General features: G+C 35.1%; 5 protein-coding genes across 10 annotated transcripts; 4 read left to right on the top strand and 1 right to left on the bottom strand.

Moving 5' to 3' along the window:
• The first annotated feature begins 2520 nt into the window (after positions 1-2520).
• LOC118265907 (ADAMTS-like protein 4) lies at positions 2521-139085 on the top strand. Of its 4 annotated transcripts, none has more exons than XM_050694626.1 (17): positions 2521-2781; positions 22976-23250; positions 68388-68454; positions 69487-69632; positions 76195-76336; positions 78119-78221; positions 79063-79193; positions 133184-133367; positions 133750-133910; positions 133988-134530; positions 134615-134881; positions 135209-135350; positions 135422-135597; positions 137004-137199; positions 137277-137348; positions 137587-137689; positions 137850-139085. In XM_050694626.1, exons 2-17 carry the CDS (start codon positions 23210-23212, stop codon positions 137860-137862), a joined length of 2487 nt encoding a protein of 828 aa, XP_050550583.1. In that variant the 5' UTR covers positions 2521-2781; positions 22976-23209; the 3' UTR covers positions 137863-139085. The 4 variants fall into 4 exon arrangements, with proteins under 4 accessions (XP_050550583.1, XP_050550582.1, XP_050550585.1 ...); XM_050694625.1 differs by having other exon boundaries at positions 2522-2781; positions 137271-137348; XM_050694628.1 differs by having other exon boundaries at positions 2522-2781; positions 137587-137708.
• Positions 139086-140779: 1694 nt separating this feature from the next.
• On the top strand, positions 140780-152463 carry LOC118266447 (uncharacterized). 2 transcript variants are annotated; one of them, XM_035579913.2, is made up of 5 exons: positions 140780-141047; positions 142485-142677; positions 147598-149926; positions 150016-150283; positions 151923-152463. In XM_035579913.2, exons 1-3 carry the CDS (start codon positions 140838-140840, stop codon positions 147909-147911), a joined length of 717 nt encoding a protein of 238 aa, XP_035435806.1. In that variant the 5' UTR covers positions 140780-140837; the 3' UTR covers positions 147912-149926; positions 150016-150283; positions 151923-152463. The 2 variants fall into 2 exon arrangements, with proteins under 2 accessions (XP_035435806.1, XP_050550602.1); XM_050694645.1 differs by lacking the exons at positions 140780-141047; positions 142485-142677 and having other exon boundaries at positions 149682-149926.
• Positions 152464-154688: 2225 nt separating this feature from the next.
• Positions 154689-159052, top strand: LOC126910829 (uncharacterized). The gene is made up of 3 exons (XM_050694646.1): positions 154689-155036; positions 155517-155766; positions 158215-159052. The coding sequence occupies exons 1-3, from the start codon at positions 154875-154877 to the stop codon at positions 158511-158513; spliced, it is 711 nt and encodes a 236-aa protein (XP_050550603.1). The 5' UTR covers positions 154689-154874; the 3' UTR covers positions 158514-159052.
• A 2245-nt stretch (positions 159053-161297) lies between these two features.
• On the top strand, positions 161298-163617 carry LOC118266509 (uncharacterized). Its single transcript, XM_035579985.2, has 3 exons — positions 161298-161524; positions 161708-161939; positions 162707-163617. The coding sequence occupies exons 1-3, from the start codon at positions 161369-161371 to the stop codon at positions 162985-162987; spliced, it is 669 nt and encodes a 222-aa protein (XP_035435878.2). The 5' UTR covers positions 161298-161368; the 3' UTR covers positions 162988-163617.
• A 2986-nt stretch (positions 163618-166603) lies between these two features.
• Positions 166604-239083, bottom strand: LOC118266170 (thrombospondin type-1 domain-containing protein 4). Of its 2 annotated transcripts, none has more exons than XM_050694624.1 (17): positions 238911-239083; positions 218626-218883; positions 214103-214184; positions 213011-213147; positions 205570-205699; positions 202961-203063; positions 200982-201112; positions 177883-178066; positions 177027-177187; positions 176556-176867; positions 175893-176114; positions 175473-175724; positions 173525-173675; positions 172470-172645; positions 170655-170904; positions 169148-169234; positions 166604-168163 (listed from the first exon to the last, which is right to left on the bottom strand). In XM_050694624.1, exons 2-17 carry the CDS (start codon positions 218664-218666, stop codon positions 168057-168059), a joined length of 2526 nt encoding a protein of 841 aa, XP_050550581.1. In that variant the 5' UTR covers positions 218667-218883; positions 238911-239083; the 3' UTR covers positions 166604-168056. The 2 variants fall into 2 exon arrangements, with proteins under 2 accessions (XP_050550581.1, XP_050550580.1); XM_050694623.1 differs by lacking the exon at positions 238911-239083 and adding an exon at positions 221212-221442.
• Between the last annotated feature and the right edge of the window lie 11426 nt (positions 239084-250509).

The raw sequence follows: 250509 nt of genomic DNA on the forward strand, positions 1-250509 counted from the left end.
ACATATATACATCAGACTAAGACCCTAAACAACAATTTGTGGATCACACAAAGTGTTGTTCTGTATGGGAATCGAACCTACTACGCGCCAACTGTGTAGGTGGGTAAAGCACTATTGGCATATTTTTTGGTTTTCATAAATTCTATTAGGTAAGTCGCAATTAAGAAGATTAAAATAATCGCCATAGTTATAGGTTCAACTCTTATTAAATGACGCACTAAACATCATTTGTAAACAGTTTATCCGTGTGTCAGTTACAAATGTATATCTGTACCTTTGCCTACCTCTTGAATGATCAAAATGGCGAGATGTTACATGATTCTGTATACCATCCATTTTTCCTGACCTGGATATCAAACCAAGAGCTGTTTTACGATGAGTTGAACTACGTTTATACTCTTTACACATTGCGAACATTTATAAACTTTGAAGACTATAAAACTCTATTTGAGGAAGTGTTGAAAATTTCACTTTCGCTATGAATTTTGCTTTGTATTGCTAATTATATTGTAAGATCTTTATATTGATTCTTAATTCGTGCTAATTGTTCTTGTATGCATAACTTCACGTTCAAAATAGATTCGCCAATGTTTTTTTATCGTCATTATTCAATTGTTATTTCATATTATCAAAGCTTGTTTGAACTGAATTCTAAAGTGATTTTGTTTTGTTTTTATTGTTGTTGCTGCTAAGATATTTAAAAAATAAGTAGATGAATGAAAATGTAAAAATATCTAGATGAGGTTGGCATTTCCTACTTCACGAATCTATGCCGAAACAAACTCAGAAGTCTCTTTTAAACTCCAGACAATATTTGTAAAAAAGAAGGGTAATGTGAGAACCGTAGAAATTTGTAAAGAAACTCAATTGAGTTTAATTACAAACTACGGTAAAAGTCTAGCCTTGGAACCAAAATCATTTCAAATCTGATCTTCCCGTTTTTGGAAAAAGGGCTTATCCATAACAGTTTTGTTAAGTTTAAGTTTAATTCCATTCACGATAAATTCCTGACGCCATAGTGTTTACGGCACGTGGCAATGTGTGAAAGTTAGAGAACATCTGTCAACATTCGTCTACTGTTAATTGACATGTCTTTGAATTTGACATTTCTAGTTTTATGACTTTATAATACGTCTGTTGTCAAATAAAACATTCTTATCTTTATTTTGTTGTTAACAATGTAATTTGAAGTAGATATTAATTAAGATGTTGGTACTGAAGCTGTTAGGAGGAATATGTCGACTGGGATTGCGGTCCTAGTTGCCGGATCGATTTATTTTTTAATACATAATATTTGGATTCTGTCAACTGGGACCATTCCTTTAATTCTATTAAAAATACCGTAAAGGTAGAGTCAAACAAAACATAAAGCAATATTAAAGAAATAGTCTGATTAAAAAAATAAAAGAAGCATACCGGCTGAATCGAAAACCTCCTCCTTTTTGGGAAGTCGGTTAAAAATATAATAAATAATAAAAAAAAGCTACGCTAGTAGCCCAAGAGTCATATTTCTGGAATTTTTATGAAATATTAATCGCGGGCTACTATGTTTTTAGAATAAGGTCACTCTCTATGATAAATATTGGAGTTAATTCTAAAATCCCGTGCAATAAATGAGATATTTTATAATACAAATAATAAATGAAAATCCTCTTAATAATTTCCCCGATACGTAAATCAGTCCCTAGTATGGCAGTTGCTAAATAACGAGGCTGTTCTTTTTTATATCAAACCGTCCATTTTGATAATAGTCATGATGTCATACTCCATTGGAGACACCTATAAAATCTATATAGTAGGTACATGCAGTCATAAAGTTTAGTAATGTTTTAATTGTAACGTATCGAATTAATTGACACACAAAACTGAAACGAATAAGACATTCGCGATAATCAAACAGCCTGTATTAAGATAAAAAACAATAAATACTCCAATCCACACCTTAACAACAACAAAATAGGGTTAATAATTAAAAAAAACTATTTTCTTCACAAAGAAAAATAGAAAAACAAAATCAATCGAGAGGCAATTAAATATTTTTTTGACAGGAAATTAATGAAGACGTTGACAGACTGACGGGATACGAAATACATGAGCCGTCACAAGTCACAGCACACAATATAACAGAGGTACTTGCGAAATGATTCTATATTGGCACAGACATAAATGTTCATTTCAGTAATATTGAATTTCATGTCTATTACATTGTCATTGCCAATGACAATAGCCGTTGAAGGTGAAGCCTAAATCTTGTAGATTAGACTTGCAATACAGATATAACTGTCTATTGTGTCAAAGCTTTAGTAGTCATACATCTACTCCACAGATTTTCTGTTAAGAAAATTCCATTTTTAATTTCACTCAAACTTGAATTCATAAATGGAACACATTTTAATTTTACCGGGAAAACTTTTATAGTATACATATTTTAAATTAGGAATTTCGACGATATGCACTGGGTACCAAACATAGGTGTGCGTCGCGTACCGAAGTAAAATTCTAGTAGAATTTATGCCGGTTCATACGAGAAGCGGTCATAGTCGACGACACGGCGCGCTAGTGTTAGGACGCGCCGCTCGACACCCCGACGCGAAGAGCACGCGGAAGGCAACTTGCACGCAACTCGATCTAGTGTTAAAAAAAAAACAAACCAAAAAACATTTAAAACTCATTGTTTATGTTGTTCTAAAATCAAAAAGACACTCTGTCTGTTGTTTTTTTTTTTTGTTAGTTTTGTGAATGAAACAGTGAATGATTTTTCCAGTTAGCCGTAATTGAAAGGTTAGTATATTTTTCAATAAATTAACATTATTTCGTCTATAGAAATACGTTCTTGGAATTTTTATCAATGGAAATGCGTTTCCGATTGCTCGCTAGACATGTGCAGAGTTCAACGTATAACCTTAACCCTCTAACGAACACAATACGAAGCCGACGAATGTATTTACATTTTCTCGTGTCGATGAATAAAATATAATTGACAACTGACATTTTCAATGGTGGATTTCACTAATCGCAGTGATGTCCTAATTGAAATCTCACAGGATTGGCATGTAATTAGCGTTGAATAATAATCTACAAAACTCAACTGTGGCGAGACGATTAAAAGTCTATCATATTAAATTAATTAATGGATTTCATTCATTAAAATGCAAAGGAGATGGACAAATTTTGCCCCAAGCTGTACATAATTAAAAGTATTACAATTAATTAAATTAAAATAAATAAATAATTGATAATATCTAATAATATTTCATAGCAGTCTCTGAATAAAGTACAAAAATAAAAGAATTTTAAGCGATTTTATCCGTTCAATTTCACTTTAAAAAGCATATTCAATGTTGCCATTTAATAATATCCATGCTTAGAGGAAAATATAACTAAACGCATACAGCAATTAAAATATTAATAACAAAATATTTATTTAAATATATTTTTGACGATAAGTAATCCATTAAACAAACCTTCTTTTAATGATTTTTTAGATCAAAACTGAAAGTACACAGACAATATCATATTTTAATAATTTATTTACATAAAGGTTTTACTTGAATTAATTATTACTAACAACACTCAATGAATCCGTCAAACGTCAAAACTGACATGACATATTATGCACTTGAAGTACTCGTTGTTTATATTGTGTTCACTGTATTTGTTTGCTTCGTATTATTATTTTATGGTGTCGTAGCCCCATGCAAATGCTCCACTAATTATAATAAATATAATATTAGGTAATAATATACCTAATATTCGGACAACTATCACACAACATTGTAAAATCATGATGAAAACTGATTGAAAAAATCAAGAGTTTCAATTCTTTATAACTTTATTCCACGACTGCATAGCTATATGTAACTTACGATTCTTAATTATTGAAGATGTGCCCTATTGAACGACATATACTTCATCTCTGTACATTCTGGGGCACAGGTCCTAAACATTTTTGTCCATCTCCTTTATTCAAACGACTTATCAGCAAACTGACATGTGGTAGGTATCGATATTTCCAATCGATAGTTTTTATCGGATCGTTTTTTATCGATCAGCTGTGTGATCGATAATGTTTACGTCAATTTCCCTTGGTATAATTTTATATAGTAATTCGTTGGTTTTTTTTCATGCGGTCATTTGCCCGTTAATGATTTCTATTGGTTCCTAATGAATGTAAGTGTAGTTTTTTGGCATTTTTTGCCATCATAAATGAGATGTCATGACTTTATAAGTCTAAATTGATATAGTTATCAGTGACATTGTCATTTTTGATGACGAAGTATTTCTCATCAGGTTTAGGACAATGACCATTCACGATTTAGTGTAAAAAAGTAACGAACAATTATTTTTTGTCGGGCTAATAGATCATAATAATGTGGGGCTGACGTATGTATTGTGTTGTGGTATTTCATACAGTTTGACTTTCAAAATATTATAGGCGTCGTGTCCTTACTTCCTACTTAGTAGCTAGACTAGATAACATACCTGTTTGGATTTTTTGTTATAAAGCGCAGTTGCTATTGTACCGAGATTTGATTCACGAACTTCTTACCTACAAGTATACATACATTGGTATTTAGTAAGTCTATCATGAACGAGCTTACATCTAGATATTTTTGGCTAGTTCTTGACTATTTAAGTACTGTTCTTTTTTCTTGTTTGCATAAATACCTGAGGGCCTACTCCGGTTCTCGAATGCGAAGTTTCGTTTAATCTTCGGCCGTAGGTTTTATTGATTTACTAATAAAATTACTTAAAATAACGATTTATTTTTAATTTCATATCAAAACCTATTTATTTATCTTCATTTAATTCGTTCATTTTTGTTCACGAAAGTTCGCAATTAATAGAATTGTAGTATGCAATCTGCGAAGTATTTTCGTTCGTTCGTTGAATTAGAGTAGGCCCCCTGTTCTGTCGATAATGTACACAATAAAACAATTGAATAAAATAAAATGTAACAGGTAATAAATCACTTTTCTCGTGATAATAACTAGTAAAGTAGGTTTATTCATGTTTATTTACTTGTATCATTAGTTCCACAAAATGAGGAACGAGACTATCGCCATGCAATCGCCATAAAAGTTTCCTTGTTTATACTAAATTGAGTTCTAGTTTCTAGACTAAGCTCAGACCATGACTGTAATATGCAGTTAGCGTAACATAACTTAATAAAACGGCCTTTATTCTTCAAAGGAGTACTTAGACCAAACTATATTGTTACTAACATTTCGGAGTTGCGTTGCGAGTTATTTTATAAAACAACTACACAGTTCAAACTTAATAGAATTTGCGAAGACATAAATTACCAATATTAATTTCTCTTATTTTCTGATTTATCGTTCAGGACATTGAGAATTGTAAAAACATTTTCACAGAAAACTTGACTCAATTACATCACACACTTTTTATCAAAGTAGATCACTTAAAAACTACATTGAAGAAGTTTTTGAAAACGACTAACAGTAACTAGTGATGCAGAGTCAAGTCAATTTGATCAAAAATCCCTCGTAATCCCTCAAAATGAACTTGAATGCCTTTGCTCAGTACAGTCAGTAGAAGTCAGTAGTAGATTTTCGCATTGAGATCACTCTACCATCGAGACAGTAAACAGTACCCAAAATAAATGATAATAAGTGTCATATTAGCACAGTTGCAATTTCAACAATACGATTGCAAACAAAAACGTGTTATTTCCTTTCCTTCTGTCCAATGCTTATGTAGTTGTTAAATAATTTCTTTGCTCCTGCAATTAACACTTGATGACGTCACTGCTAGCATTATGATTCATAAATGTATGCATTTCTGCGTAATTAACATACTTCGATAAAGCTTTAGTATACAAATAGTACTTACTTGAAACTTACATGAGTTTTTATAAGTGATCGTGGAATGAATGAAGTTTGTGTACTCAGATTCGTATCGTCACCCCTTTTATCCTCGAAGGAGTAGGCAGAGGTGCACATTACGGCATATAATCTTAGGTGCGTCATGTAGTACTCAGATTGTAAACGCGAAAAGGAGTTTATTGCGCGTTTGCTCCTAAACTACTGCACCGAATCCGATGATTCGATAAGTATGATAATGTAATTGTTAAGTGATGGCATTAGTAGTGTACAAACATAAACTTAATATGTAATAATAATATCATTATTTTGTTCAAGCCTCCTTTTACTGCCTGTATCAATCTAGATCGAACTAGAATTGATTGACTAAATGTATTTCAACGAACAAAGCTTGCACGTTTATCACGTAGAGATGTGTGAAAAATAGGTCATTCGCCTATGCGATGAACTTTCCAAGTATCCATGAATGAATCGTTAATGGAACAGAATTTAAACGTACAGAACTTGAAAGTTGACGTTGTTCTCAATAAAAATTACTTTTGAGAATTTGTCAGTTGTTTTAAATGGAGTTACCATTTGACTTTGACTTACAGAGCTTTGTCTTTTTATATGAAAATTGAATGTTTTCTTATGGGGTTCAAACAAATGGGTAGATCACTCAATAGTAAGTGATCAGCGTTGTCGACCATGGACACTCGCAATATCAGAGCAGTTAGAAGTAATTTTCCGGCTTTTTTACTCTGGTATACGTAATTAATTCAAAATCATGCTAATTACCCGATAGCTTTCTTTTTTTTAACGTTGCCCCACACTTATCTCCTGTGTCGTGGGTGCGTTTACAAATATACAAGTTCACATACACATGACCCCCAGACCCGAAACAACAACTTGTGCATGACATAAAGAGTTGTTTGGTGCCGGAATCGTACTCGCTACACGTTGCGGGGCAGCCGGTTGTCCAGCTACCGCGTCAACCGTGCAGTCATAGAGCCGCTAGTTACTGGTCGTATAGTATCCAACCGGCCTATCTGCAAGTCATTGGGGGAGGCCTATGTTCAGCAGTGGACGTCTTGTTGCCGATGTGATGATGATGATGAAGCTAGTTGCCCTCCGAACAGTTCGACAGAAGCTTTTCAAAATCGCATTCATTTTGCGTCCGTTATGTAACCAAGTTCCACTACTCCATATTATGTTTTGTTACACTGAGTATAAAAACATAATATATCATAAAGACTGAAAGTCGTAAATTGTCGAGATAATATGATAAACAAACCATTAAACAATTTGTTTACAGTAGAAGTCATTAAACTCGTATGTTGTACAAATTCAGATTATTATTTAATATCATTCGAGATTTAGGTGAGGTTTTAATGAATTGCGTAAATATTTCTGTTGCTTATGTTACTGTGGTTTATTAACCGATCTATTGTGTTTCAGAAATTGGGTAAATATGTACTTCCAGTTATATTGTTCTCAATTTTCTGTCTTGATTCTTTTCGTGTGTGTCTTTTTTGATAGGGATAATCATCATCATGGTTCTTTCTTCTGCCTTAGTTGAGGCGAGAGAGAGTGTTAGATTCATACTGACTAAAACCCCGTTTCTATTTCTGCTTTAAGCCGGAGCCTGGTTAACCCCTTAAACTATCCGTTCTTTTTGTGGATGCATTTATAATATCGTGGTGGCTTTTTATTATAATCATCAGCGTTTTCTCGTCTGCTGCTGCTGGACATAGGCCCCTCCAATGGCACGCCACCTTGCGGATATCGTACATATCAGACTTTAGCCTTATCCGGAACTGCGGACTACCTAGCGGATTACCGGGGCTCTGAGTCGAATAACAGGAGTAGGAACAGCAACGCCTTATTGGGGCTCCGCGTCGAAAAGCAGGAGAGGAACGTCTTTAAGTCAGTAAGAGTCTGACACTCTCTCTTGCCTCGCCTAAGGCGGGAGAAGTCATTGGATGATTTTCCCCTCTTAAAAAAGCAACACCAAACGTATTGCTTACATCAAATTTTCACACAAAGCATCTTCAATCATTATCCTTATATCAGTCAGTTAGTCATACAATCCTGTTATTTATAGCCACGTTTTTAATTGGTTTCATTAGCTTCGCACTGCAGTGTCCTGTGACATGTTTTAGGGCCAACGATAACACTATCGATGGATAGTTTAACGTGTGATTTTTCTATTGGACCTGCTTTGCATGTAGGTCGGTCGGTTACGATGTGAACCGATAACGCGACTGTGATATGAAAGGGCAGGTTGCGTCCACGCATTCATGCGTACGCTTTTGTCGGTTTTGTTTTAGGTTTTTCAAGGTTATTTTTTAATCTAAGTATGCCTATCGTTTAAAAGCTCATTCATTTAACGAGATGTGGTTAATACGTTACTATGTTTCAATGGTTCTTTGACTATAGACATGACAAGAATCTCCTCCAGGATAGTCCTCCAGGAATCTCCTCCACCCTCCTATGGTTTTAAAGTGAAAAATTGAAGAGAGTTGTTATAAAACCTTCCTAACTGAGAGGAAGGAATCTTTAAAAATCTGTTTAGGCAATAATAAATATCATGTTTATGTGCCCATCATACAATCCTACATTAATGATTGTTACACTAGCTTCTACCCGCAGCTCCGCTCGCATTCTCTTAGGATAAAAAGTAGCCTATGTAATATTTCAGACCACAATCTCACTCTGTTCCAAGTTTAACATTTATAAGACTGCACGGTTGCTGCGGTGGCTGGGCCACTGACTGCCGCACAACGGGTAGCGGGCTCGATTCCCGCACGGAGCAACTCTTTGTGTGATCCACAAATTGATGTTTGGGTCTGGGTGTCATGTGCATGTGAACTTGAATGTCTGTAAACGCACCGATGACACAGGAGAACATTCTAGTGTGGGGCAAAGCTTTTTAAAAAGAAAAAAATATATATAAGTAGGACGACATAAATGAATTTAGTCTGTCTGATATCTTTATCCACAATAACAAACAAACAACTAAACACACCCATAACAAATTAGAGTTAAAAAATAATTAATCACATATATCTTTAACCTAAATGCTAACCGCCGCTGTTGGTTAAGATACGCTGTTAAACCTGTCTTTCCTAAACCGTAGTTTTTATTTATAAACTCTTTTAAGTAAGTAACTTGATTAATGGGCTTCGTCCTGCTGTAAGGCAAATACGTTAATTAGTTACAATATGTTAACGTTTAGATGACATTTTAGTTTTCCTTGTTTGAAAATGTATTTGTTGGGTATTTATGTATTCGTGTGGTCGAATAAATGATTAGACGATTTGTCTTAATCGTAGTTGTGATTGTAGGTGTTATAATAAAATTAAGTGGTTTATTGTGTTTGGGGATGGTTCTTTGGCTAATAGTTATAATATGATTCACTTGTTTAATTAGAATTATGTAGTTATTTTGAACTAACATCATCAACATCAACAGCCTATTGACATTGGTCAATGCTGACCAATGTCTTCTTCTCACCCGGAGGTTTTTTTTTTTGAGGATGACATTCGACACACACATTTGGCAGAGACTGGGCAATGGCGCTATCTGATGAACTTGAATCTTTTACTGCTATCTCCTTGAACTGCGATCCCAACCCACCTGCCTCTTATAATATAAGAGGTAGGCAGTCTTCTCTGCATGATATGCTTTCACTTACTCTAACAAATGACCGTCATTGACTCTGCATGATGATGACAAAGTACTTCATCATCATTATTATCAGCTGAGAGACGTCCACTATTGAACAAAAGCCCCCTTAGTCATATATAATTATGATATAATACAATACATAATAAAAAATCTTCAAATAACTCGCCGTACTAAACAATGCAGAATATACCCAATATAGGGTATCGTGAAAATTAACCTGGGTTTTTTTTGATTTTAATAAAAGTAGGTAGATGATAGTGGTTTACCGAACTCTTTTACTCCGAATTACTGTACCATCTAAATGATACAATACTCGTTTGAAAGTGGAACCTGATACAATTAATTCTCAGGATACCTATACTATTGCCTAAAAATCTTAACACCGCGATTCAAAAAATGGTCACAAATAAAAAACGCCATCTATTGACGAAAGTTAGAACTCTGAATCGAGGGATTCTTTCATATTAATTGCTATGCGGTTAAACATTATTTCTATCCCTGTAATTCCGTGGTGTAGCTTACCAAGTCTATATTCTTCAGTGTCATATTACAACACCAGTAAAATCTATATTGCGTAACAGAAATACACATTTTACTCCGGAATGTAATTTTAATTAACCGATGTTTTACAGAGTTATTTCTGGTGTGTTGTGAATTATTTTTAGATGATCTAGATTGACGTAGGCTGGAGATTAAAATGGTCAAATTGGATGCGAGTAGATTACGTAAGCTGGTAGAGTAAAATACATTTTGGTCATCATTCTCTTTCCGCGGGTATCTTAAGAGCTGATAAAGGAACCGCAATATGTGATAGAAATCAGGCAATAGGATTGTATGCGTGGCGATTTTGGAAAACCATGGATAGTGCAGTTTCTGAAGACCCGCTGCCGTTCAACGTGTAGCGGGTTCAATTCCTGCATGGAACAACTCTTTGTGTGATCCAGAAATAGTTGTTTCGGGTCTGGGTGTCATGGTATGTTTGTAACACACACCTACGACAGGTGAAAATCCTAATAAAACGTTGTGCACCGGCAATGTTTTATTTAAACAAAATTAATGACATTGAATTTTCAGAAATATTATTTCTATCCGTCTATCATTATTGTATAAGTATTTTATCTAAAATGCTTTTAATGTAAGTAGGTATCAATTTTACCAAGTGACAATTTGACACTGGCCGGTCGGAACTGTATTTTTTCTTTTTGATGTTCTTTTTTTTCGTATTCTCTATTTGAATTAACGTTTGTCATTTATTTATGCTGATTGCTACTAACTCGATAAGTGAGTGCCGTTAGATTAGGACTTGTCATTTATTTATCGAAAACCAGAATCGAATAGTCGATTAAAATGCAATATCGGTAATCGTAGATCAATCGATAAGCAATTACTTACTCAACTTCCTACTATAATCTTTTCACGCTATTTCTGTCTCTTTAAAATTGTACAGGCTGTGTTAAGTTGAAAATTATGATTACATTCAAAAACTTACATCAGACCCAACGCTTATGGTATGAAAAACAACTTTTTAAACTTCTTCATGTGTGGCCAATGACTTTCAATCGAAGGATAGAAACGTTTTTACAAACACACAAAGAACTCTCTACCTTAAACCTTAAAGTTAAGGTTTATAACCGATTATTCGTTACAATATCGATACTGGTAGCGATTGAATGGGCGACAATTAGAAAAAAATCTCGTAAAATGTCGAATCAATAAAGATTCCACGTAATCACGTTTAGACCACTTTCGTAAGGACTGGGATTTTTTGCTCGAAACAAGATAATTGGTTCGCTACCGAATGGTTTACTATTAGACGGTTGATAAATTGAAACTTCTTGTACAAACAGCTCTATGATTTGTTGCCAAGTTCTTTTTTTAAATATATGAGCGTGTAACAACACTGCTCGTAATATTATTTTTATTAAAAAAAAATATTATGCTTTATGCCAATGTCAATATCATGTGATGTTCTTGATTCGAAATTCGAATTTTATTTGCTTCGTTCAATTTTAGGCGGTTACGAACCTTTTAGAGATTAGGTAGGTACTTGGACTCTTGGATGGCTTAAGCATGTACTAAAAGGAAGCTCCGGGCTAGAAAAGTAGGAGTAGGAACGGGGTGGTTGTAGTCAGTAAGAGTCTGACACTCCGTCTTCCTTCGCCCTAGGTGAGAGAAATCATTGGACGCTTATTGATTATCCCCCGTAAAAAAAATGTGCACTGTCCGAACTGTACTGTACACTGTACTGCTGGACTATAGGATCAGATACTTTTACTGCCGGCTGCGCAGTCACTCACAAATGTGTAGTTCCTTAGTATATACCAATGTGTTCAAAGTTTTACAATAAAATTCTCCAACATTTTATCTGCACTATGCACCTATACGTTACGAAACATTGTCTGCTCGGCGATGTGGTATATTTTTCTAACGAATCTATTTGTTTACGAGATGGGTACTACATAGATAACCCAATTACGTTCGCTTATCGTACAATGTATTAGAATATTTTCTTCAGTCTTACGACAGACTATGAATGAATTGTTTCTGGCGGACATTAGTGAGCTATTCTTAAATATTACTATATAAATAATACGTTATTTTATAATACTAACTGCCGTACTCAGAGACGTTTAATGGTTACTTAACCCAGTCCTTAGCAATTGTTTTCGATACAAAATCGTTACTAAGGAATAGTTTAAGTAATCATTAAATGTCTCTGAGTGTGGCAGTTAATGTTTGTCTCTTTGTTGATTGTGTGATTGCAACTATGACTAAACAATAGACCAAGCCTTCTGTTTTTCCTGAGAAATACAACCCGTATTAGTCTTTTTCAAGACTATGAATGATTGTGAATAGTGAGCTATTCTTAAATATTACTATAGAAATAATACGTTATTTTATAATACTACTTCTAAGTCTGTGTGCTCCATCTTCGGCCACATCTTCTGCTTCTGAGAAATACAACCCGTGTCTTTTCAAGTTCAGAGTGAATAGGTAACTTCTGTGTGTTCCATCATGGGCCACATCTTCGCTTCGCCGTTCTGGTAGTAAGCGGGTTGGTGGCCACCCTTGGGTAGCTCTGACCACTGTCTGGTGAAATCCGTATCCACGTACTCCCCCGGATCCTTGTCCCAGAGGATCTCGGCGGATGTGGCGGTACAAGTCAGCAGATTGGGATGGGATGCGAACAGACTTATCAACGCTAAAACAAAAGCAAAATATCTGGGGTTTGCTTCAGGTTTGGGTTTGAGGTAGCATGCAAGAGGTAAAGCAATAAGTACGACTTTTATCATAGGAGTTTTTATATTAGCGAAAAGTGGGCGTCAAAACCACATTACCTACTTATTACGTATGCATCTCAGCATACCATATTTGGGCTTTAAAATATGTGTAGCCATAATATATTTGTAACATAGAAACAATGCCGACGAATGATGAATGATAATAGTTTATAAAACACACCTAGCCTACAATAAATAAGATGGCAAAGTTATTTTAAGTTTATTAATCATAATTGTTCAAGGAAAACAATAAAATACGCCTCCGCTAATAGACAAAATAGGAACGGATGACAATCGAATATGGAACGCGAGGATTATTCAAAATTAGAATGGATTAAGATTTAAAATTCGAATGGGATAAACGTTTTAATATGAGAATATTTAGGCCGGATTAAAATGAGGTTTTATAAGAAAATTTCTGTCATTAAAAATGCTATATTTTCTCATTTTTTTCTATTAGCAGTTCTTTATTTGAATTGATATTTATGTAGAATTTCAACCAAGAACCACATTAAATAGATGTTCTGTCTACACTACGTGATTACAGGTCATAAAGAATATTCCTTTTACAAAAAAATAACAGTCGAAGCGATCCCATTCGTGCAAACGATGACGTCATCGTGACATGAACAGTTACAAAAGTTATTTCACCTGACAAGTCGTGCAAAGATTACGTGTATAACGCAATCGCATATTTACTTGGGTTAAGAGCGTCAAAAGGAACACCAACATTGTAGATAAGGAGTTACCTAACACAGGTAATCTGCATAATCGGTCAGTGATAACAGACCAGTACCCTTAGTATGAGTTTGCTTTACGTTTAAAGTAATCGAAACGAGAGCGCGTTCGGCTCTCTCATTGGTTGATTCATTCGCGCCAACCAATCAGAGCGCCGAAAAACGTAATGCATACTCGTACTACTGGTATGGTTCTGGGCACATTTTTAATCTTTACTTCGGTGCTCGCAAAATAGAACGCGTTTTTATATAAATTTCAAATTTCGAATACTACTACTTTTTTAAATTTAGAAATTGACTCGTAAAATTTTATTTCTGTGTTCGCGAAATCGTTTAGTATTGTTATTCAAATTAGATTTTTCAAATAAAGAATGTATTTAAAAAAGATTATCCGGCTAAGTACGAACAGTTAAATCAGAATTAGAGGTATTAAGGTGGGAGAAATCGTGCAAAGAATTTTAATGTGTTTATCAAATAAGTTGTAAAATTATGGTAGATATTGTAATAAGAATCGTATCGTAAGTATTAGAAGTGGGTGTAATCTGCCTCTGCATATATTGTATCTTAATTTAATGGGCTCTATACATAATAAATATGAACGAAGAATTTGTTAGTTCGTTTTTTGCTAACGACACCGCTACCACTGTCACTTGTATCACTCATAAATCAATTTACTTCTCGACACGCAAAACTCACTGTGTCCGCTCGAATTAGAAAGAAGGTAGACCGATTTGTCTGCTCATAAACATCCACCCGCATATACTCCAGTTCATCCGTGATCATGGCGCTTGCAACAGTGCCGAAATATCGGAAACTCGCAAAAACAAATAAACATGGTAAATATCCCGTTTTAAGTTCTAATGATAGTACAAGCTATTTAATCTATTTATAGTAGGTATGTAAACTAGCTAGACGAGCTAGTACTTAGAATAATAAACTTCAAAGTGCAATGGAAGATCGCGTGATGTCTCTATCTATGTCAAGTGCCAACTAAATCGATTTTATGAAAGTGCATATCACATTCTATGAAAATAAACAAGGACAGACGAACACGCGAGCTTTCATTAGTATGTGACCTCTATTGAATTAATTTATTTATGATTAAATGTACTTATAGCTTTTTTATTTTAAAATAAGGGTTAATGTCTCTTAGAAGTTGGTAGTGATGGTGATATACCTAATGTAAATGAAAGAATAAAAAAATCATTAAATTCTTGTCATTGTGAAACCTATGGGACTAATACCTTTAAACTAATGACAGAAATTTTATAGATATCCATATTTTTATAAAAATAAACTAAAATTGTAATATGAAATTTGTTCGTTCTCAATTCAAATAAACACATTCATAAAACATTTTTTTATGTACCCGTATTTTTTTTTAATTACCTATTCCATTAAAATATTGTAACTACCTGAACATTATTGGCATAAAATACTAAAGTTTGATAAAATTATTAAAGAACAAAATGACATGTCAACGTACGATTACCTACCTACCTAGTAACAAAAGAATACTTGTCTCTACAACGTATTCTCAACTCTAACTAATAGTATGTTTACGGTGTAAATTGGTGTACAGCTCATATTTGTGCAGTTGTTTCATTGCTTAGACAATTGGTGTAACAATAATGATTTGACACAATTTCTTCTAATGCCGGCCAAGAATGCCATTTCAATAGAAATATATTGTAGTAGGTGTAATAACTATGGGCTGCTTTAATTAATACTCGTATTGAACATCGATAACATCATGGTTTTCTTAGAAGAGAGACATCGCACTACTATGTTAATTTAACTGTTAGGTACTTTAACTATGAACTATTTAACTATTGAACGGTAGGAAAATGCATCTGATTTTTTATGTTTAAAATTAGAATAAGAATGTATCCCATTTCTAATTCGAACAATTGTGACGTACGGCTATCATTTCGTACGTATAAGTATCTTTAAAAAATATGATATAAAAATAATACCATGTTTATTCACCAAATAGTAACATAATATCATTTCAATTCAATTTATAAGTTAACAAATATAAAACAGTTCATAGACACTACAATATAAAAATAAACAGAAATAAACACGAATCAATTCAAAAGCCATTCCAAGCATCGTAAACGTAATTGCAATTTAATTCAATAAAACAAAACACTCGAACATCAATGTTCAAAAAGATTAATACGTATAATAGTAACTCGTTGATACACACATCAAAGTCAAAGTCAAAAGAAAAAGATACAGTGAAAGACAGGTGAAGATTTATAGTCATTACTGCGCGCGCATTATTTTAGGGACCCGTTCCATTGGGGAACGATAGTTGTGCGACGTACGCCCAATCGCGCTACCATGTTTTTAAGTGTGGGAGAGCCATGCTTCGGCACGAATGGGCTGGCTCGACCGGAGTGATACCACGGCCTCACAGAAACCGACGTGAAACAACGCTTGCGTTGTATGAGTGAGGTTACCGGAGGTCCAGGCAATTCCCCCCTTCCCAATCTTCCCAATCATTGATTCCTCAACAACCCTTAAATTCCTAACCCCCAAAAGGCAACGCACTTGTAACGCTTTTGGTGTTTTAAGTGTTCATGGGCAGCGGCGATTGCTTAACATCAAGTGATCCGTCTGTCTAGTTTACCGGCTTGTGCCATAAAAAAGTTGTCTACAGAAAGACACCAGAACAAATTTTAGAGTTGACTTGGTCGTCGATAACCAGTCAGTTACTAAGTGAATTGATAACAGTATGCTAAATGACATCTAGACACTCATCGAGTGTACAGAATTGTATGGGATTGATACTCCCAAATTCACAATCGACAAATTATGTCAAAGCTTGCTATGCGAAGCCTGAACAATGACTTTTATATTCACTCAATTACGACATAAACTCAAATGGCATTAACGAGTATTTTCTATGTCATTTACGAGATACCCAGTATGGAACTGCATATATTGAGTTGGGCGATCCGGTCGTACAACCATGTTACTCTAATGAAAAAGGGCTTTTACAACTCATAACTACGAGAGATATTTATTAACAAACTCAACACAGCTTCCGAACGCATAAACAATGAGAGAAGATTAAAAACGTGTCAATATACAAATTGAAACGTCAGATAGTTTTGATTTGTTATTGCTAGAGGTCGTGTTACCGGAGTGAAATTCCTTGGCCCAATATCTAGGAAATTGTATGTAAATATAATAAGTTTATCTGATGTTTCGATCGAGAAAACGTCTTGTTTTGATAGAGATTAATATTCTATTGTTATCTTATTAAAATTAGACGGTTAGGTTAAAAATATTAGAGCTGTTAAGGGGTAGGCTCAATCTCACTGGTACATAGAGAGTCTCTGTTGCAAATGTATTGCAAATAAGAGCCAACATGTTCTCAAAATTAAGTTCTATTCTAGACAAGATAAGCTTTAAAATAGAAAATGTCAATTTAACGACCAAAGAAGTATCAGAGATCTATAATCACTATCACGCCCATTAAATAACTTCATCAAAGAAATTGCTAAGAGATTAATGCGTCTATTGTTATCTCATGCAAATTAGACAGCGTGTTAATGAAGTTGTCAAATCGTTGTCGAATCAACACACTCATAAATTCTATATAAAACACTCGTCTTAGAGAAATGATACGGGTTTTGTATCCAATATACATTTACATAGATAAGAATATACTACATTCATAGTAGTCCGTATGAAATTACAAACCGATGGACCATTTAACACCGCCGTCCATTTGCGTGCTATGCGGCAAAATTCAAGCTTTAGTGTCTTATAAAATACATATTAATAAAATGACGATTTTACGTGTAGGCGGATTTTTATAACGCGATTGTGAATTGTGAATAATGTTTCGTATTCATGATGATGGAAGACAAAACCTGTCGGTACGAGTATAGGACTCATTAGATGGGCTATAAATTGTGTACCTTTATAAGATAATCATGGTCGATGGCGGCCATTAAATTTGACAACATGCTATTTGCGTCACTATACACAATGTTAGAGAAAATGGTCGGCATTTATAAGCAACGAATTTTCTAGCTTGAATATTATTGCTTCGCTTGACCACCCAATTGACGAACGAAAGTGAATATATTGTTTGTTTTTGACTTTATTTGAATAGAATGAGGAGAAAGATGCGAAGTAAATTCCGTTTTAAAGGTATCATAGAGCTTCAACTAAATAATCGATTTATTTGCAAGTGACATCTGTTTTCATGTCAAGATTATTTATACTACGAATGACTATGTTAAAATAACAACAGTTTTTAAGTTTGAAAAAAAACAGCAATGATTGATTGTTGACAGCAATGATGACACAAATCATATGATTTATTCAACTTCATAAATGTTTATTTGCTGTTCATAAATAACAGTTCATTAAATTTTAGACATAGGCCAGAGAATAATATGTGCCATAAACAAGTTGTATGTTTGCCAAAAAATGTATGAAATAAATCTTATGAGAAAATTCCTTATGTCTGTTAAACTTCATCGATTGCTTTGATATTATAGACAAAGGTGTCATAGATTGATGTTATAAGAGCTCTAAATTATGACAGAATATAAATATTACCGACAGATGGTCGGAAGAGTGAGTGACCGCCATGTTTGCGGTGATTTTACACTTGATTAGATAGAGATCTTGATTAGCACTTTTCATAAAAAACTGCGTCGGAATTTTTATTAAATCACACGTATAAGATGATATAAGAAAATAAAATAAGATATTCTAAAACAAGGACTATTAAAAACTGAGATACATAGTTTATCTTGATACGCGGTAACGTGTTAGGCCAACTTTAAGCGTCAGTTTAATATCATATAATATTCTAGCCGGTAAACGAGTAGACGGATCACCTGATTGCTCATTCTCTTCCCACACTTGAATTGTAAGAGTATCTAAAAATATGTCTATCTCTTCTAATTCTTCATTAAATTCCTCTCAAAACACAATTTGAAACATTACAAAATTCCATATTTTAACATCAGTTTGTGTAAGACATGTGAATTTCTCGTCCAAGAATAGACTGTTCACATTGCTATGAGTTGGCGAGTCTCACCCGTCAGGTCGCATCGCCTGGATCGTGTCAAAGCCGGTCCGGATCGGATATCGGCCAAAAATGAACATTGCGATATTAAAGTAATCCACTGATTCTGCAGACATGTTTGTTTTCGTTAAAATAGTTTCATATTTCTGTTTACTTCTCAGTTGGTTAAATTAACTAATAAACATAAGAATGTAAGAATTGTAGTAGGTAACGCTTTACAGTTTCTGGCTCCTCCATTGGGTAGAAGCGAAAGTTTGACTAGGTAACTTTGAGGGGGGATAATCATTCAATGGCTTCTCTAACCTTAGACGAGGCCAGAGGAAGTGTCAAACTCTGACTGATTAAAACTCACCCCGTTCCTACTCCTGATTTTCGACCAAGAGCGCCGTGAGCGTTTTTGCTAAGTATACTTTTCTTTAAATACAATATGAGACTATAGTTGGGCTACTACATACGTGCGACCTATCACAAGAAAATAATGTGACTATCCCGCACAACTGGCATAAGTGTGAGTGAGAGATCTGATAAAAATGACTTAATTATACTTCGAACGTTTGTAATGGCCTAACTATAATCATAAAAAGGACATTTTCAAATCAAACTGCTGCATTGTGGTTAATCAATCGTGAGTCAAGCGTTATCATAATATTTAGCATTCGATAGTTTTGTTCGTGTAAATTAATATTTATTCAGGCCACAACTAGGTCCCAAGGTCTATCGATTTATAAATTTAAATATTAACAACTATTAGGTAATGACGCATGGCACATCGTCATAAAATTTTATATACTTAAATAAAATTTTAATAAAAACTTCCTGTAAAATTTGTTTTTTATGTCATAATACAAGGATGATATAATAAAGGATGTAACGTTGCTTCCAATCAGTTGATCTGGAAATAATTATGGGAAGAGTTAGGAGTATGTTCACTTGTTCAGCCGTGGACGTCTTATAGTCAATACTTACGATGATAATGATATTACTTAATAGCTGAAGAGTTAGTTCATTGTTCGTTTGAACGCGCTAATCTCTGGAACTAGTGGTTCGATTTGTAAGATTATTTTTGTGTTGGATAGTCGAGCCGAGCAGAGCGGGTCGAACCGCGCGGAAGTAGCTAGTCCATCATAAACGAACATCATCATTGTCGTCATCGTCACTACTATCATCGTAGGAAACCTTTTTTTTAAATGACATTTTTTATTGTAACAGAGGCCATACTTTTTACCAAACACCAAGTTTAGTTCTAAGCTCCGTGCTGTATTTCGAAATCTAAAACCCTGTGTTCAAGTCGTGCTTAGTGATCGTGCCTGTACTAAGCGATACAGTCTTTCATTGACTCAGAAATGTTTTTAAACATTTTTTCTCAATCCATTAATGGTCCAAGATTGACCATTTAGACAGGTCTTAAGCCAGCTTGATTGACATAACAAAACGTAGTGACAAATTGGTTTTATGGTTAAAATGAGAGGAATATTGTAACTAACTGATTTTGGTAAAAACATCGCCATTGATATTTTTTCTAGATTAAAAGAAAAAGACCGAAGGTACCTAGGGCCGAAGGTACCTAATAAGGCAGAAAAACTATACAGATACATTATAACCTGTGTCCCGTGGGGTTGGTAGACACAGACAGTGACAATGAAACGCCAGTTGCTACGAATCTTACATACTACCTCTTTCGCTTCATCAGCAGTCATCTGTCTAAAACAGCAGTAAAACTATCGATATAATTATATCAGTTACATCACTAAAAATTAAAATCTATGGCAAAAGCCCGGTAGTAGGTATACAGCACTAAAAACTGTTTTGATTCAATAAATTATATTGTTAGTAAAATCTTCTTTATTTTTATAACAATAGAGTTAAAAATAACAAATATAAATATGTCCAAAAATGGAAAGACAAATAGCGATAATGGGACTTTGATCGCGATTTATAGTGATGGGGTCACAATAAAGGTGGATGAGTCACTATATAATATTTTATTGTTAAAACCATCATATAAATATGTTAAATAAGTAATATATTTATTTTATATTGTTATTTATGATCTACGACCATTTCTAAACAATAGGGTCAATCTGTTGTTATGTAAAAGGCTTATAAAATAACGCTAGTATATAAGTACCTGTATTGTTTCACTGACGAAACTTTATTTTTATTTAATTTTTATTGAATAAAAAAGAAAGTAGTGAGGTGACAAAAATATCGATAAGTAGGATACTTTTTTGGACGATAACCTCATTCAACGATAGTTTTTATACGACTTTTCAACTTGATACTTTACTCTATGTACAAAAAAATAGGTGAAATAGGTAAAAAATTGGTTAATTGTATTTTTTTATTGTAGTACGAGTAGGTACACCTGTTACGTGTAACAGCTAGTTGTACTGTTATAAGATCACGTCTCATAACAGTGTACTGTGAATCACTTCTTGGTACTTGATACTTGTAGGTATTTTAATTTTCGATGACTGCCTACCTATTTATAGAAGACTTTTTGTCTGTCACTACTATAATGATGAGATTTTCGAACTCTGTGGCGACGATTGGTTTTTTTTACTACCTACTTAAGTTTACGTACAAGATTTCGTTAAGTGCAAAAATAGATTCTACTAAGAGTCCACTAGCTCTAAAAAACATTTTCCTGTTACCACCCACTTACTTACGAAATAAGAAAATACACAAGCCGTATTTTTTAAAGTATTTCCTTGATTTAAAGTAAACAATCGTAGTTTAAGCCTCGTATTGACTCATGAAGATATTAATATAAAAATTTGTCAATAAATTAAGTGTACTTAATTATAAACGGCTTATTAATAAACTTAAGTACCTAATACGTACTTATACAGTATTTGAAATAAATACTACGTTAATACTTGTAAGTGACGTGATAGGAATTAAATTAAAATCTTCTTAATTTTGCAATATCTAATTAATGAGTAATGCAAAGCCTTGAAGTATCAAAAGATGATAGTCACTGTAAGCCGATGCATTTTGACAAGTTAAATCGTTGCTTTGAAACAAAAAAAAAACTAAATATTTTATGCCATAATAATATGACACTAATTTCTATAGTACCAATAATTTCATTGTATTGTGAATTCTTATTTCGTAAAGGTAAGATCCCTTTTTGAGTGTCCCTTTAGGCATAAGGTCGTGCTTAAAAATTACAGTGTATTTTCTAATAACCACCGTCTTTCGAAATTTTTCACAGTAGCAGGAGTATTGGTTCGTTCTATATTACAAGTAAGAAGACTTCTAACAAGACTGATAAAAATTTATTATCACAAGTCAAAACACATGTAATTCTATTCTCCCCTTTAGGAAGTTAGATAAATGACGTAATGTAATGTTATGATTTAATTTCCAACGGAATCAAATACGATTTATAGTTCCGAGTTATTGATTTTACGTCAGAAAGTGATCGATCATTGAATGTTGTTGATTTTTTTTTGTCTATTTTTATAACCCCAGTCGATATAACACGCTCACATATTTCATGTCTTATCCTTGATGTAATTATAGTCACGAGCTGATCGGGAATGGCTGTGAGAAAATAGTTACATCGACTCTCGATTACGTTGTTAGGTCTGTCGATATTTTCTACGAGCTTTTCGCCCGAGATTTTGTGTAGGATTTGTACGTCGTATTGATTTTTTATTTAAATGATCACAATGAAATAAATATAAATGGCTCTTTTATTAATAATAATCTAACCTAGTTTATAAAATCTCTCAAATACAAACCTAATTTTAATAATTTCTCGATAACTATTCTATCGACACTTTCCCAGCACTTAAAATCTAAGACATTTTATTCAAAGTTGTAACACTAAGTGAAGCTCAAGGAATAGTTGTTTGACACTAACCTTGATTTGCGTTAGTAGGCGTAAAAAGCCCATGTATTAAGGGCAATAGAAGTCGGATATAGCCAGTCCACTTTATCACAAACACTCGGCCTAACATTTACCATTTACCATATTTGGCAGTTATAATGCTAATCTGTTCTGTGGCGCCACGCGACCCGTGGTCGGTGTCAACAAACATTTTATATAAATTCACGTTATTTTGTTTACATTAAACTTATACTCCACACCCATTATAGTCGAAAGAGGTATGCAGAGGGCACATATTAATTGTGACACCCACGTTTAGCCAGTTTTATGTAATAGGAGATAGATTCAGACACATTTATAATATTGCTAAATATGTTTCAAACAGAAAAACTACGCTAAAACTACCCAGTACTATGTAAGAACTTAACTACAATATAAAAAAAATCGGAACGTCTTGTTCCATAGATTGTACTTTACGATGCTGGAAGAAGGCTCATTTTAGTGTTAGATACTTAAATCCTAATAGAATTTTTGTTTCTTTGCAGGTCTTTGGCGCGCCCTGGCCTCATCAGCTTACGCGATGGCCGGCGTCACATGAAACTTCAATAAAACCAATCTACCCGTGAACAGTTGATCAAATTTCAATCAAGAGGAATTTTTCAATCTAATGCTAAACCTGTGGAGTGACTCAGTGATACCATTTCACTATAAATACATAGACACTATCGTTGAATAAGTGATATTTCGTTACGGTGATCGTGTGTGAATCGAGAGCCGCCATGACGATTCAAGGGCCCTCTCTGTTCTACATTTTGATAATGTAAGTATTGAACAACATCTGCTTCAAGTGCAATTAAGTTTATCACTTATAACGTATCTACATCAATAAATCCTTACATTAAGCAATGTTTTATTGCCGTTTATTGAGTTATCTTAACTGCAGCTTAGGTAGAATTGAGTTTCAGCGTATTTGTTTAGTTTTTAATTTTGTGGAACAAAAGATGTCATGTTATAATTAAGTTTTTCTCAGGCCGTAAACTGTCTCCATACTTTATTTCATTTACTTCTTAGTAAGCGTAAAATGTAATGGCACTTACATACAAATAGACAAAGCTACTTTCATAATGAAGACAAGTATCAAAATTCTTTTATTTCCAATCAGCGATTAAAGTATCAAGACTTAATTATGATGTACAAATCACGATAAAATCGAGAAACTATTGTGAATAGTCGCGAAGCTGACAACCAACGCCTTTGCTTATTGTCTTTTATGATTTATTTTATGATTCAAGTGCTTATGACCGAATTTATGCTCGTCATAAATAATATTTATGCTCATAATAAGTTTTAATGTAATTCTTATACAAATGTTTTAGAGATTTTGATCTGGTTTAATTGCTCGTTTATAAATGAAGATAGCGAAATATTAATTATTTTATGTAAATAGAATGTCATGTCGATGGTTTGCCTGAGGCTATTGTTCGTTTTTGTATGACAAAAAATGTTAATGAAGAGTTTGAAGATGTTGGTTGATCTTAATGCCTTGAGGTCCTAAAGATCATTATCAAGTAAATCTAATAAGTTTGTAATATTTTATAGAACAGGAAGTTTAGAAAATCAAAACCTCCTTGGTCATTGAGTCATTGCAAATGCGGACTGTTAAAGCTGGTTTTTAAGTCTTGATCGACGGAAGAATTTACTATTTTTAAGAATGAAAGTCGCAAAGCTTACTGAAAGATTATACTCGTATTTATGATGTAGGTACTTTTGTTCGTGATTAAAATTTAAAGGCGTGATGATAAAGCGATCTCTGATAAACCTGAAACATTTAAACAGCGATCTCCAATCCAACTGCTACCTACCATGCTTGGAAACTGGCAAACGCTTTTATGTCTTCATAAGTAGTCTCATAGTCCAGCAGTGGACCGTCACCGTCTACTGATCATGATGATGATGATATTGACAAGGAATGTTAGCTATGTGTAGTAAAGCAAAAAGTGTTTGTATGTTTTTCTTTCAAGAATCCCCGTGTACAGCGTGTGTTGAAAAAATCAATCAATCAAAATGTATATCTGTTCCAAAGTGCGTACGTGCGTAATTTGTTTGTACTATACCATTGTTATGTAGGTACTTCCTTTTTAAATAACAGTTTGCTTCGTGCCTGTTTAGGTAGGTACTAGATCAATTACTGTGTTCGAGATTCAGAAGTCAAAGTCAAATCATTTATTCCTATTAGACCCTAAATATGTAGTTTTGAAATGTCAACATGTCATGTTGAAGTAAATAATAGTCTGTCAGTCAGTGAAACTAGGTGTTCATTCCAAAGTGTAGCTTTGAATAGAGAAGAACAAGCAAAAAGAGCAGAGATCAATGCCTAGAAATTGTAGGAACTAAACCTAAATATTTAGTAACAGAAAGTAATCTAGGGTTATTCTTGGTATTCATTTCATAACTCGAAGTATTTATTTACATTTTAATAGCAAAACAGTCATAGAAATCGCATTAAATAACTTCTCACAACCAACGTAACATTACCGTACATCGAAAAGCAATAATAAAAACAACATCTAATTCTAAAGACAACAATTTATAGTATTTGCTGTTTATACCTTCAGTAATGGGTAAAATGAAACCAGTATCAAGTGGCAATAATCTACGATACCGCTTGCTATACAATTATTAGCTTTATTCACATTAGAATAGAAATTAGATTGGCGTAAGCGCAGCCTTCATCCCGAAACATTCCCGGGCAATTTCTTATCTATATTAAACGCGTTTTAATTCTGTACACCATTACTAAGTGTTAATCTAAATTGCGTAATTGCGTGGTCGATATTTATGAATGGTGCGGTCGTACGTGCGGTGGGCGATCCGGTCCGGCACGGGCGAATTCTATGTCACCGCCTCACCGGCAACCGGAGCGGTCTTTCCTAACTTACTAGAGAAATGTTAGAGGGTGTCAAATGAACGCGTTATTTATTGCTTCGTACCTGAGTGGGCTTAATCCAGAATGTTAATTTGGAACTTCGTTAACCGATGATGGCTTTAGATTATGTTTCCGATTTAATAACGATGTCTCCTTGCTGGCCTGGTAATTGAATGGGACTACTTTCTTCTAGGGCGATTAAAGTGACTTTCAGTCTTTGCAATCTTTGCGTAATTTTATTTAATTGAACTCATGAATGTGAATGATTCTGTAGTACCTATCTAATCTATAGGTACTCTATATTTTTAGTTTCTCAGATTTTTTATGGTATAAACCGATAAACGAGCCTACGGATCACCTGATGGTAAGCATTCACCGCCGACCGCACTTGTATTACCTTGCCGTTGCCGGCCCTTTGGGAGTTAGAAATTTACGGGTTGTTGCGGAATCGGAGATTGGGAAGGGGGTACTTGGGACTTTTTAAACTGACATTCCGGCCAGCCTACCAGACGTGGAAATTGAGTTGAAACCTCTTGTGTAGGTGAGGCTTACAGTCCAGCTGTGGACAGTCCACTTTCTGATGATGATGATAACGCTAAAAGATATAGGTAGGTTTAATGACTAGGTCATAACGCCTCAACACTAACCCAAATGTACCTAATAGAAATACATTTTCAGCCAGTTACTTCAATGAATAAATCTTACCAATAAGATTTCAAGTAAAAACATGACACTATTACACTAAAACCGTATGCAGTTGCAGACACATAATTTAAATACCAACCAACAAACTTATTTGAAGAAGAAAGAAAAAAAAAACTCGGAAAATTCAGTCGTCTCGACATAATTTCACGTTCCATTTAGATGCGGTCATTTGAAAGATGTTCAAAGTAACATTTTCTCTAATGATCACCTAATGTGGGTGCTAATAGCTTTCAGCATCAACTTTAATGCAATACTCTAATAGCTGTTCACATTTTTTCTTCATACCAAACTTATTATGCAAGAGAAATGATCTAACTACATCTTTAGTAGATAGAAATGACTAAAACTGCCGTACTCAGAGATATATAATGATTACTTAAACTATTCTTTAGTGACTCTAAGGACGGCGGAAAGGAGTCCTTTTATAAACTGTCCAACCAAAACAGTTACTAAGGACTACGTTAAATAACCATTACATGACTCTGAGTAAGGCAGTAAGCAGTCCTTTTAAAACTTTTCTTTGTTCTGCCTCAATGGCCTATGAAAGACAGTTACCATTGGACTGGGGCTTTTGTGCCTCCCTTATATTAGAAGTATATGTCATAATCTCCACACTTAGCAAACAGGTAGGAGATCGCTATTTTATTTTTATTTTTATTTTATTTTATTGGACTCCCAACAAAGGATACACTTACATGCTAAAATACAGTTTACAATAATTTACATGGTCTTGTGATCCTTCAATTACAGGGAATCACATCCTGCTAATTTAACTAGAGCTATTAAATAAAATTATAAAAATGTTTAAATCTAATCCAATGAGATCAAAAGAAAAATAAACCACTTACTAATTAATTAAAGTAAAGCAACAATAGTAATTCACTTAGATAAACTATACAATGTGATAGGGGCGAGACTTCCAACCCGCCAAGGCAAAAGTGCTTTTACTAGAAAGCATTGTTGCTCGGTTTCTATGAAATGTAGGACCTGAATCAGTCCTTACTACGCCCGCGGGAAGAGTAGAGCTGGTGACAAAAGGTATTCTACTCTACAATAAACTGATCCCATTAATCATACTCACTCACGTTGACATCATCAATGCATAATATATTGCTCTTGCAGCTCCACTTACCATGAAAAAAAAACACAAATCAATTTATTTACTCTAGAAGTAACAATGACTGTAAAGTCAAAACATAGGTAACTACACACATCAAGTCGTAAAGAACCAGTATATCATGGTCTCGCTTTGTTTGGTCTATCCACACGTTCAAAGGTCAATTTATACTAGTTATGCATAGCTTGATGTGAGCGTGCATGTCAGTGTTGCCGTATGAGATCACCTCAGTACATTTAATTGAATTCCCAGTTTACACTTTACAATACTTGACAAATGCTTGTCTATTGTGCATTTGTACAAGGTACACATTGACCTGCCCAGTATAAACTGACCTCTGATTGTGTGGAAAGGTCGTACAAAGCGGGGTCATGATAAACTGGTTTTGTGTAGCTTGATGTGTACAGTAAAGTACAGTAGTAATTGATTGCTAACATTTCCTGTAGCTATGGGATTAATGGCTATACTTTGGGTTTTTTTGTTGGGTATAATTGTATTGGTTGAATTAGTTACTAAGAATCTGTAACAGTGACGGATGTTCGCACTGGTCATTCAATTTTCAGCTTTTATGTTATGTATTCATTGTAACACAGGGTTTATTTCTAGATTCCGTGGTATTAATTAAGTATTAAATGTCGAAACCGACAATAGAGATGATAACCGGGTATGAAAATTAAAAATTATGTCATATAGGTAAGATAACAATACTAAGATAATACGAATCAAAGTTTAGGAGTGAGAGCAAATACCTAATTTCTACGTATAAAATGTACCTAGAAGTGACGAAAGTATTTGTTTCGGTAAGAAAATAAAAAATACGTGTCTAATAATATTTTAAAACGAATCTACAAGACGGACATTAAAATAAAAATTAGTCATCTACCCTATTACACTGGTGACCCTTCTAAAATCTACTAACAAGGCAGTTGATATAACAAAACAAATTAGTTTGCAACAACATTTATAATAAACAAACTACGAAGACTATAAAACAACAAATTCACATCCAGACACTAATACTAACACTACATAAAAATAATCAACGAAAATCTTCCACAGAACAGTTACTGAAATAATCCAATCCCCTTTGATGTTACAGCTTCGAAAATAAATAAACTATCATTGTTACTAAAGCAACTTGTACAAACACTGCTAATTTTATAACGTTCAAAGAGAACATATGGAGTTGAACTTGAACCACATTTGAGAAGTACGCCTAATATTTGGGTCACTAGTACTTTTCTATTTTAAAACGTATAAAATGTTACTCTTGGGACTTAATTCACGATCGGATCGGTAGAGGTGTTTATAGTATCTTCACTCATCTTTATGCAATCTTTTATTTATTACCAGTGACTCGCCCGCGTTCCCGTGAAATAAAAAGTACTTATGTGTTATTCCAGAGCATAATCTACCCTTGTTCCAAGTTTCATCCTAGTCCCTTCAGTCGTTTTGACGTGATTGAGTAACAAACATACACGCACGGAGTTTCACATTTAAAAGAGAGGTCAAGATAATTGCGACCATCGACCGTGTACTGTGGTTAAACCTCTACTATATACGTTTATACACTTCTGGATTTTTTTTTTTAAGTTTTATTAACTTCGGATTTTTTCAAAAATAATCTAGTAGTCGAAAGCGCAACAGCATTGGGGCTAAGTATGTTTTCAATTAATTTGGCGAAATAATGGCACGACAAAGTTAGTTCAGAAAAAAAAAACTCACCCCATATAATATTCAAACACGATTTAAAGACGTAAAGTGAAACTGGTGCAGGCACCTGAATGTAGGAATCTAGATATTACAGAGAAAACCTGTCTATTAGACTATTTGCTACTATTGTGTTGTTTACGGTCCGTGGGCGAAAAGTTACGAAAAGTTAACTTGTTATCAAATATTTTGTTTGACGAAGCAACCACTATTAGATCAACAAAACCTATTTCTATTTCTATCATGGAGACAAGACCATTTGAATAATATTAGAAATTGTCTGACATAAACTAGAAACCCAGTATTGTTGACATTACATCTGGATGGTATAATATAAACGAAATGAATGGCTTATTTGTAATATCTGGGCTTGTAATATCTAAACTAGTTTCGAGATTACCTTAATACTATTCATTGATATAAAATTATTGTTGACGGGTACACGGGCCTGTGTTAGAGTGTTTTTCCACCAGAGATGTGCTATGCTATGTTGCTTTGGATGCGTTTAGCTTCTGCCAATTATATTCATTGGTACACATAGCTTAGCACTGGTGGAAACGGACTCAGCTAAGCTATATTTTTTTATATGGAAAGATGCGTACTATCGATGTGTGCTATGAATGGCTTTCCATATATTGGCTCGAGTATGCGATGTTTTGATAGTAGAAACATCGCATACTCGAGCTCTGTATCTTTCTCGCACAGCTACATAGCTCTTAGTATCAGTGAAAATAGTGACATAGTTTCACAATTTAGCTATTACATCTTCGTAGCATAGCTATATAGCACATCTCTGATGGAAAAGCACCCTTACCCTTGTTGTATTTAATATATTATGAAAGATGCGTTTGATGTTAGTAATTATTTCAAGTGATGATTTGTTTTGTGAGTAAAGACGGATTGAGATTGTATTGTGATTTGTTTTTTTTTAATAGTTTTCATCTAATTGTGTGATACAAGTGGACAACGATTTTGTTGTCCTAATCACATTTATAGGTATCTACACTTTGAAATAGATTATCAATTAAACTATTCCCCCTGGTAAGTAAAGGCTTCTCATACTAGGTTTTATGTCACATACATTGTTATCACACAAAAAATATTCCATTCCATTCTATATTCAAACAATAATCAATATTCAATTCGAAACTAGACGATTCAAATTCAGACACACTTTCCCAATAACGAGTCCGAATGTCGTCCAACCTACTCTTCATTTCTGCTCTCCTGGTACCTCCAACATTACACAATAATAACATTAGAACCAAGAATATCTTCCAACTTTGAAAGCAGGAATTCAAACAAGACTGGTTACTTAGAAAGATTTATTACTAAGAAATAGACCTGACTTCTTGTTCTTAGTACTTGATTTAAATCTAGAACGTTATCGAAAATCTTCAACGTATTTATGTCTTCCTAGTGACAATTAGAAATATCAGTGATGTATAACCATGTTTACAACGTGTCAATGGTAGCTGATATCGGTTCGCGTAAGTAAGGGCGGTGGCATATGAGTGTGAAATTAGAAATTAAATAATTAAATTTAAATTCTTGTTTTTAGTGACTTTTATTTGCATTTTTTTTTATACTGTAATAATGTTAGTTAGTCTAGTACAGTGGTTTTCAACCTGTGGTCCGCGAGATGAAAAAAATAATACCTGTCGTTGGAGAAAGGTGTAATTTTGTGTATTGGTATTTATTGAAATATCATGGTTAAAGCTCGAATTAAACTTATATCAAAGGAGACCACATGAAAAAAGTAATAGTAATAGTGATCCCTAAGATAACAAGAGTTATAAAAGTGGTCCTTGACCAGAAAAAGGTTGGGACTCCCTGGTCTAGTAATTGTGAATAGTACACAATTTTGAATTTCATTCATGGAATGTCCAAAACATTCTTTAAATTTTTCATCAAAATTCGAAGTCAGAACCTGTTTTACAGACACGTGTTATAATAGACTTATCAAACCCAAATAATTAATAGTACTAACCGAACATCAATAACGTTAATGATTGTAAAATAATGTTAAACACAAAATTATTCATTATCAATGATGTATCGGTAACTATTAACGTATGTGCTCAAGTGGTAAGCATAGACGGACACCGGCTGAATAGGTGATAAAATTATTAATTATAATTATTAAAGGCCTAAGTGTGAAGCCTGATTAATGACTCTACGATAAAGCAAGTTAACTTGTTCGCTGCGCACGAGTTGAATGGTTCCATTCATAACAGAACAAACACAACGGAAAGTTATTTTTAGTTCCAATTAAAATCTCAGTCAAACGCTAACTAATTTCTATATTGAGAAACGAAGATGGAATTCTTTACTAAAAAGTCGAATTCAAACAGACTGCCTCGTTGGTCGAGTGTTTGCAAGTGCGACTGCCGTACAAGTCTCGGGTCTCGGGTTCAATTCCCGAGTCGGGCAAAGTATTACTGGGGTTTTGTCGGTTTTTTTTTCAGTAGTAGCCCGGAGTCTGGAATTGTGCCCAGTATCATGGCAATAGGGTCATCCTCTATTACATGGAACTTATAACACTAGTGAAAAGTGGGTGTATATTGTAGGTACAGTGGCATTACGTGCCGTAATGTGCACCTCTGCCTACCCCTTCGGGGATAAAAAGGCGTGACGTTGTTGTTGTCAAATTCAAAATGGCGGCCAAATCAATTAAAAATTTTTTTTTATTAACGCCGTTGATATAAAAGTATCTACTTAATATATGTAATTTATTAGTTTTACTACTTAAAATAAAATAAATATTAATTCGGAAGGTATGTCGCCTACACAATACATGTGTTTAGTTTTATTAAGTAGTTTACATTAACAATACTGTAATTTAAATATTTTAAACTGGTTATCTTTGGTACAACCTCGTCCAAAGTTGCCGAGAAAATAATAGCATTAATTAAGTAAACTCTAGAGCTGTTTATAAAGCAGAAAGTACAAAGGTTTTTGTTGAGAAAGCATTTCTTCAATATAAACCTGATTGCCAGGCAGTAGAATATATACTAAAATGTATATCTTCTTCTATCTTTTCAGGTTTTGAGAAAGCTACTTTTTTCTGTAAGCTATTACTTATTATGTCATTGACGAAATAGATTTTGATATCTATACTTAATATTTAATAATTATATAAAGTTGAAAAGTTTATTTATTTAAACGCGCTAATCATCGAAACTACTGGACCGTATTAAAAAAATATTTTTGTGTTTGATAATTAATTTATCGAGGAAGGTTATAGGCTACAACGCTATGGTCAAAAGGAGTCGAGTAGAGTGGGTGAAAAACTGCGAGTCAGTATCTTATATCTTGACTTTAACTTGCATCAGTTAAGTTATTAAAAAGTAGTAGATTTTGTAAGAAAATCTTGATTCGAATGCAAAACTACAGTAGTAGTTTAGTAGTTTAAAATACTACTACTACTCACATAAATATTAAACAATATAAACTCTTTCTGACATTAAAATACCAATGCTACTTGAAACCACGTAAATACAAGACCGTGGCAGTTAACTGCTAACAATACTTATATTATTGTATTGCCGTGTTAAGGAACATTTGCGTACAGTTACATAATTTCAGCATAAATTTTCGTTCCAACTGGAATCTTAGAGGCAAAGGTTAAGTTCGGAATCTATTGTATTTGGATCTGTAACTGTTACAGTAGAAATAGTTGATAATAAAGATCAAGCAACTGTTAAAATATACTTACCGTTTAACTTGTAATCAGTTTATCAGAGTATAAGTAGGTTTTCTTTTTATTATGAATCTAAAACCATTATCCATTGTCCAGGTATTATTTTTTAATAATCCCGGTAAATGTGCCGAGATTTTCTATCTTATAAACCTTGTCTAAACAATAACAAACACGACAAACATAATGGAGTTCTTGCTCGTTCTTCTCCATTCGAAGCTACACTTTGGACCAAGTATCTACCGCCTATATAAGTTCGGGTTGGCGCCACTGTCACCAAAGAGGTTGAAATAAAACGTCACAAACTCAAATCCATAATTGTGACTAAATACTTTATTTTTAAACACCTGTGTACATTATGGATGCAGAAAATACTTGAATACTTGAGTACATCTAGCTTCACTGGCGGAAAGACTGACAAGACTATTATTATTTATGGTTTAATTGGAATAAATGATTTGACTTTGAATGACCCAATTTGGCAAGGTACCTAATTCAGTAGTGAAATAAGCAGACATTTCAGTGTTTCATTATTCAATTAAAGTTAGAGGTCGGTTCTCTAATTTACCTGGCAGTCTAATTGTGAAAAAATACTCAATACGTAACTTGCAAAAATGTCCCTTAAACTAACTAGTCATAAGAGCGAACCGAAATAGCCAAGATCTAATTAATAGATGGGGTTAACACCAACTTTCAGATTCCAAGAAACTACAGATATTATTGACCCACAAGGCAATAAATCTCAATTTTAAAGCCTTTTTCTGATTAAATTAAACAGAAGTTTTATAAGAAGATTAATAAAATCATTTTGTAACAATCGTAAAAAAACGAGTTACGCAAGTTTTCATACAAAGTTAAAAGTGAATAAATCACTAATTAATAAAATATTTACGGCACTTAATTCTGTTGATTTATTGCCCAAATATAATGTTTTATTGCCGTTACAGGTTGGGTAATTATTTTTATTATTTATTCTCTATTTGTCAAGTTCACCTGTGTAGCTGTTAAAAAATAATGTCCTTGTATGGTGGCCATTTTTTTTCTGTGAGTGAAGTGACACTTTTGCTAATTTGACTGATTCGTTACGACAATTATCCATTAGAAAAAATTAAGGGAGGTTTCATCAGCCACACATACGTGACAGTCAACTACGAGTAGACTATAGGCTTGCTCTACATAAGAACATTAGCTTTGTTACGGCAATGGTCCTCTGGGTCTCTTAAGGGTTGTTTCAACTACCACATCGATAGTCCGTGACAGTCAACTGTTAGACTATGGGTTTGCTCTACATAAGACCATTTGCATAACATGTTAACTGCCACGTAGGTCACCGGTGCCCTACGATAGCAAATAAGCAATCACCAATCAATCAATCAAAATCACCACGTATGGCGAGCGAGTTGGAGATTGCAGTTTCAAAGATTCAAAGAGCTTTTCTTCATTAATAAATTAATACGTGAGTAAACCGTGATTTTTAGTTGATTCAATTCAGTTACCGTTCGGTTTTGACAAATATGAAGTCGCTTAAGCAACTAAGGAACTTACGACATCCACAGAAAGCATTGAGAAGATAACAAACGTACATACATATGTTGAGTACCCTAACATACTCGCATAAATCACTAGATCAAAGCTACATAATTTACGACTCATAAAAGTTTTGCAATTAAACAGTACTTACCTAATAATGACCAACTCAACACATTACATCATTAGGTAATCTTAATGACAAGATAATATGATGAGGTCAACCGTTTAATTTTCCACATTTTCTTTAATTATGACCTATGTATTGTCTTACTTGACACGTATAACGTAACTTATGAATGATGGACTAAGATTTGCGTGAACACGTTTTATAGGGGCTTAATACATCTTAGCATAACTTTATTAGAATATAAAGTACTATATATACTTTTACGGTATACGATTTACAGTATGTCGTCATCATTATACTTAAGAAGTTTTCTACTTCACTCGCAAGTTCATACATAATATAGTACAATTGATAGCTGGACTTAGGTTTCTCCCAATAATTTTCAGGTCAGCAATTTGAAAGATACAAAACTAGCCATTTTTGTATTACTGATGCTGATTTTTGTCCCAATAATATGGTGGAAATCCTTAGTCTTCAAAACTAGCCAATTTAGGAACGATTCTCATTGATTGAAATTCTTGGTCTCCAAAATTATGATAACTGGCGAAACACAGGAGTCAACAGCTGAAAAACAGTGAGTCACCGCTTAATAAAAACAACATTGTATTTTAAACTTTAAGTGGACTCTTAAACATTAGAAACATAACTTTATCTAAGCTTGTGCTGGCTGTATACAATAATAAATTGAGTTGTAACAATAAAACTATCTATTGTTATAACAATAAGGTGTATTTTGCGAATAATTTGCCCATCACAGTGGGTGGTCCGTTTATTCATAGATAAAGTTAAACGTCTAGTCTTAGAAGATAAGATAAATATATCAGTGTTTAAAATAGACACGATAGAAATAGATCTCTGTCGGTAAGTTTAAAGTTTATGTTGATTTGATTGGGTGGTTCTTTTATATGGTGGTCGAGTTACAAGAGGAGAGAAGGAAGGTTAAATTGAACATTTTAATACGATGTAGATATCAACCAGCCGATTCGTAAGATCAGAATTTAATGTGATGGTATCTGAAGAAGTAAGTTAAGGATCATAGTTCGCAATTGACTGAGTTAGCTTCATGGATGCACAAATAAAAATGTTATATTTATAGAAGATCGTGTGTAATCTTACGTGTGCGAGTAGGACTTGCAATTTTCTTTTTACTTAGTTAAGTTGGCACTAAACTTCGCGGATCTTTGGGGCCACGGGTGCATAGACTCTAGGTGTCCATTCAGCGGCCTTAGAGAAGACAGTCGCACAGTGGACACATGCTGCCGTGCAACTTGCACAGGGACATCTCCCTAGAGATGTGCCGAAACAGAAAATGTACCATGGGGGCTCCGGAGCAGATCTATTAAAGGACTCCGTGCCTTATACCTTCAGCACCGATGATATCAGTGCTGAAGGTGGCCACCTGGTGGTTTTAGTGATGAAATATCACACATTCCCTAGTCTTTCTACCCAAAAAGCTAGGCGTCTTTTGTAGGTTTCCCCTCGTCATCAGTCAACAAAACAAAAAAGTATTTAACTTAGACAGGCTTAAAACTCAATTGAGCAATTCCAAAGACGATTATTTTTTTCGCCCACATTTATGCTAAATTCCTATATTATGTAAAATTAAGCCTTTTTTTAATTAAAAGAAGATTTGTTATGATGTTAATACTGCTTATAATCAACTGCCAAACGTTCGGCAGTTGACAAAACCAGCTACAATAAACAACCGTGGAATTATTTACTTTATTACATAGTCATGTCAAATTAATCTCTTAATCTGGCAGCAAGGATATTAATAATGAAGCCATTGACAATTTATTGGCATTTAACTTACATAAATCTGATTTTCTAATAGGTATATGTCACATTTTTAATTACTTATAACACGAGAAATTTAAATCAAAACAGCCGATTCCTAACTAATTATGCTAAACGAGGACGACTTTAAACATTTGAATATTTTCATATTAAGTGCGGGTGCAGGTTTTTTAAATAAGTTATTATGAAAAAAAAAATGTTGTTGGCAACTAATCACAACAGTCTGATTTTACGATTTCCTGCGAATTATAAATGATGCGTGTCTCTAGATTTCTGCATACCTTTGCTAGTTATTATAAAGATAATGAAAGAAACAGGTTCTCTTTACATATTATTGCAAATGAATTGTAATATGTTAGTGCTTGGATTGATACACGCAATACGCTGATTGATTTCTTACTTTCTTCGATTGGCTATTTCTTTTTCATCCGACTTCCCGAAAAGGAGGAGGTTTTCAATTCTGTCGGTAAGTTTTTTTCTATGTATGTACCCTGATTACGTCGAGGCTTATATGTTTTATACGATTACTTTCCATTACATTTGTGCTAGGTTCTACAATGGAACATTTAGTCTAAGTCTAAAGTCTGAACCCATTGTGACCTATCTGCAGTCCCTAAACCACTTGCCAAGCGTGGCAACTATGGTAAAGTCCCTCAAAATAGAGAGTTCTTCATTCAACAGAAGACTCATCTAGATTGATTATTGACAATCATAGAATATTAAACTTTATGCTTATGTTTGATGGTTTGTTCTTAGAAGAAAACTGCCAAAAGCGAAACCTTCAATCGCCCGGAGTCTAGATCGATACACATCACAAACACAATCACAACTATTAAAAAGCTATATAGGCAAGTATATCTACTATTAAAAAACAAACAAAAGGAACTACGTCTCGTTTGATTTCCATCACATTAGTTAAATGTAATTTGTTGGCTCGTAGCAACGAGCATCACAAACGCAATAAGACCAATCTAGACGCTATATTCGCACGGCTCATTGGGCCCGTCGGCTAATTTATTTCGAGCACAAACATTTGATATACATAATATAATACAGATCAGATTCACCCCACGCTTCCTTATTGCCATGCAAATTTTAGTTATTGAGTTACTCTTGGCCTCACGCGTCGGCAACGCAACCTATTATTGAAGACGCGGACTGATATAGGCACATAATAATATGTAGACACCAGTATATCAAACTACCCTAAACATTCTTCAATAGATTTTCAATTCTATTGTAAAACGATGATAAAGTTGAAAGTGTATTACATACAGGCTGTTGTACTTTAATTTGCAGACATGAAAGCCTGAGGCGCATATTTGCGCAAAATGCGATGTGGTGACAAAACGCGTCAAATTGCTACATTTAAGTTTTACGTCAAGATAAAGTTTTTATCGTCGGAAATCCATTAGCGAAACACATTTTCGCTAATCCATGGAGATAAGTGTTTTTTGTTATCTATTGTTCGATGTTTTGACTACCTACTACTCATGGGCAGAATTTGGTAAAATTTTGTTAAAATAAAGAAAAAGCTGATCATAAAGGGCAAACACTTTATAAATATCGTGGTTATTGTATTAAGACCTTCGTCAATATTTTTAGTGTTTTCTAATATAGAGGGAACAAAAATGCATCATTTTGAAAATTTTAACTGTCTTACTATCATGGATCAAGCGAGATAGTCTGGTGACAGACCTACATGACAGGGAGAGAGACACCGACACGGTTACAGAGTACTTACTCAAAATTTCATTTACGAGTGTAGGATGCATAAAAGTAAGTAGGTAATCAAAATCGGACTAAACATGGTCTAGACATAATTTTCAAAGGCTTGGTGCTATTTACTATTCATATATTCATAGATTTATACTTTCATTGACATTTTATACCAAGACAGAATTTACAATTATTAAAAACATAATAATATGATAATTTGCAAAATCTGTGTTACACTTTATGCGAATATTATACGAAAGCAATTATAGCAGCGTTAAATTCTAGCATAATATTTGTTTATCATGATTTTTTAGCATAAATCTAGACATTTACAACTTGAGTGTTATTGTGTCGAGCGTTTTTAATATTAATGTAATTATTTAAAAAGATAAATCTGCGTGAAATGTTAATATCTGGCGCCAAAAATTGGAATATGGCAAATAAATCAATGGGGACGTTGACATGTCATATTGACATGCCCGCGTAGTGGTTCAACGACTTTCACAAGATCGCCTTTGCCTCGATGTCAACGGAAAAAAAAAGAATTTTAAAAATAATATCCGTCGTCTCCATACCTATCTATTATAGTGTATGACTCAATATTTTCTCAGTGAGATTTTTTATTCGATTTCTTTGACACTTTTATGCGTACTGGAATAATACTGTAGTTAAGTTTTTATACGATTCATTTATAGTGAGCGTTGCGGTGTTTAAAGTGTAATAAAGTAAATTCGTTTGGAAAATAAACATTGGTAATTTGTATTATTTGTCTATTAGCATAATTTATTTTATACGTAGAAGTTGGCAAAAAACTCGAAGTGATTATGACTCACGATTTTTTTGATTTGTGACGTCAAGTTTTAGCTTATTAGGTACTTATAATAAAAGCTCTCTGCAATAATATTTACCTATCTACTTTTAAAATTATAAATCTATCGCTATACCGTTTTAAAAGTATAGTTTTATTTATAGACAAAGCTTAATCCCTCATAAATAACCAAAGTGGCAGAACTCAATTTAATTTATTACTTACATAGAAAAACTGCGCTTATATTCTATTTACATAATGTACATAAATCAAATCAAATCTAAAATAAATGTATATAGCAAAATATTAAAAACTAATAAACATTAAACCAAACTTAGCATTAAACGGAACGTAATTAATAACCACAGATGCAAAATACAAATTCAATAAGTAGGTTCGTACCTACTTACATTACCGCGGCATAGTAACTCGCAATTAACTTTGTACTGCCTCATTTATATGAAATTATAGCAAATTGAAAAGCAAGTTCAAGTACAAGATCGTTGCGAATACATTCAGCTCATAATTTGTATTAAAATAGCCTATGAACGAGGATGTAAGAGGATTATAAATGCAAAACTAGTTGCCATTAAAATCAATGGCAGCCAACCGGCTTAGAAAAATTTACAGAACTCATTATTTCAAATACATTCCATTTTTGAATTTATTTTATTACTGGCAATTTGTACTTGGAGGTTTTAGTTATCTACGTTTTAATTATGTTTAATGTTTGTGTTAATTATGTTGTTACTTATGTTTTAAACTAATTACATGCGTATAAAATGTCCTGTTAAGAGCTTTATTATAACTTAATATTTTACATTTATAGTATAATTATTTTATTTATAGACATGTAATTAGTTCGTATTAGAAAACCTGTCTCATTCTTTTTTTCAATGTGATTAGCTTGTTCAGAAAACTGTAGTAAAATGTTTTTTTAATTAATTAATTATTATGTTATCGGCTTACTCACGTAACTGTTTGACGAGGAACTCGACTAGGTTCAAGCCATGCTAGAGGCTCATATTCATGAGCAGCATTCCGCGACTTACGAAGCGGCGATTGTCGCACTGCTACTGTTTTTTACTCATTTAGAAATGCCCAAGTTCCGCAGTTCCATTAAAACTGCAAATGGAACAACTACCACGTAGGTCTCAAACTTCGTCAGCTCATGAACAACAACTAGAAAATAGCTTCAAAGTGTCCACACTTGAAATACAACCCAAAGTGCCGTACACTTGACACTGTATCTTGTAAACAAGCGTCAGTCAGTTGTGAACTCTTGGCACTTGGCACTTGAATGCCAGTACTGGCCACCAGTAGCTCACACTAGTGCGACAGGCGAGTTGGCAACTATCCACTCGTTCTCACGATTATGTCCGAACATACGGACGAATGTCTTGAATACGTCACAGAAAAAGGTAAGGGTCAAAGGAAAGTGGGAATAATAGGCAATGGTTTACTCATGCTTTCTCTGTCTGTTTAAGGAGATTTGTGGAGATAGAATTATTGGGATGGTTATAAAGGTGTTTAGTAGATAATCGTATAAAACTTGATTTGTTAAGTTACTGGAAGAATCTAAAGATACTAATATACACTCGGGAGCAAAGAAACGGAGCCAGCGGCTTTTTTTTTTTATTGACATTAAAATAAAATATTTGTTTTACCACAATATGTTCTCTTTTTTAAGAGTCTTGTCTTTTGTACGACATACGTTGTCAATAAAGAAAATACTTGTATCAAGAAATAAATTGGCTCCCAAGTGTAATAATGATAAACATTTTTTAATGCTCTAATCACTAATAATATCGAAAAATTCTGTCTGTCTATACCTACATAATAATTATCTTGAAGTAGGTACTTTCCTAAACTTTACACTGCAGTATTAAGGAATAGAGCATAAACAGAAACGAGGTGAAAGTGCTAGTTTGAAATATGAGTGTTACTTAAAACAAGATCTACATGTAGTCTAGTAAATCTAGAATAAGGTTACTAGGTAGTATTAACTACTAATAGCAGTGTAAAGGAAGCATCGTTTAGACTTTAGAGCCTCGTTTGCACATGCGTAAGTATGAAAACTTATACTTAAAAGCCGATAAACTAAATCTATAACATTTTACACCTCGACGATCAAATTTTACTCATAATAATTAATTTCTACACTTAGGAGCAAAAAATAACGGAGACTAGAGTACAAGAAGTACAAGACTAACTAGAGTATTTTTATTTCAAAGTACTTTGAAAAATATATTCGTTTTATAACAAGATGCTCTCATTTTCAAGGTAATTAAATTGCTTTGCACACAACATACGTTACCAATTAATAAAATACTTTGCATAAGAAAACTTTTATCAATATATGAAAAGTAAATTACGCTAGTGGCTCCGTTTCTTTGCTCCCAAGTGTATTTTAAACATACAATACCCGTTGTTGTTCGGCGCCAAATACCTTAAAATACAAGTAAAGCTTTCAACGTAACATAAGCATTCTTATAATATTATTGATAAACAGTACACGTGCCACTGCACTTAGGACCTTACGTGTAAACACATTTTTACACATAAAAGGGGACCATTATGGGAATCAATATTTTAACACGAATGGTCATTTTTATGTGAAATGGAGTGAAACACGAAATATTTAATTTGGTGTTACGTTTCTTTGAGAAATTGTTTTGGCTATTATTCGGTCAGCTGTTGATGTAGATGTCGGTTGTATAAAGGTATAATTTATTTACTTTTGACGCTTTGGGCTTATACATAATGAGATTTTACATTTACACCGAAATCTAAATCTGTCGAAAGATATGGTGTTTTGAATTAACTTCCAAATTCTGCTGATTTTTTTTAAATAACCAAGTTCCAAAATGGTAAAAAATAATTTAATTAAAGGAGTTTGAAATATACCCATCTGCATCTTTACCTTTTTACAAAAACTATCTATAATATTACAAGAGTGAAAAACTTTTTTTTATCAAATCGATCTTCGATCGCTTCTTTTCTAAATAAAACTCCCTACACAACGACTTCAAGCTAATAATTTTAATACTCCTATCAACAGATTATGTTTATACAGCACAATAATAACTCCAGAGATTCCAGTTTCAGTTCCACCATCGCAGGAAGGTCGTAAAATCATATTAAGACGTTGCATGTTCACAAAGATATGTGTATACGTCCGTGGGACTCATAGACAGGAACCATTACTCAGTTGAACGGAGTTAGCACCAATTTGTCAACTTGTAATTATAATTCTGGCAATATTAGACACGATTACAGACTGGCCACACAACACGACGGTCGGATGTCATATTTACAGTAACGGTTTAATTAAACAATGGAATAACATTCCTAGAAGAATGAAGGACATTCTTACTATGAAGTGTACGCGTTTCAAGTCATGCGTTTAGTTTTATTTACTTAATTCATTCGAAATGCTCGCTTATTTTGTTAATTTTGGGGCACGATGATGAAAATTCGTGAACTGCAAATGTTTAGATTTTCGATTAAGACCATGCTGTCACGACATGAAGTTTTGAAAGAAAAAAAAAACTATTTTTTTCTAGACCTTTCTGGATACAATGTATGTCTGCCAAAATGTATTCATTAAATAAGCAGTTTGATATTTATTGCTGTGTGTGTGTAATGTTTCTGTGTAAAATTATTCACTAAAACGTGACAGAACCAACATAACATTAACTAACACGGGATAATAATGAAAAAATATCCCAAAAAGCAAGTGAAACATGCACTGAACTACATAACCACGTCACTTCAGATAGCCTGACCGACAGGTCTAATAGCCGTGAAAATGGAATGACGGCTACTAATAAATAGCCGTTAGCTCAGAACAATTCACTTCTTACATAAATATTTGTACAGTTGTTAAATTACATACAAAGCTATGTACTGTTCTTGACATGAAACCGTCCGACTTTTATTTGCATGTAACTGTCAACGGACAAAATTTTTGCCAAGGGATTTGGACTAGCGTGAATCATACGGCTTCTTATTTATAAGTGATGTTATTCCAAAGACGTGTTCAGTAGTTCTTTAAATAATAGAATTAGTTAAACAAGGAGATTTAATTGCTTATGTAAAAGTCAATGACATTGGAAAAGTGATCTTGATTTATGTCGATGAAAACCACCATTAATTAATATATGTCATTTTCTTGATATCTTAATGAATTGCGGAATATTTACAATTACGCTTTATCAAATATGTCAAATTGAACCAATACTTCTTAGATAAATATCGTTCTTCTATTAAGGATTAAGTAGGTGCATATCTAAAGATGCCCTTTTCAATCCAAAAGGTGTTCACTTTGTTGCCTTTTTCCTTGCCAACTTAAGCTCCTAAACACTTCTATACACTTTTATTTTTATGTACCTAAATGTAAAATCTACATCAGTAAGCACCAAAGTCATTTATATCAAAGTCAATTGTTTTTAACGAGCAATATTCCTGTAGATACAAATTATATCTGACGAATCTATTTCTTCTAACAAATCTATCTTGTTACAATGATCGTTGTAAATCTACCGTTTTCTCTTAAAATGGTACTTTAATGGGCTTTAAAGATCAAATTAAACGCGTTAATGGCTCTGTTTGGGACCAAGGTTGTAGCATTTGGACGCAAATCGAGATATTGACCCACATTTTGACTTGAATCAATCACGAATTCATTGGTTCTTGATCTTGTCTTATTTATTTATTCGTCTACGTGCAAATTGTTACTTACGTCAGTGATGTCATTAAATTCGTTTTCCTAACACATTTCGTCATATTCGTCTTCAGTAATTTCATTATAATTAGCATCCGGCACTTCGAAAACAATAATGTGAGTTTTGATTTTAAGACGCTATAAAACGTTATTGCGCTCTCATTCCCGATCATAAAAACGGCTTTAAAGTAAATTGGAAAAGCTCACAAGCTTTGTTTTTCCTTCAAAGAAAAAGATTCAACAGTCTACTCGTTAGTTTTTACATCATTACCATAACAGTTATTTCTAGGATCAGGATCTTGCACGTCACAATTATTTATACCAACATGAATATGCCTGCAAGCACCTACATGCATCAAGATATTCCATTAATTTCCATCTCCAGTCTCCGAGTTAACGGTTACACATTACACAAGAATACAAACAGCTGATAAACGGTTTCCCATCTCTAGTTCTGTTATCTTAACTGTGTTGCTGACAAGTAAACTGTAACATGCTTTTCGCTTATTTATGAATTTATTTAAATTTAGTGTTTCTATACATTTACACAAAGCCATTGGAAACCATTTTAAGCATTTAACCTATTAGCTCGGTAACAATTAAAGTTTTATGGTATCGTTTTCCATTTTGCTCCAAATATTCAACACCCATTTGTAACAACAGTCAGGCCGCTTGCAGAGAAAAACAGATATCAAGCTCCAAATTCTAATATTTCAAATTCAACCGAATTGGATTTCGTCCACAGAGCTAGTAGGTTCTGAAACGACAAAGAGACAGTGTCCCTTTGTTCAGTGTCGCAACTCGGCTGACGGGCGCGACGATTCGGATCATCGGCCACAAATATGGGACGCGTGTCATTCATGGCACATCCTGATTGGGATTTTTGGTCCGTGGTATAATTAAAGTTGCAGTCCGTGTAATTTTTGGCCAGTGGTGCGAGTTATTTGAAGTATTGCAGTCCAGTAATTTGTAAAGTAAATTATAGCTGTGAGTTGTGAATGTCGAAAGGGAATCACAGAGCGCCGAGCGGCTCGTTGATGATTTGCTGTGGTTATATCACACCGTGGTTAATTTATCAGGGCATTCACAGAAATGGAGTGTGGATGTGGATTTCTTTCTTTTTACCGTTTTTAATTGACACCAATAAAAAGTGGTTTAATAATGGGTACGAGTTAACAATCTTACGACTTTTTTAAAGTATCCTTCGGACCTAGTATAGATATTGTGATTCAAAAGGTATTTTCGAGATAGTTTTTTACAAATTGGGTCCACAAAGATTAACAAGCAATGGTAATGGTCGGCTAATACTGCTACAATTATAAGCGCTTGTGGCTTTATGAGTCTGAATAATCACTTCGTGTGGGAATCGTCAGTCATACAATACATGTAGGTTAAAGTTAGGTCCACAAGTAATACAGGTATGTCAATTACTATAGATTCTGAGCTCAAACGATTAGTTGAGCACATGATGATGTTTGAATGTTCTTTTGTTTGATTTTGTAGCATGTCAAATAACACTAAAGTTAATACCCGTGGATGGAGTTTATGAATATGTTCATTCATTTCAGTAGTTAAGATCTACTTATTTTGAACAGCAGATTTTTCGTATGCTATATTTTTCACGTAAATGCTAAACTAGACTGGCAGAGGTGTTTGAAATGTGATTTATTTCTAATATGCTTATATTTAGGTATTCATTGTCAAATCAATAATTTTGATTTTGATTTTCTTTGAGTGGGCAAATCACGTCATTGCTTATCTAGACTTGTATATTTCATTGTCAAATCAATCATTTTGATTACTGACTAAAAACCGCCCAGAGCCTAATTATGCTTTTCGAGTCGGAGCCTTGGTAAACCCGCTAGGCACTCCGCAGCTCCAATTTTGATTATGCTGGTATCAAAATTACCCGAAGTAAATTAAACTGTGAAGATCATAAAGCTGCTCCAAAAACCTACCCATTTTATGTTAGTCCTTCAATAGAATTAAACAAATGACTGACCTAAACTCGACAGAATGTAGGTGTCAACAACACATCAGTTACACACATAAAACTCTTTACAAACAAACATCGTGACAGTGTACTTTACGTAGCCATCGATCTCGAATCTGTACTCAAATGTACTTCAATTCAAAAACAAGAGACACGTGCTACACAAGGATACACATCAAGCAATACAACACCAGTATAAACTGACCTTTGAAACTGCAGAAAGATCATACAAAGCAAGACCATGATAAACTAGTTATGTATAGCTTCATTTATCTAGCCGTGTATACAAATCTTAGTGTATCCAGTCTACTTCTGAATTACAATGTAAAGACAGATTACCTACAGTAAGACAAAACGCAAAGATTGATCGCAGTCCGACAGTTTAGTCGCATATTGCACAACGTTCAAAATGTTACGTGTATTTGGTAATAGCAGTAGTAAACGGTAATCTTGTTAGCAAATAATAATGATTGATGATGTGCTAAGTTCTCTTGTCGGCTATTTGTGCGATGACTCACGACTTGACTTCTAAGTGAGAAATAAATAGTTTTCGTGTTTAATTTTGTGCAGTTTTTCAATTGTATTTGTATTAAGTATTAGTTTGGGGTTTGTAAGCGCCATAGCTGATTAACAAGGGATCGAATTATCTTGGTACCTAGACTTTTTCTTCTTAAATCTCAGTAGTAATATGAAATTTACATTTGAACAAAATGTGAGGCATTAATCTCATTCTATATGTAATTTGACTAAGAACTGTAGCATCCAGACTGATTACTCCTTTTGGTAAACGAGCAGACGGTCCACCTGATGGTAAGCAATCGTCGCCGTCCATAGACATCGAAAACACCAGAGGTATTACAGCTGCGTTGCCGGCCTTTGAAGGGTTAGGAATTTGAGGATTTTTGGGGATTGTGGCCCTCCCCAGTCCCGTAATTGGGACTTCGGTAACCTCACTCACACGACGAAACACAACACAAGCGTTATTTCACGTTGATTTTCTGTAAGGACGTGTTACTCCTGGCGAGCCGGCTCTTCGATACCGAAGCATGGCTCTCGCACACTATACCGTTCTATCACTCCGGTTTTATAGTACCCACTTTATATAGGCTAGTTTTATTTAGACTATCAAGCACATACTTGCTATAAAACATGATGATACTAGAACTGTGTGTGAATAAACATCAAGAAGGCTATATACACCCTTATTTGGCTTTATAGCGACCGAGAAGCACCATAAACCTAACACTTATAAACCACAGTTAACGTTGTAAAAGTTTATAGGAAAAATTTGATGGTACAAATAGAATACTAATTTATTGATCAATCAATATTGAACCAGCCCACATGGGTGAGGAGTAATGGTTCAAAAGTCACGGTTTTGAATGTGTGAGGAAATGGTACCATAAGGTTGATTTTTCTGTAAAAATCCATTAGGATGTTTTGCCCTAGCCGTAATATTTTTCTATAGCATATTAGAAATCCTTGGCTAGGCAGTCATATTTGCGACCACTCGACCAAAATTAATGTATACTAATTTAATGGATACAAAAATTCCATCATTTCGCACATAACGAAGTCTAATTGGCATAACAATCATCACCGTACTAATCAAATTGACATTACAAAGAAACAAAGACATAAAACATATCAATTAAAGTCCCTAATTGGCCCTGAATTAAAACAAAATCATTAAAAAGGGACAAAGAAAACGTTTCAAGCAAAATGACGCCATATGTCAATCATTGACAATACTGTTCACTACTGTTTGAGCGAACGTTTAACATCGCGCTCGATAGATGGCGTTGTACATTTTGTGTCGTTTTCTGAATCGCGGTGTTAAGATTCTCCGCCGATAGACTTGATAGATTGTACTCGATTAAGAAACGAATACAGGTGCATTATTCACTTCCCCGGGAGTTGTATAGTGCCGAACACTACCATTACAGCAAGATATTTGTAACGACCAAAGAGTTTGGTATTCATCGCACGAAGGACATTATAGTCGTGGTTTCCTTTTACAGTAACACGAGTTGATCGATTGAATCTGTCCCGTTTTTAGAAGTATCAAGAAAACTGAATGGCAATAAAGCATCGGCCCTTTTACTTTCTACAAAGCCTGGATATTTGGTATTTAAATGAGTGAAGGAAAGTTGGGAGAATGTTGTAAGAATGATTTCGGATTTTTGCGTTTAAAGTTTGATATGGTCCTAATCGTTTTCTGTGGAAGTTTTCGGATCCTTACTTTTAATAACGTTCTTCCTGAAAATGAATCCGCCATTTTGAAACTGATATTTTTATTTAAATCTATTTCTATATTTTTATAAATATATAACAATGACAACTTTGTAAGATTTATTTCACAAGATACAGACATCGTGTGGGTAGAGACTGAGTCTTATTTTGTGAGAGCACAAATATGGTGTTCCCACTCTATCTCTAATGTAACTAAACTATTATGAACCTAGAGAAGCATATTCATATTTCCTACGATTTTTGAATAAAATGACCTCACAAAGAATTAATTACTCAGTGGCGTGTCATTGGAGAGGCGAGATATCCAGCAGTGAACGAGGACATGATGATGATGATGACTGATGAAACCTCTACAAGCAATGAGATGCATCAAAGAAGTAAACGAACTTACAGAACTGGACAAATGAATCTGAACACGAACTGTTGACAACCATAGTGCAGTAGCGTAAGTTGGCAGCTGTTGTGTAAACAATAATTACACGGACCAGTTGGAAAGCAACGACACAACTAGTGTAGTGACCCCGTCAACACGTGCACGCTTTGAGACTTGCAAAAAGTCTAGTGTCTGCTTAACGGTAGACATAATGTGACGGTAGATGTGATGTGAGTGGTCCTTGAAGTTCAATGGAGGATTGGATGAAGAGATTGCGGTAGATGATGAGAAATGACAACGTGGTTAAGATACATGAGTAGTCATGGAGTAGTAGAAATAGATTTTGAATGGGAAATTCTGGGCCATATTTTAGGAATAAGTTATTCCATGCGGTAAAGTTAAAACAATAAATGTCTTCATTAAATCTTTAAAAATAAAAGATTATTTCATCACATTACATTATTATGTATTGAAGATGATGACGATCTTTTACACGCTTCAAAAGTACTTATACATGGTTATGATAATATTTAGAAGAAAATGCCTTGACATTGACTTTCATAAAGACTAGTAATTAATTCTTTGAATACATACAGACGAACAGTCTGCTACATTTAAATTCACAGACGTTGCTACTAGCTACAGTTCAGTTGCCGACGATGACAGGGTTAAATGATTGATTGACCATGTCTACAGATTTGCTTGATTTTTGACACGTCTATTAACAAAATGACGACACCGCCACTTGACGAAGAACAATTGATCACTAGGAACTAGAAAGGAATCAATTTGTTGGTGCAAATGAAGAGAACAAAAAGGATAATACAATTTTTGGCCTGGTAGCACATGCAAATGTTGGTTTTAGGAAAGTGATTTATTTATAGTATCACCAACATAAATACAATAATATTGCACAATGAAAACAACAGTAATGTACAAGATACCTTAGGCTAATTTGTATTTAGAATTATGGGTATCTTAGGTAGTTTAGTTTCGTAAAGTGATCCTATTTTAGCATTGGGGTATCATAGAGGACTAGGCATGCCAAGGGGATGCCTTGTAGAACAAATAATAAGCATACATGCCTCACAAAGAAAACTAAAACGGAGCAAGTTTTCTACATTACACTCAGTTATCTAATCAATAAAACAGCTTTCTAAAAAATTAAACGGAAATTATCAACTAATACCATACTATATTTAGAAGCTTGGCTACTTGTTTGTGACTTAGCACTGTTTTTGCGGGGATTACACGTTGTAACGTATCCACGGCAGCTAATCCTCAAACTGGTTGGTTGCATTTGATTGCTTAGCAGTCAGTGTTGACGCAAATACGTCAGCGAACTGATGTGCTACCTTGTAAGCTTCAACCAGTAATACATTGATTAATTCGTTGAGCATGTTTCTATTTGTTCGTAAGCTAAACTGTTAGTTTGCTTTGGCACGTATACCAAACAATTTGAATGTCTGTTTGTTTTGCGAACGACACGTGCCAAAAGACGTGACCCTTTCTTCATTGTGTCCTAATTAAATGTTAGTGTTGTTTTAATGTGTTTTCTTAAGTTGGCCTTAGCGTTTATTTTTAGATTAATGAGTTAAGGAAGTAAAAATTGTGGAAAAGAAGTTTAAGAGAAGTGAGGAACCCTATACGATCTAATACATTTTTAGGTAACATAGACACTAAGTACTTCGAGAATATACTCAGCTATGAATCAACTACGAATGAATCGATACATGACATTTGACTACAAGATTTTCAAATGAAATCTCCTAATTTGCATGGCCGTATAATCATATCCACTGCCTCGTTGGTCGAGTGGTCGCAAGTGCGACTGCCGAACAAGGGGTCTCGGGTTCGATTCCCGGGTCGGGCAAAGTATTACTGGGCTTTTTTCGGATTTTCGAAAAATTTCTCAGTGGTAGCACGGAGTCTGGAATTGGGTCCAGGATATGGCAATAGGCTCACCCCCTATACATGGGACTTTAACACAAAATGGTGAAAAGTGGGTGTACATTGTATAGCGGCATTACGTGCTGTAATGTGCACCTCTGTTTTCGGGGATAAACAGGCGTGACGTTGTGTGTCGCTAATGCAAACTACAAGCTAGAGTCTTGTTTACATCAGGTTTACTTACATAGCGACGACCCTTGTCGGAAAGTGTTGGTAAGCCTGTGAACAAAAATAACTTCATAGTAAGTGCTTAGCTTAGTTCTGTAATACACAGTTTTCTAAGCAAACAGCCCTTGGTCTCGCTAATGCAAACTACAAGCTAGAGTCTTGTTTACACTGTTTTGACATGGCGACGGCCTTGTCGGAAATGTTCGAAGTCTGTTCTCACTGATTTTAAAGTGAGAAAATTGTTCTACGTTTGGCCTTACTAATAGAGTTTTTTTTTATATATTTGAAGAGTTTTCGGTTGGGCTATTTTCGGATTATCGAAAATTTCTCAGTAGTAGCACGGTGTCTGGAAAAGTGCCCGGTATATGACTATAGGCTCACCATGGGACTTACAACATAAATTGTGAAAAGCGGGTGTATATTGTAAAGTGCAATAATGTGTACCTCTGCCTACCTCCTAGGGGATAAAAGGCGTGACGATACTTATGTATATGTAGTTTTTAAAGCTGTCATAGGTCTACTTAAAAGTAAAAGATACACTTTGATTTTGATTTTTAGAATGTGTAAAGGTCAAATAGAACTTGTACTCTGCAACAGATATAGATGATGCAGGTTTAGGTGACAGATACAAATGACGAGCTTTGCTATTAGAATAAAAACAATGTTAATAATAAATTTAATTCGTGAGCGGGCGCTGTCAACTGTGACTGGTCAGCTCCAGACTGCATTGTTGTTTTTTGTCCTCAAGGTTATTGTCTGTTTGACTGAATATTGGTGTTACATTGTTCTCACATAGTTGAAATAATCGAAATAATGTAACCAAGAATAGCATTGTGAATCTGATTGAAAAAGAGTAATCTATGAAATTTCTTGATCGTTCTTCTCCATAGGAATCTACACTTTGGGACGAGCAAATAGTTTCACTAGAGGACTTACCGAAAAATAGACATTTTTAATACCATTATATTTGCTTTGACGCTCAAAAGTGCCTTCCTGGTCTATTTGAAATAAATTATGTTGACTTTGACTTTGAATTTGAACACTTAGTCCTGAGGAGCCATGTCTAACAGTAACAATTCAAGTGGACAATATAAAAGACACTAGACGAATACTAGGCTCAAAGCCAAAAAGATTTCAAGTTTAAAACACTTTTCATCTTCTAAAATCACGTCACCCTTTCCGTAGATCGAAGTACAATATAAACTCAAAACAGCATTGGTGTAGCAATTGAATTCATAAACCATGATATGTTTTGACTGATAGGTATCAATAAGATGACCCTTTGTTACTATTTAGGTCGGGCCAATCGGTCCTTACTAGGGATCACCTAATTTGATTACTGATCCAAGTTACAATGTAATTATTTAATGAAGACTATTGACTTGGTATGTCATAGGCGTCTTTAGTATTGTATACGGTTAAATTATTAAACAATTGTTAGTGGTTGATAGTAGTTTGTACATCACCAAGATAATAAACCTTTGAAATGTTGTGAAAAATAAAACTTCTTGGTGAAAAGGAGATTAGCTGCCATACTCAGAGATGTTTAATGATTACTTAAACTATTCCTTAGTAATGAAATTGTTCCAAAGACATTGCTAGAGACTGGGTTAACTACGTACGGCAGTAAAAGGAAAAGATTTTGAAGTTGATAGAATTAAATTAACTCAAATTTTGAAGATCAAGAAGGAACTAGATTCACCACATTATGTGTGTATAGTTGTGTACTAGATACAGGGTGTTCTGAAAATAGATATAGGTACTGGGAACTTATCTTCGCAAGCAAAACCACATACCACAGAAACGTTAAAGCAAAACCAATATAATATACGTGTAAACAGTACTTTCACCACACGGCTTCACATAATTAATGCGTTCTATTATAATAATCGTGGTAGTACCAAACAATAATACCTACCATAAATTGAACATTCCACAATTTCCATACACATATAAGGAAGTAAAACTAAACTTGGTCAAAGCCGAACACGATTTATATCTTCCTGCAACGAATATTTTATATCGTAGATAATGTAAACATTTGGGCCAATGTTTGTCATATGCTGCGCGGGCGCCTGCCATTTGATCTTAATAACTGTGCAAACATACAAAGTGGCCGTAACGAGACACATCTCAATTATACAATGTTGGCTCGTGTTTATTTTCATATTGAAATGTAGATTGATGAATGTTTAGATGTTGCAGTGAAAAATTTGGTGCAAATTGACACTTTATTGCAATAGCTGTGAGTAAAGAAGTTATTCACACTATATGTCAGTTTAAATATGACTTCTCGCCTTGGACGAAGCGAGAAGGCGTGTCAGACTCTTGCTGACTTAGAACGAACCGTTCCTACTCCACTTTTCGAATCGAAGCTCTGGTAATCCGCAGGTCGCAGCTCCGGAGCTCCGGACTAATTTGTTTTTTAACGATTCAAGAATACGCATTAATCAGAGAAATCTACCTTAATATGGATACAATCTGCAGTTCAAGACAAAAAATCTTTTCAATATAGTTAGTGTGACTAGTCAACTAATTAAGTGCTGTGGACTACCTAGCGGGTTTACCGGGGATCCGGCTCGAAGGGCAGAAGTAGGAATAGGATGGTTTTTAGTCAGTAAGAGTCTGACACTCCCTCTTGCCTAGTCCAAGGCGGGAGAAGTGATTAGATGGTTTAACCCTCTTAAAAAAACAAAAATGTAGTATACAGTTCATGGTCATTACAAAAATACATTTAAACATAAAAGTCAAAATCATGAACTATGTAAATTACCTACACGTAAGTTTTCTAAGAGTGTAACAATAAAAGATCTTGATAGCAAAGCTAACTGTATCAACTTTTGTTTTTATGTTATCATCTAGTTTTATCTCCCGTATCTGGCTATCTTAGTTTCCTAACGCACGCCTTGTTTATGGTGTCACAGTTTTGTGAATTGAGTAATATTTACATTTTTGGTACTCGTCCAGTTTTGTAATACTAAATGGATAGGTAATGGCTTCTTGTCTGTGCGTTTGTGGCATATAAGTGAGAACAAACGCCAGAACAAGTAATTTAGGTCAGCCTACCTTTAATTTTGTGAACAATCTTTCTAGGTTTTGCTGATCTACTAAAACTGTCTGTAAATAAAGTAGCTGAAAGGAATACCTTTGACTTTCGTTTTTTATACCTCACCTGTATCCTTAGTATAAGTTTAAAGTAATCGAAACCAGGGCACGTTCGGCACTTTGATTGGTTGGTTTATTCGAGCCGGCCAATCAGAGCGCCGAACGCGCTAGTCATACTGACATCATAGATATCTTAACTTTTTAGATTCTCCATGAATTCACTTAATTCATTTTCATTCCTTACGCTATCTTTAGAGGAACTGCATTTAGAGGAATTACTCTATTAGCAACTTATTTCGAATGAAAATTAAATTTTAGACCTGACTCGAAAGTCAATTTTACGGCAACTCTATCGCCAATAAAGGCATTTTAAACTCTATTAATCTGTCAATAGGTCAAAAACCTTCTTCTAAGTATAAATAAAATCGCGTAGTTTTATGATCACCATCAATAATTCTAATTCTGTTAGTAAACGGAACTTCACAAGATGTGTGCCTTCTCGCACATTGACCTAATAACTGCGTAATGTTTACTTTATGATGCTGTGATGTAGACAAACAGACACACATAATATAGTTAATGGACGTGAATATTATCTGATACTGCCGATGATGTCAGTGTCACTGGCCGTAATCTGTTCACTGGTTGGTTTTAGGACTATCAAAGTTCGTGTTAGGTAACCTATAATTTAATCAAAGTCTAATAATGGAAGTATGATGCAATTGTTTCTCTGCAGGAGATATTTATTTACTTTTGAATAACTAATTAGTTGCATAGATGCGGTACTTAGTACCTTTGATAAAAAAATGCAGCCCTGATTTATATGTACAGTGTCTTAGAATAAAAAGTCTGCTATGGTTTTTGTCCTATCTTACCTTGCTAGTGAATACCCTTCCCGGAGCTACGGACGACCTAGCGCAATACCTGGCTCCGGCTCGAAAAGCAGGAGTAGAAACGTGGTGGTTTTTAGTCAATAAGAGTCTGACACTCCCTCTCGCCTCGCTCAAGGCGGGAGAAATCATTGGATGATCCCCCTCCCCTCAAAAAAATAATGAATTCACTCTCCGCAGGGTTGATTTAAAAACTATTTGTAAATAATTGTTAATTAAAATTATGTTCTATGATTTAGAAAAATAAGCTAAGCTAATAAGGCCTAGAGAAACCTTTCAAAGAAAAGCGACCTTTAAAAAAGAATTACAAGCCTCTATACCATTCATTAGTCTGTGGACATTAGATACCAAACTAAATGGAAGCAAGTCATTAATTTTGCCAAATCACTTTTTCGTCTCCTTGGCCGGCGCCAATGTTAGCCTCGAGCTGGACCAGTTGTAAAACAATTACGTGCTCTCATGTTTCATTTAACTATTCAAATTTTACGAGTAATGCTTTAGCATACCTAATTGTGACACCAAATTCTTGGTTGGAAAAATACTTGAAGTACGAATCTATATATTTGTCTTGACTTGTCGATGATGTAGCTAAACGTCGACGAATTTCTAGAAGGAAGCTACTGGATTTTTTTGAGGGGCCAAAATCACCCAATGTCTTCTCCCACATAGGTGAGGCAAGAAAGTGTCAAACTCTTACTGACTGAAACCACCCCGTTTCTATTCCTGCTCTTCGAGTTGTAACACCAGCTAGCTAGTCCGTAGTTCCGTATCGGGTGTCAGCCTTACTGGACCCCATCTGTGCTGGTTTGTTGGATCTTTGAGACGCGTGGAGATCACGATGGGCTGCACTGTCCGCACGGGTCAAGCTACTGGATGCAGGTTGCATTCAATGTGTCGATCTGAAAGTCACAGTCACAAGACATCCAATCCTATGTAGACGACAAAAGTGCATGATATTATGATGATATTAAACCGAGAAACAATTATTAGACTTCTACAAAATGTAATATTATAATTCTCTAGTTAAGTACTTCCGCAGAATTAGATACGTAAAGTTACAAGTCATAACAGTATGTTTATTAAGCGTTAAAACCGAAACACTTACAGTAACTACCATTTAAATTGATGGTCATTTGTATTACAAGCTTAGTAATAGATGCAGTAAACTAGACCTTTCTTAATAAATATAACATTGTATATTATGGAGATGTTATACAATATTAACTAACAGTGTTAAGTGATATATTCCAAGTTTATAAACATAATATGACTCCTAACTCACACCTGTTATTCCAAGAAGTGATTGAAGAAGACACTGACGTTCTGATTATATGTTATTTCGTTCATATAGGTATAGTATTCTGCACTGGGACGATCATGGCTGAAATCTAAATCTAAATCATATAGGTATAGAATAGGTACTAGGCATAAAGCTAGAGATTGATTTCTAGCTGACAACTTTAAACTCGATAATATTTCATCAATTTATCTACGGCTAGACAGAGGTTTCTCTGTTAGCATACCACCTTACGCAATCAACTTCTACCACTGTTAATATTAAACAGGTAGTTACTATAAAACACCATATCTTAATAATCGTAATGAACATGGTGATCTTTATAACTATTTTGCAAGAAACAAATGTTAGATTCGCTGTCTCTTACTCATCAAGATAGGGTCATTAACTCACGCATAAAAATAATTGTGGCAAAAAATAATTTAACATTAAAATTGTACTAAATTATTTGCCAAAATTCAAGTCCTTTGATCGCAATAAATCTTGACTTTTGGCCAAAAAAACTTCAGAGATGACAAACAGTTGTTATAAAACATTATTGTATCAACTTTCATTCACGAACGAGACAGGAACAAGCTCTGCTGTCACCACTTTAGTTAATAGAAAAGATAAATTATTACTCATATAATTCTTATAAGAAAATCTGTTAACAGATTTATGCTGCCAAATTCATGTAATTCTGACACGTAATAGTGAAATAGTAAATTGTAAACCATGAAATTTTCCTATACCTAAATAAAAGTTTGCAAATCAATATTAAATCCACCAGAATTAACCACAAGCCGTGCACTATTAAATATAAGCCTTTACCAATGACTTACGAAGTTAGATATACCTAGCCTTTTTTTAAATCATCCAATGACATCTCCCGCCTTTGGTAAGGCCAGAGGGAGTTTCAAACTCTTACTGATTAAGCTGATTCAACCCGTACCTCCACTTCTGCTCGAACCGAAGCCCCGGTAACCCCTCAAGAATTCCGCGACACACTTACTTAGCCTTTATACCATTACATATCACCCGATGGTAAGCAATCGCCGCCCCGCCCATAGACACTTGAAACACCAATCATTAAGAACCATCATTATTAATTTTCATCACCGTTTGCGTTTCTCTAACTCCGGTCGAGCCAATTTGCCGAAGCATGGAACATATCAATCTAAAAACTTAATTTTAACCGTTTGCGTTTCACTAAGCGTTCGAAAATCAATACTTTAATACTTTTGCCCCTCGCTAGCACCTATTAAAAGTTTAGTGCATAAATCTTTGCACACAAGTTTATACTCATACGCAAAATAAACAAACCGTAGCAAAATCGCTTTAATGGAAACTAACGAGAAGGTAAACACAGTTTAATTAACGGAGAAGTAGCCTATGACCCGATTTCACTCAGCCGAACAAACATATCAATCCTAATAAACTTTTATGATACGATATATAGGGAGTATCAGATTTACATGGTTTGTGGCAGAGCATTTTATCTATCACCATAGTTTTATACCTCTATAAGAAATCTAACACTATGTAAAGTTTTGCTTTTAGTAAACCCTAAGTCACACTTTTTGTAGTTAGAGATTGGATGCAAAATACAATGCTATAGTTTAATTTGATATAAATAAGCTTCTGAGTAATGTCGTGGTGGCCCGAAGGTTTGTAGGAAGTAAGTACCAATGTGACTTTTTCCAAGTGATACGTACTTTCAGACTATTTAGACACTATTGACAAATGGTGAAGGAATACATCGTGAGGAAATCAAGGCTTATCATCTCTAACTATTTCTCTGAAATCGCCAAGCTGCATTGAGCAAGTGTGGTGATTAATGCTCAAAATTTCTCCGTGCGAGAAGAGGCCTTTGGTAAACAGTGGCTCCATGTAGTGCTTCTAAAGCAACACCTGATGAAATAAAAAATGACGCTGCATCATGGATTATAGAAAATAGAATTGCTTTAGACAGATTAGTATTTATCAGGCGCCTAGCATAATCTACTTAAAGAGGTCGATTTTAATCAGACAGACTTCCATTCACGAAATGTACTGCAAGTTAGCATTACTAGGTTATACGGTCGACTATGCAGAATTCCCAACACGTGGAAGCAATAATGTGTCCCCATAGTTGCATATAGCGCTGACAGCATGCACCTATGACATAAACCATACCGTTCTGCAGGGTCTCTGGCGCCATGCAAACACGCCGTGAATGCCCAAAGCCGCATAAACCCATTGATTTATGATTAAAATTCTATGCATCTATCTATGACTGCAATAATTGCATTCGCCTCAACCTGTTTTGCATATTCCAGACCGCTGTGCACCTCCTATGGTGTCGTGATAAACTAACTATGGTGCTGTGAACTTATTGGATGCGTGTTGTTTCGAGAAGGCTATCATTTATCGTTTCCCTTCCTATTTCGAGTTCCGCTAGTAAGGTGAAAATTGGACACAAGATTACTACAACCATCCCTAGTCCCTTAATCCTCTAATTACACGAACATAAAATTTATTTTAATGCCATTAATAGGCACATCGTCATAAAAATATATTAGCAATTAAACGTTTCGTCCTTGTAATCTTAATATTCGCACATTCGATCATTTTACTGCCGACTATTTTAATTACTTACTTATAATTGTAATGGAACCAGCTTCCAATGATCAGCCGTAATAGAGTTGTTCGGTTTCGCATCGGATTATTATTAATCTAGAATTAAGCATCTCAATTTAGATAGTCTATTAATCTATAAACAGTATTTATGTAAATTTTATCATTATAAGGCTAATACGCGGTTTAATACGCGAACTGTAGAAACCTGTAGGGTAGGAGGTAATAATTGTCGGGGTCTGAGCGTGCAAGCGAACATAATGTTCATAGGACGTACATGGGTTCATTATAAAGTATTCGCTTATAATCAAGTAGATACATGTGCTTATGTATCCCGTCCTATTCTGAACCAGACCTTGTTAATTGCAGGCCCACTCCGTAGCACACCGTTATTTAGTTTACGTAGCTATACGCACTACGTGATAAAGTCGAGCAGTTTTTAACTAGTACAAAAGCTCAAATATTTCGCTCATATTTTTGTATGCAAAATGAAATAGTGGATTCCATAATTAAATTAAACAGAACATTACAAAAGAAGTAGGCAGTAAACCAGTAAAAAAATCCAAAATACAGACATTATTATACCTTCAAGACACGTCTAGATTAACTGGTATCGTCTGTAAAGCCACGTTATACAAACAAGGCTAAAAATTACTAAAATATTTAGTGCTTAATTAATACACAGAGAAATTATTTATAATTATAGCGTGGATTATGTTCATACGAGATTTGAGAGGCTGGGATTATGTGGAGAGAAAGAACAGGAGCGTCCACTTGAATGCAAATGCCTCTATATTATGAACAGATTGTACAAATTAAGCATCGTTTTCTTCTATACACAAACAAATGTTAGAAAACACTTTCTAAATTTAATTTTATCTTCAACTCATCTTTTATTTTCAAAAGTAGGTAAAGGTCTACTTAGCTTTAGTACACAGATCTACTGATTTTGCATCATGATAAAAATACATTGGTACAAGCATAAATTAATCTGATTTAACGACACAGTTGGCGCAGTCGTTGAGCTACTGGCTGCTGTGCTGTACAACGTGTCGCTGGTCCGATTCCTGCACGGAACAACTCTTTGCGTGATTTACAGTCGTTAGTCCGGGTCTGGGTGTCGTGTGTATGAGAAATTGTATGTTTGTAAATACACCCACGATAAAGGAGAACGTTTTTACAAAATATTTTATGTTTAAGAAATTACATAAAATTCCGACATCGTTTATTCTTCCTAGTGCGTATAAATTGTTCGCGATCTCAGAATCTGTAAGTACAGGAACGCACTATCCCTTGTTTTAGCTTAGAAATTAGTTGTTAGAATTACTAGGTCAAACGATTAAACCAGTCGCAAGTACTGAAACCGAAGTTATTTAGATAATAGTAATTGGTCCTGTTGTGCAGCGAGAACTTCATTAAATGCAACTCCATCTAGATTTTGTTTCTGGAAACTATGCAAGCAAAATTTTAAAACTGGTGTTTGTTCTTGGCAATCTCATTCGAGTTACAATAAGTGCTTTTGAAGAAAGTACTTACCAAAGAGGTTCTATTTAAAATGCAAAACAGTTAATAATAAGTTAAACATTCGAATTAAGACAGTAGAATCGGATAGCAACTTAGATGATTATGATTTTATTTAAACAGATTTATTAGATAATATTAACACATCTAACTACTAAAGTAAAAAAATAAAAAAAGGAATCTCCAAACCTTAAAGAAGCGTATTCCGTTTTGAAAGGCCACAATGTACCTGTGACTCCTCTGGTATTGCGGGTGTCCATGGGCGGTGCTGATCACTTACCATCGGCCTAAAAAAACAAGACAAGAATATTCGTAAAAGCAACAGACAAACAGACATTTCATTGCAACAGACGTCAATGTTTCCGGGTTCGATCATATTTATTGAATGGACGCCATTTGCCAGATTACTGGAAGTTATTTTGAAACAAAACATATGTTTTGCTCTCATATGTATTGCAAGAGAAATCGGGATTAAGTAAAATGCATTATATTGCACCTATCAATGTACAATTTAACTCGAGACAAGATGGATAAGTTCAAATATTCAAGATATTAGTAACTGTCCTCTTTTCAAATCAAAAAATTGCCGAAAACTGGTCAAGCGTTTAGTTTAATTGCAAACTCAATTCTGATATGCTATGATACTAGGTATTTTTTTCTTACTAACAGCGAACTCGTTAGCATTCTGCGATTTATTCCAATTAAACCATAAATAAGTACTTTTGCAATAACAAATAAAGAAATAAACAATAGTCTGTCAGTCTGTCAGTGAAGCTAGGTGCTCGTTCCAAAGTGTGGCTTAAGATAAACAACTCCCAAATTCTCTACTTCAAAAATTGCGAGCTTTTTTCAGTTAATCGCTACCGACATAAAATTATGCAAACCATTTATTAAAATAGTTATTGTAGAATAATTACAGCAATTAGTCAGAACTGAGACAATGGTCACATTGTCTGACCGACATTCATTTTATTATGCCATAGGTGCGGCACTGGAGTATTAAGACAAGTACAATTAGCGACAAAATGTACATCAACATAATGAAACTGTGATTGATTACTGATCTGATCTATTTGTTTTTGACTGACTCATTTGTTAAGTGATTGCAATTACTATTGTTGAATATGTTGTGCTAAAATACTTATATAGATTCGGACAAATTTCTTACTTTGTGTGTTTGTTTGGATCAAATAATTAAGTAATTGCCATTTTACCCTCTCCTTGAAAAGAGATCGACTTAATATTTGGTACAAACTCTTAATTTTGATGACCATAATCTAGTTTTTTTCGACAACTACTACAATTATGGATATCAAACGAAACGGTTTGATTGGTAGATTCACAGATAAGGGTAGAATAGACCTCATTAAAACCGTTTTACATTAAAAATATTTTTATATATCACTTGTATCTAAGTGAGCTACGCTACTAATTTCATTAGCTAACTGTACCTACCTGGGTACCTGGTGTGTTCGACATGATGTCACCCATGTCATGTCACTATTGTCACGTAACAGTGTGTTCTATGACATAATAGCAAGAAAACACTTCAAGTGATATGTTAATTTAAGGGCCTAGTGTTTGTGTATGGGAGATTCGTGTTTGTAAAACCGCCCACGATGTAAGAAATTTCAAAAGGGGCAAAGTTTGAAAACAATGTCGGGTCAGGAAAAATCTGTTTATGTTTAATTAGAAAATATTTGCTTTTTGTTCGATCGAAAAACCAAGTTTTAAAAGTATAGGGCTCATCTAAGACCCTTAAAATTATTGATATGGTATTAACTTTTAAAATGAGCTCAAAAAATCTTTTAATAATTTATAATTACACTATTTTGCAACCTGCAGAATATTCTTGGAAGATTTTATTGTCTTAATAAATTGAGTTTAAGCATTAATCTCCAGAAGGAAAGAATCATGTACCTACCAAATAAGAGAAAAATAAACATCTGAAGAAAACAAAAAAAATCTGACGACACCTACTTGTATCATATTGTCAAGGATATCGTAGATCTTCGCGTTATCTTTGATATTTCTAATCCTTGATAACGTATCAATGATTTAGATGAGATCGGATTGTATAAATTCTGACCTGTCAAACCTAATCTAAACAAAATCTTTCATAGAACAAACAATACGGCGCAAGTATTTGTGTGAGTGAAATAAAAAAAGTGAACGATATATAGAGTTCAAACACTTTGATACAGATTAGATAGGAAACTATTTAACGTTCGAGCCTCAACCGTTCATCCGGATCAATTAATCAAATTAAACACATAACACATCTAAATTAAACAAATCGTCGTACACAAAAACTACAGATAAACAATTATCAATTCTAAACCAATTAATCAATCAATAACGACTATAAAATATCACGAAGAAGCCCAGGTGCGTCCCCACCCTAAGACTTAACCGTACAACAGCCACGTGTTCGGTACTCCGGGCCCGCGTTATAACCCCAATTTTACAACATAAGCTATTGAGATGAATTACCGCAATTACTTTTATGGTCGTTTACACAAAGGCCCTCTGTTATCTGGATTGTAAACATATTAATAATTCCGTACGAGTAGCTACCGTGCGGGCTCGAATGGCCCTCTCATTTGCATATTTCTCTCGTAAATTTGAGTCATGTTAATGCTTGATAAGTTCACCTAATTAATGTTGTGTGTAAATTATAATTTTAATTTGGTGTGAAAGCTCTGTGCTGACTGTAACGTGTGACTTATTTGTCTTGTTAAATGTCACTTTTTTACAATTTACTGAATACGTAGGTACCTACGTGCTGCACCTACTAGTTTAATTAAGATAATTATTCAAGCTGACTAACTAAGAGTGGGTGGAATTAATAGGATTTTATATCAATGTCATCAAAGACAAATGACTTCTCCTCAAAGATTAAATAGGCTTCTATTCTTTTAAAATACACTTAATATACATGCTTAACCAAAAATGTATTAGTCATCACAATGTTCTAATAATTTCATAAGAAGAATTAATAAGACACGCTAAGGAATTCTCCAACATACAACAACCTAAACACATCAACATAAACCTCAACTTGTTGCTGTTCCCCCAGAATCTCGTTCATCATGTTTCTAACAAACTACTAAGTAAGTATCTTGCCTTATTTACTGATGACAACATCATAAACCACGACACAATGACACGCAACAGGTCGGTTATCGGTGTAGCTATGAACCCGGGTACTACAAGTATAGGCTCCCGGGCGCCGGAAAAGATTTTATCACCTCCCTAACTAATGCCAATGCATCCATCGCGCGGTAACAGTTACACTTCATTTATAAATAGAGCGGCGTTTTAGGGTTGGTACTTACGCCAGGTGGTTGGGAGTGAAATATTTTTTTGTGTTCGTTTAAAGTTATAAGTTTGGTTACTTTTCTTTTTAGCGAATATATTACATTTTTCTTCATGTTTAGGAAAAACAGCAAAATAGGGAATTGGAATCGAATTGTGTCGATATCGCTATAGGTATCGATTCTCGATAACTTTTACCCAGCCCGTGGATTAATTTAAAGGTTCACAGTGGCACTTAATCCATTGACGAGAAGGATATCTATTTTTTTAACTATCGTGATACATATCTACTATATTAACTTAAAAATCACGGTTTACTCATGTAAATTAATAGAGAAAAGCTCTACTAGTTTCGACACAGAGAGATGTTACGCAGCGTAAACCGTAATTTTTAGTTAATATCTCTATTTTTATTTTTCTTCAGTAAGTGCTCAAAGCAAAGTATCAAGTAATAATTTTCAATAACAGTAGATTGGTAACCCTCACTTACTCGTGTGTGGTATAAATCGTAGGTATTTATCGGTATCGGTAGTTAAAGCCGATCGTTTACCTTTGAACCAGATGAGTTGAACTTGAACTAGTCCCAATTATAGGTTCAGATAATCACTGGCAGTGCGGTTAAACGATTATAAAAATATAAATGTTAGTTCCAATACTTGGTTAATAAAGTTGTGGGCAATTATATCGACGGATATATTTGAACGTAACACCTTTATATGTATAAGTTGTAGATGTAGAATCTTTCTTTGTGACAAATACGGGTTATTTATAAACAATATTATACATAATCAAATGTTTATTACCGTAGACGGACATATAGAGACCAGATTGGCGATATAAATATTAAAAACGGGCCAAATTAAAAGTACCTTTAACCGACGAGCATGTACGAAAATACTGATCTCTGTTGGTTAAGCGAAAGAGGTGTATAAGAATCGTAGCAATTTGCGTTCCATTGTCTCTTCCTACCCCCATGGGAGACGGGCATCAGATTATGTATGTCACATCAATTGCTGACCAGCTCAACCCTAGAAACTGAACTCAAAACTACAATTAGAACAGACAAACCACAATCAAAAGCCTAACAAAGATTCATTATACCAATTCAACCATTAACCCTATCACATTAAAAGCTAAAAACGAACAACAAAAGAACTGAGAATCAGTCTCATTGATCATTATTCGCACAAATTGCACCAGCCAATTAACCACTTGCAACACAATGGAGACAAAGGGAACGTCACTAGAACAACAATACAGATTTAAAACAACAAAAGAAGTGGAAAATAAATCGTGCGCGAGCGACTGGTTTACTCCAATTAAGCCCGTCTCTCATTTAGTATCGATTTGGGCCCGTGATCTCATTCCGATCCAGAAACCGAGTGATTTATCGTCAGATTAGGCCGTGTCGATGCGGTGACGCAACTGCCCACCCATCCGTGACCGTCGAACACTCCTTCATGACTTGTACCTAATGTGTCCTATTTTTACACATGGCAATGTGAACTGAAAAATGCCATTGATGACGCCATGTGAGTGTTTACTTAAGATTTGTAAACATTATTCTGTCAAGACGCCATTATTGTCAAGGATTTAAGGATTTTCGGTTGTGATAGTACACATGCGGGTGACATTTTTAATATGATTTAATGAACTCTTGTATTTGTCTTGCCAAGAGCTTTTGTGTGTTCTGAGTTTGGTTTTCAAAGTAGGACAATGTCTTAATACTGTTTCGTCGTCGGTTAGGTGTGTCGACTATACGCATATTTAATAGGATAAAAATCGAATCCCTAAAGTACCTACTAATTGGTTTGGCTAAAGTATTCTTCCCTTCTGTTACAGTCTCATTAAGTACAGCGTCAAACTCCTTTATGACGATCGTATTTCCATTGTTATAACTGTATGGCAGTTATGGCTCAGAGACATTTAATGATTACTTAAACTATTCCTTAGTAACGATTTTGTACCGAAAACAATTGCTAAGGACTAAGGACCATTAAATGACTCTGAGTGCGGCAGTAAGTCGCAATTCACCTGTATCGATCACTACCCACTCACAACATCTTAAAACATTTGTCTAAGAAACGCATTCGAACTATTCGCAATCGACATATATAAGCTCAAATCGATTTACAATTACATTAAATATCGGTTACCATTAGTATACTTCGGTCACGGTATTCCGGAAACGTCCACAATACGTAATGGATCGGCCTAAGTAAACGTTCGTTCATCGACATTCGATTGCATTGAGCTGGGTCACCAATACAATGTTCTGGTTTATTTTAGAGGTAAAATCATCCAATGTCTTGTCTCCCGCCTTGTGCGAGGCGAGAGGAAGTGTTAGACTCTTACTGACTAAAAACCAGCCCGTTCCTACTTCTGCTTTTCGAGCAGGAGGTCCCGTTAACCCGCTAGGCAGTCCGCAGTCCGCAGCCCCGGGTTACAATTTACAATAGAATAAAATGTGTAGTGAAGATATACCTACAACTTTATGTTAACTTTGTAAAGTATAATATAATAATTTAAAGCTTTTCAGAGTTAAGAAAACGACCCTAAGTAATTTCTTTTTCTATTGATTTTAAAATGATTCTAGAATATGTTTTGTTTTATTAACAAGTTTAATCTTTAATAGTTTAGTTGGTAAAAATAATTTACACAATGTAAAACTGTTTACAATAATTTTATTATAATTTTATTATTACATTGCTATAAAAATATAAACAAGTTAATTTTAATAGCAGAAATTGTAATTAAACCATTTAATTACAATTTCTTTAATTTTCTTAAGAATAAATATCTTAAGAATAAAAATCTTTTACTAAACCAATTCACAGAAACACAAACCAATCCACCTTCCTGATTAACAAACAAAAAGAAAAACAACAAAATGTATCAACTTAAAACTTCGAACATAGATCTAGCAACTTCCCATCTTAAGTTAAATCAAGCCAAGCCAATCTACAGTCACAACGGATGTTCACAAACTCATAGTCGTAAAGGACTCTTAGACTATAAATTTTAATAGACATGTACTCCCTTTATGCACTGGATTACGTATATTTTACCGCAAGTAAAATGTGCCTATCTAATCTATATCGAATCTTAGATACAATACGGAAGTTCCAAGACGATTCAAATACGAATATAGGGACGATATTAGTGGTACAATAGGATGTAGTGTACGAATTATTGTTCTGTGTTAATATTAATAAGTATGTATGTAATTTTTTTTTATAATAAACACCGTGAGATAAACCTAAATTAAATAAACTTCGTAGTTAAAATTGACTAAACGTAACGCGACTCCGCACGCTGCTCATGATGAAGAGTCCCTCTGTCGCTCTAAATTAATAGAGCGTTTCTCTATTAATGTAGGTAAGTATTTAACTCGTGATTTCTAGTAAATTATTACTTTTTCTATTTTTATATATATGTTATTGTGAGTAGTATAAACTATTGCTTTTTCGTATATTTTTGTAACAAAAAACATTCGCTTACTATACAATTAAATTATATTTTACTATACTTTAAAAAACGTATAATACCACATGAATACACACACTTATGACTGAATGACATAAGCAAGAAATAATTTCTGAATACATATTTCAATTATTTAAAACAGTATACTGATACGTGCCAATAGCTTATTTATGTACTCGAAAAGATTATCTAATAAATGAATCAAGACTCATTCAAGATTCAGATCTCTTCATAATAAAACAACGCACCGTAAGTAAATATTAATGAAAATAACGACCCAACCAATTCAAACCACATTATATTAGCAAAACTAATTCCTATAATGGCGTGCTAAGCTATGAATGAATGGCTTATTTTAATAAAGTATTAGCAACCGATGTTATCACTCACTTAGTATGCAGTGGCGCTCTCTATCGGCGACATAAAGTACTAGCGCTGTTTGTGATGGAAATTATAATTATCATTTGACACTTCCATGGGATATTAAGAGCCCTTTGTATTGATATTATTATATTTGTAATGTATGTATTGTTTTATTGCTTTGGTAAGGCGCCGTTCTTAGAACTTGATCGCCAAATATTTGAAGCCCTTTAGGCCCGATATGTGTGTAGGTGACCCTCAGCAATTCGAGGAATATCGACATTATAGAACATTGTACATTTATATTGATCCATTAAGTAACGTAACACTAACTTCAGAATTTCATACCTATTGATGTTTTTTTTATTTTAATGTCCGTCTTGTAGATCATTTTAAAATATTAGACGTGTATGACCTAAACAACTACTTTTCAAAGTTATATAGATTTGAAATGTCGCGTGATGTCACTTTTAGGTACATTTTGTAGGTAGAAATGACGTAGGTATTTACTTCCACTCCTAAACATTAATTCGGTTTATATATGTAATATTTTCTTATACAACAAAATAAAAAATACGTGTCCAATATTTTTAATTTTCGTACCCCATCATCATCCCTACTAAATCCTAGAGCAGATAAAAGTCATTCAGATCTTTAATTTTGTGGAGAAATCTATTTGAACCAAGATTTTACCATGTCTAAGAGTTCTTGCATGTCCAAAGACAAACGGTAAAACTACGTTTAGATATAGTAAAATCAAGTTCAAGGCAGTAGGATCCAATTTAAATGCTGAAGGAATACACCGCTTGGAAAATAGGGTACAAAATAGTAAATAGTAAACGTGCGGAATGCCTGAGAACGACCACCTATCACGTTGGACATTAAATAGTGACCTGATGGTACTGCCAAGTTGGACTTTCCCTGGTTGATGCATGAAAGAATTAAAATTGTGGTGAATGGGCGTAGGCCTCTTGACTACAGAGTCAGAGCTATAAATGCTTTATTTGAAGACTTTAACATAATTTACCTACATTAACTAGGTATACTACTGATGCACATTAGATACCTTCAGTTAAACCATGTAGATGTTTTCATATGAGTAATTTACGCGAAGCAACTCTAGGAAGTGAGATCGGATAGCAATAAAATGCAAAGAAATATCTCGAAATGCAATGTGGTAGAAAAGTATGTGGCCTTAAAAAGCTTAGCATTCTCCTAGCATTTATATTAAAAACAAAACAATCTACTGTTATTAAAACAGTAATTTTTCAAATTCTACGATAAGCCTCGGTATAGCTTACGAAATCACATTGCATTACTCAAATCTACCTACACTATAATCGGAACTACAACCAAGAATAAATCGATTGGTCATCGCAGTATCAAATTGATATAATTCCATAGTCTTACGACTCTCTCAAGTAAGGTCTATACTTAGCCGGAGCTGCACAAAACCAACGTTTTCTACATAAAACACTAAGCCGACTACAAAGAAACATAATACTACAGAAAAGCGCAACAAACCTTTAAACTAAACATCCAAAGACAGCAATAAAACCCGATTGTTGTTGTCAAAGCTCTCCGAAGTGAAAGCATTTCTTTGTTCAACGAGATGAGTCGACAATCACAAACGCTGATATATTTCCACAAGGAATATTTTCGTCACCCCGTAAATTCGTACAAAGCATTCCCAAAGCTGAATAAATGTAATAAATCATGTGAGTAATCGTACCCACGGTGTTTACAAGTCACAAGACGTTGAGTAGAACTGTTATTGTTGCAGGTCCCTCGCTTGTTCGCGAGACCCACTCATAAACGCACAAACGACGAGCACGGAGGTTGGACGACCGGTGAGTAACTGACGTCATCAATTATTGCCCTTTGATGTTGATTTACACTGATCTCAGAGAAAGCTTTCTTTATACAAATAGCCTGTTCCAGTGTATTGCAACATCGATAGCCTTTGCCTTCATCATTTGTTTCTGTATGATTCTCGTCCGATGGAAGTACATCGAGTATAGTGTGCTATACAGCTGCATGTACATGTGTGGCTTTAAATTATTCAGCTGTATTCAAACATACGTGACTGAAATTCGTTTCACCACTGTCCACTATACATAACAATTCAAACAATGTAGCCTATAATGCTGAACATCTGGGCCAATTTAGGCACAATTTCGACAATGATATAGCCAAGTGGAACATTTCGTACAACGTCAATGAACTATCAATCAATCCACCATTCATTTAATAGAAATGGGTATTCGTATCAGCTGAATCAATGTTTCCTTGACTGCTATTGTGGTTTCAAAATTTGTTCCGTGAACATTCTGGAACAATTGTCATAATTTACATGTATTTATGAGAGTGCTTTACTAATGATATTATTTCAGATGTATCTATTGAGATACGAGTTGCCTTGACATAATAATACCACTAATAAAGATTTCAAAGGGAAGCGTTTTGAAAATTACGTTCAGAAACGAGAATCAATAATTTACATCAAAGAATTCCATAAAATTATATCGATTTGTTTCTCAATGATTGATCTATATTTATTGATCTATATATCTGTATACATTTGATCTTTTGAAATGATTTAGTTGTTTTGAAGAATTCATACAAAATTTTGATCCAAGGTAAAAAGTATTGGATGAAATAACATCCAAGAATTGCGCCTTTGATAAGAAGGTCACATTTCCTACAAAACACAATTTCTTGGTAACATTACATTAACTATTTTCGAATATCTCTTAAACATTTTCTAAAAATAATAATTATTTTAAATTAATTGCCTTTAACTTTTTTTAAATATCCCTATGTCACACAAGAACAAATTAAAGTTCTTCTTATTAACAAAGCGTTGAATCACCATCTTCCAGGTGCCAAGAACGACAGAAGCGATTCGAACGAACACGACGACTATGTATGCCTGGAGCTCGTGGGGAACCTGGACTCCTTGCTCGAAGACCTGCGGAGGAGGAGTGGCTGTACAGGAACGGCATTGTCTGCCCAGGGATCCTGCTAGGTAAGAACTTATTTCTTTTTCCATTCGAAGTTATACTTTGGAACCAGCACCTAGCTTCACTGACGGACAGACTGACAAATTATTATTTATTTCTTCATTTGTTGACATTTCAAAAGTAACCTATTTATGGTTTAATTAGAATAAATGATTTGACTTTGATTTTGACATTAATCGTTAACAAAGTTAGACAGATACGAGATTTTTTACATATCCACTGGGTCAAGTCTTAGATGACTCATTAATGAGTTTCTAAATACAATATTCTAGTTAGAAATTGGTTATTATAAGTATTCTTAGATCAAAACTAAATTTATCGGTTCCCTTGATATCGTATTGGATGAAAAAGTCCATAAAAAACAAATCAGGAATTCAAAAACAGTTCCTTAACAACTAGCTCCCACATTATCTTACGATACAAAGGACATCTGGACATCCACACACCCAATAAAATCAAATAACGAACACATTAAAAAAAACATTTAAAAAACAATACTGTCCCATTACAAGCTATTAAACAATAAAAAAAAAACAAAACCACATCGAACGTGACGATAAAACGCTAATAAATACGTTATTCCATTATTCTAATTTCAAAAAGGTATTAAAAGTCGGATCCGTGTCGGGTGATATAAAACAAACAGGGGAACGCGTGAAGAAGATTAATGTGTTAAGTTTTTTGTATTGTTCGTGATGTTTTGTCTTAATTGTTTCATTATGCGGCCGGCGAAGATAAGCTTGTCATAGCTAAGGATGAGGATTCTAATTCTTTTTGTAACATGCTGTATAGTTGGTGTAGGTCAGGGTTATCATCGGAGAGTTTAAACTTTTTTATTTTATTTTTTCTAGGGTGATTGTGTATTTTTTTTTTTTTCTTAATCCTGATTTTAAACAAGGATTTTTTGAGTTGACCTTATTGATGTAGGTACCGATAATATTGACGTTAACAAAAATCTTAGGTAATATTGATTAAGTACGGTACCTAAGTAATTCATGTAAAAAAAAAATTACAAGAACTATTTTTATTTCTAAAATAAAAATCAAAAACATTTTAGAAACATACCAAAAATTCTTTAAATAAATCCTGTTCCCTTCTAACGAACTTAATAATTCTAAATCTGTGGGTCAGCCCTATCGTGTCGCGGGCGCATTGATCATAGATCACAATGATATCTAATGATAGGGCGCGTGATCGATAAAGGAGCGAGGGCTGGCCACCGCGGGAGAGCCTCCTTGCCTGCACACACCGCGACCGACCACTTACTGCCGAGTACTCGGGAAACTCGATTGAGTCATATTTTATCGTAGATAGAATAATAAAATGATACAATATATTTTCTTTTTGCTAATCGATTTGTCAGTATCGAATGGTTGTAATCGATTCTATGGATGGGTGTAGTTTATGGTGATGTGGAATTTTAAGAAGGTTTATTAAAATGCAGATATCGTTTTAAAAATGTCTTGTCAAAGGTTTAGCTTTAATTATTTTGTTATACAATAACCTTACCAAAACAAGTCTAAATTCAAATCTATTTCAAACTAATACACAGATGCGAAAATAACTAAACCCACACCAATACAGTTCATCCCTAATTCAATTGCATCTACCATCATTAAGTTTGTCTCTACACTTCCTTGCTTGTTACCCTGTCTATCCATCAATCCTCGTTCATTTTAGCTATTAGCCCTGTCTCGTCATATCAGAGCCAAGTTATCATCCCTCAGGTTTAATAGAGGATCAAAATTCTGAGACAAACGATGGCTGTAACTAATGGCCTATCAGGTCTCGCAAAACGTTTCCCGTTCATTGAAGGATTTCTACTAAACGATAATGAAATATTGTTTAATAGGTTCCGTTACCTTGAGATTGTAGCCTTTGTTTTCATGTTAATGATTTTGGACTAAGTCCTATGACTGATAGTATTGGATATTGACTTACTATTTGCTAATGACAACCAAAAGATGGATTACTGGCTAATATTGCAATTATGTATTGGAGCTATTGATCATCATCATTATCATATCAGCCATAAGACGTTCGCTGCTAAACATAGGCCTCTCCAAATGGCCTATTGAGCACCTACTTCTTAATGTAAAAGTAGATGTCAAAAGATACCTCTATCTGTTACATAAACTGTATCAAATTTAAACTAAAATCATCAACTATTTTCATGAAAATAAACTAGAAGTAGACGTTTCGAATTTTGGCTACAATTATTATTCACATCAAAACACTACACTAGCACCGAAAATAAAAGTACCAAAGACACACATCAAACTCTCGAAAATGACCCAAAGCTCTGATCCTATTAACCTGGGACTAATGCCTCGTACACACGATCGGAATGGACACTATCAAAATGAGATGTGATAGTTATGACTATCGATTGGACACGTGAATTTCGTCCGCCCATCACAACAATCGCTGAACGGATTATCAACACTTTCACATTTGTATCTGACCGACAGTTTCGACGTATTATGTGTTCGGACCTTAATACTTTTTTTTTTGAATAAAGCAAACATGTGCCGTAACATAACAGGTGTAAATAATTGTTTGAAGAGTGATATCAATTTGGTCGATAATGGGAACGGAGTTTTCTTGGTTGCTTTTTGTGTTATTTGGGATTCCAATGAAATTGAACTTGCTAACGCACTCGCAACTGATTCTGTAATTAAGGATGATAGACACTGATTTCGATTTTAAAATTCACTGTTGTGTGTGTTCTTTCTGTTTGACATGGAAGATTTTTGTTGGAGTTCAGAAGGTATAATATTAAGCGCTGGTGTTGATGATGATAAATTGTTAATTGATGTTCTGCACCAACTGAGCGCGCTGTTTACTTTTTAACTATGTTCATATATCTAGCATGCAAACATGCAATACTCAATACCCTTATCAAGAAAAATATGTCAGAATCACAAAACATTACCAGCTATGAAACACCAATAACTTGACTGTACAAAGTCAAAGGCTAAACAAAAGTTCATGGAACTTTCACCCTTATAGCATAGAACACGGCAAATTAAGGCAATATAAAATTGGATGAGACATGCAAACAGTCAGTAACAAGCTTTTACCGTTTTCGTACATGCATTTTGATTGACGAACAAAATGCTCTTTTAGAGGAACACGATTGTAATCGTTATTGTTTTACAAGCATTTTGTTTTGTTATGAAACGTGTTAGCGTGGGAAAATGTACCTTGACCTTTAGGAATTAGGGCAGCAAATTGAAAAATGTGTTCTGGTTAACATAGCATTTTATTCCATTATGGCCCTACGGTTAATCACAGGGACTACACACGTAGCTGCTGTAGCTACCTTTATCTTTCCTCCAGTTATTATTTTTGTTGTATCATCTTTGTCGCATTTAAATATCGCAACACCAACTGCACCCCGTGCTATCAGTGAGATTTTTTAAAATCCATTCAATCCGGGTCTTCTGTTACCTATCTTTGTGTTACAATTATATCTATCTTTCTAAAAAAACTGATTATTTGTCCGCAACATTGGGCTAATGCCCGACCCGGAGCTGCGGACTACCTAGTGAGTTTACCTGGGCTCCGGCTCAAAGAGTAGGAACGTTAGTCAGTAAGAGTTTGATACTCCCTCTCGCTTCACCAAAGTCGGGAGAAGTCATAGGATGAATGTCCCCTCTTAAATAAAAGACTAAGATGTTCTTTATACAAACACCACATTGAACTTTACAAGCGCCTCCCATAAAAATTCCCGTCGCATTTATCAAAATCTATCAAAACATTTGTATTTATACGTATTTAATCAGCTAAATGTTCATGTTAACTAGATACCCATCAATGTATTACTTTCCAATTTGTTTTTACGACTGTTTTACGAGCGCGGCCGACATTAGCCGAACCTTTCCGATGACTTACAACTGTTACGCGGGCGCATTGGGTCACTAAAACTCTCATCAATGTATTGATATTATGTCGAGATAAGTAAATATTTGAATATCATTTTCTGTGTCGTATTTGAAATGGAGTTTATGTAAACTTTGCGTCTTCATTAATTAGTTTAACTTATATAGTTACCGACATTTATAACAGGCAAGTTCTAACTATGATTTTGTAAGAACCTTCTTATGAACGGAAAACAAAGACTTTCCTTTCAAATCTTTTTAAAAAGCTACCTAATCATTCGCCAAGCGTAACTGAAAAGACACAATTCAATCCAATTTTTTCAACCTTACGAAATGCGATCCCAAAATTAATTTCTCTCTCCCAATCCAACTCTGAACTTCAAAAGTCAACGCCGAAATTCTTTGAAAGATAGACAACAATCGATAAACAATACACATTCCTAGATATCACTCGACACGATAAACAAATGACTGGCGCGGCGCGAACAACTAATTAAAACATAATATCATCTTAGAATGAAGTATCAATATCTGTGAACCAATTACATGTAGGCGTATTAAAGGCGAGGTAGTTTCATAATTTTAATTACGAAACAAAGGTCGTGTGTGGCGCCCCGTCGCGGCGGAACTCTGTACTAATGATGGGCTGAAACAATGAGGTTTTATTACGTGTATGCGGTATGTAGCTGGCCTACTATGTTTTATGTACTAGTGTTATGTATGTAAGAACAATAGTGAAGACAAATTAATAGATTCCTACTGACGATTCATCCCACGCGTGTGTCTGTAATCTTTTCATTAAGCCTACTTCTTCAGGGGTTAAGATACGTTTTCCCAGTTATGAGAGTTGGTCATAAGAAATTGTAACACCTCTAATTTGCACCTACCGTATTGTCTCCGCAATACCTAAAGGTTGACAAGCAAGATTGCCTGTGGTATTATGTCCGCTTTTGTACCAAATTGTGCAATAAAATTAAATATAATAAATAAATAACACATGAACGATCGCTATCTATTAAGTATGTAGGATATTATAATACCTCTCGAAAAAAAAACTTTTTGATTCCTTAATCTTAAGCCAAAAGTTAACAAAACAAGTTGAACTCAAAACCAACAACAAAAAACTAGTTCATTTCAAAACAAGCCTAAAATTCTTAAAAAAATATTGACAAAATTCCTTTACTCAAAAACAATATTAGGTACTTACCAAAGGAAAGAATGAAAACAAGTTAATTTGCCTAAATAAATATCATACGTCGCCGTCTACAGCGTATTTAAGGATCTCAAACGTCAATATGTAAAAACATATATATTTAAAATATTTCTCGCAAAAATAAAACATCAAACAGATGTATGAAACAAACACTTGACGATGTTTAATTTTCTTTAGTGTTTAACTCTCGTAAATAGATACGGTATAGGTAAATGAGAAATGGAGTAAATAATAGAAATAGAACTTGTTATGTATGATGAGTGCCTATTTGGTTATTTGTAATCGATATTTCTGTTATATCGATTTAGTCAATGATCGATTATAAAGATAGCGTATGATATAAGGCAAATGAAACGATTTATAACATAAGTTGGTGTAACATTTGAAGTCACTTCTGACTAAAAATTAAAGCAATATAACACGATATTGCAAAGATCTGTACATTAATACAAGTTTGCTTTACGTTGAACGAAGCGAATCGAGAGCGCGTTCGGCGCTTTGATTGGTTGATTCATTCGTGCCGGCCAATCAGAGCGCCGAACTAACTTTTTGTTTCGATCTCGTCAAACATAAAACAAACTCGGACCTCAGAATACTACTATTCTTCTGTATGAGTTATATGTTTATGTCAATTTAACTTTTCAAATTATAACCCAAACGCCTTAAAGCTTATTAAATTAAAAAAAAAAATGATAAAACAAATTATTTTGAACCAATTTATAATACCAAAAAAAGTCCAGTAAGCCTAAGCAATAATAAATTCTTACGTTTTAAACCTATAAATTAAAATAGTTAATAGAAAACTCATCTACTTTCTCTCTGAAACCGAATTAATTTACTAAGTTCTACCATGACGTACAGATGTCCGGAATTTAGGAGATCTTAGTACTGGCAGACTCTGTACCATTTTACATACAAATGATGTTCTTAGCCAGAACTAATTAATATGTATAGACATTTAAACGGTGGGCAGACGTCCATCTAAGAACTTTGTTCCTGGCTGGACATAATCTTGATAACTTTTACTGTAGATTCAAATCTTGTCAGTTAGCTTCACGAATAGACAGATTGACGAACATTATTCTATATAGACGAGACAAAAGTACATGATAAATAATTTGTCTGATTCAAAAATCACGTCCACATTTCATGCAAAAATCAAACTGCAAATCTTGATTCGGTTGTCACGCTTATAAATTGTGAAAGCAGACATTAACCATATCACAATCACGTTAACAAACAACGGTCTTTTTTGAAAAGTCTTCTGCCACCTTGGGTGAGGGATTACCAGTCACTTACTGACTAAAGACCACCCGGTTCCCTTTACTGCTTTGAGCCTGAGCCCCGGTAACCTGTTACCTAAGTTGTTCGCAGGTCCGGATATGATAATGACTCTACAGTCTACAACCACTTCTGATACACAATTGTCTAAAACAACAGAAATGTTTAACAAAACTGTTAACATTCCAGAATGCGGCGTAGTAGAAAAAGAAGGAAACTTGTAAGGAGTATAGACCACGCGAGACGAGCACGCAACGTGATCCATGGACCGAGCTCCTCAGGGCCTGACTGCCCGGGACTAGCAAGGCGATACCACGAGTGCAATACTGCAGTAAGTATTATAATCCCCATCTTCATAATCACCAGCAAATCTATTATTGTGTGTGTGCAAGTGTGAGAGAGCCATGGTTCGGCACGGCTAGACTGGAGTGATACCACCGCCTTACAGAAAACGGTCGTGAAACAAGAGTGTGTTTCATTATGTGAATGAGGTTACCCAATAAACCTCCTCTCCAATCTTCCCGATTCGCCCCTTAAATTCCATAACAACCCTTATATCCCAAACCACCCAAGGCCGGCTTTGCACGTGTAACGCGTCTAGTGTTTCGGGTGACGATTGCTCACTATCTGTTGATCCGTTTGCTCTTTTACCGGCTTACACCAAAAAAAAAATATTGGGGTCACTTAAATCCAAGGAAGCTTTCGCGGAAAGAATTTAAGTAAATTACAAACCATGTTTCTGCGAAGGATCCACTGCAGGATTAACATGCTTTGATAAAACAAAATGGTGTAAAATAAAACAATCAAGCTATAAATCTCGTCGGCCCGTGCTACTATTGAAAGTATACATTTGATCCCAAAAAGCCCCAAATTAAATTCAGGATCCTTTTCTAGGAAATCCAATCGATAGGAGATATTTTAGAGAATGGGATCACCCAATTTTTTTAACCAAACGAGCTACTATTACATGCCTTTATTTGTAGGTAGGTCAATACATCAAAAACTAAATTAAAATATCGATAAGCTACTGCGCGCGCGTCCCTATTGTCTTCGTTATCAGAATGAGTTTCAAAGATACAATGCTATTATATCTTTCGACTGTTGATAGCTACAGATGCAGATCAACCTGCTCCAATCATTCAATTCCTTTCAATGGACTTTGGACTTTGTTCAAAAAACGACTAAGTTGAAATTGTAAAAAAGGTTTGACCTGCCTTAGTTTGTACAAGCGAAAGGGCCATGACGCCACACAATGCTAACTAAATACGAATCATTGTTGAGTCGGCAATCTCTCTATGAGGTCAATGACCAGTTTAATATCAGTAGTTATTAGTCATGCGCGGAATTGTATGCCAAGGTTCGTTATCACCTTGATTAAAGCTTTAAGTACTTGTGGTTTGATTTTCTTTGATGGGTTTTCCTTTTCGTTCTTTTTTACCTTTCATTTTTTTTCTACTCTATAACTACTAGTTACTGTTAATGAAACCACAAAACCAGATTTAAGTACTTTTTCTTTTCATGCCACATCTTTAGTAATTGAGACATTTTGCCCTCGATTATACGATAAAACAATGAAATTACACATTAAGGACTTGTTTCAAAATGTCTGGATAGAATCTATGTATCAGATAACTTTAAATTAAGAACGTACTTTGTATGCACTATTAGTCAGGCACTTATATGAGGGTGGTGAAACAAGCACTAAGAATTCCAAGGTCAAAAATAGATTATTTTGACATTTCAATATAATAAAATATCCCAAAAATAGTCGTACTTTCATTCATTAATTTGACGATTTCCTTTTGGGTATTTAATTTTTCTAGCAAATTTTAGAGAAGTAAGTATGCTATTTGATGCAAAAAAAATATGACGTCATAAGTTGCGATCTCCTACAAAATTCATAGAAAAACGAAAGAAACGTTTTTGACATTTCGATAAAAGTATCGAATTTGACTAGTAGGAAACTACCAGAAACTAATGTATTATACAGAGCAGTACCTATTATCTATACTTTGATAATAAAGAGAGTATCAAAAGGGGATGAATATAATAGATATAAGATAACTTGTACTAAATAGTAGTAACTAATCACCATTTCTTTCTTTGTTTCCAGCCTTGCCCGGGTCCAGTCCGAGATCCTCGTGCAGAACAGTGTGCCATGTACGACCGGAGACCTTTCCGCGGTCGGTTCTACACCTGGGTGCCATATGTCGATGGTAAGCTCCTCTTTCAAATCTATAAGCAGATCCTTTTTTTTGAGAGGGAAAGTCATCCAATGCCTTCTCCTGTCTTGGGCGAGGCGAGAGGGAGTGTCAGACTCTTACTGACTAAAAACCATCCCGTTCCTTCTCCTGCTTTGAGCCGGAGCCCCGGTAAACCCGCTTGGTAGGCTGCAGCTCCGTAAGCTGATCCCAATCTCTTATTAAAGAGGTCACAGTGAGCCGCTAGATGTAGGTCGCTTTCTTGCTTCGTTTATTAAGGAATACCTAAGTTCAGATGTGGGCGTGACGATGATAATAAATCTTTTATCAAAATATTGTTTTTAAAAATATATTTGCAAAGGTTAATCTATCGACCGCTTTTTAAACTTCAATCCTTTTGCAAATCATTACGTGTGAATCCGTAGAACATATTTGACACAAAAATAATCAAATCATTTCCTAATGAAAAGTATTATAAATGTTTCTAATCAATAATTATTACTAACATTAGAACTTAAGACGGCGTATTTACCATTCGTTTTCTGATATTTCGGCACTGTTGCAAGCGCCTTGATCACGGATTAAGTCATAGACATAAACATGGTAAATATCCCGTCTTAAGTTCTGATGTTAGTATTAGTGACCATCAAGCCTGGTGGTCAGTTTAAAAACTAATAATGTTTAAGTTTTTTTTTCAAAATAAGAGATATAACAACTAAAACAAATTACCCTTAACACGTTAACCGCCACGTCGCACAATGGTGACCGATGCTTACCGGAGGATTTGCCTTCAACAGTTTTCTTCCAGCAATTAATGCTTTAAACAGTCCTAAATAAAAGTGTCTGCTATTTCCAGGTGACTCTCCGTGCACCCTCAACTGCCGGCCGCGGGGACAGCAGTTCTATGCGTCACTGGCGCTGGTGGTAGACGGGACGCCTTGCACGAAGCCAGGGTTCAGAGCCATCTGCGTGCAGGGAGATTGTAAGGTAAGTCTTTGGTGGTAGATCAAAGTGTGGTTTGTTTTAAGGGATCGATGAAACTTGGTTGTGTTTTTATATTTACTTATTGATTTAGAGGAAAAACCTTTTTTTTTTTTTTAAAAAAAAACGTTGCCCCACATTAGGATTTTCTCCTGTGTCGTGGGTGCGTTTACAAACATACAAGTTCACATGCACATGACACCCAGACCCGAAACAACAATTTGTGGATCACACAAAGAATTGCTCCGTGCGGGAATCGAACCCGCTACACGTTGCGCGGCAGCCAGTTGTCCAACCATCGCACCAACCGTGCAGTCAAATCTACCAATAATCAACTTCAACTTTTTGAACGCCTAGTAATAAGATGTTAAAATTTCCTATATTCAAGATATACTGGATATTCTCAAAGTAAGATGACAATATTTATTATACTTCTCATTCGAGCAAATCATATCGGCAAAAACTTTAACAAACGATTTGTACCTATGTATATCAACATGCAAACTACAACGCCATCTAGTGGCCAGTAGAATTTGCTATTCTATCTTTGCTAGTTTAATGACGAACGGTCCAACGGTACTTGATAGTGAAGTTCCTACGTTTGTTATTTTGTTACTAGCCACGCCATCTATTGCGGAATAGACGAACGAGAGATTTGACTTTTAAATAATGTACCTATAATTAATTTTTATTATTTATAATCATAGTTATAGCTTCGTCGTATTATAAAAATGTTTCAATTAAAATAACTATAGAATTTTTAACCGTCGTGGTTTTCAGTTCCTTCTGAAAAAATAGTTCTTAAATGAATAGATTTAAGGTACAATGAAAAGACCATGGCTTTTATTATTTATAGGTACTAGTGGTCGCCTAGTGGTCGAGAAATTCGACCATATACGATTTAATTTACAATACCACTTAACATACGTTCAAGGATAATTTTTATTTAACTCAAACTCAAACAAACTCTTTTATTAAAACTCTATTCATATGACACGTGAGAATATCATCGCAATGTCTATCGATTTTGACGTTTTGTCAAGTACGATCAGATACTATGCATGTGTGTGTAATGTTTTATTTATTGATTTAATGTACTTTATAAGCATTATTTTTGAAAAATATTAGCGTTCTGTACTTTCCTACACATAAACTACAAGTGTACCAAATTTTATGCTCCTACGTCCGCGCAATTTTCGTAAAAAGCGGTCCAAAGTTTTTGCATCACGTATTAATATATAGATATTAAAAGAAGAATTTGTTCGAATAGCACAAGAATAATAACTATGAAGCAATTCCGATCATAATACGTGATGCAAAAACTTTGGACCGCTATTTACGAAAATTGCGCGGACGTAGGAGCATAAAATTTGGTACACTTATAGTTTATGTGTAGGAGAAGTGAAGAACGCTAATATTTTTCAAAAATAATGCTTATAAAGTACATTAAATCAATAAATAAAACATTACACACACATGCATAGTATCTGATCGTATTTGACAAAACGTCAAAATCGATAGACATTGCGATGATATTGACGTCTCATATGAATAGAGTTTTATAAAAGAGTTTGTTTGAGTTTGAGTTAAATAAAAATTATCCTTGAACGTATGTTAAGTGGTATTGTAAATTAAATCGTATATGGTTGAATTTCAACCACTAGGCGACCCTAGCTCAAATTATGAGATGAAACTACAAACTATAGTACTAAATAAAAACAAATTCTATTACAAAAAAAAGTTTCAACCTTACGTATATAGCTACAAACCTACCTACTGACTACTATAAAAACTATATCAACTGATTTCAAACTTTATCACCTTAATATAAAGCCAAGAATCGTTTAAATCTGCTCTCTACACATGTATTTATGTAAACAAACACCAATTACTTGCATTACTAGTAAGTTGTGTACTAGCAATCAGTATGCATGTCGGAATGTCCCACGGGCGCGTTCGTGTACCGAGTACCGAGTCCTAACTTCCTACCCCGGGCCGGTAATAAGCCCGCCAGCATCGGCATTTATTTTACATTGTATGCACCATGCACATGCAAGACTCGTACTGTGTGAAGTATTTTATTTTATTTACAATTATTTATCTATTGGTTCTGGAATCGATGTATGAGGTAAGTATTAGGGTTTTTTTTAAACATAGTTTTTAATCATAGCTAAGAGCTTGTTGTGTTTATACATCTGAGTACAATTGGAGGTTCGCTACGTCTTACATGAAAAGTAAATCTGAGATTGTCTTGAGGGAAGTTAATCTGTACATTTGAAAAACAAAACGCATGTATTGCATGTTCGTCTCTTGGTGGCTAGTCGCAGTTTTATATAGGTATGGCTGAACCACTGTTGGTTCCTGTACCTATAATATTTCCTACACTAGTACGTCTTTTTTTAATGCTATAATACGATAAACGAGCAGACGGATCATCTGATGGGAATCGAAGATTGGGAAAATTGGTCCTCCAGTAACCTTGCTCACACAACGAAACATAACACAAACGTTGTTTCACGTCGGTTTTCTGTGAGGCCGTGATATCACTCCGGTCGAGCCTGCCCATTGACGCCGAAGCATGGCTCTCCCACACTTGATTTGATTTCTTTAAACGTAAAGCAAACTCATACACACATACGTGTCACACTCAATCAACAAACCAATATTTAATTTACTTCTTTTTTTACAAAACCCATAATCCGAAAGGACGATGTATAAATAAAATGACGCGGCATTTCCTTACGCAATCAATTACATATGTCATAGATGTACATTTAATATGAATTATGTTTAAATCTACTTTCAATACATGTGGCGTTAAGATGTGATTGGGCCGAGGTTAAAGATTATGTAGTTATTGACGTCATACCAAGATTATTTTGGCATCGCTGTGTAAAAATCTGTCGATTCAAAAACAATTTCTTCGATAGTTCCTGTATCGGTGTAATATAAATAAATATGTTGTGTAAGTCTTATTTACTTCTTGCAGAATTGTCTGACTTCCTCGAACTTAGGAATACCTGACTAGGTCCTAGGAAAGTCAAGTTTGAACCCCAGGTTAAATAGAGTATACCTTCAATAAAGACACAGACTAACAGGTGTATATTATGTGGAATCATATAATATGCACTATAAATAGCAATTGGTAGCAGACAGTAAAAGCACCTGCACTTACTCTTTACGAAACCACGGACGTGATATCATCGTATTTTAAGCAACCAAATCTAATAGGAGACCACAAAATACATAAATAAGTCCAGTACCTATGTACTTTATGGCTGGAGGGCAAGTATGCAGGCAGTATAGTGTAGGTATCTAGAATCTGGCCACACTTGACCAAGAGGCCGCGAGCTTCTAACGGTACCAAAGATCAGTTGCTATTGTTCTGACAGTAATTGTTGTCGATTGCCCACCGACTACGAAACACCAGTTTCAGATGACCCCTCACCACCTTCTCTCACCTACAAACACCTTAGACCTTTCCCAAACCCAAGTGTCAACGTCACTGGTTACATAAATCATGTGCACATTACTGGTTTTGGTCGTGTCCCTTTTGAATTTGTAATAATATTTCGTTAAATTATGATACAGTAATTTTGACTTTAGATTTTGGAATAGGTATCATGCACAATCAAAAATTGGGTTTGAAGATTTTCTAACTTGATTTTTGTTTTCGATCCATATCTTTCACTGTGGCTAGTTAATCGTAGGATCAAAGGTTTTAACATAGGCTTGCCGAGATACGAAAATTAAACGCTACAGATTTATGTACCAGTAACTACGAGTCAGTCCACCACAGATCGTTTACCGGGGCTCCGGCTAGAAAAGCAGGAGTAGGAAGTTTCCTCCACCTCAAAAAAAGACTACGGGTCAGTAGGTAATAGAAAAGTATACTAGAAATGCTATCAAGTAACACTTTTACTCAATATTTGTGTCAAAACCGGGACATTGAAAACCACAACACAACCTACGCTTGCTATAAAAGAACATTTTCATATAAGTACAAACCGCGTTTCGTCGTCCCATAGTGACTGTTTCTGCTTGGGGGCCTTACCATAACCACAGTTAGTCATCGTTTGTCCGATTAAACCGCGAACAATAAGGTTGAGAGTACATCTTAGAGTTATAGTTTAGTAATGAGCCACAGATGGGCGCAAACTTATCGACTACTTACTAGTTTGACTCACTTCAATGGCGCCTTGAGTGTTCCGGTACATTTAATTGCGTGGTCCCCGTTTGTTCCTAACGTATGACTAACGTTAACCGTTACACAGATTTTAAAGTAAACATTGACATCTGAATAAATTTTGGGTCATTAAAATTAAGAACTAACGCCATGAAATAATATTAGCAACCTATGATCAGTGTCATGCCAACAATTTTTGGTGTAAATACTAAAGACGTCTAATTTTCTTCAACACGTCCAAATAAAGAACTATCTGCTTTAGAAACAGAAATAAATCGTAACTAAATGATCGGTTATAAATACGAGTACAAGAAGAATTTGCAAGACGAGGTAATGCAATACCATCGTAGATAGACGACTAAATTAGTAGCAAATTGTCCTTTGGGAAAGCGGTAGACAACGTATCGATTAATATAATATCCATTGCTGTGGATACAAGACACAATCTTAATTTCAGCTTGATATCACAAGTAATGGAAACGAAATTGATAGTTATGGTCGTTGTGTTAAGAGGTGATTCGCCTGAAGCAGTATTTGCTTTGCGTGGTACGACAAATTAATTGTACGGTAATGACAAGTCGGCATCGGTTGATGTTGGGGACTTGTTAGTCGATTCCTATCGCTCCGTTATTACCAATCCGTCGGTAGTCTAAGTACCAGTTGTTTTGAGTGAGCAATTCCCTTCTTAATGTTAGGTTTTATGAGACTCGTAGCAATCTTATCTACCACTGTATTTTCTTTAGTTTCTTTAGCTTTAACTTTACATGCTTTCACTGATATGATTGGTTTATTTTTATTTGAGTTTTATCTTACGTATTGAGAGAAGTGGTCTTAATTAGGTTGTTCTCAGTAAATGTCTTAAGTATAATTTCCGAGTCAGATAACACATTTATGAATTTCCTTATTCTCACTCGGGACTTGTGCACAACCAAAATAGTGGTACCTTAAGTGGTATAAATACAATTAGCGGGTGTACGTAAGAACAAATTTCCACTTTCGTATAACACTCTCCAGCCTCCAGACACAAAACACATGTCACAGAAAAAGCAACGCTACAGCAAATACACATAAATATAATTATTAATTAGCAAGTATACTTACCCACCCACGTGGACGTATATTCGTAGTACATTCCTAGAATTTATATCAATTGTTCTAGTACAATCTATTGCAATATTATCTTCATACGATAATTTGCTTACACAATTGGCTTCGGCGTAATTAAATACACTTTTAATTACTCATTGGCACTCGTTTGTCGGTTTATTGTTACAAAGTCAACATTTATTTGTTTCAACACATGTATGCTTGTAATATATTTTGTTTCTAGCATCTGACCGCGGCTTCGTTTGTGATCTTTTAAGGGGTTGGAAAAAGGTTTAAAAAATATGTTACACGATTTTTGTTGGTTTCAAATAGACCGCATTTAAATTTTTAGCTTTCTATTAACTGATTTTAATGAAATAGACACTAACTGTTAAGTAATCATCTCATCGACTTATCACAATATACTACTGAAAACTGTATACAAATCGGTAAAGCCATTTCCGAGATTAGCTACGTTCCCTTGTGTAACTTATATGATATATAATTCCATAAAAATACTTCCATACATTAACCTACATACACCTCACATACATTAACCTGCTAAAAAATATATTCACAAAAGCACCGCAGCCATTAAGCTACACAGGTTAGGCCAATCCTTTCCTATCCACAAGGGAGTCAAACAGGGCGACCCGCTATCTCCTAAACTCTTCACAGCGACTCTAGAAGAGGTATTTAAAAAGCTTGCGCCATGCTGGAGCACGAGATCGGGGAGAAGAGGTTAACAAACCTTCGATTCGCTGACGACATAGTGCTCTTCTCCTCTTCAGCATCAGAACTAGGCAGTATGTCAACGAACTCAGCAGAGCGAGCCTTGAGGTTGGACTGAAGATGAACATGTCGAAGACCAAGGTAATGACCAACAGCTCAAAGCATAGGTTAGAAGTAGATGGAGTGGAAATTGCATACGTCCAGGAATACATCTACCTGGGCCAATTAGTCTCTTTCCAGGCAAGACAAGAAAAAGAGGTTGCTCGACGCACCGAGAACGCCTGGAAAAGCTATTGGTCCATGGGAGACCTAATGAAAGGCAACCTCCCATTAACATTAAAAAGGAAGCTCATGGACGTATGTATTCTACCCATCCTCACCTATGGTGCACAGACCTGGTCTTTGACAAAACATCAGAAGTCCACACTCAGGGTTTGCCAGAGAGCCATGGAGCGCAGTATCTTAGGAGTCCGATTATCGGATAGAATAAGGAACTCTACACTGCGCTCCAAAACTCAAATCGCTGACGTTGGTCAGAAAGCCGCAAGTTTGAAATGGAACTGGGCTGGACACGTCTGCCGCATGTCCGACGAGCGGTGGGCAAAACTCACCACCGAGTGGAACCCACTCAACGTCAATAGACATCGCGGCAGGCCCAGAAGGAGATGGCGGGATGAACTCGACGCCTATGAAAAGGATTGGCCACAGAAAGCTCTCGATAGAGACGAGTGGAAGGAGGGTAGGGAGGCCTTTGCCCTGCAGTGGGACGACCATGGCTGAAAATAAAATAAAAATAATAAAAATAGTACATTACGTTTAGAACAGAAAGAGAGAGTCCTGCCTCTCTCATTCAGCGAAAACTAGGACACAGTTATGTTATGAAGTAATTAAGTATTTACCCAACACAACTTTATGGATAGGTACCAGAGGTAATTTCAGAGAAAACCAAGAAATTGTAAACAACTGCCATATAATTTGTCAGATCGTTAAGTGAACAGATAAAAGTAGGCTCATGCATAATTGAAAGTGCCGCTAGAAACACGTCCACTTATCTAGCTCAGAGTGTAGGCGAGCAATCACTGCTATGCTTTAGTACTATGCTCCATTTACATCAACTGGCACAGTAAGACCAAATGAAAATGGAACACTTTCTTGAGATGAGAACAATGAAGGATTGGATGCCATTACACTCGCTGATAGTAACGATGCTCTCAGGATCCTAGTTGTAGATCTTTGTGATCTAAACGCACCTTCAAGTTTGCTTTATAAACGAGGCACGCGAGCCAGTAAACGTCGTATTTATTACTGCTAAATTAAACGCTTTATATACATTGCCAATTAACATTGACAAATGTTGGAAGGTTTTTGTTTACAATCTAACTTGCTTTATGTGAGGGAAAGCGTAGGACTGTTATCTATGTGAAGCATCCAGCCTATTTCTTCCTGTCAATATACATGAAACCTTTCACCGGTTACTTCTATATAGTCGTTTCTATAAAATTGTGGTTTAAAGTAGCCTAATCTTCTATTGACGTCTTATGGCGGAATCTTATTTTTTTCTAAGAAAAGGGACCTTTTTGGGAGGAGATAGTATATTTTTCGTGATAATCGATGGGATCAACACACCAACCTAACAATATTATTATCTAGTAGTTATAACATTCTACATCAATTAAATATTAAATAATAATCTTAAGGATGTTTCTGGCCGAAAAATATTTAAATAATTTACATCGACATTAGGACATTAATTTACGATCCGTTTGATGATAATCTTAATCAGAATGAATTATTTATTATTCCTTATAAATATTACTGTAATTAAGATGTCATGCTATTTTATGAGTATTTCTTGTCTAAAGATTAAATCATCATGGATCTCGGAACTAGTAAAATTCTCACAATGCCATCGAAATCAAATTATGTCTATGGGTCACGCATAATTAATAAAATTCCACTACTATAAGATATAAAATGCGAAATGTTTTGAGGATGTATGTTTTTAATCCGTGAACATGGCACTGCAACAGTGCCAAAATATCGGAAACTCTAAAATAAATAAACATGGTAAATATCCCGTTATAAGTTCTAATAATAGTGTATGCTTGTTCACTCTAAAACTACTAAACGGATTTCAATAACATTTATTACAAAAATAGCTGATGTTTAGGATTAATAATTGCCAAACGTTCCTATGTTAGGCACTTCTTAATACTGGTTGATTTATCACCTTAAGATAATGTTGTATTCCTACGTTTAAACTGAAGTAGAAGCAAATGTCTGGCATCCAGGGTGCCATTTCAGTTTCGGTAGGTTCCTGTTCCTTATGGGCGGGAGGAAACGCCCGGGTGTCACACTGTGAGGATAGGACACGGTAGAACATATGGCGGTTTGCGTGGGCTGAGCACCGCCAAGTCCTCAGGGATGTGGTCGGCGACGGCGACCTCTCGCGCCCGGCACTGGTTCAGGCCATGGTGCGGAGCGAGAGGGACTGGGATGCCGTCTCCTCCTTCTGCGAAGCAGTCATGCTAGCTAAGGAGGAGGCGGGGCGCGTGAGAGAACAAACCTCCTCACGCCCCAGCCGTCGCGAAAGACACTCCGGGCGTAGGGGATCCCGAGACGATCTCCGGCCACCGTAAGTGCGGGCCTGCGGACGGCGAGCAAGGGTAGCTCACCGCCCGAACAGAACCAGACCCGTGCGTGCGGCGCGTCGCGTTCCGCGCGCGCCTCAAAGAGCCATCAGACCACCACAGATGGGGCCCAATAGGGCTGATGCCTGATCCGGAGCTGCGGACTACCTAGCGGGTTTACCGGGGCTCCGGCTCGAAAAGCAGGAGAAGGAACGGGGTGGTTTTTAGTCAGTAAGAGTCTGACACTCCCTCTCGCCTCGCCCAAGGCGAGAAAAGTCATTGGATGATTTTCCCCCTCAAAAAAAAAAAAAAAAAAAAAGGGTGCCATTTCACCAGAGATGATACGAAGATATTACATCTTCATCTTCTTCGGCTAAGCTGTGAAACTATGTGACAGGTTCCACTGATAGGAAGCTATGTAGCTGTGCGAGGAAGATGCGCAGTTTGAGTATACAATGTATCGATAGTAGGGAAGCCATCCATAGCACGCATCTTTCCATTTAAAAAATGTAGTTTATTTGTAGAAAAGCATCATTATAATCATATATTCACAAACAAATACTCTACCTATCGTAAGTTGTGTGCATCAATAAAAGAGCGCATTGCCTATTATTGTCAAATTGTCAAAATGATAACTGATTATGATTCGTGAGTGATGCAATTTAGACGCTGGACTTTGTTCAGGCAATTTAATAAATTTCAGACCTGTAACTAGCGCACTCGCGAATCTTGATTTCAAATTAGGTTACTACAGTATTGAAGGCTAGCCTTCAATATTTTGTTTCTCGCGGTTGACTTCAATGGAAACAAAAGCACCATCTACCTACATTGTCATTTTAATTTTTACTCCATTGGACTCAAGCACTAAGATAAGAAATAACTATAAAGTTCCTTTTAGTTTTTTTATATATCCGAAATTCAATCAGTATGCATTATTCTGACAAGTGACAAAACACTCACATCCCATAAATACTTAAGTAATGGGATTAAAACATAACATCGTACATGCAAATTATAACATAGGTATATCTATTTAAATAATATTTCGTAGCCTTTCCCTTCGACTCCTTACCAATCGAAGTTTTTTCCATTCCCATTAAAAAAATAAACTTAATAAACATCTAAACCCCACAGTTCCTGTATCCCAGGTTGACCTACTCTAACTGACTGACCTTCTAAATTAATATCCTCACAGAAATGACGTGATACAGCCAACTCGATCGATAACATTGTTAAACTGTGGCACATAAATTAATTAATGGTATCTCCTGTGTCATGTGCGGTCTACTTAATACGCTTCAGCGCCGTTCCTGGAAGCTAGCTCGTAATCCTATAGAGACATTATTTTTCATTTCATAGTCTTTGTTGTCTTTGTTTATGATATAAGTCAGTAGACGAGCAGACGGATCACCTGATGGTAAGCAATCGCCGCCGCCCATGGACACTCGATGCAACTGCGTTTTAAATGCGTGACCGTTTTGGGGGTTAGGAATTTAAGGGTTGTTTGTAAATCAATGATTGAGAAGATTGGGAAGGGGGGTAATTGGGCCTCCGGTAACCTCACTCATACAACGAAACACAACGGAAGCATATACCGGATTATTCCATAAAAAAAAACTTGCATACACCCCTGTTTCCCATTGAGGTAGGCAGAGACTATGGATCGCCAATTCCTACGATTCTTACATACCTCTTTCGCTTCATCAATTTTATCTTGATTTTTGACCTTCTGTCCCTTGCCATCAAAAACGGTACCTATATTAAACTCACTAGTGATGTAATCTCATTACATTACATGTAGTGCAGATTTATTCTCAACGACAAAATGTCTCATACTGACAAGGGACATGGCAACTAGATTACTATAACATCACCGTGACGTCATCATCATCAAAATCAAGGGCAAACGTTGTTAGAGAGAATGTGTGAAGAATGCTAAAAATGTGCGATGACTAGATGACTACCAACATACCTACGTGGGAGCTACTTATGGAGATTTCACATAAAATCATTGTTGGTCATAAAGTTTTATTTGAATTAGTTAATGGTTTTTGTTTTGTGTGGAATTGAGTTTTAAAATAAAAGCTTCGAGGTTTCGAATTCAATATCTTCATTGATACTAAAAGCCTAGTGGTCCGGAGGTTGTAGACGCTCGCTTCTCATGCGTGAGGGCGCGAGTTTGAAATCTACCAACGGCAAGTACCAATGTGACTTTTCCGAGTTATATTATGTACTTTCTAAGATTATTTACAAACGGTTAAGGAAAATCTTGTGAGAAAACCTGAGTTTATAATTTCTAATTTTAAGTTTAGAAATCGCCAACCCGCATTAAGCAAGTGTAGTGATTATTGCTCAAACCTTCTCCGTACGAGAAGATACCTGTAGTCTGCAGTGGCTACTTATAGGATCGACATTCTTTCTTCTAATAACAATAGTCATAAACTATGACTATGTAAAATCAAAATAATATTATTAATTAAAATTAACGAAGACTGCCTCGTTGGTCGAGTGGTTGCAAGTGCGACTGCCGAACAAGAGGTCTCGGGTTCGATTTCCGAGTCGGGCAAAGCATTACTGGGCTTTTTTCGACTTTTTGAAAATATCTCAGTAGTAGCACGGAGTCTGGAAATGTGTCCAGTATATGGCAATAGGCTCACCACCTATTACATGGGACTTATAAAATAAATGGTGAAAAGTGGGTGTATATTGTGGGTGTGTAATGTACACCTCTGCCTACCCTTCGGGGATAAAAGGCGTGACGTTGCATATAAAATTAATGAATTCCTGTCTTAAATGAGACACCAAATTATTCCTTTAAGATTCAATCTTCACTGACTACCAGAAAGCCTCAAAGACTGACAGTATTACGACCATTAAGACATTGAATGGTAATGTTTAAATCCCTATTTAAGCCCCTTGGTCACTGGAATTGTCAACCTTATAATTGTTTGTTCTTGTTATAAATGATAAATGATATTTATTTCTTTAAGTAGGTTATAAAATAATACTTTTACACGTCAATATTTCAAATAGCTTAATGAGGCCGGCTGTTAAAATATCTTTGTAAAACAAATGGGAAATACGAGTCTATTGGACAGAAGCAGAGACTTTAAAACAGTGTTTGATCATTATTTAGTTACGCAATGAATCAAAGAATTAAAATAAAAAAATGGAAATAAAGTTTGATGGTTTTTATGAAAAGTATGGTCACGCCTTTTATACCTAAAGGGGTATGCAGAGGTTCGCTTTACGGCACCTAATACCACTCTACAATGTACACCCACTTTTCACCATTTATTGTACAATACCATTACGTGTTATAATGTTCACCTCTGCCTACCTCGTCGGGGATATAAGGCGTAACGCTATTTATTTTTATTAAATGTATACTTATTCAAAATTCCTACCGGAATAAACAAGTCATCAACCTTTTCCTTAGATACCAACTGGATTTATGGATTAATTTATATCTAAATCTTTCTACGTACTCAAGTTAAAAAAATCCCTGACTACTAATAATAATCTGATTAAAATAATACACAGATATTGAATTAAACGATTAACAAAGGAATTATTCTTACAATCTGATTTCATATTAACAAATTCTTTTCAGCTTTGTCTTCTTAGGCATAAAGATAAAAATTAAGTACCGTTTGTATTTCATCTATTTTGTCAGTACATTTATATTTATTTTCTGCCAACGCATTAAAAATTGACAATACAAAGAGTTGCTCCGTGCGGGAATCAAACCCGCGACACGTTACACGGCAGCCAGTAGCCCAACCACCGTACCAACCATGCAGTCATACAACATTATTACTAAAACGATTGCTCCAGTGGTTATTATGAAAATATAACGTATGACATTATTACGGTACATCATAATTTTGCCTTGCTTGTTATAGAACACCCAAAATACTCGTTGAAAAGGGCGATTTTGGGTTGAAAACGGGTGAATGAGCCGGTAAATGGTAATTATAGCAATTTCCTACGGACCATGATCTTTGTGGCCGAATATAGGGATAATAGCGTGGAATTTCGCAGCCCTATATGGCATTTGTCTGCTTAAGTGAGTTTAGAGGTGGCCTAAATAAATAAAATTATGAAATTCCACCAAAACCAAATTCAGATCTGGGGGCACGGTAGTGCCCCCGCCAAGACGAGCCAAGCGAAGCGCAAGCGCAAGGGCACTACCTTTTCTCGAAGCGCTTCGTCGTATTTTTGAACCTTCATAACTTGAGTTTGGGTTATACCAGATAAACAAAATTTTCAGGATATAATGTCAGTGGTAGACTTAATAAACCTCTAAAGTTTCAATTGCATAGCTCTTATACTTTAGATTTTATTGATATCTAAAATACCCCGATTTCGTCACTCACTCACTCACTGATGATCAACAAAATTCTTAAGGTACTTCCTGAAGTCCTAGAAAACTGAAATTTGGTATGTAAGCTAGTATTAGTACCCAAACAACAAAAAAATTCTAAAACTTGGAACTTTTACCCCCAACCCCTTAAACTAGGGGTGAAAGTTTGTTCGAGACTTCCGCAACTTTTGACGCTAGAGGTCTGAATGCGGCCGCGGAGGGGTAAAAATCTGAAATAGGGAAACTTAATTCCCTATTTCCTGCTTGAGATCTGAAAATTATACACAAGTACATAGAACACAAACTTTTCATCAAATCAAAACATTATCCTACCCATAAGTACTTAGATATGAATAATATTACTACACTTCACTTCGGTAAGTGTTTATTAATCAACCTATACTTTTGAACATAAGCATCGTAAGTATAGTATGCGCCAACGCCCGCCGCCTGCCCCCTCGTCCCCGCGCAGTAGCTAAAAATAATCGGCCCGTCAGCGAGCGCGGCACCCGAACGCGGGCAGACGCGCGAGGGCAGACGTCGTTGACGGTTGTCTCGTTGAATGAAAAATTTTCGGAATATTTCGGTGATTTAAAAGTTTGCTATCGCGGAGAAAAAAACCATTTGCCTAATATTTAATTGTTAGTAGTTTAGTAGGTAAAGGTTTAGATACTAGTGTTTTAATTTTCATTGATAAAAAGTATTAGCATTACGTTTGCAATTTTCTCACAAATTTAATTAAGAAATTCAAAGATTGAATAAGTAGGTATTTGCAATTAAGTAGTATAGGTTAGTAGGTATAATATGTTTATAGTTGTTTATGTAGGTACGACTTAGTGAGAATAATTTGATACGTAGGTCATTGTTTAATTTTCATTGTTAATAGGTTTAACTTAAGTAGTTTAGGATCTTTCTATCATAAGCAACCTACAAAAAGAAATGAAATCCCACAAAAACATTTCATGTTAAATGTTGCCAAGACGAGACCATATAGCTCGCACTGTCAAAAAGTAATCAGATCCCGTGTAGAGCCAAGTTTCTAACCCTACATGCCCAGACCTAAATCGATAAGCCCTAATTTCACACTCAAGTTACGGGGAAATTCTACAGCCATAGCTCGTACTGCGTAGTTCGTAGCGCGTAGCAGAGTTTTTACGCTATAATCTCGTAGGCGTGCAAACCTTGGACGTAACTGGCGAGTCGGCCGCACGGACTTTTTGCTATTCGTCATATGGGCTTGAGCTTAAAAATCTATTCAATCTTCTAAACTCTTTCCGTGCGGCCAACTCGCCAGTTACGTCCAAGGCCGTCCAAGTTTTGACAGTGCGAGCTATATGGTCTCGTCTTGGCAACATTTAACATGAAATGTTTTTGTGGGATATTTTAATACAGCTTCTACTAGTAGCTTCGCCTGCGATAAAAATTCTATCATTTAAGTTAGGTCATACCCTGTCTGTATAACACCAATTTAAAATTTTAAAGAGAATTTTAAAATTTGGTGTACATCAAACTTCATCAAAATCAGATCAATAGTTTCAGCGTAATTGACGGACAAACATCCAAAAAACAAACTTTCACAATTTCACATTTATAATATTGTTTTTCTTGTAAGTAATGTTCTTCTCCTCATAATCTAATACTTTTTTTAAATCAATGTTTGTATAACTATGAGAAGATGTCTTTATGTATTCAATCAAAGTTCCGTAGAGTTTAAAGTTAATAACTCTACTCCTATTTATGTCCTATGGAGTTTCATCGATTTTTGTCGTATCTAACCAAAGCCGTTTGTAAACCAATCCCGAACACCAACCTTAATACCTTTTTTTGATGTGGGAAAATCGTCCAATGACTTCTCCCGCCTTGGGCAAGGCGAGACTGCGAGAGGGAGTGTCAGACTCTTACTGACTAAAAACCACCGCGTTCCTTCTCCTGCTTTTCGAGCCGTAGTCCCGGTAAACCCACTAGGGAGTAGTAACCTTAATACCTACCATCAGATTATGACAGACCAAACTACTTATTCTATATTACCTTAATTGTTCAAATAAAAGGTCAACATGAACTATTTCCCAACGAATTACTTTTGTTGCAAAATATCTTTGCAAACGCTTAAGAAAAGTGTTAGCATTAATCTCAAACTGCAGTTACTAGTAAGTGTAATGTTCCATTTAACTGTGTCTGGCAATTTAGTTAGTTCCAATTCTATGACGTGTTAGCTAAATCAATCTTAATCTGTTAGATATTAAGAACTAATATGATATTAAATATCCCTCCGTCCGTTCGTCTCCATGCAATCTAAAAACAATATTATTTTTGAAACTCTCAGTTTAAAGAAACAGTTTATTAAAGGCCAAAAAATGAGATCAGAGTTTATTATTATGTTTTTTTTTCGTATTATGTTATAAGTCGGTAAACGAGCAGACGGATCACCTGATGGCAAGCAATCGCAACCACCAATGGACATTGGGACGTGACAATTGGGAAAAATAGAATTGAGTTTTCTATTCATATCACTAAGCCTCATCGAGTAAAGACAGTCATCACGGTCAGTTAATACCTTTAATTGAACTTGTGTATCTAAACCTAAAACTTACAGTTACAATTACGTGACACACTTTGCAAGCACGCACATTATACTAAACTTGATCTATACAAATCAAATCCTAATTAACCCAAGACCAGTTTCGTTCAACAATTCTAAAAAACAAACAAACAAAACAATGCATCGCCGCGTCCAATCACTAGTCTCCACAAACTAGACAGTTTAAAGGGCGCAAGCGTGAAACGTGATTGTCCGATCAGAGTGACTAATTGGTAAATTACAAATATTACCGAGTCGAACCTTCACCCGGCCGGGGGCGAGCAAACCCACTATTATGTACTTAGTGTGCCAGTGCAGTGCTATTCTGAAAACGGTAAATTCATCTACAAAGTCATTTTGCAAGTCACCGTTTACCACTTTTATTAGAACTTATGACGGGATACTTACCATGTTTATTCACTTTGGTGAGTTTCCGATATTTCGGCACTGTTCCTAAGTTCTAATAATAGTGTTAGTAACCATTTCAGTTTAAAAACTCATATCACCGTTTACCGTTTTTTTTTTTTTGGTTTTTTCTTCTCCTCTTTCTTTTTCTTCTCCTCTATTAACATCTTCTGATTTCTTTCGTTGCGGGATCTAAGACAGGTCATTCCCTGGGACGAACCGGACTTCAGTGTTCCAATGTTTTCATGTTTGTATCTACTGTAGATCCTGGCTTACAGGAGTTGCAGAGGTACGGGAGGTTGTGGCGGGCTTGTCCCAAAAAAAAATCTCACTAAGTAATGTCAAAACCTAAAATGTCAAAATACTCACCTACAATATAACTCTACTCTATTGTGTACGTGGTGTGAGTGGTCGTGGTAGTATCTATTTCACATCCGGAGCTGCGGACTACCTAGCGGGTTTACCGGGGCTCCGGCTCGACAAGCAGGAGTAGGAACGGGGTGGTTTTTAGTCAGTAAGAGTCTGACACTCCCTCTCGCCTTGCCCTGGCGAGAGAAGTAATTGGATGATTTTCCCCCTGAAAAAAAAAGTATCTATTTCACTTATTTTCGGAAAATGAGACTTTAATCTTACCGTGGACTCAGAAGTGACTTTGGAAATAAGTTTCAGAATAGCATGGCGGTATAAAAGACCTAAGTTAAACCGTTAGGTGACCATTAGCTTTTAAACGTACCTTACGTACCGCGTTGCCTCCATGCGGGTGGGATTATGTAGGCATTTAAATAACGTGTAATATATAATATGTTATTGTGAGTGTAAGTCGATCGTGAAGTTCTTAAAAACAGAAATAGTACTATAGGCATTTCTATTTTGCAAGAAACCTGAAATGATTGTATTAAAACCATTGATAGTCAGTCAGTTAAGGTACTAAGCGACAATAGATTAATGAAAATACGCTCTTTATTTCCTAAAGGAGCAAACAAAAGCGTAGCTACTTACAGCACAGTAACTTTTCATCAATAAAATGAACAAATCTACTACATAATTATTATGTTTTGTTCAGTTAATAATAATTATATCACTCACCTAGTAATATATTGGCACATCTGCAAAAAATACGAAATTAACTTTGTATGGTTTACGTGTTTAAAAGTGCATATTAATCTATTTATTTCTATATTCATCGAGAGAGGTCGAAAGTGTCATTACACTATTATTGTAGTTTACTCACGCACGTAAAACAAACGGTTCATTGGTCAGTAAACTAAAAACTAAACAAGTTAGGTAAACTATGAAAACCGTAAATGTGCGAAGATATTACTAGGTGTGCGATATAGTTTTCATCGAAACATAATTTTCTGTAGACATAAACTAAATGATGATATTATTAATTCACATTTTAAATATCGATCGATGACCGTAACGATGAAAATATGCGCCCTCGACCGGTGAGTGACACTGCAAGGCGAATCTGCGCCACGCTTGTCCAGCGGCCATTTTGATAGACAACCGACTTAAATATAAATCAGTTTGTAATAATTAAAATTCTTCTGTAAAAAGAACTATAAATAGATACTCCAGGAAACCTTGAGGGAGTAAATAAAGCTCGTTTCGAACCACAAAAATGCAGTCGATATTAGTTAACTCGTAAATATCCTAAACAAGATATATTTACTAGGGCCTTTTTTAGATAATTATGATGAGACTATCACACTCTATTGACTAAAAATCATCCAATTATTTTGCCTACTTCGAGCTGGAAGTCCGCAGACCTCAGTAACCTGCTATGTTGTCCGTAGATAGACATACAACTTTCTGTTGTGATTACAGTATTGTCGTATATGATGACGACAAAATTGAATAAACTTGTCATGACCCCTACTTAACGCCTTATACAGAAACACAGATTAAACATATTATACTTCAATTGGTGTTGAGAAAATTATCTCATTATTTAAAACTACAGAGTGCTCCTCAGTAATTAACGCAATATTTTTTATTAAGCCACATGCTACGTAAAAAAGAACTCTTAAAAACGGGAAAATACCAGTAGAACTGCATAGAATATAAAAATGTTGCTGCTCTGTGGCCATAATACTCGTAGTATAATGAAGTAAATCTTTAGAGATTTGGCAAATACGAGCATCTACGAACCGAGAAACTAATTAGTTGATGCAGACGCGGTCCGTGGTTTTTCTCCCAAATGGTTTAATTAGTTCTGGCAACATTCATTGCTAGAACTTTTTATGCTGGTATTTATTTCACTGGCAATAAAATGCGCACTTAGGAAAATATACGACTGCAAATTATGTTTGTGTGGCATTTTGTTTTTTTTTTTGGTAGTTTTTTAAAAGCTTTTATTGCTACCCCTTTTTTAAAGCCTTGGGCGAGGCGAGAGGGAGTGTCAGACTCTTACTGACTAAAAACCACCCCGTTCCTTCTCAACCACCCCGTTCCTTCTCAACAATAAATACCGACCAGAGACCGCTTATAAACCACAAGTAACAATTTACTTCGACACGAGTCTAGGAATGCCATCCGTTATCACGACCCTGCCCAATGCGGAGTCGATCTCCTAATGCCGATTATTTACACTTGCTTGCAAATAAATAGTGTCACTTTATCACTATGTCGAAAAGCGGTAGCGAGGTAAACTGTACAAATAATAATAATCCTGGTTTTAAATCAAAGTTAAGTTGTATTTACGATGTTTGGCGGTAGACCTAGGACCTATGGCGGTCTGTTTACTTTAAATGATGTAAACAGTAAATATATTATGTATTATACTAGTAAATTTAGATTTAACATCAACAACCTGAACGCAAACTATGTTAGGATAAAATAATTAAGTACTTATTTATAAAATATTTTCATTATTTTTAGTTCAATAAGTATTGGGCTTATACAGTCCCCACTTACAGTTTAACCAACACAACGATTAAATGGTAAAGACTGTAAAAACAAAGCATGAGTTTGTTATGTGAGTGAGGTTACTGGAGGCCCAATTGCCAAAGGCCCTTCCCAATCTTCCCAATTCCCGATTCCCCAACAACCCTTAAATTCCTAACCCCCGAAAGGCTGGCAATGCACGTAACTCCTCCGGTGTTTGCTTACCATCAGGTGATCCGTCTGCTTGTTAACTTAGTTTATACCATTAAAATAAAATGTTAAAATAATTTGACTGAAATAATATCTAGAGTGAATATATTTTTGCATTGCACTGTTTCTTCAACATTTAACTCGCTAACTAGATGTAAACGGCGCTATAGGGCTCGCGATAATCTCTCAAATTAAGTGATCAACGAACTGTTGTACAATAATTTTGTAATCTTTATTGTATCTAGCATTGCTAATTCCATAATTTCCGTTGAAATAGTGAATAATATCTAATTTAAGGTATCTTAAGTTTGTATTTATGTGCTATTGGTATGTTTTAAATATTATAGCTTGTCGATTTAATGATAATGATAATGACATACCGAATGTTGAATGCAGGTCACCTCAAAATGGCCAACTTGGAAGTTATTGGAAAGGCTTATGTTCTTTGGTGTCTTATTAACTAAGTAGTTATACTTCCGCAAGGTTTCACTCGCTCTGCTGGGCTCTTATTGATCGTAGTGTAATGTTTCTCTTCCTTTATAAATGGACTATCTAAACAGAAAAATTATAAAATTCGGACCAGTAGTTCCGGAGATTAGCGCGTTCAAATAATAAGTATTTTTATGGTACAGGAGGCAAATGAGCAGACGTATCACCTGATGGTAAGCGATCAGCACCGCCCATGGATAAGTATAAGAATATGATGACGGTGATAATTAATAGTATCTTGGAATATTAGTTTTTTTTTCTAAAATTCTTTTAAAGATATAAGGAAGATAATCCTTCTTATTTAAAAGTGGGCGTGTTAAAATATACATCTTACAATGAACACGAGTAATATTAAGATGTTGTTCATGTAAAAATGTGAATTAAAATCTGCGTAGTGTGAACATTGAACATTGAAAGGTATGACGCATTGAACAGGACAAATAAACAGTTTTTAGAGGGAAGTTCAAAAATATCAGTAGACGTCGACGGCTTCAATAAATATTGTTCGACTTTAAACCACTGCTATTTCCGACAGTTAAATTCTTAAAACAGCGATACAAAATATTTCACATTCTTTCAGAATTTACGATGACTTTTGTACCGCATTGCTGGCATTTTGTTTGTAAACGGATTTTTGTGTGAAATTACCTGCGTACGTTAGAATGGGTTGATCGTCTGCAGGTGGGTTCTGAGAAAATTCTGGAATATTGTTACCTGTGTACCGTTTAATATTTGAGCTCTTGAAAGAAAATATACTATGCTTTTTATACTTTTTCTTACACTTTGGTTAATTTCAAGTGCGACTACCAAGCAAGTTTGATTTTGTTATGGTTTAAGCCGATAAACGAGCAGACGGAATCCATCTGATAGTAAGCAATCGCCGCCGCCCATGGACATCCAAAACACCAGAGTTGTTGGAGAATCGGGGATTGGAAAGGCCTCCGGTAAACTCACTCACATAACGAAATACAACGCAAGCGTTGTTTCACGTCGGTTTTCGCTGAGACCATGGTATCACTCTGGTCGAGCCGGCCCATTGGTGCCGCAGCACTGCCCATACTTTGTGAATTATTATATTTGCAACGTTTTATATTATCTTATTTATTTGTAACATAGGGCGATACTGTTACCAAATTAAGAAGATTAACAACTTAATCCTACGCTGATTTTCTTATATTACAGCAGAAACTGAGGTTAACCTCGTTACCTACATTAGCACAACTTAATGGTTTATGTCATAAACCATAGAAAGACGACATTAACTTAAAACTCATTGAGCCTTACATATTATTTTGAAAGAATTGTCGAAACATTTGTCGAATTGTGGAACTGGAGTCAATAAATTAGACGTGAATATATTTACTTAGCAAATATCTTCTTATTTAATTCGTTGCGGGATTCAAGTCAGTTATTGATATCCCTAGAACGCGCTGGACTTCAGTGTTCCGGTGTTTTCATGGTTGTGTCTACTGTAGATCCTGGCTTACAGGAGTTGCAGCGGTTTAGGGTGCTTGTAGAGGGGTTATCTCAATAAAAAAATGCTTATTTCATTTTAGCGAACCGTCGTAGTGATCAAGTAGTAAGAATTTATAGCAATTAATCAGCAACTTGTCATAAAAACAATATACTTAAGTGACGCGGTCCCGACTCCCGACAAATGGCACGATTTCAAACACGATTTGATTTTGATTAATGTAATTCGTAACAACCTTTGATCGTTTCATAGTCAAAGTGAATGTTTAAGTCGATACTTATCTTATAATTTGACAGCTGTCAGTCTTTATACAACAATACACCAATTGAGATTGTAAGCACTTGTTATCTGCGTAACGGAGTATGTAAATAATGTTTTATTACTCTTGACTTGTTACTTTGCAGCACGTCAACCTACACCTCTTAATTGATTTTCGACTTTACCACTAAAATTGTAAGGTTGAAAATCTGTTACGAATTTTGATAGTGTAGTATAGTTTGATGTGCTTAATAACTGTTTGTGGTTAAATTTTTGTGTTTTTCATCGAGTCATATTTTTAGGGTCAATGGACTTGTATTTGCTTACCTATGTTTATGCGACTTCAATGTTTGTGTCTGGACAGCGGCTTAGAAGGAAGAAGAGACTAAACCATACAACATTGTCCAACAGTACCTTTAAAGACCCTTTTTCTTATCTTTTAAATAGAAATAGTTCTTTGTTATCATCCTCATAACTTAATTTCTACAATACAAAATCGAACAAAAATGCGCATCCAATACATAAATAAACCGCAGCTGCGGACTATCTAGCGGATTACCGGGACTCCGGCTCGAAAAGCAAGAGTAGGAACGGGATGGTTTTTAGTCAGTAAGAGTCGGACACTCCCTCGCCCAAGGCAGGAGAAGTCATTGGATGATTTTCCACCCTCAAAAAAGAAATACATACATAAATAAAATCGTGAGAACTATCCAAAGCTATTCTTTTATTTAAACACAAATAAGAAATTCCATCTGTTTTATTAAGACAACGGAATACACGTACAGAAATGACCGCGAAAAAGAACACGTTCCTAGTATAGTGTACCTACCAAATAGTGTCTATAAAAAACTGAAGAGGTTTTCAAAGACAATAAATTTTCTACGTGCTTTGGCGCCTGGCATTCTTAAGCCTAGTTCACACTGGTCATTTTTGGAACCACAATTGTGTTATATGCATTATTTTTAGCTTTTTTGGACGTGTTCCTACTGAAACATTGATAGTGGTCGTAGTTAGTTTACTGAAAGTTTAGAACATACTGCAGCTTGTTTCTTTATACCGGGATATACCAAAATCCAAAAAATACAACAATAACGTCGCGCCTTTTATCCCCGAATGTACACCCACTTTTTACCATTTGTGTTATAGGTCCCATGTAATAGGGGGTGAGCCTATTGCCATATACTGTATACAATCCCAGACTCCGTGCTACTACCGAGAAATTTTCGAAAATCCGAAAAAAGACCAATGATACTTTGCCCGACCCAGGAATCGAACTCGAAACCCCTTTATCGGCAGTCGCACTTGCGACCACCCGACCGACGAGGCAATCCAAAAAATATTTGTGTTAAGACTAGTAAATCTACAGAAAGCATCTGCAGAAAGTCAAAAAATCTAGGTAGAGAAAACAGTAACAGCAGTGTTCACACTGATGCATAGCAGCTCAGCAAAAATGTCGATCCCACCTAATGTGAACCAGACCTAACCGATACATTTCGTATAACACGACACCCTTTCATCGCAACGTGTGGGAATACGGGCAAAGTTATAAAACTTTAATAGAACATTAGAGTACTACAGATTGATTTGTAGAACAACGATAAATGTTTAAGATTGATATTTATTTAAATGCAATTATGTCATCAAATTGAATGAAACGGGCCCTCTGGCCTGACATTTAATGGCTGCTTGTAATACGTACCACGCAGATTTATTTACGAGGAAGCTTGCTACGATTCAAATGATCTTTGGGTTAAGCAACGCGTGTCACGATTCGCCAGAAGATTCATGACCATCATTCGTTATTAGTACTTTATAGAACAATACTCCATAGGGAAGCTGATTACATTTTTTATGTCCATTTCGTAGGTTAGTGAAATATATCAGATATTTTTTATACCTTATGAGCATCTCTAGGATAAGTACGCAGGAAAGATTTTTTTTTTAACTATACCCCACATTATGGTTTTCTCCTGTGTCTTGGGTGCGTTTACAAACATATAAGTTCACATACACATGACACCCAGACCCCAACAACAATTTGTGGATCATACAAAGAGTTGCTCCGTCTGGGAATGAAACTGCGGCGGCTGGTCAGTCAGCCACCGCGCCAACCGTGCAGTCGAATTAATATTAAACTCTTTGTAAGAGTTAAAACGATTCCTTGATAAAATGATAGTATCACTACATAGTATAAAATAAAGTCGCTTTCTCTGTCCCTATGTCCCTTTGTATGCTTAAATCTTTAAAACTACGCAACGGATTTTGTTGCGGTTTTTTTACTAGATAGAATGATTCAAGAGGAAGTTTTATATGTATAATACATGCATAATTATATCACCATTGCACCTATGCGAAGCTGGTCGCTAATTTAGATATAAATTGCCTCAGTTTTCATGTAAGTGTTAGTTATTTGCAATGTATGACAAATGCACAATTTGATTAGATAACAAAATGCGACAGTGTGTACATAATAATGTCTCATGATACGAGTATCAGAGGTATGCCAAAATATTTGCTGACATCTGAAACTAACACATTAGTGTTAGCGTTTTCATTGTGATTCACTTATCTACAGTTATTACTGTTTCTTGGTGGTATAACCGCAGTATTTGCAGCCATTAGGACCAAATCATTTTTTCCTACTTATTAAGTGGAAAATACATCGTATATTTTTTAACACTTTGCAATTTCTTTTTTTTTTTTGAGAGTTAGGGATCATTCAAACTTTCCATTTTTGAAATAAAAAACAAACTTTTTACAATGTAAAAGTCGGTGTTTCTCATTATTGTTCCTTTCTGATTTAACACCGACCTCCGAAATAAAAAGTTATTTTGACCATTTTATAGCATTCTTTTGAACCGATTTTCTCCGAAGTCGGTTATTATATTTTTTGTAAAAAGTGTTTTTTTTAAATTGGAATGTTTGAATGTTACCTAAATCTCAGAAAAAATATTGCAGATGATAAAAAATCCAGGCGATATATTGATTACGGTTCGCCTAATGGAGAACATTATGTTCGTGTTATCAGACGGATTTTTCACCCTATTGTCGACTCCGTAAAAACCTTTTAGTAATATAGAGGAAAATCTGATTTTCTACATTTTTTTTTTATTTATTATTTTAAGGGGTTTTTATCCAAATGGTTACGTCAACCCCATCGTACCTTATTATCTAATTTACACTCAGCTAATCATATATAATAATTATACGCAGATTTTCTACATGTTTTTAACATTATTTTCTTACGAGTTTAACCCTTAATTACTAAATTAGTGGTAGAATTAAAGGTACTTAGATACTATCTATAGAATATATATTATAAAGTCTTGCATTACTAAGATTTCCTAACTAAATGTAGGCTATGTGTAATGAATAATTACATTACATCATAGCTCAAGAAATCGCAGATCCCTTCAGTATAAATTGCTTGATATTGAGTTACGGTAAAATATAAAACTATAGACTTTTAAAACTATCACTGCAATTTATGTCAGACTGGCTACTTCCCCGCGCTTTTGCTCGCCGTGCTCGGCTCCTATTAAATGTAGCGTGATGATTTATAGCCTATAACGATAAATGGACTATCCAACATAAAAAAAAAATTAATTCGGACCAGTAGTTCCAGAGATTAACGCGTTGAAACAAACAAACAAACTCTTTAACTTAGACTTCAACTTACAAACAATGTATTTGTGTAGATGTATGACGTGTCTAATATTTTTTCATTGAACTCAACTGACGGACTAAATAGATTTTTAATTTTCATACCCCGTCATCAATCCTATTGTCACGATGGTAATGATGATATTGCACTAACATTAAACAAGCATGATGTTCATATAAGGAATAATTTTCTACCTTGAACAAACACAAAGATCCAGGATTAGAATGGTGACGAATGGATTCAGTAATGGACGTCAATTTATATTGTTATTTACTGGACCTGTTGCCTTGCTTTGATTAGATTTTATAACAGTGCATTGCGTAACTGGCATTGTATGCTTGTTTTGCATATAAATATAATTTAAAACTTTTTATCTTGATGTTACAAATTGTTTTCATTAATGGTAACTCCTACAGAGCCCGATGACCTAAGGTTTAATGGATTTTTTCAACAAAGATATTATATATTACTATTATACTTATATAGACTTGTGCCATATACAAAACGGTATATATTATGTACCCACAATAACAGACGTGACGTTGTAAACTGTTAATTTTCTAAAGTACCCAAAAACCTTTGGACTCGCTAATCAATTACCGCACTAATTGATTCAATTCGATGGATTATTGAGCCATAAGTTTGCACAATGACTACAACATGTATATAGGTACCGAATAGTACCGATGCTCCATAGTTTGGCGCCAAGAGTTAGCGCATTGACCGAATATAATCATCTGAATCACTCGCGCACGCATGCGGTGTTACTTAACATTCCTATTGGATGTTATTCACATAATTACTCAAATAAATCATTTGATCTCATAGAATGATCTATTTTTAAAAGTCGTGGCGTCACTTTCGGTCTATTTTTATATCGTTTTTCAATAGATAACCGTGTTTTTATTGAGTTATGGTGTGAGTTTCGATTGAGATGAGTCGTAGTAAGACATGTGTTTGTCTAATTGTTCAACAATTTAGGTTGCGTGTAGTTTAATCGGTAAATCGGTTATAATAACATGCATTTCGGTATTGATAACTTCATTCTGAGATTATAAGGTCAATATTCGTAGTTCAAACGCTACGCCCCGATCGCAAAGTTATTGATAATGAATTAATTACATATTATGATAATGTATGCGAAACTGCGTCGGCGTTCTTTGCATAGTAGCTCTGTGACTTATTCAATCTTCAATGAGACAAATACTTGTATTTTGAGTGGTTTGGTTACTTGTCTCATGGTTATTGTAAATTCTTGAGATCTTTTGATATTCTTAGTGATCCTAAATGGGTTCTGTAGTTTTATTACGGGGCTACGTCTCGTTTCTCATGTAGTTAAAATAAAGGCTTTGATTATTTTTTCACTTCCATAAATTATAGTGAAATATCATCTACCTATTGTACAGATGATGCAGTTAACATGCAAACTGCGGCTAAAAATATTCAACCCTTGATTTGTTGACAAAAACGTTTCTATACAGTTAACCGACATTGGCGTTTATTGTACGTAACGTACCCAAGCCCAAAACAAATTTGTGTAAGTCGCGTGTAAATTTGGATAAATTCATTAGTCTATTTTCGACCAAGGTCCCGAGTTCAGCGCTCGACACTTGCCGTATAGGGCTGAGTTGTCAGAACATAGTTTTTTACTGGATGATTCACTTTCACCAATAAATATAAATATACATAGATGCACTCAAAGTAGGAAATGTCTAAAATAATTACAGTCTCTTTGTACAAGTGGTTTTAAATGATAAAACTGATAATATTCAGGGTCGCTTGCAACGCGAAGCAAATTGTAAGCAATCTAGTATAGTATAGTACTCAGTGTAATTACCAAATAGACTCTATTTTGTTAACCTATATAACTCAAAATAGAGTGTAGTTATATCTGAGTTGTTTATCTATACATTTCTTAAATGACAATTATAATTATTACCTAACATTATTTTCATTTAATTCAGCACGAATGGGCCGGCTCGACCGGAGTGATACTACGGCCTCACAGAAAACGGACGTGAAACAACGCTTGCGTTGTATTTCGTTGTGTAAACCCAATCACTCCTCCTACTCAATCTTCCCAATCTCCGATTCCCCATCAACGCTTAAATTCCTAACCCCCAAAAGGCCGGCAACGCACTTGTAACGCCTCTGGTGCTTCAGGTGTCCATGGGCGACGGCGATTGCTTACCATCAGGTGATCCGTATGCTCGTTTACCGGGTTTTACCAAAAAAAATAATATAAAAAACAACAAAATATCGTAAACAATTTTTTAGAACGAATACCACTCCACCTACATTTCATCGCATTCCATTGAAAATTGAGAAAACAAATATTTACCTATTATACTTGAGCAAATATTTTCAAATATCTTTGTCATCCATCACAGAAGACGCGGCCATTATTCTCTTAAGTGCAAATAATGTTATTATGAACGCTCAAACATAATAACACACAATTTTACTTAATAATACACAAGTAAGTCTTAATGTATACGACTTGTATGTAATTTGCATAATTTATTATCAATCACCATTATTGGCGACATCTCCCAAATTAAGATTTTTTACGTAATTTATGCGAAATTACTCGTACCATCGATTATTTTTAATAATTGTTATTTTGTAAAAACTGGGCGGTGAATAATTATTTTATGGCAAAAAATGTTAATGAAACATTGAACGTTGTAATTTTTTTTAAGTAAAATTTGCGCTTTTTTAAATTGATTCAGAGAGTAATAAGAGTCCCTCTCGCCTCACCCAAGACGGGAGAAGTCATTGGATGATTTTCCTCCTTAAAAAAGTACAGATGAAGATGAAGGCTTTTTTACAAAAATGAAATTTATATCAGTTGAAATAAAATACAATATTGTAAAATGATCCGTAAAAATACAAAAAAAAAACAAGAAATAGCATGAATTAAAAGCGAAGTCTTGTGAATCATCACAAAAGGCGCTAATGTATCTATGTGTGCACATTGTAAACAAGTGTGAAAAATTCCACTTCCAGATTAATCTTTACATCCGTGGTATTTGTAAAATGTACGTATTACGTCCGTAGGTACACAGCACATGATTTATAGGTGTATCAAGCAACTGTTTACCGAACCTTTTAAGGGAAATCTTCTCCTTTGTTGTCACCGAACAGTACGCCGCCTTGTACCAATAAATTCGATGGAAAAACTCGCTTAAGGCTTGCCCACAGGCGCCATGATTAAAAAGGCAAAATTAAAATTACAATTTAATTTTTTTTGATAGTCATTATAAAGGAATGTATCGTAACCTCATTAATCAGATTCGTTTTTATCTACTCTTAGCGTTTTACGACCGTAAAGATATAGCAATAAGAAAGGTGAGTCATCGGGCGAAAATTTATGACGTATATTCCTTGGGTATGTAAACAGCAAATGTTTTTTAAAAGAGTACATACTTCGAAAATTCGAAATATGCGACAAGCCCGTCCGAAATTGTAACTGACTTTATTTATGGACGCCACATGAAATCGCTGGATATTTAACACTAACAAGCTGTTTTGGAGTTTCGAAAATATTTGCCAAATTCTCGAGTTTAAAGTTGAGAAATGCTCGTGCATCGTACTGGCAATTTGCCAGGCAATATTGCCTATTACTTGTATAAGAGCCACCCCTTCCCGAGTTGACTTTGACCAATGAGGCGGAATGATATGGTGCAGGCACGCTTCGAGAGAACTGGCGAATAAAAATAGAAGGCTACAGGCTACAAAATATAATAAAAACATTATGGAACTTGCGGTTCTTTTATTATCTTTTAGTTAAATATTTAAGCGCCATAATGAATAACAGGAGTTGTTAAATTAGCTTAAAATATTTAAATCAATAACTTGATACCGCTCTGGTTGCGCACGGCTCCTTAAACATATAGACATATCCGAGATCATTCTTTGACAAACCGTATAATTAGCATTAAGATATTTAAGATACCTACAGGAATGTTTAACTATTATTCGTATATTTTAACATTTACTTATTAGGAACTGATTTGTTTAAGGTAATGTTTCATCATATCGAAACGATTCAATTACAATTTGTATTCCGCATTTCGATGAAATTTTCTAGGACTCTACGGTTGATCCTTTACTACAAACATACAACTTGAAACCTTTATTTTTTGTGCGTTTATTTAACTATTATCTGCGTGCAAACTACGATCTATCATATCTATAACATCTTACGTACTCACATTCACGTGAATCGAATATTTTCGCAGATAAGCAACGTAGCAGGTTCTAATGCTAATTACCTGTGCGGAATGCACTGAGCTAACATTACTATCACACTGTACACTCTGCCTGTAAACTATTGCATAATAATATTATTATTACTAATACCCCGTATCAGAGCGACATGTTTGTTATTTTAATAATACCTGTGTTTCCCATGTATCGTGTATTATTAACTGTATCTAATGTTTCCTATGTTTAGGTTTTGTGTAGATTTTCTCATCACCAGTTATCGATTTAGTCTCTTTATGCTCAATCTATTGGAAAGCTTTATGCTCTATTAACTGGATCTAAAATTAGGTACTAAGTGAAATACCTATGTAGTCCTTTAGTATTTTTTTTATTCAAATGTTAATGTAGGCCGAGCCTGACTTCTGCGGACTGCCTAGCGGGTTACCGAGGCTCCGGCTCAAAAAGCAGGAGTAGGCTTTTAGTCAGTAAGAGTCTGACACTCTCTCCTAACTAACCTCCCTACCTAACGATAACTACCCTCCCTTAACAGAACTGGTGAAAAGAGTCTGATACATTTTTCAATCCATGTAGGTACTTCTTTGGCGAATAAAAAGCTATGTTTAAGTGTGGGAGAGACATGCTTCGGCACGAATGGGCCGGCTCGACCGGAGTAATACCACGGCCTCACAGAAAACCGACGTGAAACAACGCTTGCGTTGTGTTTCGTTGTGTGAGTGAGGTTACCGGAGACGCAATTGGGCCCCCCTTCCCAATCTTCCCCATCCCTATTCCCGAACAACGACAACCCTTAAATTCCTAACTCCCAAAAAGCCGGCAACGCACTTGTAACGCCTTTGGTGTTTCAAGTGTCCATGGGCGGCGGCGGTTGCTTACCATCAGGTAATACGTCTGCTCGATTATCGGCGTGTTTCATAAAAAAAATGTTACGAGTATGTATACTACCTATCAATGAGATAATTAAATATCTACTAAACATGGTAAGAGGTTCACAAGTTGTTGCGAAATCGTAGTAAACGCCTTCAAATTGACATTGCGATTCGTTTCCATTGACATCTGTTACATAATTGATGTTTTGTTTGTATTTATAATTCATTTGTTCTACCATAACATTCAATGTTAGGTTAGGATATAGAGAATCAAGGTCGTTTCATTATGATGTGCGAAAAATTAGCAGTTTGTTATGTAACTGTTTGGTACCTTTGTAGATGTATTGTTACATACCGAAGGTTTATTTAGAATCTATAATATTATAATGGGGAAAATTATAAAACTCGTCTAGTTTTTGGGCAAGAAAATTAGGAAGCCTTTTTTTTTGAGGGCTGAAAAACAACCAATGACTTCTCTCGCCCTGGGTGAGGCGGGAGGGAGTGTCAGACTCTTACTGACTAAAAACCACCCCGTTTCTTCTCCTACTTTGAGCCGGAGCCCCGGTAACAAAATTAGGAACCCTGGGAATTTCAAATCATTAAAACCACCTCGATGGTCACTCTCAGTACCTATAAGAGGGCGCTGGGTCCTCTAAGTATACCAGTTCTGGTATTCAGTCAGGTTCCGCCTTTTTTTTGAACCTCTCAGCCATCGAACTATTTTTGCAATTTCTGTAATACTGAGCAAGCGGAAAATAAATGTTATAGTTGATATTGCGCATGTCGATTAAGGTAATTTGAGTTAATATAAATGTAGTGTAATTTAATAATATTGTTTTTGTTTCAAATTTGCACGTGCATTAGATATTAGAGAAGGTCATAAAAATAAAACACACCTGTTTTCTTTTTATTTTATTACAGAGTATCACTAAATTACAATAAAATTCGCAAATTAGTATAGCATTGTCTTAACCCAATTATCGACCCGTAAGTATCCATAATCACACGCAGCAACAACCGACGCGATGGTTACGTACGGTATAGTTATAGGTCCCAAGCGTAGCTTGAAACTAGTCGAGTAACCTCGTCAAATTGTTACGTGTGTAAACCGCAACATCTAACTAACACTTACAATGAATAACGTATTTCACTAATACGGTATCTTCTTACAAATTGCTAGAACTGATTAAAGCACGTTCAGAAACTACAATATAAATTATAGTTCCCTTAACTTGAAACATGAATCAACGATTAATGGTTAGGTATCTCTTAGTCCTAAGTGAGACTCTAGCCTAGATTATAGTTTATCTGTTTTCTAATTTTACGGTGAAGATCCTACCCTAACTGGGTAGACAACTTACTAGTATGCTTAGTTTTAAGTGTGGGAGAGCCATGCTTCGGCACAAATGGACCGGCTCGCCAGTCTCACAGAAAATCGACGTGAAAAAACGTTTGTGTTGTGTTCTGTTGTGAGTGAGTCCCAATCTTCCCAATCCCCGATTCTCCGTCAACGCTTAAATTCCTAACCCCAAAAGGTCGGTAACGCACTTGTAACGCCTCTGGTGTTTCGGATGTCCATTGGCGGCGGCAATTGCTTACCATCCGGTGATCCGTCTGCTCGTTTACCGGCTTATACCATAAAAAAGGGTTAGATTTTAGACCTATTGAGTATTGATATAAAAAATAAAGTTGATAAAACCACATTATGTATAAAAAATAATATTCTGACGAATTGAGAAACCTTTTCGATTATGTTCCAATTTTAAAACTCGGTTAAAAAGAGCGAATAGAACAACTAATTGGTTATTCGAAATTTGATATTTTCTCGATTCTTTAATGATGTAATATAAAATGTAATATTTTTTCATGAAACAGTTTTTTTTCTTTTTTCGGCAATTTGATTGATTGGAATAGAATAATATTTCTTCTGTTTTTCTACGCAAAAAGTACGTGTTTTTAAAACTAAAATGAAAATATCCTTTTTGTAAGTGAAATACTCCATTTTGTATTTTTCCACTATAATACCTCTTTCATAATTATTCTCGTCTTGGTTTCAGTATGTTTACTTTAATAGCCCTTTAAACTAACGAGATTTTTCCACAAGGATAGATAATGCCCTCCACTGTATTAGAAACTGTCCTAAATTTATGATGGATGACATTTAATTTACGATAAAAAATAGTTCGCGGTAATTGAAGATTAGAACTTGATTACTTGTATCATCTTAATACTATTTTCGGAAAATAACGGATTAAGTAGGCCTCTACTTATCAAAGTGTATTTGACAATTGGCTATCTTTATTTGATTATAAATTATCACTGTTTCGTGATTAGTTCGTCTTTAATTCCTACAATTATCTGGTTAGCCTATTTAGGAACACGGTAGTGCTTACAGCCAAGTAGAACAACTATTTTTAAATATTAGAGAATTTCTAATGAGACGTATATAACTATACATAGTAGAATCACGACTATTACTGACTAAAAACCACCCCATTCCTACTCCTGCTTTTGGAGCCGGAGCCCCAATAAACCCGCTAGGTAGTCCGCAGCTCCGGATAAGACATAGTTCCTACAAACAAAAATAGGTAATAAGAAATTTTGTTGAACATCAATCGATTAAGGCAATAATTGAAGACTAACTCGAAAAACTACCTTTTTTGTGACTCGTTTAACAGTCAAACTGGGTACAGCAATTGAAGCTATCGTTTCGTTTTTGGGGTTTTTAAGCATACCGCCAATTTTTTATTATTATTACTAGTAAGCATTGCTTTATTCGTATAATTAATTTCTGACCGATCCGTCCAGTGGTTTGGGCTAGATAGATAGTGGATTAGGCTTGATAGATCACTTTATCAGCCAGTTAGTCAGTCACCTTTGAGTTATAATTAAAAACATAGTAATTGCTATATTTGTGGTCATTCATAAAGTCGTGTCCATTCATACTGGTTACAACTGTATGTATTATGGATAGAAACAAGATAATACTTGTATCAATACACCATTTCGCAATCCCACTTAACCACTTAGGTTACAAGCAGACAAGCTACATTTATCAGCAATATAATCGGAGTTACCGACTGTTACGTTTCGGCAACTTATTACCTTCGATAATAGGTAGTATAAAGAGATTGTATCTTTTAACGATTGAATTGATACATATCTGTCATCAAATAGATCAACATCAATCAATCATATTGCTCAAATCAAATATAACATATGCAAAGTTGTGTTTGTTTGTCTATGGAACATTTTTAAGATATATTTTTTGTGTCTGGACAAAATGTTTGGAGTCTGGACAGTGAATAGACTACTATTTTTGAGCCAAGCCGCGGTAGAAAAGCTTGTTTAAAAATATTTTGTCGTACTCTCTCTTAGGTCAAGTGGTTATAAGTACGTCATTCGTAGCAAAGGATTTCAAATTCTGACTGGTATTTTGGACCCTCTCAAAAATATCGCGAAGCTTAGATTAATCAGATTTGTACTATTGGCTCAATAAAAACATAACCATTGAATAGTGTACGTATTTGTCATAGTATTCGTTTCGAGGAATAATGGGCATAACATTATATTCCTACGAAGTCAAGACGCAACAAAATCGCCGATCTCCAACAGTAAAAGTAACCAGTCTGCTGCAGCCCATATAGGCATGAGATGCAATCACGAAGGGCATCGTTGTTTATTCTATCTCCCGCCGTTATCATCACGCTTCCATTTGCCGGTAGCGAGCAGAGTGGCTAATTACACCTGTCCGTCAAACATAAGATATCTACGGAGCTTTATCGTGCATTTACCTGCCGCCGAGTTAAGACGTAGCACTCTATATTTATTCAAATATATCTGATATTGTCGCAACTACGTAAGATTTATGTCTAGTTTAATAGATACCGGGTACGGGTACTTAGTTCGGAATTCGCTCCGACTTTCCCTGTCTAGTTCGTGGCACGAGTAAAATTGGTCATCATTGTGCCTTAATTAAGTTAGCGCGAGTTCGGAACTTGGAACAATAGCGGGATCTGCAAGGAGAACTCCACTCGCCTTTATTACAAAGCCAACGTACCTAGTCTCCTCGAAGGAACGTGTTCAATTTTGTGCAAATCGGAAAACTTCGATAAAATTAGACATAGAACGTTGAACTATTTTATTAAAATAGATTCCCGCAAAAGTATTTGAACTAAATGTCTACAACGCTCGGATTTCCATAAAGGAGTCCATTTTCATCCATTACTTTAATCGACGTGCGTAAAACAGGTGGTAAGTAATAAATACAGAAAATGCCTCCTGTAAAAACATTATTTTAAGATAATGTTGAACATATTTTTATAAAGAAAACTGGGGCAGCCTTGAACAAACAATCAGTTATACATTTCCACTGAACTCGTAACTTAAACACGTGCTTCCTTCAGCGTGTGCGTATGAGTCGACCGATGAGCAATTTGTACACTAAATGGATCAATCGCACAATATTGTAACGTTTCTATCGGTTGGCGGAATCGGGCCAAGTTTAAGAGAGTATTGTTATGACGAACTTTCATAACATTGTACATTTTGTTTGCACTATATCAATGTAATTGACGTTCAACGTTTACTTTTGAAATGTGCACTTAAGTACCACCTACGTTTTGCTTATTTTTCTTAGGATGTTTTGCTCTAACAGCTGGCAATGACTTCTTAATTTTCTCAATGATTTTAAATTTAATGAGATTGTTTTCATTCGTGTAACAGTTGATAAAAGATCGGTATTTTTAAAGGAAACAAAAGCTTGTGATTCTGTTTGAATATTACTTATTTAAACTAGGGTATTTTATGGCTATCTGACCACTGTTATCTCAATTCAGATCCCATAATGGATTGAGATAACAAACAGGTACCTTCAAAGAAAAGCATAGGCTATTAATATATTTTTAATACCGGCCATCTAACCCGAGTCTAAGGCACGTGGTGTGCGTGGAGAGCGTCGCTATGAATTTTGTCCATTTTTGCGTCACGCTCATAAATCGTAAGGTAGTAGATGGGGCGCGGAGCGACGCCGCCACAGTCCACGACGAGCGCGCGGCCGCGCCACCGACCGTGCACCCGACTCGTTCCCGCGCGAACCGGAAAATTGCCGCGAAAATGCGGAACTGTCAAAACGCATAAATTTGCGTATATTTTTTTTTCTGCTTTCACGTGTTGCAACGGCGCGATCCCGTTCAGCCTATGGACATATTTTTTTGTGAAGTGTACGTTATCTTTGGATGATTATTAGATTATTTGTGTTTTGTTTTTTATTTTTTTTTTATTAATAAACTACATTTTCTGAATGATTAATTTCTCCCGTAAAAATTATTTCCTACTTGAAAAAATTTTCCGAATTGATAGACGACTAAGAAAATTTTACGTAAATAAAAAACAAATTAAATTCTAGTTCTACCATTTTTCATTTGTCAAAACTAATCCTCGGCTTTCGAAATGGAGATTTAACAAGTGTTGATATATTTAATTTTGTTTTGACAACTTTTACGAGTAGCTCACAAATCCAGAATATTTTTAATCTGTCGTAGCGTAACGTTGCAAACATTACGTCTAGCGATTTACACATTCGGCAAAAAAAGTTTAAATAAGAAACGAATAAAGTATATTTGCGTTTCCTTCAATTCAATTAAAAAAATAAATGCTTCTTAACTATTTTTAACTTCTAAATAAATATCATCTAGCTTAAACTAGGCCACACAGTTCTATTAAGTCTAAATCAAGATAACGGTATAATTAAATATGCACTTATCATTCTACAAATAGATGGCAAAACTGTCTCATTCGTGTACATTTGCTATGAAACAGACAGGTTTACACACTTATTATTGTTTTTTCCTCGAGATTTACTCGCCAACATTGAAATTTAAGATCGCGGAAATTTGTACGAGAAAATATGACATTTGTAGATACAAGACGACAAATGTTTTACAATATGTCAAAACACTTAATCAATAAAACTGTCACTTGTAACACAGATTAAAGAAATATTAAATAAAAAAAAAATACATAAGCTGTCGAAAAAATATACGTTCGTTTTTTAAATTTGATTATTTTTTTCTCTAAATCCAAGGTTGTCGCTGTCCAATGTCATCATAGGTAAGGCTTATCAGAGTGCGTATATCTTTTTTTTCTTATCAGCCCTGTAACAAAATTGGGTCAGTAGAATTTAAAGGTATCTGCATTCTCATATGTAACGAATTTACATACACATAACAGAGATTCAGTCATATTTTAAGATTAGATAGCCTCTATCAAATATTGTTAAGTAATTTTGATGAATTGGTAGATAATACTAATATTGGTTACACAATGTAAAAAATGTTTTCAATGTCATGTCATAGACAGATGGAGATAAAATAAATATCTACTTTATTCATGGCTATCTTGATCGTATCGTAGGAATACAAAGTGAACCAAATACTTATTAAAAAAAATGTTCTCAGTCTAAAAGTTTCTCGATACTTGTATTTATCTATTCATGAAAGTTGCGAATGTGCATTATACAGCCTGTTTTTTTTTTATTTTCCAAATTTTCTTTGAGAATTGATGAGATGATCCCTTCATATAAACATTCCATTTTTGAAATAAAAATAACCGAATTTACGAATAAAGAAAGACGGTTAAAAAAACATTAAATGAATCAAAATGACTTAAATTTTGGAAGTTATTATTTTTTATTGTTTGTTTATTATTTAACACCGAAATAAAAGTAATTTTGACCATTTTAGTGTTCTTTTTAACCGATTTTCTTCAAAGAAATCGGTTATCTTTTTTTCTGTAAAATGTTTTTTTTTTATTATTTAAACATGGAATGTTTGAATGATACCTAACTCTCGGAAAAAATTGCCGGCATTAAAATAAAAAATAGTACAAAATGTCAAACCAAAAATAAACTAAAGCGAAAGCTCGACTTTTAATGTTTACAAAATATAATTATTTTCAATTTATCCTCGCGCATGCTGCAATATTCCGAGCCAACCCATGCGTACATTTTTCGCAGGTACGCCACTATTTTCAGTGCTTTAATTTCAGCGCAATTATTTTTGAGTAATGATCAATTAAGGCACACAGTTGCACATGACGGATTTTTAATAGTAACCTATGCGGCGTTCCGTTAATTTGGATACCAGACCACGTAGAACATAACAGATTGCTATCCGCGAGTGTCGCAACTGCGACTAGTTTATTATTTAATCTATGACAGTGGAGATAAAACGGCTCAAAAATGGGCCAATTACAAAATATAATAAATATTGTAAAAGTTTACCTACGTCCTCCAACCGCCCTAACCATAACAGTTTGCTTGCCCTAAATTGGCTTAAAGGGACCGTGTTATCTCACTGTGTCAATTTTGCTTGAGATATGAATAACACGATTTCCTTACTCAGCTACTCGGTGACCCGAAAATATTTTGCATAAATTCTATGAGAAAATTACTCGAACAGTCCAGAGTCAGTAAACAATCGTGATTCATTTCTAATATAAATCATTTATTGGAAACACATTTAATATTATTACTTTGGCAGTGAACTTGGCCATTTGACTACGTAAAATGTATTTCGTATTTCAATACGAAGCAAGCATTCGATGTCTTTGAACCCCGCGGCAGCTCGATGTACTTAAACGTAAATAATTGTAGGCAATAAAGTTTTAGACAACAGCAATATCGAATTAATTCTCAAGAAATCTTGTAGTGTAGATAAGTAGGTAAGTTATATTCAATTAATTAAACTTTCCCGTGTATTTTTCTATTGAAGACGGTTTTATTTACGTTTCGCCTAAATATCGTTCTTTATGTTTACACACCTACATTTCTGGCTTCTTTTTATCAATGAACACTAAAACGTATTTTTAAATTACACAGATACACTTCCATTAATAAAAACAGAAGGGAATGTTTATCTAGTCCATTTTACCCTAGATCGAGGTAGAAAATGGGTCAATAGCAGGTCAAATTGAACACATATGCGAAATTCTCACCTCATTACCTAAGTACGTCTTACCCTAGATTGGAAGTGTAGGAAAAAGTAAACCATTACCTACGGCTAGTCAAAACATCCACATCTTTATTTACTTAAGGTCTTTGGAAGCCTAATAGTGCGTTACTAGTGTTAATCCAAGAATATGGATTCCTTACGTATTCAAGTGACAATATATTCTATTTGTATTAGCTAATAGACACTATTTAGTCGGAGATGTGATTCTTTAGACAAGTTAATATGAAGAACTGAATGTATGTACTATAAGTACTTATGCCCAACGACTTAGGGCAATAACATCGGTAATAATAGACTACGAATAAAATATTCATCCCATCATTCATAACTCCGTATTTCAGTCAAAAAATCTGTGTTTGATCAAGATGAAAAGGTCACGTAAATATTACTTCGTTTAGCTTTCAATATTGGATTATTCCGACTAAAAGTAAATCATTCGGAGCCGAAACGTGAGATTTTGAGTCGAATGATCAAAAAGATCTAATCAATCAGAGCGCCTATGAAAACTTAGCACGAACCCGCATACATCTCAATCCTCTTGATAAACGACTAGACAGTCCAAAATAAAGAGAATTACTTAAATTGACAACTCGTTAAAATAAAAGGTACCTGATATGAATAATTTGTACCTAATACATTCATCTTTAAAGTCGCATTTCGCCGTGTGCGGTCGATCTAAGCGATCGCGATCGTGATGCTACGTTAGTCATAACACTCGTAACCATTCTGCCTACTAGAATGTAGCCCAAATACCGGCCAGGGCTCGCCCCCCTTTTTCGTCTAACAAAATTTACCTGTGAAGCTATTATTAACCAAAACGATCGACAGCGAAGAATTTATGTATCGATGTGTATTTTATTTATAGGTGAAATGCATTAAATCGAAAGCCGAGACCTCACATGAAGAATGTCTTAATATAGACATCGGTCGCTTAAAATATCGATTGCAAAGTTTCGTCTTCATCGTTAATTAAAGAATGTGTTCGGCAAATTCCTTTGTCTTCTATATACCTAGAACCAATGCCAACATTTAACACAGAAATAGTTCAGTTTAATTAAAACGTCCGTTCAGACAATATCACGTCTTTTTAACAGCCGACAATTTATCGATGACGACAATTTTATTCCAAAAATTTTCATACAAATAACCATAATAGAAATATTTCACGGAAAAAATGACAAGAACCATATTAGTCAATAAATTATTGGCTCCTATGAATAGGTTTTTAACATAATTATCTCATTTGTAACAATTTATAAACTTGTCACGCTGAACTCGATCACAATACAAAAAATGTAGGCAAACTGGTACAATTAATTATGTCTTGAATATATTTTATCGCAGAAATCCGCGCTTTAATAGTGAAATTCTTATAGGATTACACATCTAATCCGATCGTTTGTTGATTTGAAACCGTAAGATTAAGTTACTCTGTCAGTCTGCTAATTATAAAGCCGTATTTTTGTTATTTGGAATTTCGTGTATTTTTTAATTAAAACAACGTTGTCAAGGTTCTCCGTGTAATTTAGTAGTTGGTGAAAAGCTCCACTTAACCGCTGTCATTGACAAACGGTGGGAACACATCGGCGGAGTTGAGGCCAGCCCTTCGGCTATCACAGCGTTACGACACAATGTTAAATTACTAAACATCACTAATCTAAAAGTAAATCTAACACTTAACAACGTCCGACAATTTGTGAAGAAATCAAAAATAGTACAAGACTCCCTTTATTGACGGCTTAAAAATAGGGAAGCGCGTACATTTTATAAGAAATAAATCTTGCGGTAATTGCGTGTAGTGTGGACCACACCTTTCAAAGGAGACTATTATCATGGACGGTCTATCGGGCCATCGACACGGCAATTAACACGCCTCACTCACTTAAGGCACAGTTGCACAGACTACCGTACGCGCTTTAATATCGATCGTTGATCCGTTTTGTCATAAAAATCGACTTAATAATACTATAAGGTAATATAATAAGCGATTGGTCGGTTTTTTTGCACATCCACTTAACGATTAATCGTTACTTTTAAAGATATTGGCGATAATAAGTAGTGTATCGAATGGTTATTTTTTTTTTAAAGTCGTCTTATTAATTTCTGTAATGACTGTTATTATGTTTAGAGTGGTTGAGTTATGGGCTCTTGATAGTTTTTCTGTTAGCGGGAATTAACGTGGCTTAATAGAATGTTACTCATAATCCGCGCAGTTACTTATGTATGTGCAAAAAATCGCTACTAACGGTAAAATATATAATTACATGTTTACGAAAGTAAGAAAATACCATTCGTTGCTCTTTGGTTAGTTATGTACCTCTTACTCACTTACATAAAGAAGTTTTTACTCACTGTTTTTTGATTGCCAAATTGATTAGATTGAAGTTCCATAATGTAAGTTTTAGTAGTTGCAGTCCCATTTTAGTAAATCTAACAACGACAATTTTTTTTCTATTTTTTTTAAAATCACTTTATCACGAAACTCTTGTAGTTATATAATATTATTATACAAATAAGATTCATAAAAATGTGTTGAAAAAATAATAATATGAAGTTTTCTGTGGAACGTACCCTTAACAAAAGATGTGAAAACAATCAAGGCGTTTAACTCCCTTCTGTCGGCACTTAACTGCTTTAAACTCTAGTTTACTTTAAACTAGCAATACTTGTAAACCGATTACAAAACTGTACACACAATCTTTTTCAAATTAATAAATGTTATGCGTCGTTAAAAGTCAGTAAATGTCTATAAATCTGTCATCATCGTCATAAATTACATCATCATTTTTTACCCCCACATAAATCGGTTAAGGGTAGGCTTGTCTTCAGTTCTGTTGCACTAAAGACAAACTTTTAGTCAAATATGGGGTCAAATTCTAGCCATAGTTTACTGCATAGTTCTATAACTAAGCTACCGTAACACACCAACCTACTACTACTACTAAGCTTTAAAGAACAGTTAAATTAGTAGCCAATAATGTCGTATACCACACATGAGTCGTTAAAAATACAACACACAAAAAAAAACCAAATAAAAAACGAAGATAAAACACAAAAACAAGAATAATTTAGACAAAGAATGAACAAGAATGAGATGTTTGGACAAACCACATCAAAATCATTAAATGTTGATGGCATCATTACTAATGAAATAATCCACCAACATTTTAACGCTCAAGCGCCAATCTGAGTTATAGTTTTTCGAAAGAATTCACTTTAATACAAAAGAAATTCGTAATAGCATAGTAAAATATGAGAACGGAGTAATCAGCGGTGTTGGCCGGTAGCCAAAGTAGTGTAGCAGAAACTCAATGAGATCTCTCATTCACGGTACGTAGGAACAAACGTGAGTACGGAAAAGTTTCTGTATTTCTAACGAGTTTACTAGATAAACAATAAAACGTGGATGAATAATAAAATATATGATTTCACGAATGACAATCCATTGCTGAACTAGTATGGTATCAGCCTTCCCTACTTTTAAGAGTGTGTGCCATAATCTCCACCGTTGGAGATTGAAGTGTAAAAAGTTCATCAAATATCATTACTGATAAACTGATATCTCTCTGTATCGATAATAGGGAAGCCATCCATAGCACACGTCCATAGCACGCATCCTTCTCTAAAAAAAAACATGACTTAGGTAAGTCCGTTTCCACCTGTGCTATCTTTTTTCCTATGGTGGAAACCAAACGCATCCACAGCAACTCTTACGATACCAAGTAGGGATTATTAGTTAATATTAAAAATAATAAAAACACATGTCGGAATATTATGTTAACCAAAGTAAAATTGATAATTTAGCAGTAAAGCTTGTTCAGGCGTCAATAATTCAAGGCGGCTAGGATAAATAAAGCCGTAGCAAATATCATTGTTCATGCTAAAAATCGTGTTTGTTAAAATTCTTATTTGTATAAGTAAAGAATAGAAAAAAAAGCATTAGTGGATTGATTTGCACGAGTTTTAATTCAAATTGCGATGTTATTTAGCCCTTTCTAAAGTCGTGACGTGATCAAACCACCAGTACCGTTAGAGCCACATGGCACAGGTTATGTAACCTCCTTGATCGACATGTGTAGAATTTATAACTAAAAATAAAAACTTTTTGTGACGCAAAATACAAGATGAACTTCAACACAATCTATTTTAGGACGTTGTAAAAATTCGTTTTCTTTTTATTATACGCCCTTGAAAAGGTTTAGCAAACTGGCAGAGAGAAACATTTTAAATCGTAAATTATTTACGATTTAATTTATAACATTTTCAAAAATACAGCCCGGCTTGATTTGTTGGTAATAAAAAACGTCATGCTTTGATTGATGTGGCACTACACTGTTTTGGGTGTTTTGATCCGAACTGCTACAATAATAAATTATTATAAATATTGTGATGATCAACTAATCCATAAATTTTGTTGTAGACTCTGTTTGTTCCTAAATATCGTATCATGATTTTAGATAACCAAAGTCTTCCCTAAAGGTTGCAAAATAAAGAACTCTGATCTCACAGAAATATATTCATTGATGACATTAGAATAAAATATTGTAATACCCAGAAACTAACAGTAATTTAATGCATAGAATACTCATAGTCCGTTGGTACAACAACGAAATAAATGTTTTCTACTCGCCCACAAACTAAGATGAATCCCTCGTAACTATTTTGTACCGAGAATGGAGACTGTACGGAATATAGAAACATCATACATATGGAAATGAGAAAGGAATTGTGTATTATAATACACTAGCTACTTCCGCGCGGTTTCACCCGCTCTGCTTGGCTCCTATTGGTTATAGCTTGATGTTTTATAGCCTATAGCCTTCCTCGATAAATGCACTATTCAACACAAAAAGAATTATTCAAATCGGACCAGTAGTTCTGGAGATTAGCGCGTTCAAACAAACAAACAAACAAACAAACAAACAAACTCTTCAGCTTTATAATATTAGTAATACATAAATGAGTTCGGGCAACTTATTACTGTTTCCCATTTCGCTTAGAGGCATTGTAGCAACGAAGCCGCGATGTACAGAGCCTTAGGGCGCTTTTCCACAAGAGATGTGCTATGCTACGTTGCTGTTGATGCGTTTGGCTTCCACCAATCATATTCATTGGTACACATAGCTTAGCACTGGTGGAAACGTACTCTGCTAAGCTATGTTTTTTATGGAAAGATACATCCTATGGATGGCGCATCTTCGTAGCCCAGCTACATAGCTTAGTATCAGTAGAAAAAGTCTCATAGTTTCACAGCTTAGCTGTTACATCTTCGTATCATAGCTACATAGCACATCTCAGGTGGAAAAGCACCCTAAAAGTTAACGCGAAACGTGAAAAAGTGAAAAATGTGCGTCTCGAATACCGTCGTATCTGCGATGTGAGCCTTATCTCTCCTTCAGATGTTTACTCTAGCTCAATGTTTTATTAACACTCAGCCTATGTACAGAAAAAAAAATTACGAAGGAATGTATGTTTTACAACTTCATTGTCGTTCTGATTTCCTTGCTGAATTCATTGCGTTTGTTGAATAAGGTAACAAGTTAAATAAGTATCGGATTCTGTGCTAATTGAAGGTGTTACAAGTAATTACGTTCGTATGTAAATATATGCGACTCGTGTATGATCTAGTATTGTCAGTCAGTGAGTGCGAAGACCTTTTTATCTGCCAATGCCATTGCTTGTTATCGTCTAGATCCTAGGCCTAAATGACCTTTAATGTTTAACTATTATACTTGACGTCCAAATATTTTATGATCATATTTTATCTTTAAGGCACGCTACGTTTTAGCATAGTTTTTGAGGAGTACCTAGTATGATATATATGATTCAATATTTGATATGCTAAGACACACGGAAATCGCGCATTCTTAAAAATAAATATGCAGAGATGAAGCATAGATTTTTGAATACTCAACTCTAACCCAGTTGAAAGCTATATTGTGGCTTAAGGTTCTTAAGTAAATATCAATTACAAGTGTACACAATGTAGTAACTAATTCAACAAAAATACAATGATTAGACCGAATTACAGCACACCGGTGGCCCTAACGAATTCTTGTTTGCGAACATCGATATCGTACAGAAAATTTGGCAGTTGTAACACATACAAATATTTATTGTTGTAACTAAATAAACACTAAAACGAAATGTAGGTTATCACCTGTTATGAACAAATCATAAACTATTCTTATCACTTACATTAAGATATTAGTTTTATATCAATTTAATCGTACTAAAGTGGAGATGTTAATCATTCGGAAATGTGTCAATTTTCTGTAGAGCAAGCTGACTAGTACTACAATCTTTATTCTCGAACGGTTGTCGATAAAAGACAGTGTTACAAGCGACTCTTTACTGACCAAATAGTACGTTTGTCCAGTGTAAGAAGTGACTATTCTGTGAGTGTTTTTTGTAACAAACGAAATAAAAATGGCGAACTTTCTAGTGTTAATGTTGGTGATTGCCTTGGTGAGTATTGTGTTTATTAATGACTTATTTTTATTTTGTTTTTATGCTTAACTTGTTTTATTTTCTTGTTAGTTGTGTTTAGAATAATTTGTTTAAACGAAATTTTTGAGGGGGGGAAATCAGCCTATGGCTAAAGCGAGAGGGAGTGTCAGGCACATACTGACTACCGTTCCTTAATGGGGTGGTTTTTAGTCAGTAAGAGTTAAGCAGAAGAAAGCTTCTGCTTTGAGACGGAGCCCTGGTAACCTGTTACGTTGTCCACAGCTTTGGATCGGGCATCAGCCCTACTGGGCCCCATCTGTGGTGTAAACAAAACAACATTGCGTTATGTTTGATATTGTACCTTATGATATTGCCAAATAGGTACTGTACGAACATACCCATGAATATTTTGAAATGGAAAACCTAATACTCTTGACCCGACCTGGTGAATCCCATTGAATCGGATACCTCCGTGACTATTAGTTGTACTTGTTTCCACTTGAGCTAAAGTCCAAGCAGTTGGTAAACAAAAAACATATTATATCTAAATGGTCCACTAACCTGAAAACATGTTTTGACAGTACCAGAACTAATTTAAATTGATAAATTTTCTCTAACGTCACTGTTACAGTTACGCTTACCGGAGGCCCAATTACCTCACTTTCTAATCCCCGATTCCCCATCAACCCTTAAATCCGTAACCCCCAAAAGGCCAGCAGCGGACTTTTAGCTGCCTTTTAACGGCCTCTGGTGTTTCAAGTGTCCATGGGCGGCGGCGATTGCTTACCATCAGGTGATCCGTCTGCTCGTTTACCGGTTTATTGCATAAAAAAAAACGTATGTAACACATGTATTTTTTCTGCGTCAACACCTACAAGACAATGCAAATACATAAAGAACCGCGTGTCCTCATATCGATCATAGCCAATTAAGTCACATCATTGGTAAAGTGTAAATTATGGTAAATTGTGCAACTGTCTAGACAGTCCACCTCAAATCATTGGCCACCTAGTGTTGATTAGAAAAATTGTGCAGACGACAGACACTTGTTAATAAGGTATTCGACAATTTGGGTCACTCGTCCGCCAATTTATAGTATTCTTTTATCATTGATTATTGATCTTATTTCGAGGTCGACCAATAATTTTTGAATGTGTTTTAAATTGTATGCAGCTTTGTTTTAACGTCTGCAGATTGGTTTCGATCACGGTGGCCAATTTTGAAACGATTGATGTAGATGGAAACTAATGTGTTTGTGAAATCATGCACTCTCTTTTGTTATCGTAAGTTTTAGGTGATACGATTTACATTGTGAATTAAAAAAAAAGAGAACAGCAATTAGTTTGAACTGACATCTATTTGAAGTCTTCTATTAATCTTTATCAACAACCTGTTAACAGAATAACGATATCAATTCTTCAACAAAACATTCAATTCATCAGTAAATCTCGTCTCAATTCATTGACTAGACAAACGAGACAGCTATTCATAATAAATAAAGGTGATATTTTAATAAAAACAACTGTCCTCAACATCAAACACAAGATGTTTTCTCTTCAACATATCAAAGCAATAAAGCCTCATAAAATACTACTCGAAGATTAAAGACGAACTTGAAATTCTTCATAAAACAACACATTTTCTTCCAGCGTTATTTAATTTACTCCTCGTAAAGTCTGACATTGGGACTGTTTGTTCAATTTTACTACCAGGAAATCAACATTATCGTTGAAAATTCTTGGTTATGGAACATTGGTCAGCGATTATTTGGCGAATGCTGTGTACATAGGCATGTGTGCGGTGCGAGCTCGTGGGCGCGGAATGTTGGCGCCATTCATGCCGCAACGCTGTTTGAATTTGACAACGGATATCACGTAAACGCCGTGCAAACCTCCAAACTGAAGAGTCACGCGTTTTCCATTTACTCAACTTTATTACTATCGGCAAATATTAAATACTTGTTATAAGTATGCATTGTTGCTCAATACTCAAGTGCTAAAGGTTAGCATCTAGATGTGACTCCGGTTATTGTTGAAATATTTATAGTGTTGTCGGTTCGTATTGAATAAGAGCTATTATGTTGCATGATAAACACGGCGCGACCCAGTTGCCCAGACGCACAAGCGCACATGGGTGTTTGCATAGTCGCTCCGACGCACTCCCTAGCCACCTTTGTCTTAGTTGCCGACTACGACTGAATGGCTAATTTAGAATCCCACTTATCTGATTCAGTTGTTCATTCGACCTGAATATTCCGGTTTCATAAATTTCGTGCTCACGTCATACTGATGGCATGCTATTGTCTTTGTACACTATCAATAATGTCGCGACCCTATATGCCTAATGGGAAGCAAAACTTTCAAACCTAATTTAGTTCAGGATAAGCGAAGCGTGAACTCGTTACAGAGGACACGGTGCACAGTCAGTCAGTCAGTCTGATTTTAGTTGGAGTAACAAGTAACGTGAAACAGGCGTTTCAGGAGTCGTGGCCGTCATTAAAGTTGTACACGTTAATGAACACTGTAAGCTCGCCGCGCTGGATACTGTCTGTGAAATTATTCCGTGAAGTTAACAGCAAAGAGACAAGCGAGCTAATAAATTTATAATTCCCAATGAGCGCACCTCATCGCATATGATAATGGAAAGTCAACGACTGGTCCAGTTAGAATAATAAATGTAGCCTCGGCGATTCATAGTCTGGTCGTTATAGTTAGCGTTAACTACTGGCGTAAGCGTACATTGAAACATTGTAGTAGACGTTTTATTACCGTTCACCTTGGAGATTTTTCCTATTTTTGGTACAGGTCTTAAGCACACATTGTCCTATTTTTCTGTTTGCGATAAATTGCATGCCCTAAACGTTTCGGCCTTGTGTCGTGTACCATAAACGACAAACAATTGAAAGTAATAAAGTAACATATGCGTGGACTAGACAAGTGATTGCACAGTGAAAATACAAACTTTGTACAATTGTGTGTACATGTGTAGTTGTGTACCTACATGTGAGTCGAATGGTCTGGTTCGGTAAGTAGTACAATTCGTAGTTCAAACAGACGTTCGGAATTATATTACTTACATTGATGCCATCATTTTCTTCGTGTATTTTAATGTTTTACGCGGATAATGCAGTTTGTAAGCAATCGATAGTAATTAATTACCGATTGATTAAATTAGTAATGATCACAGAGTCCTGCATAGGTACTGAGTGGTTAAAATCTTTTCTTATTCATTTTTTACTCTTATAGTAGGTAGTTTAATAATGTTTCCATATAAGTTTCTACTTATTAGTGTAGTGAATATATTCTCGTAAATACCATCGGCCTTAGGTATGTTTATTTACTCGACTGTAGCTTTCATTAGATCTATGAGATAGCAGAAGTAATTACTTCATTGATATAGTGACGGTCTATCTTTTATTTAATCTCGTTGAAAGAACAAACAAGTCACTAAAACACTTGAACTTATTGAACCTTTCGTGTTCTCCAGTTAACAGTTTATAGCTTTTCCTACAAAAAAAAAAAACAATTATTGTTCTAATCTGTTACTTATTTAGATTACTCATGAAAAGAAATACTTACTTAGGTCTTATCCAGGTCCAAACATGGGATATTTTTTATTTATTTCTGGTTACATCATTAATACAATATACATACACTTTATAATGACTATCTATAACTATTATATTTATAACTATTATAATGACTTTATAATGACTATCGTGAGACATACTAAATTAATTGAAAAAAAAAACGGTCCTATCTAATAAATATATTAAGAAAATCTCTACTAGTTTCGAGTCACAGAGGGACTCTTCATCATGAGCAGCGTACGTGAGCTTTTCTCAATATATATCAATGCATGTTGTTAATATTTGGAACTGTTCACAAATATTTAAAAATATATTGTTCTCTATTACTTAGCACCTATATTACCAATGCAATAATAGGTGTGATGTTATTTATGTTTATTGCTGTTGTGCATTACTATCCAAGTCAACCTTAGACATTGATTTTATAACCGAAACGTGTGTGGTATAAATTAAAACACATTTTAATGGCACCAGCGTACAAATCAAACACAAATTAGGTTGCATTGTCAAACAATTAAACGCATCTGCCTTTAATTGGAAAAGTTTTTACGAACGTACAGTTCATGGCTCAAGTGGAAGTACTGTAAGACAAAGTGACAACGCTCATATTTTATACATTTAACTGCCCTGCTGAATTCGGCCGACCTAAACAGTAATGAGTGGGTTTTTATTGAGAGACGCCACCACAGTGACAGTTACTTCAACACTACCAATTAGATAAACGATATTTAGTTGAAAGTATTGACCTCTCGTAAGTCATATTAACATCTGCCCAGCTATAAATTAACAGCAGACTCCCTCCTGTCTCACGCCAAAGATTTGTTGATTTTGAGACAAATTTATTGCAAGCTTGCCTTAATAATTGTTGGACAAAAATGGTATACCGGAACCTTTAAATCAGGAATCGGGAGCCCCTCTGATTTATACGCTGTGTCCCGTCTGTCGGCTTTGTTCCCTCTAATAATAAATAATGTACCTTTGTGTCAGCATAAAAACACATCTTACTTTGTTAGCTATCTCCTGCAAGTCGCCTCTTTAGATTAAGTAAATTATTGCCTGCAATAAAACTGATTCAGTAGCACTTACGTGGGTCTCATACATCAGTGTCGACACCCTCGCTCCCGTTAAGCACACAAGGTTCGGTACACAAAGGGCGAGTTCATTTACTGCCTTTAAAAATGATTCATGTCACACTTAATTAAGAGATAGCCTTACATTGAGGTCGCCTGACGGTCTGCCCAACGTGAGATGTTAGCGGTCCTTATCTTGTACTATAGCCTCATAAAAGTGCACATTAGAAGCGCCTAATGCTCTAAATGCATTAGTGTCACATTAATAATTACGAAACGTTTGTAAGTGCATGTAGGCCAGATGTTTTAGAACACCACCCTCGGGTCTTGTGACCTCGCGGCCTTGTGATCCGGTTTTACTCTAAGGACCAACTTGTACCTACACATAGTTATTTCTGACGACTAGTTGTCTAGCTACTGTAAGTGTACTTCTTGCATGTTTGATATTTCAGACCAGCAAGATGTTACTCAATGTTTTATCACACTACGCATGAAGATTAACAAAGCAGAGAGAGTTATACGTGATCAAAGTTACAAAAGTTAATCAAAGGCTGCGCCGGAGTTGGCAGGGTAGCTTCAGCGCTTACGCAAGTAGATTGGAACATTTTCTTAACGGTGTCAGTATCTGTATTCAACGTCTCCGTGAAATACTAATCAGCCATCTTCATTATAACATTGACCACTCGTTCGATATGCTGGTATCGTACAATTTGTCAATTAGCTAAGCTGGATGAAGGATGACACCCTGAGGTACTCCTTACTGGGTTATTTATAGTCTCGTTCCAACGTGTTTGACTACAGCATTAGTTCAATGTAAACTACTGTTTATCAATATTTACCTAGCCAATATGTAGCAATGTTATTGTTTCTCTTGAGTGCCAGTATTTTAAGACCAGTGAGATTTAGTTCAGCTTTTAAAAAAACGTGTTCATTCAGTATTTCGTTAAAAGTTTTCGATTAATCACAAAGAAGTTTGTTTAAATTGTAAATGTTTACAACATTACACTTAGTTTTATCTTGGAAACGAATCTCAGCACTTATCGATATCTCATTATGTGTGTTATATGGATATTAACTGGTTGTTTAGAGCGTAATGTTCAAATATTTCAGGTATGTCAGGAGGGCTATTAAAACGGGATTAATAGTGCAATAAAATTAACATTAAACAAGATTGAAAATTTCAATAACATTATATCTTAAACGCAAATAAACAATCGAAATCGTGCTTACATTTCAACTAATTCCATTTGTGAATTGGAAATTTATTTCTCTAATCAAAGCATCCGCTGTTTTATATATCAATACTAGCGGACCCGACAGACGTTGTCCTGTCTACACGTCTTTAATTTGAAAATTTTAAACTTTTTTTAATAAGCTAAAACATTCTGGACCTTTTTGATGAAAATTGTTATTCAAATGTTATGACAATATCTAACGTCATTCATATTTGACACTGCGATGGTAGCGCCGTCTGTCGGATTCAATGTAAAACATTCCAAAATCAACAACTACTGATAAATTAAAAAATAATCAAAAAATCATTGTCCAGCGGACAAAATTGTGAATCTAAACCATTCTCAGATCCCCTTGAACACACACAAAAAAAATCATCAGAATCGGTCCAGTCGTTTAAGAGAAGTTCAGTGACATACACACTTACAGAAGAATTATATATATAAAGATAAATGTTTTAAACGAAGTTTAATCCAACTTTATGTGTACACCTCAACAGTTTTGTTTATATTTATACATTACTAAAATATTAGTTTGAGCCTTCAAAACGGATTCATTTTAAGATGAACCAAACTACTTTCCGTATATGGCCAGTTACGAGTATTATGTTTCTGTAAACTGTGCCTATATGGGAATGAATACAGCTGTTTTTGGTGCTAAAGATAAGGCAACTACTGACAGTAAAATATTTGTAGAATATAGAAACAAAGTTATCTAAGTAAAATTCAATATGGCCAAACTAGACTTTTGTCAAATTACAAAGCTAGCCAGTGCTGGAACTATATTCGCGTTATCACTAGTGTTCAACACCAGAAAGTTCCACTTCACATTAAAAATCATCAGTCCCAAACGAAAATCAAAATGGCCATCGTAAAAAAACATTATAGTCAAGCCAAGAAATTAATTACGGTCTTTAAGACAAAGGGACCAAAATCAAGATAACACAAGAACAGAATGCTTTTAGGAAAACTTTTAACAAACAAAAGGTTGTTGTTAATAGGCCTACTCTAATTACCGACATCCGTGCTCTCGTCTCTGTTCTTAATATCTTGAATTATGATAGGAACAACTTTGTTTTCAATGTGGCGAATAATGAACCGTGCATCTTTTGTAATGGTTTGATTTTTTTAAGTATTGTAACGCCTGATTAGAACACAACTATCTCCACCGCTTACATTCTTCCTGCTAGTGGCATAAGGCACCACATATTCATCAAAGACGAGGCAGCAATGGTCTCTAATAAATTCGAACTTTTGAATATGCGATCTTCAATTCGCGTGTTTGGCTCTCTTATGTAGAAAAAGACCATAACGCAGCCATAGGTGGTCATTACTTGGTGATGGTGTAGACGTAAGTGCTGAAAACCTATAAATGTACCAAAAGGCACATAATTATAATTTTCATTGCTGCACGTTTTCGATCACACAGTTGGCGTGTTGGCTGGGCAGTTGCCCATGTCGATGTCCGATTCCCGCATTGAACAACTCTTTGTGTGATCCACAAATCCGCAAATATTTGTAAACGCATCCACGGCACAAGAAAAATCCTAATGTGGGTCAATATTTCTAAAAAACAAATTACAATTTTCTGAACGGACTAATGACACATCAGTCAAAAATATTGTGTACTAGAATACACCATCTAAATGAGCTGCCGACCGTTCAACCGCACTTTATGAAGATGTAATCCCGATTACCCAGACAACCATGTAATACGGTGACAACTTAATACTCATGGTAAATCATCTTAGCGCTCCATATAAAACTGTGACTAATGCATTATATCTAGAAGCATGCTACATTTTACACGTCATGATAGGGGCGGGAAATTGGTTATAATTGAGCTGCTGTTTATTTTCATCTAAGAGATTGAACATTACTATAAGATAGAGTTCTATATTTAGGTGGTCTTGAGTTGAATAGAATCAGTACACAGAAGGCTAAAGAAATGAACCAATATGATGACTGAAATTGGAAATCGACCAGATTCGCATGGAGTCAAATCGTTATAATATTTAGACTTTATTGTAAGTCCACATGTGCATATACGAGGCTTTAGATACAATAGTAATTAATTTTCAAGGTCAGAATAAATAGGTACTTTCTAAGTCGCCATCCTGGCAGTAAGCGGGTTGGTGGCCAAACGCAGATTTTTCATTGTTAAAAAAAATAATGATTTGTAAATTTTCAGCATAAATCAAAGAAAATAAAGAAAGAAGACAAAAATACAAAACAATATTTTAATGCGAAAGAAACTACATATAAATATATAGTAATGAATGTAATGTTATGTTGGTATAACAGGCTGCATGTAGCGAACTGATTACTATCTATGTGGATAGTCATCTAAAAGGGAAAAAAATAATCAAACACGTAATTCTTGTTGTAAGTTAGCTACAGAAGTTATTTTCTGACTACACTTTCATTAAGTTCCACAGTAAATACACAGTCTGATACATTTGTATGTCATGTTACGAAAAGAAATAAAAACAAATGAGATTACACTCTCGTAAAGATTGCGTTTTACTCTTACGTCCATTAGATCTGTTAGGTTCCTTTTATATTTGTTCTATTTATTTTTCGTACCTAGATAGACTTGTAGGAAAATATACGAGTACATTAGTTCATCTAATCTAATCTAACTAGTAATTTCTCCTGTATTGTAGGTGCGTTTACAAGCATACAAGTTCACATACACACGAAATTCAGACCCGAAACTATAATTTGTGGAGCACACAAAGAGTTGTTGCGTACAGGAATCGAACCCGCTACACGTTGCTCGGCAGCTAGTTGTCCAGCCCGATGACTGCACGGCTAGTGCTATCACAAACCGTACAATCAGTTTAGGTAGCTACTAAATCTGGTGATAAGTATGAAATTAGAAAAGGTCTCACCATAAGTAGATTTTGCTCGAAGGGTAGTAAGATGCCTACCGAGCTAAACATCTTCGGTTTGATAGAATAAGTCACAAATTTTATCAATCTTCGAAAGCCCTTGTTATATGACAATCCTTGGATAGCAATTATTCTCCTATTAAACTGCTACCCAATTAGTACTCGTTTAATACACAGTCAATAAAGACGTCACACAATAATTAGGAGACCTTTACAAAATTGATTATGCTTAATAGATCAGATAACATCGTGATATAAACTTTAAAGTTCACTAGACCAATTCTATTAAGACGTGTGTAGATTCAAGACACGTGTTTAAAATGGAGTTTAGGACTATCACCTTGCTTGTTAGTAATCACGAAGGTAAATGACGTCAAACGTACGATTAGCCTTATTTTGCCATCAATGAACTATCTTATTGTACAGGTATACTGCGTTAAATCTAGTTTTTGGAAAGGGAAGCAGTCGAAAACATTTTTCTGTAGCCCATAGTATGAGTTCTTAACATATTAACCGCCCTGTCGGATACTGGTGACCGACGCTTAACGGAGGATTTGCGTTCAACAGTTTTCTTTCAGCAGTTATCGCTTTAATAATATTTTAAAACCAAGTATTTGTCGTCCACTGTTTTTATCATTATCATTACTCTTCATATTTAACATTATTTGTTTCTATCTTGTCCTCAGGCGGTGGGCCGCGAAGGTGTCCTGTCTTCAGTTGCGTCTCGAGAACTTCGCTGTGGTCGACGTCTGGTGTCAGGTCTGTTCTCTCGACCACGCCTGCCGCTCGGATACTCCTATGTCACTACCGTCCCACGAGGCGCCTGTAGACTCAACATCTCTGAAGTGACACCCAGTGACAACTATATAGGTAAACTTGACAATCTTTCTGACTTCTCTGCTATTTTCTATTACTTTAAAGTTGAAATATTTTACATTATAATTAACAGCTAGTCACAAATAGACGTCTTAATCGAGTGAAGAAGTGTTTGGTAGTGCAAAGATCGATGTCGAATCGATTAATGAGAATTGCACATGCGCACCGCGGCGCTACTCTTCAATAGAGGCGCCTACGCCGCAAATTGTGAGATAAATGGAGGTAGCCGTCTGCACAATTGGTGGTTAATTATTCGCATGACGCAGCCGCTAGCAATTTAGTCGAGTTTAACAATTCGTTCAACGATTGTTTATTCAATTACTTTCGTTTAATTTTGCTTATTCGATAGGTACAAATTGTGTTTTTTTTTGTTTAGCGTTAAAAGTATCCAATGGGTCGTACATAATGAATGGTGAGTTCGCGGTGTCGGCGGCGGGCACGTACGAGGCGGCGGGCGCGCGCTTCGTGTACTCGCGCCAGGGCTCGCTCGACAGCGTCGTCGCACACGGACCCATACACCACCCTATCGACATCATGGTATGAATCCTTAGTACAAAAAAATAAAACTTGTTAAATTTTTTTACGGAAATGTCTTAATCATATTCTATTTTCAGATCCTGTACACGCAACCAAATCCGAATATAAAATACGAATACTTAACTGACTTAGAACCAGACGAAACTAGTAACGATATACCAACAGCCAACCCTGTGCCCCACCACTCGGCACAACGACACCACCGGCATCACAATATCGAGCCACACCTGCGAGACCTCGAAACTAAATCTGAACCTTCTCTGTCGAAGATACCAGACTTCAATAATTTGGAAAGTCAATCCCAAGTTGAGAGTAATGTTATTGGAAGCAGAAAGTTCATTTGGAAGATTATGGAGTTCTCGCAATGCTCACGAAGCTGTGGAGGTGGACTGCAAATTGGCAAGTTCAAGTGTGCTGAAGTGACTGAGAAAGGCGATAAGGAAGTGTCTCCCTTCCACTGCACTGGTGCTCCTCCACCAGCTCGCCGACGTCGTTGTGGAGGGAACCCATGTCCTCCACGCTGGAGAGCGGCCGCTTGGGGACCCTGCCCAGTTTGTGGACCAGCACACAGGACGCGAATTGTGGGCTGTGTTCAGGACCATGCGCGAGGAATCACTAAGGTATCAGATACTTACTAACAACATGTAAACTTATATCTCGAGAATCTTTGTTTAATCATTTTTAATTGTTCTCATATTTTTCAGATAAGCGACCAAAAATGTCCGTTACCAATGCCTCCAAGCAGCGAACTCTGTGACATTCCAAACTGCGACGGCACGGCTGCTACGACCTCTGTGCCACGACTGGACGCTAGGCGTCAGGTGCGACCAAAGGACCGAACTGACAACTTCAGAGAAGGACCAGTGATATCCCTCGCTACCAACTTTACTGATAACGACATTGGAACCACACCAGCACCGAGCTACAGCCACAATGCTGGAGGAGGATGGCTGTACACAGAATGGTCTCAGGTTAGTCAAAAACAATAATAAAAGTCCAACGTCAAAACACTCTCCTATTGATACAAATTTATAGCTCCCTAATATATTTAATCCCTAAAGGGTCAGTGTTCTTATGCTCGCCAGCAAAGGTATTAATAAGACTTAACTGTGAGAAGGGTACGAACCTATAGTTATTTATGAGTTTACGCCAAAATTCCAAATGGGAATTATAATTTCCTGGGCGAAAATCCTTGTTATTAAAATAGATGTTTCAATTGCGAACATATTGTGATATAAACTTTTTCATGGAATATGGATGGTTATATGGCTAATTCTAATAAAAGTTCTGTATTTCAGTGTGTAGGTTGGTGCGTGGGTGGAGGCGTGCAATCTCGAGGAGTTCGGTGTGTAGATCCTAATGGATGCACAACTCATCGCGCGCCGGAACAAACACAATCGTGTTCCATCAGAAAACAGTGTGACGCGCAGTGGTTTACAAGTAAGATATTGACTATTTTCTGTAACTTTCGATTAATATTCACCCTTCAAATTAATATTTTATTATGTTAGGTGAATGGTCCGCTTGTTCTGCTACCTGTGGTGGCAAGCAAGTGCGAGGTGTCATTTGCATCGGGGGCAATGGCAGGAGACTTCGAGATTCCATGTGCAGAGGAAATAAACCTGATGCTGAGCAGGCTTGTGGAGGAACCTGCAGTCCTTCCTGGTACCTCAGCGATTGGTCCGAGGTAAGTACAGGAAAATTTTAAATAGTACCCAAAGTAAATGAATTGCCCTATTACGTTAGCTAGCTCGAAGCAAAGCCAGAATTATTCGTAAGGACAATGATATCATTTTTACACACATCTGATTTAAAAGAACAAATAGCAATAAAACATATACGTTCTTTTTTGGCACCTAGTAACAGCTTTAATAAGAATAGACTGGCTCCTAATAAGAAGTTACAAAGGCTATCTTAGTGACAAATCTTGAAAACAAAGAAATAGGTAGCTTTGTGCCAAAATTACGAAACGAGACTAGTTTACGTTCGTGAAGCTTAACAACAGCTCTACCTTGTATTCAGAGTACCCATCAATTTAAATAAGAGAAATAATTGCAACCACAATGTTCCATTAAGTATAGCCAGCTAGTGGTTTTGCAATTTGTAACCTTCAACGCTTAGATTGATGTACTTAGTGCGCCAATTCTTCGTCCACGATTTTAGGGCTCGACCTTTCTAAGAGGTAATTACAGGTGGGATAAATGAAATAAATGAGTGCCAAGAACTGTTACGTGATTTTCTGGTACAAACTTGATTTTGATCAAGCAGAAACGTGGATAAAAATTCTTCTAAATTACAATATTTCTTTACACAAATCCTTTATCTCTATGATAGTCATCTCCTCAAATTAATAATTAACTTGACACTTCATTTTTATTCTAGTGCTTAATAGAAATATTAATTCTAGCTTCCTAATTCCATTCACTACTTCATGAATGGGCTCTTGAATTGAAGTTCAAGGTTCATGTAGAGGAATGTCCGTGGTGATTAGGACAATGATTCCAAATATGCCAGTGTTACTGGGACCGCCCCTCCTGATATGGTTAATGAAAACAACGACTATATAACAAGTTCTCTAATTAATCCAAACCTGACTCATTTTCGTGTCGCCAGTCCAATCATTGATGACGTCTGGCTCGATTCAACTGTCAATCAAGTTATTGCAATTGATTGAAATGACAATAGAAACTCAGATGTTGCTGTCAATGTTGCTTAACGGGGTGCAAAGTTATTTTAATGCCAAGCCTGAACCACGTGTGTACGCTAGATTGTATTACTAGGACTTTCATATCAAACACTTTCTCGTGCATACTCATCATCTACATTTTTTGCTCTCTTATTCATTTTAACACACGCAAGTCTTTTGAACATTATTCTGTATCAAACGATTTGGTTAAGCAGACAATTAAGCCCTGAATTTGATTATAATGTAACAAAAACTACGTATTTATTACTAGTTCAAACAACTTGTAAAATCAGGGTCCAGGGCATTTTAATTTTAATCCATGAAATATAAATGACCGTACAAAAATTGCGACGTAAATTTTCCTATTAATTATTATGTTTCATACTAATATCAAAATATATCTTCAGTGCCAAGGTCCATGCGAGGCTGGAGTTCAATCTCGCACAGTATGGTGTGCGCGCGGTGGTGCAGAGGGCGCTAGTGGCGCTGCGCGTGACGCTGACTGCGCAGGAGTGCGCCCACCAGCTAAACGTTCTTGTGTGCCATCACGGTGCTCTACAAGACCAGTAGTGAAAACCGCTGTTGTGAATGCACCTCCATCAGGTTTGAACACAAATAATAAAAAAATATATTGACCTTATTCTTAGGACATTTTACTGATTTATCTTGTAAAGTTTCAGATCCACAACAACGTGTAACTAGACACCAAAGCCATACAGCACAAAATGTTCGAGACAGATCTTATGCTGACGGTAAATATGTTTATATACTTACTTCCAAGGCTTTGTTTTCCCTTTTACCTATTTTCTTTAATTCTCCTTCTTAGTACTTATTATATTTTTTTTATCTTTTTAAAATTTTCATCATCATCTGGTAACATAGCAACACTGTATTTACAATATTGTGCCACTTATTTCTTGACTACTGGCCTCCTGATTAAGCGGAAAAGTTAATTACTGCCCCTATTAATATTATCTTTTATTCTCATAGGAGCATGTATAGACAAGCTGAATAACTGCGCGTTGGCGGTGCAAGCTCGGCTGTGCCATTACCCGTACTACGCCGACTACTGTTGCAAATCCTGCCACGGACGGTAAACCATCATAATTGGAGTAAGACTTATTGTTGTTAATTTTATTTCCTTAAAAATTCATGAAATTATCATTTTCAGGAAAATATACAGGAACATAAAACGCTATTTGCTTTTGCTTGCAAAAGTACGTTCAATTTTAATGGGTTTTTCTCATCCACAGGTACAAACATTGAACACTAAGGCGCTATTACACGTATTGTGATACAAAATGGACGCATAGTGAGAATACGTAAAGTTTAACAAGCCGAGGGCCGCGGCTCCGTCTGCGCACCAACTCACACGCTAAGCCCGTAACTGATCGACGCGATCAAATACTCACAGTTACAATGAATCCTTTCACGATGAAAGTGGAACGTGCTCGCTTCAATTAATACGTTAGGAAAGGTTAAACGCTAATGCACCGAGTATTAAGTCTGAATCAAGCCAAAGTGAAACAGACTAAGACTAGTTATCGGATTGACTCACTCAATTCTGTATCGAGTTAATTACTCAATGTTTTATTGTGTTCCGCACTAAAATGTTAGGTGTTATTGACGACGATGCCAGTGTGCGCGCGGCTCAAAAGTGAATAAACGTTCGAGTTCTTGTAAGTATTAGGAATAGTTTCGTGATCTCCAGTTTAGTCGAGTTATGGAGTCGATCTGTGAACTGTAGAACTTTCAAAATTATAAAAGTGAAAAAAAAAATTGTAATAAAAATCATTTTGTTTATATCTTTACATTTATTGCACGACATGTTATCGAGTTGAGCACTTGTATGCGTATAGTAGATTTTTTTATAACTTGCCTGTAACAAAATGGAAATGCATTTTACCGAATTTCGTATACTGTATTACTTAGGAGATTAATTCATGTAAGCATGTTTGGAACTACAGTTCATCTTGTATTTGTAATGCAACTTAGGCTATGCAATATAGATTAAGAACAAAAATAGTATTTCTTATTGTTCTAATAGTTTCTTCGGTATGTACTTATAGAAACTATAATGCTGGTTGCACACTTGTTCGATAGTTCGTCGGTAAGGGATGTAATGTAACATTGTATGGCTTACGTTACCCGTTCCTTGGTATGCCGAACGCTGTTCGCGAATGTGTGTCGCCGGCATCAGTGTTCATAATAACTTATTACACCGATTCTGTTTATCAAAGAGTCAGTTTTGTATTATTAAAGAGTCGCATTGTGTAAATAGATAATTATTTTTATATGTATAGTGCATTTACTTACTGGCTGTTAAGTATTTATACGATTGTATTAGTTAAAACATTTGACCATCACAGTAATGTATGTATTAATTGGTTTTCGCTAAAATGTAACTAGTTTTGCCTACCATTTATTAAATTTTGTCTGTACTAATGATGCATATAACAATGTACAAAAATAATAAGCTTTAAACACTGGTTGTTGTTATTATTTTCCTATTGATTCCCTAATGAGTTCATCCATTCACCTAGAACAAATCCAGATACTGTGCTACAATGTGTATTTTTCATAAAGAAATAAGGTTTTATTTGGCTTGATCCGTTTGTTTGGATCAAAATTAATTGGAATTTTACCCCCATCTTGACATCAGATCGATCTGATATGTATTTGGTACACAGTCGTAATCTTGATGACCATAATTTTTTTTCACAACTATTCCTTGGTAGACTGGAGCACATTAAAGAATATCTACAGCGTAAGTAGTGGGCTGACTATAATTAGACTTGTCGCCATGTTTAAAATCGATCATGAGTATTTTGACCGACTTCAAAAAAAGGAGGTTCTCAGTTTGACCTGTATGTATGTTTATGCGCGACCATCTCGCGTTGGCTGAACTCAATTTCGATGCGGATTTTGGCATAATATTTTTCAGACTTAGGAGAAGGTTTTAGGGATATTAAGAACTTGACTTAAAAAATGAAGGCGCTAAAGAAAATAACAATAAAAAGAAGACATACTCCCATTAAAAAAAATATAGTATCAGAACTCGAAACGGGATATTTACCATGTTTTTCTATTTCTATGAGTTTCCGATATTTCGAAATAGAAAAACATTTAGAAATAGAAAAACATGGTAAATATCCCGTTTCGAGTTCTAATACTAGTGTTAGTGACCATAGCTCGCCGCCCGACCAAATCTCCGCCTCAAAGAGCCATCAGACCACCACAGATTCGGCCCAGTAGGGCTGATGCCTGATCCGGAGCTGCGGACTACCTAACAGGTTTGCCGGGACTCCGGTTCGAAAAGCAGGAGTAGGAACGGGGTGGTTTTTAGTCAGTAAGAGTCTGACACTCCCTTTCGCCTCGCCCAAGACGAGAAAAAAAAAAGGGTTAGTGACCATGTTAGTAAAAAAAAATAGTTGTTGAGTCTAAATCATTTGGTACCCAAGTGTGTGCGACCGCTTAACTGATAACTTCACTATAAAGGCCTTCTGTATCAGTATTAGGAAAGGACACCCCTACTTACATACATAAGACACTCAACCATCATAATGATTCATTTTACCTTGAAAACAATGTCGAGATAATATATTCAAGAGCTAATTAAAATAGTTTTCATTAGAAGGAAAAATAAATCTTATAGTTACCTACTTACTTACTCACCCACTTCTATTTGTTGATTTCAAGTAGTCACGTAAGTATACTTTACGTCTACTTCAGATTGTAATGTTATCAATTCGTCAGCACTTCGTAACTGAAGTTTCAGACATAAGGGCTCGTTCATAGAGAATGTTTTACTATGACCATTGTAAGTATAAAATTGGTAAAGAATAGTACCGAGATTGCAGGATATGGCAATAGGCTCACTATTGTGTTAATGTGTTAACACAAAATGGTGAAAAGTGGGTGTACATTGTATAGCGGCATTACGTGCCGTAATGTGCACCTCTGCCTACCCCTTCGGGAATAAAAGGCGTGAAGTTGTGTGTGTAGTACCGAGATGTTAAAAAATAAGGTATATAGGTACGCACCTGCTTGGGTTGCAAAAATGAATGACCTAATTTCATTTTCCTATCTTAGAAATCGAGGTGCTCTGAGAAAGGCTTCCAAGTGGAAGCACCTTAACAATATTATAAAGTGTTTACATCTTACAGTCCACTTAACTATTTGTCCTTAAATATTTTAGCATTCATTGTCTATTATCCGAACTGTATTGAACGTGCGCCAAAATGTCGGAAGAAAATACAGAAAATCACATTAATGAAGAAAAAGTAGTTTCTTCTAAAATAGAAGAGAATTTGTGTCTGAAGTCAGTGAGGGTGACCATCAATTTAATGATCCATGTCTTAATATCTCTCGTTGTGTTCGTATGTCTGTGGTTCGCCTGCAGCTCTGGAATCACTTTCTTTAATTTACACATCATTCTATGTGTTCTTGGGGTAAGGTTTTATATTATCTTAAAGGTGCTCCCACACAGCAGTTATATAACGTTATACAACATTGTGTAACATTTATAATAGCATGTAACATACTCTACAACCACTGTTATAATTTGTTTAAACACAAATTTTATTGTTACACATTGTTGTATAACGTTATAATTATAACCGCTGTGTGGGAGCACCTTAACTATTTTTTTATAACTTTCGTGAGACAAACTAAATTAATTATTATGTAGGTAATCGGCTTACTCACGTAACTATTTGACGAGAAACTCGACTAGTTTCAAGACTCGACTAGTTACGTGAGTAAGCTGATAACATTATAATTATATTTTTTTTTATATTATAATGCGAACGTGTATTTTTTGTGTCTTTCTCTCACGTCGAATCGAACTGCTTTTATATTATGAAATCATAAAAAATTGTTAAAATACTTATGATGTTGGAAAACGATATGGATTCTTTGAGTTTCATTTCGTACCTATCGCCATTCAGCCTTTAATCCTTAAAAAATAGAAGAACAAATAAATCTTAAATTTAACACTTATAAATGTGAAAGAGTATGTCTGTTTATTTGTTCGTCTATCAAGGCAAAACGGAGCGATGCAATGACATACTTTTTTAAGTGAAGATATGTGAAGGGATAGTAGAAAGCTAAAAATTTATTTAAATACTATCTATGTGGTGACCAAAACAAATTCTTGCATCATTATTTTTATTAAAATATCACGCTACGATCAATATTAGCCGAGCAGCGGGTGAAACTGCGTGGAAAAAGCTAGCTATAATAGAAATCACATAAAAAAATGTCATCAAGTGGGTTACTTACAATAATTTCAGGATCCGTTCTATTATTGAGAATTTTCGGAAAACCTAACCCAAGTTACCTGTCCCCTTAGTACAAGTTTGTTTTTCGTTGAACGAAAACGAAACGAAAGCGCGTACGGCACTCTGATTGGTCGGCGCGAATGAACCAACCGATCAGAGCGCCGAACACGCTCTCGTTTCGTATGTACTAAGGGTATCGAAACATCACGTAAACGATACCTACTTTTAAAGGCCTTCAAAAATATTTTTTTTCTTCGGCCGTTGATTTTTTTTTATATATATAACGTCACGTCTTTAATCCCCGAAGGGGTAGGCAGAGGTGCACATTATGGCACATAATGCCAATGTACACCCACATTTCACAATTTATGTTGTAAATCCCATGTATCCCAATAGCTGGTGAGCCTATTGCCATATACTGGGCACATTTCCAGACTCTGTACTACCACTGAGAAATTTTCGAAAAACCGAAAAAAGCCCAGTAATACTTCGCACGACCCGATAATCGAACCCGAGACCCCTTGCCCGGCAGTCGCACTTGCAACCACTCGGCCAACGAGGCAGTCGTAGTAATTTTTAATGATATTATATTTTTTAATCTTCCAGTACCAATTCTTCATGTGCCATGCGACCCTGGTTATATCGCAGTACAACGCTTGCACAATGTTCATAGCTCGTCGATACAAGAAGCATCTGCATTGGGTACTCCAAGTGTTTGCTGTTGCTATGGTTACCACGGGAACCGTGTTTGTGATACTACAGAAAGACACCCACTTCACATCTATTCATGGGATACTTGGTAAATAACTTAACTAGTAACTTCATTAACTCCTTTTTTGAGGGAGGAAAATTATCCAATGACTTCTCCCGCCTTGGGCGAGGCGAAAGGGAGTGTCAGACTCTTACTGACTAAAAGCCACCCTGTTCCTATGACTGCTTTTCGAGCCGGAGCCCCGGTAAACCTGCAAACTAGTTCGGAGATGTTAGACTCTTACTGACTAATAACCATCTCGTTCCTACTCCTGCATTTAGAGCCGAAAGCCCGATAACCAGTTAAGTTTTCCGCGGCTCCGTACGCCAAAAATTCCAAACCCTTGAGTCTACTACTGAACTAAATGGTATAAGACGGTTATCCATAAGAGTGTTTTATCTCTCTTACTAAAAGTATGGTAGTGGGTTAGAAGTCGCAAATTACAAATTAAAAGGTTTAGAAAACGAGAGAGACTAAGGAATCTAAACAGGAAAAATTTAGCTCGATACTTCATCAAAAAATAAATCTTTCAATATTTAAATTAACGATTGATAATAATTCTTTAGTTATACTTGTAATATAAATAGAGCCACACAATCATACCACAGATAACATAGCTATAGTAACGCATAGTAACGCCATCTATATTTTGCGTGAAGAAATACCATTGAAATTCAAGTTCTAAGTGTCTGTAATACAGATAAGAGAAATGGTCACGGTCAGTAAAGTAATTCGTTTGTCATTGGTCGGAATTATAGGTCTCTTTAATATTGAAGACTCGGTTGCCATAACAAAGAAAAAAAATCTCTTTTATGCACGTTTTGCACAACTTTAGTTGTACAGTCTATCTATACAGTTTGACTGTACAGTCAAACAGTTAAATCGTATAGTGTAACGGAGTTGTATTGAATCGTAGGTGTGTAGCGTAAACAATAAAAGCACGCCACTAAGCTCAATCTTCAGTTCTTCGCATCCAATTAATGCCAGCTAAGTACTTTAAAAATCACTCCCCTTAGCCGAAAAGGAACCAAATACTTGTAAACACACTGATCTATACTAATATAATAACGCTTAGGAATGGCCAGAGAGAGTACCAGACTCTTACTGACTAATAACCACCTCGTTCCTACTCCTGTGTCGAACCGGAGCCTCGGTAACCCACTAGGCTGTCCGCAGCTCCGGATATCTTATAAATTTTTATTAAAAATGAAAATATTTATTTGTTTGTTTTCGTTTTTGTTAATAAGTAAAACATTGATATTAAACTTGTGAAAAATAAAGTCATAAAAAAGTATAATCATACCAAAATCGTATCAGCGTTATCGCGACAATCAGTAAAGTGCCTGTGATACCGATAACACTAATCCATACTAATATTATAAAGCTGACGAGTTTGTTGGTTCACTTTACTAATCTTCAGAACTATTGGTTGGAATTAAAAAGAAAAATTGTATTGGATAGGCCATAAGTCATGAGACATCACGCTTTAAGGACATTATACACTTAACAAGCCGGCTCCGGTTAGGCTCTGACACGGCGTTGTTTCGAATTACGGCTATTGCTTACTGCCAGCGTGCTTACGGCGCTTCGCCCGCGTGGTGCAAGCTCACAGTCGGCGCGCGATACGATGGTGTTCCGCTTGCGCCCGGCTCGCAGTCGGCGAGCGGTAAGCTCGTGGCCCGCGTGCTGGCGCCTCTACTACAAGTCAAGAGGACCGTGCGCTGGCCACTGCCATCGGCTTTCTTGTATTGACGTTATGAAATATATCATATCCAATACGATTTAAAGTTAAAATTTAAATGACAAAGTCAATTGCTGGTTTGGAGCAATTGTTAAGTATTTTTGACTTTCAGGATCACGCATTGTTTTCTTTGACATGCAATAATTAATGACTTGTATTTAAAAGTTGAGGAAGACCAAAGTAGCATTAAATACGATGCCAAAATTTATATAGTTAATTCTTGAGTATTTTTTGATTTAAAGTTAAATAACTATTAACAGCCTTAAATGATATTAACCTGCAGCAATAAATGGCGCCCAATTTAAATAACAACACATGCTAAAAATCAATATTCAGCAAACCAAATATTCGCTATCACTACTACGTCGACGACGACATCATTTGTTTAGCGGTTAGCGAGTTGTAAAAGTTAACTAAAGGAAATAAGTTATTTTACAATTTATTTATTATAGAGGCTTTATGTATGCACTCTACGATTTACAAGACTAACTTATAGCCTCCGTACGGCGTATGATTCCTAACGGTATACAAATGAACGATCAGCTACAATGTTGTGAAATATTGCCGCGCAAATAATATTCTTTGCATTTTCCTATATTGAGATTGATTCACGTATTCAAATTTAATCATAATATTTGATGAGATATGGCAGAAAGAAATAGATTTTTTTCTGAGAGGAGAACATCAATCAAAATCAAAAGGCAAGAGGGAGTGTCAGAATCTTACTGACTAAAAATCACTTCATAGTCCTGCTCTTCAAGCGCTTCGGAGCCTTACTAGGTTGTTTTGTCCAGTGTTGTGATCTGATGGCTCAATTTTAAAATCCATTTGGCATAATGTCTATTGTTTAACAGAAATGTATCAAATACCAAATTAGAATACGACTTCTTTTGATAACATTAGATGGTTTTATATAAGCGGACGACTTTGCACCGAATTGCAAAGTTTATACATACTTCATAATAATATCACGTATCCAAATTTGAAGAAAACAGAATTACACAAGCTAACCCGGGTGATAATGCTAGTCGATTTCATTATTAATTTTAGTCGCGCATCGCTTGATAAGACTTACGCAGACTAGAGGGGGTATCACATCACGATAATGCCTGATACGTAACTATGAATTAGGCCGGGTAGTACGCAATTTGGAAACATCTGATAAACATGTACTTAGTACTAGGTGAGCTGGTTCGACCAGTGTTTTACGTAAAGGGATAGCTATTTCCTATATAACCCAAAAAGAACTGATCTCAGCCTTAAAAGATGATGAAAGCAATTTGTTAAATATTAGCATCTAAGCTAATAACTAATAAAGGTATTAATGCTAGGAAGAGCTTAAAATAGTTCTAAGTACTACTACTAACGGGACTGCGGATGTCCTTGACCAGGTCTACGGCTCTAAGCAAGAGTAGAAACGTGGTGTCTTATAATAAGTAAGGATCAGATACTCCTTCTTGCCTCTCCAAAGGCAAGGAATTGAATAAGTGAAAACATTGAATCTAATATATAAAATTCTCGTGTCACAGTTTTCGTTGCCATACTCCTCCGAAACGGCTTGACAGATTTTGATGATTTTTTTGTGCTTATCCGGTATCTATGAGAATTGGCCAACATCTATTTTTCATCCCCCTAAATGTTAGGGGTAGTACAACCCTACATTTTTTAATTTTCCGCGGACGAAGTCGCGGGCAGAAACTAGTAATGCCGGCCTCATCTAGCTATTTGAAATATTGACGTGTAAAAGTGTTATTTTATAATCTATTTACAGAAATAAATATCATTTATCATTTAATTAATAAAAAAAATACTACTAATTCGGGACTCTTACATCAACTCACTTCCGAATATTTGGGTATTTTTATTTAGCTATCACATCGGTTAACCTTATCAATAGCGATATTGACATTCCATTAGAACATTCTCGAAAATTTATATTATGTCATATCTACAATTATTATCTAAGTACATTCAGGTATGTTCATCAGCCACTAGTAACAGTCCACTATTGAACTATGGGTGTCCTCTACATAAGAGGATTTATCATAGTCTACACACTTGGAAGAAGACCCCAGTAAACTAAAGGACTATATGTATACTAAAGGACTGCTTACTCTCAGCCAAGCCCTTGATCGCCAGATGGGGCCCCATCTAGGTAGGCCTAGTAGGGCTGATGCCAACCCGGTGCTGCAGACTTCCTAGCGGGTTCCCGGGGCTCTGGCTCAAAAAACAGGAGTAGGAACGGCGTGGTTTTTAGCCAGTAAGAGTCTGACACTCCCTCTCTCCTCACCCAAGGCAACAGAAGTAACTGGATGATTTTCTCCCCTCAAAGAAGCCTACAAGATAAATAGGGGTAGTGAGAACTGTATTTTACTTTGCTCTGTTCACCACATGTCTGTCCATCAACAAGTGCGTGTGATGATTTCTTTGTTTTTATGATAGATAATAACTAGAACTGATAAACTATCAATTACATTAAATATTGATTGATTATGATCGTACAATTTCAATTAGTAATTATTATTATTATCTAAGTTAACGTATGACTCATAGAAACTCTGGAAATATGTGTAAAGAGTCTATATAAAGTAGCGAAACTTCTATATTCCTCCAGGATTTGGTTGGAACAAAGTTTTTTTTTATTGATGATATTAAGGTGATGACAGACTAGGTTATAAATGTTGGAAATAGTTACCTTCACCTCCATTCATGGAAACATCTCTATCACTCGAGAGTTACCGACCGTGTGCAAAAGTTTTCACTCCCTTTATATATAATGTTGCGCAGTGGTTGGATGACTGGCTGCTGCACCACGTGCGTGGGTTCGATTCTTGTGCCAGCCAAAAATGATACTGGAATTTTCCGAGCACAATAACCATTATTAGCCTAGGCTAGGCCTAAGACTCTAGCGTCAGGAAGTTCGGCAGTGTTTCACCCCCGTGACTCGGAAAGCACGCAAACCCGTTGGCCCTCCGTGTGGCCTCCGGTCGATCTGCCGTCCCATTGGGTTTAGAGAATGAGGGAACAGAGAGTGGTCCTGTGTTTGCGCACTTATAATAGTTTAGTTAGACAGACGGGCCACCATGATCGAAATAGATCGGGAGATTAATGGGAATCCCTCGTCTTATCATAAAATTTTGGAGAGGGTATTACCCTGCCTATTAATTATAAAGAAACTTGATAACATCTAAGACTTATAAAGATAACAATATCATGTTATATTGCAGGTTTAGCGGCCTTGGTGTTAGCGTTCGTCAGTTTACTAAATGGGGTCCTGGTGATGTTTTCCCACAAGGTGTCTTCTTCTGCCATCGGAAAGTTCTGGATTAAGTTCTTCCACTACATCAGTGGTGTTGCTACTATATTTTTGGGAACTGGAAGTCTCTGTGCGGCCTTTAACTATAACTCATTCAGGACTTGGACTGGTGAAGGAGATGCCTTCATAATAGCGCTCATGGCTTTAACCTGCCTCTTCACTGTACTGATAACCTTGGACTTTTGGATTGCAACAGCCATTAAATTCCGAACCCGATCAAAATAGATATGCTTTCATCCTTATTTGCGGATATGATTATAAATTTGTTATCAAAATTCTAAACCAGTGATTAATTTTGTTGTAGCTGATATCGGTTTTAATAAATACCTATTACATTACGCACTTGTTTTTCTAGAAGTTTTCATGGTGTCATCCCTATTGTACTTATAAAATATTTAAGAGGTTTCATAAACTTTCTATACTTGTACTCTCTTGAAGTAAAAATACGCAAACACAAACATTATTTTTGTACAATCATTTATTTAACGTGCGATGTTAGATGTCTTCAGGTCCTGAGTAAATTAGTTGGTCATAGGTAGGCGTACTCCATCGTCGGCCACATCATCGCTTACCACGTATGTGTGTAAAGTGAATTGTTGTAACTGAATTTTGCTTTTGGAAGCTGAGATAGTGGTTTAAAATGACTCTAAGATATTTGTCTCACTCCTCCCAAGAGATTGGCTTGCTAAACTCGGTGATAGAGGAGTAGGACTATGCCAGTGGATTCGGAGCTTAACGAAGAGTCTCACCTGGCTTTTGTCGGGATTAACTTCAATTATTCTTCATCTCTGGAACCAGTCGCCGAGAGTGACTGCGCAGTTTTGAAGAGTACGAGCTATGAAGAAAAGCATTCATTCTGAGTAGAACTTATTTCCCTATATTGTCTAGGAACAGGCTAGGCTCTATCTGGAACTGGGAACGCTAGGATGGTATCTATATCACTGATGTGTCAAGAGGGGGGTATACAATATATGTGTGGTACCCTGGCTTTAATTGGGCGGGAGGTTGCAAGCGCTTCTTCAATGTGGTGTTGCAAATAGAAAGATCGAACCGAGAAAGAGACGGTCTGATGCGCCAAGTTGATATTGCTAAAAATCAAGCCATTGAGCCAGGCTTTGTTGAATAATTTCGTAATGTCGAAGAATAGAGCCCCCAGCATCATGCCTGGCCTGACATACTCGACGATGCGGTTGGCCTGGTGGACACTAGAGCGGCGGGCTCGGAAGCTGATTGTTGCGAGTGGATTCGGCTCCTCCTCTCTAGCCTCTTTTCAAGGTTGTGGTAAAATATTGCTGGTCATTGAAGCCACCAAGAGAACTATGATCAAGGCGGGGAGAAATTAAAAACCCAGTTGAACATTCTTTTTTTTTATGGAATAGGAGGCAAACGAGCAAACGAGTCACCTGATGGTAAGCGATCAGCGCCGCCCATGGACACCCGCAACACCAGAGGAGTAACAGGTGCGTTGCCGGCCTTTTTTTTAAAAAAGGAGTATGCTCTTTTCTTGAAGGTTTGAAGGTCGTATCGGTTCGGAAATACCGCCGACGACAGTTCATTCCACAGTTTTGCTGTGCGAGGCAGAAAGTTGCGCGAGAAGCGCACAGTTGTGGCCTGCCAACCATCTATATGGTGGGGATGGAAATGCTGTCGTGTGGGTCGATGGCGAAAAGAAGCGGCAGGAATAAGACCAAACAATTCCTCAGAGCACTCCCCGTGGTATAAGCGATAGAAAATTCTGTCTCGCTCTGGAGCTCAAAGTTTGTCTAAATAACTTTTTAATGTGTATCTTATAGTGTTAAATATACAAGACGTCTAACATTCTAAATAGTCTAGGACAATTTAAGGACAAATGTTTATTTGTAGTCCAAATATGTATTTGTTTCTTATACGCCACATTAGATTATTGGAAAGTCGGACGAGAAAACATCCTATTATTATCGTAAATGACTCGAAGGGATCAACGATAACGTATCTACTAGTCGAACATTTATGTCGATGTCAGTGCGCTTGATTGCACAGTGTCGCTCGTTCCGTGCAGTTGTTAATTAACTAACAAAATGTCATCTCCACCAAAAGTTTCGTTCTACGTTGGCTGCATGAATACGATTAACACCATCGCTCATTTATTGATGGGTGGAACAATTTTCCTTACATTTGCAGTGTCAGATATATATACACCATCCATTTTGTTGAGTCAACCCCTTTTGTTTGAAGCACACGTCGTTACGACTATGATTGGGGTAAATAATATTTTTGAATTATGTAATTTTACGTGAAAGACATAAATGTGAAACTTGATAAAATAAATAATAACTTACAAATTTTCCAGGTTACACTACTTTGCAGTCAAGCGATATTATCAGTTAACCCTTATGCGGGATTTGAAGACAACTTTATGTACCCAAAGAAGTCGAAAAGTTACTGGATAATTCAAATAATTGGCTCTGTCTTGGTACTGTGCGGAGCTTGTATCGGTGTAGCCCACGTCAGTGAAATGATACCAACAATAAATGATACCCCCCTAAAAATCGAAGATTGGCCGTACCCGACACCAGGCATAAGGTTAAAACACTTCAGTTCTGATCATGGAATTATAGGTACGTAAGTTTTGTTATATTCGTAGTCTATCAGAAAAAAATACATTAACCAGTTGAACAAAAATAATGTCGACGCGACAGCTCAATAAGCGACGCTCGGTTTCAACAAACTTATTTATGCGTAAGCGCGCCTATTGAGTTCATAAACAAGTTCCAATAGATGCAACTGACAGATACTTACCTTATTAAGTATAGACCGGCTGCTAGAATAAAAAAATTACCGGCGCCTATTAATGTGTACCTATTCTTTTCGACACATTTCCTATCTGCTTTGAAATGTACAAAATGGCATTTTTTCATGATATCCCATGGCATATGTCATACATTGCTAAACTACTAGTCATACTATACTTACTAATTTTAATTGATGTAAAGGAGGATGCAAATCTTGGGGACCTACTCTAATTCAACGAAAAACTAAGTTTCGGACGAAACTTCGCAGATTGTATACTACAATTCTATTTATTGCGTACTTTCGTGAACAAAAATGAACGAATAAAATGAAGATAAATAAATAACTTTTGACATGAAATTCAAAATAAAACGTTATTTCAAGTAATTCTATTAGTAAATCAATAAAACCTACTGCCGAAAATTAAACGAAACTTCGGATTCGAGAACCGGAGTAGGCCCCCTGGTCTCACCTTCCAGTGCTTATACATGTATGTAATTGACATTCGGCTTGTAATAAGGATTATTTAAGTGCGATTTCTATTCGATGGATAACGATTATTCTAAATTGATAACCGTAGGTTAGTACCTACACTATGTGTACAAAGCACAAATACAATTAGACGTAAAATAGCATTACATCGCTACTGATAGATCTACCATGTTTAATAAAGAATAACTTTGAACAGACTAAGATTTGGAACTTGGCGCCATAGTAATTTTTATTCAACTCAAAATTACATACCTATAAAATGTTGTAAGACACATAGCTATTGAAAAGTGGGACTAGATTTCATAGAAACTCTGGCATTATAGGCCAGTACAGATAAGTTTTGAAACAAAAAAAAATATAGTAGAATGAAACCTATTGGAAATGGAAGAGAATATGCTAAAAATGGAAAAAAATAAAAATTCTACTCCATCCGAGTTCGGGAAGTGGGGAGGGAGGAGGTTTTAAGAGTAAAAATCGGTTTATCGCAATTTTCGGCGAAACTACAATTCCTATAAAAAAAGTTAAATGGCAAAGTTGTAGGTAATAATAAGATCTACAACTTTTGTATTTACACTGTTTTATATTAATTCAAAATTTTGTGCAAAATTCAAAAATCTACGATTTCGGTTTTTTATTCTTATCTATGACAAAAATAATTCCTTTTTTACGAAATTTTGTTAAAACGTGCCTTTATATGTACTAAACACACTGTAAATATTTTGGAATATAAAAATAATTTATGTTATTACCGGATATTGATCAAATACCGAAAAATTATCCTAAACGCGAATCGCCTGAGTTGCCGAACATTTCATTTAACTGTCATTTAGTTTCATACAGACGTTATATAATAAGTAACAAATTCCAAGACATCATATCTTAAATTCATTTATCTTCAGTTAAACCGATTAAAAATTATCAGTACACCATAAATAATTGTGTCATTGTTATTTATATAATATTGTTTTGTTTCAGGTTTCCTAGTGTTACTATTGGCTGCCGCGAGTTTGGTAGGTGCCATTGCAAACTTAGCAATCAAGGATAAATTAAGTAGTGCAATGAAGGCTTCGTATACCGTTGTAGGAACTATTACTATACTATTGGCCTACATAGCTGTCAGTATTAAATTTGGCGATTTTAATAAGCTATTGGATTATATCGAACCGGATCACGAGATTGGAACTTTTTCTCTAGGTATAAGTTTTGCTGTCCTATCATTAAGCGCATTGTTGATCATGATGGGCGCTCGAGTTTTTGTGACTCGTAGTATTAACTTTTAATTACAACTAAGTATTTCAATTTAATTATTTCTCACATATTAACTCTGATCAACCATCTGTTACATAAGGTGAAAATTCCAATGTTTATTATTTTTCTCTAAATGATGACAACAAAATATCAAAATTCTTTTAGACATAATACCGTTCTAAAATGTCTTCCCCTATAGTTTCATCGTTGTTCGGTCGTGTCAGAGTATCTTAGTTGTTCGAATTAATAAATAAACTCATAGAATGAACGTTGTTTTTATTTGTTTTGCTTATACCATAATAGATTTTTAGTTAAAATAAAAAATATAAGTTTACGCTCACCAGTATCATTATTTTAAATATTCACTCATAAATTATTTAGTGTTTAACCAATTCTTATAACTTCACTAGCTTCTTCCGCGCAGTTTCATCCGCTCTGCTTGGCTGCTATTGAACATAGCGTAATGTTTTATAGCCTATAGCCTTCCTTGATAAATGCACTATTCAACACAAAAAGAATTATTCAAATCGGACTAGTAGTTCCGAAGATTAGCGCGTTCAAACAAACAAACAAATCAAACAAACTCTTCAGCTTTATAATATGTATCAGTATAGAAGTATACAGGGTGTAAGCGGAACGCTCCCAAACGTCGCAAACAGGTGAGAATGAAGAATTCAATGTTTATTTTAAGTAATAATAGTTGTAATCTAATGCTGAATTTTAATATAGCATGAATAATACAAACACAAAAACGATTAAAATTATAAAAACATAAACAATTTGTGGCGTTTTTCGGGAGCGTTCCGCTTACACCCTGTAGATGAACGAAAATTAACAAAAAATAAGTTTCATAATTGGTTTTATGCTTTGTTTTGGTTTGACATGTCAACATGGAAGTATCGCAAGCTAGGGAGGGACATAAATTTTCCAGAATAATTAAACTAACATCGATTTTTAATGACGGTTATTATATTGACTTTTTGGAAACTAAATAATTGTAAATGTACAAGTGTATTACTAACATTTCGACTGACACATGCCTGTCGATGTCGAAAAAAACTTTCTTTGCTTTCAACCTTTAATTATTCATTGTTTAGCAATTTTTTAACTTTTTAAATCTGATTTCATTTATACACCATGAAAAAATAAACAAAAGTCAAACTAATGACTAATTTGTCACGTCAGACGGCGTTTGGCCGTCTGCTGTTTACTTCGATCTTCGATGTTTTTTTTTTTTAATTTTCATTGACCATCGCTCGTTTACTGGAGTTTGTTTGCCTTCTCGCAACTCGACACGGACTTGAATTGCAACATGCGGTGCATAAACTGCCTAGTCATAGTTCGAAGTTTTTGTAACGTTGTAGGAGTTACGCGATTTTATTTTCAGGATAATGCAAATATGACAAGTTTCTGGACCTTCTTAATTACAAAATACCAATTTTTAGTTATGCAACATTATTTATTGCTGGGTACCATATTTATTTACAGTCGTCCATACTTCCATTAACCCATGTCCTTTTCTAGGAACCGAATTGAATACAGTCATTGATGTTTAAACAGTCGTTCACTTAGGTAAATCAATCAAAACTAACTGTGCTCCTTGTGAATACATGGCCAAACCTTTGTATGTGAGAAGGTGACTTTGGTCAGCAGTGGCTACTTACAGGCTGCTGATGTATGTATGTGTATGGCCAGTCATTTTCTTGATTGGTAAAGTTAGGATTAAAATCCCTGCAGCCGTCAATTCCGATGAAAAGATAAAAACAGACAAAAAATCTAAAATGTATTGAATTGTATCTATGTTTGCTGTGCCCGTGACTTTACGTATAACGTTAATTCCCGCATAAATCTCGATCCGGCGGTAATTCTGGAAATAAAAACTTATTTTGTGTTCCACAACCTCCTCTTTTACGTAAGTTGGATTAATATCTATGTTACTTATGTCATAAACATCAAGCACACATGCTGTACTGCGAGCATTTCAAGCTAATTTCAACTATATCAGCCCTATACTTACAGCGTAAAGTTCCACTGCGGGTAATGTAACATTCGACAAAGTAATATTTGCGTTTGGTGCAGTAATCGTGACAATGGGTCGAACCGCACAATAAAGTTTGTTTTTTAGTGTATATACTTTTTCATATTATTGGATAAAAAGTACCCAATGTTATGCCCAGGATATTAAGGTATAATTATTCCAAATTTCATTGAAATTGGATTGATCGGTAGTTCGCGTGATACATGAACAAGCAGACAGACAGACAAACAAAAATCTTTAAATCACATTTTTGGGTTTAGTGACTTTCTAGTAACAACCCCTACCTACTACCTTTAACACTATCAATGTACAGAATTAACACTTCTACAGTTTTATTATAGGTATACAGATATGTAGAAGAAGTAGATATGTGTATTCAAGACACTTGCGAGCTTTTAAGTTAAAAGACCTTATACCCAAAATCTAAAATTCTAAAGAGCCTAGAACAATTCAAGGGCAAATATTTATTCACATTTACTTACTCGTATCAGATAGTCGAACGAGGAAACAGTCTATTGTTATCATCGATGTGTCGGAGGGATCGATGATAACGAATCTACTAGTTGGACATTTATTCCGACGACTGTGCTCGTGATTTCACAGTGTCGCTTGTTACGTGTCGGTGTTCATAAATTTACAAAATGTCATCTCCACCAAAAGTTTCGTTCTACGTTGGGTGCATGAATACGATCAACACCCTCGCTCATTTATTGATGGGTGGAGCACTTTTCCTCACATTTGCATTAATAGATAGTGAAGAGTCTGCGAGGCTTCAAGCTCACGCCTGTACAACTGTTATTGGGGTAAGCGTTACTTTTGGATTTTGTAATATTAAGTCAAAACTTACATGAAAGACAAATATGAAGATTAGTTAATGGTAACCACTATTTATAATTTAGACAAATCCGCCTCTAAGATGACCCACTGACCAAGACCTATTTGCCAGTTTGCGAAATACTGTGATACTTTTAAGAAAATACGATAAGATAAAACACACCTATTTCATAGAGTTTGGTAAAACTACTAAATCTTTTTTTTCCATAATATCTATATAATATGTACAAATCATACTTTGGGTGCAGATTTATTAATGTACACCCAAACAACGTCACGCCTTTTTATCCTTGAAGGGCAGATGTGCACATTACGCAATGTACACCCACTATTCACTATTTGTGTTATAAGTTCCATGTAATAGCGGGTGAGCTTATTGCCATATACTGGGCACATTTCATCATTCAGTCTGTTTTCTGGTTATTAAAGTAATAATGTTATATTTCCAGATCACAATCCTTTGCAGTCAAGCGATATTATCAGTTAACCCTTATGTTGGATTTGAAGACAACTTTATGTACCCCCACAAGTCGAAATTGTATTGGATCATTCAAATACTTGGCTCTGGGCTCGTAGTATGCGGAGCTTGTGCTGGTGTAGCCTATGTTTTTGAAAGATCTGCCAATAATCCTTGGCCGTTTCCTACTCCCAATCCACTTGGATTTATTGGACACTTGCAAAATGCTCATACAATCGTGGGTAAGTTAGTTTTTATTCATAACTTTATTATGTAAGTTAAGGAAATATTTTTTTTTATTGAAAATATACATTATGTTGAACAAAAATAATATAGAGGCGTCAACTCAGCAACCGACGCCATGTTTAATTATAGTCTGATAGAGGTGGGGTTTTATCACAATTACAAGCTTAAAACAAATAGCGTCAAATTTGCTATTTGCGTTTTAAGTCCCATGCAATAGATGGTGAGCCTATTGCCATATACCAGACATAATTCCAGACTCCAAGCTGAGAAATTTTAGAAAAAAAATAACGATTGTAGGCCATAAATTTATTTAGGAAGTAAAATAGTATGTAATTTGGAGCTTGCTTCTAATGAACTTAATGTCGTTTTGAGTCTAAGACACCTTACAAGTAAAGTATTTGAAGATGTGATACAAACGCTGTATTGTCGTTACTTTGTTCTTACATATATGTATATATAATAGGTAAACGATCAAATAATGTATCAAAGACATTGTAAAAAAAAAACATTTTTTTTAAAAGAGTACCGTAACGATGGAGTTTTTTGCACGTTCTTCTCCATTCCAAGCTACACTTTGGAACGAGCACCTAGATACACTGACAGATAGACTGATGGACAATTCAATTTGACGTTTCAAAAGTGCCTAATTTACATAGGATTAATTGCTTTTGCTTTGAATAACACTAGGCAGTATTATTATCTCGGTGGCGTCACATAGAGGTGGACTGTTAGCATTATCTATAAGTCCACCTACGTATTACCCAAGGGCATTAAGTACATCTGTACATATTAAATATGTACAGATGTACTCGCGACTCCGTCCACGCGGATGTCGGTCTTCGCGTGGATGATTTATTTATCCATTTTGAGTAACTCTGACAATGACATCTTATAAATATCTATTGGACCCAAATACGGCTAGGCCCATAATAATTAATGAGATCCCTCTATTGAGCTTCTGCTGTTGAGCTCGCGTTCTGTAGTATAAGACTGAAAAATTTAGATTTTTACGTATTTTTCCAGGATAAAAAGTATTCTATTTTATGCCCACGATAATAAGGTATAATTATACCAAGTTTCATTGAAATCGATCTGTTAGTTTTCACATGATGCCTGAACATACAGACAGACAGGCAGACAAAAAAATAGACATCAGAACAATCGTCAATTTCAGTTGTCGTATAGGCTATTGATAGGCGTCACGTTCTCATCGAGCAGATCAGAGCTTCAAGGAACATGGGCATCATTACGATGCCATGAACTATCGCATCCTTTTACAATATTGTTGTAATTTTTTTTAATCTGGTAAATGAGCAGATGATAACGATTTCTATGATTCTTTTTTTATTAAAAAGGTAAAAATATTAAAATTGTTTAATTAGGGATGAATGAGAGTGTTATAAACGTAAGAGTAAACAAATATAATCAGAAAGCTCCGAACTGCTAAGCTATCGGGAGTTATACGTGTCATTGTGAGTCAACCATAAAAGATAAATATTTGCTATCGTGGCATATTTTTTAAACAATTTTAAGGAGAACATTATTTGCTATCGTGGCTTATTTTTTAAACAATTTTAAGGAGAACTTTTCCGTCGTACATGATTTCTGTGTAGCTTTAACCATTAAGGTTGCACACGCGACGGAAGCTTAAAAAATGGAGTAAGTTCTCCTGTTTTCCCAACATTTCCCTTCACTGCTCTGCTCCTATTAATTGTAGCGTGATGAAAAGTATACTATAACCTGCCCAGGAGTATGAAGAACAATTGTACCAAGTTTCGTTGAAATCGGTCGAGTAGTTTTTATTTCTATAAAGAACATACAGACAGACAGACAAACATTTTTCTGATTCCATTTTTGGCATCAGTATCGATCACTAATCACCCGCTGATAGTTATTTTGGAAATATATTTCATGTACAGAATTGACCTCTCTACAGATTTATTATAAGTATAGATATTTGTGTGTTAAGTTTTAACAAATTAAATGACTAATCTACACTTAACGTTATTATAAATGTTTCATTTCATTTTTATTTACACAATATAATAATTTAATAATATAATATTTTTTATTAATTTCTAACTTTTGTTGTTTGTGATTGATTATATTACATATTATATTATATATATATTATATATATATATATATATATATATATATATATATATATTACATTGCCATATATTGTGATAACTTATTGTTAGATTATCTTCCATTGTTTTGTTTATTTAAGTTTAATAATTTTATATAATTCTTTGTATCATTAAGATTAAAAATTATGCATTAGCCTAAACGGCATAACATGTAGCTCATACCTATTCTACCATCATTGCACGTATTTTCTATGTGTAATACATATAATGTTAATGTGTAATACATATAATGGTAATGTTAATGCTTATAAAAATATCTTTATCTTTAAAACAATTTTGTTTTCGTTTCAGGTTTCTTAGTCCTACTCTTGGGTTCCGTGAGTTTGGTTGGAGCTATTGCAAACTTAATGTTGGAAGAAAAATTGAAAAGTTTTATGAAGAGTTTGTATGTTATTGTAGGAACCCTGACTATAGTAATGGCCTACATAGCTCTCAGTATTAAGTTTGGCGATATTAAAAAGATATTTGCTGCGGCAGGTATCACTTCTTCGACATTGCCATTAGGTATAAGTTTTGCTGTCCTATCGTGTGGTGCATTGTTGGTCATGATGTGCGCTCGAGTTATTGTAACAGGTAGTATTAGGTTTTAACTTAGTATAGCTATTTTCATAATAAAAGACAGCATTATTGTCTTCTTAGTGATAACTCTAGGATATCGGATCCGTTTCGCATTTGTGTAGAAAATGGAATACTAGTTTCAATTATTCAATCATACGCCATACGATTTAAAGTTAAAATTTAAATGACAAGTGAATTAGTAGGTTGGAACTGTGCTTGTTAAGTGTGCTATATCTTTAATGGTGGCCTGACGTCACTACACCATGCACGCAGCTCCTGAATATGGGCCCTTGTGTGACTTGAAACGGGTAGAGTTTTTCTCGAATGATTCACGTTAGGGACCTGTATACAATTGATTAACTGGCATATTTGTGTATTTTTATGAATATATAAAATATTGTCCCTTATTATTTTTTTTATCGTTTTCCATTACCGTTCTATAAAAAATAGTTAGGCTAATGGGATCGAACACAGGTTTATTAAATATCTAGGCCTAGGTATTTACGTTTCTTATAAGTTTATTTAAGTTGTTTGATAATAAACATTTTAATATTAAAATTATTTTATAAAACGAACGTTGTTTTTATTTGTTTTCCTTATCATCATCATCACCATCTTCAGCCGGTAAACAACTGCTGAACAATGGCCATCCCCTAATTCCGTCACTTTAAACAACACTTCACCACTTACAGTCAATGCCTCCCCACGACTGACGAAGTCGTCAGTTCACCAGATATAAAACTGATGGATCTATTCGTATTTTTCGCGATACATGTCAGTATTCTTAACTGGACGTTGGATATAACATGTACGGTGCAATTTTTTTTTTTTAGAACGTCACGCCCTTATTCCCCGAAGGAATAGGCAGAGGTGCACGTTATGACACATAATGCCAATGTACACCCACATTTCACAATTTATGTTGTAAGTCCCATGTAATAGGTGGTGAGCCAATTGCCATCTACCGGGCACATTTCCAAACTCCGTGCTACCACTGAGAAATTTTCGAAAAATCGAAAAAAGCCCAGTAATACTTCGCCCGACCCAGGAATCGAACCCGAGACCACTTGCAACCACTCGACCAACGAGGCAGTCGAGGCAGTGCTAATTAATTTGTTCACAAAATGGCACATGTTACAAAACCTTTGTGCTACATAGGTGCATGATTGTCATGAATATAATATGCTCGTCCATTTTTCATAGGCGCAGTAATTTTTAACTAACATCCTCATTAGTAGAAGGCCCACGTTTATACAACAGTAATACGTCTATTAAGTTTTGCTTGAAACAGAGAACCAGACTTGTATTTTTGTGGATCTACAGTAGATACAGGTTTTCGTAAAAGTTTATTAGTAAACTGGAATACACAGATAAAATTATTGATTTACTACTAAACAACACCCCAGTCTAATTAAATTTTCTGGTCCGGCTCAAAGCAGGAGTAGGAACGGTGTGGTTTTTAGTCAGTAAGAGTGTAACACTTTCTTTAGCTTCACACAAGGCGAAAGAATCCATTGAATGATTCCCCAATGTCAGCAAATGTACTGTTTTTAGTTCGTGAGATAGTGAGTTTCACGTCAACATAAAAGTTCTAATGCTTTATCACAAAACAGTACAAGTAAATTAGCTGTGATGTTTACTCATTGGTGTTTTACAACACAGTTTCTTGAAAAGAAGAATATTTACATAATTATAACATATGAAATGTTTCCGGTACTAAAGCCCGCTATAAACATTCATCGATTTTTCCTCCTGATTGTCATTTTGTGGGTTACATGCATTTGTCAAAATTAAATAATGCGTCGTGGAGAGTAGATATATCACACTTATGACTTAAAATACAGAAACATACTGCGTTCTGTGTTTACGGGCTACCTACAAAGCGGAGTCAGTGGTCCGTTAGCAACCCCTTAAAATACACTGATTCAGCCTGTCTCTACTTGCTGGCCTGCCTCAACGATGGTTCGAACTCCACTAGCGATGCCTTCAGCAACACGGTCATTTAGTTTGTGAGAAGTGGGCAGTGACTTGTTCGGTTGAGTGATCAACAGCCCAAACCTGTTCAGAGTACGAGTTGTCACGTTAAAAAAATGCACTCTAACCAGCAATTTCAATTTACTGAATGAAATTTTTGTGTAGCGTTTATTAGATTTTCGAAAGAAAATCTTTCATAATTATAAACGCTCATTTCTTTAACCTATTATTTATATTATTCCCTGATCTTTGATTTTTGAATCACTTAATCCTTTTTTTTTTTGAGGGGGGAAAATCATTCAATGACTTCTCCCGCCTTGGGCGAGGCGAGAGGGAGTGTCAGACACTTACTGACTAAGAACCACCCTATTCCTTCTCCTGCTTTTCGAGCCGGAGCCCCGGTAAACCCGCTAGGTAGTCCGCAGCTCCGGATCAATCACTTAAGCCTATTGTCCTATGTGGTACACGGTGGCAACGTTGCGTCGCCCACTTGCAGGCTGCATGCATTCGTCGATTTTTCGTCGAGATGCGTCGTGGAAACAGATTTGATTGTTTCTCCGCAAGATGCAAGCATTCCTCTTGTTATTGTGATGCAATCATCAATTGATAAAAGCCTTTGACGTGCGGTTACGTGGACAATGAGTCTTTAAAATCCGATATGAAGATTCATTTGTCTCCAAACCCCTTACAAAGGTATTAAATTCGAAAAAAGGCGATGAATTGAGGATAATATTGTATAAAACATAAATATTTCATTTTTACTTCAAAATAAACTAATCTTTTCGTGCGTTAGATATCGGAGCGATGAATGATAAGGGAACACCTCGTCGAATATTTATTGCGTTGCCAGTGTTCGTTACTGGACAGTATCGGGTATAACGTGCAAGTTGGTGCTAAATAATTTGTTAACAAAATGGAAAAGCCTTCGCCTTCATTGTACGTAGGATGCATGAATGTGTTGAATACCGCCGCCCATGTGTTGATGGGTGGAGCCGCCTTCTTTGGATTGGTGATTGGAGATGCATATCCCTCAAAATTGACAGCCCATTCCTTTCTCATAGTTATTGGGGTAAGTCAATTTTTTTCTCTTTTGTACCTCAATGGTTGAGCCAAACATTTGCTTAAGACACATACATTGAACATCATTACAAAAGAGACACATACATTGAACATCATTACAAAAGACTTTACCTGCACTTGTATGTAAATAAAATAGTGAATTTTACTTAATATAATACTTATTCAATTACAGCTAACAATTCTATGCAGTCAAGCGATATTGTCAGTGAATCCTTACAAGGGGTTCAATGAGAATTTCAAGTTCCCGAAGAAGTCAAAAATGTATTGGATAATCCAAATAATTGCTTGTACCGTGGTATTCATCGGGGCTACTCTGGGGATAGCTGCCGTTGGCGATATGACTGTTTCTCTGGGTCCAATAAACGTCGGCGCAAAACACTTTTACTCTTCTCATGGAGTCATAGGTAAGTGTGTTTTAATCAATTTTGTATTTGTATCCGTCGAAACAATGTCTAAATAGTTACCATTTATCTGATTTTGAATATAAAACGTAATTTGTATGAATTATCTGTCACATTGACTATCAAATCAGGCTGTTAATCTTGATTGAAATAAAGCTAGCACAATAATGCAGCAAAAGAAATAGGTTTTGTGTGAAACTAACCCACAACCGAACATTCTATTACTAATTTTCTTTTAATTTTGAAAGATATCTTTTGTGAAAAGTTGTTCTCAAACATTAATGTTCACAAACAACAACTATCGTAGATATAAATACTACATTAACTATACATTACGGTTTACACTCGTAAACCTAAATTTCTCTGAACATTTATATTTTAAATGGATACCCAAAGCTGCTGTACAATTTTGATTGAGTACGTTATCAGCTAAAATGGAAAATTTTCGTACTCATACAGTAGCATTAGCATTTGACAGTAAATTATTTAATATAAACCTTATCCTGCCAAAGACTGAATTTATATTTTAGATGGAAATCTTCAGTTCAGTACCCTCAATACAAGTTTGCTTTACATTTAGAGAGCGAGAGCGTTCGGCGCTCTGATTGGTTGCTTTATTCGAGCCGGCCAATCAGAGCATCGAACGCGCTCTCGTTTTGATAACTTTAAACGTAAAACAAACTCACACTAAGTGTACAGATGTTTAGAAGTTATCAATTTTAAAACCCTTTAGCGATTCATTTTGACTAATTTATTTAATTTTGTTTCAGGTTTGATAGTCATGATATTTGTGTCCGTGAAATTAGTAGGTGCTCTTGCGAACTTATTTTTGGCGGATAGATTGAGCACTTTGATGAAGACTATTCATGTAATCGTATCGACTATCACAATATCAATGGCTTACATAACAATCAGTATTAAGTATGGAGATGTTAATGATAAATATTGGAGTTCACCGTCTTGGGCTATTGCATTTTCTGTCTTCACCATGATTGCATTGTTACTGATGACCGTTGCCCGAGTGCTCATGACTGGTAGTATTAAGTTCTAAGAATAGATTATAGTATTTTCACAAATAATGTCAAATAGGTATGTACTTACGTTTTGTAACTTGACTTATGTTTAAAAAGTAACTTGCATGATTATAATATATGTACGATAGGTAACTGTGTGTACGCAATTGATAAATGAAAGAGTATGTTTGTAAATTAAAATTTGTATTTTTCTGTGAAAATAAACCAAACACTAGTTTTAATTAGTCATAAATTTATTTTGTAAGAGACAAATATGCTTGATTTTCAATTACCCTTAGAACAAGTTTGCTTTACGGTTAACAAATTTAAACGAGAGCTGATTGGTCAGCTCTATTGAACCAACCAATGAGAGCGCCGACAGCGCTCTTGTTTCGATCTCGTTAAACGTAAAACAAACTCGTACTAAGCCCTCTGACAAGTATTGTATATTTTTTTAATACATGAAATTATGTCTTCTGTATTTTCTTTTTGTTTTCCGTTACTATTCTTTTCTTTTAAAAGGAACTGTTTATTTAAGAGGAAAAGTAAACTAATCGAATACAGATTAATTAAATATCTAAGTACTTACGTAGATACGTTTCTTATAAGTTTATCTAAGAAGATATATCGTGAACATTTTTTCATAATAAAAATATCTCGTAAGATAATATGTTTTTTTATTTATTTTCCTTATATGTAAGTATTTATGGACCAGATATTGTAAGATTAAGAAGAATTATATTTCTTAATAACCAGCCTAAAAACTTACAGAACTATACTTAAACTAGTAAACTTGAAGAAATGGCGACTTTTTTATAAAATAAGATATTATGGTTGTTGTCGGCAAAGAATACAAATTTTAACATAAGGTGAAATAATATCGAGTAGAATAAACTGAATAAAACAAGCCATGCCATACCGTAAACCAAAACAAAAACCTCCGTTTGGCTTATCCTTGAAAAATTGTACACTTTTATATTAAAACTATATACTTATTTTTTTCTCGACCCGAGATTCAAACACGAGACTTCGTGATCAGCAATCATCATTTTGAGTGGTCCGCACCAGGTCGGTGGACGGCTCAAAAACAAATTCGAAACAACATATAGTGATACAATTGTAAATGAAACAAAGCATTTTTCCTCAATGACTGTCTTCGGAAAGATAAGGAATTCTCGCATATCTACAAAACGACTGCACCAAAATTGATAACAATTTATGAGGAAAAAATCAACAAACTCCCTGGGAAAACAATGACGTACAAAACTAGGATGGGCTGTTAGTGGCACAGTCACTTTATTAACAATAATTTTAATACATTTGATATTTAATTATTGCAGAAACTAAGTTGTTCAAACGATACGCCGATAACTCGTGACATGTAGATAAAGATATTTAAAGTTTAGCAATTAATTTGATCATAAAGCAACCGAAAACAAGAGCAATACATGTTGTACCTAAATAATAAATTGGTTGCAATTCATCTCCCTTTATCTTATTCACTTCAAACGAAATAATTACATCTATCTAATTAAGATATCTCTACAACTATATTATGTTGTAGTAGACGTAGCAGAATGTACATGGTGTTTCATAAAAGTTTATCGAAAGTCATCGTTTTTATAAACTTCTATTTCTTTTATCATATAAGCCGGTAAAAGAGCAAACGGATCACCTGATGGTAAGTAATCGCCGACGTCCATGGACACTCGAAACACCAGAAGCGTTACATGTGCGTTGCTAGCCTTTTTGGGGTTAGGAATTTAAGGGTTACTGATGAATCGAGGATTGGGAAAAGGAGTAATTGAACATCCGGTAACCTCAACCACACGACCCAAACGTTGTTTCACGTCGGTTTTCTGTAAGGCCGTGATATCACTTTGATCCAACTGGCCCATTCGTGCAGAAGCGAGACTCTCTCACACTTCTACATTCATTGTTTTTGTTTTTTATGAAAGTACTAATGACCGTAACGTCTCGTTTGTCCAATCACTGTAGTTATCAAAACGTAATGCCCTGTAGTTTGACGTAAACACACTCTCTGCAGGTGCTTTTTACCAATCGGTAATAAAGCTTATGTTTATAAGTCAAGCTGCTTGCAAGCTACTATCTCCTATATATAGGTATCTATCTATCTGTAGTTCTTTTAAAATGTTGGTGAATCAGCGTCAACAACATCAGATTACCAAAATATGTTGATGACAATTTGATTTTTTGTATGTGTGTAGTATGTGTAGTTGTTATTTATGTTTTTGTATTGATATATGTAGCATGGATCATAAGTCTGTGGAATTTAATGCATACCTATAATAAAAAAGAAAGATGATAATCTATACTAATATTATAAATGTGAAAGTGTGTATCTATGTTTGTTTATTGTTCATCTTTTACGGCAAAACGGAGCGACGAATTAACGTGGTATTTTAATTGGGGATAGTTGATGGGATGGATATGACATAAGCATACAACAACCATGCTACGATCAAAAGGAGATGAGCAGAGAGTGAAATCATGCAGTAGTATGAACAGAACTATTGTTTTTTTTTCTTCTCCTCTAGTAACATCTTCTGATTTGTTTTGTTGCGGGATCTAAGACAGTTATTCATTTCCCTGGGACGCGCCGGACTTCAGTTTTCCGGTGTTTTCAAGGTTTTATCTACTGTAGATCCTGGCTTACGGGAGTTGCAGCGGTATGGGAGGTTGTGGCGGGCTTGTCCCATAAAAAAAGTAGTATGATGTGATGAATAAAAGTCCGTGACTCGATTCACCAAACAACCTGTACATAGCAGTGCATTTTGCCAATGGGGTCACTGTCAATTGCATCGTATCTGCACAATAGGTTACCTAGGTCAACTAGAACCGTTGTAATTGATACATTTATTACGTATTAAAATAATAATATTGTTTACTTATCTCGTTGGCGGTCTGCCAGAAAACTGCGCCGGAGTGCTGACGTGATCCGTGATGTATCATGATGACATCACCGTCAGCACGATAGTCTTGAGATGATAGAAAGTATGATAGTGTGTTATAGTTTCAGGGGGCCTACTCCAATTCAACGAAAAACGAAGTTTCGTCCGAAACTTCGCAGATTGCATACTGCAACTCTATTTATTGTGAACTAAAATGAACGTATTAAATGAAGATAAATAAATAGGCTTTTATATGAAATTAAAAATAAAACGATATTTCAAGTAATTCTATTAGTAAATAAATAAAACCTACGGTCGAAGATTAAACGACTTCGGATTCGAGAACCGGAGTAGGCCCCCAGGTTTAAAAATTATATTGACATCGCCTCCGATAGGTTCTTTTGGTAGTGGAAAATCATCAAATGTGTCCTTTTGTCAAGGATGGCTTTAAAAAAAATATTATTGTGGTGCAACTCTATTGTTTTGCACGAAAACCATGTAAAGATAAGTCCAATAGTTGGTTGTCCCCAATGGGAATTGAATCCTCTACATGTTGAATATAAAAATGCCTGGAATAGGACTTAGGCCAAAATGTATAAATGCTTGCATCTTGCGGAAACAATCAAAACTGTCCATCTCTCATCATACAAATCGGCCTAGTTAGTGTTACTTGTAGACTGCATGCATTTCGCCACGCATCATTCGGCAAATGATCAGTTGGTCTTAAATAAAACACAAATAATTTTGAAATTTCATCTAATCATCACTTGTTTTATTAAAGAACTATCTATTTACACATACATAGGTACTTATAAGTAATTACATAACTTATGCTGAAGGAAAATAAGCTACAATACATAAATGATATTAACTTAGAAGCGTCGGTATAACCTAAGTACTAAGTTGAGTCATGACATACTTGTACTATAAATTAATTAATACAAAAATATACTTAAATTTAAATATCACACCAAATAAGCAAAATAATGAAAATGTTAATTCTTAACGCTACGTATTTGCAATTGTTTATTTTTAATTTAATTTAAAATTAATTATTTTGGGAACGTCAATAGTGTAAATAAATATTAACTTTTAATTAATGTAATTTTAATTTATTTTAAATTAAATTTAAAACGGTAAATAAGCCAGAGAGCAACAATAGGGCTGTCCGATCCTATTTTTGGCCGATGATTGACAATGGAATAATAATTATATTTGATTATTTGCCAACCTCTTACATACATTATGTGAACTAGATTCTCATATTCACAAATAATGGGTAATAGCTATTAGCTAAAACTAATAAAAAATATATGTTAAACAAAAGTGGTGCTTAACAAAGCAAATGGTCCTATCGTCTTCATTTCGAATAAGGATAAGATAAATTAATTATGACAAAATGATAAATAATTAATCGGCTGTAATTTTAATGATCAAATGCAAAACATCCGACGATTTCCGATGTGTAATCCAAAATATTTCATTACCTACTTACTCACAAATATTACAAGGAAGTATGATATTAAAAAAAAATCATATCGCAAAATACACAAACGTAATTTATCGCTTGGCATATACAGTATGGACATACTATCGTAGTACATTGAAAATGTTACTTAAATAAAAGATAATCGTGCACTATAGCTATGCTTAAGCAAATAAAACTGACTTCTTATCAATTCTGTCGTATTTTTTTTATTCTACTTGATACTCTATCAATGCCTTTCAGTTTACATATTCACTCGCGTTTGGTCCTACGGTACGAAAATTGGTCCTTCAATAATTTATATTAGAACTTAAGCCAGGATATTTACCATGTTTAGTTTCCCATATTTCATAATTGCACTGTTGCAAGCGCCATGATCACGGATGAACTGACTGCCGAAATATCGGAAACTCATAGACATAAATAAACATGGTAAATATCCCGTCTTAAGTTCTAATATTAGTGTTAGTGACAATGTCAGTTTAAAAACTTATACATTCAATATTTGTATTAATAACTGTATTGAAAGACCAATTTTGGCACCGAAGGACCAAACACGCCCTTTACATCGAGTCCTTTACTCAATCCTTGTCATGACGCCATAATTATTGATCATATTTTCTTATGACTTCTTTAAAGATTAAATGATCCGATTCCTCACTACAGTGCGCTTTTATCTTTTATTATCAATGTTGTTTTCATTGCATTTTCACCGCCCGCCACAAGATTTGCAGCAATTGTGTGTATAATACTTGTAGTGGCAGAGACGAGCTTGCACAGCTAAGATGCAGTTGTTCAGTTTGTCGGCGCAGTTACCTAGAAAAGAAAAGGTATATGATAAGATAATATAAACAAACAAACAGGTTGGTTTAAATCTATCAAATTGATAGTCCATTGTTAGACTATGTGCCTGGTTAACAAAAGAGGGGTTTTTCATAATCACCACGCCTAGCAAGTTTGAAATCTCTTTTCCAAGGATCAAGGTTATATACAAGAAAGCTCTCTCTGTACCTACTACACCCGCAGGACAAGTAGTGTTGGTGACAATTGTATTTTACTCCACTATCAATTTAGAATGTCAAGGTCAGGTCTAAATAATTTTAGTCAATATTAAAACCAATAGGCTTATTGAATCCAGAAGTACGTATGACGACGTATACATTATACAACAACATACGATTTTTAGTTAAATTTATTAACTAGGCCACTATATTGCGATCTACACAAATAGTTAAGGTATACGTCGCATTTATTCGTAAATATAGATTACACATTTATGTTACGATGAACCAAAACTGATAGTATATTATCTTTGATGATATCAATGTTTTTACTAATCACATATACTACACATAAAAATCAATATCTGTAACACCACACATTGTTTTTGTAAATTCTTGTATTTTTTCCTAACTTAGATGGCGCCACTGGAGAGTTTGATCCAGTAATATAAGGATCACAAAATATTAATTACAAGTAAAGTATCTTTATTTTTTGAAAAGTATTCCTAAACGCCACAAAAATATCATACAACATATTTTCCTGACATTTTTTATGGAATAATCCGGTAAACGAGCAGACGGATCACCTGAAGGTAAGCAATCGCCGTCGCCCATGAGACTTGAAACACCAGAGGCGTTACAAGTGCGTTGCCGGCCCTTTGGGGGCTAAGAAATTAAGGACATGGACCACGAATTAAAAAAAAACATTAAATACTAATTTTGTTCCTAAATACCTTCTTTAGCTTAATAAATAGTAACAACACTACCAAGGAAGGAAGTTAATGTATTAATATTTTACCCTTAGCTTTGGTCCCACGCTCCTTGGATGCGGTCCTCTGAGTAACATTCCTTTGTGTCGGTTCGTGGTCTGAAACTATGTAAGGCTCTGTGGAACATAAATACACACGTCAGTTATCTATACCTACTCAAAACTTTGTAATGAAGCTGAAGAATTTGTTACTGAAGTTTATGTTTAGAAAATTGAACACACTACAAAGGCGAAGAAATTCAAGTTTGAAGTCCGAAGCTGAGATCTTGTTTTCATAAACTTTAAAGGAAGAAACAATAAGTTTCACAAAAAGAAAGTAAGAAAAGGATGTTTCTAATTGTTAAAATAAAATTTAAAAAATAACAGATAATAAAACATGCAGTAAATTATACATAATGCTTACATACGGTACCTTGTAACTGAAATTAGTTTCAATATTCTTTTAAAACATATTTGAATATATTACTATATTGGATCCTAACATATCAAAAAAAAATCGACAGCTATGATTCACATTCCGGACATGATTATCGAAAAAATCTTAGTAATATCATAATGTACATAGTTTCTACTGATAAGGAAATAAGTTGCTTAATCATAGATACTGAGGATTCCTTTTCGTATAGCCTATACCTACAAAAACTTAAGTACAAAACAGTTTATAAAGTTGTTCAAAGTTTTTATCAAAATTTATCTTCACTTATCTGCAACGCAGTCAACACACCTGTTTCTTGTTTGTCTAAAATATTTTAATCTTGCATTGAAGTATTTTATCTTAAAACATATTTATTATAATATTTTTCATAATTGTAAATTGCATTATATTTGAAATAGACGCTCCAGAGACTCAGTAGGTGTTCGTCAAACGTTTCACGAGCTACTTATTGCTTTACTCTAGATAAACACACATCGATGAAAATGTAAATTCTTTCGTTTTAATAATCTGCTGTCATGTCTCGATGTTCGCGTAGATACTCTCGATTTCTTCAGTATTTTCGATAATCTTAAAAAACCGGTTGTCTCAAGGTATCTCTTGTATACCCGTTTTAACACTAAAGGACTCCAAATGAAACGGTTCGTCCAGCTTTCCTCGTCTACTTTGGCTAGTTGCGAGGCCATCTCTCGCGCAGTATTGTTCCCTGGAGAATAATTTAAGGCTCAACGCAGGAGAAATGTTCAAAAATACGAACAAATAACACATTGTTAGCAAAACGGGCCCAGTACAACGAAGTTATTGTTTATTTACTTAGGTAATTACGGGATCTCGGTCTTTTTATAAGTCTATTTCAGTTACAAGGTGCAGTATTGTATCTTAAAGCCTTCAACACATATTGAGTACTTATAATAAAATTATCAATCTGAAAACTTGAAAATTAAAACCATTTAAAACGTTTCAGAATATGGTCTTTTCAGTCAGGTCTTCTAAAGTGCAAACACGTACAAAAAGAGCAGATAAGTAAGCAGTAGACATTAGAAGAGAAGACGTAAATTCAGAAGGTTATATACAACAATCACGATGGTCAAGAAAACTACTCACCAATTGGTTGTAACGGTTTCCTGGGAGGTGTAATAACAGGGACTTTACGAGTAGTAGATGGAGTTGACGGGGTATTTGTAGTAGATGAAGATGATGTGGTAGACAGACAGGTAAGTTCACATGTACGGGTGGCTCGACGTGGTGCATCACACTCAGTCTCACTCACAGGCACATTGTCAGCAGCTCTCGTGCATACCACTGAACGGTGCTGGACTCCTGTATTGGAACCACTTGAGCAGTTTCCAATACACTAGACGATAAAACATTTGGGTATTAGTGTTATCATCGAACCATTTCAATTAACTCGTAAATACGTATTACTATTCTACCTAGACAACTAATCGGTCATGATACGAAGCCTAATGATGTTTTCATTGTCTATCTAAAAATATTGTCTAAATAAAGTAAGTAAACTGTTGTAGCTGCTTTTAAAATTGCCAATTGGCACAAGCTGACATTTAATGAGTAGTTTAAGATAGGTATTAATCCGAAACATACACATTAGGTACAACAAGATCCTCGGAGAATTGAAAAGGTCGTTGCAATAAAGTAATTAGGAGTTACTGAGAAGTGTCTAAAGCTATATCGTTAACTAGATGGTAGACGCCGCTAATTAGAATATCAATCACAAGGCTCCCTTCATATCGTCCAGTTAATTAAACGTGTTCTTTTACACGTTTATTTAAATGGTCATCTAATGTCCACTCCTATGGACTTCGGACTAATGCATGCGAACAAGACATTAACGACAAGATTAGATTAGTCAAAGAATATGTTATTTCTCGAAAGATTATCAACAATAATTGATAGTTTATCTTTAAAATTGGTGCCATTTTTATCGGTTATTATTTTGAAAGGTCAAGGATTTGGAATACTTATTGATTCTATGGCTGCAAATAACTTCGAATTTTCTCTAATTGGAAAGCAATATAAATCTTTTAAACCACAATTGTTTCTGAAAAAATATCGGTAGCCGAATACACTGCATTAAAAAATCGCATATTTCATCTCCATACAATAAAAGACCCTATTTAGACCCATGAAATAATCAGGATATGCTAAATCAAATATTATCAATGTCTTTTATGCTATGTATTGCTAAGAACTAATGGTATCTAACTTGCAGAATATTCGTTTACAATCTGTTATATCGCGAATCTACACCAGTAGGTAATCTCATACGCTTATCAACATTTCAATCATTCCACAAAGCCCCTAAAATCTTACGACTTATCTTTAGTCTTACATTGATTTCTCTATTTTTATAAAGAAGTCGTAGAAAATGTGAAAATCATATTTATGTTGATTTAAATTCCTATGGGAAATAATGTCATTGATATACCTATAGTTATGTGTTTTGCTTAAAACTGGTGTATCAAAGCATCGGAAGCTGCTGCTATACTGTTGGTTTTAATGAGGTGTACCTCGTCACAACAGATGACAAAATAAAATCGTATGTTTTTCTTTTTCAGTTGAAGCTTCAAGTGGCTCTTACTAAGAAAGCATTACGCCCTATTTTGTCACTACAAAAAGTACATTTAAAAGTGTTTGGTATTGCAATGCTACATACACGACGCGGCGATTGTTGCGCTGCTTCAGTGCTGCTCAGTAGCAGCGCCACAATCGCCTCGTCGTGGGTCGCGGAATGCTGCTCATGAAAATGAGCCTCTAGCATGGCTTGAAACTAGTCGAGTGCCTCGTCAAACCATTACGTGAGAAAGCCAATAACATAATAATTAATTTAGTATGTCTCACGAATAGTATGTCTTACAATAAAATTATTGGTGTTACTAAATGGTATCAAATTCTGCTTACCGGTCCCCAATCACCGTAGAACCAGGTTGGTCTACAATCAGTGGAACACTCCCGTTCATGGGCGGGTTTTGCCAGGCGACATGCTGTGTCCTTCAAATGTCTTCCAGTACCACCGATGCATAGCACTCCACGAACTTGTTTGCCTCGACAAGGAGCTGAACAGGGTGACCATTCACCTACAACAAATATATATAGTTATGTAAGTTTACCTCTTTTTTCCCAAATCTAGGATTATACATTTTAATTCCTCCCTTTTAGGAAACTTCTCAAATTCTTTAAGCCTTTCACTGCCAACAAGAAAATGTTAAAGGCACTCCACTAGTGTCGCTCAGCGTTGTCCGACATGGTCTCTAAGTCTATATTTTTCTAAATTTAACTTCTGAAGAAAAGGATACACAATTAATTTCCTTTCCAATTTGTTTCAAACCACTATTTATCTAATTCGGTGTAGTCCTTCATATTAACTCTAAATTTATCAATTAAATAGCAGACAAATACTTAACTTGACTAAAGTGTAACCATTAAAAGATGAAGTTAAAATTAAATATAAACTTAATAAAATTTTATTGAGCACAAATATCTTCAACCAAAGTCTCAGTAAAGAAGAATTATGAATTTCATCCATAACATAAAATAAATCAATTCGTGAATTCTAAAATAAATCATTACAAGTTTGACATCATTCTGCAATATTTATAAAGGTACTCTTATGGGCATCAAGATATACAGCAATGACATGAGTTTCGTTACAATATTTAGAACATCAAAAGTAAAGAGTCTACATCTTAAGTCCCTAAGAATGGAAATACCTAAGATATACAGTATGTGTTTTTATTTCGTTTATTTGAACGTTGGCCCATAATAATAGTATTTAACAATTCGCCAACCATCTAATCGCATTTCATTCCCAATCTCCCAAATTCCACAATTGCCAAAAAGCAGGCAAATAAACTTGCAACTCAATTGGTGTGGAGGATGTCTAAGGGCATCACGGCGCCTACTAAGTCAATAAACCGCTTAAAAAATATACTGGGCCATTAGCAATATCGACTTACCAGTAAACCACTGTCCATCAAGTGGTTCACATTCAATCTTAGGAGTGCAAGAGCGCGAGGACTCTGGAGTCTTCTTTGGAGAGCATCCTGAAGGATCAGCGCATCGGACTCCTCTGCTCTGCACCCCACCGCCAACGCACCAGCCCACACACTGGTAACAAAGGTCTACCATGAAAATCTTCCTTTTAGAATTAGGTTTTATATGTGGAATCAAGAATCATTTTTTTTAAGGGGGGAAATCATCCAATGACTTCTCCCGCCCTGGGTGAGGCGAGAGGAAGTGTCTTACTGGGATCGAGAATCTTACAGAATACTGACTCTTACTAACTAAAAACCACCCCGTTCCTACTCTTGCTTTTCGAGCTGGAGCCCAGGTAAACCCGCTAGGTAGTCTGCAGCTCCAAAATCAAGAATCAATAAGTGTATATTTCTAGGTAAAATGAAATAACAATAAGAGACTTCCTGCTTTATAACGTGTGTGTGTTCGAGAGAAACTCCAGAAGAGGATCCAATTCTTCAAATTCCTTCAGAAAATGCTGAACACAAACATGTCTGTTTCAGATTTGACTCCTAAAGATGAAATCATAAATAAGGTGTCAAAGAAACCGGTAAACAATCCTGTCTTTAGCTCCAATGAATGGTTAGTGTTAACATTAAGTATCCCACGTTCAATGAGTGTCTGAGACACAAATATTATTCATTTTCTTTGCAAAACATTTCCATTGAACTCTATTTCTGTATGTTTATAAAATAAACATTGCTATTAGTTGAACAGTTGAATGGGTGGAACTAAATCTGACTTGACCTTCCACTAACAATAAATCAGTGCGTAACAATAAATATGTATAAAAAAGTGAAAAAAAATGTTATAAATAAAACTGAACATTTCAAATAAAACGTCAATAAATTGATGTAGTTTAGTGATTCACCATTGATTTCCATTGAAATCAATTTCCAACAACCATATACTTACTACGCAATGCTAATTTTAATCCAATTTTTCAGATGTAACATTAATAAATTGGTCTAGTTTAGATATTCAATGAGATTTAGACTGTAGCAAAATTTAGACAAGAACAGCAGAATCGAAAGGTGCAATTGCCAATCCATTTACCAAATAACGTTAACAAATAATATTTCAATATATAATGATACAGAAGTTAAATCAACAGAATTGGTTGAAGTAAGCAAAACTGACATGCTTTTATCCGTGTTATGAATCAAACACCACCTCTGCGTATCAATTACTCAATGCTTGCAATGGTTGCAATAAGTTCGCACGTTACATTTTCAGTCAGAATATCACTTATAGAACAAAAAGTAGACGTGAAATAACAAATAAATCAAAATGCACTTAGGTAATGACTTTGAGCACCTGTAAGGACAACCGAAATAAACGGCCTCTGTTCAATGAAAATTTTGAGCACCACTTAACTTTGATGCAATTTTGAGTTTCTATTTTTAGTTGCGTTATTGCAGAATTTGAGTTTGATGATTGTAATAAAAGATGTATGTAAGTACAGTCTTGCAAAGACGGGATTTTACAAAATTAGAGCCCATGAGTAGTTACGTAAAGTGAATCATTAATTTGCCAACATGAATCAACCATATTACGGCTTACTCACGTAAATTAAGTCTTTGACTGCCAATTGAAAACTGTTGAAGGCAAATCCTCCGCTAACGTCGGTCACCGGTGAACCCCGTAGCGTTTAAAGTGTTAATAGAGAAAAGCTCTACTAGTTTCGAGTCACAGAGGGACTCTTCATCATGACCAGCGTGCGCAGACGCGGTGACATCGCGCTCCTATGTAGGCCAAAGACTACGTATTTACGTGAGTAAACCGTGAATGTTTCGTTAATTTAGTATTGTATCACGATAGGTATGACAAAAATATAACAATACAATTCATAAGAGCATTGTTTTTCATACACGATTAAAAAGTACTAACCTCTGACCAGTCAGTGTAGAGCCATCCAGCCGCAGGGCTAAAAGAGTATTCGGGTCCAACATCAAAATCCGTGCTATTAACAGCCACTGTATATACGGGACCTTCTCTGAAGTTGTCCGTGTGATCCTTCTGCTTCGTCACACGTTTAGACAAGATCTGTCTCACTTCGCCACCAATCACTTTGTCACAATCTGGGATTACGCACTTCTCTGATGTCGTTGGTTTTAGTAGCGGACATTTTTGGTCGCTTATCTAAAAATTTATCATTAATATTTTTAGCATTAGGTAATTTCGATGGTCGACAAAAAAATAATTAATGTATTAAATGGTCCATAACTACAAATACAATCATAAATGTATAGTCTAGTTTTCTCTCTACTTTATAAAACCGATCGAATTGATTTTCAACAAAACATTTACCTTAGTAATACCCCTGGCATGATCCTGCACACATCCCACAATCCTGGTTCTGGTGGCAGGTCCGCATTTGGGACAGTTACTCCAGGCAGCAGCTCTCCAGCGTGGAGGACAGGGGATGTTGGCACACCTTCGCCGTCGGGCAGGAGGGGCCACGCCAGCACAGTGCAGTGCTGCCACCTCGCGGTTACTGCCGTTAGCTTCCACGCATCGGAACTTGCCCAGCTGCAAATAATTTTTAGTCAGACCGAAATACATAAAAATATAGATTCGATTTAGCGTATGCTTCAAATAATTTTAAATACTTCATGCAACTATCAATTTTAAAACTGCAATCGTTTCAGATGATTGACGTCTGTTTAAGCCCAAAGTAATGACGAAAAAGTTAAAATGCATTTTAATAGATTCATATCAAATTCAAGGAAATCAATCTTCGTGGAAGAAGCAACAGCTCATTACCAATTGCCCCGAAATGGTCTGCTATCAAACTGCGCCAGTCGTAAAGCATTGCTACAGATTGATTTCAATTAGGTATTTATCGGTCAGACTGACTAGACGGCTCATTGTCCGATTGGCAGCATGTAGGCCAAAGTTACTGTGTCTAGTGTATTTATATGGGTACAATACGAACCAAAAATGAGGAAATTCAATTGGAAGGTCACTTACTTGTATTCCACCTCCACATGTTCTGGTGCATTGAGAGTAGGACAGTATCTTCCACATAAACTTCATGTTACCAACTACCACTTCATCGACCTCATCTTCGTTACTAAAGCTCAGGTCTGGGTGTCGTGGCACTTCAGCGCTTGTCCTCGGGAACACGTCGTAACTATGATGCCTTCTATAGTGCTTCGTCACAGCCGTAGATGACACTTCAGGGAAGTCAGCCTTCGTCACGCTATCACTCTCAATCTCACCAGGAAGTGATTCCGTGAAATACTCATACTTTATACTTGGATTCGGTTGAGTATAAAGTATCTGAAAATAAAAGTAACATAAATATCTATTCAATTTGGCGTAACAGATTATCGAACAATTTATGATATCAATAAATAGCGATTGGTTAGTGATGGATAATGTATTTGTTTTTTATGTGATTTGAATTGTAATGGTTTTGATAATGTATTTCCTATGTACCATGATGTCGATGGGGTGGTGTATGGGTCCGTGTGCGACGACGCTGTCGAGCGAGCCCTGGCGCGAGTACACGAAGCGCGCGCCCGCCGCCTCGTACGTGCCCGCCGCCGACACCGCGAACTCGCCATTCATTATATACGACCCGTTGGATATCTTCAAAGCTGTAAGTGGACAAAAGTTGTCAAAGATCCATTGGATACTAAGTGTTTGCAGCATACCCTTTGATTTGATCGACATTAAATTTATAATCCCAATACGTATCTTCCCACTCGTGTTAAATATCAAACGCTCAATACACTAATTGTTAGAACAGACATGTTGTAAACGACCTGTCAGTGAAGTCAGAAATTGATTTCGTTTTGCGTATAAACCCGGATGAAGTCATTTTAGTATTAGTAATAAAGTGGGCGTTGTTACCTAAACTAGACCATCTCCAATGATTTACTATCCACTTCATCAATAATGCTGATTGATAAGTGACCAAACCTTACGTTCGCGGCCCATTAGCCTTTATCAAAGGACTATTCACCAAGTATTGTGGAATGATAAATAAAAATGTCTAGCGAATAGGTTCGTTCCATTCATCAGTCGTATATTTTTTTCAACAACTTTGATTAATGTTTTGTTCCGAACGATTTAAAACTGACAATGTTCTCTCTATATAAGTTTAGTGTGATCATTATCGTTAACAGTCACACCTGTTCCGTGGAGCTGATACGGTCTAAGGTAATCTTGGGCATGGCTACTTAAATGTCGAACTCATTCATTAATATGAACATTATCCTCATCGCCGTCTTTTGTTTCTTCTTTAAATAATATTGCTACACTTACATATATTTACTTTATTGATGCTTACCTATATAGTTCTCGCTGGGCATGATCTCCGAGACATTAAGCCTGCAGGCCCCACGAGGAACAGTGGTCACATAAGAATATCCAAGAGGCAGACGTGGTCGGGAAAAGAGGCCTGACACCAGTCGCCGACCACATCGTAATTCACGAGATGAAGCTGAAGATAGGACGCCTTCACGACCCACCGCCTGAGGACAAGAGTAAAAATTAGCTTGAAATATAGGAAAGAACATGGAAAGCGTGGATACCGAACGTACAGGATAAACATGGATAATAAATGGTGAGAAAACCTATAGTTAAAATAAGTTTAAAATATTACTAAGCTAAAATTGTGAAGAATGCTCATTCCTTCTCTGTGTGAGAAGATAACATTACCAGTATCCTAAGTACGAGTTTGCTTTACGTTTAAAGTAATCGAAACGAGAGCGCGTTCGGCGCTCTGATTGGCCAGCTCGAATAAATCAACCAATCCGAGCTCTCGGTTCGGTTACTTTAAACGCAAAATAAACTCGTACTAAGTGTACAGACATTAGAAGCATTTACAAGCTAATAATAAACGGTATCACCCCCTTTTTAATTTCAGAACCAACAGAGCTAAGTCCAGTATACTCTTTGAAGTATTAAGCAACAGGTATTATTATGCACGACCAATGTAAGTTTGGTAATCAAATAAATATCAGCGATGACATTGCTGTCTATCATACAACTGGATTAAGTATTCAGAACAGCGAGTTAAGATTACGTTTACCCTTTGTATATCAGTTTGGTCAGAACCTTTTATGTATCTAGGGCGATACATGACATCTCTGTATGTAAAATGTACTGACATTTACTATTTATTAGTAGTAAGATTTTTGTTATTTAAAATTCAACCTTCTTACCTACATCATTAGTTAGTTGAATTTATAATCTGAGCCTTTCAGAAACAGCTAGCTAGAGCTAATCGCTTCTGCGGACTGCCTAGCGGGTACCGAGGCTCCGGCTCGAAAAGCAGGAGTAGAAACGGTGGTTTTTAGTCAGTAAGAGTTTGTCACTTCCACTCGCCTTGCCCCCAAGGCGGGAGAAGTGAATGGATGATGTTTACGCCTCAAAAAAAAAAGGTAATCGGTTCTCAATATTAATAAAATGTTCTAATTGTTTGAAATCTGTTTTCTTAAAATCTCATTCCAAGTTCTGAAGAAGAAAGCACGAAACTCTTCATTGCCATCAAACAGTTAAACAACTATGTAGTAGTAGTGTAGAAATTCAATAAAGCTACTTCAAAATCAATTTACCTATGCAATACAGAAGAAATTCTCTAATACGACACATCATAAACCACACATCGAAGATAAACGCTACAAGAATGAAACACAGTAATTGACTTAAACATACTACACATGAAGCTATACATAACCAGTTTATCATGGTCTTGGTTTGTATACTCTTTCCACACATTCAACGACCAGTTTATACTGGTTTTGTATAGTTTGATGTGAAGCTCTGTGTACTTTCAGTTCACGATAACCAGTGGAGACGATTGAAATACAATGCTTCATGTCCATAATGGATCAGTCAACGACGCATTGTTCGACGTCCAATTGTCCACCACACTCAATTTCTTCTCATAAATTACATTGTACTAACAAAACACGATATACGATGTTGATTGGGAATTCTAACAAGCCTATTGGAAAGTTTTAAAACGGTTGGAAATATGCAACCAATAGGAGCTATCTTATCTATGTAAACACGTTTCTATTGGTCAATCATTGAAACGTTGTTGTGAAATATTTGTACTGATTAGTTGTTTCGATTTTTGATGGTGTTTTTTGATAGTGTGTTTTGAAATTAAAACTATGTCGGTTGGTTTATTATTTTTTTTATCGATCAGACATAATATACGGTAGTTATATCGATAAGTTATATTCAAAAGTTCTCTAAAGCTTATAATGTAAAATAAAGTTACATACATACATACATATCGTCACGCCTTGAATCCCCGAAGGGGTAGGCAGAGGTGCACATTATGGCACGTAATGCCACTGTGTACACCCACTTTTTCACAATTTATGTTGTAAGTCCCATGTAATAGGTGGTGAGCCTATTGCCATATACCGGGCACATTTCCAGACTCCGTGCTACCACTGAGAAATTTTTGAAAAACCGAAAAAAGCCCAGTAATACTTCGTCCGACCCGGGAATCGAACCCGAGACCCCTTGCCCGGCAGTCGCACTTGCGACCACTCTGCCAACGAGGCAGTAAAATAAAGTTACTGAACTAAAAGAGTACATAAGTTTTATTAATCTAAAACGTGAATTTACAGAAACAACCTTATTAAATTACTGGCCTACGCTTAAAAATACAGACTATGAGTCATACTATCTCCACAACAGCAATAAACTCCTCACTTCGGAAACCTTTATCTACATATGGAACAGCAAATTCACACAAAGTATCAACTTTAGTACTCATACCATAATAATACTACAAAATGTTTCGAACCACTTATGGTCAAACTGTCTTTATTAACATTTTATCTTATAAAGCATCGTGTACATTTACTTTGCACACTGCAAATGTAATTATGGTCCTTCGATCTGCAGACTTTTCACTATCTATGCTAATTTCGACTAGAGATTATAATATGAGTATTAAGTAGATGTATTCATTCACATATATCCTACTTTATACCAATATTATAAATAGAAAATTATGTTTATTTGGATGTGTGTCCGTCAATCGCAGTGAAACTACTAAACAGATTTTGATGAAATTTGGTATACAGACAGGGTAGCTAACCTGGGTGATAGGATACATTCTAATCCCACGGGAACGCGGGCGAAGCCGCTAGCTTCTGCCAGCGGCCAGTAATAATATATCGAACAAAAAAACTGTCTACTCCTTCAAAATACAAAGTTATAGTACCTAGACCAGACCCAAAATTCAAACTCCAATAATAGTAACTTCTTAGCTACGAAATCGTTAAAAACACTCAAAACAAATGTAGCATCTAATTAGTCATTCACAGCCAACAACAAGCGGATATACAACAAATAAATCAAAAAGCAAACTCAGTTACTAAATTCTAAATAAAATGGATGAGTAACAATACAATTAGGCGTGTCTGTAACGCCTACGTACTTCTTATATGTTGGCTTACACCCAAACATGAACAAATGCATGCTAATTGAACATTCAACCAATTTATGGTGATTGTACACGAAAGGTCCACTCTTAATGACATTTATTATCTCTTTAGTCTTTGTCTCAGATACATTGGAAACAAAATGCTATTTTCCGTAATATCGGACTTCAAGTTCGCAATAAAACGGCCATTTAGCATTTTATTTGGCGTTAATGTCTTTATACAAAACTAAAATGGACGCTTAAACACTGACTACAGACAAAAACTCACAATTTCGCTCATAAACGTGCGAACAACCGTAAACGAGTAAATAATAAATGCTACTAATCCGACTTAATGGGACTATAAAAATGTTATCTCACAAAATATATCGTAATTAAAATCGGACACATACCACAATATTTTGACATTTCCAAGTTAATTTAATTTCTTAAAAAACATTGATAAAATAGATTTTTCTAGCCATTAATCCTGTTTATTTATGTGACCACAATCGCTATGGACATTTATCAGCGAATACTTATTGTATGGTTATTATAAATCATTCGTTGTAATTGAAAACGTACACTAATAGTCTATTAATTAGGATTAAGCGTGAGTTAACGAAGCACCTGTCAATGAGCGGTAACGGGTGGCTTTGAACTCTGTTTTATGCGTTCCAATGGTTACTGAACTTGCTCAACTGCGCCAACAATTGACCAAACATTACACACCTACGCCTGTTTGTTTAAAAAGTTATAAAAAAAGCAATTATCGACAGTACACTCGGATTAATTACACACGAATGTGGTGTAAACGGGGGATTCAGTAGCTTGACTAATGAAGCGTGGGCGCAGAGATCTCGACTTTTACTCAAGAAACAAATGCTCAGTGTCACAAAATACGACAAGTCAAATAAGATCACAGAGCTTACATAATAAACGCTGCGAGTCCATAAACTGTCCATGTAATTGCTTAGAAAACTTTAATTGGCTATAATGTGTTCTTATAAATCAATTAATACAACAACCTCCTTTCTTGGACTGCACTGATTATATCTTGACTCCTCGACTTGCTCATTGAATTGTATCATTTATATAGTTTATTCTGAAATGTAATAAACATCGCAGTAACGGCTAGACCGCTGTCATATTAGTTTGTTTGTTTGCGTTAATTACAGTGTTGCGACATGATGTATTACTCTAGTTGGGTGGTTCGTATCAGGTGGCTAATCTAATATAACATATCGCTGGTTTCACCTGAAACTGTGGGTAGTTGTGGACATATTTAATGTGTATTTATTACCATTATATTATTATATATCGTCACGTCTTTATCCCCGAAGGACAGAAGTGCTCTATTCACAATTTACACTGTATGTTCCATGTAATAGGGGGGAGGCATATACCGGGCACACATTTCCAGACTCCGTAGTACTACCGAGAAATTTTCAAAACCGTAAATAGCCAAACAATACTTTGTCCGACCCGGGAATCGAAAGTTGCACTTACGACCACTCAGCTAATGAGGCAGTCTATGTGTACTATAAGAGCTATACAGAATTTAGTGGTGAATGAAAATCTAGTTCGTTTTTCTCGAGATCGTTACTTATATACAATAGTAACTTATTCAATATTTCGCCTAAAAATATGTTAAATTTACTGAAAAGCAGCGAAACAATAGAAATGTAGTACAGTTATAAATTACATTTACATTTTCCGTAATCCAATTATTTCACAACTGTATATAATACTCACCTTAAGAAAAAGGGCCGAAAAAATCAACACAAACAAAATTTACACGTGATAATCAACCAAATACTAATCTCATTAATTATATAGACAAAAAAGAAATAGGTAAACGGTATACTTACGAAGGCAATGAGGACAAAAACTAGGCCGGAAGTAGATAGCATGTTGCGACGTCTTGTCTCCGATGTGTTTAAGATAAAAACTTATTAGATAGCACTGATATTCACACGCGGATGATCTTTCCAGTACACTTGGTGGACCTCTATCATTTTCAATCACACATGTTGAAATTCAAAACTACGTTATTTCCCTGCAGACTATTAATTTTATGCAAAATTTCCTAATGACATTATGGCTACATTCGTACTTTAGTTACCCAGATGAACAATAACATTATTGAATAATTAAATCTAGCCATTATACGAGTAGTAAAATCACAAATATATGTCACCGTTATGTTTATGCTAATAGCCGTAAAACGTGCACACAAATGAATTAAATCTGTTATCTCAATAATTTCGATAATAAAGCTTCTCAAACAAAGTGCTCAAAGCTACTCATAATTGCTAATTAAGAATGGATTATCTAACGTGGCACAAGGGCTAAAGGTTCAAATTTAAATAAAAGGTTAACGTTTGAAGCAAAACATGCGTAAAATAAATGGAACATAACAATTTGTGTCATAAATTAAATTAATATCCATGAAGGTTGAGCCGTGCGGAGACGAGCCAAGAGTCGCCGGGTATTTAAATAAAGTAATTATTGGTGCTACTGGTACCGATTACTTTATTGTTAGTTGTGCGTTGCCAAGAGTTACGGCCCCTTTGATCTTACTACGTGAATTGAATTAAAGCGAGTACTAGACAAATCCCTGTTGATATCTTTATACGACGGTCGAGCAAAACCCGCAACAGTGCAGTGTCCTGCATTCATGCCATTACTTATTTCACATTTGCATTCGTCATAACCTCGTATTTAAAATTTACATAAGTCGGATCGTGCATTTCCCTGTATTTCAAGATAATGCCATTATATTCATAAGAACATTTACATTCATGAATTTTATTCGCATTTATATTTATCCGTCCGAAGAACATTGGCAGATAATTTGATCCCGCGCATAGATTGTATTTACAAGAGAAGATTATTAACAGATACAATCTAAATACGATTACTAGAAACATCGGAAACTAGAAAATCTAGAAACTTATTCCTAGACATATTTACTTCAAATTAAATCTTAAAGATTCATAAAAGGCTTTGGAATGGAAACAAAGTATGCAGAAAAAAGGTGTTTTTGATAGTCTTGTATCCTGTCCTATAATAGGTGCAAGTGGCCGACTTATATAAGTTTCTCATGCATAGCGAACACGGTGCTTATTACTTAAACCTGTATCAGTGATCGTAAAGAAGTCGGTGGCGTGGCGCCAAGCTTTCGCGCCTTTCATGAACAACGTGCATTTTATACTAAATGAGAGTACAATAAGATTAGTAGACTAACTGTGTCATCTATCAGATCTGTTGTTGAATTGTTTACTTTGTTGCAACTGGTCTTTCGGTACGAGGAAGATTAAAATAAAAGGATTTGACAGTGAGGTGATCTTTGCAGTCTTTATAAAATATTCGTCATCGCCCGTATACATCCACTGCTGCCAGTAAAGCAACATAAATTATAAATGAAAAATTAGCATCTTCATTCTCTAAAATCTTTTATAATACATTTTCTTAGAACACAAGTTTAGCATACGATAGTAGATTGAACACAAAATAAATAAAAATGTAGAAGGGTTTATCAAACACTTTCTAGTTCTCAAAGATAAAATTGATTACACATAAACGGTTATTATAATTTAATTTATTGGAATTAAAATGCACTTCGGTGCCTATGAAGAAGGTTTATGGACGTCCGATCGTAAATTTATGACAAATGACCTTACGGAGATAGTTTTAATGACTTTGTCATTCCACAATGATTTTATATGAAACCTTTTTTATATAAACACAGATTAGTTCAATTCAGATTTAAGTGGTCGAAAGGCAAACAGAATGCCCATTTATCTTGACTATCTGAGGTTCTAAAATTTTATGGTGGCGACGTCAGCCGGACAAATATCATTATAACAATAATTGAAATATTTAGTGGCGACACGCGACCAAATCGGGGTCAAATAGGGACACTGTACCACTAGATTTATGGCCTTAAAACATGTCACACACAATAAAAAGTTAAACGATTTAAAAAATAAAAATTATACCTACGTTGCTGTAACAAGGGTGTTGTTATTTATAAGTTTGATTAGAAAAAATAGTGGTTTGTTAAATTGGAAATTTTATGTCCTTTAATTCGGATAGTCGAGTCATCTTAATGCTTGGATGATTCATATTAATAAAGTATAATATTTTTCTGCACCGATGAACTCATTGGTTTGTCTGTTGGTCATGGATAAAATTGGCTTCGTTGTACAGCAAAAACCGATTAAATCTTAATTCAAGGTCAGTCGAGTGCATTCTTCATTTTGTTCTGACGTAATTACAGACAGAACTAACTCATGTGATTGATTATTATAGGGTATCTAAATGGTTGTATTAAAAGCTAAGTGCGAGAATGCCATTAGCTTTAATTAATTGACAATTATATTGTAGCAGCTACTGCTGTTATAGAAATAGTGATTTATTCATGACTCAATTACTCATATAATGGTTGCCATGAAGTGGTTTATAGATATCGCACATCGGATTTATTATAACAGCTAAATGTATTTTCAAAACCAAAAAACCGCAAGATGTATGACGCACAGTTTGTTGCTCATCTTTATACGAGTATTTTACGGTTTACACTATATTATTGTGTCACTTTCTCGTGAATAAACTAATTTCTTTATTCATATATACGAGTAAACAGTGACATTGTATTTTATTTTCAACAGTACAACAAGAGCAAATACTTTGACAGCTGTCACTTACAAGGAGACGGCGCGAAAATAGTTGAAGTTTACTTACAGCGAAATATATTATCATTATGTTTACATGTATTGTAATTTACGTTTACAGGGTGTAAACAATCGGGATTAACGCGATGTCAACATTGGCGAGTGTCCAAACACTAAACATAACAAGTAATGGATGCATCGTCACATTCGACGAGAACCGCTATTAAATGACATTATACAGGGCGCTGATTCGTGGAAGTGCTAATGCTATGGATGTTTTATGTAAGTGTTATGGTCAATAGTGAAATAAAATTAATGAAAAAAATTAATGATCATGTCAGCCACTGTTGAATATAGAGCTCCCCAGTGACTTCCAGTTCGATAAGTTGAAGAAGTTCTGCATCCAACAATTTCTTGTGACCATTAATATGTATGTTATTTTAACATTAATTCCTACGTGATATGTGAAATTGTCAAAAATACTATTAAACATTATTTTAATATTAAGTGGTAAAAAATTTGGTACTTACCTAATTCAATATTACCTAACACGCACACTCTACAAAATATAAACTCAACACCCTGTAACTCTCATTATAAAAGCTCGCGTATACCTTTTAACGCACATAAAGTCAGGAAGCAAAGTCTACTGTCACTAAACCATAAAGCTCCTAGTTAGTTGCGCACACGACAGATTTAAAACCATAAACTACAACACAGATGATCTTTTAATCTAAGTCTAGATTTCACGAATCAAATAATCTAGATTTCCTCTAAATGTTGGTCAATCACCTGGATTATAGTCATTGGAGATATATGGCTTCCGTCATGACTGAAAATACGTTCATTATACATACATACAATGTTTATTCTGAATCGAACACAATGCGCGTACAGATTCATTGTTCGCTTTCTTAACTCAAAATAATTCGACATGGAAATTGTAACTGGGGAATTTGGAATCTAATAAAACGTTTATTTTAAAATGTCTACTATTTTTTACTACTTCCAAAATTTGCAAAAAAAAATCAGTCAATCTACTTTTCGAATGCACCATTTGTTCAAAGCTCTTCTTCCCCGAAACGATAGCAATAAAACTGTTTTATACATGATCTTCAACACACTTGTGAGCGTCAGGTGGCCACTTCCCATCAATCTTAAGCTTTCTCGCTACCTACCAATACTAGTTCAAAAAGACAAATGGTCATACCAAGTTCTTCAGAAGCACTAGAGAATTGACATAGGCCATAAACCATTGTACTATTGACATTTTAATAGCGGTACCATTAAAAAATTCAGCGAATAACAATGATGATGAATGGCAACATGTCCGAAATAAAGATGTCCTCTAAAGGAGGCAGTACATCACCAATTCAGGGTTGACACAATACATGACATGTTAATTTTCGCTTAATTACTCAATGAAATCGCGAGAACATTCCTCGAGATTTACGCTAATAGACACTTAGTCTTGTACTACATAGGAAGAGTGACATTAAACGCTTTTATACGAGCATTTGAGAAGGCAATAAATGTTGAAAAGGATTTCTCTTCGGGAACGGTACGAACACGGGACTAATTAGCGAGAATGTGCGTTTCGGTCCCCTGCCAGCCCTAAGGCAGATGGTAATCGACCTTATAGTAACCCCAATTCGTTGATGAAGCTTTTATAGCGGTCTTTTAATAATTTCTTAATGAAAAATTAACACAAGCAGTGTTGCGAATGACGCGGCCAAAATTGTCGATCAGACAAGATCAACGCACTGTCGCCGACTCTAATTAATGTGCCACTGTTAATACTAGGCCGGAGATGAACGGATTCCTTTCGATTTACGACTTCATAATCATTTTGCAAATTATTCGTGAATCATCAGAGGTATTTATGTCGTTACTGTTGGTGAATTTTGAGTAAATAGGTTCATAGTTCAAACAGTTATCGTAAATTAATGCAATTATATTTTGGATAGTTAAAAATAATGTTTACTAAATGAATATTGAATGGACCCAGGTACATCCTAAAATTGCGACCAATCCCTGAGGAATAGGCAGCAGTATTTTCTAAAATATATCGTTGACTTAACTACGATTCCTAGGCCGCCTAACAAGCGAGGAGATTTTGATAAGGCCTTTATTCCGGCTGATAATGACATGAATATTATGTCTCTTCATTATAGATTCTAAACTCTTTGATTATAGAGACTAAATTTAACTTTAAACTTTGCAAACATGATTAGCACTTTAATCTCCCAATTAACATGTTATTGACTACGATTAAAACAATTTTGAATCGCATCCAAATCGTAAGACTTTCGACAAATATTTTCGTATCGAAATAGAGCACTGCATAAAACAGAAAACTTCACTCGAGAAAAACAGGAAGACGTGAGTAAATAGCTAGCAAATGGATAGATACGTTGCATTTAGTGCAGTCTCGTGTTACAACACACACACGCACAAAACTATCAATAGGCTAATAGACAGGGTATGAAAATTAAAAAAGTAATTAGTTCGTCAGTTAGATAACTACAAAATATTAAAAACATATATTTTTTAAATAAGGTTACAATACCTGTAATGGCAGGTCGTTATGTCACGTTACCCTTTAAAATATGGTAAATCGTGACATCATACGATATTTCAAACCAATTTATTATCGTATAATAAAGTATAATAATATATAATTTTATATTTTTTCAAATATACTAGGCAATATAAATATGCTAGGAGGGCTTCCTCTAGTGAAACTTTTTGCTTGTTCCAAAGTTAAATTCCCATGAAGAAGAACGAGCAAAAACTCCATAGGATACTATTTAAAAAAATATAGGATACTACACTACGAGTGCTCACAGATAACTGTTTTCATTACACCGAAAAACGTTTATCATAAAGAGTTGTTTAGCACACTTAACGTTAATTTGTACTGACGCTTAATATTCATCTGTCGCGCGATTATCACTGATAACACGAATGCAACCGACCTCACTCTACGGTACTTTTCAACCAGACGCAATACACTTGACAACAAACCTTTGACAGCCATCAAATTAACATCGAATTGTCGTTGACCGATGGCTACATCACTTAACGGAGAATATAATTGTCAACGATAAGAGATTTTAACGGAAATTAAATTATTCGCTTGAAAGCAAACTCTAATACGGCTGGATGATTTTGTGAAAGCTTTCTTGGCGCCGGCTTGTAAACAACTCACATTTTAATAGTAAAAAGCTGTAAAATATTTCGTAATGTATTCAATTCACAGTTACTTTTTATAATGTTAGAAATAACCAATATGTCATTAGGAAATGCATCTTAATTTCTAAACACAGTAAACATCGTTACCGAAGAGATAAGCACAAATATTTGAATATTCTAAGCACACAACACTTCGTTTTTAATTTAATTTTGTGAAATTATAATTTTTAAAATTTATCGAAATAGAAAATGCGCGAGTTTTTCCGCCTGAATGCGTATGCGACGCGGGTAAGTCACGCGCAAGTCGCGTCGCTGTGCACTACTGGCGCGTAAAGCATGCGTCTCTCGCGCATTCATACGTGGAAAACCGACAAACTGACAGTGGACGTCCCGACAGCCAACACGTACCGCGCTCACTCACACACCCGCCGAACATGTGTCTCACGGGACAAATCACGCACAAACTATACAAACAATAACTACTAAGATTATGTTATGTATTCTACTAAGAAACTATCAGTAAACAATGCTATTTATGAAAATAACAATACCGGTAAATCACCTGAGAAATATACTTTGAAAACAAGAGTTTTAACAAACAAAGTTATTGATTTACTGCGGTGTTGTACAGCTAGATCGAGAGTGACAGGACTGTCTGCACGCGATGCAGAACGTTTAACTGACAAAACTAAGAATTTGTTGGAGCCTGTATGACATAATATAGTACCTAAATACATACATATTTATATGCAACACAGTTTCGTTTTCATGAAAAAGTTTAGACAAAGTAAATAGTACTTGTGTCTAACAATAGCGGTCAGCGTCGTCTAGTACATTCAATTCATAATCAAGTTACCTATATCTTATACTTACAAGTGATATTTTTATCAAGCGATAATTTAAACTGCAACCTGTTTTTGTTATTTGCATGCCTTAAGGCGTAATATGATCTGAACTGTATTCTTCTGCTAACAACCAAATGTATTTAGCCATATTAGCAAATAGATAGTTAAAAAAAGTTGCTTAACAGATATTAATTTATTAACTCGATCACTACTCTAACGATAGGTTTTTTTATGGTATAAGCCGGTAAATGAGCAGATGGATCACCTGATGGTAAGCAATCTCCGCTGCTCATGGACACCTGAAACACCAGGGGCGTTACAAGTGTGTTGCCGGCATTTTAGGGGTTAGGAATTTAAGGGTGGTTTGGGGAATCGGGGATTGGGAATATTGGGGGGTAATTGGGCCTTCAGAAACCGCACTCACACAACGCACGTGTTGTTTCTCGTCGGTTTTCTGTAAAGCCGTGGTATCACTCCGGTCGAGCTGGCCCATTCGTGCCGAAGCATGGCTCTCCCACGCGTTAAAATTTAAAATTCTTGCATCAAAGGAATCTATTAAAGTGAAACGGGTAACATTTTTATTTCCGATCTCTCATTGTGTCACTGACATAACACTAATGCATTGGACGTCATAGATTCAGAGATTCAATTTCGTAAAGCGAGCGTCCAATGTAATGATTTATTCAATTGATCACATCGGGAGCCGTGCAGTCAATGTCTATCTATTTCATTAAAGACTTTCATCTTTTATTTCATTTATCGTACGTAATGTTTTTTATTTCTTCTATATTAAAATAAGTTTATTGTAATGGACACCACCTCCTTATTTAAGTCGGGTAATAGTCTTAAATCCTAAGTCTGAAAAATACTATGCTGAAAACCGCATCAAAATCGGTTCAGCTAAACGTGAGATAATCTCGCACAAACATATACATACATACAGGTCAAACTAAGTACCCCTTTTTTGAAGTCGGTTAATTACATTATATTAAAATATTTTGTCGGGTAAAAATACGTAAAAAATACGAAACTTGTTACTCGAAGGTTGAATTTTATTTTGCAAGTACAGTCAGCCATCAAATTAAACTGACGGGTTTTGACAAATTAAGCAACATTTTGTTTTGCCAGTAATGTAGTTCCTAACTTCTTTTGTTTTTCGCGACACGGGGAGAGATTTTCCCAAAAGACGTCGATATCCTAATCGATTTTTTTTATGGAATAATAACCCGGTAAACGAGCAGACGGATCATCTGATGGTAAGCAATCGCCGCCGCCCACGGACACTCGAAACACCAGAGGCGTTATAAGTGTCACATTCTTATTATTCTGCAAAAATATTATAATATTCAAACAAAATTGCGTGCGACATAGCCTATCGTAAACTGCCTTTTATAATAACCGAACAAGTATATTGACAACACAATACTCCTCAATATAATTCCGTGTCACGTAAGAATTACCTATAATATTTATAACTGTCCAGAGATCAATTTGGCGCCAACATGAACATTGAACATAAATATCTATTTACGAATATAAAACGGTCTAAAGTCAAAATCTAGTCTTTAACGTCTAAGCACTAGAGTATAAATTTGTAGTAGAAGCTTTAAAAAGCGGTTTGACCATGCGCAAACGGCTAATATATAATTTTACGATATTTTACACCCTTGTCTATTGTCACATAAAATGGAGTTCACGAACACGATCATCTATGATTGTTTAATGCTTTAGTTCATCAAATGTTATTTATGTACGAATCATAATAAAACATAGCTGTATTTGTTCAAAATATTATGTCCTACTATATTTCTTAATGTTGTGAATAGCTTTTGACACTCTATTACCTACTAGTCGCAGAATAACTACACTATATTTAAGTTATTGACTATTGAAGTGAAGTTGATGAAGTGGTTAGAATATTCTTTCTTTTATTATTTACAGATAAGTAATTTGTTAATTAACAAATGTTTCTTCCTTATTATCTTTTACACTAAGTATAATAGCTTTAAGTTTGTCTGTTTGTTTGAACACTCTTAATTCCGGAACTACTAGTCCGAATTAAGTAATCCTTTTTTTGTTGGATATTCCATTTATCGGGGAAAGCTATAAGATATTAAACACGCTACGATCAATAGGAGCCAAGTAGAGCAGATAAAGCCGCGCGCAGGAGTAGCTAATATTGAATACATCTACTAGTACCACATCGTTTTACAAGTAACGTCGTATGAAAAACTGCACTTTGCCCAGTGTATGCAGGAAATGAGAATACAAAAAACTCATTACAAAGTATGACAAAGGTCGCAAGAAAAATTGTATCAATGAATCATTCATTGTATGATGAGAAATACGAGAACAATTGTAGTAAGGGAACCACTGTACTTACATACCTAACGGAATATTTAATATTGCTATTTATAGTGAACTATAAAATGGTTAATTCAGCCATTGACATAGATTTTCAGCTAGAAGTATGGCACGCAATATTTGATAGTCGTTTATTTATATGCAACGTCACGCCTTTTATCCCCGAAGGGGTAGGCAGAGATGCACATTATCGCACGCATTGCCGCTATACAATGTACACTCACTTTTCACCATTTGCCATATACTGGGCACAATTCCAAACTACTGAGAAAATTTCGAAAAACCAATAAAAAAACCAGTAATTCTTTGCCCGACCTAGGAATCGAACCCGAGACCTCTTGTCCGGCTGTCGCACTTGCGACCAATCGACCTACGAGGCAGTTGATTTACATACGTGTACTCAAATGGAGTGTAATATCACACACATCTGTTGATATAATGTGTAATGACTGTAATGTCACGGACTGTTGTCAGTCCAGTGCTGCACTATTATCCTTCTCTAGGTAGGTAAATAGGAGAGGTTTGTCAAACAGCACTGTTAACACGGTGGCTGGGCAATAGGCTGCTGTACAACGTGTAGCGGGTCCCGCACGGAGCAACTCTTTGTGTGATCCACAAATCGTTCTTTCGGATGTGGTTGTCATGTGAATGTGAAATTGTATGTTTGTAACCGTACCCACGACCACAGGAGCAAATCCTACGGTGGGAACACGTTAAAAAATAAACTCCAGAATCTCCACGGCATCTACGAACCCATCTGGGTTTAGAGTATGAAAGGTTTCAATGTTTGTCAGAATGCTCTACTATACATACCCTTAGTACAAGTTTGCTTTACGTTGAAAGTAATAAAAACGAGAGCCCCTTCAGCGCTCTGATTGGTTGCTTTATTAGGGCCGAGCCAAACTTATACTAAGGGTCGAGCAAAATAAATACTGGTCGGTCTCTGTTTTTACGTAGTTCCCCGGTCGGCTCTTATACCCGCGAGTAAGATCAATTTTTTTATTAAGATACTATTTTAAATACATTAACAAACCGACCGTGACCTTCTGAAAGCCAATATTGAGCATGTGTGTTGCTGAGTAGTCAGTACTACTGCTGAACATGCGATCTTAGGTTCGGTTCTATTTCTGGATGTGACAATGCAATAAATTTATGAAAAGAGGATTTGTAAAAAGGAACTAATACACCAGATGAGTGCATATGGTGTATTAGTACCAGATGTTAGGTTTCAGATAGAAACACAATAGTGTATCTAAGTTAGGAACTAGGTCATCTATGACAATAAGCCTTATGGTGTCATAAATGGCAAAAATCTTATTTGAACGTCTTAGTCATGATAACTACCAAAAAATTAACAATAGCAGTGCAGCTTGTTGACAAAAATGGAAAAACAAGTCTCATTTTCCTCTTGAAATAACTGGTACCAAGGTAAATCTACATTATATCATATTAAGTATATCTTCATTGTAAAATGAAACAACACACCATACCACCACCAGTTTTCACTGTTTTTGCACTTTTACCAGTTCTGAGTTTCTACACAATTCACAATAAATTCTAAACTCCGTACTTTTTACTAAAATGAATTATCACAAATACCTAATACCTTGCCAAAAACGGATGAACCCAAAACCTTTTACTCCATATTTACGACCATTTGATCAAGGAAGCAAAATTTGTCTTTAAGCTACCATAAACCATGAACTCATTATCCAAGATCAAAGTAAACACACACACTATAATAATACAAACATACAGAAAATAATCTCTAATTACAAGGAAATCGAGATTCAACAAACTTCCAGAAACACTTCAATTAAATTAACATTTAAAGCGAAAATTGACGGCAAAATAACATAACTAAGAAAATATACTTCGTACACTATCATAAACAGCTCATAATATTGATATTAGTATAAATAAATAACAGATTACTAGTATCCATTTGGATTACTTAAATACTACGTTTCTATGAATCTAGGAATTACTGTCAGTAGTTTAGTCTGTTCTGCAATTATGCGTAAACTTACTTTTAGCCACGACTTCACCCGCAGGGCAAAGGAGGAGTGACTAGAGACAGAAATGTGTAGCTACTTAAAAACTACAACAGCGCCATCTACAGTTGTCGGTTAAAGGAACTGTACTAACAATTATAAGACGTATTTTTTTATGGAAAGGATATAATTTTACATTTAAAAAGTCTCAACACCAAGAAATCATGGCTATCAGTATCATACCTATTTTTTTTAAATGGGGGAAATAACATAGACCGATATCAAGGTAAGTAAAACTAAATAAAAGGTCCCAAAACCTTGCCATCACACAAACAAACACTCATTCAATAAATATGTAGTATTAGCATAAATAGTACAGATAGAAATATGGACCATTTAAGAACATTTTCTGCGGGCTAAATGCGAGAATGATTGACGTATAGCAACTACTAATTATCGTGGATATACAAATGTTCAGCTGCACCATTTGCAAAGTGTCAAAGTAATGCCTCATGGGATTAATTAGCTCGTGACCGTTCGTCTAGGCCAGTAGTGCTCAAACTTCACTACTATACATATTTCTATAGTACATAAGACAAACGAGTAAATACATCACCTGATTGTAAGTGATCAGTGCAACTAATGGATACCGGCAACTCTAGAGGATTTATTATGCTTTGTCGTCCCTTTTATAGGAATTGGATCTCTTTCTCATCTAGCTACGTAGTTAGAATATAGCTAACATATTTATTTAATTTCTTCTGTTGCAGTCTCTAAACAAACAATCTTTTATTAAAAAATATTTTCTTAGACTCCCCTACCCCCCATGTCATCCAAAATAAGCAAAACTAATAGTGCTTACGTAATACTTGAACGGCCCCATACGTGGAAGACTAAGGAGGACGCCTTTGTTCATCAGTGGACGTCTTCCGGTTGTTGATGATGATGATGATGGATCTCTTTCTCATCTAGCTACATAGTTAGATTATAGCTAACATTCTTATTAAACTTCCTCTAATGCTGTCGCTAAACAAAAATTCATTCATTTTCTTACACAATCGTTTATACACAAGCTTTAAATCTAAATGAATATATCGCTTTTATACCTACGCCAAAATAAATGCACCAAATATCTATTAACAAAGAAAACTCAACACAATGTAGCCAACCACACCACTCCAACCTATCCCACATTAATCAATACAAACCAAACCACTTTGAGAACAGCAGCACCCAGTTATAGAGTAGTATTCCAATCACGTCACACGGTCTAGCCCCAGCTTTACGTAAAAGGGGATGGTATGCACCATGCCTAGGTTTCCTAGCTACCTAGTACCTATATTAAGTCTTCCATATTGTGTAGGTGTCTCAATGCTTCGTTATATTCAAAGTAAAAGGAACAATGTATTACGGTGTTTGCTTTTATCTGCACTACTATAAATAGAGGCATTATCGCGAACCGTATTAATTTTAAGAAGCTCTGTCTCGCGCCTTCCGGTAGCTATTGTTGTTGAATATTACTTTACTCGACTATTATGGCCGGTGACGAGATTATAAATAGCAATTTAATTCAATTTTTGGGTACGTGTCTTTGTGTTTTTCGGAGATTTTGGTGTAATAAAAAGTATTTTGTGACGAAATTGAGGAAAAAACGAAAAGGTGAGAAAATAATTGGCACATTCTTTAGGCAGTCACTTTTAAAGGTGATGTTAATTTTCAATACTAAGGAGTATAGTCTACTTATTTAGTGGCACTTAAAGCTTAATGTTTTTCAGTACCAATGTACAAAAGTGGTCTTACATCAAATTCAAAACTAAGTAGCATAATTTTGTCAAAGTATAATAATTGATTGGCACATCTGCATCGTTAATTTAAAGATGACACAAACTCTAAGTGCGGATTAAATTATATTCTGAAGTTTTAAATATAGCCCTAACTTTTTAATTCTATTAGTATCTAGAGAAACCCGCAACCAATTAAAAATAACCTATTCCTTTCGCTGCTATTAAATACGCTAGCAATTAAGTGATTATTTGCATAATAAGTTAATGTTAAGCATAATTTTCTTATTAAGTATTTACTGGGTTTAAGTTTAAATTGTGTAGGAAAAGGAAACTGTCGCTATGCCTGAGGCGTTGGATGGTGAATGTCGGTAATCAGTGATCTCACGCATGCGCTGTACCGACATGCGCCGGCGCCGATGGCTACGTCACTTGAGCGGACGTTAAGCTTACTAGGTGGTAGGTTAGGCTATTAAAAAATACTAAGTAAGATAAATATTAAGTTAAAATCAGCATTTACTGAATAAATTAGTGATTGATTATTTAGATAGAGGTACAATTTATCGGAAAGACATTTAATTTTACCCTGCTATGAAGGGTATGACCCTTCATAAATATACTATTAATCTCCTATAAAAAGGGATGAGTCCAATAACCTACAATACATAATTCAATTATAGAACTGGAGGACTTGCGTGATAGGAATTCGAAAAGCCCAATAATACTTTTCTTAAGCTTCTAACGATTTTTCTGTAGCGTCACGGCGTCACTAGTAACAACTTATTTATATCTAATACACTTCTAACCCTTTTATGACACAGGCATGGCATCTAGTCACGACTGCATTGCAAAATGACCTATACCTTTTGTTTTACAGCCAAAATGGCTTGTAATAGACAATAAGAGCTAATTACCAATTAACTAAAACAGAATAGATCAATAAATTCAGAGCCGTTATCTTTATAGATTTCCAATATAATACGAAGAGGTCCAATCAACAACTCTTTAATATGCAATACACGATGAATACGGCGCGTAGGTAAAGTTGTTGGTATCTTTACCCATGTTGTTTTTTCTTTACTACGGCTAAAGTAAGCGTTTGTATATAATGACGATTACGGTAAAGTGAGCCAGATAGACTACAATTCTAAATATATAGTTTTGGTTTCAATTTATTTCGTGTTTTGTTCTAAAATATGGTAAAGTTGCCATGTTTTACGGTACTAAATACTACAAGCACCTAGCTTCACTGACGGACCTTTCTATTTGACGTTTCAAAAGTGCCTAATTTAGGATTAATTGAAATAAATGCTTTGACTTTGACTACTTTTCTTAAGCTTCAAACGATTTTTCTGTAGCGTCACGGAGCCACGGCATAGTTCACTAGTAACAAACTTATTTATATCTAATACACTCCTAACCCTTTTATGACACAAGCATGGCATCTAGTCACGACTGCATTGCAAAATGACCTATTTGTAATAGACAATAAGAGCTAATTACCAATTAACTAATACAGAATGGATCAATAAATTCAGAGCAATACAATAAATCTCAATCAACAATTTCACCATTACGTTAGTTTATTACGTAATAAAATGTTACTGAAACCGATTAACTGCAATTTACTTAATTATTGTTGATAAATAGATAAACTCAAGACTATTTGAGAAAAATTTCGTAGTGTATGAATTTGAATATATATACATATAGATCACACCCAGACTTGGAAAAACATTTGCGACATAATTAATTGAAGGAAACTAACTATGTATGTATCGTCACGCCTTTTATCCCTGAAAGGGCAGGCAGAGGTGCAAATTACGGCACGTAATGCCACTGTACACCAACTTTTCACCATTTGTGTTGTAAGTCCCATGTAATAGGGGGTGAGCCTATTGCCAAATAATGGACAATTCTTTACTCTCTGTTCCCTAAACAGACTTCGAAACTGATAAATTTTCGAAAAACCGATAAAAGTCCAGTAATTCTTTGCCCGACCCAGGAACCGAACCCAAACCCCTTGCCCTGCAATCGCATTTGACATCATTCGACCAACGAGGCAGGAAAGTAACTACTTGAAATATATTAAAATCTAAATAAAACTTATTATAAAAATACTGGAAAAAAACCAGTATAAATTGGATAAACAAACTAACGCCTGATTCTGTTCCATACAACTAATTATTCACGCAGCAACCAATTGATATCTGCAATATCAGAGATACCTAACATTCGCGTAGCAACCCTGGAGATAATGAAATCAAAAAGAACATCTATTCAATATGTTTATCACCTCTAATATCGATAAGTGGCTTCTAACAACTCTATTGTGAAGAGACATAACTCGAAATATTTTCAAAAAAAATCTTGCTTTCACTGCATAAACAACGCTAATTTTTATGTAAAAATTTTATGACAATCTCAACTCAAGCTAAAAGCTTTTAATGTGAATTAGATGCAGATAATTCAGGTTTGAAACGGTATTCCTATATTTGAGACAATTTCAGATAAGAGAACCAATTCCAAATGGCGGATTTTAGGCGCCATGTAGGTGCCGGTAACATAAAACGATGCGAAAACATCGAAACAAGACTATAAATATCCAATTTGGCGAAATTATTTCAAAGAAAACAACATGTTCTAAAATGTTTTTATTAATAAAATTTGTGGCTAAGTTACACCTACGCTAAACTGCTCTTAATGTGGTAATTTGTAACATCTTTAAATTCACTGAGAATGCTAAATTAAATCGGTTCCGTTCATCGTGCAACCCTTTGGCAGTTAGGTTTTAGCTATATAAGCAGTTAAGGCTTTGTAAACGAACTACATATATGTATGCCTCCTCACTCACTCATAGAGCTCGGTTACCCTATTTAGACCCCCAAGCGCGGAAGCTCTATAAAACCTTCCCACATCGCGGCAAAAACAGTGGTCGTTCAACAAGAAATTCTCTGCCAAGATACCTACTCATACTCGACACATTGGCATATAGAAATATTGATAAAGGATGGTGTCTATTAACTTCTATAGGCACTTATGTCTAGTCAGACCATTCGAGGCTAGCTATACAAAGTGGTACCATGTAAAAAGGACCATGACTTCCAGCCTGACAACTGCCAGAGGGCAAAGTAGCATCTACAAACAGCCACAACGAGCACCCGCCACACAAATCATTATCACGTAATAAACAATACACTAAATAATTTACGATTACGGCGCCTGCGTCCTTGTGCCACACTGTTGCAACGATTGAATAGTTTATAGAGCAGACGGTACCCGCTTCAATACTCAATAGACAATTCATCTAGCTTTATTGCGTTCGCAAATAATACGTATACACCAGACTGCCGACACAAACGTAGCCTCAATATTACATAGTCGACAAAATGACAAAATTCAAGTTTCCAATATTCCTAGGCATTACATCACGAATCCGTTTCAAATGCACCTTACAATGCCATGTTTATGTACAAATGGGATGCCTAATGACAAACTGAGCGGAACAAAACAACATGTACACTGTTCAGTATGACGTCAAATCCTAAATATAGTTAGGAATCATAGTTCGCCCGTGACCGTAGACCGATATAAAACTCGAAAGAATTGTATAAACATTGGAATGCCAATAAAAGTTTAGGTGTTTTTATTACTTTCCGTAATAGATATATCTCGGCCATGACATAGCATTTGGTAAATGATGATATTACACAACTGCTTTTGGTTATGGCGACTACTTACGAATGCTTTTTCTACACAAATAAAGATGGACAGTTTTCTAACGATCTCAGGATATCTCCACTAGATGTTATTAATTATCTTAGCAAAGAATATACGTGTTGATCTCAGTCTGATTTCAATACAGCGAAAGCGAATGTTAAGCACTTAAAATAAGTTCTCTAGTTGAGTCTAGTCCTCCATAAATAATATCACTTCTCTGGTCTTGATGAATATTACTTAATATCAGATCAGCAACCCAACTACCTGAGTTTGTTCACTACCTAACCGCCGCTTAGCAAAGGATTCGCCTTCAACAGCTTTCGGCAGTTGCAATGCTTTAAGAAATATTTAACAAAATTCCTTCCAATTTCTTAACAAAAACATGTTGTAACATACAACATACGATCACTACTTTAATAAAGTCACAGGACATAGTATCCCCGATTTGACCGAAGCATTCATTTACCTGAAACGTGATCTGCCTATAAATACGTTAAATTGAACCACAATTTGCATTAATGTAACAACTATAAGTCTAAAAAGGATTATGTCGATATAACTAAAATATAGTTATCTAAAGAATTACGAAGTAAAACTGGACCAGCTTATAAGATTAGCTTAAAATATACCGATATTAAAATATCGAAATGGCAATTTTGTTGGACTTTGTAAACCACTTTATTTTAAATTAAGGACTACCTGCTTTACTTTATTCATTTAAAATGGTATTTTAACATCTCCCGAAGGTCCAATTATAATGAGACCTACGCTTTTTGTATCCAGATCTTGAATTCCTTTATACAGTCATATACGTTTACCAACGTACTTATGTGACCACGCCACAATTTCTCACGGGACTCTTATAAATGATATACAGAACATCCAAAAAGAGGGTTTCTTTGTCTGCCAAATAAATAAGGCTGGTAATAAAAATAAAGCTCTCTTTTTCTACGAATAATAAAAGAATAGCCTCTTAAATTGAACTAAGTATGTATGCAGTAGGTAATAACTACTGCATACATACTTATGGATTTATGATGTGAAATGCTGTACAATAGATTTTATTAAAACTTTAAATCGAGGCTGGACTAGCCAAATTCATGGCATCCGATATTACTTGCAGTAAAATTTCCGTGAGACATCCTAAATTAATTATTATGTTTTTCCGACTTATTTATTTATTTATTTATTCATCCTAACATTACATCTATCATTACAGGCACACCTAATGCGACTACGTAACGACGACTGTCGCGCTGCTACTAAGTCCGCGTCGTGTGTCTCAGAATGCTGCTCATGAATATGAGCTTCTAGCATGGCTTGAAACTAGTCGAGTTCCTTGTGAAATACTTACGTGAGTAAGCTGAAAAATATAATAATTAATGTTACTGTAAAATAGTAAAAGATTTCACTTACCTTACAAGTTCCTTGAACGCAAATGGCTCGAAATCCTTGCCGTGTGCACGGAGTCCCATCAGCTACTAATGACAAGGATGCGTAAAAGTGCTGCCCTAGAGGTCTGCAGTTTAGCGTACATGGTGCGTTACCTGCAAAAAAATATTATTAAATATTGATATTTGAAAAATATGTTTCAAACTTTTGAAACCTACTAAATGTAGCATTTTTTTCATCTTGGTCAGGTCTCGGGTCTCGGTCAAGTTTAGAAATTATATAGGTACGTGTATACAATGATAGAAATGGTGTTATATTATTCAGTTTAGACGTGTATGGCAATAGATTTTTCGGTAACATTAGTTCCAGAATCAACCATAAAAAATAAACAAAAGAAACAAATTTCAGTGTCAAAAAACAAATGATGCACTCAGCATCTACTGACATTCGACAAATGAAAAGAAAAAAAAATAAGCACGCACATTAGATTTTATTAATGGCCATCAACAATTCAATTTTATCGCCGATATACAAAAGAGGTTGCAATTCTGACAGATTATTGGCGCGCAAATTGACAGAACAAGCGTGTCAAATGCGCAGACAAGCGGTGTAATATGTTAGATTAGTTGTCAACACACAATTAGTATGTTCTCTTTTTCAGTCGCAAATGTTTTGTTGTTGCACATTATGTATTTGTTAAAAGTCTAGCCGATATAACTTATGGCTCTAACGCTAGCAAGTTCTGTTCGATGATTTAGGCGTTGAAAATATTAATTTGAATCATCTGTATAATGTATGCAACGTCTCGCCTTTTATCCCCGAAGGGGTAGGCAGAGATGCCCATTACGGCACGTAATGTAGCTATCCAATGTACAGCCACTTTTCACTATTTGTGTTATAAGTCCCATGTTATAGGGGTGAGCCTATTACATTTTTATAATGTTAATCGATTATTATTCGTTAAATTAGGCGACGCAACGCGAACTTGTAATAGGTGACAAAGTCATAAAAAATAGTCGAACACAAACAGTACCCTTAGCACGAGTTTGCTTTACGTTGAATGAAAACGAAAGGAGAGTGGGTTCGGAGCTCTGATTATTCATTCGAACCGGCCAATCAGACCACCGAACGTGTTCTCGCTTCGATTACTTTTAATATAAAGCAAACTCAAACTAAGGATACTATACGCAATTGTGATTCCTAAGAAAGAACCTTTGTTACTTTCTTAGGAATCACAATATCGAAAAGCTCACTCTACTCAAGAATTTCACCTTGAACCTCCAATTCAACAATCACACTATTGTTACCAGTGCACACAAGATAAATTAGGAACCTACGTAAACAAGTTCTACTGCAAATGCCAACATTTATGAGTTTACATTCACGATTAACGAATGGCAGAGTTTATGCATGTGTATGCATAATTGCATAATTTCATATTCGCTGTTTGTATCGTTTTGAATATAAGGTCAATGACAGCTAGATAGTTGTTGTTACATTTAAAGCTGTGTTGTTGTAGAAGTATAACACTAGACTTTATTTGTACTATGTCTTACAGTTCTCTGACTGCACGGTTGCCGCGCAACATGTAGCAGGTACGATACCTGCACTAACTCTTTTGTGTGATCCACAAATTGTCGTTTCGGGTCTGGGTGCAATGTGTAAGTGTACTCGTAAAATATACGAGTTCATATAGGTATAACATGGGTATAAAATGTCAAATTTATTAAAATAAACTCTCTTTCGTGTATAATCTCAAGGCAGAAAATTGAAATCGTTCAGAGATATTTCGCTGTACTTCAGTTTAAAAATTCTTTATTTATTTCTTAAACGGTCTTTACAAAATATTGAGTACGTATTCTAGGTTCTAGGTTTATAATCTAAATTTTAAATAATAAACCCAATAACTGTTAACCATAGCCAGAGCTATTACAACAACTGAGCACATAGGTACAAAAGAGCAGTAATCTTAACCAAAAATAATCAAAATAATGAATACTTACCATCAATATAAGGGACCCAGGTGTAGAACCTGCCACGAAACGGTCTCCTATCGAAGGCGGCACACTGAGCAGCTCGATTGCCCCGCTTAGTACCAGGACACGGCTATAAAAAATAGAACAATTATAAACCTAATAACACTAAAATAATATGTATTTATGCGGCATGTGTAGTTAGGTATTATTGGACCAACGGAAAAATTACGAATAAAAAGCATTCAATAATATCATTTAACAATATATAATTACTGTAATACTAACTAAAAAAATCATGGTTAACTCACGTACATTAATGAATTAAAAGCTCTACTAGTTCGAATCACAGAGGGACTCTTCCAACTTAACACTTAAAATAACGCCCACAGTACTCATCTACCTATAATTTACAAAAAGTAAGATCAAAACAAAAACAAAAAAAGGGAAAGGATAGAAAAGAGAAATGACAACAACCTTCTTATCATAATTTAAGTCAAAAACAGACGTCAGAGCTAACTCGAGCTGTCAACAACTTGTTAACAAAGTATACCTCTTATTTTAATATCTTCCTTGTTAAGGGTGCTTTTCCAAAGATGTGCTGTGCTACGTTGCTGTGGATGCGTTTGGCTTCCACCAATTATATTCATTGGTTATAGCTTAGCATTGGTGGAAACGGACTCAACTAAGCTATGTTTTTTATATGGAAAGATGCGTGCTATGGATGTGTGCTATGGATGGCTTCCCTACTATCGATACATCGCATACTCGAGCTGCGCATCTTCCTCAAACAGCTACTTTGCGGTGGCGCATCTTCATAGGACAGCTTGGTATCTTAGTAACGTTTCACAGCTTAGCTATTACATATTCGTAGCATAGCTCATCTCCAGTGGACAAGCACCCTAAAACAGGTCTCTTCAAATCCCAGTAACGTTTAAAAATAAAATAACCATTTTCCTAAACTTACGACAAATTAACAAGACATTTTTTAAATAGGTCGAGCGCTATGTTTTTTTTAAACTGTCCAACTTGTTGGAATGGCTTTTTCAATTTCGAAAGTTTCATCCGAAGTCTGAAATTGTATCCGATAGTGATGAAATAAAAAATAAACTATTGAGAAAAATCAGGTTCGTATCGTTAAAAAACTTAAACCAATTTTTTGCGGTTAATAGGACCAAGTCTACTAACCTCGTCCGTCTATCTCTAGACTACAATTTCGGTACAAATAATTGATTCAATATAGTCTCAGACAAGGTTTTACTATCTCATAAAAAACAACACACCGGATTAAGCCTTAGATCTCACAGTAAGATATCCTTTCCCATATACTAAGGATTTTACGAGTAGGTACACGGATTTAATTACTACAAGGACTTGTGTTACCATGTGAACTATGGGTTATCTGCAATACAAAGTCCACTTAAGTACGTATATACAGTAAGTAAAAATAAATAGTATAGTTATAAGCTTAAAAAACTACCTTTTTTGTTGTTTTGGAAAAACCTTCAAAAGGTGCCTAGCTTTTTAGGGAAAAAACTAGGAAGTGTGGGATTTTTGCCTCACTAAAACCTGGTGACCTTTACACCTAAAGAAGGCACAGAGTCCTCTTAGTAGGCCAACCCTAACGTACGGAAAAAATTGCGTTACTCACTAGAATTTTCCCCAGTGTCAAAAATATAATCATTGTGAACAGCTTTTGATAATTTACTGCTGGGAAAGGACTACACAAGAGGGAGTTAAGGAGTCACTAGGCCAGTTCATCAGAATCCCCAATCTTCAAATTTCTAACCCCTAAAAAACTTGTAATGGTTTTAGTATTTCTGGTGTCCATAGACGGCACCGATTGCTAACGATCAGGTGATCCATCTACTCATGTGCTCATTCCATAAAAAGTTAGAATGAATACACAAAAAACTATTATCCCATGATGTAGACAAATAACATATTACAGTTTGTCCACTACTGTTCACATTCATAATCTTTTCTTTGACAAATAACAAGGAAAATAGCACTTTAAAGTCAACATTTACACCGTCCGTGACTCAGCAAATTGAATAGAACAATGCTAATCAAGAAACTTTTACGATGTTAGTAATCGTAAATCAGTATTCATTGCTCAGCTTGTAAGTACCCGTTTAATAAAGGACTTCGGTACTTTATGCCCTTTATAAGTACCTTGCTATCGAACAAATTGTTGTTAGTCATTTAGGTACTGGCGCTGGGGAAATTGTTGCAAAGAGGGTTTTATATAATCTACATAATATTATTATATGTTTTTTATGGTATAAGCGAGCAGAAGGATCACCTGACGCTAAGCAATCGCCATCGCCCATGGACATCCAAAACACAAGAGGCGTTACAAATGCGTTGCTGGCCTTTTGCGGGTTAGGAATTTAAGGGTTCTTGGGGAATCGGGAATTCGGAAGATTGATACAGAGATTCACACAACGAAACACAACGCAAGCGTTGTTTAACGTCGGTATTCTGTAAGGCCGTGGTACTACGCCGGTCCAGGCTGCTCATTTGTGCCAGATTCGAAGCATGGTTCTCACAAACTTAAAAGTTAAAACTAACGACAAAGCAAGAATTTTGGGGAACTAAACTCTTCTTCTATAAAATAAAGAAGCAACATATCTTACAATATCATTGCACTCATGATATCGTTTGTCGACTCCTTGGCAGTTCGGCTCATGTGTCTCCCTCGTCACTCTCACGGTGATCACCGGCGGAGGTATACTGCTGTTGTCCAGTGGAGGAATGTTTCTGACCCTGCAACAAATAGAAGATAGGGATTAATTTTATTTATCATATTATTATTACATCATCATCATCATCATCGTGAGACAGAAGACGTCCACTGTTGAGCAAAGGCCTCCCCAACCCCATCTAATTTTATATTATAAATAACCTATTTCTTATCAGTTATGTCCATCGTCATATTATCGTTGACCACACTATCACTTACCACCAGACGAGATGGTAGCCAAACGTCATTATATTAAATACTAAAAAAATCCAATGTAATAGGGATGACCCAGATATGGCACAATTACAGACTCCAGGCTTTTACTAAGGAATTTTCGAAAACACCGCTTTGCCTGATTTGACGAGAATCCAAATCGAAGCACATGCAATCACCCAGGTATTCATATAATCATCATAATATTTACTGTGTCTAGTCTAATGTAGTATGTGTATTATTAAACATGCAAAAAGACAGTAGCTACGAGTATATTCCACAACTTTCCTTTCTAGGAAAACCATGTGTTCCGTTGCTTATTATAAATATCTATGTAAACATTTGTAATAATTTTGTCCGTTATGTTGTTGAACAATGTTTGTACATCTTCTATTTACTCTCGTCCTCGTTACTTTTGGAAATTTATACTCATAGTATGTGAGAAAAGCGGTTAAATACGTCCTTATATAAACTTCATGAATAATGCTAACACGGCTACGTTATTTTGTAAATCAAATATGATTATTTTCTACACATAACTTTCACATGCCCCCGGCTCGAAAAACAGGACTAAGAACGCGGTGGTTTTTAGTCAGTATGACACTTCTTCTCGCCTCGCCCAAGGCGGGAGAAGTCATTGGATGATTATACCCGCACAAAAAAAATTTGAGGTGTCTTAATCACAAAAAGATTTCTCCATAGTTTAGAATCGTATAGCTTTATATGTATTTCAAAATTGCAATACTACTTACTAGTAGGTAATTGAAACAACGTAAACTATAAGTCTAAGAATAGTATCACCGTTTATACTATGATACCAACGAGGCAACCCTTACTAATAAATTACCCTCAAACATGTCAATATTAATTAAAAATCATAAATCTAACGTTGTAATTACGTTAATATTTTATATCTAAGAAAACAGAACAAAACATCGGAGCCGGTAAACACAAAAAGCTTCATTAATGAAATCAACGGAGCCGCCAACAAATACCATAAAACAACGTTAATCTAATTTGGTGGTAGTAAAAATAAAAGTTAGTGATGTATCGTCGAAATCGTTCCACATTACCGAGCGGACTTTACAAATGTAAGCCCACTTATAAAAGGACCAGAACATTAATATAATGTAAACTCAACCACGAATTTGAATATTCATGTTCACGGTCCAAGATTAGTTCCGCTTTTACATTTATCTAGGGTCTTTAAAAAGATAAGTACATCACTACGTTCTTGGCGCCATTAAAAAGATGACACCTAGAGATTACTTTATGGGAGTTTGTAATTAAAAGAGATGGTTGCAACGCTGCAATGGTCCTTCGTATCTGAATGCAACTTCTTGATACAAATTAAACGATTAAGTTTTATCATCTTACATGGTAAGGCGAGGTTGTAAAGGCTTAATGTGAGCCCCGTTAGGTGCATGGAATCCTTACATTGATGCAGCTTTAAAAAGCAATGGTAGTCACTATATTACCGGTTTTATTCGCATGAGAAACCGAGTTTTATATCTCTTTAAAGATAAAATAGTGTTACGTAGTTTTCTCAAAAGGATTATGCATATAGATATAGTATTCAGAAAAACTATTTTCTTCCATTATGTAATAAGTCTTTTGCTAAAGAACCTTTTTCCTTTACCATACTCAAAAGCTAAACAATTCAAACACTCCATTTTTAGAATCACAATAATGAGAATTCACCTTGTGGGTACAATACGACAGAATATCTCATAGAATGCCAGTCCAAGGCCCTGTCTTGTACATCCTAAACTGGTCTCAATTCACCACAAACTTAGGACATTTAAAAAAAAACTCATGTGTCCACAAATATTTGTGTAACCGTTTTCTTGTCTTTTTTTCTTTCAAACAATGTCTACATTGCATTTGTTTTTCCTAAAATATAGAAAGAGGCATTTTAAACAAAAACCTATCACCAATCCCATGTGATAATCTATAAGGACCAAAAATGCATGGTGTTAATAAACGTGTAACTAAAACAAAAAAAGAGCATGATAAAACAAATTTCTTTAGCTACAAGCAACAGATAGCAGCAATAATTTATACACGACTTTATTGCCGACCAAATGTAATGCGTGTGCGCTGTGCACCAGACTTCCATGACAAATGACATCCATCCTAATTTGTCGAGCATGGTTACACGATGTATTATCAGCAGGATACTAGCGACCGTCTGTTCGTGCATCTATATAGATGTATGGCATGGCAGGATGGCATGCACGATACATATTCAGGTATACATACTCATAAAAATGTATCCTTTGAGAGTGATTTTAGAATGGTTGCATTTAGTCAAATGAGTTCTTTATGTGTTGTGTAATCACAAGACATAATTTGTATGGCAGATTTTTTTTGCAAATACTCTTGTCAGGAGTTTAAGGACTAGTGAACATTGAACATACTGTTCTTTTTGTAGTGTATATTTTAAAAAATTTTGGAAATTCGCCTGTGATGAAGTTCGGGCAGTATATGGAACGTTATTATAAGTCTGTAAATCGGGGAGAGACTGCTAGTCAACAATCAAATGTAATTTCAATAATATTAAGGAATGCTGCTCATGAATATGAGCCTCTAGTATGGCTTGAAACTAGTCGAGTTCCTCGTCAAAACAATACGTAAGTAAGCCGATAACATAATAATTAATTTAGTATGTCTCACGAATAAAATCAATATTAAGGAATTAATTTGATTAATGATATCATTACAAAGAATATGTCTATTAAATAGTTTATATATTTATTTGAATTGTAGAACGAGTCTGCCACAATGTTGTTTCGTGATGCAAATAGTATTATAATCTCTCAGATTATCTTAAACTGCATTTGTGAGATAATATAATTTGTTATTAGCATCTAATATAGTTGTTTTAGATCCTGTTACAAACTTTAAAAAGTACAAATTAAATTAAATTGGGGACAGGGTATTAGATGCTTTTATATTAAAACCGAAGTGGTCCTTTGATCCGACAGTCGAAGAAAATATTTCCTGGAATTTCAATGTCTATATTACAAACACCGCCAATTTTCATGAAAGATGTTTTCTACAATTAAAGTACCAAAACGTTTTGTAAACAGCGGTATTCAAGTTTTCAGAACTCATCTTAAGATTAGCTAAATCCATTTTACTTGGTATTTCTCTTAAATTATTCATATTAATTTAGTTTCTCTTTCCGTACGTAACGCTGCACGTTAGCACTACATGACAGATACGTATTTAGTCTAGTCTGGTTCGAGACCGTTAAAGCGCGGCGCCGCTGGCGGCACCCACTAATTAAGAGTGACGGTATTTTGATTACCTACTTATCTATCTAACAGGACTCCGTATCTCGCCGTATTAATCCTGGATCCTCGGCTCGTTACAATTATCTCGGTTCAAGCATTCATTTGTACGTAAATAGCCTGACCTGATTACCACTAACGGTTCAAATAATCTGTTTGGATTATTAATTATCATTTGACTGATGGATACAACGCCGGTATTTAACAAGACTTTTTAATTATCATTTAGCCTTTTAATATTCAATTTAAGGGTCATTTAGGTGCTAATATCGGATTTGTGAGCATAAATCTCAGTCAGGCATTCTTCGGTCGTCACATTGACCCGTGACCAGCACTCGAGTCTCGCACACCGCCATGGGAATCGGCCCCCGTGACAACACTACATTCAACTGACGTTCTGACGTCAATTACCACATGTTAAAAAAGCAATCCCTCATTAGCGCTGCAACTACAAATATGTAGACAAAATGAAGTTTGTCTTCTTTTAAAATGGACGGTAATCGCGAGCTCATTACCGGCTATATCGGAGCTGATGCGTGTCAATCAAGCGGGCGAGTGCAAGCAATCAATGCTCCCAACAATAACAGCTTGTTACAAGCCACGCTACGGGGTTTCCATTACCTTAATTTACTCGATAAAAACCGTACGAGTCGGGTCGCGGGGCATGTTTAACCTTTAGCCTGCGCACACGTTAGAAGCTTTTACACTTGGCGAATATTTAATGTGGCTCTCAACTGAAGAGTAGCCAAGAAGTGCTTTCGAATAATAGATTGACAAATTAATTTTGAATTCGTATTTAGGACTTTATATAAAGAGAAAGGAGGTTTTAAATTGAATTGAACAATTCATTGGTCTGTAAATAACAGTTGTAATAAGCTCATGGACTTCTGTAACCTAAGAATCGATGCGGACATTAGTTTGGCCCCTGTCAAAACATATTAGTTCGATTTTGATTTTGAGATTCCTGTCCCTATTTTTTGTTCGTGTAGGACTGATGTCAATAACACGTGATTATGAGACTCCTGTTTAAGCGTGATTAGACACATTATGTGCCTACATTTGTATAAAAGCATAAAATAAATGAGTTGAGACAACAATGAATTAAGTGCATTACGTAAATATCGTCAGCCAAGAAATTCTTTAAAATCAATCTAAAACCTACTTGTATGTATTATTTTATATGTATGTATTTATTATAATGTAGGTATAAATGTGTGATTGTCCAAAATATTTACACATCCTATTATTTCAAATTTACTACTTGCACCCGCTGGTTATTTTCTCAGCACCACCATAGGGTCAGATAGGCAGAAAATTATGTCCACCAATGTAAACTTTTAAATAAAACCTGAACTGTATCCAGAATCCTGGTTCATCCGTACTAGCGACAGTATAGTCCTGATAAAGGTAATCACAGTAGATAAACAATATTAATTAGCTTATCCTGACTAATAGACCACCAGCATGAAAGCTAATAAAATAATTGCGGCCACCGAACTGATTCAGGTTCAAACGCCGTCAGATCACTAAATTGCATATGTCAACGGTTTGATAAACGCAAATGAGATAGATCTAATCGCCGATGACAGCCGAATGCCACCGAAGTCGGGGCCGAAGCAATCTTAATTAAACACTTGAATATTTTCTAGTTGATTAGAATTTTTGTACTGGTTATTGAGAAGGTACATAGTAAATCATACGCCTATTTGCTACTGCTACAATTATTATTATTACAAACTGACAGACGTTAATTGATAAGTGGAGCATGCTCAATGGAGTCGGATTCGTGTTCTTTTTTTTCATTTCGCAACTGATTTTGTTATTAGTGTGTTTGTTGGTGTAGTTATTGTAGATACCTAAGTGAGTACTGGTAGGTTCCTAAATTCGGTTGTAAAGTAAGGTTCGGTTAAATTCTCTAGACTTGAGGTTCTAAGACATTTATTAAAGTTGTTATTTCATGTAGATTTTTTAACGTCACTCTATGCATATGTATAAATAAATCAATTTGTTTGGTTATAAGATTGAATATTGATTTAGAATTTTATATTCCGACCATTGCATTAGGTAGTGTTATTGGTTTCTTTAAATCGAATTTCGGGTTTGAAATCATCCGCAAGCAATGATTTATGATATAAAAATAATCCGCATCATAACCAACGATGATTTGGTCCAAGAATCGATGTTTAACCGATCCGATAAATCTGACAGTATAAAGCGGGCTTCAACGTATTAATTTAATAGCCGTGTAAAATATTAGTGTTTACAATTTTTGCTTTACGCGCATTATATTGTTATGAGATATTAACATGGTCTGATCGCTGTCGGCGCGGCGCCTTCTCGAGTAATTTGTTAACTTATAAACGGTTATTTTATCATTAAATTTATTAAATAATCGTGCTAAGTAATTCTTGGAAATCAATGATGTATAATTATTTATGTAATAAGTCTTATTATTCTATTTAAACGGACAGTTTTATTTGATTGTATTGGTAATAATAATAGCGTGTAACTGCACTACGATCGATTGATTAATAACGTGAATACTTTAATAAAAGTTGTAGAATTAAGTATAACCAATATAAATGGTGGTGGTGACTGAACTTCGTGGTGGCCCTGAGGGTTCGAAACCTACCAACGGCGAAGTACCAATGTCACTTTTTCTGAGTAATGATGTACTTTCTAAGAGTATTTAGAGACCACTGACAAACGGTAAAGGAAAACATCGTGTTTGAAATCGCCAACCTGCATTGAGCAAGCGTGGTGATTAATGCTCAAACCTTCTCCGTGCGAGAAGAGGCCTTTGGTCAGCAGTGGTCACTTATAGGCTGTTGACATATCGATGTAATAATCAAAACTGTTAATAAGCTGATTGCTATTAGTTATCTAATGAAAGTGAATTAAATACATTGATTTTTATCACGGAAAGCCAATTCATTAAACTTTTACATAATTTTGGAAGATATATGAGATGAGAGATATATAAATGACAAGACATCCGCATACATAATCAAACCAATTAAATAAAAAAAGTATTTTAATTAAATCAAATACCGTCGTTTCTAACAAGCCAGGTCACTCATCTCTGTCACCAACTCAACATTTGTCAACAATACTGCTACTTGGGGACTTTACCTCACAATGGGTATCTATATAGTGATTCGTCAACGTAAATAAAGACTTAAGTGTTTAATCTAAGAGTTGATATTCACTTGTTTGTTGTTTAATGAAGTCATATAGCAGAAAGTACTTTTGTATCTACTTAGGTTAACAATAGACAGCTACCTACAAAGCTTTTTTGAGAAAATGTTATGTTTACATTGCCTTTCTCTTGGATTAATAAAAAAAAAATACTGAATAATATTCTATGTGTGTTTGTTTTGTCTTACATCTCTATTTGTTGATAAAAAGATGTTTGTCTTTTAAAATTTCTATTATACTTCTTTTAACCCTAACCGTGATATTTAGGCTTCATAATAACACCAAGCGACACCAATAATGATCTAAATAGATCATAATTTGTTTCTCAATCATGATACAAGAAAAATATAATAGCGCCAAAAACAAACATGTGGCGACATCTATCGGAATACTTACAAACTAAAAATATTTTTATCCTACTCCTGCTCTTGTTTTAATTTCTCTCAGTGCCGGCGTTAGGGGGGGCGTGATGGGCCGATGGCCCAGGGCGACAAATTCTGGGGGGCGCCAAAAAAATTAAAAACTACTACTAACACTTGATATTGCCCGGGGTGTCAGTGGCCGACACTGATTTCTTCTAAATATATTACTTACGTAGGTAATGAAATTCTTTAAGGCTTTATATACCTGGGCAAACACTGCCTATGTTGTACAGAGACACCTCCTCCGCAGGTCCTGGAGCAGGCACTCCAGCTGCCCCACGCACTCCAGGCGTACGCCTCGCCTTCCACCTCCACCTCATTGTCTACCTCCCGCTTCGTCTCCTGGAAGTACCAGATTTTTTATTAGTTACCGGGTGAATTTTCGAAAAACTTTAACTTTTATTTAATAAATCATTATTCTCCCGCATTATTAAGCACCCTGGCATTGGTTAGTTATCATCCTTATTGTTATTGGATTGATTGAAGACAGTGTCACAGTTTAATCGATGAAACCAAATTTTATGTTTCAATCGGCAGAATTGTTAACTTTTGGTTGAGGATAATGACGCTGTTAACATTTTGTGTTTTTTTTTTTTTATTGACCCCGTAACACAACAGTAAAATGGGGTGAATGGAATTCAAAGGGTGAATAGGTACAATTGAATACCATTCACCCCATTTTACTGTTATTAAATTTAATTTCTGTTTCGGTTTTGGGCCCATTCCCGCTCACAGGTATTTCTTTGTCATAGGTGCATGCATTAACAGTTCTATTTTAAATTTGATGTATGTAAGTACTAGGTAGACTAGAAAACACATTAATTTGTGAATAGAAAACACCAATATGATAATGTTCCATGCGAGAATCATACCAGGGATGCAATATTTTTTTTACAGTTTTTTATGTGCTTTCAGACGGAATTACTCAATAGAGTGTGTACTCGTTCCAATAAAGAAGCTCACCTCTTTGTTTTTTGGATATTACTTAAGTCTTAAGTGTGGGAGAGCCATGCTTCGACACGTATTGGCCAGCTCGACCGGAGTGATACTACGGCCTCACAGAAAACCGTCGTGAAACAACGCTTGCGTTGTGTGAGTGAGGTTACCAGAGGCCCTATTACTCCCCCTTCCCAATCTTACCAATCCCCGATTTACCAACAACCCTTAAATTCCTAACCTCCAAAAGGCTGGCAACGCACTTGTAACGTCTCTAGTGTTTCGGGTATCCATGGGCGACGGCGATTGCTTACCATCAGCGATACGTCTGCTTATACCATTAAAAAAAACTTAAAATTACCTCTGGCAATTCTGTAGTAGTCGTCGTTGTCGTTGAATTCGTCGCCGAAGACAACATTGCAATTTGAACTATCACTAATATCCTGGAAAGGAAAGAGAACAATTCATTCAACAAACTGAAAATCGCTCATAAACTAATTGCACACGAATAAAATACGTAGGACTACAGTCTACAGGCCCGCATCGTACGCATCGCACGCAACGGATTTTAGTTTGTCTTGTATAGAAACTCATACAACTGCGTCCACTGATCCGCATCGTACGGACCGCATGCGATGCGCACCGATGTGGGCCTGTGGACGCTTACCTTTAGGAAGTAAGTAATTTACGACTAACAATGAACTAACAACAGACGATAAATCCTAAGACAGTTTAACAAGCTGAGAAAAATGGCTAATCTAACATCTTGTAGACTCTCCTTCAATTTGTCAGTCTGGCCATAATAAAGCTCACACAATTTACGGCTTTCACAGATAAACGGGTAATAGACCATATAATGCACATAGTCTAAAACCGACCATGATCATACACGGCTAAATCGGTGGGAAGTTTGTAACACTTTGTGTATCATTTACCTGATTTGGGCTTTACGTTTTAGGGCTGACGCTAAAAAGATTCGATTTCTTAATGAAACATTAAGTAAAGATGTTATAAATGTGTATATGTAATGATAAAAACTAAGCCTATCATTATTTAAGAAAAGAATTTAATTTAATTTACCATGTTTATTTATGTCTACAAGTGTCCGAAATTTCGGCACTATTGCAAGCACCATGATCACGGATAAACAAAAAACTTATTATATAAGATTTTATTATTTACATTAAACTAAATAAGATTCCCCAAAACCAAACCAAATACTTCTTTAACAAACAGTTTCGTTGGAAAAAAAAAGTAAACAAGTTTGGAATTCCAACATCCGTATACAGATGCACATTTAATAGAATTATCTACGAAAGCATCAACAATGTAAGTCATCGGGTCATCGGTGATTGGTCGCGGACAGCCCTGTGCGGTCTGCGCCCACGCAGTTCTCACCGCGTTGCGCAATCTGACAACTCCATTAGACGTTTGAGGCTGGAGCGAGCAACACCGCCCGAATGCACCCGCAACGCACTCCACATTAAAACGATCAAACGACTCTGTAAAACGCCCTAATGAACATCTTAAGTGGTTTATTAAGTGCCGATCGCCGTTATTTTTATGTTAAAATCGCTTCGTCTACTACAGGCACATGAGAAATGATTTCGTCTCTGAAGTGTCCCTATGTGACGAAATTTTAATGGCCCCAAACTATTTGCAAGTTTATAGTCATAAATAACCAACATTATAATTTTATTTCTCTATAATTTATAGCTTTATTTTAATTGATTTATAGCTAAAGCCTGCCTCAAAGCGAAAACATGAAAGCTTGCTAATCAACAATTTAAATTTTTCAAAATAAATGTATCGAGTTATTAGTCCACTTGATTGATACACGCCTACTCGGCACACGCGGAATGGAACCAATTAAAAATGCAACAAGCTTCAACTCAAACATAGATACAAATCAAAATTAACAATGATAATTAACATTAACTAATGGCTTTCTTGTAAAATAAATATAAACATGTCAATAGTACTAATTAGATTTACGCCGGCGACGGGCGGCGCGCGGCGGCCCGGCCGCGGCCAATTGAGCGCGGAAACACGCGCAAAGAATAACGCTTTATAAGGTGATGAACACATTTGAAAATAAACAAGAGAGCCTACAAGGAAATATGAGGTCGTTAGGGACGTCTTCACGATCTCGTCGAGAGGATGTTTATTTGACTTCCCAGCCATTTGAACAGCAAGCTCAGCATTACCGTATTAAAATTACAGATTACGAGCGCAAATAAATAAACAATCCATGCGATAAGTCCGTGCGAACATCATATAAAATGGCATAAAACACTCAATAGCAGAGTGTGATATAAGCTTTACAGAAATAAACAGACACGCATGGCCGCAGTCAATTTTAGGAGTATCATCAGATTGATTTATGTGTAATTGTTATGTCATTGCCACAAGTCCATGAATAAAAGACAAAAATAGACTCCAGGTCAGTATCCTTGCTGCGGCCATAACAGCGCATAATAAAACGAAGCGCTTTACTTTACGAAGTTTGTTCAAGAGGACTGTTATCTAAGAATAATTGCATCTACACAGGTTACAAATGGACACAATTCAACACTGCTATAAACAGTTAGATGCACTTGTGCACCGCCCCGGGATGTTGGCCGTTACGGCTTAAACCATCGGTAGTGAAATAACTTGTCGTTCTACAATGTCGTTTATGGGACTTATAAAGCCGCCAGCAACATAAACTTTGTCAACACACAAGTCATTAAACAAAATTCGGTAGTTGGCTACCATTTTTGGGTTCCTATTAAAATGTTTGTCTCAAACATTGGACTTGTACTAGATACGACGGACAAAAGACATAAAATTAACTGACATCATGATTAATTCAGTACACGGGCTTAATTATGAGGCAGCCCTACACGGGCCGGGTCCATAAAACCTGTTCCCGAACGCATAGGTAGGAGAGCAACATGTAAAGGACAATATTAAGATCACGGGGCTTCGCTCTTGACCTTATTTTTTTATCCTGGCCCAGCGCGTGCGCCCTCGGAGTGAATGGGCCGTATAATTTCTATTTACTTTTACTATCAAAGGACTTTCAAGTAGTGATCATAAAAAGTTTACCGTTTGAACACGTAGGAAAATATTTATTGTGGACAAATGTTTCTACAACGGTCATTGTGCATGTATTTAGTTGGTACATTGTGTGCGCAGTTCACACGGTCAGAGTGACAGGAGGGTCCTTAATCGGGAGGCTTTAACTAAATTAAGTGGATAAATAAATAGTGGAACTGTGGTTTTATTTTTAGTGTTTTTTAGTGTAGGTATGTAAAATTCCGTTCTTTTCTAGCGGTTCATAGTAATCAGTACTTAGCTGAATGTACGCATTTAAGTTTATTTTTTAATTCTATACTAGTATTAGAATATGCGAGAAATGAAAAACAAAGGCCTCATCAATCGAATAACTACCATTACCACTACTACTGAGCGTTAAGCTCATCTATTCTTGCAAACTATGGTATAAGGTGCGCCAATACCCAGACAATACTTTACAACAGACTAAAACATAACGAAAGACCATAACATATATTATGTTAACAGGTGATAAGTACAAAACACACCTACAAACAAAAACAAGCAAAACAATAGCCCGTTATATAAACGATTACCAATGATCGACTAACCGTAATTCTCAGTTCAAGAGTTGATGCGTCATGTCTTAGGAACCTACTTTTCACCTCAATCCAGTAAAGGCCATTAATGTCACATTACACGTCACTAGCTGGGAGGTAATCTGGTGTAATCACGTCTGCCATGACGCAGGAGATCGCATGTTTACCGTAAGCTAGTGATGTGCTCTTTGTCTACGTCCCATAGGGTGTGAAGGCAGATTATTGGGGGCTATGGGTTTTAGACATTAAGTTAATAGGTGTGATGAATGGTTTTTAATATGTTTTGACTACATTGGACTTGTTAGTTGTATTGGGGATCGATTGTAGACCTTCAAAATCAAAAACCTCAACATAATTGGCACGAATTTATCAATACTGAAACTCCTGATTCGACGAATGCTTTTTATATACCATTAACGCCATTTAGGGCACAAATGAAGACGTATAATTACTGTTAGTTTTCAAAAGGCTTACTTCCACTCGTTGTAGCCATTGATTACGAAAAGATTCCAGAAATTAGTCAAGGTCATATAAAATACCAAAGCCAAAAATATATTACAGTACAGAAATACTATATTGTATACAAACACATCAGCTGTTTACTGCAACGAAAACTTCCTAGTAACATCCGCAAAAATTCCATAAAATATATTAATAAAACAAATTTAATGTAGCGGAAATCGGTGCGAATACCTTGAAAAATACAAACAACTCTAGCAAGAATGCCCGCTTACGTTTGCCCGCTTACGTCTGCCCGTTTACGTTTGCCCGTCAAACAAAATGAGATAGAGCGGTACCGACGTTCTCACACGTACGTCTTGCTCGTAAACGCACCGTTATTTAAGATTTATGAGGTATTGAGTTTGTAGTTTCACAGTTTCAGCCCCGGCAAATTACTTTTATAACTAGTCGAACCCAAATACCTTAAATATCTTAGTTTTGTATTAACTAGAACATCCTTGTTTGTACTTATATCTCTAGGCAAAAATTGCTACGGAAATCTATATAAATTGTAATAGTGATACATTTATAATCAAGCCATTATTTTCAGCCCTACATTTTCATGTTCTTGACACCTATTATGTCTAGTTCCAGTTTTATGTCCATTCATTATGGTCGAACCAATTTATTGTTAATTTACTTTTATCTTTTTTACACTAATTAAACCTTAAAAACAGTGGATGAAAGTCAACAACTCATATTTCTACTACACTTATCGTACAAGTTAATAAACAACAATACTTACCTAAACAGCTTTTTACTAAGAAAATTTATGTTCTTCCCCATTTTACGATTTCACTGTAAATTTTTATTACATATAAAGATACACTTGTCTGTCATTTTATTGACCAACGACAGCTTAATGGATTATTTCTTGAATGGGATAGATTTATGGTGTCCCAAAATATCGCTTGTTTAACACCAAATTGTTCGTCACGTCACTCCACGATTTTTGAACACCATGGTGAGATCACACCCAATTTCATGGTTCCTTGCATGGTTTCTGTAACAATAAAAACATGTGTTAATTAATATAATAAAACTATAATGATTTTAAATGGATGGATCAAACGTAAGTCATCATTCAAAAATTGACAAATAATTGCTTAAGTTGTAACTATTGTTTATTTAACACATTGAACGCCGTGGTGGTCAACGGTGACCGACGTTTGCGGAAGATTTGCCAGTCAAATACTTAATTAACATATTATATATCTCCACACTAGGACCGATTTGAAGAATAATCTGTCTACAATTTTGCGACCAAACAATCTTTATATGTATAATTATGTAAGTAATTTTATGAAGTCAATAAATTAGTGTTACATAGTCATGATGACTGTCACGAAACTAAAATAAGATTCATAACCTAAACATACACACAAATAAAAAATATATCTTCTATTGATCCTAACAAACTTCACGAAAATGTATCTCCGAAATACAAGGAACAATTTCTCAAACAATAGAAAAACAATTGAAAAGCATAATCTATTTGAACGCAAGCATTTTTATCGAAGCTTTTCAAGACAAATCAGGTGTTTGAAAGAAGTATAACAGCTCGAAAATTTATGGCACGTAAAATATGCCTTTCGAAGAACACATGACTAAATTAATGCTATTCCAAGGTGAAGTGAACTACCACATTGGAATGTGCGAACATAAGATAATTTAGTCTCATCAAAATTGAGTATTACGACTTTAGTATGTGACATTATACTACGCAAATTCCTTTCATATAAATGGAACAATGTAATACATTCGTATAAACACGTTCGCGAGTTAAAAACTATGTGAGCTAGGCGTTGTTCGTAATTTCGGTCGCGTGGAAATTCGGTTGCACGGAAATGTTGCGTGTGGAATGGAATTTCAGAGTTTATATGCTATTGAATTATAAACTGCAAGTCGATGTATATACTAAATATCATCATTCAAATTCTATACGTAACAATCAATTATGTTATACTCTTTCCCATTTATATACAAGTCCCATAATACCTATATAGGGTAAATAAATAATATCACAGCGGAACCATTCTATACTTTAAATTATACTTTTAATTACACATAATAATATGCTTCAAGCTGTTTAATAAAATTTCAAACTCCGATAACATAATCAAACAATATTTAATGGCGGTAGCGGGTTCGATTCTCGCACGAAGCAACTCTTTGCGTGATCTAGAAATTGGTGTTTCGGGTCTAGATGTTATGTGTATGTAAACTTGTATGTTTGTAAACACATTCACATTACAGGAGAAAAGTCTAGTGTTATTTAAAAAAAGAAGCAGTAGAAGAAATAAAAGAAGAAGTCAACGTTATTAAAAAAAAACTCTCACATTTGCAATATCACCATCGAAATACTAAGTACCAATAGATTAACATATAACACGTATCTATTTCTCTAGCCTAGCAACCGCATTATCTACGTGAGAACATAGTAAATACTTCCAGCAAATATTGTCACACTGCATTCACAAATATTACAACATCTGTGCACTGTGTCAGTGTGTTACCTGCCTGTTATCAATTACACGTGGGCTGAATAAACTAAACTACTATTACTTGGGTCACGAGATAATGAAGACATGATAATATGAACATAATTATAATGATTATGGTTAGTATTTAGATCGATAATGTGATTTTAGTGTTTTTATTTTTTGGTTAATGTTAGCTTTTGTTAACGTTTTATTGTGATATAATAATACTTAATGTGTAAATCAGGTAATGATCTATATTAAAACGAAATTTCATCAAAATCCGTTCAATAGTTTTTGAGTAAACGCGCACCAAACACTCATACTAACAAGCACAAATTGTTCTATTGTAAGCAATCACACATTCCCACTATAATTACTGTTTAATGAATTGTTTAGTTAGGTGTAAAAATTATCACAAATCATGCCGCTTCGCTTTCATACTTCCTCGGTCATTGACCTCTCAATGGAAAACAGATCGGATCTTAGTAATATCTTAAATGTAAACAAAAATATTTAGTTCAATTCAAACACTTTTCACAGAAGCTCACACGTGTTCCGAATTAAGGTAACTTCACAAACCTTATCATTGCGTCTGCGCCGTTGCTAAGGTAAATAACGAACTAAACTGGGTCATAACATAACGCAACCAAATCTGACATACAAAACATAATCACACATTTCACTCTTCAGAACTTTAAAAAAAACATCGTAAATAAAATCGATCCATATAACGCACTATTTATATCACATAACTAACATAACCACGGTCATTAATTACATCCATAACAATCCTTTTACGATAAAATTAAAATATACAACAGCAATAAAATATCAATAAGAAAACTTACCTATTCTAACGGAGATTGCCAATATAACGCCCACTATAAACGATAACCGACGAAAGAGCACTTTATTTAACTTTGACGCCGTAATCAAATTTTAAGTAGAATATTTTAGATATATTAGAGAAATTGTATTTGTATAATATTGAGGTGAAACTAGTCGCGTGCTTAAGGGCGGTATTACGCGGCGAGCATACGCGTCGCCCGATGTACGCGCGAGCGAGTTGCTTTCAGCAGACTGGACATTGAACGCATCCGTAACTTCCAAAGTGCTATGGATGGAGAGTACCTCGTTATTACACAAGGAAATCATTCCTGGCCCTTGCCGCCTGACAACTTATTAACAACCGCAAATTAATTCCCGCAACGATAAAGAACATTTTTTATGAACACAACGGAATTCCGTTAAATGCGGATAATATGCTAATGTAACGATAACTTTACTTTTATTATTTTAAATAGGTCCAGAATGTACGTGACGCATGTTATTCGGTAAATAATAGACAAAATTTTGATTGGTAATAAAAATAGAGTTCGTGAACCGAATCGAGAATCGATGTTTGGTTATTCGCATTGCAATAATGTCGTTTATCATTCAATTGTTAAGCGGGCATTAATGTCGGTATCAATCGAGTATTGTTGTTTTGTGTATCGTGGCTAGGCCGCAGCTAATTTTTGCGGTTACTAACTGAACTCATATATTGTGTAGGACCAGTATTTGCGGATATTTTTCACGTATGATGTAACCGAGTCTTTGGAATCGAGATAAATTGTGTTCGTTTGATAAAAATAACAGATTGTTTTGTTATTGTCTGTTTTTTTTCTGGATTCAAAATATAACAAGAGTATCAGACAACATATTTTGGACTCAAGAAAATAAATAACAATAGCTAAATTAGTATTTGTTACTCTGTTTGTCTGTAAGACTACGTCATATGTATTATGGTTATTGTTAAAAAATAAATATGGATTCGTAAAGTTTGCAATTCTAGTTTTAACAAGACATTGAGACCCTTAAATGAAACTTTTAACCAATAATAAACCTTTTTCTCCGAACGTCACCCGTGGGTGTTAATTTGAACGTTTCACCTTTAACAAATTCCAATGATACAGTAAAAATACTCCTAAGACAATAAAATTTCCGAATCGCAGCAATGCTTGCGTTAACAAGGGACTATTGGGAGCGATTGGGGTTCACCAGCGAGCTAGCAAGGTGGTCCAACACCTATACGTTTCATTACCACACAGTGACACTATTAACGGGCCTCCGATAACTTTTATTGTCCTTTCATTTCACTTTGTACCATTCCAAAGGCATAAATAGCATACAAACACTCACAACCAACACTAGTTAATAACGTAGATATTTTGTAGAGACGCGATAACAAAAGGATAATGAAAGTTATGAGCTTTGAAAGAACAATACGATTTGTTTTCGGTACATAATGTTCCCTTTATCACGTAGGTAAGTAATTTAGATGTTTTTTAAAAAGGATGTTTTTGATACATAATCTCTAAATTGACCATAAAGTGATCAAGTTTTTTGTCAATAGATAATAGGGAGATTAAAGGAGAAAGCGTGGAATGAACATAAAGTTAAACAAGAGAGCTTTTCTTTAGTCAATGTGATAACAATACAAATATAGAAAAGTACATTCCCTTGTGAAGTAAAATTGTCGTAAAATAAACTTTAGGACAAGCACTAGCAGAAACAAATAAACATCTAGACTTGAATCGGAATTATACAAAAAATGTTCGAAACGAAAATTTGTATTGACTCGCACGGAGTTATAGTACAAAAACTAGTTTCTTTAAACACAATACACATATGGATTTGTGTGTTTGTTTCTGGATATTATTATTTGGTAACTCGCCCACGATTCTTTTGCGTAAAGCCCAAAGAAGATCACCATATACAATGCTGTTTGGTTACATTATAATCGAATTCGTAAACAATGTTTGTGAAAGCTTATCTAGAGACTTACCAGCCTGCTGAGCATGGAATATGTAGTGAATTCAATACATGGACATGATTAATATGGATATTAAATTCACAGATTTCATCATCGTCAGCTTGTTCTGGTCCAATGCTGGACATAGGCTTCTGGCAATGGCACGCCAATGAGTTCGATCTTCAGCTCTACGGATCCAACCACTTCCAGCCACCTTGTGGATATCATCACCTCACCTAGCTGGAGGGCGCCCTACACTACGCCTAGATGCCTAGACATGGTCTCTAATATAGAACACATTTACCCCAACGGTCATCAGTTCTTCGACAAATGTGACCGGTCTACTGCCAATTCAGCTTACGGTTTTGAACCGTCGGATTCACAGATTTAATACTACAATATTTAAAAGTAAGCTTGGTAGTGCTCGTGGACGATTGGTTAATGAGCCGGTTTTAAACATTATTCTGTTTCGACGATGTAGGTTCGGTTCTAGCTAAAAAAGCTAGCTAAAAAACTCTAAGTCAAAACATTTCATATTACTACTTAAATAACTAATGAAAGGTCTCGTCAAAAAGCATAGATATGCTAATTTTACATACACTGTAAAAAGTCAAAATGTATAAATATTGAGAACTAGTGTTACTACCTACCATTCTCTGTACTTAAAGAAACAACAAACTTACTGTTATAAGTATTACGAGAAAGTATTCTATCGATTAGAAAAGTATTGTGTGTTTGTGAACTATTGTAATTAATATGAAGGAGGCTTGAACATTACAAACGTGACGGCCAAACATTTCAAGTGCTGTCTGTACATCAACTTACATTTTTAAACATTAATTTAATTATCATTGAACAAACATGCTGTAAATAAAATCTGACCCTTATGTTTTGATTAAGACTGTCTTTAAGATATTGTAATGGTTTTTGCTTTGTATGCTGTGTGGTGATGGCAGAGTCGAACATATATATCTCCACCTCTACTCTACTTTTGGGTTTTTTGAGGGGGGCAAGTCATCCAATGACTTCTACCGTCTTGGGCGATGCGAGAAGGAGTCAGACTCTTACTGACTAAAAACCACCCGTTCCTACTCCTGCCTTTCGAGCCAGACCAGCCGGTAAACCCGGTAAATCAGTCCGCAGCTCGACTGTTCGATGTTTAAGCATTCCATAACAAAACAAAATACTATAAAAATAAATATTCAAGAAGCATGATTTCATTCATGATTCCCTATCGCGATCTTAGATTATAGTTTTACAACTTATAACTGTAAATGCAAATGAACCCGAATCATGGGCATACGTGGATGCAATGCAAGTTAGGGTCCAATTATCACCTGTTACTGCGGTTCTAGGGACGGTTATGGCCTTTGACCTCAAATAAGGTTTTCGAGCGTTGATACACTGGCCTACATACTTGTGTTTGGTTTATTGTTGTATTTATTGGACCTCTGTTATTTCTGCTTTCTTTAATTTGATGTTTGTGACGTGACCTAGTTTTGGATTGTGATGGCGGTTGTGACAATTTTTGTTGTGGTTTGTAAAAAGATAATATTTTGGATTCATACTAGGCTTTGTTGTAAGCAATTGGTTTAATTTACTACAATGCCAAGGAACTAATGATAACCTGAATAACGATAACCTTACATTTACAATGAAATGCAACGCAAGCGTTGTTTCACGGTCGGTTTTCTGTGAGGCCGTGGTATCACTCCGATTGAGCCGGCCCATTCATACCCAAACATGGCTCTCCCACACTTAAAAATGGCTCATGATCGTCATGTCAGCCACAAGACATCTACTGCTGAACATAGCCACCGCTATTGACTTCTATATCGGCCGATTAGTAACGACCTATATCCAGCAAGTCCTTACTAATGACAAAACTGGCAAAATATGACGAATCGTAGAGAAAACTGTATGAGGTACTTCATCTATACGAATGAAAGGCGACTAAAAGGCGTGATGATATATACTTCACGTTACTGACATATACGAAGTGGCTACTTGAGTGAGTTGCAAGCTCGCGTTAGTACCAGAAACCGCATATCAACTGCAAGTGGGTAAGGCTGGTGACACACTCGCCGCTCTAGTCTGCGGTAGTGGTTGCGTCTATGTCTAGTACGAGTGCGTATAACCGCAAACTACGTGTGTCGTAAACTTTGTAATTTAGTATTTCCTACATATTTCGTGTGCGTAATTTACTATCATATTGCATACATAATGACATGATTTTGGGCCATGGCTTTTTAGGCAGGTAGAACTTACAAAGCGAAACTACAAAATTTAACCTATTACGAAAATACCGATCAGCCTTTCATTTTTTAAATTAAAATACTTATTTTATCTTTTGTGTCTTCTACCTTAATCACTGGTACAAAACAAAAAAAGAGAAGAACTTTCTCTGCATCCCGCTATTGTACCCCAACCCTAACCCCAGTAACTACGAGTGAGCCATACAAAAAGCCCCACTCTAGCCAGACCCAATCTATCGCCATTAATCGGGAATGTATTCCGTCCGCCACGGTTCACTTAAAATAACCTGTAGCAACGTTGAGCAAATACTAACGTTTTTCTACCTATACCTCTTCTAACGAGTAACAACACATCGTCTGGACCATATCTAAATAGCTTGAAGGCAGTTGAGGATAAACAGGAACAGTTGATTATATTGTCAGTTATATTTATGTATACTTCAGTATTTTTAGTAAGGATATTCCTTACTTTGTTAGCTAACTCTATAAGATACTTCTAATGCCTGTTTAAGATAGTAATTTAAATACAAATGCCAGCAAAATTCATCTAGACTACGTTCTGATAAATGAAGACAGGTGCCTCTGTAAATTCAAGAACGAATTATTAATAATTATTATTGGAATATGTTATTAATTAATTCTTACAATACAATAAATGTGTTTTGTCACAGGTGCAACTTGAATCAATGGAGTTTGAAACAAGTCTGAGATAGAATATAGGCACGTATCTATTTTGAGGTTTAAACTAAAAAGACAAGTTTTAGTGGATCCTAGAAAAACATTGTTTGCTTTAAGCTAAAATTCCAAATTTCGGGCCATACAAATGCAAATTTGTACCCGTTCCAGAACAAACACATCGCACCAGACACTATTTGGTCTACGTGACCAGACAGCAACTATTTTTAGCCGACTTATTAACGCTAATTGTTATTTATTTGCTATTTATATAAGTCGCCCAATTCTGGTTTCCATTTCTAACGGAGACATTTGATTTTCACCACGTGATCCAATCAATAAGGTGTCATGAATTTTTATGACATGTCTACTAAAAGGCTCAAGGACAAAAACAAAAGGAAATAATTGAAGTGGCCGATAAATAGATATACAGACTACTTGATGGTGTCGAGGGTCAACAGGCAACAACGATCGGCAACTATTGGACATAATGCTATAAGTGCTGAACACCCGTGATTTCAGCGGGTCAATGACATCCCACACACATGGATGTGCTATTTGAATAACTAGATGTCCCATTCATTTAGAGCAGTGTGCTTCCAGTATTTGGCAAGCGAAACTGCAAGTTTGAACTAGTTAGGTAGAGATGTGTGGATCTTATTGTATTGGTTTATTAACAGCTTCGTATTTTGTTGTTTTATATGTTGATTCGTTGCTACGGTCATTAGAATGACACCTTATGCATAATGTTCGAAGCTTTTGTTTTCTTTTCTAATTATTTAATTGGCGATTACAGTTATTGAAATATGCACTTAGAATATTATATTTTAGGTAGCTAATTAAACACACACTACAATAAAGTATTTAGCAATCGAACTAGCAACAGACGTCAGTCAGTACAGTCTTTATAATATCTCTCCAGAACGCTCCGCTTCTTGCAGAGGGGTCGTGGTCACGTATAACTTTATAACCTATGTTTCGGTAAAGGCTACTGGAAACAGAATTTTGACTAGAGCTCATACTATCGACAAAGTTTATGGTAAAAGGTAGTAGACATATCAATCAAAATCCTGTAGCCAATTCGCTATCAACCGTACGTTTTCCCTTTGGTCTCTCGCGCGGAGTTCATGCGAATATCGCCTAATGATGGTCGCCCGCCAACTTTGTCGATTGTACATATACATCATAGAAATTTTACCAGCATTTTGTACTAAGATTTATAATCTCCTTGTAAATATTACGTGTGAAAGTGATGTTTTATAGTTCCGTTAATCCAGTTGCTGCAAGCTTCCGGATCTCACGATTCTAAACGAACTGGATCATGTCAGATACCTCTTAAATATTTTTATGTTTTATTTTTATTATTGTAATATCTACTCGTGTTTGCGTCACATGCGCCATATTTATTTTGTGAGATACAGTTATTACTTATTACGTTATTGTTTATGAAATATTTTATGAGTATGAGGTAATTTTACTTGTTTGATTATAATTTGTTTCAAGTTCAAATTAAATGGTTTGGTGTTGAACAAGAAAAAAAACTATAGTAGCAAAAAGTCTTATAAACTACATACAATCTATTGCCTGGTTGACTCAGTGGCTAGGCAACTAGCTGCCGCACAACGTGTAACAGATTCGATTCCCACACGGAGCAACTCTTTGTGTGATACATAAATGGTTGTTTCGGGTCTTAGTGTTATGTGCATGTAAAAATGTAAGTTTATAAACATTACATTATTAACATTTTCTCCTAAAGGAGAAAATCCTAAAGAGAACGTTTTTTTTTTTTTAATAAATACAATTTCATCTCTTACCTATAGTTATTACTAATTTAATCACCGATAACTGAATGTACACCACTACTTACTCTTTTGAGACATACCTAGGTAAGATGTTACTCATAATTAGAGTTGTCAACAAAGAATTGTCAAACACTAAAACATCGTATGTACGTCACGAAGTCCAGACAATTCTACAATTCTAGTTAGATCGTAGGTGAGGAATTTTTATTGGAGAAACCATAAATTTCATCTCTCGATAAGTCACGTGTGATGCAATGCTATTAAAATTGTTATAAAGGCAGCCATTTTGTTAAGTGTTTCAAGAACTATTCTCGAAATGTTACTGTGACATTTTTGTTGTATAATTATCAAAAATTCTATTCGACTTAATGGATAACTCTTAGTAAAGATAAGTTTACAATTTTAACTTTTAAGTAAGTATTAAGTAGTAATGAATTTACGTTAGTTAGCCTAGCCTGTTTACTCAAACTAAATTAATTTTGTTAATATTAAATGTCAGTCATTCAAAATTTTGTTAAGTTGGAGTTCTAAATAAAAATTGGTTATTAATTTTGTATTATAACTTTAATTAATTAATGGAATTTATAATGGAAGACTGTTTTATATTTAAACTTTGTCTGGGAATTTAATAAATGTTTGATTTTGAAACCTTTTTAAACTATTTAAAGACTACGGATCATTGTAGATTTTGTAAATCTTGCGCCATTTACCCTTCACACTTCTTCTTTCTCTTCTCTTCTCCCTTTTTTTCTAATCGTTGCTCCATTCTAGTATTTTCTCCTGTGTCATGGGTGCAACAAACATACATGTTCACATTCACATCACACCCAGATCTCGAACAACAATTTGTAGCTCACGCAAAAAGTTGTTCCGTGCGGAAAACAAACCCGCGACACGTCGCGCAGCAGCCGAAAGCCCAGTAAGTAAGCACGTGCAAATATTAGACGCCCTTACAAATACCCTTAGTAAAAAAGTACACAAATTAGGACCTGGTAGGCCATATAAACTAAGTACAACAATCAGATAAATATGAATAATACCCTAATATGTATGTGATAAAAGTACATAATAATATAAAGGATATAAGAATAAGAATTGTAAATTAAAGACCGCCATTATCGCCAACAAACTGGCTCACAGTTTGACGATTTTTATATGTATGTATTATGTGAATAAACGAATTAAAAAGATGAGCTTTCATCAAAACACTCCTAAAAGTAGTTCCAACACCACAATGTGATTGAGTGACGTAACAACGTGATCACACTAACAATGAAAGCCAAACACTCAATTTAATATGGAAATTGGACGATCATAAAAATTCTTTATTCGATCCCTTTAAGCAAATTTACTGTAACAAAGCATTGTGTTAACAAACCTGTTTTAAAAACGGCTCATTGAACAACCAAATTAAACCTTTTAAATTACTTTATTGTATAAATATGTGATAGTTTACATTATATTAAATTAAACTTTTGTTATGTTAAATTAAATTAGTTTCCTCAATTTCCAAATACAGCAATCCTATAGGCGTATTTAACATTATTTACAAACTTATTGTATAGTGATCGCAAATGCTACTACCGAACAAAAGACTTTAGCATCGATTTTGGTGTAAAGCACGTTATAATTGGATATTACATTTTGAAATAGTTCAAATAATATGAAAATAAATAGTTCTGAAAGACGCAGAGGGCGTCCTAGACGGACATATAGAGACCAGATTGGCGATATATTAAATGAGGGCCAAATTAAAAGGACCCTTAACAAACGATCATGCATGAAACGACTGATGACTGTTGATGAAGCGAAAGAGGTATGAAAGATTCGTAGCAATTGGCGTTCCATTCTCTCTGTCTCTCACGGGAGATTCAATGACTTCTCCCGCCTTGAGTGAGGGGATTAAGAGAGGGAGTGTCAGACTCTTACTGACTAAAAACTACCCGCTCCTTCTCCTGCTTTGAGCCGGAGCCCCGGTAATATGTTGCGTTGTCCGCAGTCCAAGAAACTGTGATATATCTAATATTATGTTCTACAAGCTTTTTTAATAGTGTGTCTAGTTTCCTTTCAAAGTGTCATTTAAAACAGCTTAATACTCGTTTTTTATAACAATAAATATTTGCTTTATCTCCCGCAACAACGATAACGATATAGAGATGTCCAACAGTTAAGATAAAATAAAAATGTATCGATAAAACGGACATAATACTCTGTAGTCGGTACTCGGGATTACTGTCTCTATTACTTATTAAACAAGTATCTATCTATTAGACAAGATAGTTTAATGGAGATCTGACTGTAATCCGGTGTGTCAACATTTCTGATGCACCGCCTCGAAATAACAATGCATATTGTGTCTTAAAATCGAACGTGATTCCCAGGGCTGAGATTTTTTTAGGATATTTCATACTTTATTTTTTTTTACATTGTACACACTATAATAGTCATAACAAGAACTTAAATGCATATACTAAATAATAATAATGACTAAAATATTTACAACTTCAAAATTAAAACTATAGGTATAATTAAATATATAAATTAACTTATTGCCTCTTCTGGTATTTAATTAATCCTAAGTCAAATCATTTATTCCAATTAAAACATAAATAGGTAGTTTTGAAATGTCAAAAAATAAATAATAGTCTGTCAGTCAGTCCGTTAGTCTATCCATCAGAGATGCTTGGTACTCGTTCCAAAGTGTACCTATTTTAATAGATTCAGGTACTATTGGGACCCGCGTATGTCCTTAAATTGCGACCAGCTAATGAGGAATAGATAGCAGCAACCCTTTTCGGTGACTACACGGCGACTGCGAATCACAAACCGCCAAAAAAAAACTGATAAAAGTATCTCTACTTTAAATCTTTACAGTAAATATGTGTTAAGAGAGAAGCCTTTGTACAGCATGAAACGTATATATATACCTATATACATTACATATACATATACATTTAAACTTTGTAGTATTTTTATAGTTAAGGCGCTTGTGGTATAACGAAACTTAAAGGAATTCCAAAGCTCTGAATGGAGTGCTCTCAGAGAAGACTGTGACACGTGAATGAAGATGGGTTAATGAAAACTAATAAAAAAACATACTTTAAAACACTAGAAAACGAATCGATCGTAAAAAATCCCTGATAGTATCCCTCTCAATAAGTTTGATACGACTTTAATTAATATTACGTAAGTAATGAATGGTGAGTTATCGTGAAAAATAATTAAATTATTTGAATGCATTTATTTGGAAAGTGACTCAGTTTATTCCCGTGTCTACAAGACTCCAGCACATGAAACTATCCCAATACTATTATTAACAATTTTCAACCTTATTCTATTTCAAAATAGAGTTGAAGTTTATAAAGCATTTTGTTCGATTTGGGTAAGCTTGATGTGCGGTTGTACGATGGGTAAATACCGATACTAGCTGGAGCTGGGAATCGCTCAACTATCGTATCTGAACGTAAATAAATTTAATTTTACAGTGCGTCGTCGGTTAATCGACTGACAGGGTTACGGCCATCGATTTTATATTTATATAGAGCTGTAAAAACGTTATTAAAATAAGATCTGGTACGTTTTAATTTAAATTAGTTGTTAAATTATTCATATAGCATGAGAACTTTGTGATTTTTCTTTCTATTGAAAGAATTAATTTTGAATTTTTCTATTGAATTTTATATTGATTTTTTCTATTGAATTAATTTAATTATTTTTGAACACTTTTTTTGAAACTACAAGTGGTTTTTTACCTCATTATCATTAACTTGAGTACCTACTACATCATTATAATAATCTAACACCTAAATATCTAATAACAATATTAAATTCTCCATAATTACCTAAATCTTATAACCTTAATTGATTAATCTCTTGTGGAGAGCTACACACAACGAAGCAAACGAACTTTTCTTCAAACTTTACTTTTGAAGTTCAAGTTCAGTTACAAAATTAGGTATGGTACATAAACTTCGACGTAATTTTGATGTAGCTAACAAGAAAAACAAATAATTTTCAGTGTTATGAGCGAAGTTCATGAACAAAGATTGTCTCGTAATTAAAGTTCTAATTTTAATCCCTGTAGGGGCAGGCAGAGCCAGGTGCCAGAACAGCGTACACGATGCATATACATATACAATATGAGACCTCCTTTTTAACTAGTTGTATCATAGACCCATGTAGTATGTATATTAAAGGACTTATGTATGCGTATAATAGAGGACTTTTTGTTTCCAGTGTCCACGATAAACCGGAGCTGCGGACTACCTAGCGAGTTTACCGGGGTTCCGGATACGATGTCAGTAAGACATACACATAATATAAGTTTAAGATTTTGTGAGAAGATGAATTCGTTTTAAGTAATTAAAATGATTGTACGTTTTTGACAAATATATCACTTTAATTGTATCATCATGTATTGATCAGTGCGTGGTCCCCTCTTAAGCTGTAAAATTATTCATGTATTTAATACCAAATAAATAAATTAATATATGTACAATATAAAACTGACTTTTACCCAGTTGTATCATAGACCCATGTAGTATGTTATAGGACTTATAGCTAATAGAGGACTTTGTAAACATACTATCGACAACCGATCTCGTATTAACATCTCTAGCTAAGTACACAGCGAGTTAAAATGAACGTCATCAAAATATTGAGTGGCTGATACAGTGCATGACGTCGCCACATAAATTAGTTCCCGGAGACACGTGTAGTTCAGCTTACTTACTAACTTACATAACTATGTGTGCAAAACTAGTTTGTGTTTTAAGTACTTATAATATAAGGCACATTTTACTTTAATTGAGTAAAAAGTCTCTTTTGCTCCACTCTTAAACTCTTTCTCTAAGATCTCTAAGATCGTATGCTAATTTAAAATTTCAGGGTGTATACCAGCCCAAACCTATCTCGAAACGTTGGTATCTACGTTTTTCTCTTAGATACAAATGACAAAGTAGGTGTCATCAACTGTTTGTAGGATAGTCAAAGACTCAGCCAATAAAATAATTACTTTATTTTCCAAATCCTAGAATAATCTGGAAATGAAACAGCTATTAAAACCTATACTAACAAACGAACTAATTCCAAAACCATCTAATTTTATCGCAGATTCCATTCCAAGTAATTCCTCAGCTAAAATCTTAATAATATAACTTTGTCGGGGGGACAGTAACTCAATACGTTGCGATGTAGCGAGCTGTACGACGTCACAAGTTCATAGCGTGCCATTAACAGCATGGTGTCGGGTTCTCTTCCTGCCTGCGCCCGCGCCGCCTGTCTAGAACCGTGCATACCTAACTAGATAGATAGATGGATAACTAAGGAGTATATATCTACGGTGGGAAGTGAAAGAAATAAAAAAAAAAAACATTCGTAAACTGTTAAATACTGTGGCAAACTTTAGTTATGCAACAATTTTATGCCGAAAGTCACCGCGGCGTGTGTCGCAGAATGCTGCTCATGAATATGAGCCACTAGCATGGCTGCAAACTAGTCGAGTTACTCGCCAAATAAATTTAACTGTTCCAAAATTACTATTCCATTTTTTTATTATTTATTTATATTAGTTCTCTACAAACTCTTGGTTCGTGCCCTTGTCATAATTTTTTTTACGATAAATCTGATCAAAATTTTTAGTACCTATGTTACACTACATTTCCATTTATAAATTATCTCTTTTCAGCGTTCCAGAGTACCTATTTTTTCGCCCAAACAACAACAACAATATTTAGGAACAAATATAAAAGTAATGTCGCTCGTTAATGTAATAAACTGTCATAAAGTAGGACGCCAAATCTATTTCCAATGTTCAACGTAAACTGTTTGGACATTCAACCTCAGTAGGATTGTAACCTTGATATTTGTGAGTAAACAATGAATTTATACGTTACTAGCTTCTGCCCGCGACTTCGTCCGCGGAAAATATGAAAAAATAGGGTTACCCGACAGACGTTGTCCTGTCTACACGTCTTTAGTTTGAAAATTTGTCGGATCCAACGTAAAACATTCCAAAATCAACAACTACTAATAAATTAAAAATTAATTAAAAAATTAAAAAAACATTGTCCATTCTCAGATCCCCTTGAACTCAAAAAAATTCATCAAAATCGGTCCAGTCGTTTAAGAGAAGTTCAGTGACATACACATTTACAGAAGAATTATACATATAAAGATAACAGCTGGATATAACAACTGAAACACTAACTTTTCAATAACCGATATCAATCCAAAATCTTTAGATTAAGATCGACTTTTGACATTAGCACTAACATTAGAACTTAAGACGGGATATTTACCATGTTTATTTATGTCTATAAGTTTCCGATATTTCGGCACTGTTGCAAGCGCCATGATCATGGCGACATAAATAATCATGGTAAATATCCCATCTTAAGTTCTAATGTTAGTGATAGTGACCATGTCAGTTTAAAAACTTATATTTTGACATTAGTTCTAAAGAGTTTCTGAAAATAAAGATCGATCTAAAGATTTTGGATTAAGATCGATTATTGAAATGAGTAGTACAACAGAAATGAGTTGGAAGTAAAGTCGGTATACATACAGTATTGATAGTAGATATTCTGTGGTATTGACACTGATTCGATAAAATCTATCAAAACATTTTTGTTCACTTGTTTGTCTACGGCTCAAACACCATTATTTATCGAAGGCCACTGTTAATTACAAATATTTCCTAATACCATACAACTCAGTAATAAATAACATAAAGTATGAAGTCTTAACGGCATAATAAAGAAAAAATACTTTAAAAAAAGTCTATCACTCATTACTTAAAAAAACATACAACTTAGTAACTTAACTTACTCAGGTACCCAATATCCATTAACAATAATTACTCAAATTATGTATCGACTAACTATTAATAACGCGAGCATCATAAAATGTTACGTGTGCCACAATATGTATAATTACTATAAGAATTTAATTAAACAAAACTACTATCCTACAGGCTACAGGATGTCTTAGTGCAATTTTAAGCCGGATGGACGGACATATTAATTTTTTGTAGTAAGTAGTAAAACTCTCATGTTCCCCTCACACTATGGAAATGTAAATATGTCTCTTCATTACCCATTAAGCTTACAAAGTAAGTACAAAGTCTGGTTTAATTTAATTTACGGTATTATTCATTTAATATACTGCCTCGTTGGTCGAGTCGCATCGCAAATGCAACTGCTAAGCATTAAGATTTGAGGGTTGAGCGAAGTACTATTGGGTGTTTCGGTTATTTCAAAAATTCTTAGTAATAAAAACACTCGGTCTAGAATTGTGATCTTAACTTCAATACCCAGAATTGACAAAGCTAAAAACAAAACCTAACGAAAACTTCTTAATCAAACAAAATCTCAGTCACTATAAGTTACATCACAAATAACTCGAACACATTCACACAAACAAAATCGAATCATTTGTTTTTACAAATAACAAATTATTCAATACCGGTTACTTAGTCTGTATCACATTAGATTAGAATCTTAGAGAGTACTACCGGGCGCCGTAACGAAAACCTTGTTTAACCAATGATAGATAAAATCGGCGAACACCAAAGTAACAGGGCTTGTTAATGTATTAGGAGGCACGTCATACCTGCCAGCGGATTATCTGACATCAATTACAGGTCGGACAAACTGAATCAAACAGACCCATACCATAGTGACATGAATGAAACATACACTCGCACGTGAAAGAAATCTGATCGTTTGAACGAAGCCAAAGAACGTAATAACTTCTTTAGTAATGGATTGTATGTAATTCAATTATGACCTTTAAGTAGATATCGTTGACCGTATATTAAAGAAGGAAACTAAAGGTGAAGGCACTATGGATGATAATAAAGGTGAATACACTATGGATTATAATAATATCTTGTATAAAGATTCAAGTATTCCAAAAATTCTGGAACTGCGGACTGTCTAACGGGATGGTTTTTAGTCAGTGAGAGTCTGACACTTCCTCTCGCCTCGAAAATTCATTGGATGATTTTGCCCCCTTAAAAAAAGTATCTCAACTATGGAGATTATGACCACTGTATCACCTAAAAAGAAGTTTAAAGGAAAATTGTAAGACAGGAATAAAATTTCAAATAAACGAACAATGTTTGTAACCACAGCCGCATCTAGTTTATTCAAACTCGACCGGGTATCGTCGCTGTTCATTCATATACATAGAGCACGGTCTAACTGTGCTCGCATATCAGATTCATCTCCACTGCTAGTTCACAAGTCTGCGATCTTGCTTCTAGCTATGCAAATACCCGACCACCGACCACCGCGCCGTATTGGTTCATTCCCTACACAGTCTGATTGTGATCTTTATAGCCATGTATAGTGGTCTTTCCTTGTTATATTTCATATTATCTTTATACTTCTACCTTTATAGGGTCTGTATCATTATTAATTTTGGTGTTGTCTCTGTTATTAGAAGCGTCTGAATTGTCTGTAAAGTTACATAAACCTATCCGTTTTTCGTTGAGAATTGTTTTATCTACTTCTAGTTTTCATCAGAAATCACTGTCTAACACAGAATTAAAACTGGCTCCAACAAAATCAATTAAATCAAATTTCTTGTTACTCTATCTAACTCAGGAATTTGGATCCTTGGTCGTGACCATGACCATATAAACGGAGATGTCATTTAGACCTACTTTATCAATCTGATTTAGGTTTAGTGTCACGAGTTAAGATATTTTCTACCCGGACATTTAAGCAATTAGTCGTATCACAGCAATTGAGATAATCTGTGTAATTTGTTTGGCGCCCACGATTTAGTTGTCTCCTTAGGAACTACTTCATCTACGGTATTAAATTTTGTGTCATTAGTAGTATTTTACTTCATCATTAGCCCAGTTCTGACTACTGTTTAACTATTCACACTACTCACATCCTATAAGAAAATAGTTCATTATTAAACTAGCGACCCGACCCAGCTTTACATGGGTACAATGGTGATATCTTATGCATGTATTATACATATAAACCTTCCTCTTGAATCAATCTAAAAAAAACCGCATCAAAATCCGTTACGTAGTTTTAAAAGGGAAATAGGGACAGAAAAAGCGACTTTGTTTTATATTTTACTAGCAACCTGCCCCAGCTTCGCATGGGTGCAATGGTGATATATTATGCATGTATTATAGATATAAACCTTCCTCTTGAATCACTCTACCTATTACAAACACCCGCATCAAAATCCGTTGTTAATTATCCGTAATTTTAAAGATTTAAGCATACAGACAAACAGACAAAAACTTTGTTTTATACTATGTAGTGATTAAAATCGCTGTTCGAAAATCGCGGCGCTCGTCATTGTATAATGGGTGTTAGGTCGAATAACCTGTTATCGTGCACGTGTTGCGCATCACAGTGCAAACAGAGTGCCGCGTCTGTGCCGCATGCCGACGACCGGCGCGGCAGACTCGACAGCGGGCAGCGTTTCTGTCATGTTAGGGTTGCATTACGATCGCTGCTATTAAGTTGCTCACTGACAGATTAATGGTTTTATAAGTCAAAACTAAACCATTAAATGCTCATAAATCTATTGTTAGGTATGGCTGTAAATATTTTTGGGGTTTAAGTGTTCAGTCGTGTAAATATTTTCTGAAATAATTTTGTAGTCTGATATACTCGTGCTCGTATTACATACGTATTTTAAAAAGAGTACTAAAACAATTAACTATTCTTTACACTAATCGGACACTACTCAGAGCCATTTAATGGTTACTTAACTCAGTCCTTTGCAATTGTTTTCATACTAATACGTTACTAAGGAATAGTTTAAGTATTCGTTAAATGACTCTGAATATGGCAGTAAATGTTGAAATTAAAACTAACATTATCCAGTATAACAAATGGTCATTAGCTACAAATTCTCTTTAATTAGAACTAGTACAACAAAACCAGCCAATCCGACAAAACTACAGCTGCGACAATCTTAAATCTCGAACGTTTTGTCACACAAAACATGTTAACCCTGCAACCACCGACGCCGGTCAATAAGACCATACAACATTATACCGTATACAAGATCCCAGTGACACTTGTGCAAATTCACGCTTCCGATCCCAAGGTGATGACTTGTGAACCCCTTTGTCTGACCCACGGGACAATCAAGTTAATTACATGTGTCTAACTGTACACGCCTCAATATAGGAATGTTTGGTACTGACAGACCATGATTGATATTGACAGCTACGAATATATTAATACTGAGACACACCTACTGAACGTTCGTATTAATGCATAGTGAGAAAATTCCGTCTAGGAAAATTGTTTTCGCAATAAAAATATATATATTGTGATATAATATTAAAGTGTAACAATCATAAGTATAGACGTAATCTATTAGAAACACATTAAAGCTGAGTTATAGATGGGGCTTCTGGAAATATTTCACACTTTCGCTAAAAACTATTCACATTTTCGCATTTTATGACAAATTAATGTCACATGTAACAATAATAAGACTTCTTATTATGACATTTATGTCTTCTAAGTGTCAAAAAATAAATAAAACAGTAAAGTTTATTGCCTTCGTTATGGACATCATCATAAAAAATATATAATTAGGAATTGTAAAAGCTTTGGTTTAATCATTACAATATCAACTAATTTTATGTCCACATAAATAAACAATAATAATTAAAATTATAGTTTTGTAATTATTGTTAAGTGCAGTAAAATTACATATTAAAATACTTGATGACATCTACCATGGTGTCATTAGGAAGTCAAAAGTTTAATGAAAAAAAAAACAAACGTCAATAAATTCTTTAGGGTCTTTTAGACACCATTGAGACAAATGAAGGGTTAGGTAATATTTTTACCCACAAATTCACTACAGTAAACTTTAATTGCAATCTAAAACAGACATAAAATTACATCCACGTAACAAAAAAGTAATCAATTTTAAATAACGTATTGCAAAATTAAGTCCAACACTAAAAAAATACCGAATGAAAATACTTTTAACTCAAAAACAAAAAAAAAATCTGAACTCACCGTTTTGAAACAAAACAAAATCAACACAAAAATAAATCACCTCATAAACATTTACTACTTAAACTTTCCAACATTTAAACTAGAATAATTAAAAACTACATTAGTTCTTTTCATCAAAGTATTTTCTTAATTACACGTTTTTCTTTACGAGACGGCGTGCGCTTGCGTCGAACCTACTGACACAGGCCCCGGCTTTGAACTGTTTGAAAAAGGGCCCATTACACCTCAGCTATTACATACATACTCGCGAGGAAAGTAAAAATGTTAGAGGTAAAAGTTACTAATAATTACCTACGTGAGTAAAGAAAATAGTTTTCTCAGATAGTCTAGATACCTAGATTGCCTTAGGGATTAATGCATGCTGTGCTTATTTGTAAGATATTGATGCACTAGGAATTAAGTTGTTCATAAATGTAACCAATGTAATGTAATATTCAATTGTAATATGTATTGTATCTGTGTAATCAATCCGACCTCACCTCATCTAGGTTTCACTAATTTTAACGTGCAAAAGTGCTCTTTGCAAAAATAAATTCATTATTTCATTAAATTAGTGGTGAGCCAAATTAATAAAAAAAAATACCTATCTTAATATACCGTACGTATGGACGTGCCTAATATAAAAAATAATATAAAAGAGATTCATAGGTATAATATATTATATCGTATATTTAATTATACATAAAAATGGTAATGATGTTATATTTCTAATTGAACAATTAGATATTTCATTTATTATATTATTCATTACTCTCTTGCGCATTGGTGGATTAAATAAAGGATTTCAAAGCAAAATAACAACCTGTCAACATCAGGAAACATTCCGTGGGAATCTCAACTATCTAAGTGTAACAAATGCGAATAAAAATTAATTCAATAACATAGTAATAGCGAATCATAATTTCTAAGCAATCTAAAAGTGATTTATTACGAGCAATTTGAAAAAGAGGAGTGGTTTCTCGTCAAAAATCGCTTGATGTTCCCTTGGGACCGTACACAGGCACTTACTCATTCGACACGCCACATCCTAGATGTGGACCTCCGTAGCTATGTATATTATATCTAAGCTAGCCATAGAACTATATCAAATTGCACTAGGTATACCCGCATACGATATAATATGTATGTATATACAAGTTTTTAAACAGACATGATCACTAGTACCTACCTAATGTTGAAACTCACAAAAACTAATAAACATAGTAAATATCCCGCTTTAATGTACACCGAGCAACATTAATCGGAATACAGCCAACATAACTATAGCTATGCAATACCTTTACATGTGTGGGTAATTTTATAGTAGTGTGCATAAAAACAAGCGTAATAGCCAAACGCCTATTACGCACACATTGGTAAATACTATAATTTTTGTGTCGGTATACGTATTTTTATAATTTAATACTTGGGTAAGGTTAATCATATTAACAGTCGATGATATCAATAAACATTTTCACTTGAACTGACGTAGTGCTCGTGGACGAGTGGTTAATGAACCGGTTTCAAACATCGTTTACGACAATGTGGGTTCGAATCTAACCAAGAGTATTTATTTACTATGTTGTTTTTCTTTGTTTTGTTATGTTTTGTTTTTGTTTTCTATAATAAAATCAAACTATAATATATACTATATAAACTACTAATGAAACAGATTCTGAATAAAACAACATTATTTTTTATTGTAAATAATTTATTATTTGTTATTATGTCCAATAAGTAAAAAAACATGAAAAATTTGGATGATTTAATACAGACACGTTTAACATTCACAGTCTATAGCTATTTAAATTTAATTAGGCTAAAATGAGTGGTGAAATGAATCAACATGTTAAATGGAAAGAAATTATGACAATTTCCAACAGCTTAACAATAACATCACTTCACCGTCTCCTTTAAACTTTCGAAATTCCTAGTAATGGACAAAAAATCAAATTGCGACAACGTGTGTATTCAGTTATTACTAAAATTTGTTTTTGTTCACATTGCTAAACAATTATGAATGTTTTGTCTGTATAAATAAGGTTTACAATTACTAAGTAAAATAAATTCAACTGATACACTTATGATTCCACTAGTTAAATTAATTCGTTTACTATAATCACGCCTATTAGGCCGCACACATTTTTACACCATTATAAATATTTTACCTTTATCCAAATGATCAAATGTTTTATTTAGTAAAATTACAACATTATTTTCTTAATTAAGATCAACCAAGCAGATTGTAATTGGTTTTGTTTCATCGATGAGCTATTATAGATTTGTAATTGTTATGTTCAGGGCTGACTTGCTGCAACGTAAAACAGCAGAACGAAGGTGATATCACATATTGCAGCATAGACGCGCGTTGTTACGCGTGTGGAGAAGAAAGCATTGGAAGTAATCCGAATCAACCTTGCGTTCGGGCACAATACCGTGGTGGCTTCAAGAATTCATCTCTGGATTTACTTATTTCGCGTCGTTAGCGTGATTCTATATCCCATGTTTCCAGAATATCCATATCAGCCGACCCATAACTGCATTTCTTGTTTCTCCTCTGTGGATACAAAATAAATGAGTCAATTACTTATATAATAATCATTTGGTCTATATGATAAAAATAACTTTATATATTTAGATACTTAGGTTGTTATAAATAGACTTATAAATAACTTGAGTTAAATTAATTTATTTATAAACATAAAACTCAAATAATAGATAAGCATAAAAAGTGAAGAACAAAGAATAAAATTGAAATAGTAATTTGTATAGGTAAAGAATATCAAAATAATGTCTAACTGTTACTCACCAATATTCTTAATCGACTTTGCGGAATATCAAATAATTTATGTGTTCTTCTTCCGCAAAACAACGACTATGTTATGTTTATATGTTTAACTTTAACTTTGTATGGATAGATATAAATTAAGTTAAACACGACTATGAGTTGTGGATAATTATTAATAAATACTCGTAGACTGACAACTAAGAATACAAACTTTTTATAATGTGGGGTGTTTGAGAAAAATATTGCGGATTGTCGGTAGTTACTTCATAAACGGGCCAAATAAAATAACCTGAGAGTTCCGTGGTTGACTCAAACATTGTAAATTTCTATTTAGATATTGAAACATTAGAAAATTTGCAATCAATAATGTTTAAAAAATGTTACAAAAAGAATGCGATGCTGGGATCGAACCGGCGTCTCGTCACTTTATCCGCAAGCGATAACCATTGCGCCATACGTGCAATTGAAATGACAATCTAAATATCGTATCTCATTGAATAACATAAAAAACGATGAGAAGATATTATATTTATATGGGTATAATTTTTATAACTTGATCGTTCCTTATTTGATTTATTCAATGTTTGTTACGTATTGTTTTTATGTTTACCCTTGTTTTTATTTATATTTCAATATGTATTGAATTAATGCGTATACCCTCACGAAAATGATATTTAGTATAAGTGTATGCGTGATGAAACTGTGTGCGTAATAGGCGTTTGGCTATTAGTTTGTTTTTATGCACATTACTATAAAATTACCCACACATGTAAAGGTATTGCATAGTTATAGTTATGTTGGGTGTATACTTATTACTGTTGCTCGGTGTACATAGTTTCGTAACATCTCACTTTTTGCATCTAGACCATCAGGGATAAAAATTACAGAGTTTTTTTAAACATAGATGTAGGTATTTGTTACGCCTGTACGGATTTTATTTCTACATTTTCCATATATGTAGAACTAATACGTATGTGTGAATTTATGTAGATATGAAACAAATGCCAATTGCTGGGAGGAGATTAAAATTCTATGATGATGATAAATGATGATCATTAATCCACCAATTCACGATTTTCGTGACGATCTAGACAATAAATATCTATGTATAATAATTATGTATGTTTATTTGTTGAACTCATTCATAAAATCGTGATGAAAACGGGGTATGAAAACTAAAAATCTAAAAATTATTTCATCATGGACTAAGCTACAGTCACTAGGCAACTGTTATTGCACTGTTGTATTAATAGTTACACAATTATTGTTTCATAAAACATCGACAAAACAGTTACTTTGATCTTTTACTTATTTGCATCACAATAACGATTTCATTCACGTCATAGGTAGTAATATGCCTAATAAAATGTGCTAAGAATTTCCAGGCATACTACATAAAAATTCAAAAATATCTAGGTATCATTGTTACCTAGGAATATACCGTAACACACTCTGGAGCTGCGGACTACCTAGCGGGTTTACCGGGGCTCCGGCTCGAAACGCTGGAATAGAAACTTGGTGGTTTTAAGTTAGTAAGAGTGTGAGAAGCCATTGGATGATTGTTTCCCCCTTAAAAAAACCTTACACGCTGGCGATTTCAAAAGTGATCTATTCAGAAAACCCCTTTATAGGTGCTGAGGGAAGCTCTCACACTCCATAATCTTTGTCCTCGAAGTCTAGGTACCTACCTTTGTAAATAGACAAAAACGGTGTTATTATGAATAACTATTAAATTAACAAATAAAGTACTGCAAAGTTAATACTTAACATGCATCTTCCTATATTACGCACACAGTTTAACTACAACTTATTTATGTTGTTACTAATAATAAATGAACTGTATAATTTGCTGGTTTGTTTGTATGCTTGTTATAGTGAACACGATATTTTCTGAAAATACTAGTCTAAAATGAATGAGTATCTACTTCTTTGCATGTGCAAAAGTTTGATAGTTGAAGTTTAGAAGCTAAACACTTTATGGAATCTGTTGGTTGCGCGCTATTTATACATGCTATTTGCTAAAAGTTCTGCTTCTACTAAAAGCTAGAGAATATCGCCCAAGTGAAGCCAGGATTCGACAGCTAGTTTCAAATAAAAAGCAAAGAAACCCATCGTACGCACGCAACGAGTCGAAATTGCCGGCAGAACATAACATGTGGGTCACGAAACACAATTATCTAGTATCCTGCAGCCTGGCAGACTTGGCCGAGGGTAATCAACCCATTTTACTAGACTTTAGTGATGGTAGACATCGATAGAATTAGTAGTAGACTTTATTAATTGTTATGTTTTTCGGCTTACTTGTGTATTTATTTGTAACTAGCTACTTCCGCGCGGTTTCACCCGCTCTGCTTGGCTCCTATTGATCATAGCGTGATGTTTTATAGCCTATAGCCTTCCTCGATAAATGCACTATTCAACACAAAAATAATTATTCAAATCGGACCAGTAGTTCTGGAGATTAGTGCGTTTAAACAAACAAACAATCAAACAAACAAACTCTTCAGCTTTATAATATTAGTATAGATTATTTGACGAGGAACTCGATTAGTTTCAAGCCGTGCTAGAGGCTCTGCAGCAGTAACAGTTGCCGCATCGTGTGTCGCGGAATGCTGCTCATGAATATGAGCTAATGTATCACAAAAGTTATAATATAAACATAGTAAGTAATAAACTTTATTCAATTTTTAACCAATTTCTTACCACCTCTAGGTAGCTGCGAAAAGATCAATAAAGCTCTAACACATTCTCACTTTTGTTATTTATATTCATACGGGAAAGATTTGATTCTTTTGAAAATAAAGACCGATAGACATCATTTCTTAAGTCTCACTTACAAAATCGTAACAGCAACTGGAAGATCACAATTCACAGACCAGCAATAAATAAACAATACTTACAATTCGTCTACCAGACTTATACCCATCCAGAACCAGTAACATCAATTACAAAACTAGTAGAAGTCATGTAGTATTTAATTACATCACTTATAAAATCCCTTTGTGAAGGGATTTATTAATGCACAGCACCAGCACATCAAGCTTCCCCAAACCGTCAAATAACTTTAAAACAATTTAACTTCTAAACATAAAAAGATAAGGTTGAGAATCTATTAAAGTTGATGTATTATTCTGCACTAACTACGGGAATGGATTTATCGATACATCCGTGGAGTGGACGGGACCACACATTGTGGCTGCGGCTATTACTTACAAGAGTAACCAGCCCACCCCCATACTACCACGGTTCTATAATCTCTATTGCTTTCTTATTAAGATATTAACTACCGGTCGCAAATGCTGTATTGATGGTACAGTGTACAGTCGACCAATCAACTCGATGGTACTTGCTTTGTAATTATGATTCGGATTCAGTGTACCTTCGGAAGTTCGTTTGCAAGGATACGTTGTATGTGACAGTACTTTTATTTATAGTTTGATTCTGATTGTTAGTTGAATTGCTATTCCTGGTCTAGTCAAGGATTTAGTGTAGCGATGTTGAAATGCTTTGTAAATGTTTCGAATCTAAGAACTTTAATGGGTGCAAGATTAAGGGCACTTTTTGGAAGTAACTGGGTCTAGCACTTAAGGCAAAAATTCTTAGCCAAAGTTCTATGGCGACACATGACATAACAGATCACAGAAGTCGCACATAGACGATCGATGAAAATACAACGGATGACGTCATAAATCCTACATCGCACTTATGAAGTTTACATGCGAATAAACATGGATAAAAAATCTCAAAGAACAATAGTTGGGCAGAAAGCCCGCCAGACACGATCACCTCACCTGGTCGGAAGATTCACATTTTCTTAGGAAACTTTACTTACTGTTCCCTAAAGTTCTGTGAACTATCTTCCTTATACAGGAAGAAATTATGAAGAAAATCTAATATAATGCCAAGACTGCTTTAAACCAAACTCAATTCACATAGCTACTTATGCAATAGTTTCAATGTAAGATATATCATTAAAAAATACCCATTAAATATCGTTCTAAACATTTGGAAATTCGTAATAAATATTCAAAATGTCATTGACAAAATGACAATAAATAAAATAGTAGCATTAGTATGGGCAACTGTAATGGATTCCCGATATGATGCACTTTCGATCCACATCGGTAACTTTCACATAATTCACTTCGATCCAATAAATTTTCGTTCATTCACAATGAGTTGTGATGACGAAACTCGGTAAGTTATTGATACATTCCTCATTTAGTTAATTTATATGGGAATTTTTAGTTTTGGTTTGACAATGGTATCTTACACACGTTCTTATAAAAGCCATGTACATCCATGGGCTCACTTTTGACCTGCCTAAGTGGGGAGTATCAAAATAAATTATTTCGGACCTCCCATCTAGAGTGTTTGTCCTTAACAGAGTGTGTAATATCATTTGATTTTGGAAGGTTCATTGATATGGCATATTGGTTAAACATTTTAAGCTACTCCTCATTGTAATAAGCAGAATCAAAAATAATTACAAATCATAGAACTGCCATAAACAGTAGCAAGCTCCTCCAAAATATTTCAACTCCCAAAACAGTTTCAACAACAATAATTATCCACAGACATTTTTTTACGCTGGCAACATTTAACTCAAATTTGAATAACGAATGATGCACGCGTGATCTTTCGTCGCGTTGCCGTCGCTCGGCGGGATGCGCCCGCGTCTGTTGCTAGCCGATAAATCTAATGATAATAATCGAATGCAGCCGAGTCCGGCGCATAACCATCGATTTATAATAATTAACAATCATGAGAATGACGTGAGCCGTGCAATACACGCGGTTACCGTAGAAAATACAAAGAGATTTATAGACTACTAAATATTTGAGGAAAGGGAGTTTCTTAGTTGGATCGCCTTGTTGATCGAGTGACCGTGGAATAAAAGTTCTCAGACTCAATGCCTAGGTCATTATTTTCAGTTTTTAAGTAGGTATTAAACAGTGTTGGTCATTGTACGACAATCATCGTCCTCATCAACATCCCATGATTATCCATTGCTAAACAGAGTCTCCTCTACATTGCTTTAATCCCCACGCTTGGCAGGGAGCAGCAGTTTAAAAAAGTCAGGTTTGTCAGAGAGAGGTTGTCGGGTCCAAGCCATGAAGCAAATACTAAGAGGAAATAGCATAACTGGATTCCCTTTAACATAAAGCGTGTCACTTTACGGGGAGCGCAAGATTTTAGATGCCACGTCTCCCTCTATTTTCCACCTAGCGATAGCGGTCCTATACTTCAAACACGTTGCCAATTGTCCACAATTTAATGTACCACTTTCTGAGCGCTAATAACCTATCTACACCATTTTACTTATAACATTGGGCCCATTTGTTTTGTCACAGTGCACAATCACATTATGGCATCTCCTCTTTGTACTAGCTTCATGGTCCAAGCTGATCCTTATACATCTATTAAAAAAAGATAAATAGATTAATAGACAGACAAATAGTTTATGTACTAAGGCGACTAATACTTACGACTTTCCCAGGTAATAAAAGACGCGATGTAATGGTCTGCACCTGTTGCTAGTCTGTCTATAAACCCTATATCTAAGTAGGTATTAGTCTATCATCGCATTACTTATTAAATAATGCGGCAAATAAACCAGTTTACTCAGCAGAACCTATCAATTGCTATATTAAAATGTAATCTGCATTCTAATTAGCTTATAAACTTGTACGGATTATCTCGGGCGACATAGTAGAGATGTCTAATTCATTGCGGACTCTTGTATAGACCGTTAGCACTGCAACTGTTATTAATACAGCTATTTGAAATTGTATTGAAGTAAAGTACTTCAGATATAGAAAGATACAGAAATGAAAAACTAAAACCAAAAATGAAATAAGAAATATTTAACTAGAGTTAAAATACACAATGGACCAATATATTTTTATGTTATAAGCCGGTAAACGAGCAGACGGGTCACCGCCACCTAAGAAACCTGAAACACCAGGGGCGTTACAAGTGGGTTGCGGGCTTTTTGGGTTTAGGAATTTAAGGGTTGTTGGGTAATTGGGGAGTAATTGGGACTCCGGTAACCTTACACACTACGCAGGCGTTGTTACACGTCGGTTTTCTGTGGGGCTGAAGCATGGCTGTCCCACACTTTAACTAGAGATAAAATCCACAATTGACCAATATCATATTATATACAGATACGATTAGAAAATGTTATCAGAATGAGCTTAGCCATTTTAAAGAACAGCTCAAACAAACCACAGTGGAACCAATCACAGAATTACATTAAAAGAAAAAAGATCGAAAGATAAAATATCATTGTAATAACATCAAAATCAGTATAATAATAATAATTCGCACATTGTAATATGCAGCATCTGAACCATGAATCATGACCGATCGGTTTATGATCGGAGCACATTGGATGATTGGAGTAATGACCGCGTTTACTTTTACTAGTTGTTACTGCATACTGCGTTCCGACATGCATCCAATGACGTCATAACCGTCCCGTATTACTACAGAACAGATAAAGTATATTGGGGTTTGGTTTCCATTCATTTATGTTATGAGATACCTACGAATATAAGGAGTTTATATTTGGCATCTTGAACAGGTTGATAGAATAGAAGTGTATATTAATAGTTAACTGCACGGTTTTTCGCAGTAGTTGGGTGACCGGCTGCTGAGCAACGTGTTCCGTGTTCGATTACCGCGCCAAAAAGTCATAATAACATTTTCTGACTCAAATTACATTATTAGCCTAGAATCAGGAAGTTGTTTGGGAGGCATGGGGTCCTCAGAAAACACGTAAAGCCGTTGGATCTACATGCTGGGTCCACACTGGGTCAGGAACTTAAGGGTTGTTGGGGAATCTGAGATAGGGAAGATTAGGAAGGGGGCAATAGAGCTTCCGGTAACCTCACTCACACAACGAAACACAACGCAAGCGTTTGTTTGTTTCACGGTTTTTCTATGAGGCCGTGGTATTACTCCGGACGGCCCAGTCCATTCGTGTCGAAGCATGGTTCTCCCACACTTAAATATTATAGGTTGATATCAACCAGGATAATCGAATGAAAGCTGATTGCGACGAATCAGCAACCTATGAGCTTCGCAATTTTTCCTGAAAACTATAAAACCTTTGACTTACCCATTCATAATGATCTCACACTATTATAAACGGGTCACTGCTCCCTTCGGGTCAAAAAAGCCCTTTACGAATGACCCCTCGTTATCACGTGTTGCGTTGACAAATGGGTTACGCCTCAAAGGTACAAAACCCTCAGGTAGGAATTCATTAGCACCTTAATTAATTGAGAGGCGGACCTAGTCCTCCCTAATAACCCACGGCTTCTTTGAAGCTATTTATTTCACCTATTTTTGAATTGTCTTTTTCTTTCCTACTATGGAATGTTTTTGTTTCTATTCTTCTTTTTTTTTTCTTTTTTTTTTATAACGGTTCAAAAAAAGGCTATTCTGGTTCCTGTTAGGACTTGGCCTAAGGGTAAAGAAACAGTTATGTGTGTTGTTGTTTTCCGTAAGTTTGGTAATTATAATTTATAAGGTAAGGTAAGCAGTTAAGTTTATTATAACTTAATAACTAAATATGTATCGTTTTATTGTTGGTTTCTTAATGAAAATATAAAGAATATAGCTGTCTTCTATTTCTTTAAACCACTAAAAATGTTGTCAACCACATTTTCAAAGTTTGGAAAAGCTTTTTGATAAACATTACACAATTTTTAACCGACTTCTATTATCCGTAAAATAAAGAACAATAAATTCTTAATTAAACCAACCTAGCCATCGAACCTAGATCCTCGACCAATCGCACCTGCAACCATACCATCAAGAAAGTCGACTATCTATGTATATCTGTAAACAACAATCATTTTGGCGTAATGTTATCTTTTACGATACTGCTAACGCCATCTATGAATACAATGACGAAACAATTAAGATCACTGCCATCTAGTATTCAGTAGCTTTACTAACAAGACCACTAAAAAAATTAACACATGAGTCTAATCGTGAACAATATTTATAACAATGGCAACACACCATAACATACGTCATTTATCAATAATAATGTGTCAAAAGAACTAATTTTCCCGCTCTTGTTTGAGATAAGATAAAAATAAAGTCATGATTCGCCATTGATCTGTATCGCATTGATTACAAACTTGTTACCAAAAAGTTTATAAGAATAGAAAAGTTTTAAGCAAAAACGCATTTGTCTGAAGCACAATGCCTTTTAATAAAGTTAAATAAACCTACCTATCTATCTACCTACGTCATGTAAAGCATTAGGTAATTATTGTTAAAATCATTCTAACGATTGTGTTTTGTTAGCAGACTAGGCAAAGATCCATTTCTGTTACAAAACATAGTTAGCTATGTTTACGTCAATAAATTTTTCGTGAATTGTCTCACTACTCTCACTCACCTGAATAGCTCTTAAATAGTCATGCTCTAACCTTTAGGGAGATAGTCTGCTAAAAGTATAAAGGATCCTTTCAGACTGGACATAATGTTTCATCGTGAGGCTGACTAGGTATTTAGAGAAACTTAAGATCACAGGGGAACATAGGTAGTGTAATATCGCACTGCCGATAAATAAAATGACATCACACTCTAACACGATGATCGGACCAAATTAAACACCTTATGGGCCTTCCAATCAACATAATCATATTTGCCATAATTCCCTCGCTTGGCAGGCAAAGGCCAGGCGCTAGGGTTGGGAATCGCATTAAGATCGCCGATATATTGTAGGGAATGCTGCTGCCCATTCCTCGGTGGCTGGTCGCAGTTTTAGGACGTACACGGGTCGTATCGGAGGAACCCAACATATGG

Source organism: Spodoptera frugiperda, chromosome 7 (genome assembly GCF_023101765.2).
Source record: "Spodoptera frugiperda isolate SF20-4 chromosome 7, AGI-APGP_CSIRO_Sfru_2.0, whole genome shotgun sequence".
Classification (NCBI taxonomy): domain Eukaryota; kingdom Metazoa; phylum Arthropoda; class Insecta; order Lepidoptera; family Noctuidae; genus Spodoptera; species Spodoptera frugiperda.

Bases quoted from the DNA above. Each gene is read 5' to 3' on its own strand.
- LOC118265907 (XM_050694625.1), top strand. From the start codon at position 23,210: ATGACGATTCAAGGGCCCTCTCTGTTCTACATTTTGATAAT. The intron at 76,337-78,118 runs GTAAGTATTATA...CTTTGTTTCCAG, and splicing joins ACCACGAGTGCAATACTGCA to CCTTGCCCGGGTCCAGTCCG. The intron at 133,368-133,749 runs GTAAACTTGACA...TTTTTTGTTTAG, and splicing joins ACCCAGTGACAACTATATAG to CGTTAAAAGTATCCAATGGG.
- LOC118266509 (XM_035579985.2), top strand. From the start codon at position 161,369: ATGGAAAAGCCTTCGCCTTCATTGTACGTAGGATGCATGAATGTGTTG. The intron at 161,525-161,707 runs GTAAGTCAATTT...ATTCAATTACAG, and splicing joins CCTTTCTCATAGTTATTGGG to CTAACAATTCTATGCAGTCA. The intron at 161,940-162,706 runs GTAAGTGTGTTT...ATTTTGTTTCAG, and splicing joins CTCTTCTCATGGAGTCATAG to GTTTGATAGTCATGATATTT.
- LOC118266447 (XM_050694645.1), top strand. From the start codon at position 149,744: ATGTCATCTCCACCAAAAGTTTCGTTCTACGTTGGCTGCATGAATACG. The intron at 149,927-150,015 runs GTAAATAATATT...CAAATTTTCCAG, and splicing joins TCGTTACGACTATGATTGGG to GTTACACTACTTTGCAGTCA. The intron at 150,284-151,922 runs GTACGTAAGTTT...GTTTTGTTTCAG, and splicing joins TTCTGATCATGGAATTATAG to GTTTCCTAGTGTTACTATTG.
- LOC118266170 (XM_050694624.1), bottom strand. From the start codon at position 218,666: ATGGGGAAGAACATAAATTTTCTTAGTAAAAAGCTGTTTAG. The intron at 205,700-213,010 runs GTATATAAAGCC...TATTTGTTGCAG, and splicing joins CATAGGCAGTGTTTGCCCAG to GGTCAGAAACATTCCTCCAC. The intron at 170,905-172,469 runs GTAAGCAGAATT...TTTATCGTCTAG, and splicing joins TCTACGGTGATTGGGGACCG to TGTATTGGAAACTGCTCAAG.
- LOC126910829 (XM_050694646.1), top strand. From the start codon at position 154,875: ATGTCATCTCCACCAAAAGTTTCGTTCTACGTTGGGTGCATGAATACG. The intron at 155,037-155,516 runs GTAAGCGTTACT...TTATATTTCCAG, and splicing joins CCTGTACAACTGTTATTGGG to ATCACAATCCTTTGCAGTCA. The intron at 155,767-158,214 runs GTAAGTTAGTTT...TTTTCGTTTCAG, and splicing joins AAATGCTCATACAATCGTGG to GTTTCTTAGTCCTACTCTTG.